The sequence below is a fragment of the Tripterygium wilfordii genome, chromosome 4 (assembly GCF_013401445.1).
Source record: "Tripterygium wilfordii isolate XIE 37 chromosome 4, ASM1340144v1, whole genome shotgun sequence".
NCBI classification, from domain to species: domain Eukaryota; kingdom Viridiplantae; phylum Streptophyta; class Magnoliopsida; order Celastrales; family Celastraceae; genus Tripterygium; species Tripterygium wilfordii.
The window spans coordinates 15,151,970-15,423,221 of NC_052235.1; the positions used below are offsets into that span (position 1 = coordinate 15,151,970).

General features: G+C 36.2%; 42 protein-coding genes, 4 long non-coding RNA genes and 1 other non-coding gene across 73 annotated transcripts in view; 20 read left to right on the forward strand and 27 right to left on the reverse strand.

The window, feature by feature from the left end:
* The window catches only part of LOC119997024 (receptor-like protein 13), an 81,159-nt gene extending 48,476 nt beyond the window's left edge, over nt 1–32,683 (reverse strand). Inside the window, exons 1-6 of the mRNA XM_038843795.1 lie at nt 32,467–32,683; nt 32,284–32,358; nt 32,034–32,189; nt 31,879–31,953; nt 31,444–31,599; nt 31,230–31,304 (exon numbers count right to left, since the gene is read on the reverse strand). Of these exons, the coding sequence (XP_038699723.1) occupies nt 31,230–31,304; nt 31,444–31,599; nt 31,879–31,953; nt 32,034–32,189; nt 32,284–32,358; nt 32,467–32,629 (700 nt within the window). The 5' untranslated portion in view covers nt 32,630–32,683. The remainder of the gene's footprint in view (nt 1–31,229; nt 31,305–31,443; nt 31,600–31,878; nt 31,954–32,033; nt 32,190–32,283; nt 32,359–32,466) is intronic.
* LOC119997152 lies at nt 8,097–8,748 on the reverse strand. The gene is made up of 3 exons (XR_005467970.1): nt 8,513–8,748; nt 8,374–8,408; nt 8,097–8,297 (listed from the first exon to the last, which is right to left on the reverse strand). It is a non-coding gene; the product is annotated as an uncharacterized LOC119997152 (long non-coding RNA).
* On the reverse strand, nt 12,898–17,718 carry LOC119997147 (receptor-like protein 56). Its single transcript, XM_038843979.1, has 9 exons — nt 17,250–17,718; nt 16,978–17,136; nt 16,723–16,878; nt 16,546–16,620; nt 16,293–16,448; nt 16,138–16,212; nt 15,703–15,858; nt 15,414–15,563; nt 12,898–15,285 (listed from the first exon to the last, which is right to left on the reverse strand). Exons 1-9 carry the CDS (start codon nt 17,590–17,592, stop codon nt 13,175–13,177), a joined length of 3,381 nt encoding a protein of 1,126 aa, XP_038699907.1. The 5' UTR covers nt 17,593–17,718; the 3' UTR covers nt 12,898–13,174.
* Nucleotides 21,490–24,852, reverse strand: LOC119997151. 2 transcript variants are annotated; one of them, XR_005467969.1, is made up of 3 exons: nt 24,505–24,851; nt 22,537–23,937; nt 21,490–22,202 (listed from the first exon to the last, which is right to left on the reverse strand). It is a non-coding gene; the product is annotated as an uncharacterized LOC119997151 (long non-coding RNA). The 2 variants fall into 2 exon arrangements; XR_005467968.1 differs by having other exon boundaries at nt 22,537–24,852.
* Nucleotides 32,684–47,202: 14,519 nt separating the features above from the next.
* On the reverse strand, nt 47,203–48,208 carry LOC119998002 (ricin B-like lectin EULS3). Its single transcript, XM_038845269.1, has 4 exons — nt 48,052–48,208; nt 47,781–47,900; nt 47,397–47,613; nt 47,203–47,280 (listed from the first exon to the last, which is right to left on the reverse strand). Coding segments are annotated over exons 1-4 (441 nt in total). The 5' UTR covers nt 48,154–48,208; the 3' UTR covers nt 47,203–47,278.
* A 16,186-nt stretch (nt 48,209–64,394) lies between these two features.
* On the reverse strand, nt 64,395–65,430 carry LOC119997907 (ricin B-like lectin EULS3). The gene is made up of 4 exons (XM_038845138.1): nt 65,314–65,430; nt 65,090–65,209; nt 64,706–64,922; nt 64,395–64,589 (listed from the first exon to the last, which is right to left on the reverse strand). Coding segments are annotated over exons 1-4 (441 nt in total). The 5' UTR covers nt 65,416–65,430; the 3' UTR covers nt 64,395–64,587.
* Nucleotides 65,431–75,458: 10,028 nt separating this feature from the next.
* Nucleotides 75,459–76,830, forward strand: LOC119997771 (ricin B-like lectin EULS3). Its single transcript, XM_038844960.1, has 5 exons — nt 75,459–75,554; nt 75,719–75,855; nt 75,961–76,080; nt 76,273–76,489; nt 76,619–76,830. Coding segments are annotated over exons 2-5 (441 nt in total). The 5' UTR covers nt 75,459–75,554; nt 75,719–75,753; the 3' UTR covers nt 76,621–76,830.
* Nucleotides 76,831–79,522: 2,692 nt separating this feature from the next.
* On the reverse strand, nt 79,523–80,223 carry LOC119997392. Its single transcript, XM_038844370.1, has one exon. The coding sequence runs from the start codon at nt 80,167–80,169 to the stop codon at nt 79,711–79,713; it is 459 nt and encodes a 152-aa protein (XP_038700298.1). The 5' UTR covers nt 80,170–80,223; the 3' UTR covers nt 79,523–79,710.
* Nucleotides 80,224–81,903: 1,680 nt separating this feature from the next.
* LOC119996700 lies at nt 81,904–88,000 on the reverse strand. 5 transcript variants are annotated; one of them, XM_038843434.1, is made up of 10 exons: nt 87,666–88,000; nt 84,231–87,224; nt 83,957–84,120; nt 83,717–83,788; nt 83,472–83,624; nt 83,209–83,372; nt 82,925–83,072; nt 82,648–82,770; nt 82,469–82,556; nt 81,904–82,384 (listed from the first exon to the last, which is right to left on the reverse strand). In XM_038843434.1, the coding sequence occupies exons 2-10, from the start codon at nt 87,190–87,192 to the stop codon at nt 82,200–82,202; spliced, it is 4,059 nt and encodes a 1,352-aa protein (XP_038699362.1). In that variant the 5' UTR covers nt 87,193–87,224; nt 87,666–88,000; the 3' UTR covers nt 81,904–82,199. The 5 variants fall into 5 exon arrangements, with proteins under 5 accessions (XP_038699362.1, XP_038699360.1, XP_038699358.1 ...); XM_038843432.1 differs by having other exon boundaries at nt 84,231–87,395; XM_038843430.1 differs by having other exon boundaries at nt 84,231–87,435.
* A 3,484-nt stretch (nt 88,001–91,484) lies between these two features.
* On the forward strand, nt 91,485–93,345 carry LOC119997507. The gene is made up of 2 exons (XM_038844580.1): nt 91,485–91,828; nt 92,019–93,345. Exon 2 carries the CDS (start codon nt 92,059–92,061, stop codon nt 93,271–93,273), a length of 1,215 nt encoding a protein of 404 aa, XP_038700508.1. The 5' UTR covers nt 91,485–91,828; nt 92,019–92,058; the 3' UTR covers nt 93,274–93,345.
* A 1,129-nt stretch (nt 93,346–94,474) lies between these two features.
* On the reverse strand, nt 94,475–95,668 carry LOC119997026 (receptor-like protein 15). The gene has a single exon (XM_038843797.1). The coding sequence runs from the start codon at nt 95,666–95,668 to the stop codon at nt 94,475–94,477; it is 1,194 nt and encodes a 397-aa protein (XP_038699725.1).
* A 37-nt stretch (nt 95,669–95,705) lies between these two features.
* Nucleotides 95,706–98,663, reverse strand: LOC119997027 (receptor-like protein 9a). Its single transcript, XM_038843798.1, has 9 exons — nt 98,295–98,663; nt 98,032–98,190; nt 97,765–97,920; nt 97,600–97,674; nt 97,398–97,529; nt 97,232–97,306; nt 96,998–97,150; nt 96,754–96,903; nt 95,706–96,652 (listed from the first exon to the last, which is right to left on the reverse strand). Exons 1-9 carry the CDS (start codon nt 98,653–98,655, stop codon nt 95,706–95,708), a joined length of 2,208 nt encoding a protein of 735 aa, XP_038699726.1. The 5' UTR covers nt 98,656–98,663.
* A 2,267-nt stretch (nt 98,664–100,930) lies between these two features.
* Nucleotides 100,931–105,320, reverse strand: LOC119997313 (receptor-like protein 14). The gene is made up of 9 exons (XM_038844238.1): nt 104,867–105,320; nt 104,598–104,759; nt 104,343–104,498; nt 104,179–104,253; nt 103,955–104,086; nt 103,748–103,822; nt 103,498–103,650; nt 103,251–103,400; nt 100,931–103,157 (listed from the first exon to the last, which is right to left on the reverse strand). The coding sequence occupies exons 1-9, from the start codon at nt 105,213–105,215 to the stop codon at nt 101,026–101,028; spliced, it is 3,384 nt and encodes a 1,127-aa protein (XP_038700166.1). The 5' UTR covers nt 105,216–105,320; the 3' UTR covers nt 100,931–101,025.
* A 1,886-nt stretch (nt 105,321–107,206) lies between these two features.
* On the reverse strand, nt 107,207–110,677 carry LOC119997028 (receptor-like protein 2). The gene is made up of 4 exons (XM_038843799.1): nt 110,209–110,677; nt 109,602–109,809; nt 108,239–108,338; nt 107,207–107,314 (listed from the first exon to the last, which is right to left on the reverse strand). Exons 1-4 carry the CDS (start codon nt 110,675–110,677, stop codon nt 107,207–107,209), a joined length of 885 nt encoding a protein of 294 aa, XP_038699727.1.
* Nucleotides 110,678–110,886: 209 nt separating this feature from the next.
* LOC119997029 (receptor-like protein 14) lies at nt 110,887–111,588 on the reverse strand. The gene has a single exon (XM_038843801.1). It carries the CDS (start codon nt 111,586–111,588, stop codon nt 110,887–110,889), a length of 702 nt encoding a protein of 233 aa, XP_038699729.1.
* A 10,372-nt stretch (nt 111,589–121,960) lies between these two features.
* On the reverse strand, nt 121,961–122,410 carry LOC119997030. Its single transcript, XM_038843802.1, has one exon. The coding sequence runs from the start codon at nt 122,408–122,410 to the stop codon at nt 121,961–121,963; it is 450 nt and encodes a 149-aa protein (XP_038699730.1).
* Nucleotides 122,411–123,889: 1,479 nt separating this feature from the next.
* Nucleotides 123,890–128,141, reverse strand: LOC119997391. Of its 2 annotated transcripts, XM_038844369.1 has the most exons (7): nt 127,609–128,141; nt 126,144–126,410; nt 125,406–126,020; nt 125,093–125,266; nt 124,606–124,745; nt 124,283–124,393; nt 123,890–124,123 (listed from the first exon to the last, which is right to left on the reverse strand). In XM_038844369.1, the coding sequence occupies exons 1-7, from the start codon at nt 127,729–127,731 to the stop codon at nt 124,042–124,044; spliced, it is 1,512 nt and encodes a 503-aa protein (XP_038700297.1). In that variant the 5' UTR covers nt 127,732–128,141; the 3' UTR covers nt 123,890–124,041. The 2 variants fall into 2 exon arrangements, with proteins under 2 accessions (XP_038700297.1, XP_038700296.1); XM_038844368.1 differs by having other exon boundaries at nt 125,406–126,410.
* An 840-nt stretch (nt 128,142–128,981) lies between these two features.
* On the reverse strand, nt 128,982–129,616 carry LOC119997031. The gene is made up of 2 exons (XM_038843803.1): nt 129,180–129,616; nt 128,982–129,149 (listed from the first exon to the last, which is right to left on the reverse strand). The coding sequence occupies exons 1-2, from the start codon at nt 129,372–129,374 to the stop codon at nt 128,982–128,984; spliced, it is 363 nt and encodes a 120-aa protein (XP_038699731.1). The 5' UTR covers nt 129,375–129,616.
* A 915-nt stretch (nt 129,617–130,531) lies between these two features.
* LOC119996520 (110 kDa U5 small nuclear ribonucleoprotein component CLO-like) lies at nt 130,532–136,453 on the forward strand. Of its 2 annotated transcripts, XM_038843189.1 has the most exons (12): nt 130,552–130,689; nt 130,868–130,924; nt 131,345–132,103; nt 132,540–132,608; nt 132,758–133,951; nt 134,086–134,184; nt 134,291–134,449; nt 134,556–134,641; nt 134,728–134,926; nt 135,196–135,306; nt 135,406–135,612; nt 136,010–136,453. In XM_038843189.1, the coding sequence occupies exons 3-12, from the start codon at nt 131,360–131,362 to the stop codon at nt 136,106–136,108; spliced, it is 2,967 nt and encodes a 988-aa protein (XP_038699117.1). In that variant the 5' UTR covers nt 130,552–130,689; nt 130,868–130,924; nt 131,345–131,359; the 3' UTR covers nt 136,109–136,453. The 2 variants fall into 2 exon arrangements, with proteins under 2 accessions (XP_038699116.1, XP_038699117.1); XM_038843188.1 differs by lacking the exon at nt 130,868–130,924 and having other exon boundaries at nt 130,532–130,689.
* Nucleotides 136,454–136,703: 250 nt separating this feature from the next.
* LOC119996521 (probable protein phosphatase 2C 27) lies at nt 136,704–139,848 on the reverse strand. The gene is made up of 4 exons (XM_038843190.1): nt 139,504–139,848; nt 138,368–138,568; nt 138,026–138,237; nt 136,704–137,570 (listed from the first exon to the last, which is right to left on the reverse strand). Exons 1-4 carry the CDS (start codon nt 139,675–139,677, stop codon nt 137,006–137,008), a joined length of 1,152 nt encoding a protein of 383 aa, XP_038699118.1. The 5' UTR covers nt 139,678–139,848; the 3' UTR covers nt 136,704–137,005.
* A 2,760-nt stretch (nt 139,849–142,608) lies between these two features.
* Nucleotides 142,609–144,997, reverse strand: LOC119997249 (40S ribosomal protein S11-like). Its single transcript, XM_038844144.1, has 6 exons — nt 144,855–144,997; nt 144,708–144,748; nt 144,491–144,591; nt 143,282–143,426; nt 143,097–143,186; nt 142,609–142,954 (listed from the first exon to the last, which is right to left on the reverse strand). The coding sequence occupies exons 1-6, from the start codon at nt 144,864–144,866 to the stop codon at nt 142,864–142,866; spliced, it is 480 nt and encodes a 159-aa protein (XP_038700072.1). The 5' UTR covers nt 144,867–144,997; the 3' UTR covers nt 142,609–142,863.
* A 405-nt stretch (nt 144,998–145,402) lies between these two features.
* Nucleotides 145,403–155,017, reverse strand: LOC119997248 (ubiquitin-like domain-containing protein CIP73). 8 transcript variants are annotated; one of them, XM_038844142.1, is made up of 17 exons: nt 154,883–155,017; nt 153,990–154,131; nt 153,440–153,557; nt 152,158–152,229; nt 151,535–151,653; nt 151,368–151,439; nt 150,948–151,097; nt 150,609–150,678; nt 150,360–150,538; nt 149,807–149,971; nt 149,654–149,725; nt 149,444–149,570; nt 148,972–149,340; nt 147,578–147,981; nt 147,322–147,399; nt 146,152–146,255; nt 145,403–145,706 (listed from the first exon to the last, which is right to left on the reverse strand). In XM_038844142.1, exons 2-16 carry the CDS (start codon nt 154,110–154,112, stop codon nt 146,247–146,249), a joined length of 2,127 nt encoding a protein of 708 aa, XP_038700070.1. In that variant the 5' UTR covers nt 154,113–154,131; nt 154,883–155,017; the 3' UTR covers nt 145,403–145,706; nt 146,152–146,246. The 8 variants fall into 8 exon arrangements, with proteins under 8 accessions (XP_038700070.1, XP_038700069.1, XP_038700068.1 ...); XM_038844141.1 differs by having other exon boundaries at nt 148,975–149,340; nt 152,149–152,229; XM_038844140.1 differs by having other exon boundaries at nt 146,221–146,255; nt 152,149–152,229.
* Nucleotides 155,018–157,232: 2,215 nt separating this feature from the next.
* Nucleotides 157,233–158,625, reverse strand: LOC119997929. The gene is made up of 4 exons (XM_038845165.1): nt 158,426–158,625; nt 158,222–158,271; nt 158,015–158,108; nt 157,233–157,703 (listed from the first exon to the last, which is right to left on the reverse strand). Exons 1-4 carry the CDS (start codon nt 158,484–158,486, stop codon nt 157,462–157,464), a joined length of 447 nt encoding a protein of 148 aa, XP_038701093.1. The 5' UTR covers nt 158,487–158,625; the 3' UTR covers nt 157,233–157,461.
* Nucleotides 158,626–165,142: 6,517 nt separating this feature from the next.
* Nucleotides 165,143–167,403, reverse strand: LOC119996616 (protein CHLORORESPIRATORY REDUCTION 6, chloroplastic). Its single transcript, XM_038843314.1, has 4 exons — nt 166,928–167,403; nt 166,686–166,817; nt 166,393–166,601; nt 165,143–165,676 (listed from the first exon to the last, which is right to left on the reverse strand). Exons 1-4 carry the CDS (start codon nt 167,139–167,141, stop codon nt 165,482–165,484), a joined length of 750 nt encoding a protein of 249 aa, XP_038699242.1. The 5' UTR covers nt 167,142–167,403; the 3' UTR covers nt 165,143–165,481.
* LOC119996618 lies at nt 165,791–166,839 on the forward strand. The gene is made up of 3 exons (XR_005467888.1): nt 165,791–166,471; nt 166,585–166,627; nt 166,710–166,839. It is a non-coding gene; the product is annotated as an uncharacterized LOC119996618 (long non-coding RNA).
* Nucleotides 167,404–167,467: 64 nt separating the features above from the next.
* Nucleotides 167,468–171,000, forward strand: LOC119996614 (probable flavin-containing monooxygenase 1). Of its 6 annotated transcripts, none has more exons than XM_038843311.1 (8): nt 167,468–167,922; nt 168,062–168,156; nt 168,602–169,033; nt 169,115–169,352; nt 169,447–169,622; nt 169,781–170,139; nt 170,233–170,570; nt 170,832–171,000. In XM_038843311.1, the coding sequence occupies exons 2-8, from the start codon at nt 168,154–168,156 to the stop codon at nt 170,855–170,857; spliced, it is 1,572 nt and encodes a 523-aa protein (XP_038699239.1). In that variant the 5' UTR covers nt 167,468–167,922; nt 168,062–168,153; the 3' UTR covers nt 170,858–171,000. The 6 variants fall into 6 exon arrangements, with proteins under 6 accessions (XP_038699239.1, XP_038699238.1, XP_038699237.1 ...); XM_038843310.1 differs by having other exon boundaries at nt 168,082–168,156; XM_038843309.1 differs by having other exon boundaries at nt 167,469–167,882; nt 168,082–168,156.
* A 1,797-nt stretch (nt 171,001–172,797) lies between these two features.
* Nucleotides 172,798–172,869, forward strand: TRNAM-CAU. Its single transcript has one exon. It is a non-coding gene; the product is annotated as a tRNA-Met (tRNA).
* A 1,599-nt stretch (nt 172,870–174,468) lies between these two features.
* Nucleotides 174,469–176,772, forward strand: LOC119996615 (probable flavin-containing monooxygenase 1). The gene is made up of 5 exons (XM_038843313.1): nt 174,469–174,945; nt 175,017–175,254; nt 175,408–175,583; nt 175,699–176,057; nt 176,149–176,772. The coding sequence occupies exons 1-5, from the start codon at nt 174,508–174,510 to the stop codon at nt 176,495–176,497; spliced, it is 1,560 nt and encodes a 519-aa protein (XP_038699241.1). The 5' UTR covers nt 174,469–174,507; the 3' UTR covers nt 176,498–176,772.
* Nucleotides 176,773–177,515: 743 nt separating this feature from the next.
* LOC119997749 (probable flavin-containing monooxygenase 1) lies at nt 177,516–179,789 on the forward strand. The gene is made up of 5 exons (XM_038844934.1): nt 177,516–178,021; nt 178,094–178,331; nt 178,514–178,689; nt 178,804–179,162; nt 179,254–179,789. The coding sequence occupies exons 1-5, from the start codon at nt 177,584–177,586 to the stop codon at nt 179,600–179,602; spliced, it is 1,560 nt and encodes a 519-aa protein (XP_038700862.1). The 5' UTR covers nt 177,516–177,583; the 3' UTR covers nt 179,603–179,789.
* A 1,087-nt stretch (nt 179,790–180,876) lies between these two features.
* On the reverse strand, nt 180,877–182,765 carry LOC119996015. The gene is made up of 3 exons (XR_005467779.1): nt 182,625–182,765; nt 182,428–182,514; nt 180,877–181,255 (listed from the first exon to the last, which is right to left on the reverse strand). It is a non-coding gene; the product is annotated as an uncharacterized LOC119996015 (long non-coding RNA).
* On the forward strand, nt 181,627–183,899 carry LOC119996014 (probable flavin-containing monooxygenase 1). The gene is made up of 5 exons (XM_038842512.1): nt 181,627–182,278; nt 182,367–182,604; nt 182,682–182,857; nt 182,959–183,317; nt 183,418–183,899. The coding sequence occupies exons 1-5, from the start codon at nt 181,778–181,780 to the stop codon at nt 183,770–183,772; spliced, it is 1,629 nt and encodes a 542-aa protein (XP_038698440.1). The 5' UTR covers nt 181,627–181,777; the 3' UTR covers nt 183,773–183,899.
* A 607-nt stretch (nt 183,900–184,506) lies between these two features.
* On the forward strand, nt 184,507–187,090 carry LOC119997578 (uncharacterized methyltransferase At2g41040, chloroplastic-like). 4 transcript variants are annotated; one of them, XM_038844696.1, is made up of 8 exons: nt 184,507–184,694; nt 184,941–185,041; nt 185,117–185,257; nt 185,480–185,561; nt 185,738–185,931; nt 186,048–186,159; nt 186,503–186,607; nt 186,873–187,090. In XM_038844696.1, exons 1-8 carry the CDS (start codon nt 184,548–184,550, stop codon nt 186,999–187,001), a joined length of 1,011 nt encoding a protein of 336 aa, XP_038700624.1. In that variant the 5' UTR covers nt 184,507–184,547; the 3' UTR covers nt 187,002–187,090. The 4 variants fall into 4 exon arrangements, with proteins under 4 accessions (XP_038700624.1, XP_038700627.1, XP_038700626.1 ...); XM_038844699.1 differs by having other exon boundaries at nt 185,159–185,257; XM_038844698.1 differs by having other exon boundaries at nt 186,753–186,893.
* Nucleotides 187,091–191,027: 3,937 nt separating this feature from the next.
* Nucleotides 191,028–192,075, reverse strand: LOC119997032 (L10-interacting MYB domain-containing protein-like). The gene is made up of 2 exons (XM_038843804.1): nt 191,739–192,075; nt 191,028–191,644 (listed from the first exon to the last, which is right to left on the reverse strand). Exons 1-2 carry the CDS (start codon nt 192,073–192,075, stop codon nt 191,028–191,030), a joined length of 954 nt encoding a protein of 317 aa, XP_038699732.1.
* A 4,123-nt stretch (nt 192,076–196,198) lies between these two features.
* On the forward strand, nt 196,199–200,330 carry LOC119997547 (uncharacterized methyltransferase At2g41040, chloroplastic-like). 2 transcript variants are annotated; one of them, XR_005468032.1, is made up of 9 exons: nt 196,199–196,427; nt 196,880–196,980; nt 197,095–197,235; nt 197,741–197,822; nt 198,047–198,240; nt 198,363–198,474; nt 198,918–199,049; nt 199,365–199,469; nt 200,028–200,045. XR_005468032.1 is itself a non-coding variant. In XM_038844647.1 (8 exons), exons 1-8 carry the CDS (start codon nt 196,275–196,277, stop codon nt 200,154–200,156), a joined length of 1,017 nt encoding a protein of 338 aa, XP_038700575.1. In that variant the 5' UTR covers nt 196,199–196,274; the 3' UTR covers nt 200,157–200,330. The 2 variants fall into 2 exon arrangements, 1 of the variants encoding a protein (XP_038700575.1); XM_038844647.1 differs by lacking the exon at nt 198,918–199,049 and having other exon boundaries at nt 200,028–200,330.
* A 3,011-nt stretch (nt 200,331–203,341) lies between these two features.
* Nucleotides 203,342–207,634, forward strand: LOC119997546 (uncharacterized methyltransferase At2g41040, chloroplastic-like). Its single transcript, XM_038844646.1, has 8 exons — nt 203,342–203,570; nt 204,020–204,120; nt 204,236–204,376; nt 204,958–205,039; nt 205,264–205,457; nt 205,579–205,690; nt 206,691–206,795; nt 207,350–207,634. The coding sequence occupies exons 1-8, from the start codon at nt 203,418–203,420 to the stop codon at nt 207,476–207,478; spliced, it is 1,017 nt and encodes a 338-aa protein (XP_038700574.1). The 5' UTR covers nt 203,342–203,417; the 3' UTR covers nt 207,479–207,634.
* A 2,301-nt stretch (nt 207,635–209,935) lies between these two features.
* LOC119997548 lies at nt 209,936–211,659 on the forward strand. The gene is made up of 4 exons (XM_038844648.1): nt 209,936–210,149; nt 210,271–210,516; nt 210,621–210,761; nt 211,139–211,659. Exons 1-4 carry the CDS (start codon nt 210,141–210,143, stop codon nt 211,514–211,516), a joined length of 774 nt encoding a protein of 257 aa, XP_038700576.1. The 5' UTR covers nt 209,936–210,140; the 3' UTR covers nt 211,517–211,659.
* Nucleotides 211,660–213,420: 1,761 nt separating this feature from the next.
* LOC119997545 lies at nt 213,421–214,897 on the forward strand. The gene is made up of 2 exons (XM_038844645.1): nt 213,421–214,224; nt 214,360–214,897. The coding sequence occupies exons 1-2, from the start codon at nt 213,554–213,556 to the stop codon at nt 214,781–214,783; spliced, it is 1,095 nt and encodes a 364-aa protein (XP_038700573.1). The 5' UTR covers nt 213,421–213,553; the 3' UTR covers nt 214,784–214,897.
* A 7,424-nt stretch (nt 214,898–222,321) lies between these two features.
* On the forward strand, nt 222,322–226,069 carry LOC119996238 (receptor-like protein 15). 2 transcript variants are annotated; one of them, XM_038842804.1, is made up of 7 exons: nt 222,322–222,680; nt 222,788–222,946; nt 223,037–223,192; nt 223,309–223,383; nt 223,487–223,618; nt 223,786–225,027; nt 225,196–226,069. In XM_038842804.1, the coding sequence occupies exons 1-7, from the start codon at nt 222,332–222,334 to the stop codon at nt 225,939–225,941; spliced, it is 2,859 nt and encodes a 952-aa protein (XP_038698732.1). In that variant the 5' UTR covers nt 222,322–222,331; the 3' UTR covers nt 225,942–226,069. The 2 variants fall into 2 exon arrangements, with proteins under 2 accessions (XP_038698732.1, XP_038698731.1); XM_038842803.1 differs by having other exon boundaries at nt 223,786–226,069.
* A 4,123-nt stretch (nt 226,070–230,192) lies between these two features.
* LOC119997033 (receptor-like protein 45) lies at nt 230,193–234,520 on the forward strand. Its single transcript, XM_038843805.1, has 8 exons — nt 230,193–230,580; nt 230,691–230,849; nt 230,927–231,082; nt 231,201–231,275; nt 231,383–231,514; nt 231,630–231,860; nt 231,963–232,112; nt 232,231–234,520. The coding sequence occupies exons 1-8, from the start codon at nt 230,193–230,195 to the stop codon at nt 234,387–234,389; spliced, it is 3,450 nt and encodes a 1,149-aa protein (XP_038699733.1). The 3' UTR covers nt 234,390–234,520.
* Nucleotides 234,521–238,474: 3,954 nt separating this feature from the next.
* LOC119997105 (protein PHOX1-like) lies at nt 238,475–242,869 on the forward strand. Of its 2 annotated transcripts, none has more exons than XM_038843913.1 (3): nt 238,475–241,244; nt 241,370–241,539; nt 242,601–242,869. In XM_038843913.1, exons 1-2 carry the CDS (start codon nt 239,261–239,263, stop codon nt 241,516–241,518), a joined length of 2,133 nt encoding a protein of 710 aa, XP_038699841.1. In that variant the 5' UTR covers nt 238,475–239,260; the 3' UTR covers nt 241,519–241,539; nt 242,601–242,869. The 2 variants fall into 2 exon arrangements, 1 of the variants encoding a protein (XP_038699841.1); XR_005467966.1 differs by having other exon boundaries at nt 238,476–241,244; nt 241,370–241,614.
* A 548-nt stretch (nt 242,870–243,417) lies between these two features.
* On the reverse strand, nt 243,418–251,110 carry LOC119997106 (protein S-acyltransferase 24). Its single transcript, XM_038843914.1, has 13 exons — nt 250,600–251,110; nt 249,816–249,956; nt 249,220–249,332; nt 248,097–248,176; nt 247,808–247,971; nt 246,830–246,968; nt 246,626–246,725; nt 246,138–246,195; nt 245,829–245,906; nt 245,596–245,694; nt 244,999–245,077; nt 244,741–244,889; nt 243,418–244,143 (listed from the first exon to the last, which is right to left on the reverse strand). Exons 1-13 carry the CDS (start codon nt 250,867–250,869, stop codon nt 243,724–243,726), a joined length of 1,890 nt encoding a protein of 629 aa, XP_038699842.1. The 5' UTR covers nt 250,870–251,110; the 3' UTR covers nt 243,418–243,723.
* Nucleotides 251,111–252,096: 986 nt separating this feature from the next.
* LOC119997107 (vegetative cell wall protein gp1-like) lies at nt 252,097–252,796 on the reverse strand. Its single transcript, XM_038843915.1, has one exon. The coding sequence runs from the start codon at nt 252,790–252,792 to the stop codon at nt 252,265–252,267; it is 528 nt and encodes a 175-aa protein (XP_038699843.1). The 5' UTR covers nt 252,793–252,796; the 3' UTR covers nt 252,097–252,264.
* Nucleotides 252,797–252,881: 85 nt separating this feature from the next.
* On the forward strand, nt 252,882–256,152 carry LOC119997034 (RNA polymerase II subunit A C-terminal domain phosphatase-like). The gene is made up of 6 exons (XM_038843806.1): nt 252,882–253,010; nt 253,447–253,578; nt 253,684–253,726; nt 253,806–253,942; nt 255,428–255,474; nt 255,581–256,152. The coding sequence occupies exons 1-6, from the start codon at nt 252,882–252,884 to the stop codon at nt 255,912–255,914; spliced, it is 822 nt and encodes a 273-aa protein (XP_038699734.1). The 3' UTR covers nt 255,915–256,152.
* Nucleotides 256,153–256,882: 730 nt separating this feature from the next.
* LOC119997036 lies at nt 256,883–258,023 on the forward strand. The gene is made up of 3 exons (XM_038843807.1): nt 256,883–257,368; nt 257,485–257,490; nt 257,931–258,023. The coding sequence occupies exons 1-3, from the start codon at nt 256,883–256,885 to the stop codon at nt 258,021–258,023; spliced, it is 585 nt and encodes a 194-aa protein (XP_038699735.1).
* On the reverse strand, nt 257,877–259,984 carry LOC119997108 (triphosphate tunnel metalloenzyme 3). 2 transcript variants are annotated; one of them, XM_038843917.1, is made up of 2 exons: nt 259,126–259,984; nt 257,877–258,115 (listed from the first exon to the last, which is right to left on the reverse strand). In XM_038843917.1, coding segments are annotated over exons 1-2 (606 nt in total). In that variant the 5' UTR covers nt 259,731–259,984; the 3' UTR covers nt 257,877–258,114. The 2 variants fall into 2 exon arrangements, with proteins under 2 accessions (XP_038699845.1, XP_038699844.1); XM_038843916.1 differs by having other exon boundaries at nt 259,121–259,976.
* A 1,208-nt stretch (nt 259,985–261,192) lies between these two features.
* On the forward strand, nt 261,193–261,825 carry LOC119997037. The gene has a single exon (XM_038843808.1). It carries the CDS (start codon nt 261,193–261,195, stop codon nt 261,823–261,825), a length of 633 nt encoding a protein of 210 aa, XP_038699736.1.
* A 3,613-nt stretch (nt 261,826–265,438) lies between these two features.
* On the reverse strand, nt 265,439–266,053 carry LOC119997038 (B3 domain-containing protein At2g33720-like). Its single transcript, XM_038843809.1, has one exon. It carries the CDS (start codon nt 266,051–266,053, stop codon nt 265,439–265,441), a length of 615 nt encoding a protein of 204 aa, XP_038699737.1.
* Nucleotides 266,054–271,252: the final 5,199 nt, after the last annotated feature.

Below are 271,252 nucleotides of genomic sequence, written 5' to 3' on the forward strand. Positions count from 1 at the left end.
AACATATAAATAAAAAAAAAAAAACCTCACCCATACCCCTCACTTTAAAATAATATGATTAACTTATATATCAACAAAATTATGATATTGAATAGCAAAATTATACTATCTTATATGGGGTCAGGAATGTAGCCTAGGAGTAGTAGCTATTGGCTTTTACATAACATGCCTCTTTTCACTTGGTAGAAACTAGAATGCCAATTCCTTATTGATATCCATAAACCCAAAATTTCCCCTAAGGAATAGACGTTGCACTTAATTTTTTTTTTGTATTTAACCACTGACCATTCAATGTTCGGATTCCTAGGATTGATATTTGAGACCCACAACGAAAAATAAACGAACCAGATCTTATTGTTTGTGAATAAGCCATATTGTTATTTTTGTGAAATCATATATTGTTCTTCAAAATAGGACAGAGACCTGTTCATACAAAAGTCTTGGGGATGGAATGACTTTCTGCATAGCTGGTAGGTCCAATCCGTGGAGAAAATGTTTTGCCCCCTAAAACACGCCACTTAAGATTCTATATCCATAAATCACGCTAGATAAGAAAAATTTACAAGTGGATGTGATAATTCATGCAGGAATTTCTACATCATCTTCCGTGATAACACATGAAATCCTGATAATAATTGACTATGATAGAAGAAGTTTTAACATTCAATGATGTTATTTATACTTATAATAATTGACTAAAAAATGAGAAGTTTTAACATTCACTGATGCTAGTTATAATATTTACTGTTACCATTTGAGAAATTGAGAGAAGTTGTGATGTGAAATGTATTACAGCATGATAACTTATATGTCTGAAGAAGATGTATTAACAGATTTTACACATACATAGCACCAAGGATTACTTCATGATGTCTTATTTTCCATCTTCATATTTTATTTCATAAATACCCCTGAAAAACTGGAAGCCAAAACCAGACTTTTGATTCGAGAAAGGCATTATTGATTGAATTACAGAACATTCTAAGATGCAAAACATGAGAATATACCGAAGCATTATGTTCCACTCTTAAGAGAGAGACAGACATAGAGATTAGAGTGTGAATCTTGAAAGACCAATCATAGATTCAAGAGGCAATTAAATTATTTATGTGCCCATTTTTATTTAATAAAATTATAAAGTTCAGTGAATTGCCGTGTTTTCATTTTAGTTCTCTCACATTTCCTCCAAATGTAGTGAAGTTACTTCTCCCGGCCTCTTTAATCCATTTGGAAAAAATTACAAATGGATGTGATCATTCATCCATGAATTTCTACATCATCTTCAGTCAGAACTGGCAACTAGCTTGGATGCATCTTCTTGACTTGGGGTCAACTAAAACCTATCATTCACGTCATTAATTAGCTGGATACTTGCTTGGATGCATCTTCTTCACTCGGCGTCAACGACTTGTTAGAAACGCTATGCATAATAGCAAAAAAAATTAATTTTGCCCATGAAGGACGTCATTTCCAAAGATTAGGGGATACTTATTCCCCAAAAATGTTGACCGATTTTACACATACAGAGCACCAAGGATTACTTTGTGATTTCTTATTCTCCATCTTCATTTTTATTTAATAAATGCCTCTAAAAAACTGGAAGTCAACACCAGACTTTTTTGGAATACTACTATCAGTTTCGAAAGTGATAGTCCAAATTTCACATTTTAAGGTCAATTTTCACTTTTGTTTTTGAAATGTGAGTTTAAGATAAATTTTAATCTAATGAAATGCTATAGGTGGTATTAGACCATCTGCATCAACTATTCTTAACAAATTCTCTATATTTACAATAAAAATTCACTTTCTACAGATTTACAATTTGCCTAAGAATATCAACTCGCATCAAATACTCTAAACCAATTCTTAATCATTTAAATATTCAATTTAACAATCATCTTGTAATGACCCGTCCCAGAGGAGGGTATGCGGGATTACCAAATTGCCCAAAACATAAACTGTCTATGCAAAATCCTCCAAAAATCATTTAAAACAATCTCAAAATGAATTAAATGTATTTAAAAATCCATTAAGACATAATTAATAAGTCTTTAAATTTAAACAAAGTAGAAGTCTTTATAATATTAACCCTACACTACCCATAAACCACAACTGTATCCATAGGGAAACCGCTCATGCCTCGAAAAGTTGACCGCCTTCTGTGAATTCACTTGAAAGGGAAGAACAAAAAATAGAGGTTGAGCTAAATAGCCTCGTAGGGGTATAATACCCGATAGGGTTTTTCTTTCTTTCTTTTTTTTAGAGAGTGCGAGTTTTGTGAAGGAAGGATACATATATATCGTAAACTAATTTAAGTTTTTTTATTTTTTATTTTTTTTAGGAATTCTGCTTTTTACCCCATACTTTCTTCCATTTCTTCTTTTACCCTCAAGAATCTCATTTGAGTTCAATTATACCCCTATTGAAAATTTGGGGTTTTACACATCTTTAATTGATTTAAACTCAATTCATTTTAGAACTATTATAACACATAAAATCTTACCATATTAAAAGAATACATAAATTGACATTAATATTTTCCTAAACTTAAATATATCATATTATAATAATTATTTTATTCAATATTTAATTTGTTGTAGGCCATATAAAATAAAAAACATTTCCAATTCGTTTTTATGTTATACAAAATGTTTCGAATAAGAAGTAACATGTAAATGACAAAAAAAACCTCATCCGTATCCCTCACTTTAAAATAATATGATTAACTTATATATCAACAAAATTATACTTTCTTATATGGGATCCGGAATGTAGCCTAGAAGTAGTAGCTATTGGCTTTTACATAACATTCCTCTTCACTTGGTAGAAACTAGAAAGTCAATTCCTTACTGATATCCATAAACCCAAAATTTTCCCTAAGGAATAGACGTTGCACTTATTTTTATTTTTTTTTATTCAACCACTGACCATTCAACGTTCGGATTCCTAGGATTGATATTTGAGACCCACAATGAAAAATAAGCGAACCAGATCATATTGTTCGTGGATAAGCCATATTGTTGTTTTTGTGAAATCATATATTGTTCTTCAAACTAGGACAAGACCTGTTCATACAAAAGTCTTGGGGATGGAATGACTTTCTGCATAGCTGGTAGGTCCAATCCGTGGAGAAAATGTCTTGCCCCCTAAAACATGCCACTTGATATTCTATATCCATAAATCACGCTAGATAAGAAAAATTTACAAGTGGATGTGATAATTCATCTAGGAATTTCTACATCATCTTCCGTGACAACGCATGAAATCCTGATAATAATTGACTACGATAGAAGAAGTTTTGACATTCAATGATGTTAGCTGTAATAATTGACTAAGAAAGAAGGAGTTTTAACATTCAGTGATGTTAGTTATAATAATTGACTAAGAAATGAGGAGTTTTAACATTCACTGATGCTAGTTATAATATTTACTGTTATCATTTGAAGAAGTTGAGAGAAGTTGTGATGTGATGGAAATATATATTCCAATAAAGACAACCTAAACAATTTTTTTTTAATAAGGACACAACTCATTAAATTATTTATGTGTCCAATTTTATTTAATAAAATTATAAAGTTCAGTGAATTGGCAAGTTTTCGTTTTAGTTCTCTCACATTTCCTCCAAGTGTGGTGAAGTTACTCATTCCTCTTTAATCCTCCTCGCTTAACTCTCTAAAATATCAATCCAAGCAGACTCTCTATAAGATCCAAGCACATTGTAGCAGAAGTATGAATCAATAACATCATAGGTAACTCTTAAGAGAAAAATTCAAGGAACAAAGATGTGATCATTGGTCTTAGTACATGTTGTCCCACATCACTTGGGTAGGTCCAAGTGATGTGGTTTATAAGTAAAGACACACCTTCTCACATAACAAAGGTCTTTTCTTTGGGCGTAAGTACCATTAAAATAGACAGCTTAGGAAGAACAAAGTCGCGCAAGCCCAATGTATCTATGAGATTAGAAGACTAATACAACTTTCATGCCAAATTTTTTTAGAGAGATTGCATCATATCATGAACCCACATGCAACCATGATTTCATTGTCAAAACCTGCAAGAACTAAGGATATTGCTGCCGGGAACTAATTAGTGTGATGTAGCCAATTAACCAAATCCTAACAGTTTCCCTAAAGGTAAGCAAAGGAAGAACTCCGAAGATTTCTTGTGCAATTACAAGTAGGGAAATAGTTAGTGCTGCCAATAGATAATGTCAGACAGAGTGTTCAATGTGGGAGCAGATTATTAATAAAATTTTGATTCTTTAAAAAAAAAAGAAGAAGCTATTGATCTTTAAAAAAAAAATCTCTCGTTCGTCCCAAAGGGAAATGCGCGAGCATAATGTGTTGATGCACAATGAAGGCCAGGAAGTAATAAAACAATTATCATCATTGGCACTCAATAGAATGTAATTAAGAGATCACAGGCAAGGCAAAGAGCAAAGGATCAACCAGAAAAGAAAAAAAAAAAGACTTACTTGGCTTTTCGAAAAGTGACATGAACACCAAGAGACCACAAATCCAAAACGCAGAAATATTATATTCCATAAGAAGCAAGCCAAAAACCCTACCCCTAAACATGTTTTCCCAATTAATTAATTAATAATTAGAAACTTTTCAAATAAATAATACTTAAAAAATTAAAGTAGGGAACCAAACATCTGTTGGGCATCTTCGCTAAAGTTCTTCCATACAGAGAAAGTGAGTTCTGTTAATGCCTTCCCAGAATGAGAACACCACTTTTGGATGGTAATTAGACAACATTGATGTCTACTTCCTCTGTAATTTCTCGGAAACAAAACTTAAGGAGGAAAAGATTCTTCACAGCGGCATTTTCTTTCTTCTCCTTCGCAAACTAGTGTCCAGTAGACTAGTATTCCTCAATTGTTCTCAATGAATGTTCGGAATAAATAAATGTTTAGTAAGTACTAAATGTTTATTGTTCTCCGACGGCTATGGCGGGGCAGGGAGCGGAGGTTGGGAATCGGAGATATCAACTGGGATCTTTAAATGAAGAAGATGAAGATACTGTTTCTTTCAAGGTTTGAGTTTTGGGCTTCTCTTTCGATTTCTGCTTCTGAAAAAAAAAAAAAGACCTAATCCCCAAATTGAAGATTTCAAGATTCAATTTTGATCTAACAATGAGCCCCTGATCAGATCAAATTTGGGTATGTCATGTTCAAATCTCGGTTTTCTCAGTTATGTAATAGTGTAAACTTCAACATCGAAATTATGTACATGCCATTTGTTTTTTTTTTCCCCTTCTTCTTCATCATTCATGGAACTTTATTAGGGTTTAATGTTATTCTCTGCTGCCTATTCTGTTCATTTTCCTTGTCTGCTTTTGATAATCAAATTACAAAGCAGAGGACAAAACATTGGGGAACATATAAATTGTGTTTTTGTTGATGATGATGATGAAGTTACAGAAAAGAACATATAAAATTTAACCTAATTTGGAATAGAATTGTGTTTATTTTAGGGATGGCAAATTCAAACTTTTCTTCCACATGGTGGACTCACAAAGGGTCTCTCTCTTCTTTCCTTTTTTGCTTGATTTTTATGGAATTATGTAGAGTTTATTCAGGAAATCAAGATTAAATCACTAATTGATTTCTGGGTTTTTGCTTCAAATTTCCTTTGATGGCCTATGTCCATCAAAATAGGACAACACCTGTTTATACAAAAGCTACGGGGATGAGAAGACTTTCTGCATAAGTAGCTAATATGTCTAATCCATGAAGAAAATGTCTTGTCTCCTAAAGTACGCTACTTTAGGAAAAATTTACAAATGGATGTGATCATTCATCCATGAATTTCTACATCATCTTCAGTCAGAACTGGCAACTAGCTTGGATGCATCTTCTTGACTTGGGGTCAACAAAAACCTATCATTCACGTCATTGATTAGTTGGATACTTGCTTGGATGCATCTTCTTGACTCGGCGTCGACGACTTGTTAGAAGTGCTATGCATAAAAGCGAAAAAATTAATTTTGCACCTTAAGCATGCCATATCATTTCCAAAGATTAGGTGATACTTATTCCCCAAAAATGTTGACCCATTTTACACATACATAACACCAAGGATTACTTTGTGATTTCTTATTCTCCATCTTCATTTTTATTTAATAAATGCCTCTAAAAAACTGGAAGTCAAAACCAAATTTTTTTAGAATATTACTGTCAGTTTCGATAGTGAGAGTCCAAATCTCACATTTTAAGGTCAATTTTCACTTTTGTTTTTGAAATGTGAGTTTAAGATTAATTTTTTTTAATCTAATGAAAAGCTATAGGTGGTATTAGACCATGTGCATAAACTATTCTTAACAAATTCTCTATATTTACAATAAAAATTCACTTTCTACAGATTTATAGTTTGCCTAACAATATTAGCTCGCATCAAATACTCTAAGCCAATTCTTAATCATTTAAATATTCAATTTAACAATCATTTTGTAACGACCCGTCTCGGAAGAGGGTATACAGAATTATCAAATTACTAAAAACATAAACTATCTATGCAAAATCCTCGAAAAATCATTTAAATAACTTGAGAATCATTGGAAACTTTGTGTAGGAAGCCACAGACCATGTTGATGAAGACTATAATCAAACCAAAGGTTGCACTTTGATGTTTTCCGTAGAACTGTTTTGGAAAACTGCCAACTTTGACTGCTCCAAATATTTGCTAATCCTCGAAAAATCTTGTAAGGTATTGCTCTTCTTCTTCATGACCTATTTGATATGCCAGTATTGAAGATCTGACAAAGGCTGTTTAATGTGAAAAAAACAGTACCACTACACAAAGGTAAGATGAACAAAAAAGCAACTCCAAATCTTTTGAAGGCACATCCCTAGGTTTGGGGAGGAAAGTAGGAATCCCCCAAGAGTGGGAAGGACGCCGGCCCAAAAACTGAAAAAGAGATGCCACAAAAAGAAAAGTCCCACCAAAGCTAAGAAGAAACAAGGAGGGAGGCACAAAGCCAGGGAAGCCAAAACCAAGAAAGAAATCATCCAAAAAGAAGAGGAGAGAGGAGAAAAAAAAAAAGGAAAGAAGAGAGAAAACACACACACCCCAACATGAGCACCACTATCTTGCCTTATACTTTAATGGTACCCCTCCTTTGCCAAAGCTGGACAAAACTTCTATAGTTAATTCCTCAGATCGTGAGGGACCACCAAAACCAAGAGCAGCAGGTAGGACAAAAGAAGATTTCTTGTGCAATTACAAGTAAGGAAATAATTAGTGCTGCCAGTAGATAATGTCAGACAGAGTGTTCAATGTGGGAGCAGATTATGTTGTTGACAAATGAACATAATGTAGGGAAACAAAATCAAGAGTTATTTGTCACAAAAATTGAAGCATTAAAATCTCTCATTCGCTCCAAAGGGAAATGCGCGAGCATAATGTGTTGATGCACAATGAAGGCCAGGAAGTAATAGAACAATTATCATCATTGGCACTCAATAGAATGTAATTAAGAGATCACAGGCAAGGCAAAGAATAAAGGATCAACCAGAAAAGAAAAGAAAAAATGACATACTTGGCTTTTCGAAAAGGTCATCTCTCCGATGCAGACTGCCTTCTTCGACTTCACACAGCAGCAACCTCCCATCTGCTTCCCCCGTCCTCTACCTTCTCCTAAGCACAAATCTATCGACAAATTATTGTAGCCCTATATTTGACGCAATAACTAAATCACGGCTTCTCAACATTCGACTGAGTCATTCTTCACGAAACTCAGTCTTTGAATCCAAACAACTGTTATCAGAGTTGTGTAAGTTTTTTTTCTTGATAAAACGGCTTAGCCACACATATATTTCATGAGCCCTCGCTTATGGTGGAGGAAAACCTTAGGTGTACATGAAGAAAAAGCAAAACAACAAGAAACAATACAGACTAGTACTACAATCCTAAAGGCCTTCAAGGAAAAAGCCAGCTAGAACAATAGCAAAGAAGCACAAAAGAAAACATTGAAATCTGAAACAATACCAATAAAAGAAAACACTGAAATCTGAAACAATACCAACAAAGTTATTTCACTAGATAATTTAGAAAAAATCTAGAACCATAAAACCATCAGTTGTCCTTAGGCATCCATCCTTAGCTAGTGCGTCTGCCACCTCGTTGCCACCCCTTAATGTATGTGTAAACATCAAGTTGTGGACCTGCAGCCTGATCAGTTGCACAGAGTTGGACAGTCGAGCAAGCTTCCATCGGGGATCACGCTGGTTTGTAACCCACTTAAAAGCATTCATCGAATCTGTCTCTAAATCGATTCCATGCAACAGAATTCTGTAAGTTTGAGTACATATGTTAGTAATCCAGACTCGGTTCCACTTCAATTAAAAAAACAGAGGTTGTTCTATACCTAATTGTAAGTATCCGCACCTCTCTTTACTGCGACTGGGAAAAAAATACATAATCAAAACATGATGAAAATGGAAAACCAATCAAACATAAACAAAACAGCATTAAACGCCTAAAACTAATCCAGGAACAGGAGCTACCATGATAATCAAACCAAAATCCAATCATTGTAGAAGAGCATTCTATTAAAAAAATTCCAGATGTTTAGCGTCTGCTTGTCTTCTTGCAATTTCTTGGGAACCAAACGAACATAAAGCAGGCATCTTGAAATTGTGATTAATTAAAATAAAAAGCATGCACCCTTCAGTGATCACTAAAACATCAAGAGACCAAAAATCCAAAACGCAGAAATATTATATTTCATAAGAAGCAAGCCAAAAACCATACCCCTAAACATGTTTTCCCAATTAATTAATTAATAATTAAAAAAATTTCAAATAAATAATACTTAAAAAATTAAAGTAGGGAACCAGACATCTGTTGGGCATCTTCGCTAAAGTTCATTCATACAGAGAAAGTGAGTTCTGTTAATGCTTTCCCAGATTGAGAACACCACTTTTGGATGGTAATTAGACAACATTGATGTCTACTTCCTCTGTAATTTCTCGGAAACAAAACTTAAGGAGGAAAAGATTCTTCACAGCGGCATTTTCTTTCTTCTCCTTCGCAAACTAGTGTCTAGTAGACTAGTATTCTTCAATTGTTCTCAGATGAATATTCGTATATAAATAAATGTTTAGTAAGTAATAAATGTTTATTGTTCTCCGACGGCTATGGCGGGGCAGGGAGCGGAGATTGGGAATCGGAGATATCAACTGGGATCTTTAAATGAAGAAGATGAAGATACTGTTTCTTTCAAGGTTTGAGTTTTGGGCTTCTCTTTCTATTTCTGCTTCTGAAAAAAAAAAAAATACCCTAATCCCCAAATTGAAGATTTCAAGATTCAATTTTGATCTAACAATGACCCCCTGATCAGATCAAATTTGGGTATGTGATGTTCAAATCTTGGTTTTGTCAGTTATGTAATAGTGTAAACTTCAACATCAAAATTATGTACATGCCATTTGTTCTTGACTGCTTTTGATAATCAAATTACAAAGCAGAGGACAAAACATTGGGGAACTAAATTGTGTTTTTGTTGATGATGATGATGAAGTTACAGAAAAGAACATATAAAATCTAACCTAATTTGGAATAGAATTGTGTTTATTTTAGGCAGTCTACAGTTGGATGGCAAATTCAAACTTTTCTTCCACGTGGTGGACTCACAAAAGGGTCTCTCTTCTTTCCTTTTTTGCTTGATTTTCATGTAATTAAGTAGAGTTTCTTGAGGAAATCACGATTCAATCACTAATTGATTTCCGGGTTTTTGATTTGGGAAGTAACATGGCACTCACCTTTTGTCCAGTTTTGTACAAGTGGTCGGCTACCTCTGTTTTTAATGAATTCATTACTCAAAAGTTCTGCAATCTAGTCTGAATCCATGGGTGATACCCAGAAAACGCAAATTTAGGTCCTATTTTGATAGAGCAAGGTCACCATACTTGTTGAAAGAAACAAAATAAAGAGATCCTTCCATTGGCCCGTAAGGCGGCTTTGCTCTTCATGTCGTCGACTTATAAGCCGAGTACTCAGCTGGGTTATGTGACGCTGGACAAAAACACAATTAAAGCCACGTTGAAGTTTGATCTTTAACATGCATATTGACAAAGTGAAGAAACTACAAGAACACTCTACGGCCGGGAGTGGTGTCGCTATGTTCTCGAAATTTACTAATGCATAAATATGCCTATAGGTACCCAATTCATTGCATCAAAATCATATGATAATAGTTCTAAAGCACCACTCATAATACTTAGATCTATGGGTTATAAGCTCACCATGCTTCCGCTGCACACTTACATGAGGAGCACCTTCAGAAAACCTAACGAAAATTTGAAATGAACAAGCATTCCAAAAGTTTTGGGAATAAATTTGAACACATGTTCAATAACACGAGTAATGCATTAAGTAAGGAGCATTCAATCAACATGCATAACACAACCTCAATGACCAAAAATTTAAATACGTAAGCCCCACAAAACAAACCCTACTAAAGTCTAAAACCATTTACTTACAATGAATTTGCACAATAAAGGGAAGAATTGCCCGCACGGGTTGAATATGGGGAAGAATGTGTCGTACCCGATTAGAAGGTCTTGGAGTGAAGGAAGCTTGGTGTTGGCCGCCGCGAATTCTTCTTGCCATTCCTCGCCATCTTCTTCTCCTGCGGCTGTGGCGGGTCCGACGGCAGAGACGGGGAATCGGAGGTATCAATTGGGATCTTGTAACGATTTGGGATCTTTTATTGAAGAAGATGAAGATATTGTTTTTTTCAAGGTTTGAGTTCTGGGTTTCTTTTTTGAATTATGCTTTTGGAAAGAAAAAAAACCCTAATCCCCAAATTGGAGATTTGAAGTATCAATTTTGATCAAACAATTCCCCTGATCAGATCAAATTTGGGTATGTGATGTTGAGATCTGGGTTTTTGGCAGTTCTGTAATAGTGTAAATTTCAATATCAAAATTATGTAGATGTCATTTGTTCTTCCTTTTCTTGTTCTCCTTCATAATTCATGGAACTTTGGGTTTAATGTTATTCTCTGCTGCCTATTCTATTCTGTTCATCTCCTTGTTTGCTTTTGATAATCAAATTACAAAGCAGAGGACATAACATGGGGGATTAGTACTCTGTTTCAAGGAAAAATCTAATCCAATTTGGAATTGAATTGTGTTTATGTTGTTGAGATGATAATGGAGTTACAGAAAGGAACATATAAAATTCTTCAAGTACAGATATTTTAGGCTGTCTACAGTTGGATGTCAAATTCAAACTTTTCTTCCATATGGTGGACTCACAAAAGGGTCTCTCTCTTCTTTCCTTTTTTGCTTGATTTTTATGGAATTAAGTAGAGTTTATTCAGGAAATCAAGATTAAATCACTCATTGATTTCTGGGTTTTTGATTTGGGAAGTAACATGGCACCCATCTTTTGTCCAGTTTTGGACAAGTGTTCGGCTACCCATGTTTAATGAATCCAATTAAATATGTTCAGGGAAAAAGACAGAAACAGAGCCGTTGTGACCGTTCTGTAGAAAACTCTATTTCTGTTTTTTTAGTCAAATAATCCAAAATTAGTTCTCTCTTTTTAGCTGTAATGAAGAATCAACAAGTTGAAGTTTGAATCTTTAACATGCATATAGACAAGTGAAGAAACTAATGAAACCTTAATGTGAGTCTTAACTGTGAAGATCTAAAATAAAAAATTTATGCATCTTGTCTATGTCCTTGAATGTCAATCTGTCCAATGTCAAAATTACAAGAATTGGGGATCAATGATGTACGAGCTATGTAACAACAATGGAGACTTTGGCCTTTTGCCAAAAGAGTTGGGGATACATCTGCCAACATCTTCAGCTTAACCAACTAAAAAAGGACAGAAACACCATAACAACTTCGTCAAAATGAAGCTCTCCTCGGACAAAACTATGTCGAAACTCCACCGGCATTTCTTTTACTATGTCGAAAACTCCATTTCTTGGAAACCAAGTGAACGCAAGACAAAAACCGAGCTACTTAAAACTAGGCGGCATATCCTCTATAGTTTCTCATGTGGGTCTCTGTTCATATGTGGAACAATTTACCCATCGATCGCAAAATATGAATGAATATCAGAACCTTTGGCTTTGTGTTAAATGAACACAAAATTTAGATTCTTCCTTTCATAGGAAACATCACCCTTCTAGGGAGAAGAAGAGAAAGGAAAAAAAGAAAAAAAGAATCATCTGATGCACAAGACAAGAAGATGGTTAGATGCAAGACAAGAAGACAGTTAGAATTTTCTTTGCATAGAAAATGCCACCCTTCTAGGGAGGAAAAATAGAATGAAAAAGAAGAAAGATTCATCTGGCAGACAACATAAGACTGTTAGAGATCCATCCATTTGCTAACATTTCTAGCGCACAAGACAACAAGATCTTTATATATAAGACATCAAAAATGTTAGAGATCCATTGGTAACATTAGTCAAGCCAATGAAAAAGAAGAAGAAGAAAAGAACCACCACCATGACAAGAAAAGTTTAGTCAAACTGATGTTCCAAAGGGAAAAGGAGGCTGAAACTGCACGGAAGAATTGAAACTAACATAGGGAAACAAGTTTCTCTTCGAGAGCTAAGAGCTTTGGCCAAAACCCTTCAGAGCAACTGCTCTTCTTGATTATGCATATACACACCATGTTTTCTCGATTAGACAACTCACTTATATCAAATGAAAAGCCATATGTATAACAATACTAGTTTTTCTAGCATTACGAAATCTCATTTGGGACTTAGATTTCTTTCATAAACACCATAATAAACACATCCCAATTAGCCAATACGAATCAACAACAATGTTGCGTAAAAATTACTTTAAAGAAATAGTATCTTAATTCCCAGAAATAGTACACACTCAAGCATCTCTTCATGTTTTGGTATATATCAACTGGAGAACTTATGGAAGCTACAAAATGGATTTGAAGAAAGAACAGGAGAAGGCAAATCTTAACCGTGCATACACTAGCAAGCCTGTCATCTCAAAAAATCAAGAGAAATTTGCTCTCCTATCGAGACAAAATTTATTTGAAAATAAACAAGGCAATTTCATTGCATATATACATTGCCTCAATTGTTTATCAAACCAACTTATAATGAGTTGAAAACAAGCAGAGTTGTAGGACTGCATAACATCTGGGAACAAAAGCATACTTCAGAAGCTGGACTGCTTATATGAATTTGTCCAATAAAAAGTAATAGCAACGAGTAATCCACAACTCTATATGGTAAAACCACACTTGCCGCCAATATGGATTTATCCATAGCACTGTTGCGATTCCCAACAATACCATAATGTAAGATACCGCAAAACTGATGTAGAAAACAAACATGTCCATGAAACTATCATCATCACCTTCACCAGAAAATTCATTTGGAATTGGCAATTCAGAATCGATTTCATTGCAGCTGTTATTCAATGGAGGTCCACAAAGACGAGGATTTCCCTCATAACTGCTTTCATCAAAGGTCCCGAATTGAGCTTTTCTATCTGGAACTGGTCCTGACAAATTATTGTGTGCCACAGTGAACACTTCAAGAGAGTTCAACTCGATAAGCTGCGGGGGAATTCGGCCATTCAAGTAGTTGTAAGAAAGATCCAAACTTTCTATGCTTTTTAAGTTGAAGAATGTCTCTGGGATCGGCCCAATCAGATTGTTGTGTGATAGGTTTAGTGCTCTAACTCTGCTTAAGTTTCCAAATTGATGGGGGATTTCACTACAGAACTGGTTGCTGGAGAGGTCAATCCCAGACATTTCACGAAGGATCAAATATGATGAGTAACTAAGCAAAATGTTCTTTGTCACAAACTCTATCACTTCATGTGCACCAATCCTCAAATTTGCAAGGTAATTTTGGTATCCAAAAGTCAAATTACCAAAACAAGGAAGCAAGCCACCTGAAAAATTATTCAACGAAAGATCCAAGAAGCTTAATTTGCTTAATTGGCATAAATCAACAGGAATTTGGCCATGAAAATGATTTTCTTTCAATAGAAGAGCAACCAAGTTTGAGAGGTTCCCGATCCAACTTGGGATGGTGCCATTGAAGTTGTTATCTCTTAGATCTAGAGTCACCATCTCAGCAAAGCTCATAAAAGCATTTGGCAGTGGTCCTGACAACTTATTTTTTTGCAAATGAACGAACTTTATATCTGTTAAATTGATGAAACAAGGTGGAATATTTCCAGAAAGATTGTTCCTTGAGAGATCCAAAAAATAAAGATAATTCATATTGCATAACTCCCGAGGAATAGGACCCTCCAATTGATTATCAGATAGAACCATTGCCTCTAAATTTGATAACTTTGATATCCATCTTGGAATCCAACCAGCAGAGAAGGAGTTACGACTTATATCCAACAAAACTAGAGAGTTCACGGATGAGAAATCAGGTATCTTCCCTTCAAGCTTATTGTTATCCAACCAAAGATACTCAAGTAAACTTGAGTTGAAACTTGTTCGATTTACATGACCACAAAATTTGTTGTTTGATAGTTTCACAGATGCTAATGAGGACCACGGGCTGACAAACTGCTCCGGTATAGCACCCGAAAAATTATTCTTTGAAATATCCAGATATTCTAAAGACTTTATATCACGCAAACTAGGCAGGATATTGCCTTGAAAAGAATTTTCAGACAAAACTAAGCCCTTTAGATTTGGAAAAATTGAACTTACGTTTGTCGGAATTTGACCTTGTAGCTGATTGCGGGATATATCCATCAAAGAAAGATTTGGATTGGGATGAGATGGACATGGGAAGAAGCCCACAATGGAGTTATCACTCATCGAAATCGTCTCCAATCTTGTGTTATTTTCAAATAACCACAACGGGAAAACTCCACCAAAGTTGTTACCAGAGAGATGAATGGATCTCAAGTCGTACTGGTAGTAGAGGAAGTTTGGAAGGTTTACCAGCTTATATTTCTTTGGTGTATAACTTGACAAATCTAACTCTTGAAGCTGGAATTTTGGAGTCCAAGTTTGACGGACAGTGTCTACAATTAAGTCACATTCCCTACAGTACAAACGCTTAAGATTTGAAAGGTTTGCAAATGAATGGAATGATATTGGGACTTGAAAGTTTTTATATCCAAGTGAGAGAAACTCGATGGACAAGAGATTGGATATGGGAGTGGAGACAAGGTTGCCGGCAATTTGATTACCGGATATATCCAAATACCTAAGAGATGATAGGTTAGCCAAACATTGTGGAAGCGTCCCCTCAAGTGAATTATAATTCAGATAAAGCTCCTGCAAGTTCTTCAATTGGCACAAACCTGCAGAGTAAATCATTTGCAATTTATATAATTTACAGCTGTCTGTGGATAATAATGAGAAAAGTAAGCTAGAGCGGTTTGATATATATGATAAGTGAAAATCAATATAGTTAAAGAGAGATAATAACCTTGTCCTAGTATGGTATTCTCAAGACCAGCACACCCTGTGACACCTAGAGTTTTCAGAGAACCCAATCTTCCAATGCTTGAGAGGAAGTCTTGATGGAGAGTAGAATAATACAGGAACAACTCTTCCAGTGTGCTCAAATTGCCTAACCCTATACATACGTAGATGGAAACACCAACTTATTCTTTTGTTTTAGGAAAATGGATATCAACATAAAGTGTGTGCGTACGTGGAAATATATACTTATCTACACATGAAGCATAAATTATGTAAATTCTGACATAACGTACCTTGATGGATTGTTGTCTCACTGAGATTACTATATTCAAGATCCAGTGTCTTCAGGGATGAGAACCCCCCTAATGATTGCAGCACTACAAAGCTTTTTCCATAGTTTAGGAAGTTGCCTAATCGGAGGATCTTAAGCTTGTCCAGAGTTGTCGAATCTATAATAGTGAATACAAACAATCTCCAATCCTGTTAGGTTCTGCTCCAACAATTCTGAGTTGACGATATATACTAAAAATCACATCCATGAAATGAAATAATATACAAGACTACAATACAAGATATATCTTTGTCCATTAAAAAAGAAGTTAGATGCTTATAATCAATGTAACGTGATGCAACGTGATTTTGTTTCGGGAATGAAAATTCACCAAATTTAATGACTTTGCTTAAAAGCTGTATAATATGATATATCCAATTGACGATTTTATCAATACCTTCAGGGCCCACAAATTTTTCAATCGCATTGTAGCTGATGTCTAGCTCCTCTAACTTCTTTAACGATTCCAACTCTGAATAAAGAAGAAAAAAATAAATTAAAATGATTAAATAGCTGATGTCATTGGTGCTGGTTTGGTAATTAAGGCTCAACCTCTAACATGGAAAGCCCCCGCCATTTTGTTGTAGGCTAAATTGAGAGACTTGAGTTGGAGAAGTCCACGAAGGGAAGAAAGAACACTGTTATTGAAGAGGTTACCCTCCAAATTAAGGACCTCCAGATTACTCCATGTCAGTAGTCTATCAACACCTGCTCAAATTTCACATGATTTCATTTGTACACAAGTCCAAGTGTCCTGGAGAGTTTTTCCTAACAAACACGATTATTATTGATCATGAACTCATACCTTGAAAGGAACCAAAGCTTTCAATACTATTCCAACTCATATCCAACTTCTCCAAGTTGATCAGATGATTAAATTCTACCCAAGATCAACACACACAAGTAAAAAATTAGAGCCTACACCAATAGTTTCTACTTTTTTTTTTTCCTTTTTTGTAACATAAACTAATGGAATACATACCATGTGCATGAATTGTTCCATTCAATCCAGTACCCATGAGATTTAAAACTCTCAAGGAAGAAAGACCACGTAGAGATGAGAGGATTTTGTTGCCAACAAAATTAAAACTCAAATCAAGAAGCTCCAAATTCCTCAACCTCAATAATCTTCCAAAATCTGCCATAGTTTAAATGAAACAAACAAGTGGACATACACAAAAACAAAAATAACAGTGCATTTTTTTAAAGTTATAAAATCTGAGGAATTTAAGCTTACCATTTTTATGTGTTGGTGATCTCATCTTATTTCTGTATAGATAAAGTGACTTGAGAGAAGAAATCTCACTCAGAGATGATATAATGCTGGAATCAAAGTTGTTGTAACTTAAGTCGAGAACCTCTAGATTGCTCAACCTCGATGATAATACTTCAAATCCTGCAACAAGATTAATTTTGCCAGAAATTTGGGAATCAATTCCCAAGATGAACCAAATACTTGAAATAATATATACACAATCATTTCTAATGTTGAAATATAAAAATGATGACCTTCATTCTCAATACAACCAAGTATCCAATTGTGACTTAGGTTAAGACTTCTCAGTTCTTCAAAGGGAAGAAAATAAGATGCATTTAGATACCAATCAGACATTCCCCAACCATTATAAAGGGATAGTTGGATTACTCGCCCTGTAGAAGTATTGCACTCGACCATGTCCCATTGACAACAGTTTGAACTCTCCTCACCCTTCATTGGCCAGTTAAGGCGAGTGAAAAAAGGTTTGAGTTGTAAGAGTGAAGCCCTCTCCAGGTCCCAACACCCATGACTCCAAGACCCATCTAACAACACCAACATTATTACAGCCACAAGTATAAACTTTAGATTTCCCATCTCTATTTGCTTAAAGAACTAACTAATGAAATTTATGCAAATTCCTCCAGGACTTCTTATAGATGATGGAGAGGCACCAGTGTCTTCTTAACAAGCCATCCATTGACATGATCTCCCTACAAAGAGAGCAACTTTCTTGGATGTATCTTCTTGACTTGGGTCCAGCTAAAACAAACAATTTATGTCATTAGCTAGCAACTTTCTTGGTTGCATCTTCTTGACTTGGGGGTCAAGCTAAAACAAACAATTTATGTCATTGTCCACAATGTCACATTACTTTGATGCCAGCCTGTAAAAAGAATCGAAGGGCTCTATTTTTTTTTCTGAGTTCTAATTTGCTTCAAATTTCCTTTCATGGCCGATGTCCATCAAAATAGGACAACACCTATTTCTACAAAAGTTATGGGGATGAGAAGACTCTTTGCATACGTAGCTAATATGTCTAATCCATGAAGAAAATGTCTTGCCCCCTAAAGTACGCCACTTTGAATGTTGTATCCATAAATCACACTAGCCAGGAAAAATTTACAAATGGATGTGATCGTTCATCCATGAATTTTCTTCAGTGAGAACAGTGGTCCTGATATCACATGTAGCTGGCAACTAGCTTGGATGCATCTTCTTGACTTGGGGTCAACTAAAACCTATCATTCACGTCATGAATTAGCTGGATACTTGCTTGGATGCATCTTCTTGACTCGGCGTCAACGACTTTGTTAGAAACGCTATGCATAATAACGAAAAAATTAATTTTGCCCCTTAAGCACGCCACATCATCATTTCCGAAGATTAGGGGATACTTATTCCCCAAAAATGTTGACCGATTTTACACATACATAGCACCAAGGATTACTTTGTGATTTCTTATTCTCCATCTTCATTTTTATTTTATAAATGCCTCTAAAAAACTGGAAGTCAAAACTAGACTTTTTTTGGAATGTTACTATCAGTTTCGAAAGTGATAGTCCAAATTTCACATTTTAAGGTCAATTTTCACTTTTGTTTTTGAAATGTGAGTTTAAGAGTAATTTTAATCTAATGAAATGCTATGGGTGGTATTAGACCATCTGCATCAACTATTCTTAACAAATTCTCTATATTTACAATAAAAATTCACTTTCTACATATTTACAATTTGCCTAACAATATCAGCTCGCATCAAATACTCTAAACCAATTAAGTACTCTAAACCAATTCTTAATCATTTAAATATTCAATTTAACAATCATCTTGTAACGACCCATCCCGAAGGAGGGTATGCGGAATTACCAAATTGCCCAAAACATAAACTGTCTATGCAAAATCCTCCAAAAATCATTTAATACAATTCCAAAATGAATTAAATGTATTTAAAAATCTATTCAGACATAATTAATAAGTCTTTAAAATTTAAACAAAACGGAAGTCTTTATAATATCAACCCTACACTACCCATAAATCACAATTGTATCCATGGGGAAACCGCTCACATCTAGAAAAATTGGCTGCCATTTGTGAATTCATCTGAAAGGGAAGAAAAAATTAGAGGTTGAGCTAAATAACCCAGTAGGGGTATAATACCCGATAAGGACCCGAACATCCATGAGGCGGATACCGAGAGAAAGAGAGCAAATCACAATAATGTGAAAAATAGTAGAATTAGACTATAGATACTACAACCAACTCGATGCAAGGCAAAAAAAGGGCATAGACAAATGGGTAATATATGAGGGGATAAATCCTAGACAGTGATCAAATACCCTGTACAATCAAATGGGTAATTGGTAAGGGATAAATTCTAGACAATGATCACATCTTCCGATGGTGTGTCGCGAGCACAACCATTGCACAAAACCAACCAATCAAGCCAAAGCTATCACATCCACAATACAACTCACAATCACAATCAAGTCCATGCAAACAAACAATAAACCATATTTCATGATGCATGTATATGGTGATTCAATGAATAATCTAGCCATGAATTCCCTATGTCTCCAAAGCCGTGAAGATCAGTAAAGCGTGTGGCATCGAAAATCAAAGAAAGTCATCTAGAAGCAGGCGAATGCCATTAGGGTTTTTCTTTCCTTTTTTTAGAGAGTGCCAGTTTTGTGAAGGAAGGATACATATATATCGTAGGCTAATTTAAGTATTTTTTTTTTATTTTTTTAGGAATTTTGCTTTTTACCCCATACTTTCTTCCATTTCTTCTTTTACCCTCAAGAATCTCATTTGAGTTCAATTATACTCCTACTGAAAATTTGGGGTTTTACACATCTTTAATTGATTTAAACTCAATTCATTTTAGAACTATTATAACACATAAAATCTTACCGTATTAAAAGAATACATAAATTGACATTAATATTTTCCTAAATTAAATATATCATATTACAATAATTAATTTATTCAATATTTAATTTGTTGCAGGCCATATAAAATAAAAAAAAATAATTTCAACTTGTTTTTATTTTATACAGACCGTTTAGAATAAGAAAGTAACATGTACATAACAAAAAAAAAACCTCACCCGTACCTCTCACTTTAAAATGAGAATATAATCATGGTTGTCGCTTACGCCAGGCAGTGATACCTGCCTTAAGTTGCTGCTTATATAACAATTTTATTTATAAGAAAGTTTCGAGGAACAATGTTGTATGTAACCAGGATCGATAATAATCTAGCGGAGTAATTGATTGAAGGAGTGGATGAAATAAAGAAAGGATCTTGCTTTTAGGCTCGCTCTAGCCTCTAGATCGGATGGTTCCATGGGGCCTATGACTATCGGTGAAAGGCGAAATCCATTTTTTCCATCTGTTTCAGGCGAATTTTACTTTATTTTATCATGATTGCATAGTTTAGTTACCCGCTAGATTAAAGTTTTGCAAAAGAAATCAAACGGTGTATTGTATAAGAAATATATTATACAAGCCTAATATTAAATTGTTTCCAAATACTAGATATGATTAACTTATATATCAACAAAATTATGATATTGAATAGTAAAATTATACTATCTTATATGGGGTCCGGAATGTAGCCTAGGAGTAGTAGCTATTGGCTTTTACATAACATGCCCCTTTTCACTTGTTAGAAACTAGAAAGCCAATTCCTTACTGATATTCATAAACCCAAAATTTTCCCTAAGGAATAGACATTGCACTTAATTTTTTTTGCTTTTAACCACTGACCACTTCAATGTTTGGATTCCTAGGATTGATATTTGAGACCCACAACGAAAAATAAACGAACCAGATTTTATTGTTCGTGGATAAGCCATATTGTTGTTTTTGTGAAATCATATATTGTTCTTCAAAATAGGACAAAGACATGTTCATACAAAAGTCTTGGGGATGGGATGATTTTCTGCGTAGCTGGTAGGTCCAATCCGTGGAGAAAATGTTTTACCCCTAAAACACGCAACTTAAGATTCTATATCCATAAATCACGCTAGATAAGAAAAATATACAAGTGGATGTGATAATTCATCCAGGAATTTCTACATCATCTTCGGTGATAACACAATAAATCCTGATAATAATTGACTACCATAGAAGAAGTTTTAACATTCAATGATGTTAGTCGTAATATTTACTGTTATCATTTGAAGAAATTGAGAGAAGTCTGAAGAGGATGTATTGATAAATTTTACACATACATAGCGCAAGAGACGAGGAGACTAATGCAACCTTCATGCCGAATTTTATTAGAGACATGCAGCCATGAGTTCATTGTCAAAACCCGCAAGAATTAAGGATAACTAGCATCATCGCAAAACCCGCAAGAATTAAGGATAACTAGCATCATCGCTGCGCCGATGGCGCAACTCAAATGCTCTCAGGACAATTCACACATGATATGACACCACGTTGTTATCAGAAATTGAGCAAGCAAACTTGTCAATAAATTTATTTTCAATTTAACAACACGAACAATATCTTATTTTCAAGACAAATAGATTGTTGTTCACTGTAGTCTTTTACCTTGCTGTTGCTGCTGAATGTAACCATGAATTTCATTCGTCTTCTTTTAAATTCAAACCATTTAACCCCTAATCCAGATCACACCCATTACTGTGGAGTTTGAACTATGTGTACTCAGTGTCAATATTCTCTTTACTTATCTGTACATTATTCTAGTTTTTTGTCCTACGCATGTGAACCAACTCAATCCCCTACTACTCCTTGTGATGGTCTTAAGAAGCAATGATGACTGACAGTATCGTTCTTGATCCTTTGGAAAAATAACCCAGCTAGTCAAAAAATAGCCCAGTCAACCCAGGTTCAGTGAGAACAATGTCAGAAGCACTTCTAGCAGCATCAGCTACAGCAATTCCAATATATGCCTTCTTCAAAGCAGGAACATTATTAAGCACCAGGAATGCCACCCCAACTAAAAGAAGTCATCTATAAGACAAAACAGCAGTAAGCTGGAGAAAGTTCAGCTTGCCTACAAAATGATGACCATTAATGAACCAGAGATATTTTTTCAATCCCCAGAATGCTAAATTATATAATTTGATAAGCAAGAGAAGTATATCTTCCCATCATCAAATTGAGCACGATAAAACTGTTAAAAAGACCCCTCCCCAATGTTGTCAGCATTGAAGCTGCCAGTAGCCATCTGCAGATCTGCTATTGAATATGATTTTAAAAAGCAATGTAACAACAAAAATGCAATTGACAAATGATATTACTGTATATCCAAATGAAAATAATCATATTTGTGTCCACATATCAAAGAATTCAATGACTATGAATCCCTGAATACCACTGCAAATAATCATATTTGATCATAATGCAAGACAGGAACACTGATTGATAAGTGCGACCACACATACCTATGACTACTTGAATAAGTCTCAATTTCTATAAAAAATAAAAAGAAAAAGAATAATTCACAATTTCATTATTAACTTCGAAATACATGAAGGAAATCATAAGTGAACTGAAATATTTTAATTACCCTCATGAAGAAACCCCAAACCCCATAAGAAGAGTTCAGTCCCAGTAGTTTGGTACTTGAGATTCCTTGCTTCCAATTCAGCTATGGTACTTGAGTTTTCTTGCTTCCTTCCCAAAATTCTAATCTATCTTCGCCAATCTTAAGTCATTTTATAATGATATATAGATAACCAAACGGTCACATAAGTTCGAAATATTATAGAAAATGTGAAAACAATGTAGCAATGATTAATATTATATGTTAACCATCTATTCATACTAATACACATTAAAGCTGCAAATTCAGCAAGAAAATAGCATCAATATTGCTTAAAATAAGCTGAAGCACATACACATAACAATTGCATATGCTAGAAAAATAAAAGAGAAAATAAACAAAACACACAGTATGATATGTATTCCATTTCAGAAGTGTCAATCTGCCCTAATATTTGTAATAGGGCAACAAATACTCGGTTTATAATTATTAGCGCACTATCCAATTATGATGATACCCTGTGAACTCAATACAGGTTAATGAGGAGTAAATGTTAAAAATATGATAAGGTAAATAAAAGACAATAAACAACCAAATACACAAAAGCAAACCATGGTCAGAAATGCTGTCACACTTGGTTCGAAACAAACGATAGGGGCTAAACTCTAACCAATCTAACTGATTACAAATATCGACAAAACCTAGCTCATTACCATTCGCACCACCCAAACCAAGACATAAAACTGACACAACAATATGAATATGAAACTATAACTGACTGGATTTCAGAAGGGAAAAAAAAAATTCCAAACCAAATCCATGACATGTTTTGACTTGTTTCGACGTCCCTGCATCGCCAACCACCAAGCAGATCACAAATATTATACGTTATACATTTATTCATACTACACATTTAAATTTGCAAACTCAGCATCAATGTAGCTTAAAATAAGCCAAAGCACATACAAATGACAACAGCATATGTTAGAAGAACAAAAGGGACGAAACCAACACAATAACCATAAAATATTGTATATCAATGAAATCATGTTATTTTCTTAAATATCTGCTTATTTGCCGCTCTTTTTTTTCACTTTTCTTTAAAAAATCTGATATCTTCTCTCCTTTCCAGTTTTACTTCTTTGTTTTTTCTCACCTCACTCTTCAATTCCTACTTTAACCTTTATGTCTATCGGTTTTGTTTCTTTTCGTTCTTTTCATCTTCTTCCTTCCCTCCACTCCCCTCCCCTCCCCTTTTGTTTATCTGCCTTTTTCTTCTTTTTCTTTCGGGCTTTCAATTGCAGATCCATCATTGAGTAAGTAGTACCTCAGAAGATCTCTCTACCTTCTCTGGTGGCATGGAATGAGACACTTGAACACGTACCTCTCGGAGAGGCAAATAAGGCTTCTTTAAAGTGTCAACCTCTATATAACCAACGAAGCAAATTAAGTCAATATTAAACAATTGAAATGGACAATGCAACTGACACTCTACAGATTCTAAAGTCCTTTATGGGTTTAGATACGACAAACCTCCTCCTGGATCAGGATAGATAAACCAATACATTCCCCTTAAATATGAAAATAATTTCGCCTATTACTTTAGCCTGTTTTCCCCCCAATTGTTGACTATACTGATGATTTGTCCAGTCTATAATCCATACTTACTGGAAAACATCATCATTACTATATAGTTGAACTTGCACTAATTGTCACTATAGTGATAATTATAGACGCAGTCCACTACAGTCCTATTTTCATTGTTCTGTTTTTCATCTGTGTACATTATTCTAGATTTTTTTTTTATCTGTACAAACGGTGAAAACAAAATTAACAGTACCAAACCCATTGCTTTAAAAAAAAACCTCAGATTCAAGACATGGCACTGACAAAAAAAGATAAATCAATCATTTTGTATTAAATTAAATTTAAAGATACAACTAAAAGTCCTCATATCAGAAAATTAAATGCTAAAAACTCAAAATTTCTCACCTGTGAATAGGATTTGACGACACCACAAAACAACAACCCGTTATAGTCGGCTATCACCAAGTATTCTCCCCAAAACGGCTTCTCCAGGTAAGATGGCACCGTTCTTTGCAGACAAAAAACTATGGTACGTAGAGATCGAAAGCATTGAAGAGAGACATAGAGACGTCAATACCAATTACTCGGTCAATCGAATATCCTCCCAAGAAAATGAAGGAAAAGCTTCGATGAAACCTGATTAAAAGAGGGAAAACCTAATGGGTATACACGAAATCAATGTAATGAGGAAACTGAAGGAGAAATACCATCATGAACACGCCTTTACAGGTGTCCCACAGTTGTACTTCATTGACAAATAGTTTTTGTGTAGATTTAAGCACGTGTACACCTTTACATTACAGGTGTCCCTCATTGATGAAAATTACGATTTCATTCACACACTACATGTTTATTGAAAATACCAAACTACCCCCATCAAAAGCTTACACACGCGAGTAGAGTTTAGATATCAACTCGTCGGGAAAACAATTCTGAACAGGTGTCGGCAAGCCAGGCTTGCCTCACCCATAATAATATATAGTATAGATTGGGGATGAATGATGTACGAGCTATGTAACAACAATGGAGACTTTGGCCTTTTGCCAAAAGAGAAATGAAAATATGCAAGGAAGAATTTAGCCATCGATCGCAAAATGTGAATGAATATCAGAACCTTTGGCTTTGTGTTAAATGAACACAAAATTTAGATTCTTCCTTGCATAGGAAACGTCACCCTTCTAGGGATAAGAAGATATTAAAAAAAGAAAAAAAGATTCATCTGATGCACAAGACAAGAAGATGGTTAGATGCAAGACAAGAAGACTGTTAGAATCTTCTTTGCATAGAAAATGCCACCCTTCTAGGGAGAAAAAATAGAATGAAAAAGAAAAAAGATTCATCTGGCAGACAAGACAACAAGACTGTTAGAGATCCGTTCATTTGCTAACATTTCTAGTGCACAAGACAACAAGATCGTTAGATATAAGACATCAAAAATGTTAAGAGATCCATTGGTAACATTAGTCAAGCAAATGAAAAGAAGAGGAAGAAAAGAACCACCACCATGACATGAAAAGTTTAGTCAAACTGATGTTCCAAAGGGAAAAGGAGGCTGAAACTGCACCGAGGAATTGAAACTTACATAGGGAAACAAGTTTCTCTTCGCGAGCCAACAGCATTGGCCAGAACCCTTCAGAGCAACTTCTCTTCTTCTTGATTATGCATTATACACACTATGTTTTCTCCATTAGACAACTCACTTATATCGAAGTAAAAGCCCTATGTATAATAATACTAGTTTTTCTAGCATTACGAAATCTCATTTGGGACTTAGATTTCTTTCATGAACACCATAATAAACACATCCCAATTAGCCAATACGAATCAACAACAATGTTGCATTAAAATTACTTTAAAGCAATAGTGTCTTAATTCCCCAGAAATAGTGCACACTCAAGCATCTCTTCATGTTTTGGTACATATCAACTTGAGAACTTATGGAAGCCACAAAATGGCTTTGAAGAAAGAACAGGAGAAGGCAAATCTTAACCGTGCATACACTAGCAAGCCTATCATCTCAAAAAATCAAGAGAAATTTGCTCTCCTATTTGAATGATCGAGTTTAACACAAGAGGGGGGTGAATTGTGTCCCCAAATTCCAATTGGAATCCCTTTTTCAAATTTAAACAAATTAATGACAATTAACAAGTGGCACACAAATTTGGACTCTAATGATTATCCTAATCAATATTCAATCCAATGAAAGATGTGATACAATATAGTGAATGATCAAATATCAAATAATTAAGAATTGCACAAAACAGATTTTCAAACAGCACACTGCGCACAGATTTTTCAACTCAGATTTCACCTATCAAATGATATCGAAATGCAACGAAATTTTGTATGCAATGTCAAAACACCTTAATAAACACTATATCAAAATTTCAGATCAAAATTCAAAGTTTAAGGCAACCTGCTAATCTCGGACAGATCATGGTTTTGAAAATCCTACAATTTGAAACAAGTAGTAAATAGAAGCAAGTAAACAAGGAAATCAACACAGAGATTTATAGTAGTTCGGAGACCCTTCTCCTACGTCTACTACCTAGATTCACCAACCTAGGACTTTCCCAACTCCACTGAGGTGTGGTTTTAGGAGACCCACAAAACTCCTTACACCAAGGGTTTCTAAGAACTTCCTCAAACTTCAATGTTTACAATTTGTCCTAACAAAGGGACTTTCTCAATGGGGTTTTCAGCCAAGGTTCTCACAAGTTACCTCAAAGGTATTTGGTGTGGAACTCTCAAGATTACAACGACACTCTCAAAGGTAGGATTTTAAGAACAAGAGAGGTTTAGATTGTAATTAAAAAAGCCTAAAGGATATTGGAACTTCCCTCTTTCAAAAGTAAGAGTAGTGAGAAGTCTTTGATTGTAGAGGCTTGTAGTGGAGAAGATTGTTGTAGCAAATAGCAAGAAAGCTTGATGATTGATGAACTTGATAGCAAGAAGTTTCTCTCAAGGATAATTTTCAATTTGCTTCTCCAAGTAGAATGAAAGAGATGACCCCTCTTTTGTGTCAATGCTCTCCTATGCTTGCAGCCATTGGATCAAACTTCAAGAGTTGATCTTTACCAATAATTGCAGCTCCTAATCTTGGCCATTGATAACTCAAACAAATCAAATCTCAGCCCTTCCTTATAGAGCCGTTGCACATGTCTCAAGTAAGGCTATATTTGCAAGCAAAATGGTTGTCATAACCACAGCCATTGATTCTCTTTCTTGGTCTCCATCTTTGCCCTTCAAAGTTGTGTAGTACAACAAGTAAACCTCAGCCATAGGATGAAAATGTACTAACCAATCTTGTCCTTCCATTTTGGCTCCAAAACTTCAAAAGCAAATCCTAGGCAAGGGCTTTGTTTGGTTGCACCAAATTAATCTTCTTGGTAGCACAAGTTTTGAGTGAAAAAGCCAAACAAAGAATATACCACTTCTAATAGAGAGTACAAGGCTTGCCCCACATGTTTGTATATTTTTGGTAAAAGCCTTGTTGGACGAGTCTCCTCCAAGTATTTTCCTTCTCTCCTTCTTTTCTTCACATTCACAAGATGGTACTCCTGCACGTGTTCCTATCGATCGGACTTGATCACCGATTGATCGCGAATCAACTTTGTCATAAAATATGAAGTGCGGCCATCCACTTCTAATCGATCGGGAACCCAAACCGATCGATCGGTTTTCCTTTCGGGTATAGAATTTTGTACATATTCATTTCATGCCTTTTTTACTCCAATGAATACTTGAATACCTTCCATATGATCTCAATGCTTAGCCCTAAGGCTCGTTTCGATCATCACGTCAAGTCCTTAGTGGTAAGTTGGTGAAAATAGGATTTTCCATAGTTTCCTAGAGCTCCAAACTCATTCTTAGAAACCGGACTTCAAATATCTTGCACATGATGAATTCTGAGTTATATGAGACCACAAATATGATTAATCTATAAAGAAATAGGAGGTAGAACTCCCCAATTGCATGTAAGCTCAAAGAGCTTCATATAGAGCGCATAGGTTAATTATATTTGAAAAAGCAACCCAGAAAATTCATATTACTGCATGATAAATCAATTTTTATGTATTATAATGTCCATATAAAATTTCGTAACAATCGGAAATCGTTTGGTCACTCAACCAATCAAATAGGTCACTAATAGTGAAAACCGATATATTTTAAGTGTAAATTCAATGTCATTTTGCAAACTCAGTGTAAATGACTTTTTCTCTTGAACTTTACTAAGTCAAATATGTTCATAGTGGTGAAACTAAGGTGCACACGAAATTTCATTTAAATCGGAGTTCATTTGGTTCACCACGTTCACAAAGAACACATATGCACAAAATTAGGTAAAACCTAGTTTTGGCGGAATTTAAGCATATGACCAAATATATATGTGATGCACTTAATTTCTCATGATTATTATCCTAAAACATATATTAGACCTTCATGTGCATGTGGTTCAAGTTTCAAGTCATTTGGACCTAAGTTGGTTAATATATGATAATTGAAGAATTGATGCTCTAACTTAGTCCACGTTCTAGTTCATTTGCAATTCTGAATTTCCTGCAATATATTAAGCATGGGTACTTGTCAAATTCACATAGTATTAGGCAAAAGCCTCATTTAAAACATGTGATCATGTAAGATAATCAATAAAATATATTCATTTAAATTATACTCACATAAATCAAATATTGCTTTAATGTTTCAATATCATTTACAAATGATTTAATATCATTAAAATTAGACATGTAGAACCATAGGTCCAACATTATTGGGACACAATTTATTTGAAAATAAAAAAGGCAATTTCTTTGCATATGTACATTGCCTCAACTGTTTATCAAACCAACTTCTAATGAGTTGAAAACAAGCAGAGTTGTAGGATTGCATAACATCTGGGAACAAAAAGCATACTTCAGAAGCTGGACTGCTTATATGAATTTGTCCAATAAAAAGTAATAGCAACCAGTAATCCACAACTCTATATGGTAAAACCACACTTGCCGCCAATATGGATTTCTGCATAACACTTTTGCGATTCCCAACAATACCATGATGTAAGATACCGTAAAACTGATGTAGAAAACAAAAATGTACATGAAACTATCATCATCACCTTCACCAGAAAATTCATTTGGAATTGGCAACTCAGAATCGATTTCATTGCAGTTGTTATTCAATGGAGGTCCACAAAGACGAGGATTTCCCTCATAACTGCTTTCATCAAAGGTCCCGAATTGAGCTTTCCTATCTGGAACTGGTCCTGACAAATTGTTGTGTGCCACGGTGAACACTTCAAGAGAGTTCAACTCGATAAGCTGTGGGGGAATTCGGCCATTCAAGTAGTTGTAAGAAAGATCCAAACTTTCTATGCTCTTTAAGTTGGAGAATGTCTCTGGGATCGGCCCAATCAGATTGTTGTGTGATAGGTTTAGAGCTCTGACTCTGCTTAAGTTTCGAAATTGATGGGGGATTTCACCACAGAATAGGTTGCTGGAGAGATCAATCCCAGACATTTCACCAAGGATCAAATATGATGAGTAACTAAGCAAAATGTTCTTTGTCACAAACTCTATCACTTCTGGTACATTATCACTCATACTTGAATTTGCAAGGTAATTTTGGTATCCAAAAGTCAAATTACCAAAACAAGGAAGCAAGCCACCTGAAAAATTATTCAACGAAAGATCCAAGAAGCTTAATTTGCTTAATTGGCATAAATCAACAGGAATTTCGCCATGAAAATGATTTTCCTTCAATAGAAGAGCAACCAAGTTTGAGAGGTTCCCGATCCAACTTGGGATGGTGCCACTGAAGTTGTTATCTCTTAGATCTAGAGTCACCATCTCAGCAAAGCTCATAAAAGCATTTGGCAGTGGTCCTGACAACTTATTTTTTTGCAAATGAACGAACTCTATATCTGTTAAATTGATGAAACAAGGTGGAATATTTCCAAAAAGATTGTTCCTTGAGAGATCCAAAAAATAAAGATAATTCATATTGCATAATTCCCGAGGAATAGGACCCTCCAATTGATTATCAGATAGAACCATTGCCTCTAAATGTGATAACTTTGATATCCATCTTGGAATCCAACCAGCAGAGAAGGAGTTACGACTTATATCCAACAAAACTAGAGAGTTCACGGATGAGAAATCAGGTATCTTCCCTTCAAGCTTATTGTTATCCAACCAAAGATACTCAAGTAAACTTGAGTTGAAACTTGTTCGATTTACATGACCACAAAATTTGTTGTTTGATAGTTTCACAGATGTTAACGAGGACCACGGGCTGACAAACTGCTCCGGTATAGCACCCGAAAAATTATTCTTTGAAATATCCAGATATTCTAAAGACTTTATATCACGCAAACTAGGCAGGATATATATTGCCTTGAAAAGAATTTTCAGACAAAACTAAGTCCTTTAGATTTGGAAAAATTGAACTTACGTTTGTCGGAATTTGACCTTGTAGCTGATTGCGGGATATATCCATCAAAGAAAGAGTTGGATTGGGATGAGATGGACATGGAAAGAAGCCCACAATGGAGTTATCACTCATCGAAATCGTCTCCAATCTTGTGTTATTTTCAAATAACCACAACGGGAATTGTTACCAGAGAGATGAATGGATCTCAAGTCGTACTGGTAGTAGAGGAAGTTTGGAAGGTTTACCAGCTTATATTTCTTTGGTGTATAACTTGACAAATCTAACTCTTGAAGCTGGAATTTTGGAGTCCAAGTTTGACGGACAGTGTCTACAATTAAGTCACATTCCCTACAGTACAAACGCTTAAGATTTGAAAGGTTTGTAAATGAATGGAATGATATTGGGACTTGAAAGTTGTTATATCCAAGTGAGAGAGACTCGATGGACAAGAGATTGGATATAGGATTGGAGGCACTGTTTCCGGTGAGTTGATTACTGGATATAGCCAAATTCCTAAGAGATGACAAGTTAGCCAAACATTGTGGAAGTGTCCCCTCAAGTGAATTACTATACAGATAAAGCTCCTGCAAGTTCTTCAATTGGCACAAACCTACAGAGTAAATCATTTACAAGTTATATAATTTACACTTGCCTGTGGATAATAATGAGAAAAGCAAATATACTTAAGGAGAGAAAATAACCTTGCCAAAGTGAATCTTGATTGAAAACAGATTCATACAGGAACAACTCTTCCAGTGTGCTCAAATTGCCTAACGCTATACATACGTAGATGGAAACACCAACTTATTCTTTTGTTTTAGGAAAATGGATATCAACAGAAAGTGTGTGCGTATGTGGAAATATATACTTATCTACACATGAAGCATAAATTATGTAAACTCTGACATAACGTACCTTGATGGATTATTGTCTCACTGAGATTACTACATTCAAGATCCAGTGTCTTCAGGGATGAGAACCCCCCTAATGATTGCAGCACTACAAAGCTTTTTCCATAGTTTAGGAAGTTGCCTAATCGGAGGATCTTAAGCTTGTCCAGAGTTGTCGAATCTATAATAGTGAATACAAACAATCTCCAATCCTGTTAGGTTCTGCTCCAACAATTCTGAGTTGACGATATATACTAAAAATCACATCCATGAAATGAAATAATATACAAGACTACAATACAAGATATATCTTTGTCCATTAAAAAAGAAGTTAGATGCTTATAATCAATGTAACGTGATGCAACATGATTTTGTTTCGGGAATGAAAATTCACCAAATTTAATGACTTTGCTTAAAAGCTGTATAATCTGATATATCCAATTTAAGATTTTATCAATACCTTCAGGGCCCACAAATTTTTCAATCGCATTGTAGCTGATGTCTAGCTCCTCTAACTTCTTTAACGATTCCAACTCTGAATAAAGAAGAAAAAAATAAATTAAAATGATTAAATAGCTGATGTCATTGGTGCTGGTTTGGTAATTAAGGCTCAACCTCTAACATGGAAAGCCCCCGCCATTTGGTTTTCGGCTAAATTGAGAGACTTGAGTTGGAGAAGTCCACGAAGGGAAGAAAGAACACTGTTATTGAAGAGGTTATCCTCCAAATTAAGGACCTCCAGATTACTCCATGGCAGTAGTCTATCAACACCTGCTCAAATTTCACATGATTTCATTTGTACACAAGTCCAAGTGTCCTGGAGAGTTTTTCCTAACAAACACGATTATTGATCATGAACTCATACCTTGAAAGGAACCAAAGCTTTCAATACTATTCCAACTCATATCCAACTTCTCCAAGTTGATCAGATGATTAAATTCTACCCAAGATCAACACAGAAGTAAAAAAATTAGAGCCCACACCAATAGTTTCTACTTCTTCTTCTTTTTTTTCCCTTTTTTGTAACATAAACTAATGGAATACATACCATGTGCATGAATTGTTCCATTCAATCCAATATCTGCGAGATTTAAAACTCTCAAGGAAGAAAGATCTCGTAGGGATGAGAGGATTTTGTTATCCAAATCATTATAACCCAAATCAAGAAGCTCCAAATTCCCCAACCTCGATAATCTTCCAAAATCTGCCATAGTTTAAATGAAACAAACAAGTGGACATACACAAAAACAAAAAATAACAGTGCATTTTTTTAAAGTTATAAAATCTGAGGAATTTGCTTCAAATTTCCTTTCATGGCCGATGTCCATCAAAATAGGGCAACACCTATTTCTACAAAAGTTATGGGGATGAGAAGACTTTCTGCATATGTAGCTAATATGTCTAAACCATGAAGAAAATGTCTTGCCCCCTAAAGTACGCCACTTTAGATGCTGTATCCATAAATCACGCTAGCCAGGAAAAATTTACAAATGGATGTGATCGTTCATCCATGAATTTTCTTCAGTGAGAACTGTGGTCCTGATATCACTTGTAGCTGGCAACTAGCTTGGATGCATCTTCTTGACTTGGGGTCAACTAAAACCTATCGTTCACGCCATTAATTAGCTGGATACTTGCTTGGATGCATCTTCTTGACTCGGCGTCAACGACTTATTAGAAATGCTATGCATAATAGCGAGAAAAATTAATTTTGCCCCTTAAGCATGCCACATCATGATTTCCAAAGATTAGGGGATACTTATTCCCCAAAAATGTTGACCGATTTTACACATACATAGCACCAAGGATTACTTTGTGATTTCTTATTCTCCATCTTCATTTTTATTTAATAAATGCCTCTAAAAAATTGGAAGTCAAAACCAGACTTTTTTTGGAATATTACTATCAGTTTCGAAAGTAATAGTCCAAATTTCACATTTTAAGGTCAATTTTCACTTTTGTTTTTGAAATGTGAGTTTAAGATTAATTTCTTTTAATCTAATGAAATGCTGCAGGTGGTATTAGACCATCTACATCAACTATTCTTAACAAATTCTCTATATCTACAATAAAAATTCACTTTGTACAGACTTACAGTTTGCCTAACAGTATCAACTCGCATCAAATACTATAAACCAATTCTTAATCATTTAAATATTCAATTTAACAATAATCTTGTAACGATCCCATACTATCAAATGGGTAGTATATGAGGGGATAAATCCTAGATAGTGATCAAATACCCCGTACAATCAAATGGGTAACTGGTAAGAGATAAATTTCAGACAGTGATCATCTTGTAACGATCCGTCCCGGAGGAGAGTATGTGGAATTACCAAATTACCCAAAACATAAACGGTCTATGCAAAATCCTCTAAAAATCATTTAATACAATCCCAAAATGAATTAAATGTATTTAAAAATCCATTAAGACATAATTAATAATCTTTAAAATTTAAACAAAATGGAAGTCTTTATAATATCAACCCTACACTACCCATAAACCACAACTGTATCCATGGGGAAACCGCTCATGCCTCGGAAAGCTGACCACCATATGTGAATTCACTTGAAAGGGAAGAACAAAAAATAGAGGTTGAGCTAAATAGCCCAGTAGAGGTATATTACCCGATAAGGACCCGAATATTCATGAGACGGATATCGAGAGAGAGAGAGCAATATGATGTGAAAAATAGTAGAAGTAGACTACAAATACTACAACCAACTCGAAACAAGGCAAAGAAGGGCATAGACAATATGAAAATGAATCATGCCCCTCACTTCCAACTATTTTTTATTTTATGCAGAACATTTAGAATAAGAAGTAACATGTAAATAACAAAAAAAAAAACCTCACCCATACCCCCCACTTTAAAATAATATGATTAACTTATATATCAACAAAATTATGATATTGAATAGCAAAATTATACTATCTTATATGGAGTCAGGAATGTAGCCTAGGAGTAGTAGCTATTGGCTTTTACATAACATGCCTCTTTTCACTTGGTAGAAACTAGAATGCCAATTCCTTATTGATATCCATAAACCCAAAATTTCCCCTAAGGAATAGACGTTGCACTTAATTTTTTTTTGTATTTAACCACTGACCATTCAATGTTCGGATTCCTAGGATTGATATTTGAGACCCACAACGAAAAATAAACGAACCAGATCTTATTGTTTGTGAATAAGCCATATTGTTGTTTTTGTGAAATCATATATTGTTCTTCAAAATAGGACAGAGACCTATTCATACAAAAGTCTTGGGGATGGAATGACTTTCTGCATAGCTGGTAGGTCCAATCCGTGGAGAAAATGTTTTGCCCCCTAAAACACGCCACTTAAGATTCTATATCCATAAATCACGCTAGATAAGAAAAATTTACAAGTGGATGTGATAATTCATCCAGGAATTTCTACATCTTCTTCCAGGAATTGACTACGATAGAAGAAGTTTTAACATTCAATGATGTTAGTTACACTTATAATAATTGACTAAGAAATGAGAAGTTTTGACATTCACTGATGCTAGTTATAATATTTACTGTTATCATTTGAAGAAATTGAGAGAAGTTGTGATGTGAGATGTATTACAGCATGATAAGTTATAAGTCTGAAGAAGATGTATTGACAGATTTTACACATACATAGCACCAAGGATTACTTTATGATGTCTTATTTTCCATCTTCATATTTTATTTCATAAATACCCCTGAAAAACTGGAAGCCAAAACCAGACTTTTGATTCGAGAAAGGCATTATTGATTGAATTACAGAACATTCTAAGATGCAAAACATGAGAATATACCGAAGCATTATGTTCCACTCTTAAGAGAGAGACAGACATAGAGATTAGAGTGTGAATCTTGAAAGACCAATCATAGATTCAAGAGGCAATTAAATTATTTATGTGCCCATTTTTATTTAATAAAATTATAAAGTTCAGTGAATTGCCGTGTTTTCATTTTAGTTCTCTCACATTTCCTCCAAATGTAGTGAAGTTACTTCTCCCGGCCTCTTTAATCCATTTGGAAAAAATTACAAATGGATGTGATCATTCATCCATGAATTTCTACATCATCTTCAGTCAGAATTGGCAACTAGCTTGGATGCATCTTCTTGACTTGGGGTCAACTAAAACCTATCATTCACGTCATTAATTAGCTGGATACTTGCTTGGATGCATCTTCTTCACTCGGCGTCAACGACTTGTTAGAAACGCTATGCATAATAGCAAAAAAAATTAATTTTGCCCATTAAGGACGCCATTTCCAAAGATTAGGGGATACTTATTCCCCAAAAATGTTGACCGATTTTACACATACAGAGCACCAAGGATTACTTTGTGATTTCTTATTCTCCATCTTCATTTTTATTTAATAAATGCCTCTAAAAAACTGGAAGTCAACACCAGACTTTTTTGGAATACTACTATCAGTTTCGAAAGTGATAGTCCAAATTTCACATTTTAAGGTCAATTTTCACTTTTGTTTTTGAAATGTGAGTTTAAGATAAATTTTAATCTAATGAAATGCTATAGGTGGTATTAGACCATCTGCATCAACTATTCTTAACAAATTCTCTATATTTACAATAAAAATTCACTTTCTACAGATTTACAATTTGCCTAAGAATATCAACTCGCATCAAATACTCTAAACCAATTCTTAATCATTTAAATATTCAATTTAACAATCATCTTGTAATGACCCATCCCAGAGGAGGGTATGCGGGATTACCAAATTGCCCAAAACATAAACTGTCTATGCAAAATCCTCCAAAAATCATTTAAAACAATCTCAAAATGAATTAAATGTATTTAAAAATCCATTAAGACATAATTAATAAGTCTTTAAATTTAAACAAAGTAGAAGTCTTTATAATATTAACCCTACACTACCCATAAACCACAACTGTATCCATAGGGAAACCGCTCATGCCTCGAAAAGTTGACCGGCTTCTGTGAATTCACTTGAAAGGGAAGAACAAAAAATAGAGGTTGAGCTAAATAGCCTCGTAGTGGTATAATACCCGATAGGGTTTTTCTTTCTTTCTTTTTTTTAGAGAGTGCGAGTTTTGTGAAGGAAGGATACATATATATCGTAAACTAATTTAAGTTTTTTTATTTTTTATTTTTTTTAGGAATTCTGATTTTTACCCCATACTTTCTTCCATTTCTTCTTTTACCCTCAAGAATCTCATTTGAGTTCAATTATACCCCTATTGAAAATTTGAGGTTTTACACATCTTTAATTGATTTAAACTCAATTCATTTTAGAACTATTATAACACATAAAATCTTACCATATTAAAAGAATACATAAATTGACATTAATATTTTCCTAAACTTAAATATATCATATTATAATAATTATTTTATTCAATATTTAATTTGTTGTAGGCCATATAAAATAAAAAAAAAACATTTCCAATTCGTTTTTATGTTATACAGAACGTTTAGAATAAGAAGTAACATGTAAATGACAAAAAAAACCTCACCCATATCCCTCACTTTAAAATAATATGATTAACTTATATATCAACAAAATTATACTATCTTATATGGGATCCGGAATGTAGCCTAGGAGTAGTAGCTATTGGCTTTTATATAACATTCCTCTTCACTTGGTAGAAACTAGAAAGTCAATTCCTTACTGATATCCATAAACCCAAAATTTTCCCTAAGGAATAGACGTTGCACTTATTTTTTTTTTTTATTCAACCACTGATCATTCAACGTTCGGATTCCTAGGATTGATATTTGAGACCCACAATGAAAAATAAGCGAACCAGATCTTATTGTTCGTGGATAAGCCATATTGTTGTTTTTGTGAAATCATATATTGTTCTTCAAAATAGGACAGAGACTTGTTCATACAAAAGTCTTGGGGATGGAATGACTTTCTGCATAGCTGGTAGGTCCAATCCGTGGAGAAAATGTTTTGCCCCCTAAAGCATGCCACTTGATATTCTATATCCATAAATCACGCTAGATAAGAAAAATTTACAAGTGGATGTGATAATTCATCCAGAAATTTCTACATCATCTTCCGTGATAACGCATGAAATCCTGATAATAATTGACTACGATAGAAGAAGTTTTGACATTCAATGATGTTAGTTGTAATAATTGACTAAGAAAGGAGTTTTGACATTCAATGATGTTAGTTATAATAATTGACTAAGAAATGAGGAGTTTTAACATTCACTGATGCTAGTTATAATATTTACTGTTACCATTTGAAGAAATTCAGAGAAGTTGTGATGTGAAATGTATTACAGCATGATAACTTATATGTCTGAAGAAGATGTATTAACAGATTTTACACATACATAGCACCAAGGATTACTTTATGATGTCTTATTTTCCATCTTCATATTTTATTTCATAAATACCCCTAAAAAACTGGAAGCCAAAACCAGACTTTTGATCCGAGAAAGTCATTATTGATTGAATTACAGAACATTCTAAGATGCAAAACATGAGAATATACGGAAGCATTGTGTTCCATTCTAAACAGAGAGACAGACACAGAGATTAGAGTGTGGCTCATAAAAGACCAATCATAGATTCAAAGGGCCAATTACTAATAAGGAGACAATTGGAAATATATATTCCAATAAAGACAACCTAAACAAATTTTTTTTTAGTAAGGACACAACTCATTAAATTATTTATGTGTCCAATTTTATTTAATAAAATTATAAAGTTCAGTGAATTGGCAAGTTTTCGTTTTAGTTCTCCCACATTTCCTCCAAGTGTGGTGAAGTTACTCATTCCTCTTTAATCCTTCTCGTTTAACTCTCTAAAATATCAATCCAAGCAGACTCTCTATAAGATCCAAGCACATTGTAGCAGAAGTATGAATCAATAACATCATAGGTAACTCTTAAGAGAAAAATTCAAGGAACAAAGATGTGATCATTGGTCTTAGTACATGTTGTCCCACATCACTTGGATAGGTCCAAGTGATGTGGTTTATAAGTAAAGACACACCTTCTCACATAACAAATGTCTTTTCTTTGGGCGTAAGTACCATTAAAATAGACAGCTTAGGAAGAACAAAGTCGCGCAAGCCCAATATATCTATGAGATTAGAAGACTAATACAACTTTCATGCCAAATTTTTTTAGAGAGATTGCATCATATCATGAACCCACATGCAACCATGATTTCATTGTCAAAACCTGCAAGAACTAAGGATATTGCTGCTGGGAACTAATTAGTGTGATGTAGCCAATTAACCAAATCCTAACAGTTTCCCTAAAGGTAAGCAAAGGAAGAACTCCGAAGATTTCTTGTGCAATTACAAGTAAGGAAATAGTTAGTGCTGCCAATAGATAAATGTCAGACAGAGTGTTCAATGTGGGAGCAGATTATTAATAAAATTTTGATTCTTTAAAAAAAAAGAAGAAGCTATTGATCATTAAAAAAAAATCTCTCGTTCATCCCAAAGGGAAATGCGCGAGCATAATGTGTTGATGCACAATGAAGGCCAGGAAGTAATAAAACAATTATCATCATTGGCACTCAATAGAATGTAATTAAGAGATCACAGGCAAGGCAAAGAACAAAGGATCAACCAGAAAAGAAAAAAAAATGGCTTACTTGGCTTTTCGAAAAGTGACATGAACATCAAGAGACCACAAATCCAAAACGCAGAAATATTATATTCCATAAGAAGCAAGCCAAAAACCCTACCCCTAAACATGTTTTCCCAATTAATTAATTAATAATTAGAAACTTTTCAAATAAATAATACTTTAAAAATTAAAGTAGGGAACCAAACATCTGTTGGGCATCTTCGCTAAAGTTCTTCAATACAGAGAAAGTGAGTTCTGTTAATGCTTTCCCAGATTGAGAACACCACTTTTGGATGGTAATTAGACAACATTGATGTCTACTTCGTCTGTAATTTCTCGGAAACAAAACTTAAGAAGGAAAAGATTCTTCACAGGGGCATTTTCTTTCTTCTCCTTCGCAAACTAGTGTCCAGTAGACTAGTATTCCTCAATTGTTCTCAATGAATGTTCGGAATAAATAAATGTTTAGTAAGTACTAAATGTTTATTGTTCTCCGACGGCTATGGCGGGGCAGGGAGCGGAGGTTGGGAATCGGAGATATCAACTGGGATCTTTAAATGAAGAAGATGAAGATACTGTTTCTTTCAAGGTTTGAGTTTTGGGCTTCTCTTTCGATTTCTGCTTCTGAAAAAAAAAAAAAAAGACCTAATCCCCAAATTGAAGATTTCAAGATTCAATTTTGATCTAACAATGAGCCCCTGATCAGATCAAATTTGGGTATGTGATGTTCAAATCTCGGTTTTCTCAGTTATGTAATAGTGTAAACTTCAACATCGAAATTATGTACATGCCATTTGTTCTTTTTTTTTCCCCTTCTTCTTCATCATTCATGGAACTTTATTAGGGTTTAATGTTATTCTCTGCTGCCTATTCTGTTCATTTTCCTTGTCTGCTTTTGATAATCAAATTACAAAGCAGAGGACAAAACATTGGGGAACATATAAATTGTGTTTTTGTTGATGATGATGATGAAGTTACAGAAAAGAACATATAAAATTTAACCAAATTTGGAATAGAATTGTGTTTATTTTAGGGATGGCAAATTCAAACTTTTCTTCCACATGGTGGACTCACAAAGGGTCTCTCTCTTCTTTCCTTTTTTGCTTGATTTTTATGGAATTATGTAGAGTTTATTCAGGAAATCAAGATTAAATCACTAATTGATTTCTGGGTTTTTGCTTCAAATTTCCTTTCATCGCCTATGTCCATCAAAATAGGACAACACCTGTTTATACAAAAGCTACGGGGATGAGAAGACTTTCTGCATAAGTAGCTAATATGTCTAATCCATGAAGAAAATGTCTTGTCTCCTAAAGTACGCTACTTTAGGAAAAATTTACAAATGGATGTGATCATTCATCCATGAATTTCTACATCATCTTCAGTCAGAACTGGCAACTAGCTTGGATGCATCTTCTTGACTTGGGGTCAACAAAAACCTATCATTCACGTCATTGAGTAGTTGGATACTTGCTTGGATGCATCTTCTTGACTCTCGACGACTTGTTAGAAGTGCTATGCATAAAAGCGAAAAAATTAATTTTGCACCTTAAACACGCCATATCATTTCCAAAGATTAGAGGATACTTATTCCCCAAAAATGTTGACCCATTTTACACATACATAGCACCAAGGATTACTTTGTGATTTCTTATTCTCCATCTTCATTTTTATTTAATAAATGCCTCTAAAAAACTGGAAGTCAAAACCAAATTTTTTTAGAATATTACTGTCAGTTTCGATAGTGAGAGTCCAAATTTCACATTTTAAGGTCAATTTTCACTTTTGTTTTTGAAATGTGAGTTTAAGATTAATTTTTTTTAATCTAATGAAAAGCTATAGGTGGTATTAGACCATGTGCATAAACTATTCTTAACAAATTCTCTATATTTACAATAAAAATTCACTTTCTACAGATTTATAGTTTGCCTAACAATATTAGCTCGCATCAAATACTCTAAGCCAATTCTTAATCATTTAAATATTCAATTTAACAATCATTTTGTAACGACCCGTCTCGGAAGAGGGTATACAGAATTATCAAATTACTAAAAACATAAACTATCTATGCAAAATCCTCGAAAAATCATTTAAATAACTTGAGAATCATTGGAAACTTTGTGTAGGAAGCCACATACCATGTTGATGAAGACTGTAATCAAACCAAAGGTTGCACTTTGATGTTTTCCGTAGAACTGTTTTGGAAAACTGCCAACTTTGACTGCTCCAAATATTTGCTAATCCTCGAAAAATCTTGTAAGGTATTGCTCTTCTTCTTCATGACCTATTTGATATGCCAGTATTGAAGATCTGACAAAGGCTGTTTAATGTGAAAAAACAGTACCACTACACAAAGGTAAGATGAACAAAAAAGCAACTCCAAATCTTTTGAAGGCACACCCCTAGGTTTGGGGAGGAAAGTAGGAAACCCCCAAAAGTGGGAAGGACGCCGGCCCAAAAACTGAAAAAGAGATGCCACAAAAAGGAAAGTAGCCCTATATTTGACGCAATAACTAAATCACGGCTTCTCAACATTCGACTGAGTCATTCTTCACGAAACTCAGTCTTTGAATCCAAACAACTGTTATCAGAGTTGTGTAAGTTTTTTTTCTTGATAAAACGGCTTAGCCACACATATATTTCATGAGCCCTCGCTTATGGTGGAGGAAAACCTTAGGTGTACATGAAGAAAAAGCAAAACAACAAGAAACAATACAGACTAGTACTACAATCCTAAAGGCCTTCAAGGAAAAAGCCAGCTAGAACAATAGCAAAGAAGCACAAAAGAAAACATTGAAATCTGAAACAATACCAATAAAAGAAAACACTGAAATCTGAAACAATACCAACAAAGTTATTTCACTAGATAATTTAGAAAAAATCTAGAACCATAAAACCATATCAGTTGTCCTTAGGCATCCATCCTTAGCTAGTGCGTCTGCCACCTCGTTGCCACCCCTTAATGTATGTGTAAACATCAAGTTGTGGACCTGCAGCCTGATCAGTTGCACAGAGTTGGACAGTCGAGCAAGCTTCCATCGGGGATCACGCTGGTTTGTAACCCACTTAAAAGCATTCATCGAATCTGTCTCTAAATCGATTCCATGCAACAGAATTCTGTAAGTTTGAGTACATATGTTAGTAATCCAGACTCGGTTCCACTTCAATTAAAAAAACAGAGGTTGTTCTATACCTAATTGTAAGTATCCGCACCTCTCTTTACTGCAACTGGGAAAAAAATACATAATCAAAACATGATGAAAATGGAAAACCAATCAAACATAAACGCCTAAAACTAATCCAGGAACAGGGCATACCATGATAATCAAACCAAAATCCAATCATTGTAGAAGAGCATTCTATTAAAAAAATTCCAGATGTTTAGCGTCTGCTTGTCTTCTTGCAATTTCTTGGGAACCAAACGAACATAAAGCAGGCATCTTGAAATTGTGATTAATTAAAATAAAAGGCATGCACCCTTCAGTGATCACTAAAACATCAAGAGACCAAAAATCCAAAACGCAGAAATATTATATTCCATAAGAAGCAAGCCAAAAACCCTACCCCTAAACATGTTTTCTCAATTAATTAATTAATAATTAGAAACTTTTCAAATAAATAATACTTAAAAAATTAAAGTAGGGAACCAAACATCTGTTGGGCATCTTCGCTAAAGTTCTTCAATACAGAGAAAGTGAGTTCTGTTAATGCTTTCCCAGATTGAGAACACCACTTTTGGATGGTAATTAGACAACATTGATGTCTATTTCCTCTGTAATTTCTCGGAAACAAAACTTAAGAAGGAAAAGATTCTTCACAGGGGCATTTTCTTTCTTCTCCTTCGCAAACTAGTGTCTAGTAGACTAGTATTCTTCAATTGTTCTCAGATGAATATTCGGATATAAATAAATGTTTAGTAAGTAATAAATGTTTATTGTTCTCCGACGGCTATGGCGGGGCAGGGAGCGGAGATTGGGAATCGGAGATATCAACTGGGATCTTTAAATGAAGAAGATGAAGATACTGTTTCTTTGAAGGTTTGAGTTTTGGGCTTCTCTTTCTATTTCTGCTTCTGAAAAAAAAAAAAAAACCCTAATCCCCAAATTGAAGATTTCAAGATTCAATTTTGATCTAACAATGACCCCCTGATCAGATCAAATTTGGGTATGTGATGTTCAAATCTCGGTTTTGTCAGTTATGTAATAGTGTAAACTTCAACATCAAAATTATGTACATGCCATTTGTTCTTCTTTTTTTTTCTTTTTTTCCCTCTTCATATAATTCATGGAACTTTATTAGGGTTTAATGTTATTCTCTGCTGCCTATTCTGTTCATTTTCCTTGTCTGCTTTTGATAATCAAATTACAAAGCAGAGGACAAAACATTGGGGAACTAAATTGTGTTTTTGTTGATGATGATGATGAAGTTACAGAAAAGAACATATAAAATCTAACCTAATTTGGAATAGAATTGTGTTTATTTTAGGCAGTCTACAGTTGGATGGCAAATTCAAACTTTTCTTCCACATGGTGGACTCACAAAAGGGTCTCTCTTCTTTCCTTTTTTGCTTGATTTTCATGTAATTAAGTAGAGTTTATTCAGGAAATCAAGATTAAATCACTCATTGATTTCTGGGTTTTTGATTTGGGAAGTAACATGGCACCCATCTTTTGTCCAGTTTTGGACAAGTGTTCGGCTACCCATGTTTAATGAATTCAATTAAATATGTTCAGGGAAAAAGACAGAAACAGAGCCGTTGTGACCGTTCTGTAGAAAACTCTATTTCTGTTTTTTTAGTCAAATAATCCAAAATTAGTTCTCTCTTTTTAGCTGTAATGAAGAATCCACAATCATGTGCAGCTGGCTACATGAAAAAGAGAGTAGACAAAGCATCTCACGTGAGAGACACATTGACGAATCAAGAAACTGATGGGTAGACCTGTAATGCAGAGATTCATTACTCAAAAGTTCTGCAATCTAGTCTGAATCCATGGGTGATGCCCAGAAAACGCAAATTTAGGTCCTATTTTGATAGAGCAAGGTCACCATACTTGTTGAAAGAAACAAAATAAGAGATCCATCCATTGGCCCGTAAGGCGGCTTTGTTCTTCATGTCGTCGACTTATAAGCCGAGTGCTCGGCTGGGTTATGTGACTTTTGGTGATTTGGAAATTGCACATAAGGTGTATGAGAAAATGTTGGTGATTTGCCACTTGGGAAGCAATTGCTTTGATGGGTTATTAGACGACTTTGATTCATCAAATACAGTGTCTTTTTTGAATGGGAAAGGTGCAGGTCAATAGAGCTTAAATCAGAAATTTAATAGCATCCATTTGTGGTATCTGGGGAAACTTTGTCCAATGTTTTTTGTTCTTTGTTTTATCTTTGTGCATGAGGAGATTTTTCTGCTAGTTTAAACTAGTGTTTTTATGGGTGTTTCATGTAGTTTGTACTTTGTACTAGATGGTTCACTTTTATGGGCCCTTTTAAGGACAGGAGAACTTAACAATGATACGATTTTGTTTTGCTTGAAAACGAGTTGCAGATAATCTATGGTTGCTTCTTTGATTGAGAATCCATTAGTTTTGTTGCAGTAGCAATGATGCAAGGAAAGAAAACTTTAGGACGGACTATTAATACTTGATGTCCTTTTTGGTAAATTTACTACATATATTCTCTCTATATTAGTCTCACCAAACACTTGAACACATGTATTTCTCCAATGTATATAACTCAACAAAGAAAACAAGTGAGATAATGTATTTCTCCAATTTACTACATAGATGGTTCACTTTTATGATCCCTTTAACGACAGGATTGTGTACATGTATTTCTCCAATGTATAACTCAACAATGAAAAGAATTTGTTTTGCTTGAAAACGAGTTGCAGATTATCTGTGGTTGCTTCTTTGATTGAGAATCCGTTAGTTTTGTTGCAGTAGCAATGTTTGAATTTCCCAGAATTAGTACACACTCAAGCATCTCTTAATGTTTTGGTATATGTCAACAGGAGAACTTATGGAATCTACCAAATGGATTTGAAGAACGAATAGGATAGGATAAAGCAAAGCTTCACTGTGCAAACACTAGCAAGACTTTACGACGTTTCCGTCCATCGCAGCCCCGCAGGAGTGCAAGACTGTCATCTTCGAGTGACCCACTTCTAGTATTCAGCTCGCAGGATTGCCGTCTTCGAGTCTTCCATCCGGATTGCCCTTCCACAGTTCCAAACTTCCAGTGTTCCACTTCCAGTATTCAGTTGGCACTGCCCGTCACTGTCAGTCTCTACACTCCTAAGCCCAAGTTTTGACTTCTAAGTTCTGAGTCTCTGACCTCTCCCTCTCCAACGATCAGGCATGGTACTCTTAATCTCTTATTGGTGTTGCTTAATTCTAATTTCAGATTGCTTTTGTTGGTCTTCGACTGGATTTTCTGGGTGCGATTTCATTTTCTTAGTGTTTGAATGTTCGATGCTGTAGACTATTGCTTGGTTTTCTTTGCTAATCGTATCCGATATTGGTTCGTTTTTAGTGGTGGTTTCGGGGAAAAAAATAAAAAAATAAAGGTAGTCAGTCATGCTTTTTTGCTATTCTGGTCGGAGCTAAAGACTGTTGAATCTGCTTTTGAGCTGGCATCAAATTTTCATTGTAAACGTAGGATATGTACAATATTTTATATCCTGTTTTGAGTATTGGCCTTCTGGGCAGTCAGTGCTAGATTCTTTTATGGTTGATTACTTAGATTATTTTTTTGAAAGTCTGCTTTATAAACATGAAATGTATGAAATTGTTTTCGAACTCTTTCATGGAATCATTTCTTATTTGGTTTTCTTTGTGAGGGTTCATGGTGTTTTGACTATAAAGATTGTTGTCTCTTGTGCCTATGTTACAGTACAGTTCAACTTCATCACTTCATTGATTATGTTATGAGTGAGATTTGAAGTGCCCAAACTAAAATAGTTGGAGTTCTTTGATTTGTGTAATCTGTAGCAATTTGTTGTTGTTCTGGCAGAAGTTTGATGCAGTGTTTTATGGACGGCACTGGCAGTAGTTTTATACAGTGTTTGAAATACTTTGTTGCATTGGCCATAGTTTTATTATGTAGTGTTTTATGCACTGCCAGTACTGCAGTAGTGTTATGCGGTGTTTGAAATATTTTCATACAGTGGCAGTAGTTTTATGTAGTGTTTGAAATACTTTTATGCATTGTTTGATGATGACTACTATGGAGGAGAATCAGGAGAATAGTTCTTGAACTCCATCCACTCCAACTTTATCTGAGAGTGCTGTTGATTCACAAACAGAATCAGAAGCCGCAGCAACACAAGTAGAAGTGTCAGGAACTGAAAGAGAAGTTGTAGCTGCAGGGACTCCATCTTTAGAAATGAAAATAAATGGGTTGTAAGGTTTGTCTATAAACTGTTTGATGAAAGGACTAAGTAGTTGTTATTGAAGCATTACTAACCTTCTTAGCTAGAAGAAACATATCCAAATCCTCAATCATCTTTTTCATCTATAGATCCATCATAAAGTTATCAAAAGTTACTGGGTGATCTAGAATATCAGAGCGCCAAAAGCTTCCATGAACCACCACCACCCACCTCATAATTATGTGTTTTATTTCAAGAAATGATCTCATCTCCACCGTTTGAACCCATGATCTATTGGAGACTATACTAGCATATTATTTGTCAAATGACGACTCTTAATAAATGGCTAAGCATGAAGAAAATGTTATGAAAAGAATTGATATAACAACGTAATTAAGAGTGCAAAAATTAATAGACACAAGATTTGCGTGGTTCGATAATGTGTTTACGTCTACGGAATTGCAGAGATTTTCACTATTAAGAAAAAAAGTACAACACGCAACTTTAGAGTTACATCCACACTCTTAAACCCTAACTATATACTGAGCAGTCGACCCTCACATGCGTAAGCCTCCCAAAAAATTCACTTTCATATTCACATTTGAGTTGGGTCATTAAGCCGGGTCTCCACACACAACGAGCATTTTACACACAAAAAAGCCCAACAGAAAAATAATTTAGGCAACTACAAAGTTAATTGTCATAGAATTATCGAGATAATTATATAAGCAAACAAGAGTTATTATTCCAAGTATATATATAATATTATATACGGCAGCATAAGTGTTGTAACAGCTATATTGTTACACAACAAGGTTTTATTCCGAATATACATACATACATACATACACATATCCATATATGTAGATAGATGGCTATTGGCAATATCATAGCGACTTCCTCCTCCTGCAATTTTGTACAAAAAAGGGCATTTTAATCCTATGAATGCATGCAATATCCTCAATCAAATTAAGGGGAGTTACTGAGTGTGCATAACAACTCTTGTCTTCCAAGAAACTTACAATAGGGGACAATTTTCCAGAGCTGGTTAGGTCCACCACCATTCCAATTCGCTATCTGAACTGTAGAGCCACTATGGACAACCCCATCTTTAGCTTGCAAATTCATATTAACATTGTTAATCATCCAGATAGGACTATAACCTTTGCCCCACGAAGATCCATCCGTCCAAAGTAGAGACTCGTCCAAATCACTGGGATCGAAGTCCACCAGCTCCACCTGCAAATGATGAAAATTTTGATCGATATTTATATAGAATATCTAGAGGACAAGATGATCAGTTCCATATAACATAATAGAGCGCGCTAGCTTGGTGAGTAAAAAAGAAATATGGATCCAAAGGAAAAAAAAAAAGAAAAAAAAGTAAGTTGTTGCAGACTTCTTACATGTTTACCGTCTGCATAATGTTTCAGGGCCTGACCAGTACCATTATTAACAAGAGCAAATGCTTTGCGGCCATATTTGTCCACCTTTCCCTTGGCATATTCCTCATGCTTGCACCAGTGCTGCAACAACAATTTCATAAATTGACATAGAAATCAGAACAGAATGCATGTCGATTAAGCTGAGATTTCCAAAACAAGAAAATAGATCATTAATTGATTTGGAACCCAAAAATTTTGTCCAAAAATCATGAGCTCTGGTATTCATACAGACCTGACATGCATTTGAAGAAGCGCGAGCAAAAACCACCCTGCCATCTTTGATGGTTAAATTGTAGTTGGGGTCTTTCATGCACATCACCTTAACATCATCCATGGTAGAAGTCTGTTTTGTTGGAATGAAGGTAGTAACTTCATACGGAGATATTAACGGACAAGCAGCTGTCAATACAACGAAGTAATCAGTTAGGATATTGTAGGCTTCGTAGCTTCACGACGGTTACGATGGACTCTATAAACATAAATATGTTATACTATTATACATACATATATTATATGTATAAAAGAATTTATTGAAATGAAGACAACGAAAACAAAGCACGGTGAAGAGAACGACCCATATCGAAATGACCTATATTTGAAATGGCTTGATGAGGGTACGCAGGAGGCATGAGGATCTATATATAGTAGTCGCCTTGTAATCTTCTTGTACGTGGGACCCGAAATAATTTATGAGGAATGATATTCGATTTTTTGGCAACTTCTAATCTTCTCATACATGCGGCTGAAATAATTTATAAGGAATTATATTCCGTTTTTTTTTTTTTTTTTTGTTTTTTTTTTTTGTAACTGAGGAACTCCCTAACTCAGCGTTATGGAAATGACTTAACTTGAAATGACTTGAAGAGGATAAGAGGCATGAGGTCTATATATAGTAGTCAACTTTTAATCTTCTTGTACGTGGGACCTGAAATAATTTATACGTGGGGCTCTTGTCATTCCAACATATTGTGTGTATACATATTCAATGTCATAGAATTTTCGAGTAAGCCAAGGACGGCAAGGACGAAGCTTTTGGCGATAGAGACGAAGACGAAGATTCCGACGGAGAATCACGGCTTGTGCCATGTTTGAGGATGAAGATGAGGGTATTTTAGACAATAAAATTATATATTTTAATTTTTTTTCCTTTTGGGAATAGTATTTTAAATTTTATGGACTTTATGGAATAAAAGAGTGTACTTGTTGGAATAACACTTTTAAGAGATGGACTTATCACTAATTTTTCCTTATATGATTCCTCATTCAATAAATTAAATAATAAATTATTAAATATACCAAATTCAATTCATAGAAATAGTTAGAATCCTAATATAATTCAAATACAATTTCTAATATTCCAAAATATATAAACTATCTCTTTCATTTTTTCACTTTTGAATATTTAAACATTTTAATTTAATAAAAGAAAAAAGTTAAAAAAATTATCATTTTAATATGACAATACTTGAGTCAAAACGATTGACTACTCTTTGTAGTAATTTTACAAAAAGATGAATGAACAATATATCGCATTCAGGACAAATGTGTTGAATCAGTTCTGACAACGATTGACTACTCTTTGCACTCATTTATAAAAGATGAATATGAGACCAGTTTTGGAGTCGGTTACTTGAAAAATCCAATCGTATCCACCAGCTGGGTTATATTTGAAAAATCGAATAAATCCATTCGATGTGTTGCATTGAATTGACAAGATCGACAACAGGGGTGAAGTCTGGACATAATGTAAAGAGGGATGGATGTAGAATTTTATCTTAGGTGGGGCAAAGCCATACGAGATCCGAGAGCAGCGTTCTCTGAAATTTTTTTGAATTAACTATTAATTAAGACCTTTGAGACTTTAGAAGTGTACAACAGAAGAGGCAAGGGAAGGAAATCAACGAAAGAGGCATTCGATCTACAGGTTTACAAAATTTATGATAAATAAGTCAAATTATAAAATTACTAAAATATCACTAGATAAGTTTGCAAAAATTGAATGTAGGCAACAACATACCCTCGCGACCTCGCCTACATGTAGCTCCGCCCCTTCTTAGGGTTATTTAAAACCTTTTGAACTGACCCCCTCACTTACATGATCAGACTTCGCCTCTTATCGACAGGGTAAGATGAACAATACTAAATACCCCACAATTTATGAACCTTCATTTTGACCCTTAATCCATGTAGTATGTGGTGTAATCATTGATTAACATCTAACACTACATATGAATGGAATCAAAAAATGGGGGATAAATTGAAGACCTCAAGATAACCATGAAAAAAAACACATGGAGACAAATTTGTCTTGTGTGAAAAGCGGCTTTGGGGTTCCTTATCCTGTTTAAAAAGAAAAAAGATGAGGGTATCGGCCGGGTTCTCATGTTATTTTGCGTTTTCTCCACGCTCTTATGTTCTTTTATTTTTCAATGTTTGTCTGAACGTTGAACTGTTGAAGTGGTCCGACTATTCATTACGAAAATATATAAGTTTCATTGCTTAAATTGGATTTGTGTATAAGTGTTTTTTTTTTTAATTAAGTTTAATGGACCACAACACATTTTTATTTGTTAAAATTTATTTTTATACAAGTCATTTTTATACAGACGGTCCGCCTTTACTGAAAACAAAGCTGATGAACTAGTCTGACCGATAGGCCGAGCCGATTTTACTACCGATAATTAGTATTAATAATAATAAGATTTTTAATATCAATCAAATACCCTCAAAATAAATCAAGAATTTGATTGACTGATTTGAATTATTTCCATATATTCTTTCAACCACAAAACCGTATTAATCTGTTTAGATATTATTAAGCAATAAGAATATGCAACTACAAAGGTTTTAGAGAATAGATGTAGGCCAAACGTCGAAGTACTATAAAAATTGGTGTACTGTCTACTATTATGTTCTCGTACCCATTCAATTATAATTTTCTTGAATGCATTTGTAAATCTAAGAAATATTTTAAATCTCCTCGATCTTTGACTTTGAAGCAGGAAGATATGTAGTTCTTGATTTCTTTAATAATTAGAGTTAAATTATTCTTGTAATAGTCATGTCATCTACATATAAAAGAAAATGACTTTCGAATAAGTCCTTTTATATATGAACATAGAGCAATCACATTTTGACTGCCTGAAGCCAAATTTCAGTAAGAAATTTTTACTTTTGATTTTCCATTGTCTAGAGGTCTGTTTCAAGCCATATAGAGATTTGTTAAGTTTGCACACATAGTTGGAATCATGAGTTTCAAAACTTGGGGGAATTTTCATATAAACATATTCTTGTAAATTTCCATTAAAGAATGCACTGTGTACATCTAAGTGGTGTATAAACCAATTGATTGAAACAGCTAAAGCCAAGAAAATTCTCACAGTCACCATTTTGACAACAAGAGAGAAAGTTTCTTGATAGTCAAAGCCTAAGGTTTGATTGTAGCCTTGTGCTACAAGCCTAGCTTTGTACCTTTCAATGATACCATCCGGGTTATGTAACTTTATAGATCCATTTTGTAGCGGCAAAATGATACTTTTTAATTATCCCTCAACTATTGATCAAATTTCGTTTTCGTCCCTTAGTTTTTTCTCCCTTTTTCGTCCCCCAACTATGGAAAAGCACTCCGTTTGTCCCTCGAATAAATCTGACAACGGAAAAATCCAACGTGGCATCCTATTATTCATCAGATCAAATTTCTCCGACGTGCCATATAGGTGTCACGCAAGCATTTTCCAACCTCAATCTCACTTGAAGGACGAAAAATGGTACTTTCCAATAGTTGAAAGATGAAAATAGGAGGGAAAAAAAAAGTTTAGGGACGAAAATGAAAGTCACGACATAGTTGAGGGATGAAAAGTATCTTTTTACCTCCTATAGCTTTTCTATCTTCTGGTAATTTGACTACGGTCCATGTATTGTTTTCATTTAAGGTACTTCTTTCTTTATTCATTTCTTCACACCAATATGAAACTTTGGATGCCTCCTCGAAGTTGTAGGTTCATGATGAGACATTATAGATGCTGTAATGAATGGAATACATTACAATATATATGCAGCATGATCAATGATATTGTAATAGTCATAAGCATTTAAATAAGCAGGGTTCTTCTCTCTATTTTTTTTGTTTTCAATAACTGATCTTGGTGTATTTGTAATTTCTTTATTAGTAATCTGAGTATCAGTTTGATCTTGGTTGACTATTTCAATAACTGATCTTGGTCTATCTCTTGAAGATCTCACCTGATTCTATAGCCATGATCGAGTTTATAACCTTTGACATGAGATGGATATCCTAGGAACACACAAGTCCTTGCCTTTGATTCAAACTTTGAGTTTTGTGGTTAGACTAAAACAGTGGTCAGGAGGATCATGCTTGGTATCCAACCATAACTGCAATAGCGGAAGAAACTGACTGGGAATGTTGTCGGAGAGATTCCTAGCCACAGCCCATTTGACGAGACCATTCGCCCAAACGTTTTGAAGCCTGCTAACCTTGGTGATTATCCATTTCGGAATCTCATGCAAACTCCACCAGATATAATCAACTAGATTTTCAATCACCCAATTCGAAACCAAATGGGGCTTAACAACCGCATTTACCACAATCAACACATCACCCTCAAAATGGACCTCAGGAAACTAAAACTCCAAACAACTTATTATAACACCCAATCTGAGAGCCATAGCCTCTCTCACCACAGGATCCACCTTTGGACCACTACAAACTGAAGCAAACAACACTAGAATCTGATTACATACAATATGGTATGGACTTTTATTGTCCAGTGTTCTAGTGTTTAAGATGCATGTGTTGATGTTTTCTCTCGACTACACCATTTTGTTGTGGTGTGTAGAGACATATTTTCTGGTGGATAATCCATTCTTTATTGTAAAATTATGTCATACTAAATTCAAGTCCATTGTTAGACCTTATAATTCTAATTCCTCTATTGAATTGTGTTCGACATAGTTATGAAAGTGTTGTATGTGATATCTAACTTCTTATTTACATTTCATTAAAAAAATCCAAACTACTCTGGAGAAGTCATCAACAATTGTTAAAAAATACTTATATCCATCCATAGAAATTACATATTTTGGTCCCCAAATATCTATATGTAACCAATCAAAAGGAGCTAAGCTCTTAGTTGTGCTAAGACTAAATCTTCACAGTTTTCAACAAAATATGCACCTAACATTAGTGCTATCTTCGGAGATGGATGTCCTAATCTTTTGTGCCAATTATTATCTCTTAGTTTTGCATTGACAGATCCATAAACTTCCTTTTGTGGTCTCAACTCTTCAAGAAGGTTACGATCTTATCCATGTTGAGAAAATGTCTTAAAAAACCATGAGAATCGATGCCAAGGATTAGCGGTGTCAAAAAAATTGGTTACGAGTCGGATAACAGAACGACAAAATAATTATATGTCCGGATTGTAATCTGGATTGAATTTCGAACGTACTTAACTGATAAAACCTGGATTGGTTTAAATCCGGACAAGTAAATCTGACAATAATATAATCTGGATTAGAGTCCGAACAAGTAAATCAGACAAGATTTCGATGTTTGGACCCAAAACGGATTTTAAACCAAACAAAATTCTTGTGTTTGGACTCAGATTTTAGAGATATAACTTATATCCAAACTTAGTTTAATCTGGGTCGGACAAATTCGGTCAACCATAACGGATAGAGTTTTGCCCCATTCCTACCTAGGATTGATGTTTGGGAAAGCAGAAAATACATAACCGATGCTAGATTCTTTATTTATTTATTTTTTTTTGGTTAGTAGGATAAAGGAATCCCAAAGCAGCATTTCAAAACCAATGAGAGATGGTTCGGTTGACAATTAGTTGAGTTAGGCATATGTGTGTTCAATTTTCAATTCCAATGAAAAATAAATTTCTCAAGCTATTTAAAAAAAAAAAGCAGCTTTTCACACCCACAAATTCATTTCAATGTTTTCTTTTTTCTTTTTTTTTTCTCATGTTTATCATTACCCTGCCGATCTTATCGATACAATACAACACATCGAATGGATTGTATTCCATCTTCCAAATTTTAATCCATTTGGTGGATTCGACTGTATTTTTCAAGTTAATTTGTATTTCATTCTTTTAAAAAAAATTTTTGCCTCTGTTCTTTTGTTTTTTTTTTTTTGGTTAATATGAGACGTCATATAAATTTGTAATTTAGAGTTTCCATTTTTAATTTTGGGTTTACTATTTTATTAAGTATTTTATAAATAATTTACCAATAGCTCGTATATTTTTGTATTTGAATTATTTTATTTTATTTTTTTCAGAAAGAAAGAAAGAAACAATGCGTAGATCAACAATTTGAGGCAAAACGTTGACAGGAGAACAAACAACGACCAGGATTTTTAAAGATGGGTTTCATTTAATACCGTGTCTCCAGCAAAAATCCCCCAAATCTATATGACATTAAAATAACCATTGATTAAAAACACACATGTAGAGCTCACTTTACATCCAACACTCCACATTAAATGGAGGTCTCAAACATTATCCTTAAATTTAATACTCATATTCACCTTGGGACTTGCAGATCTTGGTATTTGTCTTGTTAAAATATCATTTGTGTTGTTAAAATGTTTTATGTCTTGTTAAAATATTAGCTATTTGAACATTCGAAACAGATAACATATCAGAACAGATATAATATTAGACCAGTCGTTGATCTAGTTTCAAAAGAAACAAAAACGAGTTCAAAAAAGTAATAAAACATCTAAGTGATTAACCTTGATCCATGGAGTTGATTGGTGGTATTGATGGTCATCGCCGTTGGTCATATCGAGATCTTTTTCAAATGGTAGCCGTGATTTCACAAAAAATTTTCAACAACTGAAGTGATAATCGACGGTCGATGATTATTGGGCTTTGTCAGGCTGATCTAGAGTTTCATTTCAGTTGTTCGTTCATCAAAAATGATGACCGAATAGCCAACTTCCGTCCGATGATGTCAAGGAAGAAAAAAAGAGAGAAAATGAGGAGGGAGAAGCCTACCAACTTATAAAGGGATAGTTGGATTACTCGCCCTGTAGAAGTATTGCACTCGACCATGTCCCAATGACAACAGTCTGAACTCTCCTCACCCTTCATTGGCCAGTTAAGGCGAGTGAAAAAAGGTTTGAGTTGTAAGAGTGAAGCCCTCTCTAGGTCCCAACACCCATGACTCCAAGACCCATCTAACAACACCAACGTTATTACAGCCACTAGTATCAACTTTAGATTTCTCATCTCTATTTGCATAAAGAACTAATGAAATTTATGCATGCTCCTCCAGGACTTTTTATAGATGTTGGAGAGGCACTAGTGTCTTCTTAACAAGCCATCCAGTCACATGGTTTTCCTACAAAGATAGCTACTTGCTTGGATGCATCTTCTTGACTTGGGTCCAGCTAAAACAAACAATTTATGTCATTAGCTAGCAACTTTCTTGGTTGCATCTTCTTGACTTGAGGTCAACCTAAAACCAACAATTTATGTCATTGTCCACAATGTCACATCACTTTGATGCCAGCCTGTAAAAAGAATCGAAGGGGTTTTTTTTTTTTTTTTTTTTTTTCTGAATTCTAATTTGCTTCAAATTTCCTTTCATGGCCTATGTCCATCAAAATAGGACAACACCTGTTTATGTCATTAGTTATGGGGATGAGAAGACTTTCTGCATAAGTAGCTAAAATGTCTAATCCATGTAGAAAATGTCTTGCCCCCTAAAGTACGCCACTTTAGATGTTGTATCCATAAATCACGCTAGCCAGGAAAAATTTAGAAATGGATGTGATCATTCATCCATGAATTTCTACATCTTCTTCAGTTAGAACTGTGGTCCTGATATCACATGTACGTAGCTGGCAACTAGCTTGGATGCATCTTCTTGACTTGGGGTCAACTAAAACTTATCATTCACGTCATTAATTAGCTGGATACTTATTCCCCAAAAATGTTGACCTATTTTACACATACATAGCACCAAAGATTACTTTGTGATTTCTTATTCTCCATCTTCATTTTTATTTTATAAATGCTTCTAAAAAATTGGAAGTCAAAACCAGACTTTTTTTGGAATATTACTATCAGTTTCGAAAGTAATAGTCCAAATTTCACATTTTAAGGTCAATTTTCACTTTTGTTTTTGAAATGTGAGTTTAAGATTAATTCCTTTTAATCTAATGAAATGCTACAAGTGGTATTAGACCATCTGCATCAACTATTCTTAACAAATTCTCTATATTTACAATAAAAATTCACTTTCTACAGATTTACAGTTTGCCTAATAGTATCAACTCGCATCAAATACTCTAAACCAATTCTTAATCATTTAAATATTCAATTTAACAATAATCTTGTAACGACCCCATACTATCAAATGGGTAGTATATGAGGGGATAAATCCTAGATAGTGATCAAATACCCTGTACAATCAAATGGGTAACTGGTAAGAGATAAATTTCAGACAGTGATCATCTTGTAACGATCCGTCCCGGAGGAGGGTATGCGGAATTACCAAATTGCCCAAAACATAAACGGTCTATGCAAAATCCTCCAAAAATCATTTAATACAATCCCAAAATGAATTAAATGTATTTAAAAATCCATTAAGACATAATTAATAATCTTTAAAATTTAAACAAAATGGAAGTCTTCATAATATCAACCCTACACTACCCATAAACCACAACTGTATCCACGGGGAAACCGCTCACGCCTCGGAAAGCTGGCCGCCATATGTGAATTCACCTGAAAGGGAAGAACAAAAAATAGAGGTTGAGCTAAATAGCCCAGTAGGGGTATATTACCCGATAAAGACCCGAATATTCATGAGACGGATATCGAGAGAGAGAGAGCAATATGATGTGAAAAATAGTAGAAGTAGACTACAGATACTACAACCAACTCGAAACAAGGCAAAGAAGGGCATAGACAATATGAAAATGAATCATGCCCCTCACTTCCAACTATTTTTTATTTTATACAGAACATTTAGAATAAGAAGTAACATATAAATAACAAAAAAAAAAACCTCACCCATACCCCTCACTTTAAAATAATATGATTAACTTATATATCAACAAAATTATGATATTGAATAGCAAAATTATACTATCTTATATGGGGTCAGGAATGTAGCCTAGGAGTAGTGGCTATTGGCTTTTACATAACATGCCTCTTTTCACTTGGTAGAAACTAGAATGCCAATTCCTTATTGATATCCATAAACCCAAAATTTCCCCTAAGGAATAGACGTTGCACTTAATTTTTTTTTTTGTATTTAACCACTGACCATTCAATGTTCGGATTCCTAGGATTGATATTTGAGACCCACAACGAAAAATAAACGAACCAGATCTTATTGTTTGTGAATAAGCCATATTGTTATTTTTGTGAAATCATATATTGTTCTTCAAAATAGGACAGAGACCTGTTCATACAAAAGTCTTGGGGATGGAATGACTTTCTGCATAGCTGGTAGGTCCAATCCGTGGAGAAAATGTTTTGCCCCCTAAAACACGCCACTTAAGATTCTATATCCATAAATCACGCTAGATAAGAAAAATTTACAAGTGGATGTGATAATTCATCCAGGAATTTCTACATCATCTTCCGTGATAACACATGAAATCCTGATAATAATTGACTATGATAGAAGAAGTTTTTACATTCAATGATGTTATTTATACTTATAATAATTGACTAAAAAATGAGAAGTTTAAACATTCACTGATGCTAGTTATAATATTTACTGTTACCAATTGAGAAATTGAGAGAAGTTGTGATGTGAAATGTATTACAGCATGATAACTTATATGTCTGAAGAAGATGTATTAACAGATTTTACACATACATAGCACCAAGGATTACTTCATGATGTCTTATTTTCCATCTTCATATTTTATTTCATAAATACCCCTGAAAAACTGGAAGCCAAAACCAGACTTTTGATTCGAGAAAGACATTATTGATTGAATTACAGAACATTCTAAGATGCAAAACATGAGAATATACCGAAGCATTATGTTCCACTCTTAAGAGAGAGACAGACATAGAGATTAGAGTGTGAATCTTGAAAGACCAATCATAGATTCAAGAGGCAATTAAATTATTTATGTGCCCATTTTTATTTAATAAAATTATAAAGTTCAGTGAATTGCCGTGTTTTCATTTTAGTTCTCTCACATTTCCTCCAAATGTAGTGAAGTTACTTCTCCCGGCCTCTTTAATCCATTTGGAAAAAAATTACAAATGGATGTGATCATTCATCCATGAATTTCTACATCATCTTCAGTCAGAACTGGCAACTAGCTTGGATGCATCTTCTTGACTTGGGGTCAACTAAAACCTATCATTCACGTCATTAATTAGCTGGATACTTGCTTGGATGCATCTTCTTCACTCGGCGTCAATGACTTGTTAGAAACGCTATGCATAATAGCAAAAAAAATTAATTTTGCCCATTAAGGACGCCATTTCCAAAGATTAGGGGATACTTATTCCCCAAAAATGTTGACCGATTTTACACATACAAAGCACCAAGGATTACTTTGTGATTTCTTATTCTCCATCTTCATTTTTATTTAATAAATGCCTCTAAAAAACTGGAAGTCAACACCAGACTTTTTTAGAATACTACTATCAGTTTCGAAAGTGATAGTCCAAATTTCACATTTTAAGGTCAATTTTCACTTTTGTTTTTGAAATGTGAGTTTAAGATAAATTTTAATCTAATGAAATGCTATAGGTGGTATTAGACCATCTGCATCAACTATTCTTAACAAATTCTCTATATTTACAATAAAAATTCACTTTCTACAGATTTACAATTTGCCTAAGAATATCAACTCGCATCAAATACTCTAAACCAATTCTTAATCATTTAAATATTCAATTTAACAATCATCTTGTAATGACCCGTCCCAGAGGAGGGTATGCGGGATTACCAAATTGCCCAAAACATAAACTGTCTATGCAAAATCCTCCAAAAATCATTTAAAACAATCTCAAAATGAATTAAATGTATTTAAAAATCCATTAAGACATAATTAATAAGTCTTTAAATTTAAACAAAGTAGAAGTCTTTATAATATTAACCCTACACTACCCATAAACCACAACTGTATCCGTAGGGAAACCGCTCATGCCTCGAAAAGTTGACCGCCTTCTGTGAATTCACTTGAAAGGGAAGAACAAAAAATAGAGGTTGAACTAAATAGCCTCGTAGGGGTATAATACCCGATAGGGTTTTTCTTTCTTTCTTTTTTTTAGAGAGTGCGAGTTTTGTGAAGGAAGGATACATATATATCGTAAACTAATTTAAGTTTTTTTATTTTTTTTAGGAATTCTGATTTTTACCCCATACTTTCTTCCATTTCTTCTTTTACCCTCAAGAATCTCATTTGAGTTCAATTATACCCCTATTGAAAATTTGGGGTTTTACACATCTTTAATTGATTTAAACTCAATTCATTTTAGAACTATTATAACACATAAAATCTTACCATATTAAAAGAATACATAAATTGACATTAATATTTTCCTAAACTTAAATATATCATATTATAATAATTATTCTATTCAATATTTAATTTGTTGTAGGCCATATAAAATAAAAAAAAACATTTCCAATTCGTGTTTATGTTATACAAAACGTTTAGAATAAGAAGTAACATGTAAATGACAAAAAAAACCTCACCCGTATCCCTCACTTTAAAATAATATGATTAACTTATATATCAACAAAATTATACTATCTTATATGGGATCCGGAATGTAGCCTAGGAGTAGTAGCTATTCGCTTTTACATAACATTCCTCTTCACTTGGTAGAAACTAGAAAGTCAATTCCTTACTGATATCCATAAACCCAAAATTTTCCCTAAGGAATAGACGTTGCACTTATTTTTATTTTTTTTTATTCAACCACTGATCATTCAACGTTCGGATTCCTAGGATTGATATTTGAGACCCACAATGAAAAATAAGCGAACCAGATCTTATTGTTCGTGGATAAGCCATATTGTTGTTTTTGTGAAATCATATATTGTTCTTCAAACTAGGACAAGACCTGTTCATACAAAAGTCTTGGGGATGGAATGACTTTCTGCATAGCTGGTAGGTCCAATCCGTGGAGAAAATGTTTTGCCCCCTAAAGCAAGCCACTTGATATTCTATATCCATAAATCACGCTAGATAAGAAAAATTTACAAGTGGATGTGATAATTCATCCAGGAATTTCTACATCATCTTCCGTGACAACGCATGAAATCCTGATAATAATTGACTACGATAGAAGAAGTTTTGACATTCATTGATGTTAGTTGTAATAATTGACCAAGAAAGAAAGAGTTTTAACATTCAATGATGTTAGTTATAATAATTGACTAAGAAATGAGGAGTTTTAACATTCACTGATGCTAGTTATAATATTTACTGTCATCATTTGAAGAAATTGAGAGAAGTTGTGATGTGAAATGTATTACAGCATGATAACTTACAAGTCTGAAGAAGATGTACTGACAGATTTTACACATACATAGCACCAAGGATTACTTTATGATGTCTTATTTTCCATCTTCATATTTTATTTCATAAATACCCCTAAAAAACTGGAAGCCAAAACCAGACTTTTGATCCGAGAAAGGCATTATCGATTGAATGACAGAACATTCTAAGATGCAAAACATGAGAATATACCGAAGCATTATGTTCCACTCTTAACAGAGAGACAGACATAGAGATTAGAGTGTGAATCTTAAAAGACCAATCATAGATTCAGGAGGCAATTAAATTATTTATGTGCCCATTTTTATTTAATAAAATTATAAAGTTCAGTGAATTGCCGTGTTTTCATTTTAGTTCTCCCACATTTCCTCCAAATGTAGTGAAGTTACTTCTCCCGGTCTCTTTAATCCTCATCATTTAACTCTCTAAAATATCAATCCAAGCAAGACTCTTAATGAAACCAGTATAAGATACATGCACATTGTAGCAGAAGTATGAATCAATAACATCGATCATAGGTAACTCTTCAGAGAAAAATTCAAGGCACAAAGATGTGATCATTGGTCTTAGTACATGTTGTCCCACATCACTTGGGTAGGTCCAATTATAAGTAAAGACACACCTTCTCACATGACAAATGTCTTTTTCTTTAGCCTAGGTACCATTAAAGTAGACAGCCTAAGAAGAACAAAGTCATGCAAACCCGATATATCTACGAGATTAGAAGACTAATACAACTTTCATGCCGAATTTTATTAGAGAGATTGCATCATATCATGAACTCACAATGCAACAATGAGTTCATTGTCAGAACCTGCAAGAAACTCAGTCTTTGAATCACTTCAAAGTAATGGAAGAAATACGTACCTCATCGGAGTTTTGTCATTAGAGAGAAGTCCCAGAAGCTAGAGAAGGTTTCTGTACAAACATTGAAACGATACAGTTAATTGTTGCTTATAAAGATTCGAGAAATGATAAAACCTGCTAACCAAAAAAAAAAACTGTTATCAGAATTCTGTAAGATTGAGTACATATACACATATATTAGTAATCCCAACACCTACACCTAAACACGTTTTCCCAATTAATTAATTAATAATTAGAAACTTTTGAAATAAATAATACTTAAAAAAATAAAGTAGGGAACCAAACATCTGTTGGGCATCTTCGCTAAAGTTCTTCCATACAGAGAAAGTGAGTTCTGTTAATGCTTTCCCAGATTGAGAACACCACTTTTGGATGGTAATTAGACAACATTGATGTCTGCTTCCTCCGTAATTTCTCGGAAACAAAACTTAAGAAGGAAAAGATTCTTCACAGGGGCATTTTCTTTCTTCTCCTTCGCAAACTAGTGTCTAGTAGACTAGTGCTCTTCAATTGTTCTCAGATGAATATTCGGAATAAATAAATGTTTAGTAAGTACTAAATGTTTATTTTTATCCGACGTCTATGGTGGGGTCGGCAGCAGAGATTGGGAATTGGAGATATCAATTGGGATCTTTAAATGAAGAAGATGAAGATATTGTTTCTTTCAAGATTTGAGTTTTGGGTTTCTCTTTTGATTCCTGCTTTTGGAAGGAAGAAAAAAACGTAATCCCCAAATGGAAATTTTAAGATTCAATATTGATTAAACAATGCTCCTGATCAGATCAAATTTGGGTATGTGATGTTGAGATCCGGGTTTTGATCAAACAATGCTTCTTCATAATTCATGGAACTTATGAGGGTTTAATGTTATTCTCTGCTGTCTATTCTGTTCATTTTCCTTACTTGCTTTTGATAATGAAATTACAAAGCAGAGGAGACAACATGGGTGATTAGTACTCTGTTTCAATGGAAAATCTAATCAAATTTGGAATTGAATTGTGTTTATGCTGTTAATGATGATAATTAGTACTCTGTTATTCTCCTTTCCTTTTTTTCCTTGATTTTCAAGTAATTAAGTAAAGTTTATTGAGGAAATCAAGATTAAATCACCAAGGGGAAAATCTGATCCAATTTGGAATTGAATTGTGTTTATGTTGTCGATGATGATAATGGAGTTACAGAAAGGAACATATAAAATTCTTCAAGTAGAGATATTTTAGGCTGTCTACAGTTAAGATGGAAAATTCAAACTTTTCCACATGGTGGACTCACACAAGGGTCTCTCTTCTTTCTTTCTTTGCTTGATTTTTATGTAATTAAGTAGCGTTTATTGAGGAAATCAAGATTTAATGACTAATTGATTTCTGGGTTTTTTGATTTGGTAAGTAACATGGCACCCACCTTTTGTCCAGTTCTGTACAAGTGGTCGGCGACCTCTGTTTTTTTAATGAATTCAATTAAACATGTTCTGGAAAAAGACAGAAACAGAGTCATTGTTGACCGTTCAACAGAGAACTGTATTTCTGTTTTTTTTATTCAACTAATCAAAATTAGTTCTCTCTTTTTAGCTCTAATGAGGAATCCACAATCATGTGTAGCTGGCTACATGAAAAAGAGAGTAGACAAAGCATCTCACGTGAGAGACACATTGACGAATGAAGAAACTGATGGCTAGACCTGTAATACAGAGATTCATTACTCAAAAGTTCTGCAATCTAGTCTGAATCAATATTTTATAAACGTAGGATATGTACAATATTTTATATCCTGTTTTGAGTATTGGCCTTTTGGGCAGTCAGTACTAGATTCTTTTATGGTTGATTACTTAGATTATTTTTTTGAAAGTCTGCTTTATAAACATGAAATGTATGAAATTGTTTTCGAACTCCTTCATGGAATCATTTCTTATTTGGTTTTCTTTGTGAGGGTTCATGGTGTTTGACTATAAAGATTGTTGTCTCTTGTGCCTATGTTACAGTACAGTTCAACTTCATCACTTCATTGATTATGTTATGAGTGAGATTTGAAGTGCCCAAAGTAAAATAGTTGGAGTTCTTTGATTTGTGTAATCTGTAGCAATTTGTTGTTGTTCTGGCAGAAGTTTGATGCAGTGTTTTATGGATAACACTGGCAGTAGTTTTATACAGTGTTTGAAATACTTTGTTGCATTGGCAATAGTTTTATTATGTAGTGTTTTATGCACTGCCAGTACTGCAGTAGTGTTATGCAGTGCTTGAAATTTTTTCATGCAGTGGCAGTAGTTTTATATAGTGTTTGAAATACTTTTATGCATTGTTTGATGATGCCTACCATGGAGGAGAATCAGGAGATTAGTTCCCAAACTCCATCCACTCCAACTTTATCTGAGAGTGCTGTTGATTCACAAACAGAATCAGAAGCTGCAGCAACACGAGTAGAAGTGTCAGGAACTGAAAGAGAAGTTGTAGCTGCAGGGACTCCCATCTTTAGAAATGAAAATAAATGGGTTGTAAGGTTTGTCTATAAACTGTTTGACGAAAGGACTAACTAGTTGTTATTGAAGCATTACTAACCTTCTTAGCTAGAAGAAACATATCCAAATCCTCAATCATCTTTTTCATCTATAGATCCATCATAAAGTTATCAAAAGTCATTGGGTGATCTAGAATATCAGAGTGCCAAAAGCTTCCATGAACCACCACCACCCACCTCATAATTATGTGTTTTATTTCAAGAAATGATCTCGTCTCCACCGTTTGAACCCATGATCTATTGGAGACCATACTAGCATATTATTTGCCAAATGACGACTCTTAATAAATGGCTAAGCATGAAGAAAATGTTATGAAAAGAATTGATATAACAACGGAATTAAGAGTGCAAAAATTAATAGACACAAGATTTGCATGGTTCGATAATGTGTTTACGTCTACGGAACTGCAGAGATTTTCACTATTAAGAAAAAAAGTACAACACGCAACTTTAGAGTTACATCCACACTCTTAAACCCTAACTATATACTGAGCAGTCGACCCTCACATGCGTAAGCCTCCCAAAAAATTCACTTTCATATTCACATTTGAGTTGGGTCATTAAGCCGGGTCTCCACACACAACGAGCATTTTACACACAAAAAAGCCCAACAGAAAAATAATTTAGGCAACTACAAAGTTAATTGTCATAGAATTATCGAGATAATTATATAAGCAAACAAGAGTTATTATTCCAAGTATATATATAATATTATATACGGCAGCATAAGTGCAGTCCACATCCCAGCTGTTGTAACAGCTATATTGTTACACAACAAGGTTTTATTCCGAATATACATACATACACACACATATCTATATATGTAGATAGATGGCTATTGGCAACATCATAGCGACTTCCTCCTCCTGCAATTTTGTACAAAAAAGGGCATTTTAATCCTATGAATGCATGCAATATCCTCAATCAAATTAAGGGGAGTTACTGAGTGTGCATAACAACTCTTGTCTTCCAAGAAACTTACAATAGGGGACAATTTTCCAGAGCTGGTTAGGTCCACCACCATTCCAATTCGCTATCTGAACTGTAGAGCCACTATGGACAACCCCATCTTTAGCTTGCAAATTCATATTAACATTGTTAATCATCCAGATAGGACTATAACCTTTGCCCCACGAAGATCCATCCGTCCAAAGTAGAGACTCGTCCAAATCACTGGGATCGAAGTCCACCAGCTCCACCTGCAAATGATGAAAATTTTGATCGATATTTATATAGAATATCTAGAGGACAAGATGATCAGTTCCATATAACATAATAGAGCGCGCTAGCTTGGTGAGTAAAAAAGAAATATGGATCCAAAGGAAAAAAAAAAAGAAAAAAAAGTAAGTTGTTGCAGACTTCTTACATGTTTACCGTCTGCATAATGTTTCAGGGCCTGACCAGTACCATTATTAACAAGAGCAAATGCTTTGCGGCCATATTTGTCCACCTTTCCCTTGGCATATTCCTCATGCTTGCACCAGTGCTGCAACAACAATTTCATAAATTGACATAGACATCAGAACAGAATGCATGTTGATTAAGCTTAGATTTCCAAAACAAGAAAATAGATCATTAATTCATACAGACCTGACATTCATTTGAAGAAGCGCGAGCAAAAACCGCCCTGCCATCTTTGATGGATAAATTGTAGTTGGGGTCTTTCAAGCAGATCACCTTAACATCATCCATGGTAGAAGTCTGTTTTGTTGAAGTGAAGGTAGTAACTTCATACGGAGATATTGGATAAGCAGCTGTCAATACAACGAAGTAATCAGTCAGGATATTGTAGGCTTCGTAGCTTCATGACGGTTACCATGGACTCTACAAACATAAATATGTTATTACTATTATACATATATATATATATGTATAAAAGAATTTATTGAAATGAAGACAACGAAAACAAAGCAGGGTGAAGAGAACGACCCATATCGAAACGACCTAAATTTGAAATGGCTTGATGAGGGTAGGAGGCATGAGTTATCTATATATAGTAGTCAACTTGTAATCTTCTTGTATGTGGGGCCTGAAAAAATTTATGAGGAATGATATTCGTTTTTTTGACAACTTCTAATCTTCTTATACATGGGCCTGAGATGTGTGTGTGTATATATATATATGAAAGCTTATACACACATATACTATACAAATAACAAATAAGATATTGCCCGTTGTTCAAAACAGGGGCTTCGTTAAAAATAAGATATTAGCGTTATTCAAAACAGTGGATGGTGCTAAACCTTTAGAAAATTAAATATGGGTGTTAGATGCCCATTAAAAAGTTATAGGAGTGTCCTATACAAAAAAACCTCTAAAAGAAATGGTAACGTTCTAAGACGGGAGAAAATGACGCCGTCAAGGGAAGACAGGATAAAACGATGCCGTAAAGGGAAGACATGAAAAGGGAAAGTCAGGCAATAAGGAAACGACGACGTTCAAATGAGCTTCTCTGAAAACGACACCGTTTAGACAATCACAACACCCCCTCCAAGTTGAAGATCATTGGGTTTCAGTGATGTTTAGCTTGGACATGAAGGCATGAAGTTGACCAACATTCAGAGGTTTTGTGAAGATATATGTTGGCCGCATTATCGTTGATATATGTCGTAGATCGATTAATTTCTTCTCAACCTTTTCGCAGACAAAGTGGCAATCGATTTCGATGGGTTTAGGTCTATTGTGGTTGATTGGATTTGAGGCAATGTGTATAGCAGTTTGACAATCACAAAAAAGAAGAATAGTCTGTTTTTCTTTTGACTGATTTTCATTCCTTTATCAGATCTATGGATTTCTAAACCTAAGAAATATTTTAAATCTCCTAGATCTTTGACTTTGAAGCAGGAAGATATGTAGCTCTTGATTTCTTTAATAATTAGAGTTAAAGAATTCCCTCCAATGGTCATGTCATCTACATATACAAGAAAATGACTTTAGAATAACTCCTTTTATATATGAACATAGAGTAATCACATTTTCACTGCCTGAAGCCAAATTTCAATTTCAGTATGAAATTTTTACTTTTGATATTCCATTGTCTAAAGGTTTGTTTCAAGTCATATAGAGATTTGTTAAGTTTGCACATATACATATTCCAGAGTACAATAGACATAAAGTATTTAGATGCAGATTAGGGTCCGAACAAGTAAATTATACAAGATTTCTATGTTTGGACCAGGAACCGATTTTAAACCAAACAAAATTTTTGTGTTTGGACTCAGATTTTGGAGATATAAATTATGTCCAAACTTAGTTTAATCTGGATAGGACAAATTCGGTCCTAACGTAAAACGGAAACTGATAAAGGTATGATCGTCATCAATACCTCCGAAAACAATTTAACTCAAAGAACTTGAGAACAATTCTCGTTTAGTATGATACTAATAAAATTCAAGTGTCTCCCGAATTACAACTCAAATGAGTATTTATACTAGAAAAGAAACCCTAAACCTATTAGAAAAGCAAACAAAGGAAACCGAATTAAATAAGGAACGTTAAAAAGTATGCGCAATAATATAAAGTTGCCGCATAGACCCCTTATACGTCCTAATTATTATATAACTACTAAACTCGTCCTACATCAGTCTCCTCCACTTGAAAATTAACTCGCCCTCGAGTTATGATTTGACTAAAAAGAGTTATCTTTACCATGATACCCAGAGAGAGTTGCTGTAATTTTACTTAACTATCAAGCGCACGAATACAATTATAGCATAGGTATGCAATAGCGAGGTCGATCCCACGGAGATTTGTCAAGTAATTCCAATTTCTACTCAATTAGAATGTCTAGAGATGACCAAAAAATAAAACTAAATTATTCCTGAAAATTAAAGAGAGATTGTGTGGATTTGAAAATCAATAAAGTGCAAGAATATTAGAAAGATTCAGGGTGTTTTAAATCAAGAGAATGCAAACTAGGACTTCGATTTCACCAAAGCAATCCTATTCTATGTCTTATTTGGTTAAGATTCAATTCTCGTTTCTAAGGTTCGTTTTTATCTAAAATATGAAACGCCATTGATTGTGGTCAAGATCAACTATTCTTAAATTGTTATCTAGCCATTGATTGTGGTCAAGATTACAAACAAGAATGCCTTAAGTGCAAGAAGAACATCAAGAACCAAGAGTGTCTACGCATGGATCGTGCTTCAACAACATCTCATTCATTCACAAGAGCTATATCAAGTTTACCCATTGATCGTGGTGTAATCTTGTCTCAAACATGTATCTAACTAATGGTGATCAGTCATTAAATCAACACATGATATATGAAGCACAATGAATAAAACTAGAAACTTGAATTGGTAACAAATTAATTAAGACATAGAATAGTCATGCTAAGCTACATCGAATCCCTAGTAAAAGAGTTTAGCCACACATAATAGATAGAAACATCAACAATTCAAGAAAGAACAACATCAAAAACTTAAGAAAAAGAACACCCTTTATAAAGTAATCTTGGTGAAGAGGATTCCCCTTTTAAGAACCTTGTTGCCTTCTTCTCTCCTAGTGATGTTGCTCTGCAATATCTTGACCTTATGTGATTTTTGAGTCTCTCCCTTAGGTCTGTCGTCTCTTGCTGTGTATGCTAGCCCCTTTTATATCATCCTTGGTTAGGTCAAAGTCATCCGTATGAAAGGAAACAACATAATCCTAGTAGAATTAGAATCCTTTAGTTTCCTCTTGCATAAAGATTTCCTCCAGCTGAAATATGGAATCATAATAGTCAAAGATTCATTCAAATCATAAATTGATGCCCTATTAGTTTCCTTCAAAGGCTGGAAACGTCCTTGGGCTTTCAAGAAGTCTCAAACCAATATTGTTAAGTATGAGCCCGGATTCCAGATTTTCTGGCCTGCGCAGTCCGTATTCAAACTGTCATAACTTTGTCCACAAAACTTGGAATCACAAACTGTAAAATTATTCAGAAACTAGACTTCCATATCTTTCCAACGATATATGACACAAAACCCAGATCTTCTCAAAGAATTTATGGTGACCTTCACAATTGGGCTGGACTGAACAGTGGCAGATTTTGCTGAAATTACCAAGACTCACATATACATGTCCAATAACATTGTCAAAATTACCATTGACATAATTCATCATCCAGGATTCAACTAAGTGAAATGCAAACAAAAATAACATAAAACACCCAAGTTTAACTTGAAAACAAAGCAATAAGTTAAGAAAGAGAGGTATAAAATCAACGTAATTTTACAGTCATCAAGAGTCGATCCTTTGAAGTCTTCGAGTCCATTGATTGAATTTGTACTCTTTCATCCCAAAGAAATAAGTATTTCAAATAAGACAATTTGTTCAACGTACTCATGAACTCAACGAATCCCATAAAATTCGGACAATCCAAATTATTAGTTCTTAACATCAACTCTTTGATAATTGTCAATATTAAGGAACTAATAATGAAATTAGAATCCTCCACCCCAATAAAGTAAACACGTTGCATCTCACACTTTGTTGCCAAATTTACATAATTTTGAGATTGGTGAACAATATTGTCTTCAATTGAATCTGCATTTTCAATCACAACAATTTCGTCATTATGGTGCATTAGTTCTTCTCTAACTTCTTTTTCGACCAGAACTTGACTTGTAAATTCTTCTTTACGCTCCACAACCTCAACTTGCGATACATTCTTTGAACAATTTTCCAACTCTTTCTCTATAAAATCACTAGAACATGTATGCTTCTTAAGCTCTTGTGAGATTTGATTAGTTTCAATTCCTTCGACTAATTGAGAATTGTCTGAATTTTCTTTGCACAATACCCCACCTTCATCAAACTTTGAATCATCATCACTAACTGGATGTTGTTGTTGGTGTCTGCGATAATTTTTCTCAACAGGTTGGCCTTAGGCAAATCCTTCGACACGCGCTCTATCTACTTCAGGTCTCCTGCCGTTGTCGTTAAGGTTCAATCCGTTCAGCAAAGTCCTGATTTGTTGTAGCTGTTCACGTAACTCCCGCCGCTCGGTTCGTTGTTCATCACGAAACCCCTCGAATGCCTCCAACAGGGCCCAACCCTTGATCTCCGTCAACCGGGTTGTTGTCTCTGCCTACGTTTTCTATCATTGAACAAGGAAAAGCCTTGCTCCGATACCAACTAATGCAGAATGGAAACTGATAAAGGTATGATCGTCGTTAATACCTTCGAAAACGATTAAACTCAAAGAACTTGAGAACAATTCTCGTTTAGTATGATACTAATAAAATTCAAGTGTCTCCCGAATTACAACTATAAGGAGTACTAGAAAAAAAAAACCCTAAACCTACTAGAATACTAGAAAAGAAACCCTAAACCTATTAGAACAGCAAACAAAGGAAACCGAATTAAATAAGGAAACATTGAAAAGTATGCGCAATAATATAAAGTCGCCGCATAGACCCCTTAAGCGTCCTAATTATTGTAAAACTACTAAACTCGTCCTACATTAGGTCCTCCATTGCAGATAGAGTGTTGCCCCATCCCTAGCTAGGATTGATGTTTGGGAAAACGGAAAAATGCATAACCGATACCTGATTCTCTTTTTTTTGGTTATCAGGATAAAGGAATCCCAAAGCAGTTTTTCACAACCAACGAGAGGTGGTTCTGTTAACAATCAGCTGAGTTAGGCATATGTGTGTCCAAGATTCGATTACAAACTCAGCATATGTGTGTCCAATGTTCGATTCCAATGAGAAGTAAATTTCTCTGGGTATTTCAAAAAAAAAAAGCAGCTTTTCACACGCATAAATTCATTTCAACGTTTTTTTCTTTTCATTTTTTATCATGTTTATCATTACCCTGCCGATCTTCTCGATACAATAAAACACATTGAATGGATTGTATTCCATCTTCCAAATTTTAATCCACCTGGTGGATTCCACTGTATTTTTCAAGTTAATTTGTATGTCATTTTGGACAATGCTAGAGACTCCCAAAATATAACCCCAAAAGTCCCCTAAATTTATGTAGCATTAAAATAGTCGTTGATTAAAAATAAACATGTAGGGTCCACTTCACATCCAACACTCCACATTAAATAGGAGTCTTTTGGGATCACTTTTTGGGGTCTTAAGCATTATCCAATTTGTAATTTAGGTTTCCATTTTTAATTTTGGGTTTACATTTTATTAAGTATTTTATAAATAATTTACCAATAACTCGTATATTTTTGTATTTGAATTATTTTATTTTATTTTTTTCAGAAAGAAAGAAAGAAACATTGCGTACATCAACAATTTGAGGCAAACGTTGACTGGAGAACAAACCACGATCAGGTTTTTTAAAGATGGGTTTCATTTAATACCGTGTCTCCAGCTTTTTTCTTTTTAAATTTAATACTCATATCCACCTTGGGACTTGCGGATCTTGTTATTTGTCTTTTATTTTTTGAAAGGCCCACAGGCCACATACACGCTAAGCCATGCCCGAGTGGCATGAAGGCCACCACAACGGATGGAAAACTACCCAAATCCCAAACCCCCTGATGAGAATTGAACCCTTGACCTCAAGGTTCTGGACAGACAACCTGACCAACCAGGCTATCTCCCATTCTCTTGTTATTTGTCTTGTTAAAATATCACTTGTTTTGTTAAAATGTTTTATGTCTTGTTAAAATGTTATCTATTTGAAGATTTGAAACAGATAACATATCATAACAGATACGATATTAGACTAGTTGTTGATCCAGTTTCAAAAGGAAAAAAAAAAGTACAAAAAAGTAATAAAACATCAAAGTGATTCATCTTGATCCGAGGAGTTCATTGGTGGTATTGATGGTCATCGGCGTTGGCCGTATCAAGCTCTCTTCAAAATGATGACCGTGATTTCACAAAACTTCTTCAGCAATTGAAGTGATAATCGACGATCGATGATGATTGGGCTTTGTCAGGCTGATCTAGAGTTTCATTTCAGTGATTCGTTCGTCAAAAACGATGGCCGAACAGCCAACTTCTATCCGACGACATTAAGATAGAAAAAGAGAGAGAAAATGAAGAGGGAGAAGCCTATCAACTTACCAAAATACCCTCTCTCCTTCTTCCTCCTTTCTTCTTCCTCCTTGCACCACAATATCGAATATAAATGTATTGTGGTCCATTAAACTTAATTAAAAAAAAATACAAATTAATTAGAAGATAATGAAGAGCACTTGAGATTTATTCTGTCTCTCTTGCTCTCGTTGTAAAAAAATAAAAAAAAACACTTATATATAATTCCTAATGAATAATCGGGCGGACCACTTCAACGTTCAGAGTGATCCGATTCTTTGAATTTTTTTTATCAGGATAAGGAATCCCAAAGCAGCTTTTCACACAAAGAGTAGTCAATCGTTTTGAGAACATATGCAACACAGCTAAGAGTAGTCGAATCGTTTTGAGAACATATTCAACACAGCTAAGAGTAGTCAAATCGTTTTGAGAACATATTCAACACAGTTGTCCTGAATGCGATATATTAATGGCTTATGAAATTACTGCAAAGAATAGTCAATCGTTTTGGCTCATTATTGGGAACATTTCAACAAATTTTGATCTCATCTCGTGTGTTGATATTATAAATTATTTATCAAGTATTTTGAAATTGACATAATATTTTTAATTTAAATATAATTATAACTTAATTTTTCATAATTTTATATTCTATTGAATTTATCTATTGGTTAATATAAGATTGTATTGACATTAAATATTTTGTAAATTAGTAAGTCATTTGCCATAGTGGATTGGCGGCCTGAGATTTGGATGTGGCTTAGTTGTCACAAAGTACAACGCTGAGTTGGGGAGTTATTCGTTTAACAAACAAATTAAACGAATATAATTCCTCATAAATTATTTCGGGCCCCACGTACAAGAAGATTACAAGCTGCCAAAGAGCTGAGTATAATTCCTCATAAATTACTTATGAAAAGAACTTAATATAATTCCGCATAAATTATTTCGGATCCCATGTACAAGAAGATTACGAGCACAAAGTACCACGTTGAGCTAGAGAGCTCCTCGGTTATCAAAAAAAGACATGAATATAATCCCTCACAAATTATTTCGGGCCCCACGTACAAGAAGATTACAAGTCGCCTACTATATATAGACCCTCATGCCTCCTACCCTCTTCAAGCCATTTCAAATTAGGTCATTTCCATAACGTTAACTTGGGGAGTTCCTCGATTATAAAAATCAAAAACTAAAAACTAAAAAAAAAGATCTGAATATTATTCCTCGTAAATTGTTTTGGGCCCCACGTACAAGAAGATTACAAGTCACCAAAGAAACGAATATAATTCCTTTAGAATTATTTCGAGCCAAGTACAAGAAGATTACAAATCGCCTACTATATATAGATTCCTCATAAATTACTTATGAAAAGAACTTAATATAATTCCTCATAAATTATTTCGGGCCCCATGTACAAGAAGATTACGAGTACAAAGTACCACATTGAGCTAGAGAGTTCCTCGGTTATCAAAAAAAAGACATGAATATAATTCCTCACAAATTATTTCGGGCCCCACGTACAAGAAGATTACAAGTCGCCTACTATATATAGACCCTCATGCCTCCTACCCTCTAAAAGCCATTTTAAATTAGGTCATTTTCATAACGCTAAGTTGGGGAGTTTGATAGGTATGATAATACCTATTATTTTTGGTAGAAATATCCCCCTCTTAAGCTTTATTTTGATAAATAATGAGTGTATTTATGTGTTGATTTATATTTTGATAGGTTGATTGCGGTTTGGATGAAAAGCGACGGAAAAAGGGCTGAATTGAAGAAAATGTCCACCGACCTTCGTGTGTTCAAATAGTCATAACTTTCTGTCACGTTATTGGAATTGAGCGAAACAAAAGGCATTGGAAACTAGACATCTCAAGCTTTCCGTAGAATCTAAAATCATGCAAATCGGAGGTCATATGGAGAAGTTATGGTCATTTGAATCATGTGCCTAGGGGTAACGCGCCTAGGCGTAGCGCGCCTAGGCGCACAAATTGTGCACGCCCAGGATCACTCCTGCACGCCCAGTCCAGAGAGTTGGACTTGAATTTGAAGTTGTGCACGCCTAGGATTGCGCCTAGGCGTGCGCCTAGGCGTTTGCCTAGGCGTGGTGCGCCTAGGCGTGAAAACAACGCGCCTAGGCGCAAAAAGCAATTTTCTGGGGTGTTTTAAGTCGCGATTTGTCCGAGCTGCGGGAGTTTTTAGACCTAGAATAGAATTTCTGGGGAGCGAAAGCAGAGGGGGAGGCGACTCTTGGAGCTAGAAGGAGAGATTCTTCAGCTCAACTTGGATCTACTCAACTAATTGGGTTTATTCATGATTTTCTCATCTCTCCTTTTGTGTTTTTCTCTCATTATGTGTAACTAAACCTCTTGTGCCAAGGCTAGGATGAAGCCTTGGGTTTGATGACTTTGTTTATGACTTGATTTACATATATATGAGTTGATTAGGGTATAAATCTTGTGTTTCTATGTTTGATTGCAATTTCTTCATGCTTGTGGTGTTTGGCCAACACTTTAGGTTTTTGGATGAAATTGTTTGGAGAATTTGCTTAGACAATAATATGTCAAGTAGATTATGCTTCTTGAAACACTTGATTATGAATGTGTCTCCCTTTAATTAGGTGACAATTTGTATGAATCCTAATCTCCATAGAACTCCATGAATTCCTATGCATGTTTAGACCAATAAGATGGCTAGAATGTATTTAGGAATATCCGACCTAGACCAATAAGATGGCTAGTAATCGATTGTAGGGAGATTTGGCTTAAGTGCGCTAAAACCGACTTAGGTACGGATTCGTTATGCCCGAATTAGCAAATATGTGTGTGAATTTGTGTCATTGCAAGTCATTTCCCAAGGGGGATTCCAAAGCCTTGGTGTTCATTTCATTCGCATTAGTTGCATCCTTATTCTAAGAAAATACCAAAAACATTTTGCTATTTGCTTGTCTTAGTTTAATTACCAACCCAAACAATCTTGAGTTGATCTTTACTTTGTTTGCATTGTATATACATACATACAAGTATAACTTTGGACTAGACATAACACCGTCCCTGTGGATTCGACCCTTGCTTATCATTGTGCTGTAGTCGCCGACTAGTACACTTGCTAGTAAGGTTAATTTAGACCCAACAGAGTTCCTCGATTATAAAAAACAAAAACAAAAACAAAAAACCAAAAAAAAAATATCAGAATATAATTCCTCACAAATTATTTTGGGCCCCACGTACAAGAAGATTACAAGTTGCCAAAGAAATGAATATAATTCCTCGTGAATTATTTCGGGCCAAGTACAAGAAGATTACAAGTCACCTACTATATATAGATTCCTCATAAATTACTTATGAAAAGCACTTAATATAATTCCTCGTAAATTATTTCAGGCCCCATGTACAAGAAGATTACGAGTACAAAGCACCACGTTGAGCTAGAGAGTTTCTCGGTTATCAAAAAATACATGAATATAATTCCTCACAAATTATTTCAGGCCCCAAGTACAAGAAGATTACAAGTCGCCTACTATATATAGACCCTCATGCCTCCTACCCTCTTCAAGCCATTTCAAATTAGGTCATTTCCATAACGTTAACTTGGGGAGTTTCTTGATTATAAAAAACAAAACAAAAAACCAAAAAAAAAAGATCAGAATATAATTCGTCATAAATTATTTTGGGCCCCACGTACAAGAAGATTACAAGTCGCCAAAGAAACGAATATAATTCCTCGTAAATTATTTCGGGTCCCAAGTACAATAATATTACAAGTCGCCTACTATATATAGACCCTCATGCCTCCCACCCTCTTCAAGCCATTTCAAATTAGGTGATTTCCATATAGGTCATTCTCTTCACTCTTCTGCTTTGTTTTCGTTGTCTTCGTTTCAATAAATTCTTTTATGCATATATGTATATATAATCAAGTTAGTACTATCATATTTATGTTTATATAGAGTCCATCGTAACCGTACAATATCCTAACTGATTACTTCGTTGTATTGGCAGCTGCTTGTTCAATATCTCCGTATAAAGTTACTACCATGGATGATGTTAAGGTGGTCTGCATGAAAGACCCCAACTTCAATTTAACCATCAAAGATGGCAGGGCGGTTTTTGCTCGCGCTTCTTCAAATGAATGTCAGGTCTGTATGAATTAATGATCTATTTTCTTGTTTTGGAAATCTCAGGTTTAATCAACATGCATTCTGTTCTGATGTCTATGTCAATTTATGAAATTGTTGTTGCAGCACTGGTGCAAGGATGAGGAATATGCCAAGGGAAGGGTGGACAAATATGGCCGCAAAGCATTTGCTCTTGTTAATAATGGTACTGGTCAGGCCCTGAAACATTATCCAGTGGGTAAATATGTAAGAATTCTGCAACAACTTACCTTCTTTTTCTTTTTTTTTTCCTTTGGATCCATATTTCTTTTTTACTCACCAAGCTTTATTAATGACCAAGCTAGCGCGCTCTAATGCTCTATTATGTTATATGGAACTGATCATCTTGTTCTCTAGATATTATATATAAATATCGATCAAAATTTCCATCATTTGCAGGTGGAGCTGGTGGAATTCGATCCCAGTGATTTGGACGAGTCTCTACTTTGGACGGATGGATCTTCGTGGGGTAAAGGTTATAGTCCTATCTGGATGATTAACAATCCTTTTATGAATTTGGAAGCTAAAGATGGGGCTGTCTATAGTGGCTCTACAGTTCAGATAATGAATTGGAATGGTGGTGGACCTAACCAGCTCTGGAAAATTGTCCCCTATTGTAAGTTTCTTGGAAGACAAGATTTGCTTGGAAAAGTTGTTATGCACACTCAATAACTCCCCTTAATTTGATTGAGAATATTTCATGCATTCATAAGATTAAAATACCTTTTTTTGATCCAAATTGCAGGAGGAGGAAGTTGCTATGGCGTTGCCACTCGCCATCTATCTATATATATAGATACGTATGTATGCTTGTGGTTTCCATAAATTTAGAATAAAACCTTGGTGTGTAACAAAATAGCTGTTACAACAGCAGGGGTGTGGACTGCACTTATGCTGCCTTATGCATAATATTATTATATATATACATGGAATAATAACTCGTGTTTGCTTATATTAGCTCAATAATTCTATGACAATTTGTAGTCGCTTATATTATTATTTTTCTGTTGGGCTTTTTTGTGTGGAACATGTTCCTTTGTGTGTGTGTGTGGCGACCCAACTTATTGGTTGTGAATCTTAAAAGTGAATTTTTTGAGAAGCTTACTCTGTGGAGCGCATGTGAGGGTCGACTGTTTAGTATAGCGTTAGGGTTTAAAATCTGGATGTAATCTAAAGCTGCATGTCGTACTTTTTTTAATTGTACGACTTTAGTGTCGTTCTTTAGATTTTTGTGGCTCTATTGTGGCTAGATTTTGTTTAAAGAGGAGATGCAGTATAAAAGGTGGCAAGCGAGATCGAGTCTCAAACCCCAATAACTTGTATGTCACGTACTCCTCCATCTTCTACTGAAAGTGAGTGAGAGATCTTTGATCGATGGAATGAGTGAGGCAAGAACTGAAGCATGAACGAGGGAGACAAAGCAAGATTGGTACAAGAGACAGGTTTGCAATTGAAGCAGATATATAAATAACTGGTTCATTAACCAAAGAAAAAGGAACTGGCATAATAATCCTTCACCTTCTACTACTCCGAAGAGCAAACGCAAGAGGTGCTGACTTATATCTTCCTTTCTTGTTCAAATCAAAAGCCCTTGTCATCTTTATGCCTGCTTTGATTTCCAAAAGGGCAAGCAGTGCAGGTGAAACCAACAAAGAGCTCTTCATGTAATCGAGAAGATAGCAGACCCAGATCTTTTCTTCGTTCCGAATTGATAGAAGTTAAGCAGCAGCAGCATCAAAGACTGTATTCTAAAAGTTTGGGGTCGATTACGTGAGACTATGAGAAGATCAACGAGAAATTGATGGAAGCTAAGCATCAGAGCACAAATTTTTCACACTATTGATGCAAGTAGAAACATTCTGCGGTTGTAGATTAGAAGCTATTGTATCCACTAGGGGACCCGCGCGTTGCAGCGGATAATTTTGTTGGTTTTTTTTATGATGGTTATCTATATACTTTGATGAGAACATTTGGCATGCAAGTTAGAAGGATTCATTTAAGAATATAGTTAAAATCAGTGGCATTCTAAAATTTGAGGAACCAAAGTAATCAAACAGGTTTATTGCGTTAAAAACAGTGCTTCATCATATCCACATTCCATACATATACTATTGAGAAAAGTTCTAAGCCCATGACGTGTTTTAAACCCGTGAGTCTTACACGACTTTGGAAGCCTTGTGATGGTGATGAAGGTATTTATACTTTTCAATAAGTTGAGTTGGACTTTGGATAGATTTTGCGTAGCCCACAAACCCAACAACATTATGATACTGTTCACTTTGGGGCAAAGGTCTCACGGATTTGCTTCTCCAAGCCCAACATCCTTATTTAGGCTCAAAAAATCAGTCATATTATGTTAGGTAGTGGGAACTCTTTATCTACTAACCGCTCCTTCCTTTCTTAATCGATGTGGGATCATTAGGTGGGTTGGGTTTGGACTTGGAAAATCGGACAGTACCTTACAAATGGGTTGGGCTTGGACTTGAATTTGGAAAAGTGGATAATATCTCATAACGATAGTCAAGTTTGGGCAAGAGAGTACATTGATATTTCTTAGCAAAGGTATTAGAGAGATGTTGTTTAGCTTGAATGTAGGTTGCACATGTGTGGCTATGCGACTCCTAGTTGACCCGGGCCACAAGTTAGGAAGAATTTGTTGAGTAAAGTAACACGTTGCTAAAATAAACATTTAATGGACATGTGCTATAAGCTTATATGTAACATTAATTTAGTAAGACGTGTTTTAAAGTCATAATCCTTGAAAAGAAGGCTATGTAAGCTCTTAGACTTGGGAAAACATATATTATCTTACAATGGGGATAGGGTGCTCCAATTTTTTACTACAATTGTAGCTACAATTATCCTCCAAAATAATTTTAAATAATAAATTAAAATATGTTTTTGAGTATTTTGACTTTCACAATATTGGGATATAGTAAATTTTGAAAAAAAAATCAAAATCCTAAATTCTAAACCCTAGAAGTTAAAATTTAAACCTTAAACCCTAAACTTTAAACCTTAAACTCCAAACCTTAAACACTAACCTAACTCCAAAACTCAAATATATCATCTTCAAACAAACAAAACCATGATTTAACATGGTTTTTTTTAGAGAACTGTCGCGCTACTATTGTAACTAAAAATTGGAGTCCCTGTCTCTATATATTTTGAAAAAAAAAATCAAAATCCTAAATTCTAAACCCTAAAAGTTAAAAGCTAAAATTTAAATCTTAAACCCTAAACTCTAAACCTTAAACACTAATTCCTAACTCTAAAACTCAAATATATCATTTTCAAACAAACAAAATCATTATTTAACATGGTTTTTTTTGGGAGAACTATCACGCTATTATTGTAACTAAAAATTGGAGCCCCTCCTATCTCGGTGCAATGATAGTCAAGGTTGGGAAAGAGAGACCATTAATATACGCTAACACATATAATGCCATGTAATGTCTTGTATTGTTTTGGGTCTCCTCACTCTCTTGGATTTCCATCAAAAGACGGCCATACCTTGAAACTGCCTAGTAATTTCCTACAACCGTCCAAAACCTCTTGCGTTGAATAATTTTAAACAATGCTTCTAGAGGATAGAGCTATGTTATTGATTGATTGGGTCATCTTTTATTTGAGTTCAACGTGCCGCCAATTTTGATCAACTATGACTTGTATCCATTTCTGTTCAAATTAACTTGCAATGGGAAGAAATCAACAAATGTTCTCAAAAGAGAAATTCAATGAATAATAACAGTAATCTACCATAAATGAATCAATGAATATTAAAGCCCAATGAATGTAGAGATACGTATGTTCATATTTCCAATTCCGTCCCATCGATCACAACCCAGAAGATCCTCTCTGTTTCTCAGCGGAAAAGGGTGGAGCAAACCTCGCAGAGAAGCCGCGAATCAAATCATCATCTTCTTCTTCATCAATACCGCCATCAAAGTTCAGAGCATAACTCTGTGGATCGTACTGAAACTTATTATTCCTCTGCAACCTCTTCTTGTTGAAATATCCACCAATCTTTCTAATGAAATTCTTCCACTTTGGTCCTGCCACCAACTCTGTAGTCTCCTTCACCTTCCTCAGTTTCTCCGCCCACCATCCCTCTCTGTTTTCTTCTCTCTGGTTCAATAGATGGTTATATTCGTTGTTGTCGTTGCTTCGACGATGATTCTTGAAGCTAAAGAACTTGAAACAAGCACACCCACTTGGTGATTCATCTTCAACAACATAGTCATCAATATCATCTGATCCTTGGCTGTGCTCCTTCAATGGTGAAATCTCTTCCATATTAAAAAATCAGTTTTTTGTGTGATAGAAGTGAGTGAATTGTGTATATAATGAATATTACAGAGGTTTTATATACAGAGAGAAATAGAAACCAACACGTAGAAGGAAAAAAAGACGAAATATCAAAGAAACAGAGGTTTTGGAAACTATGGGCCGGCTCCTCAGTGACGCGGTGGAGTTGGCCACGCGCTTTGAGAGAGGCCAGACTGAAATGGTCAAAGAACAGCAACACAAATCGAAATTGGATGTTTGGATTGGATCCCAACCATAAAAAAATCTCTTAATTTTTTAACGATTTTTTTTTCATAACCGAGAAGGTTACACAAGTTTGTCCCTTGAACATCCAAAAAATAACCATCGAACTTTTATGTTTCCATTTATTCGTAAGGTAAATTTGATCAAAATCCAACACGTGTCCACAACATTATTGCTTGTCGTGGAAATAGAAATCTGGATCTCCCAAATCCATACGATTGATCTCGGAGAGATCCACCACTAAATTATCTCCCCAAACGAAATACACATGTGATCCTTTGTGGATACACTTTAAATCTTTAGATATTTCTTGAAATATTTTAATTTTTACTTCCAATTTGATAATTTCAGAGGTTGATTAAATTAGTTGGTGTGTTTCTTTTTAGAAGTTCATTGGTGCTCATCATAAGCCTATCAAAGATTTTCCGCGCATGCTACCTCCAAGCAATTTGCTTAGTAGTTGGCAAAGATTTTCTTATGATTTTCCTATCAAAGATTCAAATATATCACATACCATAAAATTTTCTTATGATTTTCCCATCAAAGATTTTGAATAATTCCGTATCATTATATAATTTCGCCATATAATTGTTGATATGGATTATTATATATGCCAAGTTTCATATAATGTTCACAAAAATAGGAGTTCCTTTTATGCTTTGTTTGTTTAAAACAAAAATGGAAAACTCATCATTTTTCCAAATTTTGTTTTAATACACATGCTTAAAAACTATTTTTCCCTATTTTAGAAAAATTAATTTTCCTTAAAAAAAAAAGAAAATTTAACTTCTAGAGTCGCCAATGCAAATCCAATGGATGACAGGAGGCTACAGGAGTCCCACTGTTATTTAAACATACGACTAATATTTTTAATTTTCAAAATTTTTTGATCATTTCTAAAAATCCAACCGTATATTATTTTTCAAAATAAAAATCAAATTAAACGCGTAAACACCATAACAATTATTAATCATTGGATATAAACTCAAAATTTCTATGTTAATTCACAAAAAGTATACCATTTTGAAATCGTAATCTTGATCCAAAGATTCAAAACAAAATCATGATTTAAAAAAAATTTAAAACGTGACTTTAATTTAAAATATGCGGGGTCCACTATAATAAACTCAAATCCAGGTGTCTAGATTAGGATGAAAGTTATACTGGATCTCAGGGCCTTTCCGGGTCAAACTGACCAGTCAAGTAGTCCGGGTTGATTTCTAGAAGACTATAACACTGAAAAAAATTATATCAAAACCACAGGGCCTTTCCCGGTCAACAAACCTCGTGCAGTGGACGGCATTGTTGACAAGAGGATAAACGTACATCTTATTCCCACATAATATACAGAGAGGCTATTTCGACGAATTGAATTTGTGAGCTCTAGGTTATGTTATATCCCTACAACTCGACCACTATTGCACATGTTCCTCTCATAAGAAAATGAGTCTACTAAAAAAGTCATGTAATTGAAGCATATGAAAACAAAAATTCAACATTCTTAAGATGATCAATAAAATTGCAAGCATATTTTATGCATCTCAAGTCATATAATGTTGACAGAGATCAAACAGCTGAAAGGCAAAAAAACATCCGACAGATCGACAAGTTGTAGAAACTTTTTAAGTATTTCCATGCAAGGAAAAGAAAAAACCTTTGTAAGCAAAACCCTGGTAGATGTATTTATATACAGAATGAAGAACCAACACGGAGAGACATCCAAAGAAAGTAAAACCCTAAATTTGTTTTTGAACCTGAGCCTGTGTCGCGGGGAGTTATTGAGGCGGGTTTTGTCCTTTCGGAGGAAGTTTTGCAGCCATAATTCGCAAGTCGTTGGCAATTTCAGTAAAGCTCGGTCTCTCTGATGGCTCTGACGACCAACATCTCTCCATCAGTGATTTCCAATCCGGATCACATGATTCTGGTATTGGTGGCCGCAAGGTATTGCTGACGATTCCACCTAAATTGCAGTCAGCAGGCCACGAGATCAGTAAGACATACAAGTTCAAGATATGATTTGTCGGTAACTACTGATCAATCTTACCTATAATCGCCCCATAATGCAAGTCTGCATATGGTTCTTCCCCAGTAAGAAGTTCCCACATCACAATACCATATGAAAACACATCAACCTAAAATGCAGGAAAATTCAGAGAACCGTCAAATAGAGTAGAGAAGAAACTATGAAAGGAGTTATATGAATAGACGAATGTAAGTAGAAACCTTCTCTGAAACAAGGCTACTGCTACCATTTAGAAGCTCAGGTGCCATCCATGGAAGTGTTCCTCGAACACCACCAGATATAAGTGTCTGACATTTCACCTTAGACAAGCCCAAATCACCAACCTAATACAAGAAGCAGAAAGGAAACTGTCAGGGTCATTAAATGGTCAGAAAATGATTGAACACCACCAGATATAAGTGCCAAAATGTTTGTTATGCAATATCAGCCAAATGCAGAAGAGTGCAATCACAAGCAAAATCAGGCCCAGACATAAACCTTGCATATTGGGCGGTGAGGGTCTCTAAGATTGACAAGTAAATTGTCACTTTTCAAATCAAAATGCACTATCTTCTTTCCATGTAAATACTCCATCCCAAAGGCCACATCCATGGCAATCAAAAGGAGCTTGCGCTTGCTGAGGCTCCTGATAACAAACAGTAACTATTTTTAAGTCATTTTAGAATGATGCAGTCTTACGCCACTGCGTCTGCGATAGGATCATCTTAGAAATGGAAAATTTATGAAGTGAGAGGGTCTGAGGGAAGGAGAAAACAGGGTACCTCACATTCTTCTGCAGAGCATTTCTCAAGGATCCATTAACCATATACTCAGTTACTGTGGCAATTGAGCCTCCAGGGCCATCCAGCACAACACCATAGAAGGCTACCACATTTGGATGGTGCAAGTCAGCAAGCTTAATGGCCTCATTCCAAAAATCATCTCTCTGAATGCACACGTGTATGAAAGTAGTCAATAAGCAAGCCATGAAATGGGAGTGGTGTTGAAAGAGTAGTTTATAAAGCACAAAGAAAATAGACTTGACCATTCGCTCTTGTTCTGAAGGTTTCCCAGCAAAACACCTGTCATTAATCCGTTTAATTGCGACATCAGTACCCCTCCACTTTCCATGATAAACAGTGCCAAAAGTACCAGAACCTAACTCTCTCAGCTCTTCAAGGTCACTATTCTGAATAATCTGCAAAAAAAAAAAAAAAAAACACAGAAGTAAACACAACATCAAGCGCACAACTGTAGACCATGACATCAAACAAACGTCAAACTTGAAACCTGCAAGCGACCGATGCCATCTGACACAGGAAAACCAAAATTCACCTTCTCCGAAATTTTGGTCTTCACATCCTACATAAGAAGAGTAGAGAGGAGGTAGCAACAATAACAGTCAAAACCCACCAGCAGGCAACCATAATTTTTTTTAAAAAAAAACAAACAAACACTAAGCACATGCAGACACTAAAAAGACGAAAATGGGCATTAAACACCTAGAATTATGTTCTTCCAGTGTCCTACCTTATAATTTGAAACTTCTGTGCCTTGAGCAGTGTCAAAGGCAGATTCATTAATGTCATGAGCTGATAAATCAGGATTAGAAGATGTAGAAGATTGAAAGACAGAAGCAGCTACATTCTCAGCGACAGCTTGGAGTTCTTTCTTGATGAGGTCCTCTTCTGAGCCTTTGACAGGGAAGCCAAAAGTATCAAATAATCAGTCATATACCATTAAAAAATTACTGATGACATATTATCACACACACAGAAATACTTTCTATTCATCTTCAACTGACCTTTGGAGGAACGAGCTTGCTCTAAACTGTAATCCCTATTTAAATTGCTCAATGGCTGGAAGGCTCCGTCATCCAATCTTGTGTCTGTACTTGGTTCCCCACTACTGCCCAAATGATTACCAACCACTGGGTCCCTATTAACAAAGGCTTCCTTTCTTACTGCAATTTTAGTAGGCCTGGGAGGGGGGAAATGAGTATCATGACGCAAAGCCCAAGGATCCTGGTTGCTAAAAAGAGAGTTTGACGAGTCCACAACATCAACGGGCCTGCTAGAAGGGGATGGAGAAGATAGTATGTTACCATTCAAGGTAAAACCTTCTACATCACTAGGAACAATCTTTGGCTGTAAGCATGAGACTTCATCCTTCCACTCAGAAACAGGCAGAGGTCTGTCGATTACATAAGTCGACTCAACACCAGAGAATGCTGGATCGACCAAAAGAGGAAGTTGAGCTGCCTCATGTGATTCCTTGTGCAGATAATTATGCCCATAACACATTGCTTCAGAGCTAGAAGGCAAAACTTCAGTGGGTTTGCAATGATTTGCATCACGAACTATTTGCGGATTGCTAAAGGAATTATCAAAAAGTGCATCCCTCCCTGTAGTTGGCTGTGGTCCATAATTCAAAATATCTTCTTTTCTAAGCGTATTAGTGGGTGCCCTATTTTGTTCTTTATTAACACAAATCTCAGCTGGATGTATTTGGAGAGGTTCCATCATCCCATCAATGGGTCTCAGATGGTCATGTGATACACAGGAGTCTATCGTATCTTCTTTGGGAACAAGGCCTGAGATCTTACCAGAAAAGTCTTTTGCGGGTTCTTGAATCAGGCGCTCTGAAGATTGAATAGGTAAACCTCCAACATGCGGTATATCATTATTGATAAGTTTATTAAGTGGCTCCTGTTTAACCTGACAATAAGTTGGCACTGACTGCTTCTGTGTCGCATCATCACAGGAAGATTGAGGCATGGTACCTAAAAGTTTTCCGTAAGGTAAGTTGACGTCACCAGCCAAACCCATCACTCCATTGGAAGCTGAAACCATGGGAATACGATCAGAATTGTCTGTTTTCTGGTAAACAATTCCCTCATTTCCATTTTGTGCATCAAGGTTATGAGACAATGCCATTGCATCCGCTTGAGGTGTTCCAACTTGATAATGGACTCCAGCTCGAGCACCAGCACGTTGGTCAATGACATCATCACCTGAGATGCCAGTTACCATACCACTGCTTATTGAATGAAATCTCATTGCATCTTCTGAACGGAGACTTTGATAAGCCGAGCTTGAATCATATAAAGGATTTGCACCACTCACTTTACGATCCTGTGGCAAAGTATCCGAATGTGCATGAGGCAGTACATTCTGACACATATAACAGTCTTGCAACCTCAGAATCTTTTCAGTAAAAATTACCTGTTGATGAGGCACTTTACCATCAGTGTACGTTCCAGTCTCAGGTGACTGAACTTGATGCCAGCCATAGCCTCCCCCAACTACTTGAGATGGGACCTGCGCCTTATACATATTGTAGGTTGGATCAAAAGGAAGCTGAACAACCCTAGGCCCAACTGTGCTTTGATTGGGATATTGCTCGAACCGAGTTTGTTGCGGCTGCACTAATGGTTGAACCACTGTAGGCCTGACAGGAGCATGAGAAGATGAAGCCACTGTCATGTGCACCGCAGGAATAAACTGATGATGAGTAACACCTCCCAGATTATCATGGAGTTGTTGTTGAGTAAACACAGCTCCTGCATTTCCAAACAATTGAGAATTTGGAAATCCCATTTGGGAAGGAAGATGTATAAAGCCTGAGTTGTTCATAACTTCTGGTCGAGAATCAACATAAGCCTGCATGTGAGGTCCTGGCTGTGGAACTTCCTTTCCAGGTTGATGGAAATCATAACCTAGTTGCTGATGTGGTGCAGCAACAGGTACAGGCCTCACCACTTCAACCTCGGGGTAAGGTTCTGAAGTTTGAGGTGGCCCAGACTTAACAACTGGAATGCCCAATGGAGCAGTAGAAGCATCAGTATAAGCTGCGGGGTTGGGATCAATGCACATCAATTTTGGAGCAGCATCATGGGAAGTAGCTGAATTATTGCTAGGTGATAATGTGCAGGTGGATGGCAGCCCAGTAGTGTCCCCTTGCCACAGACCTGAGCAATCACCAGTCTCAGCCCCGCTGATATCAGAATTTTGTGTTGAATTTGCACTTGCCATACTCTCCTTCCTTGTGATACCAGTGCTTCCAACTCCATCGACAACCCCATTCACTGCATCCACATATTTCTGCCCACCATCGTGTAAATCTCCAAACTGCACCACACCAGAAGAGTCGAGTTCTGACGCAGAAAACAAAAACATTCTCAATTTAGCTGACCCATCTGAAAAACTCCCACTCAACTTCTCGTACTCATCCATCATGTTCTCAAGATCATCAGGGCATGAAACTGATACCAACGCATCAAGATCTTCATCAGGGAGCTGGTACTTAATGATCACAGGTTGCCCATATATGTCCACCATCTTTTGCATAAGCTCATTGAAGCTTGCCTCTCTCTTGATACTAATAATCCTAGTTTGTCCTCCAACATATCTTAGAGTACCATCACTGGGTCTAGGTAAAATCTTACCCCCAAAGCTACACAAAAACTTGACTTTCTTCCCAGAAACAGAATCGTTTCCACCACCTTCACTCACTTGTTCAGCCCCATTGCTACCGACCTTGTTAACCAAATTGGGATTATAATCAACCCTTGTTGCCTTCTCCTCCTGATCACTTCCATTACCATTAACGCTGTCCCCCAAATTTCGAGCACCCACAAATGCAGATCCCATATCACTCCCTGAATGATCAACAGCATTCCCAACCACCCTATTCCCCAAACTGGGACCATAACCGAACCCACCTACAGCAGGATTAACACTAACACTCCCAACCGGAACAGGCATACGTGGCGCCCATGCAGTAACACCAGGAGGCACTGCAGCACCATACCCAAGAGTCACATAACCAGCATCAGGTACCGTTGCCGGATAATAAACGGGTATGGACCCAGAGCTCGCAAAACCTCCTTCCGCAGTGTTTCTACCAGATGTAATAGTGGCCGCAATGCGGGGCTCTTCGGTTACAGTTCTAGTAGCGTTTACTGTCACTGGATCTTTAGCTATTGAGTTTTGATCGAATGCCATAATCTAAAGCAAGTTTGATTCAGGGAAGTGATAAAACTCAATCTAAAAGGGTTTTGCCCTATATGTATTGGTATCTACATAGGATTTTAGGCGTAGATTCGATTACAGTGTTAAACCCCCAAACGAGGCTCAACCAAAAACAAAATAGAGAGAATAAAAAGGGTTTTCCCAAATCAAAAACAACCAGGAAATAAGGCGATTAACAGGCGAGAGAGAGAGAGAGAGAGTAATACCAGATTGAACTCTGACAGATAGATTGAGGGAGAGAATAGCGACTTAGCTGAGTCGGTGTAACGACCTTATAAAACGCCCGATTCAGGGCTTTCGGTGGCACCAGTCTTTCTCCCGATACTTACTGCCTTCTCTCTCCTAACTTTCTCAGAGGGTCTCTGGAATCTTATTTTATTGATTGTTGGGTTTGAATTTTCTGGGTAGTCCAGGGAAGTTTATTTTCTCGGGAAAAATTGAACGAAGGGAAGTTGTTTGTCTGTTTTGCTTAAGACTTAAGAAAATACGAAACAGAGATAGAGAGAGGAGATGAGAGACACGTGCTGAGCTCCATGCAGGATCTTTTCGAGTCGAACGTGTGTACTTGTTGTGTTTCGGGTCAATTCAAACACTCGACTAAATAGATATCGTGACGGTGACGGGGACTAGAGAGATTTGTTAGCCAGCCCCACAATTTTTTTTTATTTCCTTTTTATTAAAATCAAAAAAAGATTATTATTCAATATGATCAATCTTTAATCATTTTAAAGCTTGACTACGTTAATGTTAATAATTGACAATTTTTAGATTCGACTTGTTATGTCGATATAGCATAAATTTATGTGGAATTTGACAATCATAGGTATCACGAATGATGGTGTTGGTCATGTGATAAGTAATATGGTAATCAACACTCCCTATTAGGGTTTAATCATATCTGAAGGTATGAGCTAACACATGAATTTTTCATGAGTTTGCATGACATGCGTAGTTTGTAGACCAGGTTCAATGAGTTTACCCAATACACATTCGAAGAATTGTAACCATAGATCCCACCGAACATAATATTGTATGTATCAAATTAATTTCATTTTCTCAAAAAAAACTTGCATCTTGCAAATAAATGAATAATCGCAAATCATGTACCTCTTCGGCTTATCGTTTTGTGAAACCCTAGAGGGTACCTCTCGATTTGGAGTAAATATACTATTTCTTAATCATACTTTTAGTTACTTTTTTTGTTTTTATCATAAAACTAGAGAGTTAATTAGGTTTCAGATTCCATAACCTACTTCAAATTTTCTTTAGGACAAGATGAATTAACCAATTTTACAATTATTATCTCTTGCAACTTTCAAAAATATTTTTAAACGCTGACAGGATTTAATTGCCTTTGAGAGATGGTTGAATTGGTATGAGAATAAATAACTTCGATTACACAATCTTATTCGAACCATGGCATCGACACTTTACTATTTTAATTATATAATATTTTGAAACAGAGTAGTCTTGCAACCCCCAAATATTGTTCTACATTTTAACTCTTGATCCATATGACACCTCGGATATCAAGTGATTATAAACATAGATATAGGACACCCAAACATCTTGTATGTCATTGGATGAGGTTTATAATTGGTAAAAAATTGGAGAACGAAACATTTTCCTTTAGAATTTTAATGCGAAAGTTCATGGAGATTTTCCTCATAAATGGATAATGTTTTTTTAAAAGATGTAAAAGTGGTGTTGTGACAAGAGTGACAAATATATAGTGTGGGTTTGGTGGAAACAAGAGTATAAAAATTAAGATTAAATTTATAATGGGTGACGGGACCTGCTGTATTTTTATTACAGCAGGTCCCGCTGTAATATAATTTTAAATTAGTAAAAAATTTTATTTTTTATTTTTAAAAATAATAAATGTATATTATTCTTCCTAACGAATCCAACTATATTTTTTTGTTCGAAACAAAAATCATATTAAACATGAAAAATACATGATCATTTTAAACCGTCGGATATAAACACAAAACAATCGATGTCTCGATCGCGATGAATTTGATTTTTGTCTTGAACAAAAAATACGTCGTTGGATTCTTTAGATCGAATACTACACATTAACGATTTTTAAAAATTAAATAAAAAAAATTTTGTGCTCCAAAAGAACTACAGTGGAGTCTGTTGTAATTTTCACTACAGCTGACCCCGGCACCCATTTATAATTTGGTTTAAAGCCCTAAATCATGGTAACGGGTGCAATTGGGTGTTAGTCAATTTTTAGTATTTTATTTGACTGGTCGGTTTTGTTAGTTGGCAGTTGTAATTACTTTTAGTTGGTAAAGTTTGTTTAGGGCTATATAATGGGGCGTTTCTTTTTTTAAGTATTCAATTAATTTATTATTTTACTAATTGATTATTTATATAAATAAAGTAGAAAAAATGGCTTGTAACTGTTTATTTATAGTAAAACAAAGATGGAAACAAATGGAAAAGCGATAAGACATCTTGACTTTTGTCTTGGTGAAAAGTGTCTTTCTTTAGACAAATATCCCATAACCGACATGCAAAATATTTTGTTTTGTTAAAAAATTATTATTGTAATATAAAGTATTTTTTAATTCCAAAAAAAAAAGAGAGAGAAAGAAGTCCAACATTGATGCTTGGGTTGTTTCAACAAAAATCAAAATATAGGAAACTAACATAATCCAAGGATTATGCTTTGACCATAGGGGGCCATGGCTCCCCTAAGTTCGAACAAAATTTTTACCACTTCTCTGACCGGTTAAGGGGTGAGTTAGGTCGAACCCACCCCAATGAATATTTTGATGATGGTGATTATTGATGGTAGTGATTCAAGTGGTTGTATCGAGATTGTTCTTATTCGTGGTGGTCTGGGGTCAATATAGATGTATATTTAAGAAGGTAACAAAAAAAAAAAAAAGCCCGGCCCTACCCCATGAATTTTGAACCATTAATTACGTATGAGACTTGAGCTTGGGCCATTAGTAGTCAAGCCCAATAAATTGTTTGATTAATTTTTAAGCAAAAAGGTCATGGATAATGCTAATTGAAAGGGCGCAATATTTGTTTGGTTTTATCTTTTAGGCAAAAGCAATTGACTTAAGAGACTTATTTTGATCACTTCATTGTCTTTTTTCTCTGAATTTACACTTGGTGACTTGGTCTCCACTATCCAAATACCCTATCTCTCTCAAACTTTTGTCTTGCTCATTAGTGATTTGGTGTAGGCTTTGAATATCTCATTTGTTTCTCTTTTCAAAACTTGCTAGGCAAGGGTTTTTGTCCCTACCTCTACTAAAACTTGCTAGGAAAGGGTTTTTGTCCCCCCTACCTTTACTAAAGTTCAAAGATTTTTAAATCCATAAAGATCATATGATAATGTTTTGTATCAATATGACTCTGCTTAGCCTATGGGCCAAAATCCACTTCGGGCTTGGCCCCGTCAGAAGGCATAATCCCACGGGCCATGGGATATTGGGTTTAATTGCGGTACCTAAGCTCATTGCTTCCATAAGGCCCAATTAAAGCCTTCAACCCAAATAAATCATAAAATGAGAGTGCATAATATATTTCTCGACATTTTTGCTATCTTGCATAAGTTTCTTTGAATGTGTATTGGGTAAACTCATTGAATTGGTCTACAAACCACGCACGTCATGCAAACTCATGAAAAATTCATGTGTTAGCTCATATCTTCAGTTATGATTGAACTTTAATACGTTGATTACCATACTACTTAGCACATAACCAACACCATCATTCGCGATACCTATGATCGTCTAATTCCACATAAATTTATGTTATATCGACATAACAAGTCGAATCTAAAAATTGTCAATTATTAACATTAACGTAGTCAAGCTTTAAAATTAATTAAAGATTGATCATATTGAATAATAATCTTTTTTTGATTTTAATAAAAAGGAAATAAAAAAAAATTGTGGGGCTGGCTAACAAATCTCTCTAGTCCCCGTCACCGTCACGATATCTATTTAGTCGAGTGTTTGAATTGATCCGAAACACAACAAGTACACACATTCGACTCGAAAAGATCCTGCATGGAGCTCTGCACGTGTCTCTCATCTCCTCTCTCTATCTCTGTTTCGTATTTTCTTAAGTCTTGAGCAAAACAGACAAACAACTTCCCTTCGTTCAATTTTTCCCGAGAAAATAAACTGCCCTGGACTACCCAGAAAATTCAAACCCAACAATCAATAAAATAAGATTCCAGAGACCCTCTGAGAAAGTTAGGAGAGAGAAGGCAGTAAGTATCGGGAGAAAGATTGGTGCCACCGAAAGCCCTGAATCGGGCGTTTTATAAGGTCGTTACACCGACTCAGCTAAGTCGCTATTCTCTCCCTCAATCTCTCTGTCAGAGTTCAATCTGGTATTACTCTCTCTCTCTCTCTCTCGCTTGTTAATCGCCTTATTTCCTGGTTGTTTTTGATTTGGGAAAACCCTTTTTATTCTTGTTTTTTGTTGAATCGATCATAAATTCACAATTGTATTGATTCTTAAGGTGAATCACAATTGTATACATTCTTAATTTGATGTGAAAATATATTTGTATATGTCAGGTAGTGTTTGAAGAAGCTATCGGATTCTTCAGTTTCGGCGATGGCCACCAATGAAAAGAGATGCAGATTTGGAAAGGATAAATACAGGGATTGGGAAAAAGGACTCCCTGACGGCATCCTTGATATGATTGTTGAAAGGCTCGATTTTATTCATTGCTTAACTTTCAGCAAGGTATGCAAATCATGGAGAAGTGTTGTTAGATATGCATCTATTCGTAATCCATTGCGTGGGTGCCCATGGCTTGTAACGGTTTCCCCAAAACCTGCCGATGGCGCGGAGAGGGTAAGTTTTTGTAGTATGACAGAGATGAAGGGTAGGTGCATGGAGATAAGTGGCAGGGGTAATGTTGTATACATGTGTGGGTCTGTCCAAGATTGGTTGATTGTGAAAACACAACTTCATAGTTGTAATAAGGTTCTTTGGGCTCTATTGAATCCTTTCACTGGAGCCAAGGTCTTTTTACCAGCCTTAAGATTGCCCGGTAATAAGTTGGTACTGTCTGGATCCCCTTTTGAGTCGAATTGTGTTTATATGACCCTAACCAAGCCATCTCTTAAGTTTTCCTTATGGACGAAAGGAGCACCAATTTGGACTGAAGTTGAAGTTCGGTATGAGATAAAGCAAGAACCAGAGCCCCTAACAGATGCTGCATTTTGCAATGGAAATTTCTACTTTTTGACGAAGAATTATAACATACAACGTCTCGATGCTGCATATGCTTCATCTGCAATCAGGAGAAGAAGCACTAGTGAAATCAAAACTAGTTTTTATAGAGTTGAAATGCCCTGTTGGCCAAAAGGTCAGTTTTTCAAGTATTTAATGGAATCTTCAGGTGACATTCTACTTGTCATACGGTTTTTTCGCTATGTTATAACATGTAGCTTCACAATTTATAGGCTGGACATTGGTAGGAAGGAATGGGTTAAGTTAGATGACTTGGGGGATCAAATATTATTTTTAGGAAAGACTACTTCTAGATCATATTCTGCCAAGGAACTAGGGTTTGTGAGGGGCAATTGTATTTTTTTCACTGATGTTTATAGATACAATAGATACAAGTCGGAGACAAATTTTTTGGACTGGGGTATTTTCTGCCTGGATGATAAAAGGTTTGGGAGTTTTTTCTATCCTTCAAAAGAATGCAGTAGCGAACCTGTATGGATCACTGCACCTCTATGGTGGTATTTGTTTGGAGAGAGACCATTGTATGAAACAAAGATCAATTTAAACCCTGGTGTTATTTGGTATCGTTGAGGTTGTATGGCTCCTCTTGACTTTGATTTTAAATAAGCTTGAATTTTCAAGATGAGATTATTATTCTCGAAATTTGAAAATGATAATCAGCTCAGAGCTTGCAAGCCAAGGTGAAAGCTTGTTTATATATATATATATATATATCTTAATATGTTTAATTAATGTAATTATCATTATATAATCTGTTACTCATATGTTTATTGTTCATGATATCTGATATTGAAATTTTCCAAGTGTTGCGCACTTTTTCCTATCCGGTTGGTTATTACTTGTCTCATAACCGTTGGATTTTTGAATTTCTACTTCAAGTCTACCTTGTTTCTTTGCATAAAAAAGGTGAAAGACTTTTGTACATAAGGCTCCCATAGTAAACATAGTCTGGAACAAGCATGATGTTGTACATTATGTGGAGAAAGTGTTTCTATGGATTGAAGTTGTTTCTATGAATTGAACCCAATGAAACTTTATAATTGACATAGCAAATATCTGACATTTCTTGGCCATAGTAATCTAGTAGTAGCCTAGTAGGTAAAATGTAAACAATTTTCGTGCACAAGGCTTTCGTAGTGGCATGGGGTCGAGGAGTGCTGTGATATACTCATATCTTCCATCCATATGATATGTGGAGAGGTTGTTTTCAAGAATTGAACATGTGATCACTAAGTTGACCCTTGTAACATGGTACATCAGTTAGCATGCTAGGTTAATCAAACCAATGAGAGGTGGCTCCATAGGTAATTAGCAGAGATACCAGTAGAAGCAAAGTAAATGGTTAGTTTTCACAAGTGGAAGTGATTTGGTGAAGGTGGGTAATCTAATTTTTATAAGCGGAAACATCAAATAAATTGTGCTCAATCAGTAAGACTTTGCTATTTTTCTTTCCTTTTTTTTTCCTCTTCTGGGAATTCTTGTGTCCTTAGTTACTGCTATAACTCTCTTATTATGTTTGATTTCTCTTTAACTCTCGATGTTTGTACCATATTCTACTTTGCTTTACATAATATCGAGCTCTCGATGTCTTGCATCAAACCGAAAATACTACGATTTGATATGGATGCAAGAAGAAAGTCTAGTTGCATTGAGAGGAATTTTATTACCAAAATGAGATAAGAAGCGTTCGAGAGATGGGTAAAGATTACAAAGAGAGAGAAAAAAAATTATTATTGAAGCACAAAGCTATATTTAGAGCTTGGAGAGCTTATCAGAACTTATCCACCACAAAATAGTAGCAATTGTTGATGCATACTTCGATCTGGTAAAACCATACTGCTCGCCAATATGGATTTATGTATAGGACTATTGCCATACCCAACAGTATCATGATGTAGGCCACCAAAAAGCTCACCCAGAAATCAATCATGTCCATGAAACTATCATCCTCCCTTTGCTCAATAAAGGGATACGTAGCTGGGGATGCAACATTAGTCTCATCACAACTCTTACTTAATGAGGGTCCATAAAGAAGAGGATTTCCTTCGTAACTGCTCCCATTAAAAGTCCCAAATTGATTTTTCGTTGGAATTGGGCCTGATAAGTTGTTATGAGCCACAATAAATACTTCCAAAGTTGTTACCTCAATCAATTGTGGGGGAATTTGACCATTTAAATCGTTGTAGGAAAGATCCAAACTCTCTAGCTGCTTCAGGTTTGAAAACGTTGTTGGGATTAAGCTTATCAGATTGTTGTGCGATAAGTTTAATGATTTGACATTGGCTAAGTTTCCAAATTCGATGGGGATTTCACCGGAGAATCTATTACAAGAAAGATCGATTCCATACATATAATCAAGGATGTATCCCGTGTAAGAAAGTGAGTTGCTCTTTGTTGTTAACTCTAAAACTTCTTCCATAGAGGAACGAAAACGACCAAAATCAGAAGTAGGGTCTTCGAAATTTGGAAGAGAGTTGATATCAGGAATCCTTAAAAATTCTTGATAAGGCACACTGACCGGCATCGATGACAAATTACTTAAGCAGGCATGTAAGCGTCCAGACAAATTATTCGAGGAAAGATCCAATATGTTTAATTGTTTCAAGCGGCATAACTCAATGGGAATGTTGCCATGGAAATTATTGGCTTGCAAAAGAAGAATGGTCAAATTTGAGAAATTACTGATCCAATTTGGTATTTTTCCGCTGAAATTGTTACCTCCAAGATCCAAAATACCCAAACCAGTGCTATTAATAAAAGCATATGGAATGAAGCCTCTCAACTTGTTCCTACTCAAAAGGACATGTCTAAGATTTGGCAATTCACTGAAACAAGGTGGTATAGACCCAGATAAATCATTCCTAGAAAGATCTAAGAATTCAAGGTAATAAAGTTTGCAGAATTCTGGCGGAATAGAACCCTCAAATTGATTATCAGAAAAAACTACTTCCTCCAAGTTTGACATATTGGCTATCCAACGCGGAACCCTGCCTGACAGCGAGTTACGGAACCCTGCCTGACAGCGAGTTACGACTGATATCCAATGATACCAAACCCATGAGTGATGAGAGATCAGATAACTCTCCAACAAAGTTATTGCCATCTAACAATAAAAAGCTCAAACTAACAGGATCAAACAAGTTAGGAATGAAACCAGAAAAATTGTTGTTTGAGAGTCTGATGAGCTGCAATGGAGTGTTAGAAAATTGGTCTTTTATTTCTCCAGAAAGTTGATTATTTGACAAATCCAAAAATTCCAAGGACTTTATGTCACCCAAATTTGGAGGGATGGTACCTTGAAAGGAATTCTTAGATATATTTAAGAGTACTAGATTTGGAAAAACAAAAGATATATTTGACGAAAAGCGAACCCCTAACTTGTTGTGGGATATGTCTATCACATAAACTTTTAGATTAGGATGTGATGGCAATTGAAATGGGCCCAAAAATGAGTTATCCATCAAGTAAATCTGTTGTAATCTTGTGTTGTTGTCAAACAACCAACTCGGGAATGCTCCACCAAATTTTGAACTGGAGAGGTCAAGATATCTCAAGTTGAATTGATGGTATAAGAAGTTGAGAAAACTTGCATTTGAATTCTTTGTTATGCAATTTGACAACTTCAATACCTCTAGTTGGAATTTTGGAGTCCAAGGGTGAGAGGCAGCTTGATCGATCAACTCATTACCATCATTAGCTTGGAAAGTTTTTAGACTTGAGTGGTTTGCGAATGGTTTGAGGGATACTTGAAAGTGATTATATCCAAGTGAGAGAGATTCAATAGACTTGAAGTTGGGTATGGGAGTGGAAGCAATATTTCCTGTGAGTTGGTTGTGAGAGAGATCCAAAATATGAATAGATGACAAATTTGCCATACATGGTGGAAGTGCTCCTTCAAGTTCATTGTCACTAAGATTTAGATCCTCCAAGTTTTTTAGGTCACACCAGCCTGCAATTGAATCATCATTTGATCATACCATCATGATTTGATAAATGAATTTCATTCTCGCCGTTGGTAAATATATATATAGTTGATGAGAGATTTTTTACCTCGATCGGGTAGGGTGCCCTTGAGACCACAACTACTCAAATGAAGAACTTTGAGAGAAGTGGAAGATCCAACATGACCTCGGAGAAAATCTTTATGGAGGCTAGAATGGTCTAAAAACAATTCTTCCAGTCTACTCAAATTAAACAAATCTGTAGTATGTATGCTAATTCAGTCCACATCCATAAGCATTTCATAGCAAAAGTTACATCATAAATCTTATCTATATAAATAATGTTTTCATACCTTGAAATGCATTTGTTTCATTCAAAATATTTTCTCGAAGATCAATCTTCTTGAGAGTTGATAGTCCCCCTAATGATTTTAGCACAACGCCTTTACCATTAGGTTGGAGATATGCCAGGCCAAGCACCTTTAACTTGTTCAAGGTTGTTTTGTCTGTAATTCAAAATTGAAATTTCCACAAATATCAAATTAATAGAATATATAATTGAATTTAGTCACATCCATATATGTTACCTTGAGGGCCAACAATCTCTTCGATCTTGTTTCCGTTTAGTTGTAGCTCCTCCAAATTTCTCAAACATGCCAACTCTGAATGTATTATCAAGTAATTAAAAGGAGTTTTTACTCAAAACTAAAATGGATTCATAAATGCATGTATTAATAAGCTTTGCTAATTTACCTTTAAGGTGGATTGACCCTGTCAATTGATTTTGTGATAAATTTAGAAACTTGAGACGTGAAAGTCCATTAAGAGATGCAAAAACATTGTTGTTGAAACGATTACGAGTCAAATCAAGGAACTCCAAATCACCTGTAAAATTTTCATTTGTTCTTAAAAAATCTGCAATAAAAAACAAGAGTAGTTTGATCGAGTTTATTACCTTTAAATGATCTGAAGCCTGTAATCTCATTTCCAATCATTTCCAACGTATTCAAGTTGGCTAGATTAATTAAATCTGTTAAAAAAAAGTAATAATGCATCAAAAAATCTCAATTAATTAATTGCTTATTCACAAATGAATACATACATATACATACATACATACCCTCCATATCAATAATTCCACTTAATTGGTTCCATCCGAGATATAAAACTTTTAAGGACGAAAGCCCACGTAAAGACGACATCATGCTGTTGTTGAATTGGTTATAGCTCAAATCAAGAAGCTCTAAATTGCTCAACCGCCATAGACTTTCAAGACCTGCCATATAGTTATTATTGCATTGAATTCTAATAATATAATAGATATATAATATTTAAGGAAGTAATATAATATAATGTCATCTAGTTATGGATATATTCTTGAGTTTACCGTTGCTATTTAAGGTTCTTCCCATTCCATTAACGCTTAAATAAAGAGAATTGAGAGAAGAAAAACCACTCAGAGATGATATAATGCTGTCATCGAAATTATTCCAACTTAAGTCAAGGATCTCCAATTTCCTCAGCCTCAACCACAATATTTCAAATCCTGCAAATAAGTCCAATAATATATAGTCTAGTAAGAAACTTTAATTAGAATATATACATATATATATATATATACACGTACTGATCAATATCTAATTTAAAAACCTTGGTTCTCCACACAACCAAGTATATAATTTCCGCTCAAGTCGAGACTTGTGAGTTGTTCAAAGGGAAGAAAATATGAGGCGTTAAGATACCACGACATTTCATCCCATGCTGCATCAACAAGAGAGAGTTTGGTTACTCTTCCAGTAGTGGCGTTGCACACCACCCTTTCCCACTCACAACAGTCTGAAGAATTACTACTCTCTGGCCAATTTAAGTAATAAAAGAAAAGTTTGAGTTGTAAGAGAGCCTCCCTCTCTTGGTCCACACACCCATCAGTACTCCAACCCAACCCATGTAGCAACACCAACATAGTCACCACCACTCCTCTCCAACATTTCAAATGTTCCATACTTTTCATATTTGTGTATAGAATTGGTTCTACATGTATTATATATATAGATGTTAGAAAGTCAGGCTACTTAAACACATCATGCATTTACATAGTCTTGGTCTTAATTACCATCATTTACCAGCTAATAACGTGTAGGGTTTGGCACGTCTTGACTTGGGGTCTTCCTAAACTTGAGAATGGTTTGGCGAGTCATGACTTTGGGTGTGAATCATTTTACTTTCCTTGTGAAAAAGCATCCTAATAGCCTTTTTATTTACAACATTATTTGTGTTAACGTTTTTAGCGGTGCACAAAAAGTAAATTGCATGGAAATTAAGAAATAAAAGGCGTTGGTCTATTCAAAAGAAGGGGGGGAAAGTAATAGCGTGTTGAATACAACAATTGGTCAAAAGTTCCATAGCCCACAGAGAGCCTTTTTTACCCCCTTGAAAGTTAGAGTCTCTCGATTTTGGGTCCGTTTGAGAATGTATTATATTTTGACCCAATGGGATGGAGTGAGTTGAGTCCTAATTGTTTTCAAAAATTGAATTTTTTTATACTTAATCAATTATTTTTTTAATTTATATATAATACTCAAAAAGCGACACTTGTCAACTTTTCACACTCAAAAAATTACCATTGTCAAAATAATAGAGACCCTTCTGGATAGAAGATATAGATAGAGTGCACTAAAGAGAGCTATAAGCCACTTTAGTGATTGTTATGGTAGACCTTGACGGGTGCCGGGGCTCTGCTGTAAAAAAATTACAGCAGATCCCGCTGTAATAACAATTTGGGATGAAAAAAAATTTTATTTTATTTTGAAAAAATTATAGATGTGTAGTTTATGATCTAACGAATCCAACGATATATTTTTTGTTCAAAACAAAAATCATATGCTATATGAAAAATGCTTAACAATTTTAGACCGTCGGATATAAACACAAAACATTCGGTGTCTGGATCAAGATGAATTTGATTTTTGTTTCGAACAAAAAATATATCGTTGGATTCGTTAGATCATAAACTACACATCTATAATTTTTTCAAAATAAAATAAATATTTTTTGTGACTCAAATTGCCTACAACGTGATCTGTTGTAGTTTTTACTACAGCAGACCCCTGCCACCCGACCTTGACCACAAGCTTATGAGTCAAGTCCTCAACTGGATTTATCAGTGCTCATCACACGCAAGATACTGTACAAATACTTTTGACTCATCCTTCCATTAGCATGTAAAATAACATAATGTTCTAGGAAACAAAAAAATCGTTGGTTGAAAAAGTTAAGTTAGTTGTTTGAATTTTTTACCGCATATACGTGGGAGGTCGCATGTTCTAACATCCATTCTGATTCGATTTGGCATTACTTCCGTGTTAGGCTTCAACCCAGGACTTAACCAACCCATGTGGTTGTGAATTTGTTTGGCATATACTAGTGAAGTTGTTCGTACAGCTCCTCGAGCCATCCTGACAGAAGGTGCACTTTTGGATACAAAGTGTAATCCATCCAGACAGCTACTTGAACTGTTTGGATAGATGTCGCAGATCTACACCCTGGACAGTCCCTATAAATAGGTTTTATTTATAGAATTTTGAGTGAGCGGACTAGAGAGGGTTGTATTGAATTGCAAACACTGAGAGAGTGTCGTCTAGAAAGAGAGAGAGATTTGGTTTAGTTCTTAAGTTCAAGAGCTCATATCTCTTGTAATATTTTTTATATTAGTAGAATTATTCGTTGTTCTTCATCTGATGACGTAAACAAATTGTGTCAAATCTCGTTAAATCTTGTGTCATTTTTCTCTCTTTTGTTTCTGCATACTTTTTATATTCGAGTTTTGTTCGTTTAATCGCAATTGGAAAACGAATGTTTTGAGCTTATATACGACGGTCAAGAATTTTCGTATCTTTTTCATGTTGAATTTGAATTTTTTTGTACAAAAAAATACCGTTAGATTTGTCATGCTAATACTATTTTAGATTTTTCATTATTTTAAAAAAAAATTTAATGCACCAAAACAGTTGGGCACTTCGGATCCCTGGTCTTTTCACTTCTTCTAACTCCCTGTTTTGCGAAATACACTACTTTTTTTTCTTCTTCGAGGAGAAGATTTTTGGGTAAGACTTGGCTGAGCCTCCAAGAATTTTTAAAATTTATTTGAACCCCACGATGGCATTTAATGATTGTATAAAAACCTATAAATACACAAAACACATGAACCATCTGCAATCATTACAATCGAGATGAGAAATAAAATTATAAAGAACACGGGAAATAAATACAACAAAAAAATCCACAAATGAGAAAGAAAGATGCAGACAAGGATTTTAATTAGGTTTTTCTGTGATCACATCCATTACAAACTGAAATACAACAAATTCAGTACTTCTACCACTTAATGGAACTTGTCCACCACAAAATAGTAACAAGTGTTGAAACATAAGTCAATGTGATAAAACCATGCATGTCGCCAATGTGAATTTATGAACAAGACTATAGCTACACCAAATAGTGCCACGGTGTAAGTCACTGCAAAGGTTATCCAGAAAAACGTCATGTCCATGAAACCATCTTCCTCGCTTTCTTCTTTCAAGGGATATGTAGGGGGAGTTTTATCACAGTTGTTGCTCAATGGAAGTCCACAAAGAAGGGGATTTCCTTCATAACAACTATTGCTAAATGTCGCAAACTGACCTTTGAAATCAGGAAGTGGACCTGATAATTTATTATGTGCTACACTAAACACCGCCAAAGTGTTTATTTCAGTCAATTGAGGGGGAATTCGACCCTTCAAGTCGTTGTAGGAAAGATCCAAACTTTCTAACTGCTTGAGGTTTGAAAACGATGTAGGGATTGAACCATTCAAACTGTTGTGAGATAAATTCAAGGCTCTGAGAGCAGTCAAATTTCCAAATTCAGGGGGAATTTCTCCGGAGAATCGGTTACAAGAGAGATCGATTCCATACATGTGATCCAGAATGTATCCTGTGTAATTAAGGGAGTTACCCTTTGATGTAAACTCTAGCTCTCCTTTCAATGTGGACCTGATATAGTTGAAGCTTATCGACTCTCCAAATAATCCGTGCTCACCTATCTCAAAAGGGTACCAGAGGTGGGATCCCGAGATAAACGAAAAATTACTTAGGCATGGAGGCAAACGTCCAGAGAGGCTATTTGAGGACAGATCCAATATGTTTAATTCATTCAAGTTGCATAAATGAATAGGAATATCACCATGGAACTGATTTCCTCGCAAAATAAGAATCCCCAACTCAGAGAAGTTTCCGATCCAATTTGGTATTTGGCCACTGAAATTATTCTCTCCAAGATCCAAGGTAACCAAAAAGGGCAAACCATAAAAGGATTGGCTCATTGGCCCGCTCAATTTGTTTCTTCTCAAATGGATATGCTCTATATTTATCAATTCCCTGAAACAAGATGGTATAGACCCAGATAAATTATTCCCAGAAAGATCCAAGATTACAAGGAACCTTTGTGTGCAGAATTCTGGCGGAATAGGACCATTGAATTGATTATCAGACAAATCAATTGTGTACAAATGCGACATATTCGCTACCCATCTGGGAAGCTTGCCTGATAGAGAATTATCACTCATATCCAATACTCCCAGATTTCCTAATGATGAGAGATCAGGTAACTCTCCAACAAAGTTGTTGCCGTCCAATTGTAAAATTTCAAATCTACACAGGTTAAAATTGGCAGGAATGTGCCCAGAAAAGTAGTTGTTTGAAAGCTTCAAGAGCGATAACCAAGTCTTAGCAAATAGCACTTCTAATTCACCAGAAAGTTGATTGTCTGAGAGGTCCAAAGATGTTAAGGACTTTAGCTCACCAAAACTTGCAGGTATCGTACCTTGAAAGGAATTCTCAGATAGATTTATGATCCGTAGATTCGGGAAAATAGAAGAAATGTTTGACGGAATCTGACCCTGTAACTTGTTTTGGGATACGTCTATTACAGACATGTTTGGATTAGAATGAGATGGCAAACGAAACGGGCCGAAAAACGAGTTATTAGCCAAGGAAACAGTTTCTAATCTTGTGTTGTTCTCTAACAACCAATTGGGGAATGCCCCACTAAAGTTTGCTCCGGAGAGGTCAAGATATCTCAACTCGAATTGGTGGTGTAGGAAGTTGAGAGAATTTACATTGGAATTATTCAGTATGCAATTTGACAAGATCAATACCTCTAGTTGGAATTTCGGAGTCCAAAGTTGAGAGTCAGCTTCATCAATCAACTCGTTACCATCATTAGCCAGGAAAGTTTTTAGACTTGAGTGGTTTGCGAATGGCTTGAAGGATACTTGAAAGTGATTATATTGAATCGAGAGGTATTCAATAGACTTGAGATTGGATATGGGGCTGGACACAATATTTCCTCTGAATCGGTTGTTAGAGAGATCCAAAATTCGAAGAGATGACAGATTTGCCAAACACGACGGAAGTGTCCCTTCAAGTTCATTGTGACCAAGATCAAGCTCCTGCAATTTACTTAGTTCACACCAGCCTGCAATTTAATCATAATATGTTACCATCACAATTTGATAAATGAATTTGAATTTTGTTGTGGATATGTATAGTTGATGAGAGATTTGTTTACCTCGACCGGATAGGGTGCCTTTGAGACCACAATTACTCAAGTGAAGAACTTTGAGAGAAGTGGAAGATCCAACATGATTTTGGAGAAAATTTTTGTGGAGGCTAGAATGGTCTAGAAACAATTCTTCCAAGGTACTCAAATTAAATAACTCTGCAGTATGCATGTTAATTCAATTAGTACACATCCACAAGCATTTCGTAGCAAAAAAAATTCACAAATCCCATCTATATAATTTATATTTTCATACCTCGAGATGTATTTGTCTCATTCAAAATATTTCCTCCAAGATCAATTGTCTTGAGAGTTGATAGTGCCCCCAATGACTTTAGCAGAGTGCTTTTACCATTGGTTGTGAGAGATGCCAGACCAAGCACCTTTAACTTGTTCAATATTGTTCTGTCTGCAATTCAAAAATAAAATTTTCACAAATATATATCAAATGAATAGAAGACACAACTGAACTACAATATATCGTTTCCATATATATAATATATTGCCTTCTGGACCCGTAATCTCTTCAATGTTGTTGCCATCGAGCCGTAGCTCCTCCAAATTCCTTAAACCTGCCAACTCTGAGTGAATTTAAAAAAAAAACAATAAAACAATTGAATCAGTTAAGCCGCAATAGAGTATTATCAAGTAATTAAAATGTGTTTACAAACATGGATTTCATAAATGCATGTATTAATAAATTTTCTAATTACCTTTAAGGTGTATTGATCCTGTCAATTGATTCCCCGACAAATTCAAAGACTTGAGATGCGACATTTCAGTAAGAGAGAAAAACACACTGTTGTTGACGTAGTTATCGCTCAAATCGAGTAACTCCAGATCACCTGTAAAACTAAATTACATTCGTTCTTGAATTGGGTGTCATAAATCTGCAATAAAAAAAAAAAACAAAAGTTGGCGATGTAGAGTTCATTACCTTTAAAGGATACAAAGCCTGTAATCTCATTTTTAGACAGGTCCAACTTCTTCAAGTTGACCAGATTACTTAAATCTGTTCAAAAAAAAAGTAATTAATTGAAGTATTAAATTTGGAGATAATACGTCAAAAAGGCTCAATTAATTAACTGCTTATTCACATACCCTCCATATCAATAGTTCCACTTAATTGGTTGTCTGCAAGATTTAAATCTTTTAAAGAAGAAAGACCACGCAAGGATGACAAGAGGCTGTTGTTGAATTTTGTACCACTCAAATCAAGAGTCTCTAAATTCCTTAATTGCCATAGACTTTCAAAACCTGTCATATAATTATTATGCATTGAATTTGAATATTTTGGCAGATATATTTAAGGAATTAAGTAATATAATATCATCCAATTATGGATATATTCTTTACCACTGTCATCTAAGGTTGCTCCCATTTGATTAAATTGGTTTAAAGAAAGAGATTTGAGAGAAGAAAAGCCACTCAGAGATGATATGATGTTGTCCTGGAAATAATTCGAACTTAAGTCAAGGACCTCCAGTTTCCTCAACCTCGACCACAGTATTTCAAATCCTGCAAATAAGTCCAATGATACTCTAATGAGAAACTTTAATTAGAAGATATACTATACACGTATTGATAAAAAAGAAATTTAAAGAATTGAAAAATAATGGAGGAACCTTGGTTCTCCACACAACCATCTAAATAAGTGTCGTGTAAGTTGAGACTTGTGAGTTGTTCAAAGGGAAGAAAATAAGAAGCGTTGAGATAAACATTCCCGTTTCCGGTACTCTCAAGAGAGAGCTTGGTTACTCTTCCAGTGGTGGCGTTGCACTCCACCCTTTCCCATTCACAACAATCTGAAGAATTACCCTCGGGCAAATTCAAGCGTTCAAAGGTAGATTTGAGTTGTAAGAGAGCCTCCCTCTCTTGGTCGACACATCCATGACTCCAATCCAACCAATTTAGCAGCACCAATATAATTACCACCGCTCCTCTCCAACATTTCAAATGCTCCATATTTTTCATATTTGTGTATAGAATTGATGCTTCTACATGGATTTATATATATAGATATTAGGAGATCATGCTTGTTGAAAACTTGCAAAACGTCTACTTGGAATAGTCTATTTTGGCCCAACCCCTAATTTCACGTTCAATCAATGTGATGATAAGAATGGAGTTGCCAATTATGACCGTTATAATCGATGTCGTTGTCACCAACTACTCCCATTTACTTATTATTGGTCTTTCTATCATTTACAATTTTCACGCGTTTGGCAAATCTTGACTTAGAACAAACAAATATCAATTAATCTCTCCTCCCCTAATTTCGCCTTGACTTGTTGCAATGTGTCCAAATCTCGTTTATATTTCACTAAATCTCTTGTACACAGACAAAGACCAATTACTCATAAATCCCACATAATTCATTGTATTGAAAAATTATACCCTAGCAATAAAAGAAAACAGACTGCACTATATGTAGACATTATTCATGAACCTCTAAATAATGTATTTCTTTGATGGACCGCAGAGTTTTTAAGTCTGGTCCTCAAATGGCTTTATCACATCCTTGACACTGACATCATGAGTTGTCAATCACCTGTCAATGTATTGTAATTGTACAATACTTTCACTCATGCTTCTATATATTATATTAGTCAGATTTTTTGATGTATAATTAATTAGGGGTATAACAGATTTTCAAATTTATTTGCAAAATAGTATTTGATGTTATTAACGGTAGCGTCATTTGTATTTTTTTTTTAAACGATGATGCTACTGAGAATAACGTCGTTCATTTTTTTTTTAACTAAATTGCCTAATGATGCTTCTGGCTACTCTAATCAATGTCTTTAATTTTATTTTATTTTTATAAAGATGAAGCTATTCACAATAACATCATTAACTTGTTAGATTAATGATGCTGTTATAAGCAGCGTTATTATGCTTGATGATTTTCACTTTTCGATCTGGAGTCCAGCTCCTTTAATATCTCTTTATTTTCTTTCTAATAATGTTCGTAAATTGTAATGCTCCTAATCTGCTATTCGCTTGCTCAATCCTCACCCCCAAAACCCAACCTCTCTCGTAAATCAACAAACATCAACTACTCTGTCCGCAAAATTTTTCTAAAAAAATCCACACTCTCAACAGATTTTCATGATCAACAAAAATTTTACGCTTTTCTCGCATGGACATGAAATGGGTACGAAATGGGCATGGTTGCGCTTTTCTCGCATTCAGATTTTCATGATGAACAAAATTTTTAAAGATTCCTCCTCCAAGATTGATGCTGTGTAATAGGCCCGAAGCTCGACCAAGGGCCGACCCGAGCCTGAAGTCTGACCTATAAACCCGAAGTATGTGGGCTCAAGGCCGGCCCGATGCCGAGACCTAATTTTAGGTGCTCCATATTTTTCATATTTGTGTTTATAACTGTTGCTTATATATATATAGAGAAATTCTTACATAAGGGTCTAATATAAGGGTGTAAAATAGGGGTCTATATTTACATTGTTGATTTGAAACATGTGAAACCCAAAACAGTAGACTACACTTGTCATCTCATTCATCAACATCATTAAAACATAATCCTTATTTTATACTCTTACATTAAACCCTTATGTGAGAATTCTATATATATAACACACACAACTAGGCTCTCTTACGAACGCCCATATTATGGACGTCCGGGTTTAACACTAAATTGTCTGTGCCACTGGTTTGGACCTCACAAAGTCATTGAAAAATGGCACGTCCGTTACTTTGTGCGTGTTAAATAATTGAAATAACTAATTAATCCATTATCATTATTGTAGTATGCATGTCATGCATTTATTTGGTATTGGTCTTGGTCTTCCTATCATTAATTTCATTGTTCTTGATTTCCAGATAATTAATAGCGCTATCTCTCTCTTCTTTGTAGCTTTCGATTAAACCAAAATTGAAACTTTGCGTATTTTTTGCGCTTCCATTATAATTTACTTTACGCCAACCTCGTAACTCTATTTGATTCAGATGGTGGGAACACAGGAACAAACTGCTCCAATCAAGTATGGTGGAGTCCTGAGAACTTCTCTCGGACTGGAAGGGGATCGAAAAGATGTAAAGTATTCAGAAACCTCAAAAACAGTAAGTGAAATTCAGTATTAAGATCACTTAGCCTCTGATTCTTCGATGAGTAGCTTTTTATCCTTCTGTACCCCAAAGATTATATAATGTGTATCAATAAGTTTCGCAAAAATGCCCAAAAAATTGGTTTTGTAATGATCCATAAGGCCGAGAGGGTTTTGATAACAATGCTAGCTTTGAATATATCTTAGTCATGTTGGTATTCGCTCTGTTTTTTTAATCGATCGAGGAACCATCCAATCTAGTATACCTTTTGGACAGTTGAGTATGTGTAAATCGGGATAGGGGGCTGGAATTAGTCCAGCCAATTCCACCAAATCACCACCATTCAATGCATGATTGCATTGGATTTGACAACACCACATCTCACCATTCAATGGTGCAGATTTGGTGGAATTGGTGGAATAATTTCAGCCAATTTTTTTCCGCGTAAATCTTGGATTGCCAAGACAATCTGTACCACACTGACGACGAGTAACACTGGATCGAAACTCATGCTATTACGAGTTAATAGTCCCACATTGGTTGGGCAATGGTTAATAAAGCTAAAGAAAACTCAAGAAGTAGGGTCGTGTCATCTATGCTTGCCCCCCAAAACTCAGGAAACCCTGAATGAGATACCTTCAGTTGGGTCGAACGCCCAACCTAAGGGATCCAAACACCTTTAGCCCTGTAATATAACCAACAAGGCTATCGCCCCGTGGTTCAACTAAAACTTGATATGGTTGTATACTTCCTTACCAAAATAAAATATAGGTGTGTTTGGTGCAGACGACATCGCTGTGTGGCTTCGCTACACCAAAAGATACAGCGGATCCATTGTGGGAGCATTTTTTGCAGCGTTTAGCATTTTATTTTATTTTATTAACAAAAATAAGATGGGGCCCACTAGAATAAAAGAAAGTTGCCAATACTTTCAACCCAACCCATGTAACAACACCAACACAATTAGCACCACTCTCATCCAACATTTCAAATGTTCCATATTTTTCATATTTGTGTATAGAATTGGTTCTACATGTATTTAATAAGATGTAAGAATGTCAGGCTTCTTAAACACGTCATGCATTTACATAGTTTTGCTCTCAATTACTATCATTTACCAGCTAATAAATAACTTGTAGGGTTTGGCACGTCTTGACTTGGGGTCTTCCTATTCTTGAGAATGGTTTGGCGAGTCATGACTTCGGGTGTGAATCACTTTACTTCCCTTGTGAAAAAAAGAAACCAAGTCATTTCTTGACTTTGGCTGTGTTAACGTTTTTAGCGGTGCACAAAAAGTAAATTGCATGGAAATTAAGTAATAAGGTGTTGGTCTATTCAATAGAAGGGGGGAAAAAGTAATAGCGTGTTGAATACAATAATTGGTCAAAAGTTCCATAGCCCACAAAGAGCCTTTTTTACCCACTTGAAAGTCTCTGGATATTGGGTTCGTAAAATCACATAATATTCCACATACTTTTTATATTTGAGTTTTGTTGGTTTAATTACAATTGAAAAATGAATGTTTTGAACTTATATACGACGGTCAAGAATTTTCATTTTTTTCATGTTGAATTTGATTTTTATTTTGTAAAAAAATACCGTTGAATTCGTCATGCTAAACAATACGTTATACATATTTTCCGATTTTTCATAATTTTTTGAAATTTTTTAATGCACTAACCAAAACAGTACGTTGGGTCTAGACGTCTAGTGTTCTTCAACGTCACTGGACGTAACCCGAATCCCTGGTCTTCTCACTTCTTCTAACTCCTTGTTTTGCGAAATACACTCCTTGAATTCTTCTTCGAGGAGAAGAATTTTGGGTAAGATTGGCTGAGCCTCCATGAATTTTGAGAAATTTATTTGAACCCCACGATGGCATTTAATGATTGTATAAAAACGCACTATATATACACAAAACAAAACAAAAAATGCACAAACTTTTGAATTTTCAACCCTAGGGGAAAAACACATGAACCATCCGCTATCTTAACAATCGAGATGAGAAAGAAAATTCTAAAGAATGCGGGAAATAAATACAACAAAAAATCCACAAATGAGAAAGAAAGATGCAGACAAGGATTTTAATTAGGTTTTTCTGTGATCACATCCATTACAAACTGAAATACGACAAAGTTCAAAAAAAAAAAAAAAACCATTAATCTGAGGCATAAGACCATATTCTAAACTTGTACAACTTGATGGAACTTGTCCACCACAAAATGGTAACAAGTGTTGAAACATAAGTCAATGTGATAAAACCATGCATGTCGTCAATGTGAATTTATGCACAAGACTATAACTACACCAAATAGTGCCACGGTGTAAGTCATTGCAAAGGTTACCCAGAAAAACGTCATGTCCATGAAACCATTTTCCTCTTTCAAGGGATATGTAGGGGGCGATGCAGAATGAGTTTCATCACAATTGTTGCTCAATGGAAGTCCACAAAGCAGGGGATTTCCTTCATAACAACTATTGTTGAATGTCGTAAACTGACCTTTGAAATCAGGAAGTGGGCATGATAATTTATTATGTGCTACACTGATCAACACCGCCAAAGTGTTTATTTCGGTCAATTGAGGGGGAATTCGACCCTTCAAGTTGTTGTAGGAAAGATCCAAACTTTCTAACTACTTGAGGTTTGAAAACAATGCAGGGATTGAACCATTCAAACTATTGTGAGATAAATTCAAGGCTCTGAGATTAGTTAAATTTCCAAATTCAGGGGGAATTTCTTTGGAGAATCAGTTGCAAGATAGATCGATTCTATACATGTGATCCAGAATGTATCCTGTGTAATTAAGGGAGTTACTCTTTGATGTATACTCTAGCTCTCCTTTCAATGTGGACCTGATAGAGTTGAAGCTTATCGACCCTCCAAATAATCCATGCTCACCTAGCTCAAAAGGGTACCAGAGGTTGGATCCCGAGATAAACAAAAAATTACTTAGGCATGGAGGCAAGCGTCCAGAGAGGCTATTTGAGGAAAGATCCAATATGTTTAATTGGTTCAAGTTGCATAAATGAATAGGAATATCACCATGAAACTGATTTGCTCGCAAAATAAGAATCCCCAAGTCAGAGAAGTTTCCGATCCAGTTTGGTAGTTGGCCACTGAAATTATTCTCTCCAAGATTAATCAAATCGGTCATACCAAGAAATTGTGTCATTGGCCCACTCAATTTGTTTCTTCTCAAATGCACATGCTCTATAAATCCCAATTCACTGAAACTAGGTGGTGTAGACCCAGATAAATTATTCCCAGAAAGATCCAAGATTACAAGGAGCCTTCGTGTGCAGAATTCGGGCGGAATAGGACCATTGAATTGATTATCAAACAAATCAATTGTGTACAAATGCGACATATTCGCTACCCATCTCGAAAGCTTGCCTCATAGAGAATTATTACTCATGTCCAATACTCCCAAATTTCCTAATGATGAGAGATCAGGTAACTCTCCAACAAGTCCGATTGTAAAATTTCAAATCTACATAGGTTAAAATTGGCAGGAATGTGCCTAGAAAAGTAGTTGTTTGAAAGCTTCGAGAGCGATAACCAAATCTTAGCAAATAGCTATTCTAATTCACCGGAAAGTTGATTGTCTGAGAGGTCCAAAGATGTTAACGACTTTAGCTCACCAAAACTTACAGGTATGGTACCTTGAAAGGAATTCTCGGATAGATTTATATCCGTAGATTTCGGGAAAATAGAAGAAATGTTTGACGGAATCTGACCCTGTAACTTGTTTTGGGATATGTCTATTACAGACATGTTTGGATTAGAATGAGATGGCAAACGAAACGGACCGAAAAACAAGTTATTAGCCGAGGAAACAATTTCTAATCTTGTGTTGTTTTCTAACAACCAATTGGGGAATGCCCCACTACACTTTGCTCCGGAGAGGTCAAGATATCTCAACTCGAATTGGTGGTGTAGGAAGTTGAGAGAATTTGCATTGGAATTCTTCAATATATAATTTGACAAAATGAATACCTCTAGTTGGAATTTTGGAGTCCAAGGTTGAGACGCGACTTCATCAATCAACTCGTTACCATCATTAGCCTGGAAAGTTTTTAGACTTGAGTGGTTTGCGAATGGCTTGAAGGACACTTGAAAGTGATTATATTGAAGCAAGAGGTATTCAGTAGACTTGAGATTGGATATGGGGCTGGACGCAATATTTCCTCTGAATCGGTTGTTAGAGAGATCCAAAATTCGAAGAGATGACAGATTTACCAAATACGACGGAAGTGTCCCTTCAAGTTCATTGGACATATACTATGGAGAATTTCTTTCTCCCTAAAATATAATATAAGATAAAGAAGTGGGTGAAAATCCAGATGAAAATGATGTTGGAAATATGATGCGGACGTGGTAAGCAAAAGAGAAAGAACAAAGCTAGGACAGTTACTACAGGGCAATTCACCAAGAACTGGCCGTGTAGCAATAGAGAGAAAATTCTCTATTTGTGTTTTATTCAATCAATAGCTACCTCCCATAATATGCATAACATAATATAAATACTCAAAAGAAATTAACCCTACGTCAACTACTAGTACCAAAAAGGAAACACAATACTATTAAGACTCCTAAACAAATGGTAGCTAAAATAAAGAAATAAAGGAAACTAAATCTTGAGGTATCAATCAAGCCTTCTTGTATCAATCAAGTCTTCTTGTTACGATCCCATGCCAAATAGAAGTGCTCAGCAGCTGCAACTGCATCATCCTCCCCCACGACAACAGAATTTGCCCGCAAATTCGCAGAATCATCATCGTCTGAATTATCACCCGTATAAGGCAACAAATGGCGTACATTGAATACATCGGCCGTACGAATATGACTGGGAAGCTTTAAACGATAAGCGTTGGGATTAATCTTTTCAACAATTTCAACGGGGCCAATTTTTCGAGCATCCAACTTGTTATATTCACCCGCGGGAAACCGATCTTTTGTCAATACTGCCCACACGAAATCCCCCACATTATATTCAACATGGCGACGGCGGAGGTCTGCCCTGTGCTTGTAGGAAGCAGTAGACTCCAACAATTTGAGTTTAGCGAGTTGGTGACCATGCTGAATGTTGGTAACAAAATTGTCAGCACCACCATGAATTTTAACAAGCTCCGTAGGTGGGGCAAGGTCCAGTGGAGAACGCGGATGTAGGCCATAAACAATGAAAAATGGGCTCTTACCGGTACTTCGGTTAATGGAGTGATTGAAAGCAAATTCAACTTGATAAAGTGCTTCATCCCAGGACTGTAAATTAGCTTTCACAAGGCAGCGCAATAAATTCCCTAACGACCGGTTCACCACCTCCGTCTGCCCATCTGTTTGAGGATGATAAGCACTACTAAACGTCAGCTTAGTGTTGGATATACGCCACACACTTCGCCAAAAATGGCTCAAGAATCGAGTATCTCTATTGGATACTATAGTGAGAGGTAGCCCATGTAGACGATAAATCTCTCGAAAGAATAATCCCGCAACGTTAGAGGCATCGGTCGTTTTTTTGCACGCAATAAAATGAGCCATTTTGGAAAATCGATCCACGACAACATAAATAGAATCCATACCCCGTCGAGTGCGCGGAAGTCCCAACACAAAATCCATACTGACGTGAGTCCATGGTTGATCCGATATGGGCAAAGGAAGATATAAGTCAGCATTGGTTGAAGTCCCTTTAGAAAGTTGACAAACACGACAATTTGAGACAAATCTGCTCACTTCACGCCTCAAGGATGGCCAATAATAGGAATTGGACACAAGCTGGAGTGTCTTATCACGACCCATATGACCTTCCTCATGCATCTCCCGTATGATCTTTGCTCGAAGGCTAGACTCAGGCACACAAAGTTGCAACCCCCGAAATAAGAAGCCTTGGAGCACCGAATAATCAACTGAATTGCCGGCGGTGGCCTCCTCCCAAATTGGAGCAAAATACGCATCAGATGCGTATAAGGCAGTAAAGGACTCAAATCCCACCACTGTATTTTTCATGGTCGTGAGCAAAGGACTCTTGCGACTAAGAGCATCAGCAACTTTGTTCAAGGCGCCAGACTTGTGCTTGAGAACAAAATTAAACTGTTGTAAGAACCCAACCCAACGTGCATGTCTGTCCGAGAGCTTGTCTTGGCTGCTAAGATACTTCAGTGTCAAGTTATCAGAATAAAGAACAAACTCTTGATGCAACAGATAAGACTTCCAATGTTTAAGAGCTTGAACTACAGCATAAAACTCCACATCATAGGTAGAATAATTTAACCTGCTACCATTCAATTTTTCACTAAAGAATGCTATGGGTCGGTTTTCTTGACTTAGGACACCACCAATACCAACCTTTGACGCATCACAATGTAACTCAAAAGGCCTTGAGAAATCCGGGAGTGCTAGAACAGGTGCGGTGGTGAGCTTTTCTTTAATTGTTTCAAAAGCGGCAGTTGCTGCAACATTCCAATTGAATTTTCCAGCCCTCATACAGTCAGTTATTGGCGCCATAAGGGTACTAAAGTGGGGAATAAACCGACGGTAAAAGGACGCCAGCCCGTGGAAACTCCTCACCTCCGACAAGTTTTGCGGTATGTTCCAACTGCGTATTGTCTCCACTTTCTCTTCATCAACAGCAATACCATCACCGGAAACTATATAACCCAAAAAAAGGACACTACTTTTCATGAAAGCACATTTTTTAATCGTTGCACATAAACTAGCTTGTCGTAGGGCAGTAAGTACTTCTCGAAGATGTTGTAAATGTGCATCGGAGGTAACACTATATATAAGAATATCATCAAAATAAACAACGACAAACCTTCCAATAAAAGGCCGTAACACCTGATTCATAAACCTCATAAATGTGCTTGGTGCGTTGGAGAGGCCGAAAGGCATGACGAGCCACTCATATAGCCCCTCTCGCGTTTTAAATGCAGTTTTCCACTCATCCCCCGGCCTTACTCGAATTTGATGATAACCCGACTTTAAATCCAACTTGGAAAAGATCGAAGCCCCACTGAGTTGGTCTAGCAAATCATCCAACCTTGGAATAGGGAACCTATAACGCACTGTGATTTTATTTATCGCTCTGCTGTCTACACACATCCTCAAGGTATAGGAAGTAATGAAACTATCGCTCAAAATAGACTCTATGCGTATGCCTTCAAGAATGACAGCACTAAGGTGACTGATGGGGTCAAAGCACTCAAGTGCATGCTAGTAAGGATGGAAAAACAATGAATTAGAAGAGTGTCGATGTAAAATCTACACGACGCACACGTTAGCAGCAGAAGTCCAGGCAAATCAAGCCCGCTCCATGGCACCTGACAAGTCACGCCTGCTCCATGGTACATGGCAAGCTATTGGCCGTAAGTGGGTCTATAAGGTTAAATTAAAAGCATACGGTACTGGGACTAAGCTTACTAGAGATAGTGGTTTTAGCATTAGCAGCTATTCATGTCAGTATTTGCACTGGTTATAATGTAAATAATGTTGTTTTTCTCTAATTCTGCTCATTTATGTAGACGAGCATGAAGATTTCGAGATCAATCAACACCTAGCTACATGCTATTTACGAAATATGCTAGGCATGCAACGGTTTCCAAAATTAATGTCAATTCACAAACCACAAATCTCTACACTCAAATTGTGAAAATATAGAGGCCACTCGACATGTTATTTAGGGGCGAGTATCCCTTGAGCAAAAAATCAAAATTTCTGGTCTCTTGACAGGGATCACTGATCTTGTGGACATAACTCATAAGCATAAAGGTCCATAAATAAGTAATATATAGTAATATTAAATGCCCTGTCTGGCTCTGCAATTTTCTAAGTAAAACCAACAACTAATTCAAATGGAGGAGCACAATAAAAGTCTTAAGTACATTAAAACATAACCAAAAAGCCCTAAATGTTTGTAACTAACCTTGATGAACTATCCCAGCAGTAAATGTTCTCGGTATCCAATTGGAGAGACAAGGATCAAGAATCATACCCAATTGTGCTCCACATCCGTTTATTAGGTTCGAGCTTCAGAATGACAAATCAATTATACGGAGAAATAAGATGGGAGCCTAAAAATTGCAAATGTACAAGTAGTTAGGGGACATAGAGAATTCCATGAAAACATTGTTAGTGATTGGTGGGGAGGAGGGTGGAGAGAAGGAGGGAGAGTTGACGGATCGAGTTTAACACAAGAGGGGGGGTGAATTGTGTCCCCAAATTCCAATTGGAATCCCTTTTTAAAATTTAAACAAATTAATGACAATTAACACATAGCACACAAATTTGGACTCTAATGATTATCCTAATCAATATTCAATCCAATGTAAGATATGATACAATATAATGAATGACCAAATATCAAATAATCAAGATTTGCACAAAACAGATTTTTCAAACAATACACTGCGCACAGATTTTTCAACTCAGGTTTCACCTATCAAATAATGTCGAAATGCAACAAAATTTTATATGCAATGTCACAACACCTTAATAAACACTATATCAAAATTTCAGATTAAAATTCAAAGTTTAAGTAAGTCTGCTAATCTCGGACAGATTAGAGTTTTGAAAATCCTGCAGTTTGAAACAAGTAGTAAATATAAACAAGTAAACAAAGAAATCAACACAGCGATTTATAGTAGTTCGGAGACCCTTCTCCTACGTCTACTACCTAGATTCACCAACCTAGGATTTTCTCAACTCCACTAAGGTGTGGTTTTAAGAGACCCACAAAACTCCTTACACCAAGGGTTTCTAAGAACTCCCTCAAACTTCAATGTTTACAATTTCCCTTAACAAAGGGAATTTCTCAATGGGATTTTCAGCCAAGGTTCTCACAGGTTACCTCAAAGGTATTTGGTGTGGAACTCTCAAGATTACAGCAACACTCTCAAAGATAGGATTTTAAGAACAAGAGAGATTTAGATTGTAAGCAAACAAAGCCTAAAGGATATAGGAACTTCCCTTTTACAAAAGCAAGAATAGTGAGAAGTCCTTGATTGTAGAGGCTTGTATTGGAGAAGATTGTTGTAGCAAATAGCAAGAAAGCTTGATGATTGATGAAGTTGATAGCAAGAGGTTTCTCTCAAGGATAATTTTCAATTTGCTTCTCCAAGTTGTATGAAAGGGAAGATCCTCTTTTAAAGGCAATTCTCTCCTATGCTTGCAGCCATTGGATCAAACTTCAAGAGTTGATCTCTACCATCCATTGCAGCTCCTAATCTTGGTCATTGATGATTTGAGCAAAAAAATCTCCACCATAGAGCATATAGACGTTGGAAGCTTGAGAGAAGTCAAGTTGTACCTTTCTTCCATAAGTGTTGTCATAAGCACAACCCTTTGATCAATGTATGTCTTCAAATCTTGACCATTCAATCTCTCTTTAATTCTCAACCATGGATGTAGATTGTACTATGTCATCTTGTCCCTTCATTTTGAATCATAGACTTCAAAAGTGATCCCTTAGTCAAGGATCTTGTTTGATTGCACCAACCTAACTTTCTTGGTAGCACATGTCTTGAGTGAAAATGTCAAAGATCTTGTTTGATTGCACCAATTCTAACTTTCTTGGTAGCACATGTCTTGAGTGAAAATGTCAAACAAGAATATATCACTAATGATAGAGAGGACAAGGTTTGTCCCACACATTTGAAAAGAGTTGTATCTCCATGAAGACCACAACCAATAGCCTCAATGTTTGATTCATTCAACTTGATTAAGTGCCTTAGTGGAAAGTTGGCAAATATAGGATTTTTCATAGTTTCCTAGAGCTCCAAGCTCATTCTTAGAAACAGGACTTTGACCACTCTTCAACATACTGAATTCTGAGCCATATGAGACCACAATGATGATTAACCTACAAGGAAATAGGAGGTAGAACTCCCCAATTGCATGTAAGCTCAAAAGAGCTTCATATAGAGCGCATAGGTTAATTACATTAGAAAAACAACCCAGAAAATTCATATTACTGTATGATAAATCATTTTATATGTATTAGAATGTCCATGTAAAATTTCATAACAATCGGAAATCGTTTGGTCACTCAACCAAGCAATTTGATCACTAATAGTGAAACCGATAAATTCTAAGTGTAAATTCAAAGTCATTTTGCAAACTCAGTGTAAATGACCTTTTCTCTTGAACTTTACTAAATCAAATATGTTCATAGTGATGAAACTAAGATGCACACGAAATTTCATTTAAATCGGAGTTCATTTGGTTCACCACGTTCACAAAGAACACATATGCACAAAATTAGGTAAAACCTAGTTTTGGCGGAATTTAAGCATATGACCAAATATATATGTGATGCACTTAATTTCTCATGATTATAGTCCTATAACATATATTAAACCTTCATGTGCATGTGGTTCAAGTTTCAAGTCATTTGGACCTAAGTTGGTTAAGATATGATAATTGGAAAATTGATGCTCTAACTTAGTCCATGTATGTTTGTTTTCAAAACTTAATTTCCAGCACTATCTCAAAAATATATAGTCATTTAAATTCAATTCATATAAATCAAATATTGCTTTAATGTTTCATTATCATTTATAAATGATTTAATATCATCAAAATTAGACATATAGGACCATAGGTCCAACAAGAGTGTCGGTGGAGAATTTCCGATGGAGAGAATGGAGCAGTGTGAGGTCACGGAGGATGTATTGATGAGGGGGCTAGAAGACAGAAAGAAACATGCTTGATTTTGGTTTAGTGTGGCTGTGTAGGAGAGGGAGGGAGTGAGCCGGCCGCGTTTTCATATTTTTCAACGGTTATAAATTGGGTTTTTATTTATTTATTAAAGTTACATTTTCAAAAACAAATAAATTTAAAGAATTAACTTGTTGAAATTCATTTGTTTCTTAGTTTTCAGTAACTTTATTTTCTAAAACTGAAATCATCTTTTTGTTTTTAAAAACCAAAACTACATACACATGTTTTGTAAAAGTTTTATCATAGACCAGGAAACACTTTTCATTATTAAAGAGTAACATTTTTGAAAATAAGATAATTTGATCTGTTTATGTGTCTCTTCCTCAAATAACTACGTACGCCGATCTAATAGAAAGACGACGACGACGATCTCGTACTCAACAAATGATCTAATCAAGGATTTTGGAGAAAATGAAAACGAGAGGGTCTCGCAGATCACGGTGCCGATTGACAGAGCCAATGGCGTCTTCTTCTTCACATGCAGAGATTCTCAAGGGTTTCGTGGCCGATTTTCTTGGTGGGTTTGATGATGATGCAAACAATTATTGGAATGTGGAAGAACGGTTGAGAGAGTCAAGGGTTTAGACCTTGACGTTTGATTAGGTGGAAAATTCTTTGTTAAATCTATGTCTCTATTCGTGTACATACATGTCTCCGTTTGTGATTATCACACCAGCAAAGTTTTTCATTCCCTTTTGCCTTTAGGGTTGGAACGATGACTAGGTTGTTGTGAAAGCACTATTCTAATAACACAAATCAAATGAATTTTTTAACACATTTTTATTTTTTAAATCTATTTTCAAATTTTGTTTTTAAATTGTTTTTAAAAAATCAAATACTGTCCCTTTTAGTTACAATTAACCATGACCCTTTTAATTAAAAATCAAACAATTTATTGGGGCTTGACTATCAATTGCCAAGCTCAAGTCTCATATGTTATTAATGGTTCAAAATTCACGGGGTAGGATATGTTTAAAAAAAAAATTTACATGTAAAAGGGTCACAAAAAAAAATTCAAAACTTCGGGGTCAAAGCATATTCGTCCCTGCATTTATGTGTTATTTTTATTATGATTGTCTTTTTGAGACTAAGAACAAATTAAACTCAAGCTGGGTTAGATATGTACAAATCCGTCCTTATTAATTACAATTATCCATGACCCTTTTGATTAAAAATGAAACAATTTATTGAGGCTTCACTATCAATAGCCCAAGCGCAAGTCTCATATGTTAATTATGATTCAAAATTCACGGGGTAGAATAGCCATTTTTAATTTTTTTTTTTTTTGCATGTAAAAGGGTCCAAAAAGAAAATTCAAAACTTTGGGTCAAAGCATATCCATCCGTGGATTTATGTTTTATTTTTGTTATGATTTTTTTTTAGGGTAACTAAGAACAAATCAACCTCAAGTCAGACTTAGGCTAAGCATGTACAAATTCATCATATGAGTTAGTTGGGTTTGGGCTCAATGCAAATTTTTTGGAAATAGCTACCCAATTTAGATTCGAACTCACGAACTCACGCGAGATTCTTTACATCTTAAATCTGGAGAGATAACCAGTTTTTATAATCAAACTCCATACATCAAATGAGATTCTTTACAATTTAAGTTCGAATAGATAACTAGCTAGACCATCACTAAAAGGTAGTTTATATTTTGCTTCAAACGAGCAAAGCGTCATTGTTGGACTCTTTCATTTTTTGCAATTAAACTAAAATTAGTTTGCATTACGATATAAATTTTTTTGGGATTTTTGTTATGGGATACTTTAATAAGGAAAATACATTTTTCACCAAGAAGTCATGATGTCTCGTCTCTGGACGACTGGACTCTTTCCGTTTGTTTTCATCTTAATTTATGTGGCATGCCTATTTGACTTGCCATATAAATTATGTAAGTTTATGAATAATAAAATTATGAACATATATTATTTCGGTAAAAAAAGGCCCCATTATAGCACTAAGAAACTCTACCTGCTAAAAGTAATTACAACTGCCAACTAACAAAACCGTCCAGTCAAATAAAATACTAAAATGACTAAAGACCACCCGTTACCATGATTTAAGGCTTCAAACCAAACTATTAATCTTCATTTTTGTCTCTCTTGCTTCCACCAACCCCACACTATATTTGTCTCTCTTGTGCCAACACCACTTTTACCTCTTTTAATTACATAAAACATTATCCATTATGAGGAAAAGCTCCCGAGGCGAATATTGGTGATGCGAATGTTGATTTAGATGGAGATTCAAGTTTTGTTTTTTCTGTTTCAATTCAATATATTAGCTCCAAGGATGAGTGAATTTTAGATTCGGGTTATACCTGTCATCTCTTTATAGAGATGCATTTACTACCTATGATTTAGTCAAATGTGGCACAATAATCTTGATGGGTAACGGCACTTTTTGCAAGATTGTTGAAAAAATTATAAATCATAAATGTCATATTTAATATTACGAATCTAATGATATATTTTTTGTTCAAAACAGAAATCAAATTCAATATGAAAAAGACATGACAATTCTAGATCATCAGATATAAACTCAAAACATTTGATATTCGATCATGATGAATTTGATTTTTATTTGGAAAAAAAAATATCGTCTGAATTGTCATGTTAAATACTATACATTTATTATTTATTTTCATTTTTGGTGCACCGGATGGGTCCAGTGTTGAAAGTCAAAGTGCACAACGTTGTTCCTTGGTACGGAAGTGCTCTAAGTATCCGTTTCGAAGAGAGTTTGCTTAGTGGTAACACTAATAGAAATGCAGGGCAAGGATACCAAACAGACAGGAAATGACAACATATACACGGCCATTTCCACTAAAAAAATGACGCTCACAATATTTTAGAGTTTTTTATACGCTACCTCATTTTTCTCTCGCTACCTCTCGTAGTCTTCTCGCTGCGTCGTCTCTTGCTAGGTCTTTTTTCATGACTGGCGCCTCTTCAAGCATTTCCCACTTTCTAGTAGTGTCTCCCAAGCTTGATCGACCTCCTCCTCCTCTTTGCGACAGGATGCTTCTTCAATGATCGATGTGCTTCTTTTTATGGACAATTCCACTAGATTTTATATTTATTTGTTGAAATTCAATATTGTAATCGCATCTTGGTAGGTGGGCCGAACCCAATTGTGAATGAGAAATTTTAGTCACATCTCGAACTTTGTTAACCACACCCGACTTATGTTGACTTTGTATTTTTTTAGACTTTTGCTCTTTACACCCCACGTCCCCACCCCTCATCATCTTTTTCTTCTTCCTGACAAGTACACTTACTGTCAACAATGGTGTCGCCACCATCCGAGCACCAAGCTAGTATCCACTATCGTCAAATTGAAACCCAAGCCACCACGAACTAAACCCAACCAACTTCAACAAGTTTCATTCACTATAACCACCGAAATCACATTCGAAAATATGTGGTCATTGAGAGGAAAGTCGTTCGATCCGGACAATCTAACCACTACTAAATGAAACCGACATCACCTTTGAACTTCTCGTGATAAGGCGCTTATATTCCACCCATTTCTGGTCAAGAAGCTTGCTGAAAATAGACAACCCGAGTTTCATCTCAAACAAAATCATTTTTGGTCGCTCGTCGAAACAAGTCATTACCTCACAACCTGTCTGGAAAAAATTACCCATGGGAGACCAAGTTGGTAAGAATTGTTTCTACTTCAAGGAATCACGGGTTAAAGGTTCCAGAAATGTAAGATTTGCTCATATTTGATAGTCATAATAATGGAATTCAAAAATAATAATAATTAGAATAAACATATAACCATGTGAGGATATTTACATTTCCACGGCCTTAAAACTTATTGGGCCTTTACAAAAACATTTTAAAATATTGGGGCTTCGCAAGTTCCTTCTTCGGTTTGTTTCACTCGCAACCGTTAAAAACTTTAGCATTTAAATGCACCGGACAATTCAACTGCACGGGATCTCTCTGGTGGGAGACGGAGGCAACCTGGAGGAGAAATTCCGCAAGGGGTACTCGTCGGAGCTATTCTCATCAATTCCTTCGTCGAAATTGAGCGCGTAACTCGTCGCATCGTATTTGAAATCCGCGGACATGGAGTGACGCCTCCGGTGGTATCCGCGGCCGTGACCATGGCTGTGGCGACCAATTCGAGAGATGAAGTTCACGCACTTTTCTTTGAATTCAGGAATTTCGTGGGCCCGGGACTTATTCCGCCAGGACGAGGTTCGCGTGAGTGTGGCCTTCCCGGGAGATTTAAACGGCTCGTGATCATCCTGGCTGCCATTCTGGTGGTGGTGGTGGTGATTGGAGAAGCAAGAGGAGAGGCGGAGAGAGGATTTAAGCTTGTTTCTGAGAGACGATGTTGGAGAATGAGATTCGGATTGATCAGTCTCCATGAATTACACACGAATTTGGAGGAATAAATAGGAAAAAAATAGAATGTAGAGGGGCATGTGAAAAGACGAAAGAGGGTACGAAAAATGCGGGGGATTTTGAGGGACGTGAGGAGGCGGTTATTGTTGGGTTCGGATTACAAGGGATATGGAGGTAAGGATATTTTGGTAAATCAGGTTTTGATTTAATTTGCTTACTTTTTTAAAAGTGTTCAAATACTAAATTAATATGATGAGAAAATTTGATTTTTAATTTAAGAATCTCATATCAAATCGAGAAAATATTGAGTGGTTCTAATACATCATATAATAAGTTGATGTGGTGTACCAAAACTAATAGTATTTTGATATATCGTAGGAGGTTGATATCAAATCATGAGTGATTGAGGATGATTTGATATTTAAATTATAACTAACTTTTTTTTATCCCAAACCACCGATAATTTATCATCACAACTTATGAAATATCACAATATTATTGGTCCTAATACACCACATCAGCAACATGTGATGTGACAAATCAGGGCCATAGAATGTTTTCTAAGTCAAACATGCTCTAGTTACTTGAATTAAGGAATGCACATCTAATTATATGCTGGATTATGTTTATTATAAGAGACTTTTTCTTAACACTTCCCCATAAAGAGAATAATAATTGTTACTACTTACTACTCAATTTTGGACTTTTATTTAGTGAATATTTAGATTTATATGGTTATACCATTAATTTGGATGGGCCACAATATCTTCTATATATTCCATTTTTAGTGCCTGTCAATCTAATCAAAGGAGGATAACTGCATGGCACATTTTGGATTATTAAATCTTTGCTAATTTAAAATTTAAATCAACACAATGCATTAACATGTATTTTCAAAATTGTTTTATCAAACTTGCTGCAACTACTAGCTTGGTGCTAAAAGTCCAGCCCATCCAAGCCCATGAGCCTTATAGGGCTGATTCAGCATATGACCGTTACAGGAACTTCTCCTATATGGGTCATATTTACGAACCATACCTACGACATCGTTTTCTCTCCTTCCCGTCTCTTTCTTATTCTGGCTGAGCATGGTTACCAAGAATTGACCCACCAAATTAAAGCGCATACCACCACAATCAAAACTCCATAAGCCTTGATGTTCCATATTCCGACTACAATCAAACTCGAAAGGTGTAGAACACTGCGAGGAAGAACTACCCGATCGGCCACCAGAGCCATTGCCGCTGCTAACCAACATCACCAAAGTGTTCCTCAGGGTATGCTCGACCTAACCCACCAGAGAGACGGGAATGAGAGAGTTGAGAAGAAGAGAGAAGTGAAAAGGTCTCTCAATTAAAATCATTAGCCAGAATCAACGTATGAGATTAAAAGGTCCATAAACAATATCTGAGAATTCATGTACTCTCATATTCGAATTGCGGAGGACCGGATCCCTTCAAATCAATTGTTCAAAATTTTTAATTTCCATTTATTCAAGGACAGAATGCTAAGCCAGTAAATTTTTCATTGTAATAACTGCTATATGTAAAGTTTCTGTAAAATTGCTGTATAATTATACAGAATTGCGTCATGCTAAGATGACAAACAATACGTAAAGTTTTTGTAAAAATTTACATTCATATGTACAATTCCACTAAAGAGAAGCAGCTCCTGAGTTGGATACAGAACAGTCATGGCCGCTCTGACGAACATCTCCGCGACAAAGTGGGCATACCCTGCAAAAAACCAGAAAAAGAGATGGGAGGAAGAGGAAATGGGGTTCCCCAGAGAAAACCCAATAAAAGAGAAACAAAACAGGTAGAATTTGAATAAGAAATCACTTGGAAGTAGAAAAGCTGAGAAATGAAAGCAAATGGAAGTCGATTAATAGTTACCCATGTATCTCTTTCAGCCATTTATCCACGCATGACATGTGATATTCGTGATGGCACGGAAGAACGCGTATCTTATCCCCTTCCTCGTACTCAGCCAGACAGATGTAACACCTATGCATTAGATTGTATCAGCTGACGCAGTTGAATAGATTGTCAAAGCGAGTTTTTTTACAAAAACTAACTGAACCGTACAGCAAAACCCCCAATCCCCGTCTGGAAAGAGACTTAAGGAAAAAAAAAGAATCAAAGTTGTGCTCATCATATTGATTTCGTTTGTTCATATCTACGTTTTGTACTCGAAGGACTAAGCAAGAGAAACATACTGTTCCGCATCTTCTTCTCCTGCTACATCTGGCTTTTTGTGATTCTTGAGGGGGAAAGAGTCAACAACCGATTCAGGGGCTGGAAGTGACACCATAGAGAGGGATAATGATAAAGGTTGACGATGAATTTCATCCAAAACCTGCGAATAATAAGTATAGCAAATAAAGAAACAGTTAGAGGCTTCTATGCACTTAGACAATAACCGTGCAACCCCCACCCCTCATGGCAAAATTTTTGTAATTCGCATGGAAACGTAACCCTTACTTCCTACACGTAGAACGGTAGTGCTCAGAAAACATACAACATTCCATTGTGAACAAAATTATAAATTGGGGCATGAACAAAATTATAAATCGGGTGGCAGACAAATTGAGTTTCAAGAGCCCCAAACGACCAAATGATCTGATGATGATGATTGTGACAAGAACAAAGGGGGTGACAATAGATGCTAGGTGAAACACAGAGAAAAAAACAAAACAAAAGTACCTCAAAAAGAGCTTCGGCAAGCATGACTATTCGTGATATACTTGCACGAGTTCTAGGCTCCTCTGTCATCAAGAATGAACTACATGAGCATGAACCTTCAGCATGGAGTCCAGATGGACAGTAGGTAGTTCGCCAACCACTTTCATCAATATCACCATTAATTCTTTCCCATATCTGTAAAGTGATGTGGGAACAAATTAGTAAAGTACCATAAATTAAAAGAAGGAAAACTGAAGATTCTAAAATAAGTATGGTTCCACTGTCCCAAAAGAAATCAGTTGGCACACAGAGTTTAGATCGGCTAAAACATCACCTCAGATCTTGAATGCCGTCTCCTTTCGTGGAAGTTGTAATTTCCACTTCCAAGGTGAGCTGAATCACCTCCAACCCCATCTTCAAGAAAATCATTACTGATGTCAAGGAGGCATCTGTCACGGGATCCAATATCATCAGAATCATCTGTTGAGAACAGAATTGTTGGAGAACCAATATATCTTCTAGAACTGCGCCTTGAAACTGCATCCCAAAACAATCTTCTACTATTCCTTCTGGGCTCACGATTACCTCTACTTGTGTTGCTGCTGGACAAAACGCTAGATGATATACTCACCACATCAACATGAAGAACACTTCCATCCACCTGACCTTGTTCCCTGTTAGAGCCACTGTATCCTAGACCTGAAGGTATTGCCTCCCTAACAGATTCATTTTCTTGCGGGTGGAAAGCAACTGGCGGATCCATAATTTGAGGAAAAGAATCAGAGTTAGAACTCGTCACCTGTACCACGCAATCCTCAACAGATGCCCCATTAGAAGATCCAGAACATGAGCTGCCATGCCCTTCAGAAGAACTAGTCGGATGAATAACCTCAGGATAGATCTGAGATACACTCTTGCCCTCTGAATTTTCAATGCCACCAACTGCATCCTTGTTAGCCATGACATTAACACAGGAAATGTCTGAAGATTGTTGCTCTTTAATTGAAATACTATCTGTAGTGCTACTATGCCTACTACAATCATGACAATCACTACAATGATCAACACTTACCAGGCTAGGAGCAACTAATTCCTTACTTTCAGACAGGTTCTTTCCTCGGTTACTCGCTTCAACATTTCTAAAACCATTTTCAACCAGAGCATCTCCACAAGCTGTTTCGTTGTCAGATGGAACTCCATTTTCAGAACTGGAACTAGTAACCCCAGTTACTGTACCCAATATAGAAGATGAGTCTGCTCTAGGGTTCTGGATCATATTGAGCACTTCATAACAATGTACTTCAGAATTCCCCAGGCCTTCAGTTGGATAAACCTCCATCTACAAAAAGTGAGCATCAACATATCATTATCCAGAATTATATAGTGCAAAATTAACACCAGGGAAATTAGAATAAAAAGACTCCAAGCACTAAAGTTGTCAATGGCCACCAAATTCCTAGTGAATCTTTAAGCATTTATATAATCCACAATACATTGTCTTCTGCTGCCATAAGAAGGTCTAAATTGAAGTTCCCTACTTATCAAAAAACAAAGAGTAGTTCTCTATGATAATTTCAAGTAACTAAAGCGGGTGATGTTTAATTGCTCTCTCTTCTCAAGGCAGTCTCAGAATCTGGAATAGGAATCTTAGGTTGGCATTCTTGTCTTGGAATAAATGAGTATTACTTGGATGGATAAGTTCTCTAGGGAAGTCCTTGTGTTGAGGGGAGTGCCACCTCCACAGCTCTCCCATGACTATAAAAGGGTCCTTCCATAAACAATGCCGTTCTAACATACAGACACTGATTTTCATAGAGCGGTAATGCAAAAGAACACATGAGAAAAGTATTTTATTCACTCAGAATTAGCAAGTTTCGTCATTTATAATGTCAGAGAAACATCTTTACATGATTCCCAGAATTTCTGTTGCTGTCCATCTAAAACAAACAAAAACCATTCAACCATTAATCAAAATGATGTGATGATCACTACAGCAAGATCATTCACAAATTGAACCAACTTTCCTTAGGTAAAGAAAGGTTTAAAAAATTAGATGGTATTAAGAGAATACAACTTTGTGGTTTCCATGCCAATAACTCAAAAATTAAGCTCACCAACTGAAAGCTTACCAAAATTATAAAGGACAAAAGCACACAATTCAACAGAGACCAGAACAATGAAAAGAGACCCGTTGCTATAACCATCTAGTCGCTTCTAAACATCAACTCCAAATTGAAAAACTTTGAGCTAAACAACGAGGAACACAAAGGGGGATTAATTTTACAAACACATAATATTTCCAGCTCAACTGCGATGATGACGATAGATTGAGACCGATAATCGGTCACCTCTTGACCAAACCCAAGAACTATCAAAGACAAATCAGAGAGAATCAATTCAAATTGTTAGTCAAGATTCAAGCTTGCCCAAAATCGCAAGAAACACAAAGATGGGTATTGAATTACATTTAACGACTATAACTGAAATTAACGTTTTGACGCTTGTTCTAATCGATTAAAATGGTTAACGGCAATTACCTCCTGATAACCGCGAGAAGACGAGCCGCCACAGATAAGAGAAGAGAAAATACCGGACCGATTTCTTCGGTTGACCCGAGCCGGATAAGGTTGCGATCCCAGTCGACTACTACCGGAACCCATTTCAGATTGGAGAGAAGAGGCTGAGATGTGTTGTTGATGATGATAAAAAATGAACTGTACCCAACTCAGCTAGAGACACAAACGAGAACCTTAGTCACTCCATAAGAAAGAGCCAAGTATTTGTTTGATTTTGAAATGCAATTATTAAAGAACATCTATATCTCTCTCCTCATACCCATTTGTCTTTGACACTGTAAGCCAAGTGGGGCGTATCAATGATATCAATTTGGATTTTGGATTTGGTGGGTTTTTGGTGTTGAACTGTTAATTAACCATTAAAGATGAGCAATGCAAGGTTTGTTCAGAGCTGTGATTAATTAGTGGCCAAGGAAAAAGATTGTTCCAATGTGAAGCTCTTTTTCGTTAAGTCTAATAGCGTTACGATAGAAACTTTGAAATCTAAGTTGGAAGATTTTGTTTGGTTTGATAAAGAAGCTGCTTCTTTCGTGTTGGGTTGTATGATTGGATTAAAGTCTAATTATCAAACTAGATTAGTAAATTAGTTAGGTTAAATCAATTATAATTATCTCGACATTAAAGTCAAAAGAGCTCAATAGCACATAGAATAATTCATTACATGTTGTCCAAGTCCAAATCTAAATCCAAGTTCTCAAGGTTGTTGCTCTTAAGTGTCTGTTTGGTGGAGAATTTGCCTAGCAATAACACTGGCAGGGTACGTTGGCCTATCAAATACGCAAGAAACAACAACGTATTCCAATTAAAAAAAATAATTCTCACAACTTTTAGAGGTTTTTTATACGCTACCTTGTTTTTCTCTCGCCAGTCGCCAATTGCCAGTTGCCACCCCTCGAATCTTCTGTCGCTAGGTAATTTTTCACGATCGGTGCCTCTTCGAGTATCACTAGCAGGGTCTCCCAAGTTTGATCTCCTCCTTATTTGTTGAAATTCAATACTGGATTCGGGTCTCGGTTGGTGGGCCGCACTAAGATACAGAACTGTCAAAGTCTGGGCTTGATTAGATATTGAAAGCCCAATTACAATCGGCTACAATAGAATTCTGGGCCGAGGCCCACGAACTAAAAACAGTGCTAGTAATTAGAATGATTCCTGTGAGCTAGAGACTTGTATGAATATTAGGTGGAAATCTACCAAAGACAAACGCATGGATCTTGACTTGTAGTTTTGAAGATTAAACCAATATTTCTTCTAGTAAAATCTTATCAATCTGACTCATTGGGTTATAAATTCTCATGCTCTATATATGTTCACAACATATAGTGATTTGACAGTCAGGAGCAAAGAAAAAAAAATGCCATCACCACGCCATCACCACCCTCCACCACCAGACCCACACCATCCCCCTCCACCACCAGACCCACGCCCTCCAGGGCCTCCACCACCCGACCCGCACCATCACCACCCTCCACCACCAGACCCACACCCTCCAGGGCCTCCACCACCCGACCCGCACCATCTCCACCCTCCACCACCAGACCCACGCCCTCCAGGGCCTCCACCACCAGACCCACACCATCACCAACCTCCACCACCCCATGCACCGCCTCCGGGTCCACCTCAACCGGCGCCTCCTCTACATCATGCTCCTCCTCCTCCAGGCGGCCCTCCTGAGCCTCACAAACCGCATCCGCGGCCTCATGGTCATCATCACCACCCTTGATCATATAGATGTATAAGATCAGTATATGTATATGTATGCATGATTATGCATCTAGGATATATGATGTAATAACATGATTAATAATACAAATGGTCTTGTATGCATTATACATGTATTAATATATAGTAATAATGGAATAAAATGTGTACGTATGAGGTGTATGAATACGATACATATCTACATCATGTACTCCTTCAATACGTACTGTCTACGTTTATCATATTCTCTCTTCTTCAATTCATTATTTTTTATCTCGCAATTAGGTTTTAGCTTATTATGAATACTTAGAGTAGTTGTTGTTGGGAAATCTAATTAATCAACAAAATTACTGTCATTTGTGTCTGATTTATATTTTTAAATAAAAAATTAACAAGAATAATCCTCGATCAATCACCGATTATATCTACCTTCTAGTCTTGTAGCAAGTTCTACAAAGACCTTCATCACATACAAGCCATTTAATTGAGTTTACATGCTGTTTTTATTGTAAGTTATATATAAGTTGAATCAACAATGCTTATAAAATATTGAATAAATAAAAGCGGCCTTAATTTTCCTTGAATTTTTCTTAGAGAACAGTTATTTGTACACATAATTGGAATCATTGTACACACTTACTCAACACAACCCATAAATTTTTTAATACACACATTTAACTTCCCAAATTACCCGTTCAAACATATTAATTACGTAACTTTTAATATTCTAAATGGTCATCTTTCAAGAGGGAATAGTGCAACCAAGAGCTTGTTGAGATTATCGTAATGACAGAACTGCCACGATTATCGGATTGGCATATGGAGAGACTCTTCACCCTCACTCTTGATCTATCATTATCAAATGAAATCATAATTAGAAATCTTAGAAGATGGAAGACTAGGAGAAGATGGGAGGCAAGGCAAGGAGATGAGAAGAGAATCTTAGGGTTATAAATTTTAATTTTAATTAATTGTATTGAGAAAAAAATAATTGTAAAAAATATATTAGTTTTAAAGTAATTTCATATAAGGATAATTTTATAAATTTAAAGATTTTGAAAAAAAATCTGTGTGTAGTGGGGTTCAAAATGTGTGCAAATATCGGTTGCCCTTTTTTTAAAGCCCAGAGTTTGTTTCGGCCCATGATACGGCCCAGAGACGATGCACCGCCGAAATCGCAGACTGGAATCCTTTCGAGGGTCTCGCAAGTCACAATTTCGTTCCAGTTCTCTCTCAAGAACCCCTGTAAACCCTCTCTCTACACACGCTCTAAGCCGTTGGGGCTCCGACCTGTAACTATTGTGCTAGTTCGTTGATTCCGGAGCTTTGTTCTCACTCTAGGTATGTTATTTTGTCTCCATGTTCTCTTTTATATCTATATTTATGGTATGCATGATTGTTTCTGGGCGTTCATAGACAGCATTTCGATCCTTCGACTTAGGTTGTTTCGCACAACAGCTCTCCTTCGACTGTTGTTGAGTTGAAATTTTGAAAGCTCACTTGAGTTCTTGAAATGTAGGGAAATAAATGAGAAGAAACGGAGGGGGAAGAGGAGGGAGAAGGAGAGAGACATTAAGTTGGATTCAAGACCTAGTGTTTTTTTTTTTGTTCTCTTTTGTTAAATTTGAAGCAGTGATGGCATTGAATTGTTAGATGTTATTGTAATGCGTGTTCTATGTGTTTTGTAAAGAAGATCATGTATGGACTATGGATTAATTTAAGGCGTTAGAGATTTTACAAAATAATAAATAAAGTTACCAGAGATTAGTGTGAGAAGTGCAAAGCTGGCTGTATCTCGACCTAGAACAAACATATGAGTGAAAGAATTGGGAAATAGGAACTCAAGAATGATTAGCTAAATCTAGGACCAGTATTTGGTTTAAACTTTTCAATTTCCTTTGGTTAATTAGAACAATTTAGTTCCTTTTGGATTGTTATAATTTACTTTATTGATAATAGCTGCATCTGAAACCTAATATCTTTAATAATATGACAGATTCATATTGACAAAATGGATGATAGTTTGTACGACGAGTTTGGTAACTATATTGGACCTGAATTAGACTCTGACCAAGAGAGTGACAGAGAGGATGAAGATGAGGAGCTTCCTGACCAGCCCCATGAAGAGGAGGCGACATCAGATGGTGAGGGTGGAGCCCCTGGTCCCAATGGGTGGATCACTACCTCACTTGATGTTGATATGGATAACCAGATTGTTCTTGCTGAGGACAAGAAGTATTATCCAACTGCCGAAGAGGTTTATGGTGAAGATGTTGAAACATTGGTTATGGATGAAGATGAGCAACCTTTAGAGCAACCGATAATTAAACCTGTTAAGAATATTAAATTTGAGGTTGGGGTGAAGGATTCTTCAACATATGTATCAACCCAGTTTCTTATCGGTCTAATGTCCAATCCTGCTCTTGTTCGAAATGTGGCCCTTGTAGGCAATCTCCAGCATGGCAAGACAGTATTCATGGATATGTTGGTTGAGCAAACACACCATATGTCCACTTTTGACCCAAATAATGAGAAGCACATGAGATATACAGATACAAGGGTTGATGAGCAAGAGAGAAGAATATCAATCAAGGCTGTCCCAATGTCACTTGTTCTTGAGGATAGCAATTCAAAATCATACCTATGTAACATAATGGACACCCCTGGTCATGTCAATTTCTCAGATGAAATGACTGCCGCTCTCAGGCTAGCAGATGGTGCTGTGTTGATTGTTGATGCTGCTGAAGGAGTGATGGTAAGTAACTTATGTTTAGGTATATTTTACTAATAGTTAGTCCATGTTTTTTAAACTTTTGATTGATTTTTGTTGATGTTAAACCTATCATGTAAACGAATTATTTAGATTTTTTTTCAGTTTTTCATAAATATGAAGGACTTGGTTCTTAGAATAATGTTTTAAACTAAAGAACAGAGTAATACAATTTTCTGGGAGCAACTCTACACTTACAACTCTGGTTTTTTCACATTTCTCCGGCCAGTTTCACTAACAGGATAGAATTCACTCCTAAATTCAACTGTCTATGAGCTTAGTGCCGTAGTGGTACTGGTTTCGTTTCCACTTTGGTATTTTAAGCACTATCTTGTACAGTCCTATTTGTTGCATGGCTCTGAGGCTCTCTTGACGTGATATAGCAGCTTAGTCTAATATCTTTGATTCTTGTCCTTCACAGGTAAATACAGAAAGAGCTATACGCCATGCTATTCAAGAGCGCTTACCAATTGTAGTTGTGATTAACAAGGTAATTTTAACTTCGCTTGTTGGACTCCCTTTTTCATATGCTACTATTATGATTTTTGTCTTCATGTTGATGATGCTTCTGTCACTGCCATGTCATTATGATTTTGTGTATATCATGATGTTGTAATTTTTCCATTATTTCATGTATAGGTTGACAGGCTGATAACAGAACTTAAGTTGCCTCCAAAGGATGCTTACCATAAGCTCAGGCATACGTTGGAAGTAATTAATGGCCACATAACTGCTGTATCTTCAACTGCTGGAAATGTGCAAGTCATAGATCCAGCTGCTGGAAATGTTTGTTTTGCCAGTGCAACTGCAGGGTGGTCCTTTACTCTGCAATCGTTTGCTAAACTTTATGTCAAGCTCCATGGGATCCCATTTGACTCTGAGAAGTTTGCATCTCGTCTTTGGGGAGATATATATTATCATCCAGATACCAGGACCTTCAAAAAGAAGCCTCCCTCCACTGGAGGGGAAAGATCGTTTGTTGAGTTTGTGCTCGAGCCTCTCTATAAACTATACAGCCAAGTGATTGGGGAACATAAAAAGAGTGTGGAGGCAACTCTTGCAGAGCTTGGGGTCACTCTTAGTAATGCTGCTTACAAATTGAATGTTAGGCCCTTACTAAGGTTGGCTTGTAGCTCAGTTTTTGGTTCTGCCTCAGGCTTTACAGATATGCTGGTTAAACATATACCTTCTGCTAAAGATGCTGCAGCCAGGAAGGTTGATCATATATACACGGGGCCCAAAGATTCGATGATTTATCAGTCAACGGTAGATTGTGATCCTTCTGGCCCCTTGATGGTTAATGTGACTAAACTGTATCCAAAGCCCGATTGCAGTGTCTTTGATGCTTTTGGTAGAGTGTATGGCGGTAAGATCCAGACAGGGCAGACAGTGCGTGTGCTAGGAGAAGGCTATTCTCCAGATGATGAGGAAGACATGACGGTGAAAGAAGTAACAAAATTATGGATTTATCAGGCTCGATATAGGATACCTATTGCAAGTGCTCCTCCAGGTACTTGGGTTCTCATCGAAGGTGTGGATGCTTCTATAATGAAGACTGCCACTCTATGTAATGTTGATTATGACGAGGATGTGTATATATTTCGGCCTCTTCAGTTCAATACTCTTCCAGTAGTGAAAACAGCTACGGAGCCTCTAAATCCAAGTGAATTGCCAAAAATGGTAGAGGGTCTCAGGAAGATTAGCAAAAGCTATCCTTTGGCCATTACCAAGGTTGAGGAATCTGGGGAGCACACAATTTTAGGCACTGGAGAATTGTACCTGGATTCAATCATGAAGGATCTTAGAGAGCTCTATTCTGATATAGAAGTGAAGGTATCCTTTCCTTGACATTTTTGTAGTTCTCTTCTTGCGTACAGCAGTGAATATATTTCACTTTTGGAGTCTCCTTTTGCTTTCTTGTGGTTGTGGTAATGTACTATTGTTTTCTTCTTATACTTGTAATGCAGGTGGCAGATCCTGTTGTTTCATTTTGTGAGACAGTGGTTGAGTCCTCATCAATGAAGTGCTTTGCTGAAACACCAAATAAGAAGAATAAAATAACCATGGTAAGATGAGGAGCTATTTTCATTCTGTTGTTTTGACTGCTATACAGACTTATGAACAATGCAGCTTGTTTAATATGATCAAATACTTATCCTTTTGGTGTTCCAGATCGCAGAACCATTGGAAAAGGGGCTTGCAGAGGACATTGAGAATGGTGTTGTTAGCATTGATTGGAGTCGAAGACAGCTTGGTGACTTCTTCAAGACAAAATATGAGTGGGATTTGCTTGCAGCACGATCTATATGGGCATTTGGCCCTGATAGGCAGGTAATCCAGCCATTTTAAGCGGTAGCAGGACAAATCACTTCTTACACATCTACATTTTCATTGATTGAGCTATGTGTTTTCTTAATGGAAAAGTTTGAATTTGCAGGGACCTAATATCTTATTAGATGATACACTTCCCACTGAGGTTGACAAGAGCTTGCTGGGTGCAGTCAAGGATTCCATTGTTCAAGGGTATCTAAGTTTTATCCTTTTTTTTTTTTTTTTTTTTGTTTCTGATATCTTGTCTGTCATTGAGGATTTCACATCATTTTGCATAGATTTCAATGGGGTGCTAGAGAGGGTCCACTTTGCGACGAGCCTATCAGGAATGTCAAGTTTAAAATAGTTGATGCGAGGATTGCACCTGAACCATTGAATCGGGGATCAGGTCAAATCATACCCACAGCTCGACGTGTGGCCTATTCTTCCTTCCTTATGGCAACCCCTCGACTAATGGAGCCTGTGTATTATGTGGAGGTATAAACTTGATTCTCCATAAGGGTGATGTCAACACCCCTCCCCCCACTCCCCAAAAAAAAAATTGTGTTTTCTCATTCATTTTAACTGTACGTGTGTGTGTTTTTCTTTTTTGTTATGTTGAGTGCTGGGAAAAGAAATGCAGTTGTTTATGCTAGCTACACAATTGATGTTCTTTTGAAAGGTTGCTTTTGAATGGACTTGCATGGCAGTAATATAGATTGATTGACGTATATTACTGTGGTGCTAACTTTGTAATGTTGTTTCAGATACAAACACCAATCGACTGTTTATCTGCTATCTACACGGTGTTGTCTCGTAGACGTGGACATGTTACAGCTGATGTTCCTCAACCAGGCACCCCAGCATACATTGTGAAGGTATGGTAGCAAATCTTTTCATACAAGTTCTCTTGGAAAAATTATTATTATTATTATTATTATTTTCTAGTGTTAATTTTTTTTACTTCGTTGTTTCAGGCATTTTTACCTGTTATAGAGTCATTTGGTTTTGAGACGGATTTGAGGTACCATACTCAGGGCCAAGCGTTTTCCCTCTCTGTGTTTGACCACTGGGCTATTGTTCCCGGGGATCCACTTGATAAGAGCATAGTTCTGCGGCCACTTGAACCAGCACCTATCCAGCACCTCGCTCGTGAATTTATGGTGAAGACGAGGCGGAGAAAGGTATAACTGTTCCACCCTTCATCCGTCCCTTACTTTCTCTTAGAAGTGCATATGCACATTGGCTTTTCTGGACCTTGAAAGTTTCTTCAGCTGCAATGCAAAATGCATCCTTTGTATTTTTTGAGATGCCTTGAAAAATACACGAACTTCATTGCCCTTGCACCTTCTCGTGGCGGGAGGAAAGGAACACAATGACCTTTTCACATAATCATAATTCATGTCTGGACATGTTTTGCCATTCAATATTTAGGAGCTGTACCGACTAAGCAGTTTTCTTTTATCAATGAATTTACCCCGCCACTATATGATTTGAAAAGTTAAAATCTCTTATGCTGCAAATGGGGGAAAAGTAGGAAAATTTGCAACTAACCAGCGTGTTTGCATTGAATTTGTCAAGGGAATGAGCGAAGATGTGAGCATCAACAAGTTCTTCGATGAGGCTATGATGGTGGAGCTAGCTCAGCAGGCAGCTGATATTCATCTGCAGATGCTATGATGGGCGTCCACATGATGATGTGTACCTGCTTTCATGGCCATCAAGCCATGCCATTTAGGTTTCTACGGGCAATTAATTGTGTGCCTTGCCTTGTACCTAAATTATGGCGCTCGTTTGTACTTGCTGCGACCCACTGTCAAGCTATTCCTGATAACTACCAACAATGCCAACCTCACTTCCCGTATCATGTCATTTGATCAAGTCATTATTTATTTTCTTGTGATAAAAAGGTGTTAAAGCTGGATTGTCTTAGTATCTGTAGTCATCTGATTTTTTTGGTTCAGTCGGATCTTGCATATTTGAGGAAATGGATTCCAACTTCCGTTATATGTTGTTGGTTGATTCCATGGGCATTGTTGTTCCCTTAGTTCTACATTGCTACTGGTCTTTTTGTTGCTGGAATGGTGAACCTCTTACACCAAGCAGCTAGTAACCCTCTTTCTGTCCCTCCTGGAGATCGATTCATGATAGCAACCTCGAAATGGCATACGCTGTCGTTCCCAATTCTTTAGCTTCAAGAAAGACCCAGGGAGCTGTCAAAGGTCACAACCTAGGGCAAACGGCATCCAATAGACCACATTTGGTAGCACGGGAAAGAAAGTGGTAGTGCCAGTATCCATATTTATATTGAAATCAGAAAGTTTTCATATTTACAATGTAAGTTCATGAATACTGCCCAGAAGACTTGGAGAGGAGAAATTCAGATTATCCATTCCTTCAATCTTGAAAAACTGAAAGGAGCATCACTTATGAAAGGAAAGAAGTTACTCTTCTTTTTTTTTTCCCGGATGAATTGTATGTACACTAAACTCTAAATAACAGTCAATAAAGAAGCTAGTATTATGACAGACTGTTTCTTTCCTTTACCTATCAAAATGAGAGTGAAGAAAAATTCTATCAGCCTTCCAACAGACTTTTGAGACTCTGAAGGCCCTCAGCCGAAATGCTCCGCCTGACTTTTCCCCGTTGTACAGGCGTCCCTTGCTGAGGAGGCTCCAAGTGAAAGCTTACCATAACAATTGTCAAATTGTCGCTTGCGTCCCGCTTTAGTGCTTCCTCTACCATTTCTTTGCAGCACTTCTTCACATCATTGTGCTCTTGGAGTCTGCGACGGGTAAAATCTACAGCATTTTGGCTGGAAAATACATCCCATATTCCGTCACTTCCAATCATCAGAAATTCGTCTTCCTTGGTCAGTGTAATCAGCTTCAATTCTGGTTCACCACTCAAGGGGCCAGAACTTTCACCCATCTCCTTCATTCCTTCAAGATGCCAATCACCTAATGCACGGGTGACCCCTAGCTGACCATTTACATAACCATCATCGACATAGCCACCCAAGGACTCAATCCTTGTCCTTTCTGTAATGCAGCAAGGTTTATGATCCTTCGACATTTCTATAGCCACTCCACGCCGCGACAACACTGCCCGACAATCACCAGCATTTGCCACAAGTAAAGACCTGCCCAATATTTATTTTTTTGAGTAAACAAATCTTAAAAAGTCTTGTCCAGAAACACCCAAAAGACAACCAAAAAAAAAAGAAGAGAAGGTAAACATAACCAAATCCAATCGGTCCATAAAAAACGTGTCAAAGTATATTAACCTTTTTCATAAAATGGAAACAGTAGGTAATGCCATTGCGAGTTTTAATGGTTAATTTCAGCTTTAATGTGTATTTCACTGGAAAAACTCACCAATCGAGTTTTCCATAAGTTAATTTTACATTTTTCATTTCCCTGTTGATACCCTCATTCTGCAACATAAGCCTCCAAATTGCATTTTTTACATTTGACACTTTCATCTAATGGCCACAAATCATTGAGCAATGAGCCGTGTCTTTCTAGCGAAAGGGAGTTATTTGATGCTAGAATTGACTTGTGAAAAGAATGACCAACCACCAGCAAGAATGCTTACCTCCCGAATATCATTGCAGTAAGTGCAGTTGTGCCTGAAGACAAGGCAGATTCAAGGGAGCAAGACTTTGCAAATGCAGCATCAGTCTCCTTAAATGACCTCATGACCACTTTCTCAAGTTCTAAAGGAAAATCAGCATCCTCAACAATGACTCTGGGCAAATGGTCACGGACAAATTGTGCCGCACTCTTTCCTCCATGCCCATCAAATACCTGTTTGTCAAAGTTATACTTAGGACAATTCACAATTGTCAAACAAATTTTAGCAGGGAAAAAGAAACACAGAGAGATAACAGACATGGTAAAGCAGAAAAGGGAGACAATTAGTTAAAAATACACTTACACCATAGAAGGAAATGGTTTCCTCACTCAACAAATTGCAACCAAATTTCTTAGCCAAGTCACCAATACATATGTGTGTGTCCTCCATATAGAGTCGACCACCAATGTCAGACCACTCCCCCGATCGAAGGACAGGGACAAAGTCTGTTGGTGAACTCTGCCTTCTGTCTACAAGCACTGTCTCCTCACATATGCTCTGCAGCTGATAAACCACATGTATATAATTAAACTGAGATATATTTTAGAGTAACAGAGAAAGCACAAACAACATTCATTCTTTAAGTAAATTTCCAAGGGAAAAGAACAATTTATGAAATATATGTATATGAACATCAAACTTTTGGGATAAAGGCTCGGATGATGATGTATATGAACATCAAAATGAGAGGGATACACCTCTTTCAATTGCGAACGCTGGCAAGGTAAGACACACTATACTAGACAATAACTCCAAAGCAAAATGATTGAATAGAACAGTAGCAAATCTGGTAGGACCAATTAATAAATAAGCCTTATTTTAAACACCCTATCTGTATTAAAGTTGAGAAGGGCCTCACTACCAAAGAAAGAACGCAGATTCATGCCAAATCTTGTTCACAGACCATAAATAACTCTTTCTAAAACAAACAAATAAAAACATTATTGATCCTAAATCACCAACAGAACTCCTAAGACTGGATTGTATTTGTAATAACTCCTCATCATCATTATACAAAACCAACTCATCTACATCACATACCCTACGACGGTCTTTCGAGGCAATACCAAACCACTAGATAGAGATCATATGGCCCTAAATGTCAAAAGTGAAAATAATAATATTTTGAGGCCTAACCTAACTGTTGACTAATGCTAAGCAAGAACTGTAATGAGTAGTTTCCACAGATATAGGACTGATTAAAGCATCAGATGCAGGTTCATTCAATCCACAGCAGCAATCACATCCGTATAATCTCAAATGCTAGTGCCAATTAAAATTGAAATATAAAGGGAAAAGAGCAAAAAACATTGGCACGCATAAATTCCAGCATCGGAGAGAAGAACTCAATTCAGGCCAAATGGGTATTCAAAAACACAAATCTAAAAAAAGAAAAAAAATAAGGAAGAGAACCCAAAGCTTAAGAATTGAAGTCTTACAGGTAAAGGGTTTGCAGCACTGATTTCATCGCTGGAAGTGATGACAGGGGACTCTCCATCCCAATTCCCCAATTGGGTATTCAAGGGCTCACAACGCAAAGGCCAAGACTTCTTGGTGTTTCCATCCAGGCTCTCCATTTCCTGCCCATCATGCTCCGCATCCTGGACGCACATCTTGATAATTATACAATTAACACTGAATACGAGCAAGTTGTTGCTTTTGCTTATGTGGGAATCCAAAGCAAACCCAAGGAGAGAAAGAGTGGAGGAGACTATGGAAGTAGATTCTGTGGAATATGATGAGATATTTAGCAGGTGGTGATGATGTTTGTTTATGGAGAATAGTGAGAGCCGTTAATGTCCAGATTTTTCTGTAAAAAGCGTGGCTGCAAATCTGTTTGTTGGGTATTTTTAATTATGTGCATTTACCAAAATGCCCATGCTCTTAAGATTCAAAATTAACAATTTGATAATTTGATACATCATCCACTTTTTTCTTTTCCCATTAAATTAAAGAAAAAGCCTAAAAAAAAAAAAAGTGGAAATCAATGAACCTTACCTAGTAATTTCCCAATTCAATGTACAAAAATGTCAACAAATTAGGTCATATTCTTTTCCCATAAAAACCTATACTTCCACTGAAAATGGAAATGGATTCATGACCTTCTATTAATCTAGTCCTAATATGGTTAGCTCCTCATGATGTATATACATTTCTATTTTATAAATTGACCAAACTTTTGATTAGTTGATTTTTGACTAAAAACATTCATGCATAGGTAACATTCTCACCTAACCTAGTTTTCTAATTTTCTTTACCCAACAATATTATTTTCTCTCTTTAAATCAAGGATATTTCCAACATATTGGGCTTTTCTTCAAATATAAATTCCAACCAACCATTATGAGTTGTGTGTTGTCAATGACATGATATTTTAAATACCAGTTTGAAAGCAAAGAACACATGTTTAACATGGGAAGAACTAGAAGCCTCAATTATTGTCCCACAATTGGTTAGGTCTTTTGCTTAGATTTGTAATTTTGAAAAAAACAATTACCATTTTTTTATTGAAAATTGATTGGGATTGAGTCCTTATCAAGATCATTAGTTGTCTAATTGGAATTTGCCAATCTATATAATAATATAATTGTACGTGGTTAAGATTGTTTGTCTGCTTTTCAAACACTAATTCTTCTTTTCTAAGGAGATTCAAACAAATGTGATATAAATGTGTTTGTCTTTGTTTTGTATACGTAGGTAATGATTTCAAGGAAAGATTTGAAAGTGAAGGTTTATGCAAAATAATTTTAAAAATGACAAAAAAAATCAGAAGATGGTGATGCAATATAATGGCATTGTTAGGGTTTATTAGAATTTTCAGCCTAATACGCATCAATAATATTGTTCGTTTTAAGTTGTCCGGTTTTGTGTGAATACATCGGACCCGTACGGTTTTGCCTTTCCATGAAGTCACCCAACCCAATAGTACTCTTGCAGAAACATGTTTAACCGTAGAGTTACTACGGGATGTGATTCATCTCCTCCGAAAATACGTTGTTGATGGTAAAAAACTAAATTTATCTATATTTATTAACAGGGTTAGGTAGCTACAATATTTTGCTTACTTTTGTTGTAGTCGGTGATCGCATGTGATGTCCCTCAGTTTCTTTGTTTGTATTTGTTTCTGGCTTTGTTTTCTCTTCAATAAGATATGCTGCTTATCAAAAACAGTATTTTGCTGAAATATGCCACGTATATCAGTAATTCAAGTAGAAACTGTTGTTTCAGGTAAGGTATCTATTCTTGTGTGGCCTTGCAAATCTACCAGAGAAGAAGATAAGGATGTTTTGATTTTGGATTTGGGGTTGCTAGTCAAGGCATGTGATACTTTCTTTTCCAACCCACATATTATATTATATGAATATATATAATCGAAGACTTCGTTCAACTACTTAGGTGATAGTCTAATGATGAACTCTCTGGAACCAAATCTTATGAATTCGAAAAGTCTCAAGTTCGATTTTCACTAGAAGCAAATGAACTAATTGCGCGCGCGCGAGCGAGTCTGAGGGCTTGAATTTAGACCTATACGGATGTTTAAATGACAAGTTTGTATGACATCGTTCTAGGTTAAAAAAAGAGGTTGAGTAGATTTGCATAATATCTCAATTTCTTTTGACACCTTTTTGAAGATACTATTGAACTTTATACTATTGAACTTTATACGTTCAAAAGCCAGAAGAAAGAACCTTTTGTTTTTCTTGACTTGTGGTTCCTTCCTTTATTCCAAACAAATTATTGCCAATACAATACCCAAAGGATAGTTGATACGTGAAGCAGAGGCCACTAAGAGTGCTGTATGGAACCATACGTGGCTTTGCATCTTTGAATAGAAATCGAAAGTTGTGTAGTGCTGGACCTTGTTGGGGGGTGACTTTGACACTAATTTTGTTTTCAACTAAGAAGACATTATTATCTCTATTTTGTCTATCAACCTTGCACATTGGAAGCGTGTGTGTTTTTCTGGCCTTCAAAGATCCAACGTTGCCCACTCAATTTTAAAAGTGAGCAAAAGAACACATCATTACTCAACTTTTGCAAAAAGTTCTACAATTCTTGGCTCTTGACATTAGGATCTCCATAGTGAACAGTAACTACATATTTATTGTTGTTAAATTCTTTGTTCACAAAGAAAAATATCAAAAGCGATAGATTAGTAATATACTATCATAAATCTCATCCCTATTCACACTAACAATATTATTTAACAAAGTTATTCGCTTTGGTTGTACTGATACAGTGCCAATCACACTAATAATATTATCTGCTTTAAATTTATCAATTCAATATGAATACATTGAATCCGCATGATTTTATTCTTCTTGAACCATCTCTCACTTTATGAAGTCCAAGAAAAAAGCATTGACAGTACAATGGGAGAGAGCTCATCTTTATAAACCATATTGGATCCTCAAATCTTCGATGTGGGATTCCTCACACAGAACGTGGACCACGAATGATAGCAAGTGTGGTGATACACCCGTACCAAAATATTAGGTCTTTCAGATATGAAGGTTCAACAGTAATGTAAATCAAACTATCAGTTCACTTAAAAAGAAAAGCCATATATTCCTCAGAGACAGAAAGATTCCGATCCCAACTACTAGGCATTGTCAAAACCATGATTTAAGTAATTAACTGAAACAGAAAAACATTTGGTAGCAAAAAAGTACACGAATTTTTAAAGGTAGGAATATTGAGAAATTCCCAAAGGTTTCCCTTACATAATCAAATCAACAAACAACCTAACACCATATGCTTGTGACAGCACCCTACCATGAAATTGCAAAAAGCCAAAATTACATCCCGGTAAAGGCCTTCTTTCCACCAGCAGAAGATCCAGCAGGAATCACCTTCAACACATTGAATCTAACGGTTTTTGACAATGGCCTGTCAATTGTGTTTCAAAAGAAAGAAAAGGAAATTACGGAGTTATCAACAACCAGCGCCAAAACTACAAATGATGAAATTACACTCGAGCAGAAAAGACAATACAAAGGGGGGGCTGGGGGTGTAGTGTCAAAATTCTTACCTGCACTGGCCAATGATAACATGATCACCTTCCCTCACACGGAAGCATGGCGATACATGTGCAGGAATGTTAGAGTGTCTTTTCTCATACCTAAGGCACACAAGTAAAATATTACACACTCCTACAAAACAATTAACATAGCAAAAAAAAACATAAAAAGCCAACAAAGTCAAGCTGTATCATGCCTTTGGTACTTCTTCACAAAATGAAGATAGTTACGTCGTACAATGATTGACCTCATCATCTTGGAACTATGACAAGTGCCAGCCAAGATACGGCCTCTGATAGAAACGGTACCAGTGAAGGGGCATTTCTTATCAATATAGGTTCCTGAAACAATTTTAATCCAAGTCGTCAATTATACAAATTATTCTGCTAATATCAACTCAAAGGCATATAAACATAAGAATATTAGAACAAAGAACAGAAGCAGATGACATTTTTTCAAGCATTTAACTTATAGTTTAGGTTTGTGCTCCGCATGAAGAACCAAGAACCAGTTACTAAGGGAGCAAAAACAAAATATCAGTATTAATAAGATGGGTTTCCAATCCATCAAATAAGAAGCTCATAAAATAATCTGACTGAAACTTAGTTGCGAATGTATGAGATCCATACGATTGTACATGCTAGTATCAAGAAGAAACCTATGGGATTTTTCTTTTTTCTTTCCCACAAATTTTCATTTCTTTCACAAAATAACATCAAAACCTCCGTTACCTGTTACCCAAATTAACAATAATAGACTTTAGAATATTTTTCATCTGGCTTGATTGTAAAAGGAGTGGAAATTGATAGAATGTCATGATCAATTTCTAAAGAGAATAACTCCATTATTACTGTATAAAGAGTGATCAATGAAGGGAATAATAATGAAAGGAATCAAAGAATCTTCAACCATAGGCAGACCTCAGTAAATGTTATGGATGAGTTCTACTTTGGTGTGGTTTCTAGAGGCCGTCCTTCTAGCATACTTGCAATTCTTCTAATGTACTTTCTGGGTGCTGAATCAAATTCTTTCCATTCAAAAACTGAAGGTTTGATCATTGATCCCAATAATTTTATCTACATTAATAGCAACTTCTGCTCCCTCAGAGGCCATTTTTCTACATTAATCCAGCCCACAAAGCAAATACTAGTACAGTTTGCAATGCCCATCACCAAAAATATAGTAACTGATTATAGGCCGAAGTAGCTGTAAGTAAAAAATTGACACAAAATCCTCATCCCTAAAGAGCTTACAGATCTCTTCACTCCAATTCTAAATTATAGAATTATTAACCCTCACAGAAAGTAACATAAATCTAACAGTTAATCAAGCGAAGTAAGCAAACACGCACATATAACAGTTTTGCTAATGCACGCAAAGAGATGGAAAGCATTGTGAAAAAAACCTTCAATGGCCTCTCTTGGAGTCTTGAAACCCAAGCCAATGCTCTTCCAGAAGCGGTTCCCGCCCTTTCCAGGTCTCTTCCCTTTCCCAGTTTTCTTTGAACTGCATCAATGTTTCCGTTTCCATTAAACAAGGTAAACAAGGAGCAACGAATTAAAACGCAGTAGGAACTACATACTCGTAAAGTAAGAAAAATTCGACTTTTGTTCTTCGATTACCTCAAGAAAACTTTGGGCTGCTTCAGAAATGCCTTCTCGGTCTGCAGCACATAAAACAGTCACATCAGTTGCTTTCTTTTGTTGAAAAAACAAAGGCACTGAAAAAGAACAGAAATGATAAAGATAGAGATAGCGAATGAATCAGACCTGCTCGGCCATGATTGAGAGCTGTCAGTGAAGGAGCGACTGTTCCGCTGGTTATGGAGGCGAAGTTTTGATAAGAGCTACACTCGCTAGTCGCTGCCTCTCTGAGAGAAAACTCTTAACCCTAATTTTCGAGATATGAAGCAATGCTAGATGGGCCTTTTTCATACCAGCCGAGAGTAGGACATTATGGGCTGGATATGTCTTGGGCTGTCTACTCCAATTTAGTAATCTTTTCTCGATCCATTTGTTTTTTAGGGGCCCATTTGTGTTTCTTGCTTCCGGACCACTTGTATTACTATTATTTTATAAAAATAATAGCTTACAAATTTCATTAATTTGAAGCTGGGTCTTGTGACTTTACAAACGATACCACTTTTCCTTAATTTTCTACACACAATTTTCCAAGTTCATCTTTCCAAACGAACATATAACCCAGTGATAAAGTTATAAGAATGCGTTCAAGCTCCTATTATCATTTGGTCTAGTCGCAAACATCTTTAGACTCGGATTAAGTATGCAAGACCATGGAGCATCGTTATACCATCTTATGCATGAATATCTAGCTTCTTTAAAACAAAAACCAGGCATAACATTAACTCACACAATCTACCAACTGATAGGAGATCACGAAATGTAAGATCCTAAGGTCCAACAACACACAAATTCTGCGCGACAAATGTTTTTCATAGGCTATCAGAAAATGAACTCTCGATAGAATTAAGCAGTTGGAGCATTCTGTACAAGCCTAAAGTACGATCTCCACGTTTCACAAAATACATCCCACAAAATTACCCAGAGAACTATACTTTCCTTGCAGGATATCATGTCTTCAACACTTCACTTTTCCCTTCACTGGAAACAAGGTTTAGACAAAATATTAAACCCATTATATATTACTACAAAGATAATGATAGCAGAAAATAAAATCATAGTATTCAAACGAAGCATTGGCCATACTAGAGCAACTTAGATCGGATTTTCATCAGCCTAGGAATCAGCCAAACAAAAAACACGAGTAACATTACTACGAAAAAAGAAAGATAGATGATAATTCGATCACTACAAATTGGAAAGGAAATTAGGACACCTCAATCGGCAATGACAATGACATGGTCATTTGAAGATAGAATCCAGTTTGTAGTAAGCAACACTTTCTGATATAATTAAGATAAGAAAATTAGAAAAAAAATTATCACAAAAAATTGCCTAAAACTTATAAAATGCAGCCTCTTCCCGAGTAAAGTAAAAAGGAACATGATATACAACCTTTGACAGATCTAGACAAACCGCTATTCACCTGTACAAGAGATGCATTATTTGACTTGAAATCTTTTACCACTACTTTCATTACTATCAGCTCCATTACCTAAAACCTCATGCGCCTGAAAGAGATTACTCCGTCTGTGCCATGAAAACCATATCAGCATTCCGCATTTAACAAAGTCAATCCACCAGTAACAAAAAAGATGTATATTTTATTTGATAGAAGCAAGGCAAAACAATAAATTCACTCATTTCAGCAAGCAAAAGCATTGGCATTACATGTGATTGGCTATCTAATAGAACATCATCAATGCTTTCACCCAACAAACCAAAAGCTTAAAAAGCAAGGAATACATTTTAAAAAATTGTAGCACAATATATTGGCATATAAATCTCAAGAAAGAAACAGTGAGATAGCGTTAATACTTTCCTATACAAAGGGATTTATTTTGAACAAAATATAAAATAGACCTTCCAATAAAAAAAAGAGTGCTGAAAATTTTTATCATGCTACACCACTCTGCCTTTGATATTCTGCATGCTTAATTTAATCCTGGGTCAACTACTACGCTTAAAATGTCAATGAGTCTTGTTTTCTGTTCAATAATACTACTGTCAATTGTGAAGAACTTTGATGGTTCCTCAACGAAAGTTCAGCAAAGTCCTTCAAAAATATCTACCTGATACTTTAGACCACCTATCGCTATCACTCACTTTTTGTAATGGTACTTGACGCATGAGTATCATGTATATACAACAACTGAAGTGTATGCCAAACCCTTCATTCAATCCTTATTTTCATACACAGCTGATCAAAATTTATATTTACGAGCTTTGGACTTTCAATTCTTCACATATTTTATCAACTCTTCATATAATAGGTTAGAAGAACAATTTCAACTGAACTACATTTTTAACGAATTACATCAATAACATTTTATCAACTTAAATTATTTATACAAGAATAACAACTATAGACATGGTCAGTGTGCAAGATCACATCAAAACTAGGATCTCACCACAGTTATATTTTCAAGCCTTAATTTTACAAATCCATCATCAACATTTTTAAAATTGAATTGAGGATTTATTCTCTGCAAAATTCACTTCATCTTAGATTTTAGCACACTAAAAGGAGGCAGCAATAGGAAGAGGGGCGATTAAGGGAGAAAAGAAATGATGTTATGCTTCAAGAGAGAAATACCTTCTGACGTTTTGAACTTGGAGGACTTGGCTCAGTATCACTTTGACGACGTGAACTTCCAACATCAGATGTCTCAACCTGCAAACACCACTATTTAGCCTTCTGTTTATATAGTTATCATATATTTGCCTGACTCCAGCATAGCAAACCACAGGCTTTGTTGGTGCTAAAAAGGTGATAATATTATGGGCTAACTTGACAGTTATATCTGGTGAAATGATGTATTCAGATAGGGTAACTACTGAAGCATGCTTGCCTGGGTTGAAGAATCCTGAGTCATCACATGTTCAGGGTTAAGTGTTCCCTGTGGTATAATGGTTGACACAGGGTCTGCATGTTGAGAGATGAAGGGAATGATCTCATGAAGCAAATTAGACAAAAATATTCCTTCATCAGTTGCTCCAGGTTCTGCATCCGCAGGAGTATTCGATCTGCCGGCATGCCCAGAAACAGAACCTGTTGCTGTTCCTTGAGAGCTGCCATCTTCTACATGTATCTCACCACCAGGAAAGAGGTTCCTTAAAAGCTGAAAAACACTGTTGGGGATCTGCCCTTCATGTTCTTGGCTGTTTAGGGTCCCACCAGCTGAGAGAATGTTGATGCTTACATTGCGGGGATCTGATGACTCCGGCTGTCTTGGAGCGGGAGTTGATAAGGAGTCTACCAGAGCAAGATCAAACATCTCAGTCAACTGATATATGATTTAACGAACATAATCTCCTATGAACATTTAATCAAAGTCCCAAGCAAGAAAACCACGTCTAGACCCCAGAACAATCTTGATATTAAACTTCAAACATGATTCTACCAGCGAAATTGTTTACAGTGTGCCTATACTGGGATATTGAAATAAATTTTTAACATTATCCATGTCCAAGCAACACCACCTCCAAAATGTCCTCAATTGAAAGGTCTTAAGAAAAGGAAAATAGAGTAACAGACTTTCAAATTCAGTCTTTCTGAGAAAGCAAGCATATAATTCCATGAAGAGAACAAACTGACAAAACTTTTACATCGTCATCTTAAAACTGAAGGGGGCTTTGGCACACGGAAGAATAAAACTCAAAGAGCACAATCTTCCCTCCCCTAGTATGATCTGTCACTGTAACGAGTTAACTACAAAGCCACAATTCTCCAATGCTTATGTGGTTGGCGACCTTCGTACAACAGTTTACATCTTGACCTCCAGCACGTTATGGAAACATGCCGAGAAAAGAACTAACAAAAGAATAAGTTTCTTTTTTTTGAGGGGGGGGGGGGAGGTTGTGTAAGCACGGGCCGGGTCATTCTCCCCGACCCCCAGCCTCAAATCCAAGGAAAAAAAAAGTGCAGCTTTTGATTGTTTATATGATTTATGTAAGGCATAGAGTCAGAAAGGTACCGAACGTAATGCAAACATAGGGAAAACTGAAGGAATGGGATGGCTAATTGGAATTTGTAAACTCCAGAATAGTAATGGTTTCAAAATAAAAAGAACATCTCTACACCATAGGATCCTACTTAAATCATGTGGGTTAAATGCAAGGACGAATGATAACAGTTGCAGCAACATAAACAGAAAAACCAGAAGAAAAGTGACATCTACAAGTATAAGAAGAGGCGTAAACTAGCGATTAGCTAAGTAAATGCAAGCAGTTAGGCTAAACTTACCACCTCTGGACTGATCCTCATTGTTTGGTTGCTGCAAAACAGATTCAGGATTTGTCTGCTGCCCAGTCTGGAGTCCGGAAGATACATTTTGGAATCTTCCAAGGAGAAGATGTAATAAACCTATAGAATTTTCAGACGATCCGGGAGGCAGGCGACTGAAGGAACCAGGAACTGCAGCAACCACAGTCCTAATTGGCACCATCCTTACACCTGGCTCTCCAGCAAGAGATAGACTTTCTGAGACCCTCGAAGATGTTTGATTACCAACAGTTTCGCTGCCAGAACCTGTTGCTGGGTTTCTCTGCCCTGGTTGCTGCTGATTATTACCACCCTCTCGATTAACACTAGATGCATCATCTGCGGATGAACCTGTTTACACGACAAAAGAAAGTTGATAGCATATCTAGTCTACCTCAACCAGAGGTCCAGAGCATACATATTAAGTGGCCAAGACATCAAATTTAAGGAGGACCTCTTCGTATTTGAATATCAATACGCCTTGGAAGAAACCCAGTGCTGATCCCATTAGCTAAATCAGAGCCAGGCTGCACAGATCCCATGGGGATGCCGCTAAAGCTTGTTCCTTGAAAAGGCAGAGGCTGCAAAATATTATTTTATAAGCGGAAGCCTAAAATGAAGGTTAAAGCACAGAAAACAACTAATAAGATGTTTTAACGATCACCTGAACCATTAGAGGATTTGGACCATATGGGGATATGAAGACTGCAGGACCAGCATTGACTACAGCTTCAGACTTCATAAGAAATTAGTCAGAGCAACATAACACATTAACTAAAAAGAATGCTTCAGATGGGGAGGTTGAGATTAGTCTTACTGGTGCTTGGCCTAATCGCAGCGACATGGTCGTACGTCCGAGTTCCAATATAAATGCTCCTAAATTATGCAACAGGACTCCCATTCTCCATGCACTGGACTGAGCACTCATCCGTGCTGAGGGATCTATCACGTTTTCTTGATCCTCAAGTTGGCTTTCAAGTTGCTGATCATACAAAACAAAATTAACAGTCTTCCAAAGAGTAAGCGAGAAAAGAACAGTACAACATTTTGTACAGATACCAGGTCATTATGGGTAGATTTTTGGAAAGTATACTTTTACATAGGTGTGTGTGCGCAAGCTCATGTATCTCTAACTAAATTGATGCATATATTAATATCTACCTATATATCTATAGAGGATAAATATCTAAGGTAAGTATAAAAAAAAAGGAATAGAGAAAAATAACAAATTTGTTTATTCTTAATCAATTAACTTTGCTCATGTTCTTGATAACTGAAAAAGAAAAGATGGCTGCCCACTCAAAAACCTTAAGAGCACCACAACAATGAAATCTAGTAATCAAATGTGGAAAATTAGATAAAGCACACACCAAGAAGCATTCTCCAACTTGCTCAGAGAGCAACTGTCTCGTTGACAGCATCACTTCTGCCAGGGATGCAGGTGTTGGAAGCCCTACTTGTAGTCTCCCAGGATGTGCTGTGGAACTAGAATCTCTTTCCACCGTCCTATGAAAGGCAGCTGATTCAGCATTGTCGCCCCCGCCTCCGCCTGTTTGTACAAAGCATCATTGTAGGAACAATTAAAATAAGGGAAAAAAAATTAGAACACAAAAACTGACCAATTGCATCAAATTCACGCCTCAAATTGCTTGCATATAGGGACAAAGTTGTCAAAGAATCAGTAATCACCTGCCAATCACCAAGAATGTAGCATTATAATTAGCAGAAACAAGATATACTAATATTGTACATAAGTCATATATATAGAAAAAAAATTCAAGGAGGAGATCCTAATAAGAGAAGAGAAGGACCAAAAATGACAAGGATGGAAAGGAGAAGAGACGATGAGGACTATATAGGATTAGGTGAGAACAACTTTTGACAAGAATAAACAGCAAATAGAATTCATGTGACGGATTCACATCGGAAGACAAACTAACAAAACAACCAAAACTCACACGAGGAAAAAGAGGCCCCAAGGATGCTGCAGTTGGAAGTCCAAAAGCTGTATGTAATCTGCCAGTCTGACCCCTCATGCTAGCTTGTTCAGGCTGTAACTGAGATGCATCTGCCGCTAGACTCGCACTTCCTGTTCGTGGGTCAAGATCCTTCAAAGCATCCCACCCAAATAGTAATCAATCACTAAAACATGAAGAGGCTTTATGAAGGTACACGCTCTGTTAATTTCAAGTTTTCTTTATTTTTTAAAAACCCTTGCCATCTGCATTCACATAATATGCTTGTGTCTGCATGCATATCTGTGCATAAATTGCACATTGAGAGAGGAGGAGAGAGGGAAGAAACCCAACAACGTGTTCCAAAATATGAGAATACAGCAAAAACCACAATTTACTTTAAAAAGTGAAATTAAGAATTACCCTGGGGTCAACCCCTTCACTGTGACTTCTAGCATTTGAAAATCCAAAAGAACCAAGAACGGCAGATAGAATCTGCTTGGCAGCAAAGAAAATAAGAGATTATCGCCAAAAGAAAATATAAACTTATCTAACCTGAAAAAACGCTAAAAATCACTTCATAGCATTACCTGACTAATTTCTGGAGGAACTCCATCCCCATGATCAGGGACATTGAAAGTTTCGATTACAACACTCTGGCCAATGTGACTACCATGACCATGAACTGAATCTGAGGCAGAATCCATTGCTGCAAAAATTGAATTTAGTGGTAAAAGCTCTCAACTAAGCCAAGAGCAGAGGTTATCCATATAAATAAAATAATGGGAGCAGCCTTTAGCAAGACGTCAGGAGACAGATCGAAGATGCTGAAATGCAGTGTTTTCAGGTGCAATAACCAATGACACCAAGAATAAACTAACCCAAAAGAAAAATACAACTACAATGTTTAGTATCACAAATAAGAACATTTAGTATGCTTTATTATTGTCTAACTAAATCAGAACTATCTTGTATCAAGATACAACTAGAGAAGAAAACAAATTTTCTTGGCATCAAACACAAAAAAGAATTAAGTAGTTTGAAACATCCAGAGTAGGAAAATCAACTTATATACAACATATTGAACTAAAAAAAACAATAGCACTAGCATTTCCAAAACATGTAATAGCATCAAATACTCGTGATTATAACAAGTATCATACAAAATGATTGCAATTAAAGAAGTAACTATGTTAAATAAAACCTGGATTACTTGGTAAACCGTCAGATGTTGGTGGGACAGGTTGCCTGACCACCATATGCAAGGTGTGACCATCTTCAACGTCTAATTCATGTCAAGTCATTGACTCCAAATCACATGTTGAATATGAACAGAACAGATACCAAAAGCAGTGGAAAGCAAATCAATATTTGTGCTCTGCCAGGAAGGCGAAGATGGAATTTCATACAGAAGTGTAATATACTTGATCAAATCCCAATATTCATACAAATCCTACGTTTTGAGGGATTATAATGGAATACCAAAATGCTAACCGCTAGCTCATTCAATACATATAAAGGTGAAACACCAGTAGAACCCTAGAAATTGTAATATGAAAGTAGGCTTCTGTAGCATTTTGAGTAGCCTAACTAGATGTTTCCTCTTTTTAAGGAGTCTAACTAGATGTTTTAATACACGCAAGAGCAACTCTTTGCTCCTTCCGATCAGTAGAACTTGTGAAATGGCGAGACACATTGCTCTGACTTTTGGTCATTGATACCCTTAAAAAGCATGTAGTTAAGTTAACTTGGCCACAGGAGAGTAGCCACTCCCTCCCTCTGTTTTTTTCACTTCCTCCTCTTTAATCTCCTTTAAAATAAGTCAATAAGACCTAGCTTCAATTTCCTCTCTACTGCTCCAGCCACCCAACAATTACCCATCCACTTACTGTGTATTGTAAAGTAAGACAAATTGCCGTTGCCTCCTTTTCATTGCACCAGAAACTCTCTATTTGCAATGGAAGCTGTTCTCCTCTTAAGTTGTTACCCATACAAAATCTTGAGGATGATCATGCTACTTTAATTGGTACTCTTGGGTCCAAACCTTCAAAGTCCTCCTTACCCATCCCATTGACCAGATTTGGAGCGCATTCAGAAAAGACACTCAAAAGGCTCCCCAAACTGCATCAAAGCAATTGTAAACTCAAATTAATTGAGTTTGGGTTGACCAGATCTGGAGCGCGTTCAGAAAAGACACTCAAAAGGCTTCCCAAACTGAATCAAAGAAATTGTAAGCTCAATGGGTTGAGTTATATGAACACGACAGAACCTAAAGTTTGCTAGATCATTCTTTCATAACAGAGTCATGGCCAGGCAATCAAATTTAACACTCTAACTCAACCTTTGAAGGTGATGAATTGAATAAACATGAATCAATAAACCCATTCCACGTATAGTCATATCTATATTTTTTAACTTATAACTAAGAAAAAATCTCCCGCTGCAATTATTTGAATACATAGGTGGAAAGCTTGATATTAGCTGTCATAGGATACGATAGGCGGAGAGGAGTTGATCATCCTTTAAAACTCTTCCATGGAAAATTAAACGTTGTTGTTCTGATAAAACACCAGTAACAGAAGCAATCCTCTCCTTCAAAGCAGGAACTGTCATCTGCAGAGCAATTAGAAGAAAATTATTATGAAAACCAAATCAATGCTGCAAAGAAGACTCACACTCCACTTTAAAAATGATTTTGGCAAACAGTATGCCTTTCAATAAAAAATAAAGATTAAAAAAAATGTCATGTCTAAGAGTTGCTTATGCACATAATATAACATTGTTGGTCCTCACATAGCTAAATGGATAGAAGTTTGAGGAAACCTTCTATGTATATGGTGTATCAATTTGCACGGAGGAACATTTGTGAAGGACAATTCAAAAGCTTCTAACCATAACACAAAGGGAAAATCTCTCTGTTACCTGGAATGACAATTTGGGAGCATAAAATTTCTTTCAAGTCAAACAACGCTAAGACATAATTGCAAGAAAACTACAGATAATCATATAGCGGAAAACACATGAGTAGAGATGTAAAGAAATCACCTGTTTATCCACTCTCAGAGTATAGGTTTGAGAATCCAATGTTTTTATTTTTATTTCAATTGTTGTTTCCGAACGTTCAGCCCCATCGATGAGAGAAGTTTTGTTGCCAGCAGTACTTCCCATTGTGAGCCCAAAAGGATAAGTAAAGAAAGAGATGGCTACAAGATAAGTACACTGGTATCACACATTCACTGCAACAACAACGGGCTTATTAAATAGCATAGATATCTTTGCAAACAAAGCTCATCCTCTTAAATAAAATGCATGTAAGGTTCTGATAATGTGGAACCCTCAAAGTGGAGGCCATCTTTGCCCGCAATTAACAGCAAACCAATTGTATCATTTTATCTAAAAAAAGCTTAAATAATCAAATGATCATTTCAAACATCACCACTACAGATTCTTGATTCTTCATTGCTTACCATGACAAAGTACGAAATTTCTTGACATAACTTCTCAACTGAAGATAAAAGCACCCATAATTCAACACCTGTCACCCTCCAATCAAAAAAACACAGAGCCTCGAGTGCCCCGAGATCAAATTCAAATAATACAGTCCCACAACCATGGCAGTGAGGCTCCTATAACCGAAACCCATAAATACCACACATCACAACCCAATTTGCAATCTTTCTTATCCTTTGTTAGCAAAATTGATCACCTAGGTAACAGTCCTTGCAAATTCATATACATACAACCGCCTTTAACAGTTCTTGAGTCATTGAGCATCAAATTTAAAAAAAAGAAAAAAAAATCAAACATCTCGATTCTACACTGGAAACCACGCCCCCTCAAGCAGCAAAAACCATCCAAATTTCGACGCAAAAAAACCCTAATTGCGGTATCAAACGGAAGAGAGAAGACGACAATACAAGAACAGAAGACCAAGTTACCCGAAATTGAGGAACAGATGGAATGCGTGTACAAGATTCACAAGAAGCAGAGCTCCAGAGATGAGACGATAGGATACTAAAACACTGTTGTATTCTCTGTTTACAGCTGAGTCGCTGACACCTGATATTTACCGTCTCTAAGAGCATCACAGTAGTTGTAAAATAATACAATACTTCAAAATCATTCTCTCTTCTCCTCTTTCCTATGTGACACAATTTAATTGGATGAATGGGTCCCATAATAAATACTATTCATCAACACTCCATAAATTTCAACACTCTATATTCATTTTCTCTATTTTCTCTCTCTTCCTTTTCATCATCTCTCTCTTCCTTTTCATCTTTTCTCTCTTTCTTTTTATCACCTCTCTCTTCCTTTTAATCTTCTCTTTCTTCATTTTCTTCACTTCTCTCTTCATTTTCATCATCTCTCTTCACTATTCATCAACTATATATATACTCCAACTCTCAAGTATCATTTTAAGTGTCATTTTTCACTCATTGTATGCATGTAGCACTATATTTATCAAAAAAGTAGCATTTCAAGTATTTGAAATACACACCATTATACCCATTATGATGGTATAGCACTATATTTATTCAAAAAATATTGTTAACGATGTTAAATATAACACCATTGTGAATGCTCTAACCTTTTCAGGACTAGGAAGGAAAAGTTTCTATGATTTCTGTAGAGTACGATTCTTACCCTGGATTTCTACCGTTGATCAGGTTTTACAGAGGCGGTGGAAATCAAGAGGTAAATCATATTGGGCTTGGCCCAACCAATGGGCTCGCCATAATCACTAAATTTCCTCCTTTAGTGAGTTCCTATAATTTAAAGCCCGTGGGCCATTGGTCATCCCACCCGCCTCCTTAACTGGGCCGATACACAAAACTAACCAGTGACCCATTTCAGGTAAGTTACTAAAAATCGTATATCTGTTGCATAATTAGGCAATCATGAGATTTTCTTCATATAGCCTATAGACCTTACATTTAGGCTCATAGTGAATATTCAAATGACAAACTTGTGTTGTGTCGTTATCGATTACAAATGGATAGGTGCAGATTAACCTAATTGATACTTCTAATCGGATCACATTATGTCGGTCTCGTAGTCGGTTTCTTACCGGAGAAACATGCTATTAAGATGGTGGACCACTTGAATGGACCGAACAATTTGGTTTTTTCACCATATTTCTGAATAAGCCAAAGAGACCATTCCCTAACCCTAACACAAAATTTTCCAATTTGATGGTCCTGCGCAATCCTGGCTTATTGGGCCACAGCACTCCTTTGACCTTTCAGAGAACATGTGAGCCCACATGTAAGGAGTGGTCTAGTCAGTACTCGTGCTTTGCATTCAATTAGAGAAACAGGGTGGGCCAGTCCCAAATTCCTTGGTGGGCGACTGCTTTGGTAAGGAAAGGCATAATTCATTAATCCAACTACCAACTTCACTGAATAGAGATCTAGAGAGAGCTTCTAATAGCTAGGTGCCTATGTTGTCCCTAATTTATGGTCCCAAACTTGAACTTGTTTAGGGATTCTTCTTTTTTTATCACATGTTGGAAATGTTAAAATAAAAAGGTTGATAATATTGATCCAGTATCATTCAATGTATTGCGTAGTACAAGATAACCCTTATATAGGGGAATAGAGCGAAAGTAAAACCTAAAGACGAGAAAAATTTAAAAATAAAGGAAACATATATAATTAGAAGGGGTATAAAACCCATATTTGGCAACCACTTTGGGGCGAGTTGGGAAGGGTTTGCAAGCCTCTCCCAAACCCTAATGAGTTGGGAAGGATTCAATAGGGTAATATTGTACAATTACGTATTTACCCTTGCAATTTATTATTTTTAATGTTAACCAATATTTTAGAACAGTCATGATAAAGCATATGTTCTCCATTATTATTTCCATCAATAGAACTCATATTGATCCTACAATTTTTACAATAAGCAATATGTTCTATAATAATAATAGTAATTTTATATAGCTCTAAAGAATTAAAACCCTCCCAACCTACCTCCACCCAAACAAGTGTTCCTATTCCTCCCAACACAACTCTCCCCAACCCTTTCACACCCTACCCCTCTACACCCTTTTCTTTTGATAACCCACAACGACATAATACAAGTTTGCTTTTTGGATATCCAATATGGGCTTAAACTCAAGCCGTAATGCCTGCGCGTACAGAAGTTTCTCACTTGATAACAAGATAAGTTGAGCTAAAACCCGATGGGTAATCACAAGGGTATTGCCCCTCTACACCCCCTTCCAAGCAAAGCCTAAAAGTGCTCATCATGATTCAATCATCAAAAAAAAAAAAAAAAGATAAGTGTAGTTAACATAGTAACTTTATAAGATATATAATTATAAGAGACATGTACAAATCAAATAATCTCTCTAAACCCTAAAAAAACTGCAGCATTTCTGTAATGCTGTCTAATTAATCCTATTGGTTTTTTTTCCTTTATTATATAATAATATATCCTACTACTAAGGCTCTTCTTCTCTCGTCTTTCTTTGTCTTCTAGTTTCTACTACTATTACTTCTTCACTTAATTTCTAGTTGTGTATTGGAGGTTTTCTTGTAACAGGAGAGTAATCCATTTCATTAATGTCTGCAATGTCCACATAGTGTCGTTGATGATCAGGAGATTTAGCCTTCAAATTCTCATCAACTTCTTCATGATTTCCAGATTTTCCTTTCACTATGGATTTGAGAGAGTTTGCTTCATTTCCACCATCCTTGGAGAAGGTGTTGGTAGTGCTGACAGTAGTAGTGGTACTAAGTTTACTACTCTTTCCTGCAATCATCAAAATATGAAAAACCCAATTCAGATATCGTAAATTAAGAATGTAATCTTCATGAATGCTTGGTTATGGGTGGTGTGATTTCCTGGAAAACTCTTTTGGTTTTCAAAAATTGTTAAGAATCTCAAATTTTTTTTATCTCAGTCGTCCCAAATGCTGAGTTAGATGCATATGATATATGTGAAATCGTAGACCCACAAGTCCAACATGATTCATATGAAATCGTGTACGTCCATCTAAGAATGTGAGATAGATGGGACAAAAAAACACTGGGATCTGTAAGACTGTTGTTTGGTCTTAGTACCTGTACAATGTCCTCCTTTGCAAAGAACAAGATCCTCTGCAAGAGCGCCAACATTAACGGTACTTGATTTGATTGAAGTGCTCTTCTTTTCCTCCTGAACATAGTGGTAACGCATAGTTAGCTAACTATTTCAAGCAAACTGAAGAAACTATGTTGGAATCAATTTGATGGTATATGCATGTTTGGCAAGAATTAAGGTATACCCACCTGGATTTGTTTGTTCCTGATTGGAAGAAATCCCTTGTCCAATCGAATTCCTGATAAAAAGGAGAAGAAAACAATTAATTTAAGACCACTCATGGAGTGTTGAAGATAAGAACTATATAAATATATATATATATATATATATATATACACACACATACAGACACAGAGAAAGAAAACAGATTTGAAGTTAACTGTCATATATACCTTGAGCCCCGTGAAGGATATGAGACCAAAGAAGCAGGAAGAATACTAAAGAAATCCTCATTTGACGAAGAAAACCTTGGATTCTTAACTAGTGCTGGGAGAAGAGTATGAGTGTAGCTTTTCTCTATTGGCTTTGGCTTCTTCTCCTCAAGAGAGAAAACTTGGATAAAGAAGCTTTGGCAATGGTTTGGTGTGTATGGAACTTTGATGATGGCACAAGGAATGCCTGCTTAAATACACAAATGGAGTCGGGACCCACCAAGAACAAAGCTCTTAAATCTAGTCGGAATAGGTTAATATCTTCATTTTGACCAACAAGAGTTAACACCGACAATAACTTAGTGGAGTTTGTAACCCTAATGAAACAATGACATGGTAATTTTGTGAAGAGAGAGAGCTAGAGTGATTGCCTCATTTCTTGGGAGGTGCCCAAATTTAAAAAACAACAAAAGAAGGAAAAGAAAATTTGAACTTATTTGAGAAAAAAAATAAGATAAGAAGAAAAAAAGCAATAACTTTTGTTTCTTTTCAGAACTATCCGCTTTTTTTGAACGGATACCAACATCATGTAAACTTGTCTTTAGATATACAATGTGTCTAAATTCGGGCCATCAAACTCACATGCGTAAAAAAATTTCACCCAACAACAAGATATAAGGGGACAAAATCTAACATGTTGCCACAAACATATTGTTTTTAGTGATCATCAAATTTAAGACTTTCCGAATCCATACGACTTAATTCAAGAGAGATTCACCATTACTTTATCACCTAACTGATTAACTACGTCGACCCCACTTTTCTGGGGGCAGGAATGAGGATTTTCCGAATCTTTCAACTAAGATTGTTTTGCTTCATTGGCCATACATACATACATATATAGCCTTGATCCTCTCAAATCCATGTTTCTTCACCTGCTCTAATAAGGTCTTTGCTTTTGGTCTCTGACACTCTATGTTTTGTCTACATTTTCATTTCATTTTATGATTAGACACTTTGATTTGCCAAGTATCAACAAGATTGGTTGCTTATCTTGTCTGAATTTATTATTTTGGATGTGAATCAAATAAACAGTCAACTACTTTTTAACATTTACATGATTAATCATATCATATGTCTATGATTGTAGGGCATTCCTTTTTGGGTGCTTAATCAGATCAGATATAACTAGCTATAGCTGTCTTTTTGATAACATATATGTGTGGCCTAAAAGTCTCTGTGTGTATCAATTTTGTGAAAATGTTGGACACCCATGATAAATCTCACTATTTATCCTCAATATATGCAAAAAAAAATTTAAAAAAACGAATGAAGTTTTTTTTTTTTTTTTTAAAAGGCACAAAAGCCACACACGCTAAGCTATGCTTGAAGGGTATGAAGGCCACTATAACAGATGCAAAAATTGTGGTTTGGATTACTAATCTTGAGTTATTTGTAAAATTCAGATGTCGAAACTCGAAATGATAAACTTGTACAATGTTGTTACTGGTTAAAAAAAATAGAAAAAAAAATGCAATTGCCGATTTCTACAAATTTACGGGTTTATCTAGCATATACCTAGGAAAAATAACTACAAATTGCTATGTAAATAAAGGAAATTAGTATATGATTAATTTAACATAACACGCACACCACCACGTCATTACGCAGACAGGGCCGTCGTGGGCCATGGCCCACTTGTCTTCAAGAAAACAAGAGGAATTAATGTGAAGGTGATGGAGAACGGTGAAAGTCACCGGTTGCGTGTCACGTAACACCGTTTGCTGACGGGCCCTTTTCTCTATCGTTTATTTCGTTGCACTGACTGAGGGTGGAGGAGTTGGGCACTCCACGTGGCCGTCCACATCAAGGGCACTGCTGATATATGACGTGGCCAACATTTTGGCCACGTTGGGCACTGATGTTCCACGCGTTCATGTCATTAATTCAGACAGCAGCAAAACATGTAGTGACAGATCATGTCGGAATTCGGAAAATGGCATCCGGGAAGGGCTTTCATTTATTATCCCCACCAGCCGTGACGGAGACCTATCTCCTAAATTAAGATTACTATCTAATTATTTGTTACGAAAATGATTAAGATCCCAACGGTTGCGATCCCAATTATCTCAATTGCAAAATTGAATGCACATGATTTAAGTGAATTTATGGGTTTCACATATTCCACGTGATGCACATAAAATCCTATGTGTATAACAATTGTGATACTAGTTGTTGGGATCCCTATCATAACTGTATTTGTTATAAATGGTTCATACTTTTTTTAAACCGATAATGGTATCATACAAATTTTCTCTTTGAACATTCGATATGTGTTTAAACTCGGGCTATCATGTCCATACGCACAGAAGTTTGCCACCTGGTGATGAGATAAATTAGGTCAAAAATCAACGTTGGCCACTAGATTACTCTTAATGGGAATTGAACTCTAGATCTTTCGAGTTCATACGATTTATCCCTATAAAAATTCACCACTAGACTATCACCTAATTCTATATATGCAACTATTTGTGAGAAGTTCATGATATATATATATCATCTTGATAGTTAATTTACTATAAAGTCAAAGTTGGGGACAAATCCCAAGATTTAGATGACCGACCATAGGAAAATACAGACTTTTAGGAGTCATTGGAACAATTTGGAAAACTTGAAACCTAAAAAGCTTCATTTGTGGTTGTTGATACGTGTTTTGTGGTAACAATGTCTGGTTACAAGCCTAACAGTCTCTTTGCATACACGCATACACGTACCTAGTTTATTAGGGTTGAAAAGATAAAATGTTTAGATAACCTCAAGACAAGCTAATCACACCAAACTAATGTTTGTATATGTGGGAGCCATGTTTTATGGCTTGAGATGCGAGAAAGTTTCAGCTGTTAATTAATAAATCATATCCTTGGATTGGTTATGTTCCTTTTGGAGTCATATTCCATTTTCAAAAAGCTAATGTAAATAATTATTTTTTTCGCATGTGCATGCTGTTATGATGCGTGTGTATATATATATATATATATATATATAGTAACTCCTTGTTGTTGACCTACAATATTATTCTCTCCCCAAAATAAAGAAGAATGTGAACATTTGTTGAATACATACATACATACATACATATATATATATATATATATATATATATATATAAAGGATTGAATATTTTACTTATAATATAAATCACACATCGGTAGTTTATATATGCCTAACCGATGTAGTAGAATACAAGTCTTAACAATATATAATTATATATAATGTATGTATATATGCATAGAGTATAGACAGGTTACCCTGATATCGTGTACATTAAAAAAGCATACTCAAGTAGTAGTATGTATTGATAATCAAATTAAGTAATAACCAGCTGAAAAATGTGAGTGTGATGACTGAACACATGCAATAATAATTAAGTAATAATAAAAAAATGTGACTGCGATGACTAAACACTTGAATTATTAAGCATATATATGTGTAAAAAAGAACATTTATATATAACCCATGAATCCAATACACCAGAAATATAGTGTTTTAGAGAATATGAGTGATTATAAAACAATAGAGAAAATAAGACATGGATTGAATGCCATGGGGCCAATCACTATATATATATATATATAAAATGTACATAGTTCTGAAAAAACAGAACAACAAGGGAAGTTAATCAGTTGCATGGGGCCGCCATGCATGGCAGCAATATCAAAACGTGGAACAACATTTCAGGAAATTACTTAATGCCTTGGTTTGTTAGGTGTACGCATGCATAATAGATCATCATTATTCATTCGGTCTATTATGATGAAGATGAATGATATTTGGATACAATCAAACATTTGCCTTGCATGGAAGAAAACATTTACACGATTTACAATGCACAACAATAAACACAACTATAATTAATTGTTCAAACTTAAAGAAAGTGTAATGCAAAGATTCTTATTGATTTTCTCATAAACTCATATAACTGATTGAGATAAAAACTCGGATTATGATGACGATGAATTATAAATTAATTAATATTGTAAATTTCTATGTACAAGGTTCAAAAACCAAGTTAGAAACAAAACCAAACTAATTTGAAAATTTGAACATTACAAATGGACTATATATATAGGTTGGAATTAACCCCACATATCTTCTACTTTTTGTAATGACATTGAGTTTCTTGTTCACTTGTCTATAAGAAAAATGACTTATATTGACCAATCCAAAATTAGATATAACCATGCATACAACAAAGCCACATGTACACATATCCATGCATATATGTCTAGAGACATAGATATATACATGTTGTGTCTCTACATCCCTTTATGTTCCTCTTCTTTCTCTTGCATGCATGACTTCCCATATGTCTTCACATGGTTTCTTGGGTGCATTGTCACATGGTGATGCAGAAACCTTCCGGCAAACCCTGACTTTGAACTTGCCGACCATATTTATGCATGTAATTGGCCCCATTAGAGAGAAGAAGAAGAAGAAGAAGACATGCAACTGTCTCAAATAAGTCTCTGCATGGGACAAGGTTCCTACACTCAGTCTTCATCTGCGTTATTCTTGGCCTAATATAAGTCAATATTGGCACTTGATTTGCATGTGTTGGGCTGAATAAAATGGTCAACATATACTAGTGAAAATTGAAATGGATAATGACTTGCAGGACGGTGCCCAATAATTTTGGTATGTAAGAGATCAAGGAATATTGAGTCATACATAAGTACAAACTGGTTGTATATGAAACATGTTTTGATAAACCCAATCAAATAAAGTCATTAATTCGACATATATAATATATATCTATGACTAGTCAGCCAATATACATGTTACACATGGTGGGGCTTGGGAATTACAGATATACGAATATATGATAGATCATACGGATTACAAATTTATTCTTTTACTTTTTATAATCGGGAATAACAACTATACAAGTTTACCCTTTCGACATTTGATATGAACCTGAAATCAGATCATCAGACCCACACGTATAGAAATATTTGTCCTTTGAGAATCGAATTCAAAACCTTTCGAGTCCATATTTTTGTCCCAAAGGTATTTATCACGAGGCTATCACCGAAGTGGTTGATTACAAAGCTACTGAATTGTCATTGTAACTTAATATATATATATCATCATTTTCCTTTTCATATGTTTGAAAATTTTTAATTGGGGCACCATGAAATCATTGAAATGACTTGAGGAGCTAATTACTGAATAATCAGGGATCTAACAACGTCGACTTAAGTTCTAATTGTGTGGACTATAACAATGGATGACTAGTATATCAAACATTTTTGAGACATAACAATAATTTTTTTTAAAAAAAGAGGATCATTTGCAGGAATAATTATTGAACAATTTAATATGATTGACATTCTTCCTAACCAACTTAGGGCCAAAAACCAGTTGTAATTATCAAATCAATTGAGTTTTGTAGCTTCTATTTAATTTCCAAGTAATCATTGGCTCCTAGTTGTGACAAGTGAAAGGGGAGCCCATCGCAATTAATTGTCAAAACATTGAAAAAAAATCCGACCATATTTCGACAATGCATCTCTTGAATGACATGCCTTGTTCAAGTTGTAATGCATAAATCTTTCTTCATTATTGATGTGGGCAACCCAAGGTGTTTGCTGTTCCTCATTGTGTTTTTCCCGTTGACGATAAGATTTTTGGATTTGGATGGGTATGTTGGGCCAGACCCATTTGGCATTGGGTTCAATTTTTTGAATGGGTCAGCATATTTTTGCTTTAGATATTGTTTACATAATCCGGCCCAGGATTGGTGAACATGTCGGTGTTGGACCAAGGGAACAAGCCCAATTATGTTTTGCTTGCACGATTTATTATTAATTAATTATTTTTTTTAAACTTGGGTTTGGGAAGGGGTAGGATTCAAACCCACGACCTAATGGGTGGTTGATCCCTTACGTGCAAGGCGATTGTTAACTAAGAACAAAAACAGTACAAGCATGCCCTTTGGAGTTTGGACATTCGACATAGGTCTAAACTCGAGTCGTCAGATTCGCACACAGAAGTTCTCCACCTGACGGTAGGGTAAGATGGGTCAAAACCCAACAGTTGACCACAAAGGTATTGATTCTAGTGGACATGATTAATCAAAATCACCACTAGACTATCACCCAAATAATTGCAATATATATTGATTATTGTAATTCACTACACGAGTACATGAGAGGTGGACCAATGAGAGGTGACTCGGTTGACAATCGATTGGGTTAGACATATGTTTGCTCAATGTTTGATTCCAATGAGAAACATATTTGCTCAACAATATTTCCAAAATAAAAAATGTTATGACTTATGACCATGGAAATTTATTACAAACTTAAATTAAAGATTGGATTGAATTTACAATAAACATTTCCCTTCTTAAAATTTCTTTATTATTCTTTAATGGGTCATGAAAATTTGTGATGATGCTTTTGCTCAATGGCTCAATTAGAAAAATTAACTCATACATACTTTTGGGATTTTAAGCTTGTAAATACACTGCATTTTCAAATGCAAAGTCGTCACAAATTGCATATAGACAATACATACTAATTAGAATGAAGCAAATCTAAAAATGACTTTCATGGTAATGGTCATGCAAATTGAAGTAGACAATTTCAAAATTAATTGAGAAACGCTATATTGAAGCTTAGTTTATATAAGTAAAAAAATATTTCTTGGTTTAGAGATATTAGGGTTGGGGTTTAGAGTACATTAATTAATAATTACTTGTGAAGCATATACATAGTATGTGTTAATACTTAATAGCACAAGATTACATGAGTAACAATCACATCATCTGTGAAATATTTTGATTTGCTTCTTCACCTTGCGCCCCTCTCTAATGAACTCGGCAAAATAACTCCGTAACTTCGAGAGAAGGAGTGCCTCCTTTCAGAGGAACTGCATGCTAGTAATTTGTTAAATCTGAGAGCTAGAAATGCTGCACTTTGTAGTTGCATGTGATTAACCTTCACTTCTACTTAGTTGGAACTGCATTGCATTGCAGCTCATTTCAACTTGAATATCGAATCTAATGTCGGGGTTTCAGGTTTCCTTGTCAATTAAGTCAAAAAGCTCATCTCCTATTCCAAATCCAAGCATTCTAGCCATATCTTTTGTCTTCAATCTAGGCTTTGGTATATCATGTTCTTTCAACCATGAGTACACAATGAACACTTTCTTCATCACAAACAACTCCAGTGCCTCGGGATTAAAGACAACACCCATCTTCATATTCATCTGCAAAAAAATTGAGGAAAAAGAAAATCAGAGCTCTTCGAATTGAACATTTCATTAAATTCTATCTAAATACTGTAGCACCCAGCTGGAGAGGGACTACAAATATACTGTAGCACCCGGTTCGAGAGGGCCACAAGTTTCTGTAGTCTCAAGTTTGGTGGTGTTGGTCGAGCTACCAAGTAGCGAAGAGACAATATTCTAAATCTCACATTACCTAGAGGAAGAAGTGAAGTACAAAATATAATAGGTCAAATGTCATAACCTAGTGAATGTGTTTTCTAGGCCAAAGGATCCAAAAGAACAAATATGTGTAGGCCAATATAGACTACTCAAAGTGGATAATTAATATTCACTAAGCCTATGGAGGGGCAGGCTGTGTTACAGTTAATATCAGAGTTGAGGCTTCAGGATTGAAGGTATGAGATTCACGAGGACGTGAGTCCTTGAGAGAGGAGACTGTAGCACCCGACTCAAGTGGACAAGGCCACAAGCCTCTACAGTCTAGAGTGTTAAGTTTAGTGGTATTAATTGAGCTACAGAGTGGCGAAATGACTCAGTGTTTTAAATCTTATATTGCACAATAAAAGAAGTGAAATGTATAATATAATAGCTCAAATCTCCTAACCTAATGAATGTCTTTTTTGGACCAAAACGCAAAATATTCACTAAACCTAAGGAAGGGTATGCTCTTAAGTATGTACAACTATATATATTACCTGGTGAGGAACCAACATTGCTGCATAACGAGCAAGCTCCCCGGCTCGCCAGTCCAACAACACGGGCAGCCATGGATAGGTAGCATCAAGTCTCACAAACCATAGTCTTATATCTGGAAATTCAGATAGTTCTCGAGGATCACGCGGATCTTCTCTTGTGTAGTTAATCATAAACCCAATTGTACGCTGCAGGTACTCTTTTGGCTCCGCTGTGAATGAATCAAGAACAACATAGGTATGCTTGCATATTATTGAACTTCGACACATTTATCAAAGATTCCCCATTTACTAACCTGATGAAGGTGAAGTAATTCCAGTTGCAGATTGAAATGGTGACAAGTCAAGGCGACTGATTATGTCATTATCTATAACAACATCAAATCGGCCTTCCCTTGGAGGCATTGGAGGTTCAACCTTAGTTTCATCTGTCAAATTTTCCATATAAACTTAAAAATTACCAGAGAAAATGAAATGGGGTTTTCATGATTTAACCCAAGAAACAGAGAATTGGTTGAGAAGAGAAGCTGTTACCAACCATCTTCATCAAGCAGAGGGAGGTCGAAGTTCCCTGAAGGATTGAATGCGACAGAGACTGCAACTTGTGCTCTTCTTTGTCCACTGAAGTGTGAAATAGGCAGAATAGGCACAGAATCCAACATGGGTTTTAACGAAATCCATGGAGAAATTGTTTGTTTCAATGAAAGTGAAAATGGAAATAATGGTTTTATTGTGGCTGCCATTGGAGCCATGGACAAGCCCTCGCAACAGTATCTGCTATCTGGTCTGGAACAGCTACTATAGTTTGGTTCCGCTCATTCATTCTATCTACAATATCTTACTTTCTGGCCTTGTATTTTTTTCAATACTAATATCCCTCTCGGTGTTGGGTCTGGTGCGACCATAATTTCCTGTTGTTGGACTTGGGCCTGTGTTTCAGGCCTCACATCCACCCCAAATATTTCCTATTTCACTCATGTTTTTATTTATTTATTTTACAGGCCACGACATGTGGTACAACAATAGAGTTACAACAGGAGTGAGTGCAATCTAGAAATCACAGGTTCAATTTTTGAAAACAGTTTATCTACGTATTATGTTATGTGGTGTAAGATATTCGTAGATCTTGTCTATCCCCGATCTTGTCCACTTCATGAATCTTATATTATGGCTTACGTTATGTGGTGTAAGATATTCGTAGATCTTGTCTATCCTCGATCTCGTCTAGTTCATGAACCTTATATAGATACGATAGTTGTTTGACTTTTATTCACGTTGTTTTCTGCTATATCCCTTCACCACTTTTCCTCTTAAGTCAATGAAAGCATTATTTCTAAGTGGTGGGCAAGACTACACTGATGGAGTCTCTAGAATCTTATCTCCAACACTTTTTTCCATTACTGTTTTTTTCAAATAAGTTTTTTGTACTCTTTTGCTCTAAATGGAAATGGGTAATAGCAGTGCAGGGCAACAAGAAGAAATGCTCAATCAAGGTACATATATGTATACAGTGTGTTGATATGCTCAATCAAGGTACATATATGTACAGTCTTTCACAATAATTATTTATGAAAAGTGTGTATATCTATTCATTTATTATCTTGGGTTGCAGTCTATGTGAGACTGCATTATTTGAGGTTTCTTCTAAGCATTTTATTTATTTATTTTTAAGCTGAATTGCCTCCAAATCAGGTCCTCAAAATGATTGGTTCTCAGAAAGTCTGCAGTAAACATTGCAGGAGCCAGAAGATTGTGGAAATGTAAATGGTAAGAGAAAAAGAAGAAATCTAGGATATAAGTGATTTGGGATAGTGCCATTGAACCAAGCCAAAACAAAGTCAAGCATTTCTCTTGTGTTTCTTTGGCCATGTTTAGTGAGATTGCATGTTTGCCATGTCAACATGTAGTTTTTGAAAACTATGGCATCTGTCTTTTGCATTACAATGGTAAAACAACATGTCCAAAACTGTCTAGAGTTAAAACACCAAACATGCTGTTTCCATTAAGACCAGTAACATGAGGTGCCCGATATTATTCATCAAATATATAGGACTCCAGGGGACATACAACTCCTTGAAAATGTTGGAAATCTGCTTCATACACCAATTTGATTCCCCTACTTATCTATATAAACAACTATCAATCTATCATAATTTCTTCACACCCCATAGTAAGCATTTTTGCTAGGCATTCATACGTTATAGAAATGCAGAAGCGGGTGGCGATAATCGGAGCAGGTGTAAGTGGTTTGCTTGCCTGTAAATATAGTGTAGAGAAAGGCTTCAATCCAATGGTGTTTGAAGCTGAAGAATGCGTTGGAGGGATTTGGGCTTGCACGATAGAATCCACCGAACTCCAGAATCCGAAACAAGGTTACCAGTTCTCTGATTTCCCTTGGTCTAGTTCTGTGAAAGAAATATTTCCTAATCATACTAAAGTGATGGAGTATCTTGAATCCTATGCTAGACACTTTGGCATCTATCAATACATTAATTTTAACTCCAAAGTCATCAGCATAGACTATGTTGGAGAGTCTAACGAGGAAATGGAGTCGTGGAGTCTTTGGGGCGGAAAGGGTAAGCCTTTTTGCTCTAAAGGGAAATGGCTTGTAGAAGTTCAGGACACCAAGATATGCTCCAGGAAGGTATATTAGTTTCTGCTCATACTCGCATCATTTTTGTATCTATATCAATTGAAAGCTGATCCTTTTTATATGTTGACACAGGTTTATGAATTTGAGTTTGTTATTCTTTGCATTGGAAAATACAGTGGCCTTCCGAACATTCCAGAATTCCCTCCAAATCAGGGCCCGGAAGTGTTCAATGGTAAGGTTCTGCATTCCATGGACTATTCTGCAATGGATGATGCAAGGGCGAAGAAATTGATAGAAGGGAAGAGGGTTGCAGTTATTGGTTCTCTGAAATCTGCAGTAGACATTGCAGCAGAATGTGCAAACACAAATGGTAAGGGAAAATACAAGACTGAATTCTCTTAAGTTAACAACCTTATCAGCATGTTATGGTTCATGATACTTCAACATGTTCATGTTCTGACTAGGAGCCCAATACCCTTGCCTGATGATTCAAAGAACTGTGCATTGGACTCTCCCTAGCAGCAGTTTATGGGGAATCAATATTGGTTACTTATATGGAAATCGTTTCTCACAAACTTTGGTTCATTCATCTGGCCAAACATTTATGTCCAGTCTTTTGGTTGCCTTGCTCGCTCCGCTGGTAAAATTCTTTCCCGAGTCTATTAGCATGTGTGCATAAGCCCTTCATGAACCCCAGCCACCATTGACAGAGCGTACATGTAGTTTTGTCACCTATCACTGTCAGTTATGCTTAAGAACATATTGTTTAAATTATGTTGCCAATTCATTGGTTTGCAGAGATGGGGAATCTCAAAGTTTGCTGAGATCTACACCAGATGGAAACTCCCCCTGAAGAAGTTTAACATGCTTCCAGAACACAGCTTTCTCGAGGACCTATTTTCATGTCAGACTTTAAAGCTGCCAGAAAAGTTTTATGACAAAGTTGAGGAAGGAAGCATCATTCTAAAGAAATCCCAAAACTACAGGTTCTGCAGAGAAGGTTTGATTATTGATGGAGAAACTCAAACACTACAAACAGATGTTGTGATTTTCGCCACAGGATACAACAGTGATCAGAAGCTCAGTAACATTTTCAAATCCCTTATCTTCAAGAAATCCGTAATCGGTTCACAAACCTCTGTAGTCCCTCTCTACAGGTTCTTGATTTTTATTTTTTTTAAATTTTTTTGGCTGTCTTAAGATTTTGTTTTTGTTATTTTATATGAGGATTTTCATTTCTATTTCTGCAGGCATATAATCCACCCCAGAATTCCACAACTGGCAGTAATAGGACAGTTGGGACTGTCAAGTCTAGGTGCTGCTGAGATAAAATGCCAGTGGTTAGCACATTTCCTTGATGGAAATATTGAATTGCCAAGTATCAGGGAGATGGAAAAGGATGTCGTAGTGTGGGAAAATCACATGAAAAAATATTCCGGCAAATACTTCATGAAAGGATGCGCATTATTCACGATATGGTACAACGATCAGATGTGCAAAGATATGGGTTGCAAATCCAGAAGAAAGAATGGGTTTTTTGCAGAGTGGTTTGAACCATATAGTGCAATGGATTATGCAGATCTTAGTCGTAAGAAATGATAATTTTGTTGAAATTCCTTTCTCAAGGAGACAAGTCTTCTTGGATGTATGCACATTATATAAGCAACAATGCAACAAAGACATTTGGTGGTTTCTTATTCAAATAAAGGCAATTGTTTATCAAATGGAATATTCAGACACCAACAAAGATAACCATATTCAGACAAAACTAAAATAGCATCTCCTTAATTTATAATATTTTTCTTCCATTTGGTCTATGTTTGCAATTATTCATATACACTGTTCTCAGTTTCCAGGCACTCATCAGTAGACTAAATGGATCAACGGGTAGCGATCATCGGAGCTGGAGCAAGTGGTCTGCTTGCCTGTAAGTATACAAAGGAGAGAGGCTTCTGTCCTGTGGTGTTTGAAGCTGAAGACTGCGTTGGAGGAATTTGGAATCATACCATAAAGTCCACAAAACTTCAAGCCGAAAAACAAACCTACCAGTTCGTTGATTTCCCTTGGCCTAGTTCAGTGAAAGAAATGTATCCTAGTCACACTCAAGTGAGAGAATATTTTGAATCTTATGCTCAGCACTTCGACATCCATCGCTACATCCGATTTAAATCACAAGTCATTAGCATCGATTATGATGGAGTTTCCCAAGAAGAGATGGAGTTGTGGGATCTATGGAGTGGGACCAGAAAGGCCTTTTCCTCTAAAGGGAAGTGGCTTGTTGAAGTGCAGGACACCAAGACATGCTCCAGAGAGGTACTTAAGAGGCTCATGAAATTATGTATGGTCAATGATGATATAAAGCTGTTTGTCTTAATGTTTCTACAGGTTTACAAATTTGACTTTGTTATTCTTTGCATCGGACGATTTTGTGGCCTTCCAAACATTCCAGAATTCCCAGTAAATCAGGGCCCAGAAGTGTTCAATGGTAAGGTGCTGCATTCCATGGACTACTCTGCTATGGACAACGAAAGTGCTGATAAATTGATTAAGGGAAAGAGGGTTACAGTTATTGGTTCTCAGAAATCTGCTGTAGACATTACAGTAGAATGTGCAGATGCAAATGGTAAAAGAAAATTTATATTAAGCTGGTTAGGTAGTAATTTATATTTAGGACCTTCTGAATTTGTTATCTAACATCAGATTCACTTGTATAGACTCTGATACTGTGACATTAAACAGGAAAAAATGCATATTAATACGAGCTATTTGTTGCTGTCCTATAATGTCTAATTAGGAGTCGAGTACCCTTGCTCGATGATTCGAAGAACTGATCATTGGTTGCTTCCTACTGTCCATTTTTTTGGAGTCCATATTGGTTACTTATACTTCAATCGATTTGCTGAGCTTTTGGTGCATAAACCTGGCCAATCCTTTTTGCACACTCTTTTGGCCACCTTGCTCTCACCACTGGTAAATCATAGATGACATTGATATCTTTGGCTTTACATATGCAGAACGCACACATACAAACGCATACAGATATGCATAATAGTTACATTTGTGGTGTTTTTGAACTTATTTCCAGAGATGGGTTATCTCAAAATTTGTTGAGAGTTATCTTACGTGGAAACTCCCACTGAAGAAGCATGGAGTGATACCAGAACACAGCTTTTCTCAGGATCTCTATTCATGTCAGATGGGGAGGTTGCCTGAAAATTTCTATGACAAAGTGGAAGAAGGAAGCATCATATTTGTTGGGTTTGAGAAGGGAGAGAAGTAGAGAACTCAAAATAACTTTAGAAAATATTCACTCTCTTAATTAATTCATTACAAACATCACATATATATAGAAATACAATGGAGAACACTCTGGAAGAGAGTGTACACGTGGAGCCATATTTGGAAGCAGTGAAGATACGTGGAGCTCATTTCTCCACATAAAATACTACATAGTCATATTTCCAACACTCCCCCTCAAACTCAAATTGATATACAATATGAGTTTGCTAAATACAATCCAACCCAAAAAAAATAAAATACACCACACCCACAATGGTGTCTAAACTATCCATCCTATTTGTTACATCGAACTCATGCTCAGAGGTACTAATCCACTTGTCACATCCCTTCGTGTACTCAGAGGTGATAATAGACTTGTCATGATCGCGTCCGTGTACTCAGAGGTAGGAGGCTTAAAATTTTTCTTTCCGATTGGATCTTAACTAGTTCCATGAGATCCTCGGGAGAATAGTCGCAACAAATACAACTCCATGACTACCATCAATCCAAGTGGGGACCACATGCTAGCCCACCACATCGGAGTGACGCAGCGGAAGCGTGGTGGGCCCATAACCCACAGGTCCCAGGATCGAAACCTGGCTCCGATACCACATGTTGGGTTTGAGAAGGGAGAGAAGTAGAGAACTCAAAATAACTTTAGAAAATATTCACTCTCTTAATTAATTCATTACAAACATCACATATATATAGAAATACAATGGAGAACACTCTGGAAGAGAGTGTACACGTGGAGCCATATTTGGAAGCAGTGAAGATACGTGGAGCTCATTTCTCCACATAAAATACTACATAGTCATATTTCCAACAATATTGAAGAAATCACATAAATTCAGCTTCTGGAGAAAGGGTTTGATCATTGATGGAGAAACTCAACCATTAGAAACTGATGTTGTGATACTTGCTACGGGATTCAACAGTGATCAGAAACTCAGTAACATCTTCAAATCTCACATCTTTCGGAAATCCAAAATGGTGTCACCAAATTATTCAGTTTGCCTCTACAGGTCCATTTCTGGATGACTTAACACTATTTTCTCAAATTCAGCAGCATTTTAGCTCTGTTATGTTGTCATTTGTATTTTGTGCAGGCAAATAATCCATCCTAGAATTCCACAACTGGCAATAATAGGATACGCAGGGGTCGGGAGTCTGGGTGCCTCTGAGATCAAATGCCAATGGCTAGTCCATTTTCTTGATCGAACGTTCGAATTGCCAAGTATAAGTGAGATGGAAAAGGACGTTGAGTTGTGGAAAAACCACATGAAAAAATATTCTGGCAGATATTTTTGGGGAGGATGCAGCGTCATTGGCATATGGTACAATGATCAAATCTGCAAAGATATAGGTTGCGAATCTAGAAGAAAGAAGGGATTTCTTGCAGAACTGTTTGAACCATATAGCTCAAGTGATTATGCAGGCCTTGGTCGCAAGAAATGATGAGTATGAAGTCTTGTTGATGGTGCATAGGGATTCCATAAGCATAATGCAAACTGTCTTTGAAATATAGACATATAGTACTTATACACAGGATTGTTGTACTGTTTGATATCTTTCCACATGTGCTCTTGTGCTAATGCAAGCTCAGGCTAATGTACTTACTGCTGAGATCAAATGCCAGTGGCTAGCACACTTCCTTGATGGAAATATTGAATTGCCAAGTATCAGAGAGATGGAAAAGGACGTCATATTGTGGGAAAATCACATGAAAAAATATTCCAGAAAATACTTCACGAAAGGATGCACATTATTCACGATATGGTACAAGGATCAGATATGCAAAGATATGGGTTGCAAATCCAGAAGAAAGAATGGGTTTTTTGCAGAGTGGTTTGAACCATATAGTGCAATGGATTATGCAGATCTTAGTTGTAAGAAATGATAGTTTGTTGGAATTGCTTTCTCAAGGAGACAAGTCTTCTTGGGTAAAGGCAACAAAGAAATTTGGTGGTTTCTTATTCAAATAAAGGCAACTTGTCTATTTAAATAATAATCACTCTATATTGTTTATCTGCTGTTTGGCATCCTAGAAAAAAGTAATAAACTTTTCAAGCAAACATTGAGCAGATCAAATTGAATATTCAGACACCAACCATAGATAGCCAGTATTCAGAGAAACTAAAATATTATTTCTTTCTTAATTTATAATATGTTTCTCCATTTGGTATATGTTTTCAGTTGTTCATATACATTGTTCATAAGTTTCCAGGCATTCATCAGTCGACTAAATGGATCAACGGGTAGCGATCATCGGAGCCGGAGCAAGTGGTCTGCTTGCCTGCAAGTATACAAAAGAGAGAGGATTTAGTCCTGTGGTGTTTGAAGCTGAAGACCGCATTGGTGGAATTTGGAATCATACCATAAAGTCCACAAAACTTCAAACCCCAAAACAAACCTACCAGTTCTTTGATTTCCCTTGGCCTAGTTCAGTGAAAGAAATGTTTCCTACTCACACTCAAGTGAAGGAATATTTTGAATCTTACGCTCAGCACTTCGACATCTATCATTACATCAGATTTAACTCACAAGTCATTAGCATAGATTATGATGGAGTTTCCCAAGACGAGATGGAGATGTGGGATCTATGGAGTGGGACCAGTAAGGCCTTTTCCCCTAAAGGGAAGTGGCTTGTTGAAGTGCAGGACACCAAGACATGCTCCAGAGAGGTACTTAGAGTCTCATGAAATTATGTTTAATCTATGATGAAGTTAAGCTGTTTGTTTTAATGTCTCTACAGGTTTACAAATTTGAGTTTGTTATTCTTTGCATCGGACGATTTTGTGGCCTTCCAAACATTCCAGAATTCCCAGTAAATCAAGGCCCAGAAGTGTTCAATGGTAAGGTGCTGCATTCCATGGACTACTCTGCTATGGACGAGGAAAGTGCAGATAAATTGATTAAGGGAAAGAGGGTTACAGTCATTGGTTCTCAGAAATCTGCTGTAGACATTACAGTAGAATGTGCAGATGCAAATGGTATGAGAAAATTTATATAAACCCGGTGCTGAATATGTTATATGACATTAGATTCACTTGTCACTATAGATTCTGAAGAACCTGTAACATTATTCAGAAAAAAAATGCATATTAATCAGAGCTATTTGTTGATGTCCTATAATGTCTAATTAGGAGTCGAGCACCCTTGCACGATGATTCGAAGAACTGATCATTGGTTGCTTCCTACTGCCCATTTCTTGGGAGTCCATCTTGGTTACTTATACTTCAATCGATTCGCTGAGCTTTTGGTGCATAAACCTGGCCAATCCTTTCTGCACACTCTTTTGGCCACCTTGCTCTCACCACTGGTAAATCATAAATGACATTACTATCTTTGGCTTTACATACGCAGAACGCACACATACAAACACATATAGATATACATAATAGTTACATTTGTGGTGCTTTTGCACTTATTTCCAGAGATGGGTTATCTCAAAATTTGTCGAGAGTTATCTTATGGGGAAACTCCCACTGAAGAAGCATGGAATGATACCGGAACACAGCTTTTCTCGGGATCTCTCTTCATGCCAGATAGGGGGGTTGCCCGAAAATTTCTATGACAAAGTGGAAGAAGGAAGCATCATATTGAAGAAATCACAGAAATTCAGCTTCTGCAGAAAGGGTTTGATCATTGATGGAGAAACTCAACCACTAGAAACTGATGTTGTGATACTTGCTACGGGATACAACAGTGATCAGAAACTCAGTAACATCTTCAAATCTCACATCTTTCAGAAATCTAAAATGGTGTCACCAAACTATTCTGTTTCCCTCTACAGGTCTATTTCTGGATGTCTTAACTACATTAACTTTAGTTTCCAAACTCAGCAGCATTTCAGTAGTCTTATTTTGTCATTTGCATCAGTGCAGGCAAATAATCCATCCTAGAATTCCACAACTTGCAATAATAGGATTCGCAGGCCTCACGAATCTGGGTTTCTCTGAGATCAAATGTCAATGGCTAGTCCATTTTCTTGATGGAACTATTGAATTGCCAAGAATAAGAGAGATGGAAAAGGACGTCGCATTATGGGAAAACCACATGAAAAAATATTCTGGCAGATACTTCTGGAGAGGATGCAATGGCATTGGCATATGGTACAATGATCAAATCTGCAAAGATATAGGCTGCGAATCAAGAAGAAAGAAGGGATTTCTTGCAGAACTGTTTGAACCATATAGCGCAAGCGATTATGCAGGCCTTGGTCGCAAGAAATGATGAGCATGAAGCCTTGTTGATGGTGCATGGAGATTCCATAAGCATAATACAAAGTGTCTTTCCAAGTGCAAAGATCTGTGTTGCAAATCCAGAAGAAAGAAGGGATTTTTTGCAGAGTTGTTTGAACCATAGATTGCAATGAATTATGCAGGTCTAAGTTGTAAGAAATGAAAATTTTGTTGGAATATCTTCCTCAAGGAGACGAGTCTTCTTGGAAGTATGCACATTATATAAGCAAGAATGCAACAAAGAAATTTGGTGGTTTCTTATTCAAATAAAGGCAACTTGGCTATCAAATGGAATATTCAGACACCAACAAAACAAAGAAAACCAGATTCAGACAAAACTAAAATAGTGGGTGCGTTTCATAAATGGTATTAATTTTTTTTTTGTAAATTACTGGTAGGGTATTTTGCATTAAAATTGAAACATATTAAAATAAATGGTAAAATAAATAACAAACAATTTATAAAAATCAAAATAAATATATTATCAGCGAATCCTTTTCAAATAATTTTAATTTAAATAATTATTAAAGAATTAAATTATTAACTAATGCAAACTAAAAATATGGGGTAAAAAAGGTGGATAGAGAATGAGAGTATTATAGTTACCCAATGTAAAGTGAGGGTTAAAAAACAAAAATTATTGCAAATGACCATTTGAAAATGACCAATATATTCTCTAGAAAATGTCCCGAAAATGTCTAATATATTGTTTAGAAAATGTCTCGAAAATGTCATTTTCAAATGACCATTTGAAAATGACCAATATATTGTCTAGAAAAATTGTTGCAAATGACCATTTGAAAATGTCTTGAAAATGTAAAGTGAGAGTTAAAAAAGAAAAAATTATTGCAAATGATCATTTGAAAATGACCAATATATTATAGTGGACCATTTGAAAATGACCAATATATTGTCTAGAAAATGTCTCGGTTTTTGGACGAAAAATTGCTATTTGTTTGTTGTAAATCATTTAATATCTTATGCACCAAACGATAATATTTTTTGTCCATTTGGTCTATGTTTGCAGTTATTCATATATATCGTTCATCAGTTTTCCAGGCATTCATCAGTTGACTAAATGGATAAACGGGTTGCGATCATCGGAGCTGGATCAAGTGGTCTGCTTGCCTGTAAGTATACAAAAGAGAGAGGCTTCAGTCCTGTGGTGTTTGAAGCTGAAGAATGCGTTGGAGGAATTTGGAATCATACCATAAAGTCCACAAAACTTCAAACCGCAAAACAAACATACCAGTTCTCTGATTTCCCTTGGCCTACTTCAGTGAAAGAAATGTTTCCTAGTCACACTCAAGTGAGGGAATATATTGAATCTTATGCTCATCACTTCGACATTCATCGCTACATCAGATTTAACTCACAAGTCATTAGCATAGACTACGATGGAGTCTCCCAAGAAGAGATGGAGTTGTGGGATCTATGGAGTGGAACCAGTGAGGCCTTTTCCTCTAAAGGGAAGTGGCTTGTTGAAGTGCAGGACACCAAGACATGCTCCAGAGAGGTACTTAGAGTCTCATAAAAATTATGTTTGATCAATGATGATGTTAAGCTGTTTGTTTTAATGTCTCTACAGGTTTACATATTTGACTTTGTTATTCTTTGCATCGGACGATATTGCGGCCTTCCAAACATTCCAGAATTCCCAGTAAATCAGGGTCCTGAAGTGTTCAATGGTAAGGTGCTGCATTCCATGGACTACTCTGCTTTGGACGAGGAAAGTGCCGAGAAATTGATTAAAGGAAAGAGGGTTACAGTCGTTGGTTCTCTGAAATCTGCTGTAGACATTACAGTAGAATGTGCAGATGCAAATGGTAAAAGAAAATTTATTTTAACCCAGTTAGGCAGTAATTTATATTTTGGACCTTCTGAATGTCTTATATAACATCAGATTTACTTGTCACTATAGATTCTGAAGAACCTGTGACATCAAACAAGGGAAAAAAAATGCATATTAATATGAGCTATTTGTTGCTGTCCTGTAATGCCTAATTAGGAGTTGAGTACCCTTGCATGATGATTCGAAGAACTGATCATTGGTTGCTTCCTACTGCACATTTCTGGGGAGTCCCTCTTGGTTACTTATACTTCAATCGATTCTCTGAGCTTTTGGTGCATAAACCTGGTCAATCCTTCCTGCACACTCTTTTGGCCAACTTGCTCTCACCACTGGTAAATCATAAATGATATTAATTTCTTTGGCTCTTCATACGCAGAACGCACGCATACAAACGCATATAGATATACATAATACTTACATTTTTGGTGTTTTGAACTCATTTCCAGAGATGGGTTATCTCAAAATTTGTTGAGAGTTATCTTATATGGAAATTCCCACTGAAGAAGCATGGAGTGATCCCGGAAAACAGCTTTTCTCAGGATCTCTCTTCATTGCAGATAGCGGGGTTGCCTGAAAGTTTCTATGACAAAGTGGAAGAAGGAAGCATCATATTGAAGAAATCTCAGAAATTCAGCTTCTGCAGAAAGGGTTTGATAATTGATGGAGAGACTCGAGCACTAGAAACTGATGTTGTGATACTTGCCACCGGATACAATGGCGATCAGAAACTCAGTAACATCTTCAAATCTCATATCTTTCAGAAATCCAAAATGGGGTCACCAAACTATTCAGTTTCCCTCTACAGGTCTATTTCTGGATTTCTTAACCATATTAACTATATTTTCCAAATTCAGCAGCATTTCAGTACTCTTATGTTGTCATTTGTATTAGTGCAGGCAAATAATCCATCCTAGAATTCCACAATTGGCAATAATAGGACTCGCAGGCCTCACGTCTCTGGGTGCCGCTGAGATCAAATGCCAATGGCTAGTCCATTTTCTTGATGGAACGTTTAAATTGCCAAGTATAAGAGAGATGGAAAAGGACGTCGCATTGTGGAAAAACCACATGAAAAAATATTCTGGCAGATACTTCTGGAGAGGATGCAATGGCATTGGCATATGGTACAATGATCAAATCTGCAAAGATATAGGTTGCGAATCAAGAAGAAAGAAGGGATTTCTTGCAGAACTGTTTGAACCATATAGCGCAAACGATTATGCGGGCCTCGGTCGCAAGAAATGATGAGTATGAAGTCTTGTTGATGGTGCATTGTGATTCCATAAGCATAATGCAAACCGTCTTTTGAATATAAACATATAGCATTTATACATAGGATTATTGGCTCATGTACTTGCTGCTATTTTTGCATCTTGATCAAATCTTCAATCGTTGTGGAAAGAGAGTATTTATATGATCAATTTGAAAACATACTTCTCCAAGAGCTTGTTTGAGTTCTCAATCAAATTCTTTTCCCAGAAAAAAACAGGTTAACTATGCGTATAGTATACTGCTGAAATATTTCCAGATATTACTGATGCAGTGGGCTTATACTTAAAAAACCCAATTGGGTGTGAAATTTGGAACAACTTTGTCGGACTAGACTTAAAGGCCCAAGCCCATGATGATTAGCTTCTTCTTCTTGTGATACAAAAGGGTCGGCCGGGGTGATAGAAGCCAGATTTGGATATTTTGGTTAAAGCTTAGATTTTCTTAGGATCTGTTTGGTAGAGTGGAAATATTGATTTTTCAATGTTAGCGGAAAAACTATAGAAAAAAATATGAGTATAAAACTGTGGAAAATGCTGTGAAGTGTTTGGTTAACCAAAAGTTGACGCTAACGGAAATGCTGTTAAATTAAAATATTATGATATTAGATTTTATGATTTTTATATTAAATTTTGTTATTGAATTTAATCTAATAAATATAATTTCTTATTAAAATTAATCTTAAGTATAAAAATATCTTAAAATTTAATAATAATATATTTAATAATCAAAAGGCCCATTTATACGCGTCTTTTTAGCTATCTACATTCGTTAAATGAAAATTTTCACTCATTTTCACTGATTGTAAAGGTTTCACTTTATCTTTTGATCCATTTTGATTTTTCATGATGTAAAGCTGCGATCTTCACTCATTTTCACCGACAAATCCAATGCACAAGACCTAATCAAGAAGAAAGATCGAAACGGTGCAAAGATGCCTTTAATGGGGAAAGGTTTTGGGAGTGGTGGTGCAAGGGCATGTTTGATGATTGGAGGAAATGGGGTATCAACGGGAAAATGAGGAGTGTAAATAGTCCCACCTAAATGTAATTAGCATTACGTATTATTAATTTAAGTATAAATTGTAATTGACTTAAAAAAACAAACTAAAGTTTTCTTACAAACACTGGGTCAATATGGGCCCCACGTTAACTTTAAAAAATATTATTTAAGTACAAACAATGAGGTCAATGTGGGCCCCACGTTAATTTTTTTTTTTAAAAATAATTGCTGACATCCTCCCCGTTGGTTTGTAGTTCCGTCCTCTTGATTTTGTATCTCCTTTATATCGTATTTACGGATTAATTATCTATAGATTTGTATATCTTTACTGGAGATTAGTTACATCTAATAGAAGTTTTTCAGTTCACAAGCCCTTGAGCTGAGTAACAACTGTATCTGATAGTTGCTGCTACTTGAGTTTCTTCTTTTCTAGTGAAAGTGTCCAGCACCTTCTGTGGCATTTCCTTGGTACCAGCTTGCTGGTTGATGGTCAGCACCTACAGGAGCTGCACTGTATCTGATAGTTGCTGCTACTTGAGTTTCTTCTTTTCTAGTGAAAGTGTCCAGCACCTTCTCTGGCATTTCCTTGGTACCAGCTTGCTGGTTGATGGTCAGCACCTACAGGAGCTGCACCAATTACTCTTAGTCAACTTGCTATTGGGAGCATGTCTGCCACAAAGTCAGATGCCAAAGAACTACTCTCAGACAAGAGAGTGACATGTTTTGTTAAAAATGGAAAACCAAGGTAGGTGTACCAGACGGATTCCACTATATGTATAAGATGATGAGGATATCACTTGGTGACCAAAAGAAGAGTATTTTGGAAGAAAATACTGATGATAATGTATTTAATCCAAAACTAAATCTTTGTAGCCATCAAACCTGATTTCTGTCGACAGACAAGATGTACGCAGACCATAAAAATATACAGATACTCGACAAAGTAATGTCTTCACCAATTATTTTATGCAGAGAGACCAGGAAGATTACATTTTAAATATGTGGTTCAGAAATCTGAGCACTTAGAAACAAAAGGAAAAGTAAACAACTCCAGGCACACGCAAAACAAAAAGTCAGAATTTTTTGTCCAACTGAACAGAGGTGAACAATTTGAAGAGATCTGCTTGGAGATTGGATTTAAACCAATAAATGAGTCTTAACTTGAAGTCAAGACAAGGCTATAGCTCCTGGGGCTCTCGGTGGTGTCAACCAATGGAGAAGCCAGTGGTGATCATTGGAGCAGGAATAAGTGGTCTTCTTGCCTGCAAGTACACTCTTGAAAAGGGTTTTAATCCGATCGTACTCGAAGCTGAAGAAAGAATAGGAGGAGTCTGGGGTTGTACTATTGAGTCCACCAAACTACAGAACAGCAAAGAAAGTTTCCAGTTCTCTGATTTCCCATGGCCTTCATCGGTTACCGAAACTTTTCCGGGTCACTCACAAGTAATGGAGTATCTTGAATCATATGCAAAACATTTTGGCATATTGCCTTGCATAAGATTCAACTCCAGAGTCATTGGTATAAACTATACTGGAGAGTCTTGTGAAGAGATTCAAACATGGGGTCTATGGGGAGGAACAGGAAAGCCTTTTGGCTCCAAAGGAAGATGGCTTATCAGCGTTCAAAATACCAGAACTTGCACTACTGAGGTATGTTCAATCTTGTAGTTGTTTTTGTCATGTAAAACTTGGATTTTTCAACAGAGATTCATTACAAGCTAATAATCATATTGGGTAGGTGTACCAAGCAGAATTTGTAATCCTATGCATTGGACAATTCGGTGGTCTTCCAAACATACCTGAGTTTCCTCTGAATCAAGGGCCAGAAGTCTTCGATGGCAAGGTATTGCATTCCATGGATTACGCTGCGATGGACGGAATAAGTGCTGCAAAATTGATCAAGAAAAAGAGGGTTGCTGTCATTGGTTCCTATAAATCTGCGGTTGATATAGTGGCAGAATGCTCAAATGCAAATGGTGAGATAATTCTAACTTACACCCTTTTAGGCATTCAGAAGTCAATAGAAATCTGTCTGACATGTTATTGAGTTCAGGTGTTGACTATCCTTGCGCGATGATTCAAAGGAGTGCTCATTGGTTTCTTCCTGATAACCCTCTTAGTGGACTTGCTCTTGGTTTCTTGTACTTGAATCGCTTCGCAGAATTGACGGTTCATAAGCCCGGGGAGACATTTTTGCTCAGCCTTTTGGCAGCCTTGCTTTCACCATTGGTAACAAAACTTAAAACACTTTTTTATCCATGTATTTGGACATCTTTTGCTGCAATGAACAATTATTGACTTCTTTCTGATGCCAATGAATGGATAATCAGAGATGGGGATTCTCAAAGCTTATAGAGAGTTATCTTCGATGGAAGTTTCCACTCAAGAAGTATGGAGTGATACCTGAAAGCAGCTTTCTGGATACCGTCTATTCATGCCAAGTTGGAATGCTGCCTGAGAAATTCTATGAGAAAGTGGAAGAAGGAAGCATCATTCTGAAGAGAGCACAAAGCTTTAGTTTCTGTCCACAAGGTTTGATTATTGATGGAGGAGCTCAGCCTTTAGAAACCGACATTGTGATTTTTGCGACAGGATACAAAGGTGATCAGAAGCTAAAGAACATTTTTGAGTCTGCATCCTTGAAAAATCTATTTGACCCTTCATCCACTTCTACATTTCCCCTCTACAGGTACACTAGACTATACCTTTTTTTTTCCTATTCATCTGCATTGAAATGGTTTTCAACTTTCAAGCAATGACAATATGTATCATCTGTAACATTATTGCAGACAAGTGATTCATCCTCGGATTCCACGACTGGCTGTAATAGGATATGCAGAGAGTTTCTCAAATTTGGGCAGCTCTGAAATCAGATGTCAATGGCTAGCACAACTCCTTGATGGGAAGTTTGAATTGCCTCCCATAAGAGACATGGAGAAAGATGTGAAAATCTGGGAAACTCACATTAAAAGAGTTGCAGGAAAATATTTCAGGAGATCATGTATAGGCAACACCCACATATGGTACAATGACCAGATTTGCAAGGACTTGGGATGTGAACCCAGAAGAAAAAAGGGATTTTTCACAGACTTGTTTGTACCATATACACCAACAGATTATGCAGGACTCACTGCTGATTCATAAGGATGTTGTTATGAGACAGTGATTGTAGGTCTAAGCTAGAACAACAGACGAATATGGGAGCTCTGAAAGACAATAAATTGTACTTGATACATTTTAAAGCAATAAAGCCCAAGTTCTAATAGCAAAACTACTTGTTATGAGATTGCATATAGCATCTAGACTTAGATTAAAAGCTTAAACTGATAGAGGGATACCAATCGAAAGTGGTCTTCGATCTGCTCATGTAAAAACATACATACAATGCACAGGATCTTGTTTTTGTTCAAAAAAGTTGAATTCTTGGGAATGTGGGCTCAAGCAGGGAAATTCGAGTTGCAGGCCAACTGTTCGATAAAATTCCTCAATGACATCTTCAACTTGAATCTCGGCTACATCAATTCTTCAGATAGGCTTGCAACCAACCAAATCAGAGAGTTCCTTACTACCAAATCGCTAAGTCAGAGAGTTCCTTAAATCAGACAGATCTGATGTTTTCTATTATCTGTAAAATGGAACATATGCCGAGTGAGTCGATTCATTATTGCAATCCATAAATATGAAGTAATACTAATATTATTCTCTCATCTCTTCAAAGGCCAAAAAAGAGATATTGATTAAGCCCAAAAATGTTTTAAAGGCCCACAAAATAGCAACCCAACTAACTTTTATCCGCACCGTGGACTGGGCCTGAATATTTCTTCGGCCTGATCCATCACGTATATAATTGGATTAGTACTACAAAAAGCTGCGAAGGAAACAGTAGAAATTCAAAAGCGGTTACAGGTTACTCGTGGCGATGGCGTCCTCTTCCATCCACAAATATTTATTCCCACAACACCCTTGCTTTTCTGGTAATCTCCAACTACATAAAAATTCTCAGGTTTCTTCAATCCATTTAGCATCCCGTGTTATTCGTGCTTGCTCTGCTGTTTCTGCAGAACCAGTAAGAAACTCAACTTATCAGATCCTCTTTCCATTTTGTCTTTTCATAATATTTCCAGACCCAAGAAAGTTTTCTTGGTTGGTTTTATATTTGGATTGTTACAAATGGGTTTTTCTTTTCTGAAGTCCAGTAATGTTTAACTAAAAAGAAAAAAGAAAGTTGACATTTTTATTAGTTTTGAACAACTTAATTACTCTCTTTGTATCTTTTATGCCGTGTGTTCTGTGATTGTTATTACGATTTCAGGATATGAACGCTAAGCAGGGTGAAATTTTGGAAGCTGAGTTGTTTGCATGCCCGATATGTTATAAACCACTGATGAGAAAAGGCACTTCGGGTTTTAACTTGTAAGTTCAGATTGTAGTTGTGAAATTATTTCATTAGTTCATTGAAGATTCTGATTGTAATTGTGAAACACGCAGGAAAGCAATCAACAGGTCTTGTTTTGAATGTGAAACATGCAGAAAATCATACTCAAACAATGATGTCTTCTTGGATCTCACTGTTACTGCTGGAATGAAGAAGTATAAGGAAGTTAAACCAGCTGGCACTGAGGGATTCCGGTAATACATGAATTGGTTGTTTTATTATATTTTGAGATTTAATAATTTGAATGAAGAATGGAAAAGACTGCTAAGTAATTTGCATCACTGACTTTCAACTGACTATTCCAAATAAGATTATCAATATGATGATCTGAAACCTAAAAGCAAAAAGGGTACATAAATAGAATGTTGAAGGGGTTGCTCAAGTTTTAACTTTGTTGTTTTGTCAACTTCTCTAAGGAATCCGCTTGTTTCATTTGTGTACGAAAGAGGCTTCCGGCAAAATTTGACTCTAATTGGTTATCCTGATATTGATGAGGAGGTAAGCATTAAAATAGAATGGCCTTTCATAGGTGCTACTTTAGTACACATTGTTTGTTAGTTTCTATTATGCTTCTGTGCTTTTGAAACGCATTCCTCTTGATAGAATAGAAAGACTGTGTTCTGTGCTTGAGTTGTGCTGATGCTATTGACATTCTTTTATGTTTTTCTATGCAGTTCAAAATGGCTCAGGAATTCTTCGAACGTGTAAAAGGTGGAAAAATGATAGATGTTAGCTGTGGTTGTGGTTTATTCACCCGGAAATTTGCCAAATCTGACACCTATTCTCATGTTGTTGCACTTGATTATTCTGAAAATATGCTTCGCCAGTGTTATGAGTTCATTGAGCAAGATGAGACAGTTCCAACCAAGTTAGTCTCTTTGCCTTTAACATCTGGCTTGAGAAATCAATCTTTTATCTGTTGATTGAGTTTTTCCTGGGGGTCGATCTGATTCACACTTTTTTTTTCTCCTGGAAAATTGCTAGCAATCTGGCTCTTATTAGGGCAGATGTTTCTAGGCTTCCCTTTGAATCAGGCTCAGTTGATGCTGTTTATGCTGGTGTTGCTATACATTGCTGGCCTTCTCCTTCTAATGGAGTGAGTACTGCTTATTCTTTGATTTGAAATTTGATGCATCTTCCTGAGCCTTTCATTGTATCAAAGAATCGGGTTTGATTAACTAAGTTCTCTTTATACTGACACTCTCCAAGATATGCATTTTTTAGCCAGAAATTTTGGTATTCAGCGCGATTTATTGTTAAGGCTAATGTTATAATCTGTGAGAATTTGTGTTTGGCAAGTGATGAGCAAACAAGACCTTGTCATGCTTACATTATACGGTTTCTCTTGTTGATCATCATGTTGTCTTACTTCAAATCTTGTTTCTGATTTTGTCTTTACAAGCTTGCACTCCACCACTTACATTTCTTTTGTAACTCAGGTTGCTGAAATATGTCGCATATTGCAAAGTGGTGGAGTATTTGCTGGAAGCACTTCACTTCGATATAGTAAATCTACCCCCTGGTATCTACGGCCCATGATAGAGGTACGGTTCCTTCCTAGTTTCTATGAAGTGGGTTTGGCATTTTGTCGATTTCAGATGTATTTAGCTGGTATCATCTAAGATCACTAAAATAAATGATAAGACGCCATAAAACATGTCAATCTATATTTGTTTGCGTTGTACGCAGACCATAGTTAGATTTTTTTCGTGGCGCTCTCTGGTGTGGTTTGAAGGTGTAATGGCTACTTTGCATGACAACAATCGTGATTCTTTGAGTAGGATTTGAAATGTCTCATTTGTTTAGCAGAGGATATTCAGGGGAATCAATGTTTTCACAGAGGATGAGATTGAGGACTTGTTATTGTCGTGCGGATTTACCAACTACTCGAGCAAAGTTCGAGGTTCCTACATCATGTTTTCTGCTCAGAAGCCTTGAAAATCTTGCTTGTCCAGCGTCTGTGGCCTCCTCAAGGCCACCCAACATCTCTTTTTTTTCTTCTTCTTTGAGGTAAATTGGGTGTTTCCGTGGGAAGAACATATAAGAGAGTTTGTTTGAATGTAAATATTGTTCCGAAATGGGAATATGAGGCTTATGTAAATATCACATGGGCCTTGCAAGCCCACTATCATAAGTTGATCCGCTGCAGTGAGTCAGTGACCCAAACTACATGTATCTGATGTGGGCCTTGAAGCCCACTATTAATATACTAAACCCATAAGCCCGCCAAAGGGGGGTTGGGTGAGGAAGGCCTTTCAGTGATCTACTGGGCCACTTGAGCTGATTGAGTGAAAATTGCAAAAGCCCAATAGCTAACTATCAGCCATATATTCCCAAGTACTGGGCCTCCAGTGGACCAATGGGCCTTTAATTGCTACCCGCGGAGTTCAGTTGTTGCGCTGCGCATGGTTTGCGACATTTTTCCACAAAATTTTTTAACGGAAAACTAGAAAACAAGCACTTCAAGCCAATACTAGAGAAGAAGCTTCTTCAAGGTCTCTTTCATGGCGGTAGCTTCTTCCCTCCTGAACCAAGCTTTATTCCCGAAATACCATTCCATTCGTAGGAATTCCCAATTCCGTCCTCGTCTTTAGTGTTCTTCAGCTCGGTTGAAAATGATAGGAAGACCAAGATGCATGATAATGGACTAATTGATTGTTAAAAGGTGTTAAAGGGATAAAAATTCCACATCGATTGTTGAGGGGTTTGGTGTCTAGTTTATAAGCTTGCCCAAGTCTTCAACTCATTGTCCAGCCTTTTCCAAGAAGGTGGGCTGGGAACTGCCACGGCCCAATGGGCCGAGATGGTGGGGAGGCTGGCTCTGAGTTGTGCCATAGTGGGATTTTCTACATGGTATCGGAGCAGGTGTGCTCGTCCCCGATAAAAAAAATTTTCACTCGTTGGGTCGTGGGCTTTGGTACCCAGTCCACGAGTGCGGGGGAGTGTTAAAAGGTGTTAAAGGGATAAAAATCCCACATCGATTGTTGAGGGGCTTGGTGTCTAGTTTATAAGCTTGCCCAAGTCTTCAACTCATTGTCCCGCCTTTTCCAAGAAGGTGGACTGGGAACTGCCACGGCCCAATGGGCCGAGATGGTGGGGAGGCTGGCTCTGAGTTGTGCCATAATGGGATTTTCTACATTGGTTTTTTCAATTACTTAACTGGCCAGCAATTAAGACTTATAAGGAGGGAGACTAATTGGTTTTTAAATCTTTGGGGGGCGACCAAGTAAGTTGTAAATTATAGGAAGACAAAGATCCAGTAAATGCGTGATGAGCTTTCTATGATGATGACAACGGATTAATTGGTTTTTCAAAGTTTCTTACTGACCGATGATCAAGACTTATAAGGAGGGAGACTAATTGGCAGCAAATTAATGGGTTGATGACATACGATGATGATAATGATTAGGGTTGTTAACTCCATTGTTATCATTACATTATATGATGGTAAAAGTAGTGGTTAGGCCAAAATATGTTTTCAAATGATGTTTTGGTTGACCCCAAGTCAAGATGTGCCCAAAGTCAACAAGCATCATCTTCTAGCATCTATACATATAAATCCATATATATATAAATCCATGTAGAACCAGCAATTCTATAACACAAATATGGAACATTTGAAATGTTGGAGAGGAGTGGTGGTAATTATTTTGGTGCTGTTAAATGGGTTGGGTTGGAGTCATGGGTGTATGGACCAAGAGAGGGAGGCTCTCTTACACCTCAAACCTTTCTTTTATGGCTTAAATTGGACAGAAAGTAGTAATTCTTCCGAGTGTTGTGAGTGGGAAATGATAGAGTGCAATGCCATTAGTGGCAGAATAACCAAGATCTCTCTTTATCGAGGAGTAACGGAGATGAAGTGGTGGTATCTCAACGTTTCTTATTTTTTACCCTTTGAACAACTCACAACTCTCAACTTGAGTTTCAATTATCTAACTGGTTGTGTGGAGAAAAAAGAAGAAGAAAAAGCTCGTTACTCACACCCACAAAGAAATTGACATTCATTTCTTAATTCAATAGTTTTTCTTGTTTTCTTCAGTCATTGTTGAACATGAAGAAATTAATAAAATTATGAATCAAATAATGATCCAATTCAAAATTTGTTGGAGCATTTCCTTGTTGGTTGTTTGATAACAATACAAGATTAGAAGAGTTTTACTTGTCCAATAACTCATTTGTGGGCCGATTTCAATAACCATCACTTCCTAATCCAAACATATCTTTGATAGATATATCCCAGAACAAGTTAGGGGGTCTCATTCCGTCAAATATATCTTTCATTTTTCCAAATCTAGTGCTCTTAAATATATCCAAGAATTCCTTTCAAGGTATCATCCCTCCAAGTTTTGGTAACATGAAGTCCTTGATTTTTTTGGATTTTTCAAATAATCAACTTTCTGGAGAAATAAAAGTGCAATTTGAAAATAATCCGTTGAAGCTCGTCAAACTCTCAAATAACAATTTTTCTGGTTTCATTCCTAACTTGTTTGACCCTGCTCATTCGAACATGTTATCCTTGGATGGCAATAACTTTGTTGGGGAGATAACTGATCTCTCATCGTTCGTATATTTGGCAACATTGGATATCAGTCGTAACTCTTTGTCAGGTAGACTTCCGAGTTGGATAGCTAATATGTCAAACTTGCAGGAAATAGTGTTGTCTGATAATCAATTTGAGGGTCTTGTTCCACCAGAATTCTGCAAACTTTATAGCCTTCGATTCTTGGATCTTTCTAGGAATGATTTATCTGGCTCTATACCACCTTGTTTTAGTGAATTGACAAATCTAAAGCATGTCCTTTTGGGCAGAAACAAGTTGATAGGCTCCATTCCACATGCCTTCAGTAATACCACTAGTTTGAGTATTCTGGATCTTGGAGGTAACAACTTCAGCGGCACAATAACAAATTGGATCCGTAACTTCTCCAGTTTGACTGTTCTTCTTTTGCCAGCAAAAAATTTCCATGGCAAGATTCCCATTGTGTTATGCCACTTGAAACAATTAAACATAGGGTCTGTTTGGGCGTGTGTTGGGTTTTCAGCTGCTGTGGTGATGTGCTGTGAGTTCTAAAACTGTGGTGCTGTGCTGTGAGTTCTAATGAAAAAAAGTGTTTGGCGCGTCAATTAAAAAACTGTGTTGAGGTGAGGTAATTATGTAGTTTTGCGTTTGACAATTACAAATTACGTTGAGGTGTGATGAGAGATAATTTGTTGTTTAAATTATACATTGGAATAAATATATTGTTACATAAATTATACCTTTGATCGTCATATATTTTCTTAGGAATATCTTTGAATTCGGGATCACGTGGCTTGATAATATCTTTCGACATGCGATATAGGCTTTCTAGTACACTGTGAAAATGCCTATGAATTGTTTCACCAGAGTGTTGAAAACGATCCTGCATTGTTCTATTACCAACACCTTGTGCGACAATATAAACAAAGATTGCGACTATCTCCTTCGCCCCCAGCTCACGTGTAGTAACCAATCCATATTTTGTCGTTAACTCGTTGCATAAATCGACAAACACACCTTTTTGCATCCTCAAAAATTGCCATGGTTTTTGCAGGATTCCCCTTTATCAGATCGGTAATGTATTTGTGGCCTGTAAGTGAGGATGACCAACATGGCAAATGTTCTTGAAACAACGGATCAAACTCAATGAAGTAAAATACTGACCCTGCAAATATGGCAATTGTCTCCAACTCTTCATCATCGCTATCATTCCTATTGTCATCCATACCTGAATATATTTACCCATTAGGAACATACAGATAAAATATCCAATCATAAGAATCATTAAACATAAAAAATTGAAACATAAAATATCCATAATACAATCATGTTAGAGTAACAGGTGGTAGTTATGACACAATAATAAGAAATGACATTCAACAGTTTCATAATGAAAGTAGGATAACAATAACATAGCAATAAAACAAGAAAATCAAACAACAATCCTAAAGATGATCAGCGGATCCTGGTCCATGAACTTCTTCATACTTCGTCTTCAACCAAGTGACCTGCCACTCCGGCCTATTGATCCCATTGAAGTAAATTCGATGTTCTTTATTTTCAAACAACTTCAGGGCAAAAGCTAACAAAGGACCACCATTTGTTGTCTCAGGTATCTCCTCCAATCGAGAACATACATCCTCAATGCAACCATGTAGACAAGATTGGGCTGTGGACTGTGTGCGACTCTGTACCGCAGATGCAAGTAAGGAAAATGATTGGCTAATCTCAGCTCTGACATCATTAACACGCCTCTTCTGTCTACCCCGATTGCCTTGTGCATTTGACCTTCGTCTTGGATTTCCTACACGCACGGGAGGGGTAGGACTACTATTAACCTCACCTACATCAGCACCTGCATCATACTCTGGATCATTAGAATCATCTGGTTTAGATAGATGTACATCATCATTTCCAGGTTGTACTGCATCTGGAACTTCAGGTTCATTTGCTGATGGATTAAGAGCATATAACCCGGTTGCTCCTTGTCCCCCAAACAGAAATTGAAGTGCTTCTCGATTCTCAATCCCATGATTTCGAACTTTGCGCACCTTCTGTCTTGCTGCGATTAATGAAAGAGATTTATCAAACATATAGACAAAGTTATTTATTAGAATATAACTAAAAAAGACTAAATTGGATTACCTTAATTTTACGTTCCCACCATTCATTGTCAGCGACCACTGTTTCACGTGTGTTATCCCATCCTAAACCAGTCTCCCCTATAACTAACTTCTCCCAAACTCGCCAATCTTTCTTAAGGTTGTTCCATTTATTTTTGAATTGTGGCTGGTCATATAGCTTACCAGTCTTGTCAAAGAAAGAAGAAATTATTTTCTTCCACCCATCACGAGTAAAGTGAGTGTTAGGTCTATCACCGGCCTTCACTCGTTCAACACAAATTTCAAGGAAAATAGCAGTCAAAGCTTGCTCCCAATTTGCCTTCTCTGTTTGGGGGGCTTCATCACATCCATCATTCCTTTGTTGACTCATTTTTACCTAATCTAAAATATTGCATAAATTAAAGACAAAGATAAATAGTAGCATATAATCACTAGCATTGCAGCCAAAATGGTGTATGGTATATATATGTATATATATGTACATGTATATACACATGGGTTTGGGTCTTTTGAAAAAACTAGAGATAGAGAGATGAGTCTTTCATACAAAACAGTATCTCACAAAACAGTATCATAATCAAAACAGTATCTCACAAAACAGTATCTCACAAAACAGTATCATATACAAAACAGTATCACATACAAAACAGTATCTCACAAAACAGTATCATATACAAAACAGTATCACATACAAAACAGTATCTCACAAAACAGTATCATATACAAAACAGTATCACATACAAAACAGTATCTCATACAAAACAGTATCACATTTGCATTTACAAACTGGGTTGGAGATGGTCTAATGGATTAACCCATACTTAGACCTACAGAACAAAGTGCAAGACCATAATAGGCAAAGCTCTTTCCTGGCAGGGTAAGTATAAGGACACAGGTTCCTTGTATACCGCATTTAATTTATGCAATATAGATAATGCAAAATATATATGTTTCCTGCATGTATGATGCTCGTTAAAGCAGATTGAATAGAACAAGATTCATGGGCAAAGCTCGGTTGTATAAGTAAGGGAGAGCATGGTTTTATGGGCCGAATCCCCACTTTTCTATGCATCAATTCACTAGCCATTCAATCGATTGTCAAGAGGGGAATCTTTACGATATGGATTTAGCTTTCAGCCACAAGCAAAAGACAACTTTAAAAACAAACGGATTTTTTTCCCCTCACCCTCAGTCAATAATTTGTTTTTAATGGGGGGTACAAAAGACTAGTACAATGGTCCTCAATCGAAGACCAAGCAAGAGCTGGGCATTAACGCAAGCAACTATCAGGGCCTATGATCACCATTAATCAAGTTCAGCTAAATACATTATGATTATCAAAGAACGAATATAGGAGAATAGCAAAATATCTAACGGAGTAGAAAAGCAAACACTCACCCAACGACTCCTCTGCTGCTATTCTGAAAGAGATCCAGACCCTTTATGTGCTGAAACGAACCCGATCCGATGTCACGTTTCAACGCTATTTTCGTCGATAAAAAACGCATACAAATGTTAAGAGAACGGATAACAAGAATTGATGAACAAAAATACCAATAAACAAGAAAAAACTCTTTGGAAACTACCTCAATCATGCCATTTGACAGGAGGATGTCGTGCTTCAGGGAGAGAACAGTGGAGGAGCGGCTGGACTTGTTGTAACTGGTAAAAGAGAAGATGATAGGGTTGAGGGTAGAGTTGTAATAATAAAAAAATTAAGAGGACTTTTCTGACATTTCATTAACGTATCTGACGGAAGGTTTAGCGTCCCGCGTGCGTTTAACTTCCACTTTTTTGCTGGCCATAGCTGTGATCTGCTTTAGTAAAAAACTCAACTCAGGTGTGGTGAGGTTGCTGCTACCACATGCCTAAACACAAATAACCCAGACGCATCCATATAAAACACAATGAGGTGCGTTTTGCAGTGTTTGAACTCACTACCAAACATACCCATAGTCTGTTTCCTCGAATAATCTATCTGGACCTATACATGCCTGCTTAAGTAATTTGTCATCGACAACACCAAACAGTGTGTCTTATCAAGGATATTTAAGCATTCCGCATGTCTACACTCTTCCAAATCTCAAAGAATCAAATTCTGATCCTAGTCGTTTCAGATCCCCTATACGACAAACGTTATAGTTTACAACAAAGAGCAACTTACTTCCTTACTCGGGATACATCCTTGATCACATTATGGAATCGATCTTTCTTGTAACATATTCTCCGGTGAAATCCCTGTTGAATTCGGAAACTTAAGAAATGTCAGATCGTTAAACTTATCGCACAACAATTTGATAGGCTTAATCCCATCAACATTTTCAAACTTGAAGCAGCTGGAGAGTTTGGATCTTTCCTACAATGATTTAAACGGTCGAATTCCCTTGCAATTGACTGAGGTGGACTCTTTGGCGGTGTTCATTGTGGCACATAACAACTTATCAGGTCCAATTCCATCGAAAAATCAATTTGGGACTTTTAATGAGACCAGTTACGAAGGAAATCTTTTTCTTTTTCTTTGTGGCCTCCCATTAAATAAGAGTTGTGACGAGACTAATGTTGCATCCCCAGCTACAAGCAAGAACGATAGTTTCATGGACATGATTGATTTTTGGATAAGCTTCGTAGTGGCTTACGCTGTGATATTGTTGGGCATGAGAGTAGTCCTATTCATAAATCCATATTGGTGAAAAGTATGGTTTTACCTCATCGAAGTATGCATCAACCGTTGCTACTATTTTGTGATGAATAAGTTCCAATGCAACTGGACTCTCTTCTTGCGTCCGTATCAAATCGTAGTACTAACATTTCGGGTTGATGCAAAGGTGATCAAAATCTAAAGAACATTTTTTGAGTATGCATTATTGAAAAATATTTTTGACTCTTCATACATCTACATTTCAAGAGATCATGTGTAAGCAACACTACTCACATATGGAACAACGACCAGCTTTGCAAGGACTTGGGATGTGAACCCAGAAGAAAAGAAAAAGATTGTTTAGACTCGTTTGTATCATATGCACCAACAGATTATGCAGGACTCTCTGCTAAATAAGGATGTTGATATGAGACAGAGCTTGTATATCTAAGCTAGACCACCAGATGAAAATGGGTTCTCTGAAAGACGATACATTTTCTTATTTATCCCTTGTTCATAATTAGTTATTGCAATCCTCATTCCTCAGTGAAATAAGTGGAATGAAGAACATTTTGAATGAAAGAACATAAGTTTGGCTGTAGGTTATTGACCTACCGCAATTCATCTCCTTTATCATGGTTTGAGATCGACTACAAACGCAAACGGAGTTACACAAAATAATTTACCGTTACTATTAAATTATTAATACGCCAAACCCAAATCCATAAGCCCACAAAAGCCCAAGAACTATCAGCCCAGATATTTCCAAATACTGGGCCTCCAACAGTTGGGCCTTGAATTGCTACCTGAGGAGTTCAGTTGCGCATCGTTTGCGGCATTTTTTCCACACAAATTTTTTAAGGAAAATTAAAGATTAGTCCCTTATTGAAGAGTTTTGTTCTAACAATGACACTCTTAAAAGTCTTATTCCATAAAATTCATTTAATTTGAACTAATATTCTAAAAAGGACAAAAAAGTTAAAATATATGGTTTTATTGTCTAAAATACCATCATTTTCATCCTCAAACATGGCACAGGCCTCCTGCACGTGATTCATCTCTGACCTCCGCCGGAAACTTCGTCTCCACCACCAAAAGCTTCTTCTCCGCTCCTTATGGCTTATTCGAGAGTTCTATGACATTTTTTAGTGATTTTTCATCTTGATTTTTGTTGTTCGAACTAGATCTACTCATACTTACCACGGGACCTATAGATCTTGTTGTTAGATTATCATCACATCATTATTTTCAATATTTTTTGTAGTGATTTTCGTGGTTTTTTAGGATTTACAGACTGCATGTGATATGTTATCTGTTTCGATTAATTTGATATCTGTCATAATGTTATATGTCGTGTTAAAATGTTATTTGTCTTTAATGAAATGTTATCTGTTTTGAAATTTCGAAACAGATAACATATCAGAACAGATTTGAAATAAATATAATATCTGCAGATTCAGATATGATTTCATAAGAAGAAAAAAAGAGTTCAAAAAAACAATAAAACCTCATAGGTGATGTGTCTTGGTCTGTGGAGTTGATTGGGGGTGTTAATAGTCGCTGGCATTGGCCATATTGGACGGATGTAACTCTTTTCTAAACGGTGGATATATTTAATGAAGCTTTTTTGACTATTCAAACGATAATCGACTGTCGGTGATGGTTGAGCTTTGATCGAAAGCTTCATTTTGGTAATTAGTTCGTCGAAAACGATGGTCGGATGGTGAACTTCTGATATGGTGGAGTAAAAAATAGAAGAAGGAACGAAGATATTTTAATAAATTAATAGATTTTATATTTTTTTAAGTTATCTTATTGGAATAACTTTTGGTTTTTGTCCTTTTTTAACGGAAAACTAAAAAACAAGCACCCAAAACCAGTACTAGAGAAGAGAAAACGCTCCTCCAAGGTTCACCGATTCTCTCCCTCTCATGGCGGTAGCTTCTTCCCCCCTGAACCAAGCCTTGTTTCCCAAACACCCTTCATTTCATAGGAATTCCAGATTCCGTCCTCGTCTTCAGTGTTCTTCAGCTCGGTTTCCATCCGCTGCTATTCGTGCGAGCTTTGCTGTTGCTGTAAAGTCGGTGGTAATACTCTTCTTATTTATCTTACTTCATTGCCAGAGATAATTCTTTGTGTGATGAGATTGTGACTCTCTTGTTGAGCAACTTGGATTTTCGTTTCAAGTTTGTTTGGCTACTCAGAAAATTAAAGGAAAGCAAAGTAATTGAATTTCCAAAAATGTCACTCCTTTAGTCCTTTTGGATATGCGTGTGTTTGTGGATTACAGCTTTCGGTTTTTCCTTCTGAGTTTGTTCAATTGGTGGTGAAGGTTAAAGATTAGGTCTTTGAGATCACATAAGTCAATATGAGGTGTTTTGAAGTGTATTTTATATGGAGGAATTTCTGTACTCTCAATTCCTGGAATGCAATTTACAGATGATCAGCATATGCATAAACAGATAATGTTGTTTCTAACAGCATTCCTTATTCCTCTATGCTGTATATTTTAACTAATATGAAACTTTATTTATAGGAATTAAGCACTGCTCACAAGGAAGCATATGAGGCTGAGTTGTTTGCATGCCCAATTTGTTATGAACCACTCATAAGAAAAGGGCCTCCAGGTTTTAACTTGTAAGTTGGGAGAGATTTATATTTTTTTCCTCAAACTCTGCAATTGGATGGTGTTGTGTGTTTTTTTGTTTGGTTGGAGACTCGGAGTCTGACTTATAACTACAAAATCTGCAGGCCAGCAATCTACAGGTCTGGTTTCAAGTGTGAAAAGTGCGACAAATCATACTCCAGCAAAAACGTGTACTTGGATCTCACTATCACTGCTGGAATGAAGGACTACACTGAAGTTAAACCAGATGGTACGGAGTTTTTCCGGTAATTCAAAAATCTCATTTCATCAATTTATACTCTCACTTTATAACTTTTCTCTAATATTTATGTATAGATAAACAAATGAAGTAACACAAGATACAAACACATATACATACTCATTAACCCCTGCACATGTATGCTGCATGCTCCCATATCAATCAATCCAACCAAACCCCATGCATGAGGTCTAGGTAGTTCAAGAGAAAGAATCACAGGATGGTACTCCTTCACAAATTCCACTTGCATCAGCATTTACACATCAATGGAGTAGTCTCTCTCTTTTTTTTTTGTCTGGTATGGAAAAGTCTTTTGAATTAGGGAAACAATGGAATTTTGCGGTACAAAGAATAAGTATCTCCCAAAATTGCATCGTTAGATGTGATGGGATGAGAAACTAACCCAATTATAATAACTTAATAAGTAGATAATAGTAAGTGTTGTATGACTCTGTTCTTGAAGGTGTTGTATAACTTCGATTTACCTCTTTTCTCTTTTTCAACCTTTTCAGGGGTCCGCTTATTTCTTTTCTATATGAAAGAGGGTGGCGTCAAAATTTTAGTCAAAGTGGCTTTCCTGGTCCTGATGAAGAGGTATTTCTCAAGCAGAATGAGAGCTTTAGCAGATACTACTTTAATATGTATTGATTTTTTTCTGAGGTCTTAAATAACATGGAAAGAGTAGTTAATTCTGTCTAAAAAAGATTTGGCCTGATGAAGGAAACAACTGTGTTTTGTCCCCGAGTTGGCCTCCTTCATTTATGGAGTTCATTAGTTCATTTGGTGCTTATTCTTATATTCTGCTGCTCTCTACGCAGTTCAAAATGGCTCAGGAATTTTTCAAGCCTGCAGAAGGTGGTCTTTTGGTAGATATTAGCTGTGGGAGTGGTTTGTTTTCCCGAAAATTTGCCAAATCAGGCAGCTATTCTCGAGTAGTTGCACTTGACTTTTCTGAAAACATGCTTCACCAATGTTATGATTTCATAAAGAAAGATGATACGCTTTCAACCACGTAAGATCGTTCCTCATTTGAATTTAACTTATAGATTGAGATAGTGATGTTTTATGCTTTGAGTTACTTTAATTATTGTTGAGGGATGATCTAATTCATTTTTTTTATGTATAATTGGATAGCAATCTTGCTCTTGTTAGGGCAGATGTTTCTAGGCTTCCCTTCAGATCAGGTTCAGTTGATGCTGTTCATGCTGGTGCAGCCTTACATTGCTGGCCATCTCCTTCTAATGCAGTGAGTATTGTACTATTGTCTCTTTCGTTGTTTGAATTTTGATGCATGTAGACATTAAGAGGAGCAGATATGATGATCTAAAATGTCTTGAGAATGGAAAACTGACATTATTCCCACCTTGCTTAGTTAATAATTGATGCTATAGTATTCTTTTATGGTCATTCTTCTTCCATTATTATTTTAAGATCACAGTTATACTTGTTTTTTGCTGTTAGGGGGTTCTGTTAGCCTTATGTTATGACTTTGAGCATGATTATAGCTTGAAAATCAAACATGGTTGCATTCTTTTCACTAATCCTTTTAAGGAATTTGGTAGCATTTTTTTAATTTTTATTTTATATTTCGTGTCATTTCATAGTTTAACGACGGGTTTTGATGGTAGCCAGAAACAATATGTGAATGTTGATCTTTGCCATTAAAAGGTTGACGAGTTCTCATGTCAGGTATATACTATATAGTCTATCAAGCAAAGTGCTAGGCACTTTGGTTTAGTGGAACAGAGATGTTTTCTGCATAGGGTAAAGCTGCACAGCTACCAGCCCCTGTCTGCTGGAGCCTGGGAAACTTTCTGAAAGGTGCATTACATTAGTCCATGACATTCATTTTTGGATAGCTTGCTAACAGTTTACAGATGCATAGCTATGATTTATTTGTGTGTGGAATATTTTTGTTAGATATGATAAGCGAGCAGAATGTCTTTAGGGTCACACCAAGTGCATATCAGTCTCATGTTTCTGATATATTAGCTTATACAGTTACTCTTGCTGACCTTCCTGCTCTCATCCTGAACTGTTCAATTTTAGTTTCCAGTTTATGTGTATTGTTTGCACAACATCTGATTATATGCTTGCATGCTTACACTCAGCTAATGAGTCGCTTTTGTATATCAGGCTGCTGAAATCTGTCGTATTTTGAGAAGTGGTGGAGTTTTTGTTGGAACCACGTTTCTTTTTAGCTCTTCATCTATTCCCTGGTTTTTACGGCCTTTACAACAGGTCCTACTTCTTCCTGACAAGTGGGTTTTTAATTTTATTGATTGCGGATGTACATGCTGCTATGCCTCATTTCGTATGGTGAATATTCTCATATATAAAGCGCCCGTCCTATGGTTTGCTACTTCCCATAACTGTATAGTTTAGATTTCAAAACACAGGGTAGCTTGCTACCCTGTAAGAAAATGATTTGCAATCTGAGGGACGGTCGCAATTTTTCAGGAGTTGAATCGGCATTTAAAAATTGAAAATCCGCGATAAAGTATATTCCTAGCTAATAACAAATAGTTTGTCGGTTGATCTTTTATCCATCATAATCAATATTGGAAGTTCAAATCCGTGTATGCATTATCTGCATTTGCCTATTTGATTTTTTCTTCAAAGGACTTGGTTGCCTTTTGAATTGCCCAACAACCAGAGACAATATCGTTAGATTTACCATCCCATTATTCTTTCTTGTGGAGATCTTGTTTGTACATGTTTTAGGGTTCTCCAAAGCATCCTTCTACGGACCTAAATAATTTCTATCAAGCTGTATCTGAGGTTTCATTTATTTGGCAGAGGGCTTTGCAGAGCTACAACTATTTCACTAAAGAAGAGATTGAGGACTTGTTCACATCATGTGGATTTACCAACTACACAAGCAAAGTTCAACAATCTTTCATCATGTTCTCTGCTCAGAAGCATTGAAACTCGGTTTGCATCATTTGGTTTTATCATATTCCTTGATGATTTCTTCAGTTGTTAATCAAATCTATATAGACCTTCTATACAAACAATACTGTAGATGGTGATAGCCTGACACAGATGTAAAGTAATATAATGTTGAGAACTATAATATTCTACCCTTCTTTGGTCTAAAAATGACTTGCTTAGATGGACTGAGGAGATTAAATACTGAACGTATTGGTGCTGTGAACATTTTTAGATTGCTTACAACTCTAAAGCTTAATTTTGACATGAATCTCTTTGGTCATTGTGTCTTTGCATTGTCCTTTGTTTACTATCTTCAGCTTAGGATGGAGAAAGTAGGGTGTTTGGCATTAATAGGACTGAGATTGGATACTCAGAGGTTGAGGAAGTAGACTTAAAAAAGCTTGTTAAAACTGGTGTATGGAGATTGGAGAGGTTAAGTTATGGATTCTTCACATGAAGGTGGGTTGAGTTCATATGATCACCATTTTTAACTTTCTGGGGAATGGCTATGCACGTGAGGTGGTGTAGACCATGTGGAAGAGAATCAGCCAAAATTTTTGAAGAAATAATTAGAGAGAAAAAAAAAAAAACACTTTAGCAGAGGAAAGTGGGGTTCAGACAGGTTTTAGAGGATCCCCTCGTGAGAGAAGTGGATTTATAATTGACATGCACATTGCAGAGTTGTTTAATTTGAGTACTCTCGAAGAACTATTTCTAGACTCTTCTAGCCTTCACAAAGATCTCAGAGTTCTGCATTTGCGTAATTGTAGTCTCAAAGACACTCTACCCAATCAAGGTAAAAAAAGGAAGAAAAAGCTCGTTACTCACACCCACAAAGAAATTGACGTTCATTTCTTAATTCAATAGTTTTTCTTGTTTTCTTCAGTCATTGTTGAAAATGAAGAAATTAATAAAATTATGAATCAAATAATGATCCAATTCAAAATTTGCTAGAGCATTTCCTTGTTGGTTGTTTGATAACAATACAATATTAGAAGAGTTTTACTTGTCCAATAACTCATTTGTGGGCCGATTTCAATGGCCATCACTTCCTAATCCAAACATATCTTTGATGGATATATCCCAGAACAAGTTAAGGGGTCTCATTCCGTCAAATGTATCTTTCATTTTTCCAAATCTAGTGCTCTTAAATATATCCAAGAATTCCTTTCAAGGTATCATCCCTCCAAGTTTAGGTGACATGAAATCCTTGATTTTTTTGGATTTTTCAAATAATCGACTTTCTAGAGAAATAAAAGTGCAATTTGCTAATACTCCATTGAAGCTCATCAAACTCTCAAATAACAATTTTTCTGGTTTCATTCCTAACTTGTTTGATTCTGCTCATTTGAACATGTTGTCCTTGGATGGCAATAACTTTGTTGGGGAGATAACTGATCTCTCATCGTTCGTATATTTGGCAACATTGGATATCAGTTGTAACTCTTTGTCTGGCAGACTTCTGAGTTGGATAGCTAATATGTCAAACTTGTGGGAAATAGTTTTGTTTGATAATCAATTTGAGGGTCCTATTCCACCAGAATTCTGCAAACTTTATAGCCTTCGATTCTTGGATCTTTGGGGCCTCCCATTAAATAATAGCTATGACGAGACTAAAATTGCATCTCCAACTACAAGCGAGAACGATAGTTTCATGGACGTGATTGATTTCTGGGTAAGCTTTGTAATGGCTTACGCTGTGATATTGTTGGGCATGACAATAGTCCTATTCATAAATCCATATTGGCGAAAAGTATGGTTTTACCTCATCGAAGTATGCATCAACCGTTGCTACTATTTTGTGATGAATAAGTTCCAATAAGCTCTCCAAACTCTAAATGGCTTTGTCCTTCAAAGTTTATTGATTTTTTTTTTCCTTGTAATATTTTCCTATTTCTATAATGCATCTTATCTCATTTTTTTGGTAAAATTCCTATCAATGCAACTGGACTTTCTTCTTGCGTCCATATCAAATCGTAGTACTAACATTTCGGGTTGATGCAAAGGTGATCAAAATCTAAAGAACATTTTTTGAGTCTGCATTATTGAAAAATCTGTTGGACTCTTCATACGTCTACATTTCAAGAGATCATGTGTAAGCAACACTACTCACATATGGTACAATGACCAGCTTTGCAAGGACGCGAGGATGTGAACCCAGAAGAAAAAAAAAAGATTTTTCAGACTCGTTTGTACCATATGCACCAACAGATTATGCAGGACTCTCTGCTAGATAAGGATGTTGATATGAGACAGAGCTTGTATATCTAAGCTAGAACACCATATGAATATGGGAGCTCTGAAAGACAATACATTTTCTTATTTATCCCTTGTTCATAATTTGTTATTGCAATCCTCATTCCTCAGTGAAATAAGTGTACACAGAGATGGTAAAAAAAAGTGGAATGAAGAACATTTTGAATGGAAGAACATAAGTTTGGCTGTAGGTTATTGACCTACCGCAACCCATCTCCTTTATCATGGTTTGGGATCGAATGCAAGCGCAAACAGAGTTACACAAAACAATTTACCGTTACTACTAAATTATTAATACGCCAAACTCAAATCCATAAGCCCACAAAAAGAGGGCTGGGTTGGGGACCGTGATTGGGTTCAGCGGTATACCGGGCCACTACAGCAAATTGAATTTCAAAAGCCCAAGAACTATCAACCCAAATATTTCCAAATACTGGGCCTCCAACAACTGGGCCTTGAATTGCTAGCTGCGGAGTTCAGTTGAGCATTGTTTGCGGCATTTTTTCCACACAAATTTTTTAAGGAAAATTAAAGATTAGTTACTTATTGAAGAGTTTTGTTCCAAGAATATCCTCTTAAAAATCTTATTTCATAAACTCCATTTAGTTTGAATTAATATTCTAAAAAGGACAAAAGGTTAAAATATATTTAGTTTGAACTAATATTCTAAAAAGGATAAAAGGTTAAAATATATGGTTTTATTATCTAAAATACCATTATATTCATTCGCAAACATAACACATGTCTCCTACACGTAATTCATCTCTGACCCTATGCGGAAAACTTTGTCTCCACCACCAAAAGCTTCTTCTCCGCCCCTCTTGGCTTTTTAGTAAATTAATAGTTTTTTTTTTTCTAAACATTTTTTTAAGTTATCTTATTGGAATATAACTTTTTAGTTTTTGTCCTTTTTTAACGGAAAACCAAAAGACAAGCACCCAAAGCCACTACTAGAGAAGAGAAAACGCTCCTCCAAGGTTCACCGATTCTCTCCCTCTCATGGCGGTAGCTTCTTCCCCCCTGAACCAAGCCTTGTTTCCTAAACAACCTTCATTTCATAGGAATTCCCGATTCCGTCCTCGTCTTCAGTGTTCTTCAGCTCGGTTTCCATCCGCTGCTATTCGTGCGAGCTTTGCTGTTGCTGTAAAGTCGGTAATACTCTTCTTATTTATCTTACTTCGATGCCATAGATAATTCTTTGTGTGATGAGATTGTGACTCTTTTGTTGAGCAAATTGGATTATCGTTTCAAGTTTGTTTGGCTACTCAGAAAATTAAAGGAAAGCAAAGTAATTGAATTTCCAAAAATGTCACTCCTTTTGTCCTTTTGGATATGCGTGTGTTTGTGGATTGCAGCTTTGGGTTTCTCCTTCTGAGTTTGTTCAATTCGTGGTGAAGGTTAAAGATTAGGTCTTTGAGACCACATAACTCAATATGAGGTGTTTTGAAGTGTATTTTATATGGAGGAATTTCTGTATTCTCAATTCCTGGAATGCAATTCACAGATGATCAGCATATGCATAAACAGATAATGTTGTTTCTAACAGCATTCCTTATTCCTCTATGTTGTATATTTTAATTAATATGAAACTGTATTTATAGGAATTAAACACTGCTCACAAGGAAGCATATGAGGCTGAGATGTTTGCATGCCCAATTTGTTATGAACCACTCATAAGAAAAGGGCCTCCAGGTTTTAACTTGTAAGTTGGGAGAGATTTATGTTTTTTTCCTCAAACTCTGCAATGGGATGGTGTTGTGTGTTTTTTTTGTTTGGTTGGAGACTTGGAGTCTGACTTATAACTACAAAATCTGCAGGCCAGCAATCTACAGGTCTGGTTTCAAGTGTGAAAAGTGCGACAAATCATACTCCAGCAAAAACGTCTACTTGGATCTCACTATCACTGCTGGAATGAAGGACTACACTGAAGTTAAACCAGATAGCACGGAGTTGTTTCGGTAATTCAAAAATCTCATTTCATCACTTTATACTCTCACTTTATAAATTTTCTCTAATATTTATGTATAGATAAACAAATGAAGTAACACAAGATACAAAGACATATACATACTCATTAACCCCTGCACGTGTATGCTGCATGCTCCCATATCAATCAATCCAACCAAATCCCATGCATGAGGTCTAGGTAGTTCAAGAGAAAGAATCACAGGATGGTACTCCTTCACAAATTCCACTTGCATCAGCATTTACACATCAATGGAGTAGTCTCTCTCTCTTTTTTTGTCTGGTATGGAGAAGTCTCTTGAATTAGGGAAACAATGAAATTATGTGGTACAAAGAATAAGTTTCTCCCAAAATTGCATCATTAGATGTGATAGGATGATAAACTAACCCAATTATAATAACTTAATAAGTAGATAATAGTAACTAGTGAGTGTATTTTATTGCTTAAGTACAGTAACTGTTGTGATGAACTCTACATCTACAGCACATGCTTTGGAAAGTTTTGCATGACTCAGTTCTCGAAGGTGTTGTATAACTTCGATTTACCTCTTTTCTCTTTTTGCAACCTTTCCAGGAGTCCGCTTGTTTCTTTTCTATATGAAAGAGGGTGGCGTCAAAATTTTAATCATAGTGGCTTTCCTGGTGCTGATGAAGAGGTATCTCTCAAGCAGAATGAGAGCTTTAGCAGATACTACTTTAATATGTACTGATTTTTCTCTGAGGTCTTAAATAACATGGAAAGAGTAGGTAATTCTGTTTAAAAAAGATTTGGCCTGATGAAGGAAACAACTGTGTTTTGTCCCCGAGTTGGCCTCCTTCATTTATGGAGTTCATTAGTTCATTTGCGGCTTATTCTTATATTCTGTTGTTCTCTACGCAGTTCAAAATGGCTCAGGAATTTTTCAAACCTGCAGAAGGTGGTCTTTTGGTAGATATTAGCTGTGGGAGTGGTTTGTTTTCCCGAAAATTTGCCAAATCAGGCAGCTATTCTCGAGTAGTTGCACTTGACTTTTCTGAAAACATGCTTCGCGAATGTTATGATTTCATGAAGAAAGATGATACGCTCTCAACCACGTAAGATCGTTCCTCATTTGAATTTAAATTATAGATTGAGATAGTGATGTTTTATGCTTTGGCTTACTTTAATTATTGTTGAGGGATGATCTAATTCATATTTTTATGTATAACTGGATAGCAATCTTGCTCTTGTTAGGGCAGATGTTTCTAGGCTTCCCTTCAGATCAGGTTCAGTTGATGCTGTTCATGCTGGTGCAGCCTTACATTGCTGGCCATCTCCTTCTAACGCAGTGAGTATTGTACTATTGTCTCTTTTGTTGTTTGAATTTTGATGCATGTAGACATTAAGAGGAGCAGATATGATGATCTAAAATATCTTGAGAAAGGAAAACTGACATTATTCCCACCTTGCTTGGTTAATTGATGCTATAGTATTCTTTTATGGTCATTCTTCTTCCATTATTATTTTAAGATCACAGTTATACTTGTTTTTTGCTGTTAGGGGGTTCTGTTAGCCTTATGTTATGACTTTGAGCATGATTATAGCTTGAAAATCAAACATGGTTGCATTCTTTTCACTAATCCTTTTTAAGGAATTTGGTAGCATTTTTTTATTTTATATTTCGCGTCATTTCATAGTTTAACAATGGGTTTTGATGTCGCCAGAAACAATATGTGGATGTTTATCTTTGCCATTAAAAGGTTGACGAGTTCTCATGTCAGGCATATACTATATATTCTATCAAGCACAGTGCTAGGCACTTTGGTTTAGTGGAACAGAGAAGTTTTCTGCATAGGGTAAAGCTGCACAGCTACCAGCCCCTGTCTGATGGGGCCTGGGAAACTTTCTGAATGGTGCATTACTCTATCAAGCACAGTGCTAGGCACTTTGGTTTAGTGGAACAAAGAAGTTTTCTGCATAGGGTAAAGCTGCACAGCTACCAGCCCTTGTCTGATGGGGCCTGGGAAACTTTCTGAATGGTGCATTACATTAGTCTATGACATTCATTTTTGGATAGCTTGCTAACAGTTTACAGGTGCATAGCTATGACTTATGTGTGTGGAATATTTTTGTTAGATATGATAAGCAGAATGTGTTTAGGGTCACAACAAGTGCATATCAGTCTCATGTTTCTGATATATTAGCTTATACAGTTACTTTTGCTGACCTTCCTGCTCTCATCCTGAACTGTTCAATTTTAGTTTCCAGTTTATGTGTATTGTTTGCACAACATCTGATTATATGCTTGCATGCTTACACTCAGCTAATGAGTCGCTTTTATATATCAGGCTGCTGAAAGCTGTCGTATTTTGAGAAGTGGTGGAGTTTTTGTTGGAACCACTTTTCTTCGTAACGCTTCATCTACTCCCTGGTTTATACGGACTTTACAACAGGTCGTACTTCTTCCTGACAAGTGGGTTTTTAATTTTATTTATTGCGGATGTACATGCTGCTATGCCTCATTTCGTATGGTGAATATTCTCATATATAAAGCGCCCGTCTTATGTTTTGCTACTTCCCATAACTGTATAGTTTAGATTTCAAAATACAGGGTAGCTTGCTACCCTGGAAGTAAATGATTTGCAATCTGAGGGACGGTCGCAATGTTTCAGGAGTTGAATCGGCATTTAAAAATTGAAAATCCGCAATTAAGTTTATTCCTAGCTAACGACAAATAGTTTGTCGGTTGATCTTTTATCCATCATAATCAATATTGGAAGTGCAAATGCGTGTATGCATTATCTGCATTTGCCTATTTGATTTTATCTTCGAAGGACTTAGTCGCCTTTTGAATTGCCCAACAACCAGAGACAATATCGTTAGATTTCCTATCCCATTATTCTTGTGGAGATCTTGTTTGTACATGTTTTAGGGTTCTCCAAAGCATCCTTTTACAGACCTCAATAATTTCTATCAAGCTGTATCTGAGGTTTCATTTATTTGGCAGAGGGGTTTGCATAGCTACAACTATTTCACTAAAGAAGAGATTGAGGACTTGTTCACATCATGCGGATTTACCAACTTCACAAGCAAAGTTCAACAATCTTTCATCATGTTCTCCGCTCAGAAGCATTGAAACTCGGTTTGCATCATTTGGTTTTATCATATTCCTTGATGATTTCTTCAGTTGTTAATGAAATCTATATAGATCTTCTATACAAACAATACTGTAATGGTGATAGCCTGACACAGATGTAAAGTAATATAATGTTGAGAAATATAATATTCTGCCCTTCTTTGGTCTAAAAATGACTTGCTTAGATGGGCTGAGGAGATTAAATATTGAACTTATTGGTGCTGTGAACATTTTTAGATTGGATACTCAGAGGGAAGTAGACTTAAAAAAGCTTGTTAGAACTGATGGATGGAGATTGGAGAGGTTAAGTTATGGATTCTTCACATGAAGGTGGGTTGAGTTCATATGATCACCATTTTTAACTTTCTGGGGAATGGCTATGCACGTGAGGTGGTGTAGACCATGTGGAAGAGAATCAGCCAAAATTTTTAAAGAAATAATTAGAGAGAAAAAAACACTTTTTAGCAGAGGAAAGTGGGTTTCAGACTGGTTTTAGAGGATCCCCTCGTGTGTGTGGCTCCCATTACTGAGCCACTCACTGTTTGTTCTTTTAACACTCTTTTTGCCTATTCTCTCTCTGTACATTTGACCTTTGACCAGCCAACAAAGAACACAGTTTAAAAATGAGAATATTTTTTGTCAGTCCAAGACACACTGCTCTGTCTGGACATACATAGTTTGATTTTGAAACTCAGGTCTCTGGTCATTGGATCCCTTGCACGTGCTCTCCTGATTTACATGGCACGTGGGGTTGGCAATCCCCTCCATTGAAATTCATATTTTGCTAAATATTATTATTTATTTTTGATTTTATTATTAGATTTACCCATCTCCTGTTTTTTGGCATATGAATTTGTTTTCATCTTACCAAAAGCAGTGCCATTGTACTGTAATGTATGGTTACAGCAGTAACTACTCAGTATTTTTTGTCCCAAGTATCTCAAATGCTTAGATGAATGCACACGATTTCATATAGATTATGTGTCGTGTGCGTACATGTCAATGTTTGAAATAGCCATGACAAAAAACACTGTGATCCGTAACATTTTTGATATGGTAATGGCATTCTATGATTGATGACCAACCACAAGCTTCATTAGCTTTTGGTTATGGGTTAAAGGCATGCACAAGAAGCAAGGCTACCTTAAAAACAGCAAAAACCCTAATTAATATCAGGTCACATTTAATTTATTTTTTTTGGCTAATTAGTAGTGCTTAGTGAGTTGTGTTTGTCTGTCAAATTAATGTTGTTGGTTGCAAAACCACATATATACATATATATATAACACCATTATTAAAGCAGCCTAGCTTATTAGTGGAGTAGTTGATTGAATGTTGCCTTGTTTGATTGCTCAAAAACCGGGGTTTTTTCATTTGTGCTGCCATTGTTGCATCTCTCCTTGACCAGATACAAAGCATCCATTAACAAAATTTCTTGTATTGATATTCTTCTATGAATATACAGTATTGACCCCAAGTGTGTATTAATAGTATGAAAATCCACTTTCGGTTGTGTTTTTTCAACTAATTAACTTTGCCGACTAATTGCCAAAAGCTAGACAATAATTAGCTAGCTACTTTTTTCTCCTCTAGTCAAGTTTGAAAACAAACCAACCTAATTGGCAATGACTTCTTCATATCTCATGATGATCAACTTTTTTTCCTTTTTCTTTTTTACCGAGGAACCATCTAGTCCCCTTTGAACAGCTAACTAGGTTTAAATTTTGGATTGCTGAAACAGTCTGCACCACATTCATGACATGTAAAATGAGGCTCCTAATTTCATCCCGAAAGTGAACAAACCCACAAAACGAGGAAAATTTTAGGGAAATACTCTAAGTTGGTTTGAATTTTTGACCTCAGCTTCATTCGTCTTAAACTCAGATATATAATCAATTGAGCTATTGCTTTGTCCTTCGCATGAGGATTGCTTTGTCCTTCGCATGAGGATGAACCCATTAATTTATCAAACATGAAACAAATGTTTGTGATGATGATCAAGTCGCCGAGTAGATCCTCATGATTTTGCATGAAATCAATCAATCAAAAGGTACTAGACCATAGTACAACCACATGAATTCAGTAAATATAGCACTTTAATTTATATATATATCTTTGTGTATATATATATATGTTCTCCACTTCATTTCAAAGTCCAAGTTAAAGGTGCAAGCTATAGCTATAGCTAGCTACAACTCATCTATATTTTAACAAGTTGTAGAAGATGAGAATCAAATGAAGTTAAAAAAAAAAATGAATAAAAGGACAAAAGCAGCTAGTTCAAGAAGAGAATAGTTACTTAATTAGCAGTAGCTAGAAGAGAGCTCTCAAGCCAAGGAGATGAGACCAATTTGTTTAAATTTTAGAATGGGAGACATGGAAACACCTCCCACGTTCTCCTCATATCTTACTTCCCCTTTTTCTTTATTTAATATTCACACACACACATATGTATATATCTGTTTGTGTGTGTATATGCTCTCCCCATCTCTCTCTCTCTCTCTCTAGGAATAAATATATGTCACTTCCACTCTTGTGAACCTCCATAAATACTCTTTATCTCCAACACCCTCCACTCTCTTTCATTTCTCTACTCTCTTCAATTACTCCACTCCTTTGATAACACCACAACAAATTTAGGGTTCTTCTTTCAAGTCTTTATATGATCATGGTTTGTGCCTTCTCTCTCTTCTCTCTCTCTCTCTCTCTCTCTCAAATTCGATGATTCTAAAAATTAACCTAATTTTCAAGTGCAGATGATTTGTAACTTATATGGGTTATTATTGTTTTAGGGAATTGAGAGGCCTGCATGGTTGGAAGCACTCCACACAGAGAAATTCTTCGTGGGTTGTTCATACCATGAAACATCAAAGAAGAATGAGAAGAACATATGTTGTTTGGATTGTTGTATAAGTATATGCCCTCACTGTTTACCTTCTCATCGTCACCATAGGCTTCTTCAGGTTCGACGATACGTTTATCATGATGTTGTTAGATTGGAAGACCTTCAAAAGCTCATAGATTGCTCCAATGTTCAGGTATATATATACAGTGTGTGTGTGTATATATATATTATTTTAATTTAACAAATTCACAATTCAGTATATGTATAATGTTTTTATAATTGAATTATGGAATATAGGCATATACTATCAACAGTGCAAAAGTGGTGTTTATCAAGAAGAGACCTCAGAACAGACAATTTAAAGGGGCTGGAAATTATTGTACTTCCTGTGACAGAAGTCTCCAAGAACCCTATATTCATTGCTCACTTGGATGCAAGGTAAAAAAATTCATATCATAATTCATATATATATATATATCTATATATATATGTATGTATATGTATGTATGTATAGCTTAATATGCAATCATATTCGTGAAGTTTGGTTCGGTTTTATAAATACCTGTTCTACGAGAAAAATTAATTACACATATATAGGTGCATGTTTCTTCATATAATGACTTCAGAGGCGTGTCATATCATATCACACGTTTGTGTTTTCTCCACCATTTGATGAGACTTGTAAATTATGGATAATTCCGGAGTGAGTTCGTCCATATTCAACACAATATTATTAGGGAATATCATTATTAATTATTTGAAATATTTTAGCTCCATCAATGTGATGTTTGAATTGCATGTGTATGTATCTATAGGTGGATTTTGTGGTGAAACATTACAAGGACTTGTCTCCATTCCTAAGGCCATGCAAGTCTCTAAAACTAAGTCCAGACTTCTTGATTCCTCAATTTGACAACAACGTTGGAGAAGACGAAGTGATGACCAATGAGACAGCCAATTCGACAATTGTGGACTCCGATGAGCCAATGAGCTGGTCCTCGGCCTCGGGTTTCTCATCATCATCATCGGGGTCCGACAACATGAGCGTGGCATGCACGACCCAGATTGTCCGAAAGAAGAGAAGCGGAGTAATCTATGTGTGCAATAGATCAGCCCCAAATTATAAGGATGAAGACATGGCTACAAGCATGAATAGAAGGAAAGGCATTCCTCATAGATCTCCTTTGTGTTGATTCATATTGAATAATTAATAAACCTAATTGGGTTTCTTTTTCCTACTTCCAAACAATTTCTTGACTCATATTTTTGACTGAATCTTTTAATGTACTAGTATTTATCTCCCTTTATCTTGAAATTAAGTTAATTAATTAATTAATCACTTGGTCGGGGGTTTTGTCTTAATGGCATCACGTGATTCTCAATTCCAAGTTATTGGTTTTTGTACATTTTTTTTTATCATTAATTCTTATTTTATGTTTATCATTGTTATTAATAATATTTCACCCATTGGAGCTTGTTATCATGTTCTCTTCTTTAGTTTCTCCACAATTTACATATATGATATAGCATCTAGGTGTCTATGTATGGCCAAAATCCGTATAAGTCCTAAGTCAGCAAAGGCCCACGGCTACTAGCTACTGTCTTCTCCGTAAAGCCCACGGTTTTATAGTCAATTCCAATAGGAAATCTTTAATCGCACCTCTAAATTTATTAAAGACACCCCTTCAAGCGGTCGGATCTGAGGCTGCTGCTTGGTGTCCTCGTTGCGCCGCTCCCACCTGTTCACATTTGCACCGACGACCCTTTGCCTCATCTCAGCATCAAAGCGTAGGTGGAGACCTCGTAGAAGAACTTTGTTTTCGAAGCATATGGGTATGAGCCATGGGGTGTTATGAGCGGAGCACTAAAAAAAACGAAGAGTCAACGTGAAGTCAACTTAAGTGATGATAAATTTAGTAAACTTAGAGGTGTGACTAAAGTTTTCCATTCCAACATGCTCATAGTCTAGATTATCGTCTTCTCAACAAGGTCCACGGTCATACAATCGAGTTCAACAAGTTCATGTCTTGGCTACCGTTCTCAACAAGGCCACGACCACACGTTGACCTATAGCCCAATACGTTCACGGGTCAGGCTACAACCAACTCAACAAAGGCTCAAGAGCTCACAGTCGTCCAAAGGTTCATGATCTTCCAAGAAAGCTTAACATGCCCATAGCCTACGGCCCTAAGCACCATTATATCCAACCAGGGCCAGCCCTAGTTCAAAGTACCCAAAGCCCTAGCTTTGGGCACCAGGCTGGCCCAGGGCACCACAACCATAAAATTTTTTTTAGTTTTAGACAAAAATCGGCACAGTCCAGCCTACATTCTCTCTTCTTCACAATGTTATCATATTTGTAGGACACTTGTTATAACTCTTCTTCCATGTTATCCTTCCATGTGGGACACAAAAAAAGAACTACTTTTATAATTTATTTTATGCATGGGGCCAAGATAGAGGCTAAACGCCACACTGCTACATCACATATCTCTCTTCTCTCTCTTCCTCTCCATCCCTACCTCTCTCATAATAATTTTCTTTTTCTATGCAAAATTTTTGACCTTCTTACTTTCTTTCACTGTTTTAATTATTAAATATTTATAATATTCATTTTTATAACTTTCAGCCTCCGATTTATTACTCAAATATGTTATTATAAATTATTTTTATTCATCTATGTTACAATTAATATAAATTAACTTTAATCCTTTAAACCGATTAAACCTTCCAAAATTATATTCATGGATCGATGCACAGATGAGTTATGATAACACTGCTTCTCTCTCTCAGACCTCACGCACGGCCGCACATGACTACACTTAAACCAAATATATTGCTATGAGCTTTATTGATAACTTTTGATACAAAAAGTTTAGAAGTAACATTTTACTTTACGATTTTTTTTTTTTTTTTTTTTGTAATAGGCATCATTAGATGGTGTCCCTTTGAACACCAAAATGATTAGAGTACACTCTGTCATAGTTCATGGCCCCATCTCAATGAGTGGGTTTCTGGTCCAACCCATCTACTAGACAACTAATATGTGTTTTTCAATTCCGGCAAGGATTAGGACAATCCCTGGCCAGTGGCCACATTCCATCTCCATCTGGAATTGTGAACTCCCACAAACTACATATATATCTACAAGTACAATATACGGTTTTGCCTTAAAGGAAAGGTCAAACAACAAAACTCAGTTTCACCTATCTCGAAATTTCGAATTGATTATGGTGAGATCGTGTATCAATAGTCGGAAGAAGAAGAAATCGTCGTGTTCATTGAATTCCTTGACCGATGATTTATTGATTGAAGTTCTCCATCGTCTTTCTTCAGGAAAATTGATTTATCAATGCAAGACAGTATGCAAGCGTTGGTGCTCTCTCCTATCCTCTCCTGATTTTCTACGCCGGACTCCAATCCCATCCACAGTCATCCTGAATCCATATGCTGATTATGGGCAGATACTTCTTCTTGATTCAGATTTCGGAGCTAGTATTTCAGATCCTGCACAGAGTTTCAAATTTTTGACTTCATGTCACGACCTACTCCTAGTCTCTCCCAAAGAGGGCGACTATAGAGGTACCTGTTGCATCTTGAATCCATTCACTATGGATTTTCTTCCGCTCCCGAGGATGTGGAGCAGTGTTGCAGTGTTTGGGTTCGTTTTTGAACCCTATGATTATTGTTGCCCTCCAAATACGAGGTACCGATTTAGGGTCGTGCGCTTCCCTCAATTTGGATACAGTACTTACCAGTCAAATTTCGAATTCCAGCTTTATTCTTCTGAAACTAACGAATGGACCAATGGATGTGAGATGCCGATGATGCTGCACAAGGAAGATTTTGCCTTTCTCCGTCTCTTCTCTAGTCCTATCTCCTTTCAGGGAAAACTGTACTGGTACGGTGATCATCGAATTATAGCTTTTGATCCTTTCAACTTTGCAAATACATGTGTCATTGACTACCCTCAAGTTGAGCGTTTATATAGTTTGCTGGAAAATCCTCATAACTATTGTGTCCTCGGAGTGCACAGGGGTAGTTTACGGGTGTTGGATTTGCCAGCTCCTCCTCTCCCTGCTCCTTGGACTGGTTTTCGTGCCGGGTGCAACATTTCAAAGTGCATTCTGAGCCTTTGGGAGCTCAATGATCATAAAACAGGATGTGATCAGTGGAGCTTAGTACATCAAGTCTTTATCAGTGAGCTAGTTTCAAACGATTATAGGGTCGTCCAGGAATTAACGACGAAAAGTTGTCCAGATATAATCCCAGTGGCATTGCATCCTAGTGATGGGGATTGCGTTTTTTTGTGGATTGGTGGGCTTATTCTGTCCTGCAATATGCAAAACAGAGAAATGGAAGTTGTCGGTGAGAATCCTGGATTTTCCAATCCTTGCATCCAACTTGAGGTTCCATGGGGGCCTGCGCCACGTACTCTCCTCCAAAATCCTCTCACATAGTGTGACTTGTATTATGTACTCTATATGTTTAATCAATTACAACTTCATACTTGACCAAAAATATGAATATTTCTGATAGCACACACCACTTCGATCTGCTTTAGATATTACAGTTAACATATCTTTAGAAATTAATAGTTCGATCGAGTTCGAAAGAAAAGAAAAGAAAAGAAATAAACAGCACTCGCGCACATGATTCTTGCAATAAAAGACGGGATCGAGTACATACAAGATGTCACAACACTTTATCTAGATGGGATATGAAATTCCCTTCGTTTGACATTAAAATAGCTGAAAGTCTTTCTAGATGGGCCCATTTTATTTTGATCATTTGAGTTCAATCCAATCTTCAAAGTCCCTAGCTAGTCCATGGCCCATCTCAACTAGGCTTTTTTAGATCAGTGGTTTGTGGCCCAACCCATATAATGCTATTAGTATTTTTGTTCAATTTTTCTTTTTAAATTCCTATTAGGAGTAAGACAAACTATATACATGTATAAATGTACGGGTTTTTTTATGGCAAAAACTAACTATAGAGGTACGTACATGTTACATCTTGAATCCATTCATCTTTGGTGAAATATTAGTCATTACAGTTATAGTTTTTCATTTACTTAATTTGTCATACTAAAGTCTAAACATTAACAAATTTCAGGCAAATCAACTCTAGAATTACTTACCTTTCATTTTAGCTAATTCTGTCACATTTAACTTAGCTAATTAACATGGGAACTCCAAACACTAAAGTCCAAAATTTTATAAGTTAATTATCTATTTCCTTTTTAATGTGATAATTCAAAAAAATTTAGAAATTCACTTACATTAATTCTAACCTAAGTATTATATGAGATTGCGCATGTTTCGAAAGTATTATATGCATATTGAATTGTGATTGTGGCATGATCATATTCGTATTGTTCATGCCTATCCTTTGCATCACTTTTGAGTCGATTGTTATATCTGTTTCTATAGACTAGTTCTACTCCTTATATCATATATTGATTGTTGTTGTAGTTCTACTCATAGGATATCCGTCTCATGGATATTTGAGTTCATGGTTTACGATTGTATATGTAGATTGGTTTGACTTCTTTTGATATCATATATTAATTATGTTGTGTCTTGTCTACTCAGGTATCTGTATCATAAATATTCGGGTTTTTATCTGGTATTATGCTCATATTGGGCTATTAAGCACAAAATTAGACTCATAACTAATTCTAGGCATTATAACTGACTTTGTAATGGATCTTTCGAATATTCTCCAAAAAAATTGAGTCGAATGAGTTTTAACATACCACCCCATATCTAGATGGAAAGCAATATGATTTGCATAAGCTGGATCCACATTGATAGTATGGATGTCCTGTGGAGACTTCATGAACAAGAGAGCTATTGGTAAGTTTCAGACCTAACCACTATAAGAACAAAATGGAAAATGCCATTAAATTAGTGGCATCTCGATTGTCATGCATGCATACCTTCGGATACTATAGAAACCCTGCTAGGTTCACATTATTATAAGGATCAAGTGTCGTAATAGACGTCGCCTTCCCAATGTCCCACATGTGTATTATATCGTTTTTGTCATAACCAAGTAATGTCTACAACAAATAAACTTGTCGATTCCATGAATAATGGATAAAAACTTAACAAAAATAGCGAGTACCTCATGGTCAAACAATTGGTAGATGTTCAAAGATGAGATAATCTTCTACCCCAAACAATAACTCCATCCATGGTGTCGCTGGTTCCAATCAAGTTAAAAAAGGCTTTGATCACTCGATGTGTGAACCTTTTAGAAACAAAAAATTCAAAATGACTTGGATTGTGATTACTGACTTGAGTAAAAAACATACAACCTTTAATATTAAAGAAAAACTCACCGTTCTAGGTTCATGATCGTATGCTTCTACGTCTAGTAGAGTAACATAACCTCTACGCAGAGACACATATGCTTTTGCGTCTAGTAGAGTAACATAACCTACACAGAGACAAAAATGCTAGTTACAGAAGCAAGCATGTTAACAAGAACAATTAGCAAGTTGATAAATGAAGCAGACATGGTGTCATAGAGCGGGGATGGTAACATGGAGCGGGCGTCACATCTTTTATCTGCTTGTTTGTGTAGACATCTTTTAAATGGAATTACATATTATTGTTTACATAAGAAGTAAAATGTAATTATATCTTTTTAGTGGACAAAGATTTTCTCCATCTCTCTTCAAGCAAGTCTGCAGGGGAAAAGGGACATAGAGACTAGATATAGTAAGTAGGAGATAAAGTTTCTTTTAACACAACTACACATGAAAATGAAACTTCTCAAAATGTCTTATGTCATCACTTAAAGAATTAAAAAACAGTGAATTAAAATCAATTACAATTATTGTATTGTGTCTTTAAAATGCATTAAATACAATTTAGAACAATAATATAATAATGAAAATGATATAAAAAAACTAATTGTGGAAACTTACGGAGTTATCTCATCGTTAGTATCTCCATTATAGTATCAATCTGATTAATCTTATAAAAAGACCGCATTAAAAATGTAAATAATCACAACACAATTTCTTCCTCAAAGTAAATATTCAAATGCAACTTTGAAGTGATTCACTACTTCATTGGACTTCCCACTCTTTCAAAGGATCAAATATAATATCCATTGGTAATTGCAGTTACCATTATCATAATGATAACGTCAGCTTGATGTGATAACGTCAGCTTGATGTTTGTGTTATCCAGTGTGTGAGAAACATAATAGAAAGAATGCGAAGTAAACTATGGGTCGTGGGCTAATTTTTTAAAATTTATGAGTGGTTTGGTTTTCATCATTCAAAGTTTAAACAAGGGGTAAAGTGCGCATATTTCACTGAAAGATAATGGTATTTGTAATTTGGTCAGTGGAGGAAAAATGTTTCAAATTAGGTCAGTCAATGATTCAAATTTAGAAAAATATATCACTTCGATCGAATTCCGGTCGATTTCTGCCGAAAATTATTGATATGTTTAATTTCAGCCATAGGTCAGCTATTTTTGACGTTTGCACCCTTCTTTGTTATTTGCTGGAATCTGGTTCGTGTTCTTTGGGCTGGTCTTGTTCATTGTTTGTCTTCGCCATTGCTGTTGTCCAAGGAAGCGTTATGTTTATTCTCGAACATGCTATAATCTCTCCCTTATTTTCCTAATCTCTTCTGTTTCGACTCTTGACGATAAAGCCTATAAGAACACAAAAAAAAAAAAAAATTTAAGATGCCTTGGACAACATTCGTGATTGTGTTGCATTGCTATAAATTAGAAAACATGACTTTTTTTTTTTCTTTTTCACATTTGATCAATGCTAGTAGGACTTGTCTTTTGTGCAAGCTAGATGTTCTCGATCGACATGCAGCTTCATTGTTGATTTTCTCTTTTGATTCATTCAAGAAGTTTTATGGACATTTCTTGATTTTATTTGTGTAATGTTAGGTCAAATTTGAAGCTATGGTGAAGGTTCAAATACTATATATTTGACATAAAAGACTGAAAAGTAGTAATGCAATAACCTACAGCGAAGCACGGGTTTATTGCTAGTATTCTCCTATAATGAACCATTTTTCAATTATACACTGCAGACAACATATTTTAAATTCTCAATGATACGAGGAGGAAAAAAAAGGAGACGTTGACATATGTGGACTGTGTTGGAGGGACTAGGGAAGTTACTGTTTTGAGAAAAAGAAGTTTAATATGGGTGGCCACACTAGTTGATTTTTCAAAGTTTGCAAACAATATAGTCAATCAGTCAATGCTGCGTTATATTTTTACAAACAATACTGTTCAAAATTTGCTAACAATATTCTTTTTTAAAATATTATACAAAATTTTCATTTGAATATCCCAAATAAAAAAAAATATTTTGACAAAAATTTGATAAAATATTCTCCAAATTCTTTTTAAATCCCTCTAATTTTTTTTCAAAATGATTCAAAAAAAAAAATTTAAAGGAAACTCTAATTTCCCTTTTTTTTTTTGCTTTCCTCAAATTCCTCAATTCCAAACACATTCTTAGAAGCCAACGAAATTATCTTTATTGACGTCTTATGGTATGTTAGTAATTGTTTACGTTGTTACTGTAACAAAACCGTCAGTTCGAGCCATTTTCTTCTTTGTTTCCCTTGAATCTGTCGTCTTCGCAGGGCAATGACTCGCGCGGGGCGGGGGGTGTTTGTTTTAGACTTCGGACCCGATCGACCAGTTAGCAACTCATTCTTGCCTGATATTTTAAGCGGGCCCATCCTAACCTCATGAGAAACCACGCATTGCTCCGCCCACTGAGCGTCCTTGTACAGAAAACAAGAATATGACATGCACCAAATTGTCTGTCAACTAGCCTAAGTGGCTATTGCCGATCATTCGAGATTGAAGACCCATAATTTACACGAATCAAATCATGGAAAGAAAAAAAAAGAAAAATGACAAAGATGGTGGGATCTTGAAAGCATAATACGAGCTTATATTGATGTCTTTTCAACCCTCACGAAGTTCAACTAAGTGGATGGCGTGTTTACTACAATAACGACTGAAGTGGCCAGTGATATAGACTTATAAGGAGACTAATTGGCAGACAATTAAGGGGTTGGTGAGGAAGACAGATGATGATAATGGTCAGTATTGTAGATAACTCCATTGTTATCAATACAATTATGTGAAGGTGAAATTAAGGGTTAGGCCAAAATACACTTTCAATTGATGTTTTGGTTGACCCCAAAGTCAACGTGTGCCCAAAGCCTCCAAGTTGTCAGCAAGCATTATCGAACATATATATATAAAAATTGCCGTCAATCAAAGAAAAAAAAAGGATTGGGGGACCATAAAAAGTCATGAAATACATTTAGAGATTTTTGAATATATAAAAATACAAAAGATTTTAATACACTAACACGTATTTTAGATGGTGTCCTAAAGCAGTAATTATCAAAAAGCCCAATTCATTTAACCTGCCACGTTTTACAATTAATTTAAATACTAATATAATAACACTTGTTTGTTTTTATAATAGACGTAGGTGAAAACAATATTAAACCAATGTTTAATAAAGGGGAATAAATACTAGAATCCATCAAATTTGAGAAAAACTCTAAGGTTTTTAGTATATTTCTTCAAAATCAAAATATATTACGCCCTAGGACCGACTACAATCTTAAAAGAGGAAAAAATACAAAATTATGAAAATATCCCTAAAGCTTCAAATGCCTTTTTGAGGTCATAAATAGTGAAGTTTGTGAAAAATATGGTTGGGTTAATAGCATAGCAACTAGTATTGTCAACCACGTTGAAATGAGTTTGTCAGCCAAATTTCGCGAAATTCTGACAACATAACATTCCAATCCTACTAATTGTAATTACTTGCAACTAGTCCTATTATTAAAATTTTCAGTCAAATACACATCAATAATATTGTCCGATTTCCTTGAATACATTGGGCCCTCACAGTTTTCCCTTCCCAAGAGCTCACCCATCTCAATAGTGCTTTCTCAAAAGCACACTTAACAGTAGAGTTACTACAAGATGCTCTCCTCCAAGAAAATGTATTTGTTGATGGTTGAGAATTGTAATCATCTATATTTGTTAACACTCCGCACTTATGGGCTGAATATACCATACCTAACAAGTGTATTGTACGGGTTAGGATTATTTGTGGGTGGTCCGTCCATTGCACATCCAAAAGGCCCTCCAAGTACCCCTCACTTGTGGGTGGCCCGTCCATAAGGACATCCAAAATGCCCAACTAGTGACCTAAACGTGTGGAGCTGACTCCGATACCATATTAGAACTTTCAGCCTAATACACATCAACACCATTATTCGCTTTGTTTGTCCAATTCTCGTGGATATATCGGGTCTGCACGACTTTGCTCTCCCAAGAGATCATTCATCCCAATAATACTCTCGCAGTAACACGTTTAACTATGGAATTATTACGTGATGTTCTGCTCTAGAAAAACGCTATATATGTTAACACCTACATCAATAATACTTGGGCTAGTCATCTTCCCAGGGCAACGACCAGCGCAAGGTGTTTGTGTTAGACTTCCCGAAGAATTTAGGAAGTGATTCTGGCCCGATATTTTAAGTGGGTCCATCCTAACCCCATGATCAACTCCAAGTCAGGCAAATTAGTTTGGTTTTCTGATGCAAATCAACCCAATAATCACAATTGAATTGGTAAACACGAAAAAAGAATGGGACAAATGAGAATCACTCTCTAACACTGAGATCATGAATCACTCCTCTTTCAATTCTTTCTTGTTTCAAATACAGAATAAACTATAATCTTGTTGGGAAATAAACTAGATTAAATAGGACTCTAGTTGGAGAAAACTGTTGTACATTCTTGGCCTTCATTCATGCTACTAATACTATCAAAGCTGCTCTAGAATTACGCCTTTTGCTACTCATAACTGTTCCACCATCCACGTTCCCCAAGTCTAGCCAGCCTTTATTGACTCCCATGTCATAGCTTTGTTCACACGGTAGTCTTTAAGGCAAGTAAAATCTGTGGCTGAAGTTGACCTATGCTTTCTCATGGATTCACAATCAACGTTATAGGCCCATGCGTCAATGGTAAGAACATCAAAGTGGTTAATGCTGAGCTCAGTTGTTTGAATTCTTTTCTTCTCATGGCTACTTTGCTCCTATTGCATCATTTTCATTCTTCAAGACTTCAAACAGAGAGCGTTCAGAATCTTTCATCATTATTGTGTTCAAATGATAATTTTTTTTTTTTTATAAACTGATTGATTTTATTCAAAGAAAAATAAAAAAGGAAAAAATTAATTTTTGTATTGTTGACAATAATTTTTTTTTTAGTTTGGGCATCCAAATTTATCGTATATTTAATCATACTTAGTAACTTATCAAGTTGTAAATGGGCATGGGATGTAAGGACTGGGACCAGTATTCCTCGTACAGAAAACATGAATATGACATGCGTCAATCAGTGGCTAAAGTTCTTCAAAATTACCAAACAAAGCTGAAAGTTGTAGTAAATGCCGGTAATACCAAGACCAGGACAAGTCCAAGTAAATGCATGGCCTATTTACTACGACTTAAGTGGCCAGTGATATAGACTCATAAGGAGACTAATTGGCTGAAAATTATTAGCATAATGTATTCACATTAAGTACTAGATTGTATTTTTATATATACTGTTTACTGTACCAAACTATATATATGTGTACTCTATTGTTTTACTCAAGTAATGACAACTATCACTTCCTAGTAATGATAACTATCACTTTCTACACTGCTTCAAATATTAAGAGGTTGTTGACAATGTCGATGATGATAATTGTCACTACAGTTGGTAACTCCATTCTCATCACTACATTAAATGGCTTTGGAAATTAGTGATCGCGACAAAATAGACTTTCAATTCATGTTTTGTTTGATCCCAAGTCAAGATCTTACCAAAACCTGCAAGTTGTCAGCAAGCCTGAACTCCTATATCTATATATGCATATAAATAGATGTAGAAGCAGCAGTTCTATACACAAATAGGAAAAACATGGAACATTTGAAACGTTGGATAAGAGTGGTGGTAATGATATTGGTGTTCCAAAATGGGCTGGGTTGGAGTCATGGGTGTGTGGACCAAGAGAGCGAGGCTCTCTTACAACTCAAACCTTTCTTTAATGGCTTAAATTGGCCAGAGAGTAGCAATTCTTCAGAGTGTTGCGAGTGGGAAATGGTGGAGTGCAATACCACTACTGGCAGAATAACCAAGCTCTCTCTTGCTCAAGGAGTAATGGAGACAACGGAGTGGTATCTCAATGTCTCTTATTTTCTTCCATTTGAACAACTCAAAAGTCTCGACTTACACAGCAATTATATAGTTGGTTGTGTGGAGAACGAAGGTCCTCAATTTTCTTCGCCACCCTTTTAAAATAGATAAACATCAGTATATGTGTATATGTATTTATTTTAATTGAAGTTTTTGAGATTACTATGAACTTTTTTGCAGGATTTGAAGTATTGTGGTTGAGGTTGAAGAAACTGGAAGTCCTTGACTTACGTTGGAATAATTTCAATGACAGCATTATATCATCTCTGAGCGGTTTTTCTTCTCTCAAGGTTCTTTATCTAGTTAACAATGAAATGGGAACTACCTTAGATACCAAAGGTATGCTCGAGTATATATATATACTGACGAAATTCCTTAAAATATATCTATTATAATATTCAAATTCAATGAATAATAATTACATGACAGGTTTCGAAAGTCTATGGCAATTGAGCAATTTAGAGATTCTTGATTTGAGCTGGAACTACTTCAACAACAGCCTTTTGTCATCCTTACGTGGTCTTTCTTCTTTAAAAGAATTATATCTTGGGATCAACCATCTAAGTGGAACAATTAATATGGAAGGTATGTTTGTATGTATATATTCATTCATTCATAAGAAATTCATAATTGTGTTTTCTTGACATATTATCCCTTGATTAATATATGTAGCACTTCAATCAATTAACTTTTTTGAGCAGATTTTAATGGTATCTTCAACTTAAAGAAATTGGATGTGAATTTCAATGAGATTACCGGCTTTGAATCATTTAAAGGTAACGATTTATAATTATAGTTAAATTTTCTTCTTCTTTTTTATGCTGAGAATATTTTTCTCTTCAAGCAGACCAAATTATAGAACAAATATAATTTTTACAGGCGATTTGGAGTTCCTCGATTTGACCAATAACAACTTCACCAACAGTGTTTTTGCATCCCTTAGTGGACTTTCACATCTGAAGACTCTAAATTTATCAAACAATCAATTGAAAGGATCAACACACCTCAAAGGTAAATTAGAAAATTTATTATACACGGACTTATGAATCCATGTTTGTTTTGAATAAAACTATTAATTTTTAATTACTTAATAATATACTATTGCGTATATATAGCAACAGCGAGGCTGAAATTCATTTCTCGAATCATGATGGTATCAAATGATGATTCAATTGCAGGCTTGTGTGAGTTGAAAAACTTGGAGGAGCTTGATCTTGGTGACAATGAACTTGAAGGACCACTTCCACCATGTATGGCAAACCTGTCATCTCTTCACACTTTGCGACTCATTCGCAATCAATTCACTGAAAATATTGCTTCCACTCCTATACCCAATCTCAAGTCCATTGAAATCCTCTCACTTGGATCTAATCACTTTCAAATATCCCTCAAGCCATTTGCAAATCACTCAAGTCTAAAATATTTCTTGGCTAATGAAGGTAACGAGTTGATTGACGAAGCTGCCTCTCAACCTTGGACTCCAAAATTCCAACTTGAGGTGTTGAGTTTGTCAAATTGCATACCAAAGAATTCAAATGCAAACCTTTTCAGCTTCTTATACAATCAATTCAACTTGAGATATCTTGACCTCTCTGGTTCAAAGTTTGGTGGAGTATTCCCTAGTTGGTTGTTTGAGAACAACGCAAGATTAGAAGAGATTTACTTGGCCGATAACTCATTTGTCGGTCAGTTTCTATGGCCATCACATCCTAATCCACGCATATCTTGGATAGACATATCCCACAACAAGTTGAAGGGTCACATTCCGTCAAATATATCTTCCATTTTTCCAAATCTAGTGTCCTTAAACATATCTAAGAATTCCTTTCAAGGTATCATCCCTCCAAGTTTTGGTAACATGAAGTCCTTGAAATTTCTGGATTTTTCAAATAATCAGCTGTCTGGAGAAATAAAAGAGCAATTTGCTAACACTTCGTTGCATCTCATCAAACTCTCAATCAATAATTTTTCTGGTAGCATTCCTACCTTGTTTGACCCTGCTCCTTTGGATTTTCTATTGCTGGATGGAAATAACTTTGTTGGGGAGATACCTGATCTCTCACCATTCATATATTTGATATCATTGGATATCAGTCATAACTCTCTGTCAGGCAGGCTTCCAACTTGGGTAGGCAATATGTCAAACTTGTTGGAAATAGTTATGTCCGATAATCAATTTGAGGGTTCTGTTCCCTTAGAATTCTGCAAACTTTACAAACTTAAATTCTTAGATCTCTCATGGAACGAGTTATCTGGGTATATACCACCTTGTTTCGGGGAATTAGCAGATCTAGAGAATGTCCATTTGAGAGGAAACAAATTGAGTGGTCCCATTCCACATGCTTTTCTCAATTGCACTGGTTTGCGCATTATAGATCTTGGAGAAAACAACTTCACCGGAACAATACCAAATTGGATCGGTAACTTCCTAAATTTGGGTGCTCTTCTTCTGCAAGCAAATAATTTACATGGTGAAATTCCCATTGAGTTATGCGGTTTGCAACAATTGAACATGTTGGTTCTTTCCTCGAATAATCTATCTGGACGCTTACCTATTTGCTTAAGCAATTTGTTGTTAACAACAACAGGTGTGTCTTATCAAGCCTTTACATGGAGTCCTTATATCGATGGTGTTCCGACTTTCAAAGACTCTTATTCTGATCTTGGTCGTTTCGGTTCCCCCATACAAGAAGTTTTGGTGTATATAACAAAGAGTAACTCCCTTAATTACACAGGATACATCCTTGATCACATGTATGGAATCGATCTTTCTTGCAACAGATTCTCTGGTGAAATCCCCATTGAATTCGGAAAGTTAAGTAATGTCAGATCGTTAAACTTATCTCACAACAATCTGACAGGCTTAATTCCGACAACATTTTCAAACTTGAAGCAGCTAGAGAGTCTGGATCTTTCCTACAATGACTTACATGGTCGAATCCCCCAACAATTGAGTGAGGTAACCTCTTTGGCAGTGTTTGTTGTGGCTCATAACAACTTCTCAGGCTCAATTCCGACGAAAAATCAATTTGGGACTTTTAATGAGAGCAACTATGAAGGAAATCCCTTTCTTTGTGGACCCCCATTAAATAAGAGTTGTGGTGGTACTAATTTTACATCCCCAACTACGTATCCCTTTATTGAGCAAAGCGAAGACGATAGTTTCATGGACATGATTGGTTTCTGGGTGAGCTTTGTGGTGACCTACACCATTATACTATTCGGTATGGTAATAATCTTGTACATAAATACATATTGGCGAGCAGCGTGGTTTTACCACATCGAAGTATTCATCAACACTTGCTACTATTTTGTGGTGGATAAGTTCGAATAAGATCTTGAAGCTCTGAATATGGTTTTGTGCTTTAAAGTTTATGTATTTTTTTTCCTTTCTTTGTAATCTTTGCCCGTCTCTAGAATGCATCTTATCTCATTTTGGCAATAAAATTACTCTCAATGCAACTAGACTTTCTTCTAGCATCCATATCAAATCGCAGTACTAACATTCGGTTTGATGCAAGACATAGAGAGCTCGATATTGTGTAAGGCAAAATAAGAGAGATAATATGGGCCACAATCCATTTATTTACCTGTTCTACAAGTTTGGATAATAATAACTGGTTAACATATATAAATAATTTCAATTCCTAACTATCAATAACGCATTTTTCTTGGTGGAAAACATCTCGTAGTAACTCTGCAGTTAAGCGTGCTTATGTGAAAATACTATTGGGATGGATGAGAAAACGTGTGGTTGATGGTTAGAAACTAGAATTATTTATATATGTTAAAATAACTAAGGACAGAATTAAGTCCCAAAAGAGAAATATATATATATATATATATATATATATATATATATATATATAAAGATATAAGAAATGCTAAAAATTGCAAGATGGGTGCATCTTGAAAGCAAAACATGAGGCTATATCGATGTCTTGTCAATCAAAGAAAAGAGGATCGGGGGACCATCACAAAACAATTAGAGGTTCATGAATTTCTGTAGTGGCAGACACTGGCAGTCTTTTTCCTTTTATTGCGAGGGTTGATTTTGCAAACAAAGCTTTTTGTTACCGAGATGTTTAATTTTCCACACCTTGGATTCAATGGAATTTATGGCCAGTTGGTTGTCGGCAGACCGTCTGGTTAGCTAGTTAGATCAAAATAGACTTGCAATAGATATTTGGTTGACCCTAAGTCGAGACGTGCCTAAAGCCAGCAAGTTGTTGGCTAACAAAAGATAGGAAGACCAAAACCATGTTAATGCATGGGGTGTTTAAGAAGCCTGATATTCTAACATCTATATAAATCCATGTAGAACCAGGCCAAGACTCAAGTGTGGGATCCGCATGTTATTTAAAGTGCAGGACTTATCTAATACCATTCATGCTCGAACCCCATCCCGTGTGGGGGGCCGAGCTTACGCCAAATGAATTGTGTCAAATCGATCCCGCATCAAATAAAGTGCATGATCCTGCACCTGAGAATTTTCGTGTAGAACCAATTCTATACAAATACAAAAAAATTATATTAATGTTATAGCAAATTGTACCTATATTTTATAAAATGCTCACATTTTGCCCCCACTCAATTTCAAAATTCTACAATTTTCCCTAACAAGTATAAATTTGTTCAATTTGTTTAAGGCAATTAAAATCTGTAGCTGAAGTTGACCCATGCTTTCTCATGAATTCATAGTCAACGTTATAGGCCCATGTGTCATTGCGTCAATGGTGAGAACATCAAAGTGGTTAATACTGGGCTCACTTGTATGAATTCCTTTCTTCTCATGGCTACTTTGCTCCTATTGCATCATTTTCATTCTTCAACACTTCAAACAAAGAGCGTTCAGAATCTTTCATCATTATTGTGTTCAAATGATAAATTATTTTATTTTTTTTTATAAACTGACTGATTTTATTCAAAGAAAAATAAAAAGGAGCAAATTAATTTTTGTGTTGTTGACAATAATTTTTCTTTTAGTTTGGGCATCCAAACATGAATATGAATATGACATGCGTCAATCAGTAGCTAAAGTTTTCCAAAATTACCAAACAAAGCTGAAAGTTGTAGTAAATGATAGTAATACCAAGACCAAGACAAGTCCAGGTAAATGCATGTCCTATTTACTACGACGTAAGTGGCCAGTGATATAGACTCATTAGGAGACTAATTGGCTCAAAATTAAGAGGTTGTTGACAATGTCGATGATGATAATTGTCAATACGGTTGGTAACTCCATTCTCATCGCGCGCAACATTAAATGGATTTGGAAATTAGTGATCGCGACAAAATAGACTTTCAATTGATGTTTTGGTTTACCCAAGCCAAGATCTGACCAAAACATGGAAGCAGCATGGTTTTACCACATCGAAGTATGCATCAACACTGGCTACTATTTTGTGGTGGATAAGTTCTAATAGGATCTCCAAGCTCTGAATATGGTTTTGTGCTTTAAAGTTTATGTATTTTTTTTCCTTTCTTTGTAGTCTTTGCCTGTCTCTAGAATGGATCTTATCTCATTTTGGCAATAAAATTCCTCTCACTGCAACTAGACTTTCTTCTAGCATCCATATCAAATAGCAGTACTAACATTCGGTTTGATGCAAGACATAGAGAGCTCGATATTATGTAAGGAAAAGTAAAATAGTACAAACATCGTCAGTTAAAGAGAAAACGAACAGAATAAGAGAGATGTAATATGGGCCACAATCCATTTATTTATCTGTTCTACAAGTTTGGATAAGAGTAACTTGTTAACATACATAAATAATTTCAATTCCTAACTATCAACACCACATTTTTTATGGAGGAAAACATCTCGTAATAACTTTGCACTAAGTATGCTTCTGCGAAAACATTATTAAGATGGATGAGAAAACGCGTGATTGATGGTTAAGAACTAGAATTATTTATATATGTTCAAATAATTAAGGACAGAATTAAGTCCCAAAAGAGAAATATATATATATATATATATATAAGAAATGTTAAAAATTGCAAGATGGGTGCATCTTGAAAGCAAAACATGAGGCTATATCGATGTCTTCTCAATCAAAGCAAAGAGGGATCGGGGGACCATCACAAAACAATTAGAGGTTCATGAATATCTATAGCGGCAGACACTGGCAGTCTTTTTCCTTTTATTGCGAGGGTTGATTTTGCAAACAAGGCTTTTTGTTACTGATATGTTTAATTTTCCACACCTTGAATTCAATGAAATTTATGGCCAATTGGTTGTCGGCATACTGACTGGTTAGCTAGTTAGATCAAAATAGACTTGCAATATATATTTAATGTTATAACAAATTGTACCTATATTTTATAAAATGCTCACATTTTGCCCCCACTCAATTTCAAAATTCTACAATTTTCCCTAACAAGTATAAATTTGACCCCTCACGCTAGACCTTGGGTCCGCCCCTACCAGTGTTGCCTAATCAACTACAGCCAGCCTATTTACTCCACTTTTAGAGTGTGTTTGGATTGAAGGATTTGAAAGGAAGGGAAATAGAGTTTCCTTCTAATTCCCTTGTTTGGATAGTTTATTAAAAATTAAGGGGAGGGATTTGAGGGGATTTGGGAGAAAGATTTCATTAAATTCTTGTTAAAATTCTTTCTCTCCAAAAAGGAGTCATTTGGAGGGAATGGATTACTAATTAAGTCATTTATAAGTTAAATATCTATTTTACCCTTGTACATAATCTTTTAACATAAAAATAAGGATAAATTAGTAAATTAAACAAATTTTCTTTCCTTTTTTTTTTTATCTATCCAAACATGGGAGAGGGAAAAATAGTCTCCCCTTCCCCTCCCTTCCCTTCTCTTCCCCCCAAATCCCTCAATCCAAACACACTCTTAAGGAGACATGTAAAAAAAAAATTTATATAGATTTTAGTATTAATTTTTTTAAGAGGGCCTTGGATAAGGGTTGGTCGCCCCTGAAATAACTGAAGCAAGCCATGAACTACATTCAGATGTTCATGAAAATCTAGAACGCAGCCTATTTCCTTCTATTGCGAGGGTTGATTTTATAAGTAAAGTTTTTTGTCAGTGATATATAATTTTCCACAGATAGAATTCTGTGGGATTTATGACCAATTGGTTTTGTCTTTATACGAAATGTCTGGTTTGCTAGTTGGGGTAAATAGACCTGCAATAGACATTTGGTTGATTTTCGTCGGTTACACATATAATTTTCCACAGATTGAATTCTGTGGCATTTATGAGCAAATTGTTTTTGTCTGTATTCAAGAGATACTGAAATATAAATGAGATTTCAACCCATGACACCAAGTGAATGCGAAATTGGGGAGACTAAGTGATGGTACTTGTTTGTTCCAAGTGAAGACTTACTAAAGTCTGAAAGTTCAAAATTATAAAAAGACCAAGAAAATGCATACCAAGACCAAGAAAATGCATGGCGTGCTTATTACGCTGATGATAATGGATAGCTACTTGATACTTGTTTGTTCCCACGTCGAAACTTATCCAAAGCCTGTAAGTTTCAACAACCATGATCTCCTAACATCTATATATATAAATCCATGTAGAAGCAATTCTACACACAAATATGAAAAATATGGAGTACTTGAAATGTTGGATGAGAGTGGTAGTAGTCATGTTGGTTCTGCTAAATGGGCTGGGTTGGAGTCATGGGTGTGTGGACCAAGAGAGGGAGGCTCTCTTACAACTCAAACCTTTCTTTAATGGCTTAAATTGGCCAGAGAGTAGTAATTCTTCAAAGTGTTGTGAGTGGGAGAGGGTGGAGTGCAATGTCACGACTGGAAGAGTAATCAAACTCTCTCTCTATAATATACCAAGCTGGACAGATTGGTTTGTCAACACCTCTTATAATATAGAAAGCAGGACAAAGTGGTATCTCAACGTCTCTTATTTTCTTCCCTTTGAACAACTCATAAGTCTCGACTTGAGCGGCAATGATATATCTGGCTGTGTGGAGAACCAAGGTTCCTCAACTATTTCTCTTACTCTTTAAATTAGATGTTGATCTGTAAGTGTATATATGTATATACTCTAATTGAGTTTCTCTGAGATAACTACTGTACTTAATTTGCAGGATTTGAAATATTGTCGTCAAGGTTGAAGAAACTAGAGGCCCTCGACTTGAGTGGGAATAATTTCAATGAGAGCATTATATCGTCTCTCAGTGGCTTATCTTCTCTCAAGTCTCTCTATCTAGATGATAATGAAATGGGAACAAGCTTAGACACCAACGGTACTCTAGATAATATATATATATATATACCTACTATAATATTCAAATTCGATGAATAATAATTATATGGCATGCAGGTTTTGCAAGTCTATGGAGGTTAAGCAATTTAGAGCTTCTTGATTTGAGCTATAACAAATTCAACAATAGCATCATGTCATCTTTACGTAGTCTTTTATCTATAAAAGATTTAAATCTTGCGTATAACGAATTGAGTGGAACAATTAATATGCAAGGTATGTATGTATGTATGTTTTATTCATTCATTCATATTATCAATTCCTTAACTACGTTTTCTTGACGTATTATCTCTTGTTTAATATATGTAATACTAACTTCTATTTTTTTTAACAGGTTTTAATAATCTCGTCAACTTGAAGAAGTTGGATATGCAATTCAATGAGATTACAGGTTTTGAATCATTTAAAGGTAACAATTGAGAATGATGGGCAAAAATTTTACTTTTTATTGTTGGGAATAATAATTCTTTGGAGGCAGACCAAATTCTTATACGTATTAATATTTAATTTTTACAGGTTATGTGGAGGTCCTCGATTTGAGCTATAACCGCTGCAACAGTAGTGTTTTTGCATCCCTTAATGGACTTTCACAACTCCGGTCTCTAAATTTATCAGGAAATCAATTGATAGGATCAGTACATCTTAAAGGTAAATTAGACATAGATTTATGAATGAATCCATGTTTGTTTTGAATAAACCTCCTTGATAATACACTATTGCGGCTTGCTTGATCAATTGATTTATTTTTCTTAAATTCATTCAGGGTTGGTAGGTTTGAGGAACTTGGAGGAGCTACAACTAAATGACAACAGCATTGAAGAGATTGCGGGACCTGAAGGTGGTAATGCAAGCTTGAACAAGTTAAAGGTGCTTGGTCTGGCATCTCTCGAAACCAATGGTAAAGGCACTGTGCTAAAACCATTAGGGGCACTATCATCTCTCAAGACGCTTGATCTTCAAGGAAATATTTTGAATGAAACAAATACACTTCAAGGTATAAAAATGTAAGTTATATATATATATATAGGATATTTATGATGTAGCTTTTGCTATGAAATGTTTGTTGATGAATGGTGAATTAACATGCACATTGCAGGGTTGTTTAATTTGAGTACCCTGGAAGAATTATTTCTAGACTCCTCTAGCCTTCACAAAGATTTTCTCCGTAGTCATGTTGGGTCTTCCACTTCTCTCAAAGTTCTGCATTTGCGTAATTGTGGTCTCAAACACACTCTACCCAACCAAGGTAAAAAGAAATCCCACTACTCATTTCTCAATTCAATAATTTTTTTCTTATTTTCTTCGGTCGTTGATAAACATGAAAAACTAATAAAAGTATGTATCAAATGATGATTCAATTACAGGTTGGTGTGAATTAAAAAACTTGGAGGAGATTGATCTTGGTGACAATGAACTTGAAGGAGCACTTCCACCATGTATGGCAAACATGTCATCTCTTCACACTTTGCGTGTTACTGGCAATCAATTCACTGGAAATATTGCTTCCAGTCCTATACCCAATCTCAAGTCGATTGAATCCGTTTCACTTGGATATAATCACTTTCAAGTAGCCCTAAAGCCATTCGCAAACCACTCAAGCCTAAAAATTGTTTTGGCAGATGGTAACGAATTGATTGAAGAAGCTCCCTCGCATTCTTGGACTCCAGAATTCCAACTAGAGGTGTTGAGTTTGTCAAATTGCATGGCAAAGAATTCAAATGCAAGTTTTCTCGACTTCTTATACCATCAATTCAGCTTGAGATATCTTGACCTCTCTGGTTCAAAGTTCGGGGGAACATTCCCCAGTTGGTTGTTTGAGAACAACACAAGATTACAACAGATTTACTTGGTGGATAACTCATTTGTGGGTCAGTTTCAATTGCCGTCGCATCCTAATCCAAACATGTCTGTAATAGACATATCCCACAACAAGTTAGGAGGTCAGATTCCGTCAAATATTTCTTTCATTTTTCCAAATCTAATGGTCTTAAATATATCTGAGAATTCCTACCAAGGTACCATCCCTCCAAGCGTGGGTGAGCTAAAGTCTTTACAAGTTCTAGACCTCTCAAACAATCAATTTTCAGGAGAAATAAAAGAGCAACTTGCTAACAATCGGTTTCGTCTCATCAAGCTCTCAAACAACAAATTTTCTGGGCCCCTTCCTACCATGTTTGATCCAGTAAGTTTGGAAGTTTTGCTGTTGGATGGAAATAAATTTGTTGGGGAAATACCTGATTTCTCGTCATTGAAAGATTTGGAAAGATTGGATATCAGCCATAACTCTTTGTCAGGTAAGCTTGCAAGAACAATAGCCAATATGTCAACATTGAGCACACTAGTTCTGTCCAATAATCAATTTGAGGGTTCTATTCCGACAGAATTCTGCAAACTTTATAACCTTCGATTCTTGGATCTCTCTAGAAATAATTTATCCGGGTCTATACCACCTTGTTTCAGTGACTTAGCTAATCTGGAGCATGTCCATTTGAGAGACAACAAATTGAGTGGTCCTATTCCACATGCTTTTCTGAATTGCAGTGGTTTGCGGGTTTTGGATCTTGGAGTTAACAACTTCAAGGGAACAATACCAAATTGGATTGGTAACTTCATGAGTTTGGGTGCTCTTCTTTTGCAAGCAAATAATTTACATGGCGATATTCCCCTTGAGTTATGCCGTTTGCAACAATTGAATATGTTGGTTCTTTCCTCGAATAATCTATCTGGACACTTACCTATTTGCTTAAGCAATTTGTCATTGACAACAGGTGACTTGCTGTCTTACCAAGAACCTGACATATATCCCTATATGGGAGTTTTCCAAAATTTTGAGGACTCTTTTCTAGATCTTGGTGATCGTTTCATATCCCCTATACATGAAGTTATAGAGTTTAGAACAAAGAGCAACTCCCTTAATTACACGGGAAATATCTTGGACGACATGTATGGAATCGATCTTTCTTGTAACAGATTCTCAGGTGAAATCCCTATTGAGTTCGGAAACTTCAGCAATGTCAGATCGTTAAACTTATCGCACAACAATCTGATAGGCTTAATCCCAGCAACGTTCTCAAACCTGAAGCAGCTAGAGAGTCTGGATCTTTCGTACAACGATTTAAATGGTCGAATTCCACCGCAATTGATTGAGGTAACCTCTTTGGCAGTGTTTATTGTGGCACATAACAACTTATCAGGCCCAGTTCCGACGAAAAATCAATTTGGGACTTTTAATGAGAGCAGTTACGAAGGAAATCCTTTCCTTTGTGGATCCTCATTAAATAAAAGCTGCAACAAGACTAATGTTGATTCACCAGCTACATATCCCGTTATTGAGCAAAGCGAGGATGATGATTTCATGGACATGACTGATTTCTGTATAAGCTTTGTAGTGGCCTATGCCGTGATACTATTGGGTATGGCAATAGTCCTGTACATAAATCCATATTGGCGACAAGCATGGTTTTACCACATCGAAGTATGCATCAACACTTGCTACTATTTTGTGGTGGATAAGTTCCAATAAGTTGTCCAAGTTCTAAATATGGCCTTATGCTTCATAATTGATGAGTTTTTTTTTTTTACCTATCTCTGTAATGTATCTTATCTCATTTTGTAATAAAATTTCTCTCAATGCAACTTGACTTTCTTCTTGCATCCATACCAGAATAGTAGTAAAATAAGTATAAACAAATTCAGTTAAAGAGAGATTGAACATAATAAGAGAGAGATATTATGGGTCACAGCTCCAGTATTTTTATGTTCTAGATTGTTTCTCACATTGTTCTTAAAACTTAATACATGCCACTGAAAATTAATCATTTTATATGGAAGACATGTAAATGTAAAGACTCCTGAAGTCATGATCTGATTGTTGTTTGTCACCAACACTAGGGGCTCTCACTTGGCAACAATCTTGGGGTAACGATAAATGGAAGTTTAAATTGCGGAAGCTAATGATTTAACACAACACCTCCAGTTCCGATATCATGTTAAAATTAGTTACTTTTTCATTCATTCAACCCAATAAATTAACTTGTTGGTTTGGGCCTTTCACATCATTTATATCATATTCTTTTTCAATCATTCTATGCTTTCATCATTCGTATATTCGGACATCCTACTAGATAGCCCCCACAAAACCAGAATTCCACAAAAAAAATATTACAATTGGTTAGTTCAAACTCTCGACCTCAAAAGTCGTAGACCCTAAATCTGCAGAGATAATCAACTAGGCTATCACAAAATGATTCAAGTGCACTAGGTGGCTAAATGGTAATCAACACACACCTACGACTCAACAATTTATCATTTTCAAATAAAATCCAAAATTCCATCCTTCTGATAATTTGTTTACTCCTATTGGTTACATCGAAATAATTTCCATCCTTCCACTACGCGGTAGCCAGTACTCTTTAAGATTTTTAATTGATTGAAAGGTTCAATTTTCTCACACGTCAAAATTAACAGACATTAAAATGAATATACATGAATAAAAAAAAACATCTTTAGGAAAGAAAACTTCACCTTTAGCTCCCATTAAACTCCGGTCAATGATGACAGCCATTGATGAGCTCAGGGAGGAAGCCAAACTTTAAAGGCTGGACGGTTTTGTGGGGGTGTGGAATTTTGCCGACCAATTATTATATACAACACGCTAATACTTTTTGTTATATATATCAAAAAAAATGTTGGTAACCGAGGAACCATCCAGCTCAACATATCATTTGAAAAACTGAGTGAACATAAATCTCGAGCTGTTAGAATAGCTCGTACTACATTGATGACAGCTCAATTATCTCTATCTTTAATGATCAAGTACATATTTTGATTGTTTCAACTCGAGCTTTAGTTTGTTCATGAATTATTCTAAACTACTTAATTACTTATTTGCAGGATTTGAAATATTGTAGTCGAGGTTGAGGAAACTGGAATTCCTCGACTTAGGTTCGAATAATTTCAATGACAACATTATATCAACTCTGAGTGGTTTTTCTTCTCTCAAATCTCTCTATCTAGATGCCAATCAAATGGGAACAACATTAGATGGAAACGGTAAACTCAAGAATATATATATATCCCAATTAGATGACATTATATTATATTACTTCCTTAAAATATATCTACTATAATATTCAAATTCCATGAAAAATATTTACATGGCAGGTTCTGAAAGTCTATGGCGATTAAGCAATTTAGAGCTTCTTGATTTGAGCAATAACAAATTCAACATACTTTCATCCTTACATGGTCTTTCTTCTTTAAGTTACTTAAATCTCGCATTTAACCAATTAGGTGGAACAATTGATACGCAAGGTTGTTAAAGGTTTGATTGGAAGTGTGTAGTTTATTCTCTCTCAAGGAGGCAATATATAAGTAACAATTAATCACCAATCAAAGATTCATGGGTATCAATTACGCTTTGATAAGGAAACTTATACATACTGGACATCAATGGAAATCAATCATCTAATAAGAGGATATTACGTTGACTTGTTTTAACAAAGGTATGTATGTATGTATTCATTCATTCATAAACAATTCATTAATTGTGTTTTTTTGACGTATTATTATGTCTCGATTAATATATGTACTGCTTCAATCATTCTTGATTGATTCAAACATGGGTGTACATAAATTCATATTGGCGAAAAATATGGTTTTACCACATCCAAGTGTGCATCAACACTTGCTACTATGCTGTGGTGTATAAGTTCCAATAAGCTCTCCATGTTCTAAATATGGCCTTGTGCTTCATAATTTATGTCTCAAGACAACTAAACTTTCTTCTTGCATCCATTTCATAATATTGGCGGCAACTCCAGTATTTCTATGTTGAAAATCAGATGCATCATATGGGACGTGTGAAGCTCACAAATTCACTTAAATTTCGTGCATCCAACTCAACAGTTGTGATAAGGGTATCAATCAATTATTGCGATCTTTTATCATTTTCGATTATTTTATGTGGAAGACATGTAAATGTAAGTGTAAACACTACTGAAGTCATTGATTTGATTTTTGAGTCAAGGTCTAGTATTGCCGCACCGTGAATGAAATGGGCCGTCACCAACAATTCCAAACAAGTGAATGTCAAGGTCTTCTCATTTGAGTCAAGGTCTGTCACCAAAAAAAGCTTAGCCTACTTTCAACAAACACACTAAGTAATGTTAGAAAAAGCCATAAAAAAGGAGATAAAAAAATAAAAAATAAAACTTTGAGAAAGAACACTTAACCTTTAGCTGCACTCTCAGGAGTGGTGCCAGAATGTAATGTTGGGATGGGTTAATTTTAAAATAATATTATTTTGATGTATCTGACAATTTTAGCAGAAATCTAGAGGCAACGTCTCCAAAAAAATTTTTAAGGCTATTTACAATATCACAACTAGTTGAAATGGTATTACTTTGATCTATCCCATACGTTGGACCCATGAATCATGCTGCACTAGGGGCTTAATGAATATATACGGGCCTTAGTTCATATTCAAAGACTTAGACAAAATTATATAAGTCCTAAGCATTAAAACACTTGAGTCCAAATTTCATTTTGTGCCTTGAGTGTCGAGCTTGATATGAATTGAGTAAGATGAGCCTATAGCATAAATAATATTAAGTGTATTTAAAAAATAATATTAAGTGTATTCTGGTCGTTCAAGGGCTGGAACTTATAAAGCTCGTTAAGGCAAGTCCGACGATGGTGGTGGTTCAAGGAGGGGTGGCCTAAGATGGCTGGATCGGGCTCCAAAATTTTGATTAACCGCTACTTCAAGGCAAGATTCCAACGAATTAAGTGGTGGTTGACAGTAAACGAAGGTTGTGGATGAGTCATGACGCTCCAACACTTAAGTTTAGTGGGTCGGATGCCTGACCGGTGATCGGGGGTCGACCTTTAGTTTCGATTGTAGTGGGATGCTAGGAAGAGAAAGGGATAGGAGAGAGAAAGAGAGCGAGAGCAAGAGGGAGTGGTGGACAAATATGAGCTAAAAAACAATAGAATTGATGTTTCCAACTTTCTTTGTTGATATGGACATGCCACTTAAACACCATATAGACTTTAAAATTTAAATGGGTTGGGCTACATAATTTTTGGGCTAACTTCCCCTTGGGGCTGGACCTCGATACGGTCCAATAATCTAATTATAATACTACACGACGAGAAGACCGGTTGAGGCGGTGGACTTGTTCGTGAGGATCACGTTTCGTTGGAACAAAAGCCGGTCCGTGGCAGTTGGTATTCACCGTTTTCCGTCTTGTAACAGCGGGAAACTTCACTTTGGGCCCCACAATGACCTTTTCTGATCACGTGCTTATGCTCTGGAAGCGTGACCTACATACAAATTGTCCACTTTTGTTCTTTTGCTTTTTTCAATTTTGTTTTTTATAAAAAAATAATTAACAGGAAACTTTAGAAAAATGCTGAAAATAAATACTTATATTATTTAGATATTTACAAGCCAGCAAAAGGAAGCTGACCAACACAAAAGATCTTTGCCTTCCTTCGATTCCCACCATTTTTTATTTTTTTTCTTTTTGTTGTTGATTTTAATAATATTAAACGGAATAAACTGAAGAGAATAATAAAACAGTTGTTTCTTTCTTCGTGAGATGTTTTCTGTGGCGTTTACGTCAAGTGGAGAAATCTTAGACATTAAGAATCCCAGACAAATCCTTGGCCTGTTTTCCCTTCTATTTCTCAGGCATATATCATCTTGTTCATTTCATTTGTTGGATAAATTTTCTCTCTTGAAATTTCCCAGAAAAAATCTCAGAAGCTCCACCACAAGGAATCCATTTCCCAGATAAGTTTCTTTTTCATTCTTGTTATACGAGCAAGAATATATCGTTTTTGTTTGCAGCTGATATAGGGGTTTGTCTGTTTGCTTCTCTCTGAATTGGGATTTGTTTATTCTCGTATAAGCAGTAGCAAATCCTTATTCGGAGAGAGATATATATTAATATCTGGTATTACTTGCCTTCTTGTTGAGGTTTCATCATTAAAATTCATACCGTAAGGGTTAAAGAGGAACCCATTTGAGCTTCAAGGAAGAAAGTTGAGATTTTGAAGCTATTTTGTACAAATTGAAACCACTTGGGGGTGTTGTGTGAAAGATTTGCTTCTGGTGTTAATAGACTTAGCCTGTGCAAGAGTAGTGTCCTGGTGTGCTTGATTGATGTGTGTATTAGAGTAAAAGGGAACTAAAGTTTTAGAGCTCTCTATATTTTTATTGTTAACCATTTGAAAGTTTTGTGATATTGGTTGGTTGGGTTTAGATTGTGAAGCTAACGTAGTTTCAATACTCAGCATTCTAGGTTTTGATTTGTATTATTGAATTAGGTCTCGAGTGATTTGACATATAAGTTATTGGAGTTGTTAGAGTGAATTGCTAGGTTTGCTATGGGGAAGCAGAGTGGGAAGAAAAAGAAACAGGGAGGAGGACAATCAAGTGATAATAATGCGAAGCAAACCAATGTTGGGGATAATAGCCCGAAAGCCTACGATAAGGACACGACAGTTTTCATTTCCATGTCACAGGAATTGAAGGAGGAGGGAAACAAGCTGTTCCAAAAGAGGGACCTCGAAGGAGCCATGTTGAAATATGATAAAGCCATGAAATTGCTTCCGAGAAACCACATTGATGTGTCCTATCTCAGGAGTAACTTGGCTACATGCTATATGCAGATGGGTGTGAGCGAGTATCCCAGGGCAATCCATGAGTGCAATTTGGCACTAGAAGTGACACCCAAGTACAGTAAAGCACTATTAAAGAGGGCAAGGTGTTATGAGGCATTGAATAGGCTAGATTTGGCTCTGAGAGATGCCACTGCAGTTGTGAACGTGGAACCAAATAATGTCATGGCGTTAGAAATTGCTGAAAGGATTAAAAAGACACTTGAGAATAAAGGGTTGAGAGTGAATGATGCGATAATTGAATTGCCTCCAGAATACGTTGAACCTCCTTCTGCTTCACCTATGCCAAAAGCTGCAAAAGAGAAGGCGAGGAAGAAAAAGAAGAGCAAAAAAGTTGAGGATAAGCAGGCCTCAGACATGATTGAGGAGAAGCGGGTTGATGAGAAAATTGAGGAGACGAAGGCTGAGGATAAGGTGGTCGTGGAGGAGAGAATCAGTATTACAAAAGACGAAGAGCCAAAGAAGACTGTAAAATTGGTGTTTGGGGAGGATATAAGGTGGGCTCAGTTGCCATGTAATTGCAGCCTCCTACAAGTAAGGGAAGTTATACGTGATCGGTTTCCAAGTTCAAGGGCAGTTCTTATTAAGTACAGGGACCAGGAAGGTGATTTGGTCACAATTACCACAGATGAAGAACTAAGATGCGCTGAAGCAACGGCAGAATCACATGGTTCAGTCAGGCTGTACATAGTGGAAGTTAATCCTATGCAGGATATGTTCTCCGAGAGATTTATGCCTGAGGTGCACCAGCTTGACATCAAAAAAAGTAATGGAGCTGAGAATGGAAATGTGGGTAAAGGCAAAGGAACAGAAAATGGGTCATATTACATTGATGACTGGATAGTTGAGTTTGCAAAGCTGTTTAAGATAAACGTTGGGCTTGATTCTGATGCATACCTGAATCTTCATGAACTTGGTATGAAAGTATACTCTGAGGCCGTGGAGGATACAGTCACAAGTGAAGAAGCCCAAGGCCTTTTTGATACAGCAGCAGATAAGTTCCAGGAGATGGCAGCTTTAGCACTATTCAACTGGGGAAATGTTCACATGTCGAGGGCAAGGAAGAGGGTGTTCTTCACTGAAGATGCTTCAAGAGAATCTGTAATTGAACAAATCAAGACTGGATATGACTGGGCCCGAAATGAATATACAAAAGCCGGACAGAGATATGAAGAAGCCTTGAAAATAAAACCTGATTTTTATGAAGGATTTCTGGCTCTAGGGCAGCAGCAGTTTGAGCAGGCAAAGCTTTCTTGGTACTATGCAATTAGCAGCAATGCAAATTTGGAAACCTGGCCCTCCTCAGAGGTCTTACAACTATATAACAGTGCTGAGGAAAACATGGAAAGGGGAATGCAGATGTGGGAAGAACTGGAAGGGCTACGATGGAGTGAACTTGCAAAACTCAAGAATCTTAAAAGCCAGTCAGAGATAATGGGGCTGGATGATCTATTTAGGGATATATCGGCAGAAGAAGCTGCAGAGCAAGCCTCAAACATGAGTTCCCAGATTAACCTCTTCTGGGGCACCATACTTTATGAGCGATCTCTTATGGAATTCAAGTTAGGGATTCCAGTCTGGGAAGAATGTTTGGAAGTCGCAGTTGAGAAGTTTGAGCTTGCAGGAGCTTCTGCAACTGATATAGCCGTAATGATAAAGAACCACTATTCAAACAATAATGCTTTGGAAGGTAGCTTATAATTACTTACTGATTTTTTTTAGTCCAAAATCAATCATCCAGAAGAAACTTACAAATATATCTGCTACTTTCTTTACCTTTTCTTTTAAATATTTTGTTTGCTTCCCTATTTGCAGGTTTAAGTTTTAAAATTGATGAGATAATACAGGCATGGAATGAGATGTACGAAGCTAAGAAGTTTCATAGTCATGTTCGGTCATTTCGGTTGGAAGCACTACTGCGACGACGAGTTCCAAAATTCTATCACGCCTTGGAGCATGTATGACTGGCATGTTGTAAAGGGAAGGTGAAAAAGACAATTGCGTTGAACTTACATTTAGTGCTCCCATCAACGTGAATTTCTAGTATGCATATGAGATAGGTATGCTTACATCAATTACTATTTCTTCTCTGCACCTTTTTTCCCTTTTATTGGAAGGAGCTGAACCAATAGGGTTTTTAACTAATGACTACCACCTTTTAAAATGAAGAGCTTGAATAATATCATGCAAAATCTTTTTTTCCCTAGCCAGAATTGTATGAAATCGTTATATAACAATCTTGTCTCTGATTACTCTTTGAAGCTGCAGAGGTACACTGTTTCTCTAAGAATCCTTTTGGCTTGTTTTAAAAGTTATGTGATTCTCTATTTGTCTGAAGTTGTTTGGCAAATAAAAGCATACTTCTGTAGGACGACTCTAAAACAATGGAGGGGCCTTCATTAAATGTTACTGGAAATGGAAATTAGTCACTTAGAGAACATATAAACAGTTATTAATTGAATCATTGAAGAGTGAGTGAGTACACAAAAGTTTTTTCTTGGCATGAATTTTGGCCCATTGACTTCCTAGTGATTCATATAGATGCTTGTAATGCATAATACTTGAGTATTCATCAGTCTTTCGATATTGGGCTCACAATTGGAAAGGGTGGACGAGGTGATATGGTATTATTGCTTATGCATAGTGCCTTGCAACTCTCAGCTTATGCGAGAGGAATGATTTTGTAATGTAGTGAGGCGCATCAACTATGACCACTTACTTACAAGCAGCTTTGTAACTCAACTTCTTTCCATTGAGATGTGCTTTCTGGTTGTTTGTCATTTCCTGTGCCTCTCTTGTGTTAGCTTTAGTAATTGAGAGCATGGGAAAAAAAACAACACCATCATTGTTTCTGTCTGATTTTTTTAATGGAGTTGATTTACATACGTGAGCTCTTTGTTCCTTTCTGCATGTAGATAGCTGCCATGTTTGAAACAACCATGTTGGATTCCTAACATCGAAGACGTGTTATAGCACATACTTTTTACATATTGCTTCTCTACTATAATCTTAAACTTATTGTCACCTTGATTGGCATTTTCTGCAGGTTTCTTTGTCTCTAGCTTTAAGGTTCAGATTCAGCGCTATATTTTTAGCAGGAAGAGAAAACAGTTGCAAAGAGTAGTATAATTGTTGTGAGAAAATAGGTACTTCAGTTTCGTTTACACGGTGGGGAAAAGCGAGGTTGCAGAAATGTCCATTTTTGTTGATTTCTGTGTTCACTGGCATTGCCCTTTTTTTCTTTTGACATCAAGCAGGGAGCTGTATTCTTAATTCATTGTTAAGTAGGCAATAACCATGATTTGTTTCTTTGTATTGGGTTTGTAGTTTTTGGTTGTTTACACTTTATAGGTTCCTCGGTTGTACTTGTCTCGAGTCATGTCTAACACTCAGGGCTTACTCGTTTAGGGTGTTGAGAGGGTTGGGTTCGTCCCGAACACCTCTCAACCCTTGACTGTTTGAGGCGTTCGGGACCGTTGGTACAAACACTTCCCAACATCTCTCAACCCAACACCCCCAACACCTCCCTACCCAACATCTCCCAGGGCAAGCCCTCAGGGAACAATTATTGTATCAATGGACTACTGCTTAGGTAACTTAGATGCTTGTTGGTAGTTTATTTTTGGGTGGTTGTGAGGAGCTTGGATATGAATCCAACCCACAGGCACAAGGGAGTGAGGAGACGCACGCACACAATAAGAGAGTAGTTCTGTAGAGGGACTTCAGGAGGGCAAAGTCTTTTTATCAAGCGACGGTTGGCCATTTATAAACAACAAAAGGAGGATAAAAGTACACATCTCTATAGGACTATCAGAAAATTTTAACAATTGTTGGCCCACCATGTTCGTTTTCAGAAGCTCTAGTGGAACAAAAATGGAGGTCCTTAGTGGATTGTCTCTCTCAATGGCGGCTTCCTGGGTATACAGAGTTATAGCAGATCGGCTCTTCCATTCAAAAACTATTACATTTGACGATGGATCTCTTCCACTCGAGTAATTTCAAAGAACGAAAACACTGCAGCCTAATTCTGAAACAGAAATTGAATGTAAACCAAGCACCTTTTAAGAATAAAGACAACAAATTAGATTACAAGCAGCTACATCTGATGTGTGCTTATGGTACACATTAAACATGAATTTCATCTTTGTCTGTCTCAGACAAACACAATGTCATGAAGCTGAAACAGAACGAGTGGAACTCCGGCCTAGGCCAAGACCTAAGCCTAATGGGACGCCATCGGTTTTTGATTTCCCAGCATTGTTGTGGTTGCAATGAGATGAATGTACATGACCCTGATGGATTTTACTGGCCATGTTGATAGCAACATGGCCATCACCATTTGCACGTTGTAAATGGGTATCTCCGTTTTGCAAGTTTGAGTTTCTTGACATATTCATCAACCCGATCCCCTCAGAATGTGCTGAATCTTCACCATATTCCACATCCTCATTGTAGCCTCTAATCAAAAAGTCAGAACAGTTCTTCCTGAAACCGTGATCATACGGATTTCTAAAGTGACCACCTGGACCTCGGAGATAGCTATATCGCATTGCGTTTGCCATTTCATTTGTTGTTATGTTGCGTGATATCTGCAGCCAATTTGCTTTTTAAGGAAAAAAGATCTAATAACAAGTATTACAGTAGAGCAAATTACAAAAAAGAAGGCAATAATGCGTGAATGTAAGCTTCTATACCTAGCAACTCTATTAAGGCAAAAGCAGGATTACAGAACAAGGAGGATGTCATTGCAAGATATAACAAACAGAATGCCTCAACAAGATGGTGGCAACAGAAGTATAATTAGCCCACCCCTCCATAGGTAATTTTAAGGGTAAGAGAGCATTCCTGGAAACTCAATCTTTCTATAAATGGGTGTCAGAGAAACTACACTTAATATGGTAGTAGTAGTTAAGGAGCAGTAACATGAGGTCAACAATAACAAAGTGAATTCTAAGACAAGCTGCCAGAATAACAGTGTTGAAGACAAAACTCCAATTACTTGACTAACTCTGAGAACAGCTGCTAGACTCTCCTATAGACAATAACCTATATGAATAACCAATTGTTCTTTTGCTTTGATATGCCACTACAGATGCCATTCAAATACACGTGGAAGTACAGAAAACAACTTCAATTTCCCAAATCAACAGAATCTCGTGCTAGAAATGGAGGGTTCAAATACTAACCTGAGAAGCTTGTACCACAGTTAGAACTGCCACACCGAAGAAGAGGAAGAAATCAACCATTACAAACGATAGAGCACCAGTTTGGTGAATGGCGGCATGGTTTATCCATGATCCAAATGCAGATGGAGCTGAAGGATCACTCAAAACTCCTGCGTGAAGTCAATTATTTCCGTTACCAACAGGACAATGGAAAGAAAATGATAACCTAAAATTTTAAATTCAAAGGTAAAATAAATTCAAAGTCATTAAGAAATGTACTTGAAAGAGCCACTGTGCCAGTTATCAACATCGCAGAAACTTCTAGCACAAGAAACAGGAAAAAATCCCACTTGTTTTTCTGCAATAAAATTTAAAAACAATGTAAAGGATATCGTATTATAGTTCATAAACGCATGATGATTAAATTATCGATGCAATAAGAAAGTGAGATGTTAAGGTTGTAATTGTTACAGTAACTGCTCCACGAAGGTTTCGGGAAAGTCTAGAGTATGACTATATGTATTCCTATATTTGGCATTATGCAATCGTGATGACAGTTGGGCAGGTATGAGAAGGAAAGTGATTAAATATGCTGACATCTTTCCTCGTGTTTCGGCGTCCAGTTAAATTAGTTTCACTGAAAGCTTCAGAAAATATTCTAGAGCTTGGTTTATGAACATGTCTGAACCTCCCTGTTTCCCACATCTCGATTTCTTCCGATTTTTTTCCTCAAATTTAGCTTCTTCTCTTGTGGTGCTTCTTTCGTACACAGACTCCTAGTGGTAAGTGGCAACGTTTTCCAGCTTTGGGCATCTTTAATTTTTATTACAAAAAAAAAAATGGCAACCAATTATGAAGGCATTAATATCATTTCACCTTGCCAATGCAATTGGATACCCACGGACAATGATGATCAAATTGTTCAACACAACGATCACAAGTAGAACAGTGCTTTGCCCGAAGAGGTCTCACAATCTGACAACACCACAAAGTTTAAACCATTTAAAAGAAATTTAAAAAAAAAATAAGGTTAGAGTGATCACAAGTCAAAGGATGCAGAAAAAACATCAAATAACATGCACATAGACTAAAAACTTGAAAGACAGAACCTTGCAAGTTGCACAGAGCTGAGACCAATTTCCAGCTGATAAAGCAGGATTGTTTATCTCAATCTTCAACAAAGGTTCCTAGAAGAAGATAAAATACAAATAAAGTCATGAAGGGTGAAGCAAATTTTATTTTCACATCCAATTGAAAAGAAAATCCAAAGGGTTTCACTAACAAAAATGCAAAGGTAAAGATAAAACAAAAAATGATTGGGTGAGCAAGTGCGAATATAAATTAACTGAGCAAAACTATAGAGAAATGAAAAAAAAATAAATCACAATGCAGGACAAGGGCAAAAGAATGAAACTTACATCGTCTTTGACATTCTGCGAATCATGCACATTCATTTTGATGTAACCTGGATCCTTTCTGCAAGATAGAGAGATATATGGAGGGAGAGAGTTATTACTTCTGAGCAATGATAAGTTTACATGTAGGTAAAATTTTATGCAACAAAAAACAGTTCGACTGTAACATCATAAATTGTACAAAATAACTTTCCAGCGTCCCTTATTTCAGTCCATCCCACTTCATTAGTTTGCAGTCTACCCAGCTGAAAAGAACATAATGTGATGTCCACTCTGAATTCCGACTCGTTATACCATACACTATTAGAAATTAAATAATAATCTAATGCATCCTACTCATCTTACTAAAACTGCCCGCCCCTTTGTATCTTTGGCATTTGCAATAGAAGCCATATTGAAACTTTTTGGAAGAACTAAGCTGTGGTAATATAACTCCCTAATCACATTATACAACTGTATTAAAAACTGCATCAGGACTATATAGCGCATACCTGCTGCACCTATAAAACAAAAAAAGTCCGGCAGTTGCTAGGAAAACACCCAACCATGCAAAAAGGCCAAATCCACCTGTTAACTTTGGCAGATTTGATGCTGCAATAGAAGTTAACATTCAATTAGAAAGAAAATGCATATCCAATATTCAAATATTAGCAAGGGCATCATCCAAAATTTTAATGATAAGATAATGGGGATACCCATGATGACAGAATGAATATAGGTCATCAGTAGCAGCAAGATTATGAACCAAAGTATGGGCGCCAGTCCTAATTTTGAAAGTCTTCCCAGGCGGCTGTTCCCATCACAACGTTTCTCAAGCAACCTCCTTGCATTTCCCTGCAGAGTCAATTTATTAAACATTTAGGAGGCTGAACTTATGCCACCAAAGGAAACCCGAGGAGAGGGGAAAAATAAAGAAGCCAGATCAGCGGCTGAAGCAAATGTCTCATGCAAGAGTCACCCAAACAGCCATTGTCTCGAAGGTACATTTGCAATCAATACTCCTCGTCATATAGTCCAAATTTTTGAGAAGTGACATCAATTTTACAACACAAGCAGAGAACTGAAGGTCAACACAGGGAGATGACCCCTTATGAACTGAAAAGTATAAGAACAAGAAGTGGATATTATCCGACAAGAATAGAAGGAACTTCTAACAACAACCATGATGACTGAAGGCAAGATGATCTTCAAATGTATGCAGCCCATGAAAAACTTACATGCATCCTTCATTCCTTCCACTGCAAAATATACTTTGTTGTTCTTTTCACTTCAACATGTCGGAAGTTAAAAATATATTTCAAAGCATATTGTATAAATACTTGCCCTTACTTTGACGCAGCACATGCCTTTGAAGAGTATTCAAGCAGCAGTTTCTTTATCTGTGATAGAGAAAAAGGAAAGAACACCGGGTGCACAAGGCACCCAGAGTCGTGACATGGTCCAGGGAGGACTGAAGTAAATAGTGGCAAGGGGAAGGTACAAAAGACTTGTTCGAGCCACAAGCACGCATTATGTCATCAATTGGAAGGGGAGGAGCCTTTAAATCGCAGAGTAAAAAAATGCATTCAACTAGAGACAGAAGAATTATTTTTAATATTCACCAAGAAACACAAGAAATTAATTCTCAGTAACACAATTGACCAATTCAAAGTTTTTTGGTTAGGAACACGTACAAGGAAAAAGGCAACTTGTCTGTGATTCTTATCAGCAGCAAGCTGTGCTGGTGTAAGGCCTGTGTTATCAGTCACCATCAAGTCCTCCTGCTTGCCAGCCTGAACCAACACTGTGCAGGCCTCTAAGTTACCCCTAATAGCGGCCCAATGGAGAGGAGTGCATCCTAAAGTTACAAAGATGGAACACCATTATAAGATTCGAATTTCAATTAGACAAGACAGCTGCATCTATAGTCAAATCTTTTCATGTAACAAAAAGAAGTGGCATTTCAGGAGTGTGACAACTTACCCTCTTTGTCCTGGCGTGCTCTATATGCATCCAAAAATAAGAGAAGACGTATGCAATCAGCAAAACCTTTGTAAGCAGCCCTAAGATTATTCAAGGGATAACAAAAAAAAAAAAGAAGTAATAATCACGATCAGCAAGAAAAATTAATACTCACAAGCTGCTAACCAACAATCATAACAAATCACTAATATATCATATATGTATTTGATCAATGAAACAATAAATCACTTACTTCACATTAATATTGTTAAAGTTGCTCACCCGGAACGCCTATCTATTCAGCTAGAGGCGGGCTTAGCATGGAGTTTCTTGTGACCCTCCAGGTGAGGTCCCTTCACCTAGGTGCCATCCAGACAAGTGCCTGGAGGTGAGACTCCAGGAGCCAAGGCACAAGCTTTGTTGTGTTTTCTTTACTTTGATTGCTATTTGTGCCTCAAATTTATGTTTTATAATACGAAGGACTTGGCAATAATTTAAAGGTTCCAGAAAAAATTGAGCCTATTTAATCATAGAGGAGATAATTGATGGCTACAACTATACTTCCTTTCTTTCGCCATTGTTTTTGGCAATCTGGGGATCCCATAAGGCGCCAACCTCTGGACAGGTGGTGCTCAAAACAATAACTATAGTCAAATGTCTGGTGGAGTACAGATAGTGATGGAGATGGTGATGGTAACGAGGATGATGATACGGAAGAGACTACGGAGATAAGAAACAGCTAAAAACTTTGGAGCTTGAGTTACACATTATGATGCATGATTTTGAATTGTATTCTTGGTTCCTTAAGTGTGCTGCCCTGTGCTTTTAACAACATTGTTTCATGCAGAGTGATTAGGCAAATCCAAAGGACTAATGAATTGGACTAAGAACAGCACAAGCATAAAAGCTACATCACATTCCTAAGTTCCTATAAATAAGTAATGATTTATCATGCATAAACTTATGAAACAGTATGTTTAGAAAAGAAACAAAGTAATTCCATAATGGAAAAAAAAAAGGCAGTTAAAATCTCACTATTGATGAAAGTGGGAAACTTTTCATTAATCTAATAGGAACAGTGATACACTGATACCAAAGATCATAATCTTTCAACAATAAGGCGTAACAAAAGGTTCATTTGTACCAGTGTAAGGGAGTTCTTCCGTCATTATCAGGGACATCAGGATCAGCATTCCATTTTGAGACAATATGATAGAGGAAAGCTGTCTGACCATATTGAGCTGCAACATGTGATGTCTGCAAGCAAAGCAGAGAGCAATCAGTATCCAGGCCTGCAAAGACTTCTAGATAAAGTGTCAATGATTCACGGGTGAAAGTCCTTCCTACCTCCTCTTCGAAGATTAAAATTTCAGGTAGATGCTAATCTTTTTTTTGGTAAGTTGGTAGATCCTAATCAAACATTCATAAGTTGCAAATTTGCAACTGCAATCAACTTACTTTAAAGATTCTGATATTTGTAGAGTCTGACTTGAAACAGTACTAAATGTTGGAGTATATTTGTATTAGAGGAGTAAATTCTGACAACCCTTTTTTTTCAAACTTCGAACAATGGCTACGCCACTGGCTTCCTTACTAATTACTACTAAAGTTAACAGGATCCATTGGTGCTTATGTTCAAAACTGGTACCCATGTCAGTGTTCCAAAGTTTATAGATTACTAAACAGCCATGTCTTATATAAAGTATGAGAAAAGTTCACGATGATGAATGTAAAACTAACCTGATAACCATACATATCGACAGCATCCACCCGAGCACCCTCTTGAAGTAAAAGCTCTGCTACTTGACTTGCACCCCGAACAGCACTCCAATGCAATGCAGTTTGTCCAGTGTGATCTACAGCATTTACATCTCCTCCATGCTGGCAATCCAGAGAATCCAAAGTACAATCAATTTCAGTTAAGTTTTGATGTCAATATTTCCTCAATCAGTTTCAATGGTAAATGTAATAACATCACGACTCAATTCTATCTTTATAAACTATCACATTGGTACAATTCAGATCACTGACCAATCAGCTAAATAACCTCCAATCGAATGGTGAAGCAGGACTTTTATTTCCAGTGTTATTATGAGATAGTTAAACTGCCCTGAGTTTACACTATGCCAATAATGAAGCAAACCACTTCATGGTTTAATCTTCTCATTATACAATAAACCAGCCAAGAACACACAGCATATCCAACTCATCCAACCTTTACTTTAGCCCAAGATGCAGGAGCAAAACCAAGCCATTCATAACAATGAAAACATAAATCCCAAATAGCAGTTCCTAAACTCATTAACAATTCAAAGTAAATCCAGTTTACAATCCTCACAGAACAAGAAACTCTATTTCATGGTAACATATTAAGTAAACACCAGTTAAATCAACAAGTGAAAGAGTAAGAACCAAGACAAGAAGTTCAATTGGACCTGAAATAACATTGACAATAGGAACAATGAATTTCTATAGATTAAAAAAAAATTAAATACTGCCGTAGAGGAAAAATTCAACGAAGAACCTCAATGATAAACTGAGCAGCAGCAGTTCGATTATTAAGCGCAGCCCATTGAAGGGCGTAGTAGCCCAACCCATCAGGCTCCGAAACCGAGCAGCCCTCACTCCCAACCAATCTCTGGAGCTTCTCCATATCCCCGTACGCAGCCGCCGTGTACACATCATTTCTCAAGCTGTCATCACCAACACCTCCATTCGCCTCAACTGTAGGCGCAAAATTCGACTCGCGATTCTCCGATTGCACCTCCTCAACGACCTCGATCTCCGACGACATTTCCTATGAGAAGTCACTCACCCCCTCGTAATCCGATTCAAGTACTCCTCTTTCCCGCTCGTCGTTGACTTTCTATGCAAAATATTCCTCTCAATTTCGCTAATTGATCGTCGAGGACTCGCAATGTTGACGCTAGGGTTTTCCTGGAAACAGAGTTAGAATAGAAGGGTTGATAGGTGGTCCGTGTTGACTGGGTCGCTTCGAATATAGAGCAAGTCGACGCGAACCCAATCTCTTCCCTATGAACATCCGTATGCTTATTGTGTAGTCCCAAGATTCTGTATACTTATTGTTTTTTTAGATTCTTGAATTTTCTAGAATTTGAATATTAAACAAATCAAATATATTTCACCCTAAAAGCCTAAAACAACAAATTAAATATGAATTTTTTGAAAAAAAAACATATATTAATTTTGGTGTTTGTATTGTTTCCGAGTTTACGAACATATGTCTGGTATACTTGTTTTTCATGCGTTTTTTGTTTTCATTTATGAGAAAACATAAAACAATCAGAAACACGTCGAAAAAAAATATTCGAGACTCCCAATTTATAATCATCTGTTTACGCTCTAATTCATGATACATGTGAAGTGTTATATGTTAAGGAAAACGAAAACACGAGAAATAAAATAAATAAACCAACGCATTCCAAAGCGTGATTCAAGTAATCAAGTTGCTAGTGATACTCAACCAAATGGTAAAATTGACCATGTAAGCTTGTACACCTAACCCATATAAGATTAAAAATCCCCCTTATCCTTGGATTTTTTTATAAACCAATAATCACGTCATACAAGATTGTTCTTTCCATATTCAATATGTGTCGAAATTTGGATTGTCAGACTAGCGTGTACAGAAATTTTTCATCTGATAACAGGTTAAGTTTAATCAAAATTAAACACATGGTCAAAAGAATATTACTCTCGATAGGGAATCGAATTCGATAGGGAATCGAATTCAGAACCTTATCCTGGTCGCATGCCGCATACAGATAAAAGATGGTTATCCTTCTATCAAATTTTTTAAAAAATATATATATGTAACTTTTTAGTGTATCAAGCATATTAGGTATAGTACACTCGAAAATTATTGAAAACTTTCATTTCCATTTTTTTTTTCTAATTAGTCCATCCAATTGTTGAATGATATGTACAGTGGGATTAGAACATTTAAGCATGGTACACTAGAGAATTTTGGACCATAATTTATCTGAACAAAACCGAGTAATTGAATATGAAAAATACTTATGGAAACTTTATTAATTCTTTCAACGATATAAAAACAACAGCACATTTTGATGCACTTTTTATTTTACATATGACCCTTGTAGAATCCATTATTACTGTAAATAATTGACAACAGTCAGTGCATAGGCATTGCACTTTGTTTCCAAATTCAACCAGATGGAGCTGGTGCTGATTCTGCTTTAGGCGCAGGTGCTGCTGATGTTCCCGGGGTTGGTGCCGATGGTGTTGATGGTTGTGATGGCGATGGTTGCGAAGGTGATGAAGGAGTTGGTGGTGATGGTTGCGACGGTGTTGGTGTTGATGGTGGCGAAGGCTGTGGCGGAGTTGGAGTAGTTGATGGAGCAGCAGGGGTTTGTGCTGGCGCAGGTGCAGATGCAGGAGGATCTTTCACCAAACTACATGTTAGCTTCAAAAAAGTTCGAGTTGCAGGGTTGGGAAACAAGACCAGCAAACAAAAATCACTGGTCCCATTGACAACCTTACAACAAGCCGGCGAAATATTATCAGCTTTGCCAGACGAGAAAGCAGACGTCAACTCCTTAATGCACCCCCTTACGCCATTGAAATTCGAAAAGCAAGTTAATGGATTTTGTAATTGTGCTAATCCAAACTGGACATTCATACTCATCACCAACACTGCTACAAGAATTACTTGTACAAATGCTGAGTTCTTCATTGCTGCTAGATTTGGTGTGTTGTGATGTGAAGAAGTGGGTGGAATTTATAAGAGTTCAAAGGAGAAGTTTTGTGGTTGAAATCTTTACAATGCATGCCAAACTTCATGGCTGGTTTGGGATGATTGCGTGTTATAGAAGAAGGGTTTTTTCAGGGGACAAGATTGTAGAAAGAGACCCATTAATGTATGAAGTCACGGATGAAAATACTAAATTTCATGTTTGTGGAGTTAGGTTTAGGGAAGCTTAATGTTTGATACTAGCAAAGTAACACAAATATAGGAACAGTGCTGGTTTTCATGGCAACATGTTTGCATGGTCTCATCTAATTATGGACCAAATGAGAACCACAAAATTTCTATTAAGTTTCATAGTGACTCTTGGTTGAGAGTGATTGTGTATCTTTACTTATAAACCATATTGGTTGCTTATACCTAATATATACGGAATACAAGTTTTAACACTCCTTAGCACTTGCGGACTCGATTAACGTTGGCATTGACTGTGCTGCCACTTGTGCTAGTTAGATTAGGCTTCTAGGATGTTAGTTTTATAGTTGTAGTAATTTAAAGTTGAGCAACTGATTCTTAAATTGATTTAACAGAATCCAGTTCTAAATTCTGAAAAGTGAAAACTGAAATTTGTTCTGTTTCTAGTGGAATGGGCCTGTTTTGGGATGTAATATCTATTGGGCTCCCAATGTTGGACCAAGCCCATTGAGCTTGAGCGGGTGGACTGCAGGTATTACTATGCTCCCGGACGCAGTGGAGTTCAGCTTGGTTAATGACGTATTAAATATTAATACTAGATCCAAAGCGTTAATCAAGTCAAATTTGACAAAGGAAAAGCAAATTAATTTTGTTCGCGAAAACCCTAACTGTATCAATCCTTAGACGGTCTTACCCCGAGCGGACCCAAACCCAGTACCAGAAGCTAGTCAGGTCCTTCGCTCCCTCTGTGACCTCTGTACTGTATCTCTAGATTTTTTGTTACTGAATTTTTTCTGCTATTGCAGTTCGTTTGGCGGATTTTATTGTGGCAATGGAGGTGGGCGGTTACTGTTCTGTGGACAGGACGATGTGCGTGTGCTCTGCTATGGAAGCTCTGGCATTGGAGACTGTTGGGAAGTCTCTTGCTTTCGTTCTCATGATGGTATTTTCTGCTACCCTTTACTCGTAGCCTACATAGTTCCATGTGAAAATTGCTTTCAAGTGTCTAGCTTTTTGTTTCTGTGTTGACACAAGCCTCTGTATCAAGCTTTTGTTATGCTAGTTAGACGGACCAGAGTGGGTTGATGTTCTACTGGTTCCATGGGAGTTGAGGTCTCTCTAGATTCTACAAGTTTTTCCCTTTCTGGCTTTTTCCCGGAACTTCTCTCTTGGGTGTTTTAGCTATTCCTCTCTACTGCACAATCCTACTACACTTTTGTCAAGGATTTCCAAGGCATATTTTGGCTTGGCTTTGCTTTTTTTTTTTTTTTTTTTCTCTGGGGTTGTCTGCAATTTTTGTGCAGACGTATGCTGTTGCTTTTAACGTGTTTTCTTGCAAATAGAAAATAATATCAATGTTGTTTCTGGCAATTAAAGAATGGATTTTTGTTTTTAGAATATGTGCTGATGGTTTTAGATTCTTTATTCTGGTGCTTGAGAGGCCCTACTTTGTTTGTTTTTAGCTGGTTTCCATATGAATTCGGTCTTAGTTTGTTCCTTTATGTTATTTAAAAGCTAGAGGGAAAGCTCCTCTGCATTTTAGGTGCCTAATTATAGTCTTGCTTCGTTTTTTAGACTAGTGTTAAGTGTGCTTGTCATGGAAAGAACATTTGTAGTGGTAATTAGCGATTAGGCTACAAAAGGGGAATGTTTGTAGATAGGGATGTAGATAAACCAGCATAGTTACATTTTTTAAGGCCAAGGAGGCAAGGAATGACTTGTTTCCTGAAGGGAACAGACTCGAGCTCAAGCTCAAGCTGACCATCTTTGTGCTCTTAAATTTTAAGGTCAAGATTAGTATGTACAGAAATAGCGAGTTTCAGACTTAGCCATTGAAAGTGCTTGACCAGAAACTCAATTTAATTTCAAACTTGAATTTTTGACGTTTTGTTAGAATCAATTTAAATGAATAGCGAACATGTGTCAAGATATACTCTTTGTTATGTATCGTCGGGTTCAACGCGACAGACAGTAAGGCCTTTGATCAGATGAAAGTGTCCATTGATTTTCTCACTGACTCGTGTAGGAGACCCCAAACTCTTGGGATAAAGGTTCAAATGATGATGATCATAGTATTTTTTAGAATTTCGTTAACGATTCTTTGGGTTGGACTTGGATTTTGGAATTTCTGGTTTAGTAAATGAGCCTAAATCACTTTTGTTGTGCTGCTGCTCTTTGCCTGCAGGGATATACTATTTGGTAATGCATTTTTTCCCTTCTAGTTATTTCGCATTTATAACCTTATGTCTATGTGATGTATATGTAGTTCAGTGGAGCTTAGTCAAATCTCGTCAAATATCTTGGTGCTTTGTTTGAAAGCTGATAATCTTTTACTGGTTTATGATAGAATAAATAAACCATTCTTGCATATCAATGCCATATGCATCCTTTAAACTCCCTTATCAATGAGGCTCTTTTCCTGTTCCAGGCAGGATCACTGTTGAATGATGTTAGATTAATTGCAACAGATGAAAGGTAACTGATTATCCTGTTTGGGCCTCATCTTATGTATCTGTTATTGGTTTGTTTTGGAAAATTCTGTCAAAAGTTGGTTGATGTAACTAGTAACTACATTTTTCAGGTTTCCTGTTGATGAACTTCACAAAGTGAAACGTCCTGATCCTGAAAACAAAGATTCTAGTGATACAGAAGATGACGAAGATGATGAAGATGTCAATGATGAGGATGATGATGATGCTGGAGATGAAGATTTCTCAGGTGAAGAACTGGATGAGGAAGGTGATCCTGAGGATGACCCCGAGGTAAATGGGGGCGGAGGAAGCAGCGATGATGATGACGAGGATGAGGATGACGATGATGGGGACGAGGATGATGCTGACGAGGATGGTGAGGAAGAAGAAGACGAGGATGAAGATGAAGAGGTTCCGCAACCACCTGCAAAGAAGAGGAAGTGATAGTAGCTCTAGGTTCCCTCCCATGCTTTTTTTTTTTCTTTTTTACCTTTTGGGTCATGAACTTTTAGTTGGGAGTGGTTATTTAGCCTTCAGTCTGCATAGATCAGAAAGTTACCATTGTTTGTTTTCCGAATGAAGCTCTTTTCTTGTTACTAATGAGATAGCTGGTATTGCAAAGTATTTCATCATATGATGTTTAGCCTGGTGCAATCTATGAAATATTTTAGTTGCACTGTAATATGGGGATTGTGACTTTTGAGTTTTGAGTGCTCTTCTTGATTCACCTCATATATTGTGTTTTGGTTCCAGTGACTACCCAGGGCTAAATATCACATTTGGTTGCCTAGCCACCCGGGAACTTATGTATCTGCATTGCTGGGGATAAGGCATGGAACAATAAACAGTATGCGCAACATTGAAAAGAAAGAATGATAAGCATGCTACAGAAAGAGAAGCTGAACCTTGGTGAGTTTTTGATATGTGAATCTATCCTATGTTCAGAGTTTTATAGGAGAGCCACCACCAATTCCTAGTCAATTTCAAGTTTTCAACACCACATTTACTAGCACTAAATTGCACCCTCTATCTCCCAAACTCTTCTACACAAGTCCAACATTAACTCTTGCTACTTAAAAGTACTTAAATGTTGTAATTCTTCACTAAACAGAAGGGACTTCAAATCCATAGTAAAAGCAGCTACAAAACTGTTCTAAGCATCAAATTCATTAGACCCAGAAGTAATTCCAACTTAAGAACCTTGAAAGTTGAAACATTATAAATACCCACCTCCACTTTCCTCTCCTCTTACAGATCAAGAAACCATCCTGAACAAATTCCAGTAACTCTTAGTCTCTTACTAGAAACTGTAGAGTTCAATTTCAATGGCAGAAGTGTCACCAAGAACACTAGCTTTGGTACTAACCATACCATTCATGTCAATGTTTGCCCCAGCAGGACTAGCACAGCTAATGCCTCTCCCTCTCCTACCCCCCCTGCCATTTGGTGTTGGTGCTAGCCCACAATGTTGGGCATCCCTTGCAGGCATACAAGGCTGTGTTGTTGAGATTATTACTTCCTACACAACTGGTAGAATTGGTGTTATTAGCCCTGCCTGTTGTATTGCCATCACTAACATTCAATCTGATTGCTGGCCTAAATTGTTCCCATTAAACCCACTCTTCCCAGCTGGTCTAAAGACCTTTTGTGCTGCACCTCCACTGCTCCGACCGAGCATCACGAGCAAGTTGGAGCCACAGCTAAAGAAAGAACAGATTGGAATCACACAATGCTGGTCATCTGTTAGAAACATAACTGGCTGTGTTGCACAGATTGTTGAGGCTTTTAGCAGTGCAAAAACTGATGATATTGGACCTGCCTGTTGCAAGGCAATAATTAGTACTATTGACAACAAGTGCTGGGTTAAGATGTTCCCTTTCAATCCATTCTTTGGTCCAGTAATCAAGAGCGCTTGCGCTAAATCACTAGAACCTTCACCAGCACCTCCATCAAAGTGAAACTGAAGAAGCTCTAGCAACTTGAATAATTTGTTTTCGACTTTGCTTTATTTTAGATACTGGTCAGTTTATTTTCCATTTTAACTTTAGCTAAGGAAGGCTATTATTAGTATAATAAAAGTTCTATTAGAATAACAAATTTCGAATATGTTTTTGCATATTAGACAATATATAGGAAACAGAAAAACATGTCCAATTTCTTAGCCATCTGACCTATAAAAAGCTAATGCTGATCACACTTCAAAAAATTTGGCCATACTCCTTCTCACATCAAATTTTATGATACTTTAACAAGTCTATGATTTAGGGCCTTTCGCTGTTAATTACTCGTGGCCAACTTTCAGAATTTGCAACTCTCTTGAGACGAAATATGAGAGAGACAACAATAAAGATGGGAACAGTTGTAGTGTGATGTAAAGAGGATTGGAATCAAAATTTAACAAACTCATTGAGCAAACATGCATACATATTATAGCTGTCAGAAATTCATATCAAATATTAGGTTCACTTGCTACTTGACGTTGCAAAACAAGAGTTATACATGAGGGAAACAGTTGGTTACTTGCCATCAGAGTTTATAAGAAGATTGCCTTGAGATATTTCAGAGGAAAGGTATTCCTAGTCTCTTCAGAATTGGACTTTAGCGCAAGCATTATCTCCACTGCAATACGCCTACTTTGCATAGACCTACAATGAGAGCCATAATAACAGATAACCATCAAATTACCTCAGTTCTAAGTCTTGATATTGCACATAAGTACAGTAAACCACACAATGTTATTTGAATAGTTTACACAATTATAAATCCGTAAATGGCAAGGAAAAAATCAAGTTTCATATGAAAATATTTCAAGCACAGACTGTCCTAGTCCTAGCAAGGTAGTTTTAGAAAGCCTACACTGAACACTGAAAACTAAAAATGGAAAGAGAAGCCGAGCACAGAGCTCTTCACATAATCAAAAATACGATCAACACATTTGATTCGATTGTGAACAATGTGACAATTATTGCTCAAGGATCAACCACATCAGGCTTTCAATCAAAGGAATTTGTACATTGTCTCCAATAGTATATGACAACAAATCATAAAAAAAAAAATGACAACAGAATCAATCAGTCAAGGAATACATTACACGTATAGCTGTTGACACAAAACAAATACACACAAAAGAAGCACTTGTTATGATAAAGATGGTGAGTGAGTATACACCAATGAGAATATTAATTGCATGTCACAAGATAAATTAAGAACAACTGAATTCTAAGAAGCTTGCATAGCTTAATTCTCACAAGTCGTTTATCAATCAACCCAATGCGTATGCCAATTCCAAGATACGACTTAACACTGCACACAATAGTTTCCATTTTATCCGTAAAATCACTAGAGGCAGACAATTACGTGATCCAAACTCACTTTCTTTTACTTCCAATCTTTGGATCTCAAACAAGAGAGTATAACATCTTCCTGACAGAATTAGCACAATGCTCTTTTAGAGTTTCACTTCTCAGTCAACATATAGAGAGTCATGAAAAGAAAGGGAAATGGCACTCTTTAGGTCCTCAACCCAAATGAAAACTAACAATGTAACAATCATGTAAATAAAACCCACAACTTCATTCAACAGATCGGATATACAAACAACCAATTAACACTTAAAAAAACATGAATTTAGCAGAAACAAAGGACTTCACCTCACTACGGAAGCTTCCCAGATCGGAAAACCGCAAACTTGGACATCTCCGAGTAAGAATACTGGATCCCATACTCATTCAAGAACCCCTCCAGCACTTTCTTGACCCCTTCAGGATCCTCACTCTCACATTCCACCTCATAGCAAGTACCAAACACATACTTGGTCTCATCCACCTCCAGCTTCAACCCCTTCCAATCAAACACCTCCCTCAAATTCTCAAAACCCCCCAAACCCACAAACCCGTCTCCCTCCAGAATCCCAAACTCCTCCTTACACCTCCTCAAGATCCTCGATTCAATCGTATTCAGTCTCAGCGGTTCCACAACGCAGCTGCGTCCAACAGACGCCTCGATCTCCTCCTCGTCCTCCTCAACGCGACTGACGCCGTCGATCAACACCGGCTTTGCCTTGAGGGATATAATGCAGCGAGAATCGTTGTCCAGGAATCGGAGGCGGAGAACGGCGCGTTGGGAGGCGAGAGCGCCAGAGGCAGTGTCGAAAAAGTTGTTCTCTTGGTTCAGGGTCTTGATGTGGAACGGTGAGAGTAGCTTCGTCAGGCGTTTGTAAGTATCGGCTTCGGGGAGCCGCAACTTCACCTCCACCTCCATATCTACGGACGGAGGCTGTGCGATGCTATTTTATGACGGGGGAAGACCAATTCGATGGGATTTAGAGGAAGGGTTCTGTTGGGTTCGATCGAGGAGGTGGAGAAGAGAGGATGTAGAGGAAGAAGAGGCGGCTGCGGCGGAGGCGGCACGGCTGCGGACTTCTTCGAGTTCTTCTCTGTCTTCTATCTTGACTTCAATCTTGCTTGGTTTCTTTCTCAGCATCTTCTTCCCTCGATAAGAAGAGCAGAGCAGGCCTTGGCGGACACAAATGCTGAATACCTTGATACGATTCGGTAAGCCCTGGATGGGCCTACAGAGGCCCAGGCCCAGTCAGTGATGCAAATGGGTAAGGCTTTTTATCAAACGTTTGCTGGGCATTCACAATATCTGCGGAGATGAAGGCACACAGCACAATGAACAGCATGCACAAAATTGAAAAGAATGAATGATAGCAAGCTAAAGAAAGGGTAATTAGTCCGACAGTTTAGGTGTAGAAGAGTGATGAAGATCTTTTGTCTTTGGAAAAATTGGGTTGAACTCTTGAATAGGTGCATAGCACAAGCCAAAACACATTAAAGGAAAATTTTAGTCACAACCCATTTTTTACTAAAGACACTCAGTCAACTGCATTTTACAAGGGATAGTCAACTCAAATTAGGGTGTGTTTAGTAAAAACTGGGGTGTGACTAAAGTTTCTCCACATTAAAATATTGCCGTAGACCCAGTCGAGTAGTCGTGGCCTTTTTTAAACGGCCCACTAAACCCAAAGCTCATGCCGCGCTAAGCACGCCTAAACTAATCCAATAGTTTAGTTGGCCGAGGCCTACCTATCCTATGTTCTATGTGTTGTAGAAGAGTGATGAAGAACTTTTGTCTTCGGAGAAGTTGTGTTAAACTCTTGAATAGATTCGCAACACAAACTCAAACACATTAATATATTGTCCGCTCTGGATCAAGGTCTGCATAGATTTGTTCATCCAGACCCAATATTCTTGCTTAGGATCGGAAAATCGATCTTAGTAGATTAGATTGTCGGTTCTCCTTATCTATTGCCGCTCCTCCCTCATTCTCCTCGATGTGAGATCTTATCAAAGAGCCACCACCAGTTCCTAGTGAAATTCAAGTTTTTAACACCACATTGCTTCCACATTTACTGGCACCAAATTTCGGTTAACACAATGCGCCAAACCTTTCCACACACAAGTCCAACATTAATTCCTGCTACTTCAAACTACTTAGATGTTGTAGTAATTCTTCACTAAACAGAAGAGACTTCAATTCCATAGTAAAAGCAGCTAGAAAACTGTTGTAAGCATCAAATTCAGAAGTAATTCCAACTCAAGAACCTTGAAAGTTGAAACACTATAAATACCCACCTCCACTTTCCTCTTACCCATCAACAAACCATCCTGAGCAGCAAATCCCAATAACTCTAATTAGTAACACTAGAGTTTCAATTTCAATGGCAGAAGTGTCACCAAGAACACTGGCTATGGTGCTAACCATAGGATGCATGTCCATATTTGCCCCAGCAGGACTAGCCCAGCTACTGCCTTTCCCTCCCCTACCACCCCTGCCATTTGGTATTGGTGCTAACCCACAATGTTGGTCATCCATTACAGGGATACAAGGCTGTGTTCTTGAGATTATTACTTCATTCACAACTGGTAAAATTGGTGTTATTGGCCCTGCCTGTTGTACTGCCATCACTAACATTCAATCTGATTGCTGGCCTAAATTGTTCCCATTGAACCCATTCTTCCCAGCTGGGCTAAAGACCTTTTGTGCTGCACCTACCCCGCTCCGGCCGAGCATCGCTCACAAGTTGGAGCCAGAGCTGAAGAAAGAACAGACTGAAATCACAGAATGCTGGTCATCTGTTGCAAACATAACTGACTGTGTTGCACGGATTGTTAAGGCTTTTACCACTGCACAAACTGGTGGTATTGGACCTGCTTGTTGCGAGGCAGTAATTAGTACTATTGACAACAATTGCTGGGCTAAGATGTTCCCTTTCAATCCATTCTTTGGTCCTTTGATCAAGAGTGCTTGTGCTACATCGATAGGAGATTCACCTTCACCTCCATCAAAGTGAAACTGAAGAAGCTCTAACTAGCTACTAGAATAATTTGTTTAGACTTTATTTTATTTTTCATATTGGTCAGTTTAATTATTTACCATTTTGAATTTAGCTAAGGAAAGTTATTCTTAGTATAATAAAAGTTTTAATTGTTAGAATAACAATATGTTCTTTTTGGTGCATGGTTGATGCAGTGTGCTCTTTGAGGCAGAAAATTAAACACACGAAGATGAAAGACAACTCTTCCACAAACCTAAATTGACCAACAAATTAGGAATATGGGGAAATCAGCTATCGCTCTCAAACAGCTGTTATTTAATATAAAACTTCAATAACAAAAATTATTTTACGTCAGTGTAAGTTGTAAGCTTAAATAATAAACCTAAACCAAACCCCAAAACATTCTTAATTGGAAACAAATACTTAAAATAAACAAATCCTAATAAAAAATATACTTAATTGCTAAAAATATTAATTGTGTAACAAACAATAGACTTCCTAATACCAAAATAAAATATTAATAAATAATTAATTTTGATTTTTTTTTTCCATCTGCATGAATGGTCCATTGATCATAGTTATTAATTCTTATTATCATTTAATGTCATACTACAATATTTTATCAAAAAAATGTACTTGCTAGTGTTCATAACCACCAAAATTATCTCAAGAAAATATAAATTAATTGAAAAGTTAAAATAATTAACATAATCTAGTGGTTAAGTATATCTAGTCTAGCTATCGGATTGAATAATCTAGAGATATTATCAACATTAATCAAATTTAACATAATTTTGTTATTATGGATATATTCAAATGCAACTTCTCTCTATCCATTAAACCCTATAAAAGGCCATAAAACCATTGGATCAATCACTTGCCTTTTGCTACCCAAAATTGTTCACTTCAAAGATGATGAAGATTGCTGCTGTCTTGCTCCTCCTAGCATGTCTCACACAACAAGCTCTGGGTGCTGCCAATGTTGATGCTGATGATAAGGCTGGGCCACCCATGCCATCTTTCCCATGGATTCACAGGCCCTGGTTTCCATGGATCCGCCCGCGCCCGTACCCACGCAGGCCATTCTTCCCAATGCCACCATTGCCGGCCCGCCACTGGCCCAAGCCCAGTCCTGACGCGTCCAAGCCCGATCCAGCAATCCAAAAATGTTTCACCGATAAGTTTGAAGAGGGAAAATGTGTTGGTGAAATTAGGGCATCATATTGGAACAAGAAAGTGAGTGTTGGTAATGATTGTTGCAAGATTGTTCAACAAGTCAGTGATGATTGTGCCAAATCTGCCTTCAAGGGCTATGACAATCCCTACTTTGGTGAAGTTTTGAAGCACTTTTGTGCTAAGAAGGCTTAATTAATTTATTAGACCATGATTTGGAGGACTAATTTGGTTTCTTAATTTGTTTTTCTTTGATTTCCAGTGTTTATTTGGGTCACTAATTAGGCATTTTGGTATGCTTTCTTTAGTGATTTAGGTTTTCTTGTATGGAAGATCTCCTTCCCTTTGTTTCCAATGTTTCTTGTCTTTGCTATTATATGAATAATAATTTGTCTTTATTTAAATTAATATTTCTCATTCTAGCTCATATGTATGGGCCGAATCACCTGAGGCAGCCCACACCTGGTGGCCTCGGCCCAAATGGTCAATACCCAACTACCAATGATGGCCCACTAATGACCCAAACCCAACCCCAAGACCTAAATAATTTATCTTGGGCTTGATAATTTTATCATATGCTAGCATAGTGTATTTTCGAAATAAATTCGTTGGTCGAGCTTATATTTTGTAGGGTTTAGTGTCAAACAGACCATTTAATGGACCTTTAATTGGCACTAAACAAGAAAACCCAGGTCAGTTAAAAGTAATTTTTACTGTACCAATTTAATTAGGGATTTATTCTGTATGCCCTATAAAGTATAAATCCACCATCTCTAATCTCTATTAAATGGCACTAAAATGCAGTAATCGGTTAAAACAAAATTGAATGTAGCAAACTTAATTTAGGATTTATTGTTTCTGGTCTATAAAGCCCATATTTTGTATTTATCAACTGGCGTTAAAAGAAATTCAATGTAGCAAAGTAATTAGGAATTTTATGGTTTCTGCCCTATAAAAATCCACTCAATTCCTAACTTCTTTTTCTCATCAAACCAACCAAAGATGGCTCAAGTTACAGTATCTTCAAAAGCAATTTCACTACTGATGCTGTTCATGTTGTTTTCATCAGGATTAGGGCATTCGACAACACCGACAATTTTCGGGACAGACCCAGATGTTCTCAACTGTGTTTGGACAATAGAAAGTGTCAAACTAGGTTGTTCCCAGGAGATCTTGATGTCATTCTTAAGCCTGCAGCCCAGATTGATTGGGATTGCTTGCTGCCAGGGCTTTGTGAAAGTTGACCAGAAGTGTTGGCCTAAAATGTTCCCTTTGAACCCCTTCTTCCCTCCTTTCCTCAAGAAGTATTGCCTTGAAGTCCTTCTGCATGAGAAGGGGAAATAAATCGAGTCCGGTTATCGGTCGGTCGATCTCTTCTAGGGTTTAGGCATGGATGATGGAGATTAAAAAAGGTTATGAAAATTATCAGCATAAGGTTTATTTTTAGTTCTGTTTTATTTTTCTCTTTTTTAGTAGAATAATGTTTTAGTCTTCTCACTTATAATAAGATGGCAGTTTTTCTTTTTTAGTAATAAGATTTTTTTTTCTTCTTATCTATTAATAGAATTTATCATCTATTATAGAAAAAAGAAGAGAGGATGACATATAATATAAAAACTTATAATTCTATTGATATTTAACTACTAAATTTATTAATTGCAAGCAAAATAAAATTTAAATAAACAGAATAAAATCCCATCTAACACAACTAAGAACTTGAAACCTATAAACTATAAACAAAACTAGTACTATATGTTCATGACCTAGAATCATTAATTCCTACACAAGAACACAAAGAATTGTGATACTCATTTCTGTCTTTCTCAAATCGTATATCTCATAGAGACTCATCCTTCCTTTTTATAGCACTCGAAAATGAATGTTTCCTTTTCTCATAACGATGTGATTCCTCGTATCATTGTATCGTTCAGATTTTTAATAAATATAAGAAAATACGTTTTACAGTCTTAATAAAATAAATACTATTATTTAAAAAGATAGAAAAAAAAATCAGTAAGTCGTTTTGAAACCAAAGTCCTAAAGACCCATCTTTATAAATATATATATATATATATATATATATTATAATAGGATTGGCACTTATGTTTAGGGCACAATTCCTAAAACCTCAATCACTATCCTATCCTTCAACTCATATTCAAAACACACATAAAAATTCTTTTAATTATACTATATAAACATTAACACGTTTTATCGAAAGAAAAAAGAGAGGATGACATTTGATATAAGAACTGATGGTTCTATTATTAATTAACTACTAAAATAATTACAAGCAAAATAAAATTTGAAAAACCAATTAAAATCCAACACGACTATTAACTTGAAAACTATAAACAAAACTAGTCCTACAGATTCATGACCTAGAACCATAATTGCTACATAACCTAATATTTTCAAAGGCTGATTAATAATCAAAATTAATAGTAATGCTAGCTTAATTATTGTTGTTTCCCAAAGCCCGATTGAGAACCGAAAAATGAAATCTTGAACTGTAAGGATTCCAGAATATCCCAATTTGGTCACCGATCGCCAACCTCCTCCTCTTCACAAACTCCTTAGTCCATTCACCATTAAAAATATAACTATTTGATGATGTCCATCTCTTGAACTCCAATTGATGTTCAGTTCCTGTATCATGATCCCAAATCGTAACCCGCACGCCGCCACCTTCGACTTCATCAGCATCATCAAACAATGGCAAGATATGAGATTGTACCAAATTTATCGGCATTAATAGCCTGCTTGAACCATTAAGATCACTCTTTTGTAGGGTTTTCTTTATTTTCCATGGATCTTCGTAGAGTCTCAAAGTCGTTGAGACACCAAGTCCATTGATCCCCTCCATAGTATTGAAATCATCTTGATGGTTGAAAGAATTAGGGTTCTTGCGTTTTCTTGAACGCTCTTCGATTTCTTCTTCTTCTTGTTTAGTCGGGAAAAAATTGTGCAGAAAAGGAGGACGAGTACTTCTTGATGCATGGGGATCAATAGTGAACTCTATGGAACCCTCCACGTCTTGGCCAACACCACTTTCATCCTCACTAGCCATAACAACTAATATTGAGAGAGAGAGAGAGAGAGAGAGAGAGATGGGTGTAGTTGTTTGTGATTTGTGTATAGATTTGCTAGAGAGAACTCATTTTTATACTCAATAAACAACTTCTTCTGATGGGATTTGGATATGGATGTAGATATGAATTTGTGTACGTGCATGCTTTCTTGTATAATTTAACTAGGATTGGCGGCTAATACAGTAATCAGAACTCCTAATTATAATATTATAACAATTTGTTTGAAAAGTAGGTAGATAATCTGCGTATGTATATACAAACATACATATATATATATATATTAAGGAATCAATCAAGATTATTAGTAATGCTAAGAGAGCTGTGGAAAAGATTCATTCGAATCAGATTGGCCTTAATGAGGATGGAACTATAGTTCAAGAAATCAAGAGCGCCATTGATTCCTCTGCAACTTTTAAAGTGTATGTTTAGACCACAAGGTTCCAACAAGGTTGTCCATTGTATTGCTCAATTTGCTTTAAGAATTCTTATTCCTTGCGAATGGAGATCGTCTCTCGAGCCTGCTTGGCTCCAAGAGGTGAGGTTGTAATGACAGATTTATTGTCGATTCTTATTTAATAAAATATATTCCTTCCCTTAAAAAAAAAAAAGCAATGGTAGATAAATGTGATGAGCCTATTTAGATAAACTTAAAAATGGCATTTGAAATTGGATGCAGTAGAGAGACCAGTAGATCACATATCATAGGGCTTATGGATCTGAATTCATCTTGGACGTCAACTGTGTTGCGGCCCAAACTCGAGATTACGGGTTGGGCTCCACGCTTTAAGGCCCATGATTAGTGGTGAAGGCTCTGCCTGATATTTCATCAGCCCTGTTTGTCACATCATTCAGGAAGATAAAATAAAAAAAAATGATTTATTTATTTATTTAGGAAAAGAAAACCGGCCTTGAATAGAACTAAAAAAAAAGGACAAGTATTATATGTCAAATTTTTGCATAACATGATTTATTTATTTTTATTAAAAAAAACTTAAACAAACTAACCAAATTTATTTATATTTTTTTCATGTAATAGGAGTACCACCTTGTCTTACCTAATGGTGGGTGGTGTGGGTCTTAACGTGAAACTTACCCATAAAGATATATAATTATAACATATCATAGTCTCGTTGACTCTCTCTTGGACAGCCTAACAGACTATACATATAGAATACTTACATATAGACCTGCCTCAGTACAAATGATGATGCCACTCTTCACTCTTTATTATGGTAAGTCTTTATCAACAGAGACTAATTTGTATTATTCCCAATCAAAACCTTCTTCTTTTTCTTGATGGTCTTATCTTCTTATTACATAGATATTTTTGCACAATTATATGACCATATATAGGCAATTATTGTGTTGTTTAAGAAGCTAGAACTCAAAACATAAACAAGGTAATGATATTGCAGCACAAGGAGGAGATGATAAGGATGAACGCTATTCTATTTAGGGTTTTTGGATACCTTCGATTGAAGGATAAACTAAGATTTTAGAGGGCTAGAGTTTTTAAAATATTTCCAACGATATATCTGCTTGTTCGAAACAAAAATTAAATCATTGGTAATTTCCATTGACTTGGCAAATATTATATGACATGACATTGATACGATCGATTTTAACCCCTATACTTTATAACAAGTTCGTCTACTAGCAAGTTTGATCCAAAATGACCCCTGTCATGTTTAGAAAGCTGTCGCCTGCATCGTGTCTCGATTTCTAGGGTTTTCTCAGATCAAGAGCGCTACTTCGTGGTCAGATTAGCAATACAACAACAACATGAGGGATTGTCTCTTAGCATAAAGAGATAGATATCGCGTCTTCATCTCGTATTGTTCTTTCTAATTTGTTTCTTTGTGTTTGGTCATCTTTATTTATATAAATCAATTGTTACAGATACTATATTTTTAGCACTAAACTACATATTTTTATAGCTAAACTGGGGGATTAAGATTCATGTTAATTGTCTTTATTGATATTATTACAATAGAGTTGTGTTATTTCTCCAAAATGAAAAACCAGTTTTTTTCAGTTATTTCTCAACAACTCCTTACCACAATTTATTTAGAAAATTGAAGTTAATTTGTAACTCTTGACCCCATTACAATTTACACGATCGAAAATGTTAAAAGATCCCAATATTTTTTTGTCCCTATAATTATCCCAAATATTAAAATTAATATACATGATTTATGTGAAAATCGAGAATTCTACATGCCCCACATAATTTATTTGAAATTGTATGCATTCATCTCAAAATTTGAGATAATAAGTACGACAAACAAATTGGAATGAGTAAGACCAATGTTACACCATATATTTAATACTCATTAGAGATGCCACTTGAACTGTCCTTTAGGGTAGGATATGTTATCCATTGCATTATTGGTCAAAGAGTGATAGCTCATAGCTGTCATGCATGCATGGAGAGAGTTGAAGACCAGTTTCATTCCTACAAATTGCAAGAATTTGATGCAGCCGAGGTCCCAGAAGGGAATCACACAATTGGTGCAGTTGGTGGTAATAGTCAGAGAGCAGAGAGAGCAGGCACCACACCATTTCATTATTGTTTTTTCCCAAAACAAGTAGTTGTTTGGTTGGACATAACTAAATTCTACCAACTTTAATAGCTTGTCTTTATCTACAATTTCTTTAATGGATTAGGTTTCTTTGGCCACAAACTCACCTGATCCCCCTCAATTTAAGGTAATATAAGAACAAAGTGATGCCCACCACTCTTTTTTTAAGTACTTTTTTTTACCCTTATCTTGCATGGATAGTGCTTCAAATCTCAAAAAGAATTTTTTTAATTATTATAAGCAACTTTGGGTGCACATAATGATCACAATCTTTGAAACTTCAGCATTTCTAAAATATATTTGCAATCCAAGTGAATAAAGTTCTAAAATGACCTAAAGAAAGTGACCTTCACAGGGATGAAAAATTAATGTTTAGCCCCTCAATTTCTTACCCTATTTTAAACGCCATCCATCTCGCATGGATGTTTAGGGGTCCTTACATTTGTTTTCATAATTAATGGGTATCTCATGTGCAACATGGATTAAGATAAAATAGAGTAAGAAATTGGGGGCCGTGATAATCATTTTCTTTTTCCGTAATCAAGAATGATATCATACAAACATACATGTCATTTGGACATTTAATATTAACATAAACTCGAGTTATCAAACTCGTACGTATATAAGTTTTTCACCTGACGACAAGATAAATTGAACTAAAATCCAATGCATCACCATAAGTCAATGAAAATCGAACTCATGACCTCCCACTTTCATATGGTTTGACCTGAGAGATTCACCTATTACCTAAATGGTTAATAATCACTCACTTTATTAGTATTACTTTAATCACATTTTTATAACAATTAAATTTTTTAAATACTAAAAATCGTGGTTGTATATGTGTGTGTATATAGATATATATATATATTGATAAATTTTATGTATATACTATACAAGATTGATGGATATCATGATTATACATACATGCAAAAGGAGTGATACCATCTGTATACACTGAATTGCCTTAAAATTAAATCATGCACAAAAGAAGCAAATATCTAACAACCCTTTAAAGAAAGAGAGAAACCTTTGCTTACACTACTTTTTTTTAGTTGTTGGTCCATGTCCTTTGATTTTTACTCCAACAATAATCAACCAGATTACATGTGCCACATGACTTTAATGGTGTGGCCCATTGATGAATCTAAACCATAACTGGATTTCGATGGTTTACCTTACCACATTTATGTTTATTCTGACTCGACTTATGTCTTAGGATAGTAGTGTCAACGATATGGATTTGAAAGGTTTTGAATTTGATTCCCATTAAAAATAATATCTTTGTGACCACGTGTTAGGTTTTGACTCAACCTATCATATCGTTAGGTGAAAAAATTCTATGTCCGTGGACTTGATGACCCGAGTTTAGGTCCATGCATGTCAGTTATCCAAAAGGCAAACATGTCTGGTGTGGTTCTCGTCATAAATTAAAAATTGGCAATCTTGTGATTGGTTGTTGGAGCATTTGAAATTTCAATTTACTAGTTATGTTGTCAATTGATGATACTCACGTGCACTTCATATTCTCATGTCATCCCTTTATTGTTTAGATTTTCTTTTTAAACTTGATAATTGCATGCTTGATTAACTAATAAATTTTTGAATATTTGGATTGGTTTTTTTTTTTCCAGATTAAATGATTCATTCTCAACGAACTCCATCAAATATTAGTTGTTAAATATTGTTTATATCTAGTTTCATTGTGTTCGAAAATTCATACATGAGCATATGATAATACATGTCATATATTTAACGGTCACATCAGTACTATTATAACGAAATTCAGTACAAAGAGCTTGTTTAGATCGATACTTAAAGTAGATGAACTTATTTAACTTGAAAAATTACATAGGCTTGTTTGAACTTTTTTGAAAGTACATGAATTTTTTCAATACTTATCATTCTTTTAAGGATTTCAACACTTATCCCCTTTTTTAACGAGAAATTCATTTAGGCAAGGTTATATTGAATTCCATCCTCCATGGTAAACTTCGGGTGCACGAGTTCCCCATCTAACACATACTAGACAATTACAAAGTCTTTGGTATAGGGAGATAGATCCAAGAAAATCCGTTGAACATTAGGGGTTAGTTGGTGTGTTTATTTTCAACTATGTTTGTTTAATTCCTTTAAAGAAAAGTAATTAAATAAACCAACAAAATGTGTGGCTAAGAGGAATCACAACGGTGGTTTTTTGATGGAAAGTGAGTAATGTATGAGAATTTATGTTTTGTTGAAGTGATTGTATTGAGGAATATGTTTTGTTGATGTGGTTGAGTAAACAAAATGTATTGATACAATGATGTAAATTTATTGGCTTGATTTTTATGTAATAGAGGTGAGTGGGGTCCGATATTGATTTTTGTGTAAAAATATGAGTGTGTGTGCTGTGGGGCTCACCTGAAAGCAAATATATGGGCATGACATTTGCCATACCCACATCCATACCACACCAAAATTAAGCTAACAAATTGACATTGTTGGAACACGAAAATTTTTATTGACCCATTAAAACATCACTTTTTGACATCTATGCCCTAACAAATTGCAACCATTGTGGTTGCTCTAAGGCAGAATAGTAGATAGGATATT

Bases quoted from the DNA above. Each gene is read 5' to 3' on its own strand.
- LOC119997031 (XM_038843803.1), bottom strand. From the start codon at position 129,374: ATGATCAAGGGTGGTGATGATGACCATGAGGCCGCGGATGCGGTTTGT. The intron at 129,150-129,179 runs GTGGAGGGTGGA...GCGGGTCGGGTG, and splicing joins TGGAGGGCGTGGGTCTGGTG to GTGGAGGCCCTGGAGGGTGT.
- LOC119997030 (XM_038843802.1), bottom strand. From the start codon at position 122,410: ATGGAGACTGATCAATCCGAATCTCATTCTCCAACATCGTCTCTCAGA.
- LOC119997147 (XM_038843979.1), bottom strand. From the start codon at position 17,592: ATGGGAAATCTAAAGTTTATACTTGTGGCTGTAATAATGTTGGTGTTG. The intron at 16,213-16,292 runs GTTGAGCCTTAA...TTCTTTATTCAG, and splicing joins GGGGGCTTTCCATGTTAGAG to AGTTGGAATCGTTAAAGAAG. The intron at 15,859-16,137 runs GTATTGATAAAA...TCACTATTATAG, and splicing joins AAAATTTGTGGGCCCTGAAG to ATTCGACAACTCTGGACAAG.
- LOC119996521 (XM_038843190.1), bottom strand. From the start codon at position 139,677: ATGTGCGTCCAGGATGCGGAGCATGATGGGCAGGAAATGGAGAGCCTG. The intron at 138,238-138,367 runs GTAAGTGTATTT...TTTGACAAACAG, and splicing joins AAACCATTTCCTTCTATGGT to GTATTTGATGGGCATGGAGG. The intron at 137,571-138,025 runs GTAAGCATTCTT...AATATTGGGCAG, and splicing joins ACTGCAATGATATTCGGGAG to GTCTTTACTTGTGGCAAATG.
- LOC119997105 (XM_038843913.1), top strand. From the start codon at position 239,261: ATGGGGAAGCAGAGTGGGAAGAAAAAGAAACAGGGAGGAGGACAATCA. The intron at 241,245-241,369 runs GTAGCTTATAAT...CCCTATTTGCAG, and splicing joins AAACAATAATGCTTTGGAAG to GTTTAAGTTTTAAAATTGAT.
- LOC119997037 (XM_038843808.1), top strand. From the start codon at position 261,193: ATGGCAGAAGTGTCACCAAGAACACTGGCTATGGTGCTAACCATAGGA.
- LOC119997249 (XM_038844144.1), bottom strand. The intron at 144,592-144,707 runs GTAATCGAAGAA...ACATTGATGCAG, and splicing joins CAGCCCAAAGTTTTCTTGAG to TTCAAAGAAAACTGGGAAAG. The intron at 143,427-144,490 runs GTTTTTTTCACA...AAATTGTTTCAG, and splicing joins TCCAAGAGAGGCCATTGAAG to GAACCTATATTGATAAGAAA.
- LOC119997907 (XM_038845138.1), bottom strand. From the start codon at position 65,415: ATGGATGATGTTAAGGTGATCTGCTTGAAAGACCCCAACTACAATTTA. The intron at 65,210-65,313 runs GTCTGTATGAAT...TTGTTGTTGCAG, and splicing joins CTTCTTCAAATGAATGTCAG to CACTGGTGCAAGCATGAGGA. The intron at 64,923-65,089 runs GTAAGAAGTCTG...CATCATTTGCAG, and splicing joins ATTATGCAGACGGTAAACAT to GTGGAGCTGGTGGACTTCGA.
- LOC119996520 (XM_038843188.1), top strand. From the start codon at position 131,360: ATGGATGATAGTTTGTACGACGAGTTTGGTAACTATATTGGACCTGAA. The intron at 134,642-134,727 runs GTATCTAAGTTT...CATTTTGCATAG, and splicing joins AAGGATTCCATTGTTCAAGG to ATTTCAATGGGGTGCTAGAG. The intron at 135,613-136,009 runs GTATAACTGTTC...GAATTTGTCAAG, and splicing joins TGAAGACGAGGCGGAGAAAG to GGAATGAGCGAAGATGTGAG.
- LOC119997248 (XM_038844140.1), bottom strand. From the start codon at position 154,112: ATGGGAAGTACTGCTGGCAACAAAACTTCTCTCATCGATGGGGCTGAA. The intron at 149,571-149,653 runs GTGATCGTTAAA...AATATTTTGCAG, and splicing joins CAAATCCTCTAATGGTTCAG to CCTCTGCCTTTTCAAGGAAC. The intron at 147,400-147,577 runs GCAAGCATGCTT...TGGTGTTTGCAG, and splicing joins CTCAGGATTCTTCAACCCAG to GTTGAGACATCTGATGTTGG.
- LOC119997032 (XM_038843804.1), bottom strand. From the start codon at position 192,075: ATGAGTCAACAAAGGAATGATGGATGTGATGAAGCCCCCCAAACAGAG. The intron at 191,645-191,738 runs GTAAAATTAAGG...CATTAATCGCAG, and splicing joins TGACAATGAATGGTGGGAAC to CAAGACAGAAGGTGCGCAAA.
- LOC119998002 (XM_038845269.1), bottom strand. From the start codon at position 48,153: ATGGATGATGTTAAGGTGATGTGCATGAAAGACCCCAACTACAATTTA. The intron at 47,901-48,051 runs GTCTGTATGAAT...TTGTTGTTGCAG, and splicing joins CTTCTTCAAATGCATGTCAG to CACTGGTGCAAGCATGAGGA. The intron at 47,614-47,780 runs GTAAGAAGTCTG...CATCATTTGCAG, and splicing joins ATTATGCAGACGGTAAACAT to GTGGAGCTGGTGGACTTCGA.
- LOC119997106 (XM_038843914.1), bottom strand. From the start codon at position 250,869: ATGTCGTCGGAGATCGAGGTCGTTGAGGAGGTGCAATCGGAGAATCGC. The intron at 248,177-249,219 runs GTACAAATGAAC...GAATAATCTTAG, and splicing joins GGAAGAACTCCCTTACACTG to GGCTGCTTACAAAGGTTTTG. The intron at 245,078-245,595 runs GTGAAATGATAT...ATTTTATTGCAG, and splicing joins TATCCAATTGCATTGGCAAG to AAAAACAAGTGGGATTTTTT.
- LOC119996238 (XM_038842803.1), top strand. From the start codon at position 222,332: ATGGAACATTTGAAACGTTGGATAAGAGTGGTGGTAATGATATTGGTG. The intron at 222,947-223,036 runs GTATGCTCGAGT...ATTACATGACAG, and splicing joins AACTACCTTAGATACCAAAG to GTTTCGAAAGTCTATGGCAA. The intron at 223,619-223,785 runs GTAAATTAGAAA...ATTCAATTGCAG, and splicing joins AGGATCAACACACCTCAAAG to GCTTGTGTGAGTTGAAAAAC.
- LOC119997107 (XM_038843915.1), bottom strand. From the start codon at position 252,792: ATGAAGAACTCAGCATTTGTACAAGTAATTCTTGTAGCAGTGTTGGTG.
- LOC119997578 (XM_038844696.1), top strand. From the start codon at position 184,548: ATGGCGTCCTCTTCCATCCACAAATATTTATTCCCACAACACCCTTGC. The intron at 185,562-185,737 runs GTAAGCATTAAA...TTTTCTATGCAG, and splicing joins ATCCTGATATTGATGAGGAG to TTCAAAATGGCTCAGGAATT. The intron at 186,160-186,502 runs GTGAGTACTGCT...TTTGTAACTCAG, and splicing joins GGCCTTCTCCTTCTAATGGA to GTTGCTGAAATATGTCGCAT.
- LOC119997545 (XM_038844645.1), top strand. From the start codon at position 213,554: ATGGTGAGATCGTGTATCAATAGTCGGAAGAAGAAGAAATCGTCGTGT. The intron at 214,225-214,359 runs GTACGGTGATCA...CGGAGTGCACAG, and splicing joins TTTCAGGGAAAACTGTACTG to GGGTAGTTTACGGGTGTTGG.
- LOC119997027 (XM_038843798.1), bottom strand. From the start codon at position 98,655: ATGAAAAGTATGGAACATTTGAAATGTTGGAGAGGAGTGGTGGTGACT. The intron at 97,307-97,397 runs GTAAATTAGCAA...TAATACATTCAG, and splicing joins AGGGTCAATCCACCTTAAAG to AGTTGGCATGTTTGAGAAAT. The intron at 96,653-96,753 runs GTAAAAAATCTC...ATTCAATTGCAG, and splicing joins GGGCACCCTACCCGATCGAG to GCTGGTGTGACCTAAAAAAC.
- LOC119997546 (XM_038844646.1), top strand. From the start codon at position 203,418: ATGGCGGTAGCTTCTTCCCCCCTGAACCAAGCCTTGTTTCCTAAACAA. The intron at 204,377-204,957 runs GTAATTCAAAAA...CAACCTTTCCAG, and splicing joins GATAGCACGGAGTTGTTTCG to GAGTCCGCTTGTTTCTTTTC. The intron at 206,796-207,349 runs GTCGTACTTCTT...TTTATTTGGCAG, and splicing joins TTATACGGACTTTACAACAG to AGGGGTTTGCATAGCTACAA.
- LOC119996014 (XM_038842512.1), top strand. From the start codon at position 181,778: ATGAGTCTTAACTTGAAGTCAAGACAAGGCTATAGCTCCTGGGGCTCT. The intron at 182,605-182,681 runs GTGAGATAATTC...TATTGAGTTCAG, and splicing joins AGAATGCTCAAATGCAAATG to GTGTTGACTATCCTTGCGCG. The intron at 182,858-182,958 runs GTAACAAAACTT...ATGGATAATCAG, and splicing joins CAGCCTTGCTTTCACCATTG to AGATGGGGATTCTCAAAGCT.
- LOC119997034 (XM_038843806.1), top strand. From the start codon at position 252,882: ATGCATGCCAAACTTCATGGCTGGTTTGGGATGATTGCGTGTTATAGA. The intron at 253,011-253,446 runs GTTTGTGGAGTT...TTCTGTTTCTAG, and splicing joins ATGAAAATACTAAATTTCAT to TGGAATGGGCCTGTTTTGGG. The intron at 255,475-255,580 runs GTAACTGATTAT...TACATTTTTCAG, and splicing joins TTAATTGCAACAGATGAAAG to GTTTCCTGTTGATGAACTTC.
- LOC119997547 (XM_038844647.1), top strand. From the start codon at position 196,275: ATGGCGGTAGCTTCTTCCCCCCTGAACCAAGCCTTGTTTCCCAAACAC. The intron at 196,981-197,094 runs GTAAGTTGGGAG...CAAAATCTGCAG, and splicing joins GGGCCTCCAGGTTTTAACTT to GCCAGCAATCTACAGGTCTG. The intron at 198,475-199,364 runs GTGAGTATTGTA...TTTGTATATCAG, and splicing joins GGCCATCTCCTTCTAATGCA to GCTGCTGAAATCTGTCGTAT.
- LOC119997313 (XM_038844238.1), bottom strand. From the start codon at position 105,215: ATGAAAAATATGGAGCATTTGAAATGTTGGAGAGGAGCGGTGGTAATT. The intron at 104,760-104,866 runs GTTCCTCCATTA...ACTTATTTGCAG, and splicing joins TGGTTGTGTGGAGAACCAAG to GATTTGAAATACTGTGGTCG. The intron at 103,401-103,497 runs GTATGAAAATAT...TGCATACTGCAG, and splicing joins TGAGACAAATACATCTCGAG to AGTTATTTAATTTGAGTACC.
- LOC119996615 (XM_038843313.1), top strand. From the start codon at position 174,508: ATGGATCAACGGGTAGCGATCATCGGAGCCGGAGCAAGTGGTCTGCTT. The intron at 175,584-175,698 runs GTAAATCATAAA...ACTTATTTCCAG, and splicing joins CCACCTTGCTCTCACCACTG to AGATGGGTTATCTCAAAATT. The intron at 176,058-176,148 runs GTCTATTTCTGG...GCATCAGTGCAG, and splicing joins TATTCTGTTTCCCTCTACAG to GCAAATAATCCATCCTAGAA.
- LOC119997929 (XM_038845165.1), bottom strand. From the start codon at position 158,486: ATGAGGATTTCTTTAGTATTCTTCCTGCTTCTTTGGTCTCATATCCTT. The intron at 158,109-158,221 runs GTGGGTATACCT...CACTATGTTCAG, and splicing joins TCAGGAACAAACAAATCCAG to GAGGAAAAGAAGAGCACTTC. The intron at 157,704-158,014 runs GTACTAAGACCA...TGATGATTGCAG, and splicing joins CAAAGGAGGACATTGTACAG to GAAAGAGTAGTAAACTTAGT.
- LOC119997029 (XM_038843801.1), bottom strand. From the start codon at position 111,588: ATGTCCAATGAACTTGAAGGGACACTTCCGTCGTATTTGGTAAATCTG.
- LOC119997038 (XM_038843809.1), bottom strand. From the start codon at position 266,053: ATGGCTAGTGAGGATGAAAGTGGTGTTGGCCAAGACGTGGAGGGTTCC.
- LOC119997507 (XM_038844580.1), top strand. From the start codon at position 92,059: ATGGCCACCAATGAAAAGAGATGCAGATTTGGAAAGGATAAATACAGG.
- LOC119996616 (XM_038843314.1), bottom strand. From the start codon at position 167,141: ATGGCTCCAATGGCAGCCACAATAAAACCATTATTTCCATTTTCACTT. The intron at 166,818-166,927 runs GTTGGTAACAGC...AAAATTTGACAG, and splicing joins CCCTCTGCTTGATGAAGATG to ATGAAACTAAGGTTGAACCT. The intron at 165,677-166,392 runs GTAATATATATA...ATTTTTTTGCAG, and splicing joins CAATGTTGGTTCCTCACCAG to ATGAATATGAAGATGGGTGT.
- LOC119997033 (XM_038843805.1), top strand. From the start codon at position 230,193: ATGGAGTACTTGAAATGTTGGATGAGAGTGGTAGTAGTCATGTTGGTT. The intron at 231,276-231,382 runs GTAACAATTGAG...TAATTTTTACAG, and splicing joins AGGTTTTGAATCATTTAAAG to GTTATGTGGAGGTCCTCGAT. The intron at 231,861-231,962 runs GTATAAAAATGT...TGCACATTGCAG, and splicing joins TGAAACAAATACACTTCAAG to GGTTGTTTAATTTGAGTACC.
- LOC119997392 (XM_038844370.1), bottom strand. From the start codon at position 80,169: ATGGAAGAGATTTCACCATTGAAGGAGCACAGCCAAGGATCAGATGAT.
- LOC119997749 (XM_038844934.1), top strand. From the start codon at position 177,584: ATGGATAAACGGGTTGCGATCATCGGAGCTGGATCAAGTGGTCTGCTT. The intron at 178,690-178,803 runs GTAAATCATAAA...ACTCATTTCCAG, and splicing joins CCAACTTGCTCTCACCACTG to AGATGGGTTATCTCAAAATT. The intron at 179,163-179,253 runs GTCTATTTCTGG...GTATTAGTGCAG, and splicing joins TATTCAGTTTCCCTCTACAG to GCAAATAATCCATCCTAGAA.
- LOC119996614 (XM_038843308.1), top strand. From the start codon at position 168,596: ATGCAGAAGCGGGTGGCGATAATCGGAGCAGGTGTAAGTGGTTTGCTT. The intron at 169,623-169,780 runs GTAAAATTCTTT...ATTGGTTTGCAG, and splicing joins TTGCCTTGCTCGCTCCGCTG to AGATGGGGAATCTCAAAGTT. The intron at 170,571-170,831 runs GTAAGAAATGAT...CACTGTTCTCAG, and splicing joins GGATTATGCAGATCTTAGTC to TTTCCAGGCACTCATCAGTA.
- LOC119997391 (XM_038844368.1), bottom strand. From the start codon at position 127,731: ATGGGTTCCGGTAGTAGTCGACTGGGATCGCAACCTTATCCGGCTCGG. The intron at 124,394-124,605 runs GTATGTTTCTCT...TCTAATGCATAG, and splicing joins GGAGAAGAAGATGCGGAACA to GTGTTACATCTGTCTGGCTG. The intron at 124,124-124,282 runs GTAACTATTAAT...GGTTTTTTGCAG, and splicing joins TGGCTGAAAGAGATACATGG to GGTATGCCCACTTTGTCGCG.
- LOC119997108 (XM_038843917.1), bottom strand. From the start codon at position 259,730: ATGGAGGTGGAGGTGAAGTTGCGGCTCCCCGAAGCCGATACTTACAAA.
- LOC119997036 (XM_038843807.1), top strand. From the start codon at position 256,883: ATGCCTCTCCCTCTCCTACCCCCCCTGCCATTTGGTGTTGGTGCTAGC.
- LOC119997026 (XM_038843797.1), bottom strand. From the start codon at position 95,668: ATGTCAAACTTGGAGGAAGTAGTTTTTTCTGATAATCAATTTGAGGGT.
- LOC119997548 (XM_038844648.1), top strand. The intron at 210,517-210,620 runs GTATATATATAC...TATGGAATATAG, and splicing joins TAGATTGCTCCAATGTTCAG to GCATATACTATCAACAGTGC. The intron at 210,762-211,138 runs GTAAAAAAATTC...ATGTATCTATAG, and splicing joins ATTGCTCACTTGGATGCAAG to GTGGATTTTGTGGTGAAACA.
- LOC119997771 (XM_038844960.1), top strand. From the start codon at position 75,754: ATGGATGATGTTAAGGTGGTCTGCATGAAAGACCCCAACTTCAATTTA. The intron at 75,856-75,960 runs GTCTGTATGAAT...TTGTTGTTGCAG, and splicing joins CTTCTTCAAATGAATGTCAG to CACTGGTGCAAGGATGAGGA. The intron at 76,081-76,272 runs GTAAGAATTCTG...CATCATTTGCAG, and splicing joins ATTATCCAGTGGGTAAATAT to GTGGAGCTGGTGGAATTCGA.
- LOC119997028 (XM_038843799.1), bottom strand. From the start codon at position 110,677: ATGTCGCATTTGTACACAATTGATTTGTTTGATAATCAATTCAATGGT. The intron at 109,810-110,208 runs GTGAGCATGGAT...CTGATTTCAAAG, and splicing joins CTGGTACCCTTTTGAGCTAG to GTCAGTTTACGACATTCAAC. The intron at 108,339-109,601 runs GTGCATAAATTC...AAATACATGTAG, and splicing joins TTTGGTGTAGTTATAGTCTT to AACCAATTCTATACACAAAT.
- LOC119996700 (XM_038843430.1), bottom strand. From the start codon at position 87,432: ATGGCATTCGATCAAAACTCAATAGCTAAAGATCCAGTGACAGTAAAC. The intron at 83,625-83,716 runs GTTTCAAGTTTG...TTTTTTTTGCAG, and splicing joins ATGGCATCGGTCGCTTGCAG to ATTATTCAGAATAGTGACCT. The intron at 82,557-82,647 runs GTTTCTACTTAC...CCTGCATTTTAG, and splicing joins GTAGCCTTGTTTCAGAGAAG to GTTGATGTGTTTTCATATGG.